Source organism: Carassius carassius, unplaced genomic scaffold (genome assembly GCF_963082965.1).
Source record: "Carassius carassius unplaced genomic scaffold, fCarCar2.1 SCAFFOLD_61, whole genome shotgun sequence".
Taxonomy (NCBI): Eukaryota; Metazoa; Chordata; class Actinopteri; order Cypriniformes; family Cyprinidae; genus Carassius; species Carassius carassius.
In genome coordinates, this window is record NW_026775074.1 from 827,801 (window position 1) to 1,057,500 (window position 229,700).

Consider the following 229,700-nt stretch of genomic DNA (forward strand, 5'->3'; position numbering starts at 1 on the left):
TTGACACGCCCAGTAAAGCGCAGCGTGGCAGTCCACGAGCTGGCTGTAAAACAAGCCAAGGAGGCCCGCCTGATCCCTAAAGCCACACTGAGAGCTTGCCGGGACTCTGCCAAAAAAATTATTCCTGAGATTCTGGGTAAGTTTTTGAATCCTTTCTCCTCTCATTATTTGGCGATCAATGTGATCCTTAATGCTTCTCTTTTTTTCTGTGAAGATCGTCTGAAGACTAGTCCTGAGAAAAAGGACCAATGGTCTTTTTATGGACACCTCACCGCTTAATGGGCCAGCATTTATGGTCACCGTGGAGGGGTGTTCCAAAATTTAACAATTAAAGAGGTGGAGGATGCCCGTGCGACAGCTACAGAAGGCCAATTTGTCATTAATGTGAGTGGTTCTCTCTCTCTCTGTCTCTCGTTGTCCACATGGTTTTTCTTTAAAATAAAACTCAGCTTATGCCACTTCTCACTGTTTCTAAAGATATCAGCCCACAAGACCAACCAGGCCTTTGGTGCAGCCCAGCTGGCCCTGGACCAGGAGGAGTATGGGTGGCTTGAGGAATTCCTTTCACTCCGGTCCAACTTGGTAGGGGGACGAGATGCAAACTACTTCTTCTTTACCTCAAAGGCCAGCTCCTGCAAAAACTTGAACAACTATTTTCAGGATGCGTGGGCGAGCATGGGGTTACCAGGCACACCCACATTTACTGATGTGAGGACTGCCATCGCCACCCATGTAAGCATTACTGTACTTGTTCCGGCTTTATGAGTTTCTGGTGTGTTTTTTTCTAACTCTTTGCCTATGCTGTTCTCTCTCCAAAAAGGCAAAGAACACTCACTGCCCGGAAGATAGGCACAAAGTGGCACAGTTCATGTGCCACGACACCACCACAGCTGACAGGTTTTATGCCCTCAACCTTAATGCAAAGCAGGCAGCAGAACACCATCGCCTCTTTGATACAGCTGTGGTGGGTGAGGAAGCTGATAGTCCAAGGCAGCAAGGTGCCAAGAGAAGAAAGACAACAAAACCCCACAAGATGCCAGCTGAAGAAAAGTCCTCATCCACCAGCCCAACGCTCTCCGACAGCCCTCCCGATGCCAAAGAAGGCCAGAAGTCTGGGAAATCTGCTTCAGTAAGTACAATTTCCCATGGATTGGTTTAACTGTTTGTGACAAGTAGACATGTTCACTAACACTTTGCCTTTCTTATTATTTCTATAAGGAAAGAAGCACATTAATGAAGATGGTCCTCAGACGCAGACTGATGGTGAAGATCTCCCCACTTAAATCACCACAGGAAATAGCGTCTAAAAAGCTGGTGCAGCAAGCTAAAAAGAGACTGGAGAGATTTAAAAAAAAATCCCTGTAAATAATTTATGTAGCTATTTAAATTGTTTGTTTTGATATTTTTTATGATAATTGTTCTACTCCTTTTATTTCTACGATAAAAAACGTCTCAAGGTTACGTATGTAACCCTAGTTCCTTGAAGGAACGAGACGCTGCGTCGAAACGCTTTTGGGGAACGTCCCTGACGAGACCGACTCTGAATATCGTGTGCAATCAGTCCATCGGAAAGGCGTGACGTCACGGGCGGGGTGACGTAGCGACCAGGAAGCTATAAAAGCACGTGCCGTGCAGCTGGCTTCAGCTTCGAGTAGGGAAGCAAGCGCCGGCAGGGGTGCCGGGAGTATGGCTCTGCGACGCAGCGTCTCGTTCCTTCAAGGAACTAGGGTTACATACGTAACCTTGAGACGTTCCTTTTCAGGAACTCGAGCTGCGTCGAAACGCTTTTGGGGAACGATGTGCCCACGCTGCCAGACTTCCAAATCCCTGCCTAGTGTGTAGTCAAAAGAGCACAGCTAAGACGAGAGAACAGAAGAGCCTGGCGTGGCTCGCATGTCAAGATCGTAAAATCGGACAAATGTGGAGGGCGTGGACCACCCCGCAGCGTTGCAGATGTCCAAGAGGGACACACCTGCTGAGAAGGCCTTGGAGGCCGCCATACTCCGAGTAGAGTGAGCCTTGGCCCCCAAAGGAGGGGGAAGACCAGAGGACTCATAGGAGAAGTTGATAGCCTCGACTATCCAACGACTAAGGGTCTGCTTGGTGGCAGGAGAACCCTTGTTAGAAGGACCGTAGCAAACAAGCAATTGGTCTGATTTCCTCCACAGGGCAGCTCTGTGGACGTATGCGTCCAGTGCTCGCACTGGACACATACAGTTTAGCTTCTCTTGGTCTGGCTCCCGAAAGGGAGGAGGACAGAAGGCCTGCAGTACGATAGGCTGTGGTGTAACAGAGGGAACCTTCGGAACGTAACCCGCTCGAGGGTATAAGAATGCTTTGGCCATACCAGGGGCAAAGTCTAAGTAGGTAGGGGCCACCGAAAGGGCCTGAAGATCTCCAACTCTCTTTAGTGAGGTGATTGCCAGTAATAGGGCAGTTTTAAGTGTCAGATGTCTATCTGAGATATCTTGTATTGGCTCGAATGGAGCTTTACAAAGAGCCTCTAGAACCACAACCAAATCCCAGGGGGGAACACGGGATCGTACTGGAGGTCTCAGCCTCAGCGCACCGCGGAGGAAACGTGTAACTAGGGGGTGTCTACCCACTGACTGACCATTGAAAGGGACGTGGAAAGCAGCTATGGCCGCCACGTAAACCTTTAAGGTGGAGTGGGATAACCCTGCAGAGAGCCTGGCTTGTAAAAACTCCAGAACTGTACCAACTGGGCAGTCTGCTGGGTCAAGCTGGCGGTCTCTGCACCATGAAGTGAAGAGCTTCCACTTCAGGGCGTACAGTTTCCTCGTAGAGGGAGCTCTGGATTGGAGTAGGGTCTCAACAACCTCGGTTGAGAGACCAGCTGCTAACAGCTGTGCCCCCTCAGGGGCCACACCCACAGCTTCCACAACTCCGGGCGAGGGTGAATTATCGTGCCCTGCGCCTGTGAGAGTAGGTCTGTCCTGATCGGTATCTCCCACGGAGAGCCGTCGAGGAGCGAGACTAGATCTGAGAACCATACTCGGCCCGGCCAGAACGGGGCTACTAGTAGTAGACGGGCCCCGTCCCGGCGTACTCTCGCCAGAACTCCCGGGAGCAGAGCGATAGGGGGAAAAGCGTACAGACGAAGCCTCGGCCAGGTCTGTACCATAGCGTCCAGTCCCAGAGGAGCTGGATGAACTAGAGAGAACCAGAGGGGACATTGCGATGTCTCCTGAGTCGCAAAGAGGTCCACCTGGGCTGTACCAAATACTCTCCATATCTGCTTCACCACCTCGGGGTGAAGCATCCATTCCCCCGGGCCTCGGCCCCTGTCTCGACAGTATGTCTGCTCCCACATTCAATCTCCCAGGAATATACGCTGCTCTGATCGAGAGGAGCTTGCCCTGGGACCACAGAAGGATCTGGTGTGCCAGCTTGTACAAGGGGCGCGAACGCAGACCCCCCTGGTGATTGATATAAGAGACCACTGATGTGTTGTCGGTGCGCACCAACACATGGTGACCTCTCAGGTCTGGGAGGAAATATTTCAATGCTCGATAGACCGCTAGTATCTCTAGGCAATTGATGTGCCATGTTAGATGGCGACCACTCCACAGACCGCGGGCAGGGTGGCCGCTCATGACCGCACCCCAACCGGTGAGGGACGCATCTGTCGCTAGCGTTACACGGCGACAAGGAACTCCCAGCACCGGGCCCTGATTCAAGAACCAAGGTTTCCTCCACATGTCTAAGGCACGAAGGCACCGCCGCGTGACCTTGATAACTCGACGTGGATTTCCCCTCGGGGAAAAGCCCTTGGACTTGAGCCACCACTGTAGGGGTCTCATGTACAGCAGGCCAAAAGGTATCACGTTGGACGCAGCTGCCATCAGCCCTAACAATCTCTGGAATTGTTTGACAGTGAGTGACTGGCCTTCTTTGACTCTCTCGACTGATGTGAGGATCGACTCGATCCGAGCAGGAGACAAACGTGCCTGCATCGTGGTCGAATTCCACACTACGCCTAGATAGGTGGTTCTCTGAACTGGAGAAAGTACACTCTTCTTGGCGTTTAGTCTCAAACCCAGCTCCCCCATGTGTGCGAGAACGACATCTCGATGTCGAGCCGCCATCTGCTCTGATTGAGCTAGGATCAACCAATCGTCGATATAATTTAAAATGCGGATGCCCTGCATACGGAGGGATACCAGAGCCGCATCCATACATTTCGTGAACGTGCGGGGTGAGAGTGCGAGGCCAAAGGGAAGTACTCGATATTGATAAGCTTTGCCCCCGAAAGCGAACCTCAGAAACTTCCTGTGTTGTGGAAGGATGGATATGTGGAAGTATGCGTCTTTGAGATCTATTGTGACAAACCAGTCCTCGGATCTGATTTGAGCTACAACCTGGTTGACAGTGAGCATCTTGAACTTCAGTGACATAACTGAGCGGTTCAGGAGACGCAAGTCTAGGATCGGACGCAACCCCCCATCCTTCTTTGGAACTATGAAATACCGGCTGTAAAATCCGGATTCCCTGTCTAGAGGAGGGACCACCTCGATGGCCTCCTTCCTTAATAGGGTATTCACTTCTTGTTCCATAGCCAGAGCCTGCTGGGGGCCGACCACAGTCGGTGTAACCCCGTTGAACTTCGGTGGTGGATGACCGAACTGAATGCAATAGCCTCTTTCTATTGTACGCAGGACCCATTGAGATACATTTGGCAGTAGCTTCCACGCTGCTAAATAATCTACTAAGGGAATCAGTCTCTCGAGACTGACCTCTGGTGTAAGAGGCCCCCGAAGGGGCGGCGAGCATCCCAGCTCCGCTACGCTCACGGGCGGAAGTAACTGGGAGTGGCGCTCGCTGGAGGCCGCTGCGCCCTGAAACTCTGGCAGGGTTGGCAGACCGACCTCCTGAGGGTACTGAGGTGAGACGGGCACCGTGTAATGAGGTGAACCGCGCTCTACCCCAGCAGGGGCTACCCTCTGGATCCTGGCGTCAGGATCTTTTCGTCGAGGACTTCCGGGCTTCGATGACAGATCTTAAATCGGCTTTCGCCCTCGGTCCCGACGTGGGGGAGCACGAGTGGCGACGCTCTGCTTCTGCGCTTCCCGGTGTGAGGAGCCGGTATGTGGCGTGGTCATCTCCCGCCCAGATGCACCACGAGAGCGACGAGGGAGGAAACTCTGGAACGCCGCCGCCTGCTTGTGCGCCTCCTGGAACCTGTCGACGACAGTATTAACTGTGTCGCCGAACAGGCCCGAGGCTTGAAGCGGGGCGTCCAGGAGGCAGACCCTGTCTCGTTCTTTAATTTCTGACAGGGTCAGCCACAAATGCCTCTCCGCGGCCACTAAAGCTGCCATAGACCGCCCAATTGCGCGAGCGGTCTCCTTAGTGGCGCGGAGGGAGAGATCAGCGGTCTTTCTGAGTTCTTCAATCTCTTCAGACTTAATCCCCTCCCCCTCATCGACATCTCTCAGCAGGTCAGCCTGATAAGCTTGCAGGACTGCCATAGTATGAAGGCACGCCCCAGCCTGACCTGCTGCCACATAACCTTTGCCCACTAGCGATGATGTAACTCGAAGCGGCTTAGTGGGCAATGTCGGAGCCTTTAGAGACGAGGCCGAACCGGGTGACAGATAGCCCGCAAGCGTCTGTTCAACCCGTGGCATCGCTCTATAACCACGCTCTCCCAGCCCCATCACGTTGCCATAATATAGTGAATCAGGGCCAAAGAGGCGGGTCGAATACGGGTGTTTCCACGATCTCGATAACTCATCATGGAGATCGGGAAAATATGGAAGGCTCCGACGTGGAGGTGGTTGCTTCGGCCGCAGAAAGCGTTCGTCTAATTTGCTTCTCTGCGGCTCAGTCTGTTTTTCAGCAGGCCAGTCGATTTTTAATTTATCTACTGCCCGCGTGACCACCTCCAAAAGCTCCTCATACTGGGGCGACAGGGGTGGCGAATCCCCAGCAACAGTCTCCACATCGACCTCCTCGGAGGACGAGAGGTGAAGAGCTGATCCCTCACCCTGGGGGGAAGAAACCGACGAGCGTGCTTCCGAACCCAGGGTTTGGGCGCCGGATCTGGCAGATGAGGAAGGAGATAAGGACTGGCCCGTCTCCATTCCTTCTGACAGATCCACCTGCGAACCCCACGAGTGCAGCCGCTGGTGAAGGCTCCCTCCTCGAAGAGAGCCCTCCGGGATCGAAGCGTCCGCATTGGCAAACGTTCGCAATGCGGGCAGTCGGCCCCCTCGAGAGCCGACTCAGCGTGCTTCGATCCCAGGCAAGCCACGCACAGCCTGTGTGTATCCCCACTCGTAATGTAGCGAGTGCCCTTCAAATGTTTGGTCTTTTGCTTCTGCTTAGGCATATTGAGCTGTTTTAGCGATCTTTTTAAGCTAAGGGACAGACAACAATAAATAGGACCAACAGGACAGACTTTTGCACATGCACACACAGAGCGCTTGCTGACAGATTCGAAGCTGAAGCCAGCTGCACGGCACGTGCTTTTATAGCTTCCTGGTCGCTACGTCACCCCGCCCGTGACGTCACGCCTTTCCGATGGACTGATTGCACACGATATTCAGAGTCGGTCTCGTCAGGGACGTTCCCCAAAAGCGTTTCGACGCAGCTCGAGTTCCTGAAAAGGAAGTAAGGTTATATTTTTATTTGTTTTGATAGCCTGTTCCATTTTTCTTTTTTCTTTTTTTTGTAAATAGTTATAGTTAAGGTTAATGTCAGTTTGCTCTGAATCTTTCTGAACATGTTTATTTATTTATTTTATTTTTCTTATATAATGCATGTTTCCTATTATACTTTTTATATATTGTGTTTTTTTGTACAGAACTTTGAGGCATTTTTGATTTTGACTTTACAATGTCTGCAAAACAAAAAGTTCAATAAATATTTGAAATTGAATTAAGGTGTCATTACTTTACACACACACACACTCACACACACACACACACACACACACACACACACAAATATTTATTACAAGTAATAAAAATAATTTAAACATATTTATATATTGTGTGTGTAAATAAAAAAGTATATGTAATAAATACATAATAAATATATAGTATTTCTATACATAAAATGTTTAATAAAAACATATTTTACTATATTTTGAATAACTTGAAATTAGGATGTTTTCACATAAATACACTTCTATTTCAAATGTATTCAGGCCGATCATCATAACCAGTTAAACTGATTATTAGACTAGAAGTTGAATGAGAAATAGACTGAAATAGTGAAATGTATTGTTTATTAGACTAGAAAAGGAATGAGAAATAGACTGGTAAGTGACCAAGGAAATAGTGCCATATGTAGTTTATTAGACTATGAAATGAATGAGAAATAGACTGGCAAGTGATCCATGAAATAGTGCCATATGTTTTCACATTAATACACTTCTATTTCAAATGTATTCAAGTCCAACCATCATCACCAGTTAAACTGATTATTAGACTAGAAGTTGAATGAGAAATAGACTGAAATAGTGAAATGTATTGTTTATTAGACTAGAAAAGGAATGAGAAATAGACTGGTAAGTGACCAAGGAAATAGTACTTTTTGTAGTTTATTAGACTAAAAGTTTTGAATGAGAAATAGACTGGCAAGTGATCAAGGAAATAGTGCCATATGTAGTTCATTAAACTATGAGTGGAATGAGAAATAGACTGGTCAGTGACCAAGGAAATAGTCCCATTTGGAGTTGTTTGGACTAAAAGTGGAATGAGAAATAGACTGCAAAGTGTGCACTCTTGTTTTATAAAACGTATTTTACAATACATTATGGATAAATTGGAATTAGGAAGATTTCAAATAAAGAAACTGTTAAGTGACAAATGAAATAGCCCCATGTGTAGTTCATTAGACTAGAAGTGATTTGAGAAATAGACTGACAATAAAAAATATTGCTATTTAATATACTGCAAGACTTGCAACATTTGTGGTGCAAATTAACCAAAATCCAAAATTTTTTATATGCATATTTCTACAGTATTATGGGATAAAACTTACAAAAATGGATTCCTCTGACTGCCCTGGGTACAGTACAAGTGTTTTTTCTAGACCTCATAGAAAAGAAATTCTTCTGACTTCCACCCCCCTCGAGCTGCCTTTTCTAGCCGGGGAGGGTGCACCCTGGCCGGCATGGATGAGTAGGTGCGAGGGGGGTGGATGGTACTATTTTTTTGCTAATATCTCCGCGAAGCGGTGGACCCCGGGGTTGAAATTCAGGGGATCCCTAGAGGGTTGAGGGGCCTACCGTATGCGACAACCCTCGAGTTCCTGGGTGGTCCGGTTCCTGAGTTATAACGGTTCAAATCCCACATTTTGGGGGGCCGTAACTCGGACCCCCGGGGTCATAGGAACATGGGGCTGGTGTCGTCGGATAGGGGTCCCCAAGGTCTAATAATGACCAGAGTTTGGTGTTTTTTCCCCTCTCTTTGGGTGAGTTATGGCCGGTCAAATTTTGGGACTTTTTGCATTTGTGGGCCCGTATCTCTGGCCCCCGGGGGTCTATCGACTTAGGGGAGGTGGCTTCAGAGAGGGCCCTTCGAGGGCTATCACGTCACCGAGTTTCAAGTTGCTAGGTCTCTTCCTTCCATTTGACTATCAACAATGTGGGGGGCCATAACTCCGCCCCCCGGGGTGTTATGGATGGGGGGCAGCGGTGTTCGGTAGGCCTTCTGGAGGTCTTACTCTGACCCGATTTTGGTGCAGTTTGGCCCTGTTTTGGCGGAGTTACAGCTTGGCAAAATGTGTGACAATTTGGTGAACATTCACCACATGTGGTGAAATTAACCATTAATTAAATTAAGAAACCAATTTTTTATATGCATATTTCTACAGTATCATGGGATAAAACTTACAAAAATGGATTCCTCGGAGCTTGCAGAGTACATCTGATGAGACTTCAACCACAAAATCGCTAAAATTCATCTGTCCACGGAACCACTATGAAGGGCGCGCTGAATAAATGGCAACTGGGAGGTTTTTTTTTTAAATAATGTCCTTTTACAATTTATTCGGCGGGACCTCCGTAGTGCTCCCATGGACATTAATTTTTATGCATATTTTACAGTATTATGTGATAAAACTGGCATGAATGGACTCTGCTGAGCGTGCTGAGTATAGTAGAGGTGTTTTCATTAACAGTAAGAGAATTGCTATTTAATAAACAGCAAGTGGACACATATCCCACTTTCCATATATTCATATAGGAATGCTATTTAATAAACTGCAAGTGGACACATATCCCATCAAATAAATTGCTGGTGGACATGCACCACAAAATCCAACTTTTTTTCTATGCATATTCTACAGTATTAGAATAGTTGTTTCGTGGACATGACTTGCAAGGTCCCTACGGCCGTGCGCCATTGGCAGCTCACTCGAGGCGGCCCCTTGACCCACCAAACTGAATTTTGGGTCCGTTGGACTTTTCTAAAAAAAGTCCCACCTGCCATTTACTTGAATGGGTTCGGACTAGCGGGTTCGTGGACACGGTTCGCAACGGTCCGATCGGGCCGAAATTTGGATATGTGTCTCGGGGGGATCCCCTCAAACGGGCATAGAAGTCTGGTGGCCCTATGATCTCATTAAGGGGTCAAAGGGTTACAGAAGGGAGCCCACGTCCACCAAACAGGTACACGTTTTGATTGAAGGTGGGATGTTCACATATCGGAGACGGTAGGTCGTAGGGCCCCCAGATTTGAGATTCTGGCATCTCAGGGGCCCCTCACCCAGGGCCCAAAAGTATGTAGCCCTAGGAACCAAGGAAAAAAAGTGCATCGCGCTAAGTCCTCGCGCTTTTGACAGCACGCTCTAGGGCCCCTCAGGAGCCACCGTTCCAAATTTCGGGCCCCTGGGACGTTTCTAAAAAAATCCCATCTGCCATTTATTCCCTTGCGTTCGGCCTAGCTGATTCGTGGACACTACTCCCAAGGGTCCGATCGGGCCTAATTTTGGATATGTGTCTCTAGGGGATCCCCTCGACCAGGCACAGAAGTCTGGTGGCCCTACGACCTTCTTTAGGGGTCAAACGGTTACAGAAGGGACCCCACGTCCACAAAAGTGTTACGCGTTTTGATGGGAGGTGGGACGTCCACAGTTCGGAGACGATAGGTTGTAGGGCCCCCAGATTTGAGATTCTGGCATCTCAGGGGCCCCTCACCCAGGGCCCTGAAGCACGTAGTCGTAGCACTAAAGGAAAAAAAGTGCATCGCACTAGGGCCCCGCGCTTTTGACTGCACGATCCAGGGGCCCCAAAGAGCCACCGTTCCAAATTTCGGGCCCCTGGGACTTTTCTAAAAATTCCCACCTACCATTTATTTGAACGTGTTAAGCATAGCGGGTTCGTGGACACTGATTGCAAGGGCTCTTGGGCCTCGGGCCTTCGTAAGCTCACTGGGGAAGGCCCCAGGAGCCACCAATCCAAAATTTGGGCCCCTGGGATGTCTCAGAAAAAAATGTCCAACCGAGGCCCATATCTAACGCTAATGGTCAAATGGACAAATATTGGGTCCGTGGGACCAGGGGGTGGGGTCCGCAAATGTTCCGCATGTGATCCGTGGTCATTCTGTGAATATAATGGTCAAATGGACAAATAGTGGGTTCGTGGGACCCAGGGTGGGGGTCCGCAAGTGGTCCGCAGATGATCCGCAGTCATTGTGTGAAAATAATGGTCAAATGGACAAATAGTGGGTTTGTGGGACCCAGGGTGGGGTCCGCAGGTGGTCCACAGATGATCCGCAGTCATTGTGTGAATATAATGGTCAAATGGACAAATACTGGGTTCGTGGGACCCAGGGTGGGGGTCCGCAAGGGGTCCGCAGATGATCCGCAGTCATTGTGTGAATATAATGGTCAAATGGACAAATAATGGGTTCGTGGGAGCCGGGTTGGGGGTCCGACGGGGGTCCGCATCGGTTCCGTGGTCATTCTGTAACTTTAAAGGTCAAATGGACAAATATAGGTTTCGTGGGCAAAAAAATCGTCCACCCCCCATTCGGGAAAATGCCACTGGATTTCCGTGCGCCACCCTGTGGAGAAGTGCTGAATGGCATTTAGGGGCCTCAAATTTGGGTGGGCTTCCTTGGGGCCCCTCGGGGGTCCAGATCCTCCCGCGCCGGTCAGGGGTCTCCCGTGGGCCGGCGCGGTCCGGCAGACATCGATGCCGCGTCCGGCAAAAATGTTTTGGGGTCAGCGCAGGTCCCCTTAACCCACGTACACGAGCCCTCAAACTTATACCTGAATGGACGCTCCAAAAAAAAATGGACTTTATGGAGCAAGTCAGTCCAGTTTTCCCGTCCTCCACCCTCTTTATCAAATTTAAAACCTAAAATTTTAAAATCGTTGTCTTTAAAAACCAAATCAAGTCCTCCTGTGTCCACGTCCCCCCACGGCCCGAAGAGCTGGGCCTCAGACTTGTTACTATTGAGTTTGGCGCCCGAGGCCCGACCGTACCATTCAGTCAAGTCCAGTGCTCTTCGTATAGATAAAATGTCCGTGGTTAAAAGAGTTACATCGTCCATGTATAAGGCACAAGACGCTGTCAGTCCACCCGTCCCAGGAACGTCCAGTCCTTTGATCCATTTATCCTTTCTCAAGATCTGTGCCAGTGGCTCGATACAAGCCACATACAGGAGAGGAGATAAAGGACATCCCTGACGGACACCACTGTGTATGTTCACAGTTTTGGAAAGATGCCCGTTTACAAGGAATTTGCTGACTAGTCCCTTGTACAGCAGTCCCACCCAGGCTACAAACCTCTTTGTTGGAAAACCCATTTTTTGCAGTACCTGAAAAAGGTACTGGTGCGAGACTCGGTCAAATGCTTTTTCAAAGTCTAAATTTAGGACTACTAGCCGAATATTTCTGTCTCTCGCATAACAGATGGCGTCTCGGATCAGCACTAGGCTGTCTGTTATCTTTCTTCCGGGCACAGAACAAGCTTGATCCGGGTGAATCACGTCCTCTAAAGCCGTTGACATGCGTGTTGCAAAAATTTTGCTAAAAAGTTTATAATCAAAATTTAAAAGTGTTATGGGTCTCCAGTTTTTTAAGTCAGTCCGGTCACCTTTTTTGTGAAGTAAAGAAACTATCCCTATTCTAAAACTGTCTGGAAGTCTGTCGAGGGTCTCAAACTCTTTAAAAACTGTCAAAAGCTCTTGTCCTAAAATGTCCCAAAATGTTAGATAAAACTCTAGGGGAAGTCCATCCACTCCTGGGGACTTCCCCTTCTTAAAACCTCCAAGAGCTTTTTGGATTTCTAAGATGTTAAAATCTTGGGTTAAAATCTCATTTTGACAGTCAACCCTTTCCTCAATAAAATTTAAAACTTCTTTTGCAGTGTCAAAGTGTACCTTTTTAAAACTATATAATGCCCCATAAAATTTTTCCACATCCTCTAAAATCTCTTTTGTTGTGTTAACCTCCCTATCCCCTGTTTTAACCCTGGTTAACCCCCCACCCCTTGTTATTATTTTCTTAAAAAAATATCTGGTACACTTTTCGCCTTCTTCTATTTCTCTCTCTTTACTTCTTAAAAGGACCCCTTTCCTTTTATATTGGCTAAAACTGACATTTCTTTTTTTACTTCCTGAATTTCGTCGTTAAAATCAACACCATTATTTAAAAGATTAAAATACCTTTGTAGTCTTTTCTGCAACCCCAACATGCGTTTCTTTTCCCTACTCTTCTTTTCTTTCCCTATCTTTCTAAAAAACTGTCTTGTCCGGTCCTTTACCATCTCCCACCACTGTGCACGTGTATCGTAAAAGTCTTGGAGGGTCTGCCATTGGCTGAACTGTTCCCTATATTCTAAAACTATATACTTGTCTTCCAACAGGGAACAGTTCAGCTTCCACAGCCCTCCCCCTACCGTCACACCCATGGGCAGTGAAAGGGTGCAAGACAGCATCATGTGATCAGAGAAAAAGAGGGGGGTTAATGTAGCATCGGTCGGCTGGCAGTCCCTTGTAAAAATGTAGTCGATTCGAGAGGCTTTGGTACCATCACCACTGAACCAGGTGAAGCCCTCCTCTCTTTGATGCAAAATTTTAAAACAGTCGACTAAATTAAAATCTCTGACTAAACCCTGCAATAAAACCGACGTTTTGTCCACTCTAAAATCCTCCCCTACCCTTTTCCTGTCTGTTTTGGATAAAACAAAATTAAAATCCCCTGCTACCATTAGGGGGGCCCTACCTAGCATGTGGGGTTGCAAGTCTTCTAAAAGCTCATATCTTTCATTCTTTTCCGTAAAACCATATACATTAAGAACATTAAAATCCCTGTCTAAAAAGGTCAGATTTACTAAAAGTGCCCGGCCTTGCCTCACCACAGTGCTGCCTTTCACCAAGATGTTAGGATTATTAATTAAAACCGCAACTCCGTCATTTTTGTTAAAATTTGATCCGCTCCATATGGACCTAGTTAAAAAGGGCAGAGAACACTCTTGTAATAAAAACAAATCTGACTTAAAAGATTTTAAAAGGGACAAAATACTCTGTGCTCTAATGGTGGACCTCACACTTCTTACATTGATAGTAGAGATGGTGAGGGCCATGAGCAGTAGGGTTAAAAAGGTATAAGACATTTAAAAAAGAAGACAGTAAAAAGACTACAAAGATATGATTAAAATCATGTTATATCTTGTTGCATTTGCCTTTCCTTTTCCTCAGACGAGCTGGGATCAGGAGGGCAAATGCCTTCAGAGGCCACAGAGGAAACCTCTTGTAGCTCCTTTGGCGACGATGCTGTTAGCTTAATGTGCAAAAAGAAACCTCATTGGGGGACTCTAGGGGCCACATGCGCTCCAGATCTACCGAATCGGAACTATCGAGCTTATATGCTGCCCTAGATTTTTTCTCCTCCGTTACAATCAGAGGAGACCCCGCAGGTCTTTTTTGCACCTGAGCGTTAGGGAGTGAACACTCTCTCTCACTCCCGGTAGATTCCTGCACCCCATCCAAAACTAGTGAGGAATTTGTTTTTTCCTCACTTTCCTCTCCTTCCAGGACCATTTCCTGTTCCGTTGCCTCCGCCCCTGTGGCCATCCCACTTCCTCCTTCCTGCCCAATCCCTGAGGCTGGCTGGGAATTTGAAATTCCCGCCAAAACCTCAGGGACCGCCTCCTCTTTCCTTTGTTCATTCGTTTGTTGCCTATGTGGGGCGGCCATTTTGAGCTTGTTGGCAAAACTTTTAGGGCAGTCTCTGTAGAGGTGGTTTGTTTCTCCACAAAGATTGCACCGTCTGCCATTGGTACAATCATCAAAACTGTGACCAAATTCTCTACACTTCCCACATACTAACTCTTGGCATGCTTCAGCGAGATGACCAAACCTGCAACACTTCCTGCAGAGTTTGGGCATTCCTTGATAATGTATGTAGCCTCTGTTCTCTCAGAGCACAATCATGGAAGGCAGATGTTTCAGGCCATGGTAGCCCCCAGCGTCTTCCCATTGTTTAATGGGAATTCGCCAGGAGCATGTCCAAATGCCATCTTCATCTAACACATTGACAGGCTGGCCTCGAACAGTGCAAAATCTACCCAACCAAACACAAATATCATCTCCAGTCACTGTTTCATTGAACATCCTTACAATCACAGTTTTAAGTGTGTTATCAGAAAGTTTCTCGACAGTGAACATGGAGAACTGGGCTTTAACTGAATCAAACCTTTGCCAAAAGTCATTAAGCAGGGAAGCGGTTTTAAAACTGATATCAAATCCTTTGTTCAAGGGCAGAGTCATCAAACAATTCAGGTCGTCAGATCTAAAAGCTAAGGTCTTTTGGATCAGCTTCCTGGAAAAGTCCATACGGGACATTCCAAGGAGCTTCCCCTCAACCTGCCTGAATAAAAAACGCACGCTGTAGTGCCTCCGCACGCCGGCACGGGCAGCCGACATGGTGGAGGCACCAACAGCCTAAAAACTTAAAACAACAATAAATACAATAATAAATAACCAAATAAATAATTAAAAGACCTTACCTTAAAACTTGTTGGAGCCCGAAGCAGCAGAGTTCAATGTACCTCTCGAAGTTGTGTGACTCAAGATATAAAAAGATCTCGAGTCAGGAAACCTCCAAGAGGCGATCGCAGTCTCAACCGTCCGACAAGATACGTGATCTTAGCCAAAAGGCCGAGAAGCGATGCCGCTAAGACGCAGCGGGGAGGAAGCCGGACACGGCGATGCCCATCTCGGCTTTGGTAAGTCTGGGGGACCTAAAAACGCTGGGGGATGGTAGTACCCTCCCCTGTCTGCAACGTCACCGGGCCTCGTCACGCTCGGCCTGACGCTGGCACTGCAGCGACGGAAAGTACGGCATCGCTCGTAACTCCCAAACGGTTCGTCGCAGAGCCACGTGCCTTGTGTCATGGGAATCCTTGGCTCGAGCCAAACCAGACGCAGGTCTCAGATTGGCTCGTCGCTCTGACGGAATTTTCAGGTATTTGGGATTTTGTCGAAAACCTTCTTTTGCAACCTAGCGCCAGGTATTTGGCCCAGTCCCACCCAAAGCAGCACAGAAAGCTTCTCTGGAGTCTGCCTGTCAATAATCATCCCAAAAATTGGAAATTTCCATTCACCTTGGCGAGGGGACCTCAAAACGTGCTAAGGTGGCGTGTCCGAGATGGCTCGAATGGCTATAACTCCAGGAAGGAATGAGATCCCTTCACCCAAATCGGCACACCTGTGCAGGGGCTCAGTCAGAATCAAGGTGAAAAAGGGCGCTGCGACAGGCCACTCGGTGGCGCTGTAAGCGACAACAAAATTAATACCAATTGAAAAAGGACAACCAAACAACATGGAGACAGCTACAGCTAGGCTGCAGTCAGTCCAATCGACTTTCAAAGTAAGGTCTGTGCTATATTCAAACTGAACCACCCACCAGGGTCCGATTTTTCAAGAGCGTAACTGACTTTGTTTCACAGGCGCACAACACATACCTCGCATGTGACAGAACTCCCCATTCTGAAACGCAAAAAAAAAAAAAAACCTGGAAAAAACCTCTTCTGCTTTGTTTCACCAACAATTTCAGGGGAGAGCGCGAACGCAGTCCCCCACTACCATAAATTATGCAGTCGAGATTCCCGCATTTGGGGAATTCGCAGGGGTCAGCATGGCCGGAGTGCAATGGGCAAGCCTCGCCCTGGGTGAACCGCCTTCTTGATCATGGTGTCTCCCCTGCCAGGTAAGTATGAAGGCCCAGGCGGTCAGCCAGAGGAACGATTTGCGTCTCTACCGTCCACACCAACGGTTAGCCCCCCTCCAGGAAAGGAAGGACGGGTGCCTTCCGTTACTGGCCTGGAAACTGCCAAGCTCATGGGCCGGTGCTTCCCAACGCCGGTTTTAGATGACTCTCTTTAACCAAACACACCTGATTCGATGCATCACCTCGTCTGTGAAAGACCTCAGGTGGGTGCATCGTTCGTGGAAGAGTCCAAGACCCCAGGAGGGCGCATCAGGAAAAAAGTTCGCAATACACCACAGCATGGCAGATCTCATTCCTTGTTCTGCTATCCGACACAATAAACGGCAATCCCCAAAAAGGGAAAGCACACCGTTCCTGGAGACACTGCAATACCAGGCCGATGCTTGGAGTGGACGGAGCAAGCCCCGGCTCCAGCTCCGTGATCTAAAAATCCATTTAATATGTAGTCCCCGGATGGGGGACGTATCAGATATTAAACTGATAAGAACAGATTTTTTTTTTTTTTTTTTAATTAAATCCATACACTCATACAAATTTACAAATGAATCACTTGTAACAAAAGCATACCTATTTTCTGAACATACATGTCCCAAGCCTACAGAACTCAAAAATCATTCTGAACTCAAAAATCATTTCATAAAGTGAAGATACAACACATTACAATCAGAACCTCATAACCAGTACTAAATTTTTAACACCAAAGACTTTATCCCACCCCTACCCGAGGGAGTCCCCCCCATACAGCCCTCATCCCCTCCTCCCCATGAACGGCCTTATACCCATTTACCTCTTTCACCAAACTAGCCAAAAGTGTTGAAAATAACTTTTGAGGTTCTAAACCAGGCAACTGCTTCCTCAGGCACCTTAGTCGCCAGTCCCATAAGATACGCTTCCCTTCTGAGATAGTAACCCATACTACTCTTCTCTGATCGTTCTCTATATTTCCCAACCCTACTCCATACAACACTAAGTCCCGGGTATCAGTGGTCCTCCCCACTCACTCCACCACCCACTGACTCCTTTCCATAAAGCCACTGCTCCTGGACATGACCACAAGGCGTGCTCAATTGTCTCTTCTTCCCCGCAACCCACTGGGCACAAAGGAGATCTGCCCTGTCCATGCCTATATAAACGCTCCCGTACTGGGAGCCTCCCTAATGCTGCCAACCAGTTCACATCCTTACACCTCCCTACCAAATAATCTGGTTGCAAGGACAACCAATTCAATTTGAGGCCCTGCCTCTCTAGCTTCCTTAACAGAGCTCTCCTTCAACCTATCATACAGCTTCCTATGATTTAACAACAGTGACTCTTCCAAGCACCAAGGATTCCCTTTAATGATGTCTGCCGCCACTTTATAATGTTCAGGCCTATCCAGTGACCAAGGTACCCTATTACTCCACCCTGTTAAATGCCTCAAAGGCCAGCCCAACCAAAAGTGAGCCAACACATGTGCTTTATGCTCTAGAGCCTGTACCACTAGGCGAGCTGCAAAAGCAATAAACAAAGCCGTAACCTTCCAAGGGAGGCATGGCACCCCTCTGCCTCCCTCACCCAGAGGACAAAACATCTGCGCTCTTGATACTAACTCAGTCCTCCCTCTCCAAATAAAAGAAAAAATCAACTTCTCCATTCTCCTCCCCTGCCAAAAAGGTATGGGAAAAACATAGGCCAGATAATTAATACTGGGCAACACATCTGCCTTCACTACCTGTACTCTACCCCATAGTGACAGATCCCTTACACTCCACCGGCTTACTTTAGACTGTAAAGATTCCAACAGCCCCTCCCAATTTTGTTGTGCACTATTCACCTTGAAAAAGCGAACACCCAAAAGTTAATGCCATCCTGACACAAGGTATACCCTCCTGGAACCACAGTCCTCTTACTCCACCGTCCTACAAACATCACTGAAGATTTACTGACGTTTATCTTGGCACCTGTGGCTTCAGAAAAACTATCCAAAATATCTCCTGTCACTACAAAATCTTTTTCAGTGGTCAAAAAGACTGTCATATCATCTGCGTAAGCTAACACTTTTGCTCTTATCCCTCCTCCACCTGGCATTACTACACCAGTCAAAGCTGCTGTTAATCGTAGCCGACTAATCAGAGGCTCTAAAGACAGTATATAGCACAAGGGTGACAAAGGACACCCTTGCCTCACACCACCCAACTGTTTCACTGGTTCAGAAAAGAACCCGTTTATCCTAATCTGACTGAAAGCCTCACTATACAAAAGCTGGACCCAGGCTATGAACCCTGGGCCAAACCCAAGCTTCTCCAACACTGACCACAAAAAAGAATGGCTAACCCTATCAAAGGCCTTTCCTGGTCAAGGCTCAGGATTGCCAAAGGAAGCTGACGTTGCTCAGCCCAACTGATTAAGTCCCGGACCAAAACTAAATTGAGGCTGCCTGATCTTCCTGGGACCCCACAAGTTTGATCTGGATGAACCACCAAATCTAACACCCCCTTAAGCCGTATGGTTAAGACTTTTGCCAGAATCTTATAATCGGTAGTAAGTAAAGTTATTGGCCGCCAATTTGCCAAATCCTCCTTACTATTTTTCTTATGCAGGAGGGTCACCAACCCCTCCTCATAGACAAAGGCAATTTCCCCACTTCCAGACTTTCCTGATAAACTTTAATCAGTTCAGTGCCTACGAAAGGCAAAAAGGCTTGATAAAATTCAGCCGGTAGACCATCACCACCTGGAGACGTGCCTCTCTTCAAGGACTTAATTGCTACCTCTACTTCCTTCAAGGTGACCTCCTTCTCTAACCTGCCTGCCTCCACTTCCTCCAAGGTCCTGTCCAGATCCTCTAAAAACCCCTCCGCTGTTGACTCAAAAACCGATGTTGCTGTTGAGGCAAAGCGTTAGCACTCGTTAGCTTGTCATTAGTGTTTTCATTCGAACCTATCGCTGTTTTCTTTTCTCCTCTCCCTCGCTCCAGTTTTTCACAAGTTCACCAAACAACCGCAGTAAGAATTTTCATCAAGCACGGTGAGTAATGGCTTCTCCTATCATTGTTTCTTGCACCTCTTGCCACATGTACAGTTTATCTATCTCTGTTGCTGATGAGGGATTCACATGTGATAAATGCAGGGAAATAGTTAGGCTGACAGAGAAGATTTCAGAATTAGAGACACGCATCCAAACTTTAATTGAGGACAGTAAAAATGTTAGGGCTCTAGATACGGCTTTGGATGCGTCTAGCTCAGGGATTCCTGTACATTGTTCGGTTCCGGAAACAGAGCCCCAGCAGCAGGGCAACTGGGTGACGGTGAGGCAGCGTAGTCGTGGGTCAAAACACCGCTCTTCTGTTCCGATCAAAACATTAAACAGGTTCTCCCCACTCAGTGATGCACCCACTGAGAAACCTGATGAAAGTGCTCTAGTTATTGGTGATTCTATTGTACGGAACGTGAATATAGAGACACCAGCCACCATAGTCAAATGTTTACCGGGAGCCAGAGCGCCTGACATCTTGGCAAATTTAAAAGTGCTGGCTAATGCTAAACGTAAATACAGTAAGATTGTTATTCATGCCGGCGCTAATGATGTTCGACTTCGCCAGTCGGAGATCACTAAAAATAACATTAAAGAGGTGTGTGAACTTGCAAGCACGATGTCAGACACTGATGCTAATATGCTCTGGTCCCCTCCCTGCTTACCGTGGTGATGAGATGCATAGCAGATTGTCATCACTCAATGGCTGGATGTCTAAGTGGTGCCCACAGAATAACATAGGTTTCATAGACAATTGGACGAGCTTTTGGGGCAGACCTGACCTGTTTAAAAGAGATGGTCTTCATCCCCCCTGGGGTGGCGCCACTCTTCTCTCTAGAAATATGGCAAATAGTCTTAGTGTTTATACTTGACTAACTGGGGGCCAGGTCAGGAAGCAGACAGACTGGCTAAACCGACCGTCTGCTAGCTGCCTCCCGTCACAGAGGTCAGTTAATTTTCAGCACATAGAGACTCTTTCACCTAGATATCACACTATAGAGACTGTGTCTGTTCCCCGAACTAGAAAATACAAAAAACGTCCAAATCAAGTTAAGATTAACAATTTAATTGAGGTTCAACAAATAAAAAACAGAAGCAATATGAATAAACAAATGATAAAGCTTGGCTTATTGAATATCAGATCCCTTTCTACGAAAACACTTTTTGTAAATAATATGATCACTGATCATAATAAATAATATGATCACTGATCATAATATAGATGTACTCTGTTTGACAGAAACCTGGCTAAAACCTGATGATTACATTATTTTAAATGAGTCCACCCCCCAAGATTACTGTTATAAACATGAGCCACGTCTAAAAGGCAAAGGTGGAGGTGTTGCTTCAATTTATAACAACGTTTTCAGGATTTCTCAGAGGGCAGGCTACAAGTATAACTCGTTTGAAGTAATGGTACTTCATATAAAATTATCCAAAGAAACAAATGTTAATGATAAATCCCCTGTTATGTTTGTACTGGCTACTGTATACAGGCCACCAGGGCACCATACAGACTTTATTAAAGAGTTTGGTGATTTTACATCCGAGTTAGTTCTGGCTGCAGATAAAGTTTTAATAGTTGGTGATTTTAATATCCATGTTGATAATGAAAACGATGCATTGGGATCAGCATTTATAGACATTCTGAACTCTATTGGTGTTAGACAACACGTTTCAGGACCTACTCATTGTCGAAATCATACTCTAGATTTAATACTGTCACATGGAATTGATGTTGATGGTGTTGAAATTATTCAGCCAAGTGATGCCAAGTATCTCAGATCATTATTTAGTTCTTTGCAAAATTCATATAGCCAAAATTGTAAATTCTACTTCTTGTTACAAGTACGGAAGAACCATCACTTCTAACACAAAAGACTGCTTTTTAAGTTATCTTCCTGATGTATCCAAATTCCTTAGCATATCCAAAACCTCGGAACAACTTGATGATGTAACAGAAACTATGGACTCTCTCTTTTCTAGCACTTTAAATAAAGTTGCTCCTTTACGCTTAAGGAAGGTTAAGGAAAACAGTTTGACACCATGGTATAATGAGCATACTCGCACCCTAAAGAGAGCAGCCCGAAAAATGGAGCGCAGCTGGAGGAAAACAAAACTAGAGGTATTTCGTATTGCTTGGCGGGAAAGTAACATATCCTACAGAAAAGCATTAAAAACTGCTAGATCCGATTACTTTTCTTCTCTTTTAGAAGAAAACAAACATAACCCCAGGTATTTATTCAATACAGTGGCTAAATTAACGAAAAATAAAGCCTCAACAAGTGTTGACATTTCCCAACACCACAGCAGTAATGACTTTATGAACTACTTTACTTCTAAAATCGATACTATTAGAGATAAAATTGCAACCATTCAGCCGTCAGCTACAGTATCACATCAGACAGTGCACTATAGACCCCCTGAGGAACAGTTCCACTCATTCTCTACCATAGGAGAGGAAGAATTGTATAAACTTGTTAAATCATCTAAACCAACAACATGTATGTTAGACCATATACCATCTAAGCTCCTGAAAGAGGTGCTTCCAGAAGTCATAGATCCTCTTCTGACTATTATTAATTCCTCATTGTCATTAGGACATGTCCCCAAAACCTTCAAACTGGCTGTTATTAAGCCTCTCATCAAAAAACCACAACTTGACCCCAAAGAACTAGTTAATTATAGACCAATCTCGAATCTCCCTTTTCTGTCCAAGATACTAGAAAAGGTGGTATCCACACAATTATATTCCTTCTTAGAGAAAAATGGTATATGTGAGGATTTCCAGTCAGGATTTAGACCGTATCATAGTACTGAGACTGCTCTTCTTAGAGTTACAAATGATCTGCTCTTATCATCTGATCGTGGGTGTATCTCTCTATTAGTTTTATTGGATCTTAGTGCTGCGTTTGACACAATTGACCACAACATTCTTTTGCATAGACTTGAATACTTTGTTGGCATCAGTGGAAGTGCATTAGCATGGTTTAAATCGTACTTATATGACCGCCATCAGTTCGTAGCAGTTAATGAAGATGTATCCTATCGATCACAAGTGCAGTATGGAGTACCTCAAGGCTCATTACTAGGGCCGCTGCTCTTCACGCTTTATATGTTACCCTTGGGAGATATCATCAGGAAACATGGTGTTAGCTTTCACTGTTATGCTGATGATACTCAGCTCTATATTTCTTCGCAGCCCGGTGAAACACACCAATTTGAAAAACTAATGGATTGCATAGTCGATATAAAAAACTGGATGACGAGTAATTTCTTACTGCTAAATTCTGAAAAAACAGAGGTGTTAATTATAGGACCTAAAAACTCTGCTTGTAATAACCTAGAACACTGTCTAAGACTTGATGGTTGCTCTGTCAATTCTTCGTCATCAGTTAGGAACCTAGGTGTGCTACTTGATCGCAATCTTTCCTTAGAAAGCCACGTTTCTAGCATTTGTAAAACTGCATTTTTCCATCTAAAAAATATATCTAAATTACGGCCTATGCTCTCAATGTCAAATGCAGAAATGTTAATCCATGCATTTATGACCTCAAGGTTAGATTATTGTAATGCTTTATTGGGTGGTTGTTCTGCACGCTTAGTAAACAAACTACAGCTAGTCCAAAATGCAGCAGCAAGAGTTCTTACTAGAACCAGGAAGTATGACCATATTAGCCCGGTCCTGTCAACACTGCACTGGCTCCCTATCAAGCATCGCATAGATTTTAAAATATTGCTTATTACTTATAAAGCCCTGAATGGTTTAGCACCTCAGTATTTGAATGAGCTCCTTTTACATTATAATCCTCTACGTCCGCTACGTTCTCAAAACTCAGGCAATTTGATAATACCTAGAATATCAAAATCAACTGCAGGCGGCAGATCCTTTTCCTATTTGGCGCCCAAACTCTGGAATAACCTACCTAACATTGTTCGGGAGGCAGACACACTCTTGCAGTTTAAATCTAGATTAAAGACCCATCTCTTTAACCTGGCATACACATAACATACTAATATGCTTTTATTATCCAAATCCGTTAAAGGATTTTTAGGCTGCATTAATTAGGTAAACTGGAACCGGAAACACTTCCCATAACACCCTATGTACTTGCTACATTGTTAGAAGAATGGCATCTACGCTAATATTTGTCTGTTTCTCTCTTGTTCCGAGGTCACCGTGGCCACCAGATCCAGTCTGTGTCCAGATCAGAGGGTCACTGCAGTCACCCGGATCCAGTACGTATCCAGACCAGATGGTGGATCAGCACCTAGAAAGGACCTCTACATCCCTGAAAGACAGCGGAAACCAGGACAACTAGAGCCCCAGATACAGATCCCCTGTAAAGACCTTGTCTCAGAGGAGCACCAGGACAAGACCACAGGAAACAGATGATTCTTCTGCACAATCTGACTTTGCTGCAGCCTGGAATTGAACTACTGGTTTCGTCTGGTCAGAGGAGAACTGGCCCCCCAACTGAGCCTGGTTTCTCCCAAGGTTTTTTTCTCCATTCTGTCACCGATGGAGTTTCAGTTGGGGACACTTCATCTACAGCGATATCGTTGACTTGATTGCAAATAAATGCACAGACACTATTTAACTGAACAGAGATGACATAACTGAATCCAATGATGAACTGCCTTTAACTATCATTTTTGCATTATTGACACTGTTTTCCTAATGAATGTTGTTCAGTTGCTTTGACGCAATGTATTTTGTTTAAAGCGCTATATAAATAAAGGTGACATTGACTCTCTTACTTCTCTATTCACAAACAGCTCCTTATAAAAGGCAACTGAAGCCTTCAGCATTCCTTCAACTGAGTAGACCTTACCCTTCTCTGTATTTAAACATTCCATACTGCTGCGCTTCTGCCTGCCCTTCACAGTAGAAAAGAAAAACTTTGTAGGCCTTTCATCTAGCACACGCTGACATACACCTGACTGCATAACAAATTTCTGTGCTTCTCCTCTATAATGTTCATTCAAAGAATCCTGCAAGAGTTTGGCTTTCTTCCACCCTTGCCCAGTGCTCAATAGACCTTGAGAGCATAAAACTTGCAATTCTTTAGTCCATTGACGCACTTGATTCCTCTTAGCCTTCCCCAAAGCTAAACCCCATGCCCTGCAAAAAAACCTAATCCTCTCCTTCACCCCTTCCCACCAGTCAGAATGTGACTGGTAGAATCCTTTTAAATTACACCATCCAGCAAATAATACCCGGAAAACCTTACAAAAGGTTTGGTCTTGGAGGTATGTTACATTCATCCTCCACTTCCCCCGACCCCTTTGCCCTGCTTCCACCTCTGCCCCAGTCCCAACTAAACAATGATCTGAACACCACATTGGCTGCCTTGTGTAGCTACTAACTTTAACAGACTTTGAAAAAAATATATAATCCAACCGCGATGCCTCCTGCCTACTGTTCCACCATGTATTACCTAAACCCTCCCCTCCAGCAGTCTGACCTGAATCTTGTAATCCAAAATTTTTAATAACCCCTGCCAATTCCCCCCCAGAACTTTTCTCTAAGGACATATTAAAATCCCCTGCCAAGACCACCAGCCGGTTCGTATATAATAATGGAAAATTTTTTCCCAAAAAACCTTCCCTCTCCTCTCGCTTACTGGGCGCATACACATTTATGAACCGTAAGGCCAACCCCCTCCATCTTGCATCCACAAACATCACCCTCCCTGGAACAATCACCCCAGATGTTTCAACAATTACCTCCCAGGAAAAAAAAAAAATCCCCACCCCATCCGCCCTCACATTCCCCACTCCCCAAAAGGAGAACTGGTGTCGTCTACCAGTTCTCCGAAGAATCAGACTCAGTCAGGGATTTTTTTCTCAGAAGAAAAGACTTTATTTTACATAAAATAAAGCCGAGAGTCCTTGCAAGGAGATCTCCCGAATGTTATTTGGTATCACCATTAAATACACCAAATGGGGGGGTTCCACATAGTCAAACTTTTCCTTATGATTACAATTTTAATACCTCCCTAGAGAGGAGAGGCCCCCTGCTTGATTTATTCTAAACAAAGGCCCTGTATGTATGTCTGACCATATGTTTCTCCTCAGTTTTGTACATTCCAGCACGTAGCTTTCTATTACCTATAAGATTATAATGGAGTAATAACTAGCAACAAAAATGGCTAGATTCACATTGATTATATACTTGTTTAATTAAAATCTTACTAATAAAAATCTTCTACATATTCTCCCCTTTGAGACTTAATAAGTCTCACATTTTTCTTATCCAGAGTGCTACTTCATAATCCAGTCATATTAGTTACACTACCTAGTGACTAAATAAGTCACATTGTATTATCACCAGTGACTAGATGATGAAATTCCACTCTGAGGGATTACTGGACCAAACATCTCTCTCCTTTTTGACGAGGAGGGAGTAAAAGATCCAGTCTCCCTATTTCCTTCTGTAATAGTACACAATGTTATAAGCGTGAGCGTGCAATTGGTTCAGCATTTGCCTGTGGTTATCACAGTTATGTATAAAAGGCATAAAATACATATATTACATCAATAATTGAATATCACAAGATTATAAAAGTTGATCTTCAGCTCAGTTACCTTATGTATCGTAGAGAGCCTCCCTGGGCCGAAGTTAAACTGGCACTTATATCCAGGGTTTGGTTCACCTTTAGACATCTTCATCATTCTCGTTAGAGTCAATAGAACTATCGTCAAAAGTTTGCCCATTTAAGTTCAGTTTGTTTAGCCATCCTTCATAATATTCCTCCAGACTCCTTTCAGTGATCCTTTGTTGATTATTCGGGACTTTTATCACTTCCATTTGCTTAACAGTAGCATTGACGATTAATGATCTTAATAAAGGTAATACACAGCAAAATAATAATCCTCCTATTAATATCGCAACTCCTACAAACATTCCTAGTTTAATAAACCACGCTCCCCATGCTCCAAATTTCACATCAGTCCAATCCCAAATGTGTTGGTCTCTTCCGGCATTTGCTGTAACTTCATTTCTTAATTTTTTAATTTTTGTCATAACTTCACTGAAAGCTCCTCCAGGGGTGGTGTTATTTGGGATAAATGTACAACATTGATCTCCAAACATAACACAAACTACTCCCTTGTCTGCCACGAGCCAATTAAGAGCCTGTCTGTTTTGCCATGTCATTCTACTTGTTGCATGCACTTGGTCGCCTAATAAGGTTAACGCCTCATCATTATAATTAATGAATCTTTGTTGATTATAATAAATATAATTATTCCACTCTGTATTTTTGTTTGGTGTGATCCACACCAGGATTGACTCAAAACCTCATTTTATTTCATTTCTTGCCTTAAATTTATTAGGAATTCCTCTTGGCTGTCCAATTGAGTCTAAATATACATTGGGATCTGCCTCATATCCTCTTTTAGTTCTATTGTCTTCCTTGTTCGTGCTCTGTTCTGTTCCCCATTGTGCCATGCTAACTTCTTGAAGTAATCGTACTCTTACACATATACCTTTCCATCCAACTGGTAAAGAAGGCAATAATATTTCACTTCCGCAGATCCAAAAGAAATCTGCTATTACTAATGATTGGTCTTCATAAATCTCTATTGGGGGTAGGGCTATAGTTTGATTTTCACATTTGTCAGGTGCTATCTTACTTCCTTTTGTTGTTCCGAATGCTAAAAGTTCTGGAGCTCTAGCAGGAACTCCTGATTTCCAAGAATTTTTCTTATCTATATACCAAATAATAGCACATCTTCCTTTGAATTTACCCACATCTTGGGTTCCTTTTGGTTTATGGAAACACTCATATTCTTGTTTATAATCTATGCTATACCATTTTGGAATCTCTACTTTTTGTTTTTCAATTTTTATATTTTGACCGATATCTGAATACTGACACCAGGATCCCCAGAGTGGTCTGAAGAAATAATCTGTTAATTTAGGATTTCCTAAAAATCCTAGGCATTCAGCAATGCAATTTGGCCTGGTAAAATCTGTTAAATGACAAAAGTTTCTCCCAAACTGGGCACAGTTTCGGTAGTCATATGGATTTGGTATGGCTATTACTTTGTTTAACGGAGATTTGGAGCACAGCAAGCAATTTTCTTTTCCTTTTTCTTTAGCTGTAAAGGCTGCCCATTCATACCATTCATTATTTTGGGCTGTATCCCATAATGCATCAATTTGACTAATGTCTTCATCACCTTGTACATCATAATCAATGTCTCTACGAATTTTGATTGTCATTGGTTCTGTTGAGTTGATTACATTGTCACTTTTGTTCAAAGGTTGAAAAGTCAATGGAAGGGAAGTCAGGTTGCTTTCTATCGGTAGAGTTTGAGTCTGCATTATGAGATGCATTAGGCATAGGATGGTCTTCAGACATGTTGTCAGACTTATTCTCTGTCCTCTCCAGTTTATCTGACAGGAGGAAAGAAGCTCCTTGTGTATCTTTTGGTGAGCTCTCGTCAGTTTGCACTTCATCATGTGTCTCTGATTTTTCCTCATTGCTCTCTCCTGCATTGTCTGGTTGACTGTTTTCCTTTCTTTCAGCCTTTCCTGTGGGAACTCTAGTACAGTGGTTTAGATGATACCAGGTTGTGCTTCCTTCCACTTGGACTGCTGTTGGAGTAGCTCTCACCACTGTGTAGGGTCCTTCTCTCCTGGGCTCATTCCATTTTCTCCGGAATACCCTCAGATAAACTTGGTCCCCTGGAACAACTGGACAGGCAGTCTCCGATTCCTCTCTGGGCTCTTTTCTTTTTTCCTGTAAATAGATAGCTTTATGTATGGCAGTTAATTTCTTCATATAAGAACGAAGTTCCATTTGTAATTGTTCTAGAGGCGGTCCTTTATAAGGACCTCTACAATATGGCACAGGCATGGGTCGACCCGTAAGCATTTCATGCGGTGTTAAATGCGTGTTCCTGTTAGTTTGCATGCGATAACTCATTAGTGCGAGCGGTAATGCATCAATCCAATTAAGTTTAGTACTTTCACATATTTTGTTTATTTTGGCCTTGATAACTCCATTAACCCTCTCCACTGACCCTTGTGATTGAGGTCTATAAACGCATCCTAGTCTCTGTTTTATTCTTAATTGTTGCAATACTTGTTTCACAGTTTTTTGTATGAATGCCGACCCATTATCTGAACTTATTTCTGATGGAATGCCAAATCTAGGAATTACTTCTCTTGTTAGAAATTTTATTACCGTTCCTGCTCCTAGATCTGTGGATGGTACTGCCTCCACCCATCTGCTAAACCTGTCTATGATAACAAGCATGTATCTTTTGCATTGTACACGCTTTATCATATCCACATAATCGCATACAAGATGTTTAAAGGGGCCTTCAGGTGTTGGAATATGACCTATTGGTGTCACTATGCCTTTTCTTACATTGTATTTAGCACATACTTCACATGTGGACAAAAATTCATCCACCATTGCATATAAATAAGGAGACCAATATCCTTGCTGTTTAATTTTTCTTACTACTTCTCCCCTTGCACTATGGTCAAAACCATGTGCATCTGTAAAAAGAATATTCAACAGTGAAGTAGGTGCAACAATGTGTCCTTCATGTGTACGCCAGATGTCCTGTAAGTCTTTTTTAGCTCCCCTTTGATGCCACATTGATTGTTCATAGGGGCCTGCTTGTTGTTGAATTCGAATAATGTCATCCAATTGAGGATGAGGTTCGATAAGTACAACAGGTGCTAATACTGCTACCTGACACCCTGAAGCTTTTTTAGCTTCTAAATCTGCTGCATTGTTTCCTTTAATGACATAGTCATTTCCCTTTTTGTGTGCTTGACATTTGATTATTGCTAGTCGTTTTGGTAGCATCATAGCAGAAATCAATTGCCCTATTTGTTCACTATGTTGGATGGGAGTCCCATCACTCTTTTTGAAACCTCTTTGTTTCCACACTGCTCCGAATAGATGACATACACCATGAGCATACGCTGAATCTGTAAAAATGTTAGCAGTTTGTCCTTTTGCTAACTGACATGCAGTTGTGAGAGCTTTTAATTCTGCTAATTGAGCAGAACATGGCTGTACACAATGTTGTGATATTACAGATTCATATTCTTTTTTGTTTTTCTTCACTACTGAATATCCTGTATGATTTCCTTCGTGATCCCTAAAGCTAGAACCATCTACGAAGTAAGTGACTTCTGCTTCAGAAATAGGTGTTGATTCAAGATCTGGTCGTAATCTAGTAAATGCCAAGGACTCATTCACACACTCATGAGGATCTCCTTCAAAAGCCAAAGGAATTAATTCAGCTGGATTAACTGTTTGGCATCTTTTAATGGTAACATCTGGATATGTGAGTAATGAGGAGTAGGCTAGAATTCGAGCTTGTGTCAGAACAAATTTCCCTTGTTCTATTAATTCCACAACTTTGTGATGGGTATATATAGTCACTGGGTACCCCATAGTTATTGTGGATGCTTTTTCATAAGCATAATACACTGCAGCTAAACCCTGTTGGTAACATGGTGGGTATCCCTGGGCTACATTGTCTAACTTTGTGCTGTAGTACGCTATAGACTGGTTTCTTGCATCAATACAGCTGATGCATAACCATCAACTCTATTTGCCACATATAGATGAAACATTTTATCATATTCTGCCATTCCCAGGGCAGGGGCCTGTTGTAATTCTTTTTTCATTGCTTCAAATGCTAGTAAGGCATCTGTGTTCCATTTTAATGGATTGCTTAAATGTTGTAATCCTGCTTGTTTCATCATTTCTCTCAAAGACCCTGTCTTTACTGCATAGTCTTCTATCCAGTCTGCACTAAAGCCAGTCATTCCTAAAAAAGTCATCATTTGTCCTACTGTCTGAGGTAACGGTGTTTTACTTATACCTTCTAACTGAGCTGGAGCTATAGCTTGTGTGCCAAATGCAATTAATCTTCCCAAGTATTCCACTTGAGGCTGGCAATACTGCAATTTGTTTTTAGACACCTTGTGTCCTCCTTGTGCTAATTTTGTCAACACCTTAATTGAATCTTTGTGACATTGTTCTAGTGTGGTAGAACAGATAATTAAATCATCCATGTATTGTAATAGTGTACCGTCTATTACGAGGTCTTCTAAATCAGCCTTAAGAATCTTGTTAAATATATGTGGTGAATGATTATATCCCTGAGGAATTCTAGAATATGTGTATTGTTTATTTCCAAATGTAAATGCAAATAGATATCTACTCTCTTCTGCAAGCGGTACACTGAAGTAGGCAGAGCAAAGATCAATTACAGTAAAGTATTTGGCATCAGGAGGGACATTTGTCAGTAAAGTGTGCGGGTTTGGTACCTCAGCTGGCATATCTTCCGTTATTTCATTTATTGTTCGTAAATCATGAACAAGTCGCCATCTGTTTTTGTCTGATTTGATTACAGGCATAATTGGAGTGTTACAGTAACTAGTAGTTTCTATCAATACTCCTGCCTTCACTAAGCCTTCAATTGTGTCTTTTATTCCTGCTTCAGCATCTGCCCGTAAAGGATATTGTGCTTTTCTAGGTAGACGTGCATTTGGCTTAAGTTGAACTCTTACTGGATTTGCTGATTTTATTAATCCAATATCTGTGTCATGCTGAGACCATAGTTCAGTTGGTACCTGACACTCCATTTCCTTAAATAATTCAGTCTCAGTTGTGTTTATTAACTCAGATGCTGTAGTCATCTGTGTCTCTTTCTTTTGTCCTAAATCTTTTGCTTCCCAATTTTTCCTACATATACTGTAATATGCGGGACAGAGTTATTGATGATGTACTGGGAGACTATCTCAATCCGCTGTCCTTTTGTTTCTTTTTGCCATTTCTGTTCTATTTTTTCATCCCTTTCTTGATCATACATCATTGTGCAATGAAATTCAGACTTTGATAGCTGTGCTTCAGGTATCTGTGCTTCAATAAACTTTCCCCATTTATTGACTGTCTGTCTCACATCTTGTTCTATCTGTCCTATCCAATAAACATTTGCTTTTGGCTCTGCAACCATCATTTGTGTTTCTGTTCCTATTGCATTAATATATATTCCTTCTGGAGAACACCACATTTGTAGTCCTAATTTAAATAATGCATCTCTTCCTAACAAATTAATAGGAGTTTGATTTGATACCAGAATGGGCATTGTTATACTTTGATCTTTTGTTTGTAGACACACTGGAGCTGTTATGGGTATCAATTGCATTTTTCCCGAGAATCCTATCGTCTTTGCAAATTTTCCAGACATGGGGAGATGTGAAGCATATTTCAAATTAATGCAAGTTAGATTTGCGCCCGTATCAATCATCATCGGAGTATCTTTTCCCTCTATTTTAATCTGCATAATAGGCTCTTGATCAGCTTTTGTTGATAAAATTGGAAGCTGACTCTCCCCTTTAGGATTCTCTGGGCACCCCTAATAGCCTGGATTGGGACCTCCCCAAGGGTTTACTGGACCCTGCACTGGACCCTGACTAGGCTGTTGCCAGCTCACCTCCCTTCCACCTTGAGGTTGCTGTGACCATTGACGAGTTGGACAGTCAGCTTTATTATGCCCGGGCTGTCCACAGCCCCAGCACAGACTTGGAGGCATGCTTCTGCCTCTGCCTCTGCCTCTTTGGCCTTGCTGTATGGGGTTTTTTCTCCATCCCATCTGTCCTGGCTGTTGAGTATAAACAATTATTATAGGCACAGAGTTCAAGTGTTCATTTGGAGGGACTGCTGTAAGTGGGCTTGACTGAAGAGTTGGTTGTGGAGCAATTACTGGAGGCATTATAGTCATTTGTTCGGCTGCTGCATTGGTTACTGAAGCTTGAATATTTTTCTTATTTTTCTTTGTGAATTCTTCAAGCTGTAATTGAGTTAGTTTACGTTGTAACTCTTTCTCTTGACTTTTGAGTTTTTGTTCATTTTTTCTGTGTTGTTCCACTGCATGAGACACATGGTCGCAAAACTCTTTGTGTGTTTTAGAAGTTAACCCTCTGGAGTCTAAGGGTATTTTTGGGGCCTGGAGAAGTTTTGTCATGCCTTGACATTTGTGCTTTTTTCAGTTTCTTATAAATATCTAAATGGGTAAAGACTAATCTCACTGTAATCAGCACAAACTGGGCTGTAATAATATGTGAAATGCATGTATGTACATGATTGTGTTTTTGAGAAAAAAAAATATTATGCGTGGTTAGTGAAAAACTAAAAATGTTAAAACGCTTGAATAAGGCACAAAAACACATAAAGAACAATGGTTCCCGGGATTTTTGAGAACTGGAGCTTGTAGCCTAGAATTTTTCTTTCTAAATGATGTGAAAATCATCTTGTTTACTCACTCACAGAAAACAATATATTGATTTAAATTTTCTAAGACACTTTTTGTTGGTAAAAGTCATATGCGAGTAGGCGTCAACTACCATGAATATCATTGTGATTTACACCTGAGAAGACAAAGGGCCGCATAATGAGCTGCATAATGAGCCATTCAGTCATCTGTGCCACTGTGAGTGAGGAGTTACAAGAGAGAATGTGAGAACAAAATAAATCTATATAATTTTATGTTTGTAGTTTATTAAGAATATATTTAATTATCCCACAACATAATTTAATATCCACTTGGGGGAGCAGTTAAACAGTTTATTAGAAACAATCAAAGCTGACTTTCAAACAAATTGTTTGGCATGCTTACTCCAGTCACACAATCCTTCAGAAATACTTTTAACAATCTTATTTTCTACAAAAAAAAAAAAAAAACGTTTGTTGTTATTATTATCATCATTATTATTAATGTTGAAAAGAGCTGAGAATATTTTTCTGGGTTTTTAGGGGGAATAAATGGAAAGAAAAGCATTGTTTTTACATTTGTTACAGTTATCTATTTGTTACATTTATATTATTTACATCAAGCTTTCGAAGGGTATAGTGTTGTATATTGTTATTGAAACTTCATAATGTTTCACTTGATTATACATTTAGTCAGGAATTATAGTTTGGAAAAAGTCTAACTAGTAAAACGTTTACACGTTATGTGAAAACTAGTACAAGTATATAAATAAATAAAAAGAGACTTACTCATGTTTATGATCTCTGCTGAATAAAGTGCTTCATTCTTTTTTTCTGAGGAAATCCATTTCTCAAATCCTCAACCACATCACATCTTTTTGGGGTGAATTATGTGTTATTCCTCTCATCGCGAAGCAAACAGTAAAATAAAAAAACTTGAACAGTCTCGCTGCGTTTTCTTCTGTTATGGGGGTATTCAAGCTGCGCGCTTCAGTTTGAATCTGAATAGCGCGTTCAGCGCGGGGGCGTGGTCACATTAGATATAATGAAGGGAGACATGAAAAACAGACATCGCGTTGTTTTCATATGGATTACTTTATCACAGAATATCTGTTTTCGGCGGCACTTGTTTAGTTTAAAAATAGACATGTCAAGCTTTCTAGAGATATCTCTCTCATGTATTTTCGTTGAGTATTCACGGAGTTACAGTTCATTTAAATGACGTGTTTGTAAAAGAAGATCAGCGCAGACAAAGGCTGCAGACAGCGCACCTTGTTTGTTATCTTTATTTTATAAGTGCACAAAGTTTTGTTGTTATTATGTCTGTATCCAAAAAAAAAGTAGACCCTTTACATATTTGATTGATGTATTGCTCTTATCTGTACGATTAAAACTGAAAGTGTAATTTAATTTTTTTTCCGGGTTATCAGGAGAAAATGACTCAAAACGCGTATCCGCGTTAATCGACTTGATAGGGTTAAACCGACCACATCCTCTAGCTTGCTTTTTACTGCTGGCGGCATAGCATCAATCACAGCTTGCCTAAACAATGTTGCCATTAATGGGTCTCCCTCAGGATCCCCCTCAGTTTCTTGTTTCCACCTTTTCAACTGTTTCTGTACATATGTGGTTGGAATCTCTGCATCCCCGATTTCTTCTCCCTTCAGTGATTTAGGATTCAGTCTGATCGGATACTCCGCACGCAATGCCTGCCATACTGCTGGGCGGAATGCATCAAAAACAATCCCATCCATATTATGAGAGTTCACTGCCCTGTTTAGAGTCGTTGTAAGAAGAATTTCATCCATCTTTGTCCCTCCAATAATTCTAGCCAGTAGAGCTTTGACATCACCTACTGACAATAGCTTTCCTGTTGTTTCGTCCTCAAACATTCGAATAAATTTGCCCGTGCCCTCATTTATATCAGGAAGGCGAGTGACAAGCCCCTCAAGGTCCTGTGAAGCCCAGGGGACATACTGTCCCTGCTCACCCTTGATTAAAATTGGGAGCTGTGTGGCCAGTGGTCTAAGTGACCCTTTTTCTCTGCCCTGTTCCCATTTACCGTTATCAAATAACTCCTCTGCCTGATTCTCATCCTCACTACCATAGAACAACTTACTCTTACCGCTCTCCAACTTATTTACCTCTTGTATCTTTTTCCCTGATTCTCTAATTTTCTCTTCCATTTCTTCTTCCATAGCTTGTACTTGTGCTACAATATCGCTATCTTTCCTCCTCTTTTTTTCTAATCCTTCCTCAAACCAGGTTTTATCTACCTGATTAGCTTTCATTTTTTCTAATGCTGTACGTGCTTGCCTGTAACAATCAAGATGCAAACTTTCTGCAACTTCCTTTCTGGGTTGCCTCTGTGTTTTTACAGCTTGTTCCTCTCTATCATCCATCTCTATCTGCCCTTCTAACTCTAGTTCTCCTGTTACTTCCACTGTTCCCTTGGGTATTGGGAACTCTCCTTGTACTGGCAAATAGGGGGGAGGCTCTGAAAATAACTTTTCTTTTCTCATGTTACCTTTCTCTGCCCCCTTCAGGATTTTCCTAGCCTGTTTTAGACTTTTCAACATATCCTCACCTTCTTTTTTAAACAGAGCAATTACTTCTTTCTCTTTTTCCCTCTTTGTTTCTCTTTTTTCTCTTTTCATATTGATGCTTTTAGTTTTATAGTTTTTTATCAGAGTTTCCATTTCCTCACACAATGCCACATCAAATATCCCTTCCTTTGGACATTTTGTCATCATATTTTTTGTTCTCTTCTGCCATTTTTTTTTAGATTTTGTTTATTTGCTCTTTACACAGTGGATATTTTAATCCAATTATTTCCACTGGTGTGGCTGCCATATCTTTATTTATATTATTACCATCAAAAATCAACTTTTTAGTTTTATATAGTAACTTGGTTACAATCTCTTCTTTTCCCTTTCACTTAATTTAACTATTTTTCCTTTACCAATTTCACCCTACTTTTTATTCTTTATTGTGTGTCATACCTCTTTGAATTTAGTTTTTTATTTTGTCTCATGCATTTACACTTTTTTTATATTATTTGACTGTCTATTTTATTTGCTCTATTTTATTGTCACTTTTTAGATAACAATTTCTAACCATAATTCTTTATTTTTTACTTCTCTTTCATTTTTTGTCCACCCCTGTAATTCAACTTTAATGTAGACACTTCATCCCTTACTCCCACTCCCACTGCACTGGGCTCAAATAATTTTCTCCCCTTTCACACAAGCATCCAAATGCAAAAACCTATTATATTTCTTGATTCAAACTTTATTGATCCTATTTTCCTAAACTCATTCACACTTTCTACACTCTTTATCGAGCCAGAGTGCTTATTCTTGCATACTTTCTCCCTTTATCTAAGGGATAATTAGTCATTAATTGTCCTTTTATTATCAAGGCTCATCATACATTCATCCCTCTCAAGTGGATACTAGTTAAGTCCAATTCTGCCAGAGCCCACTAAAGGGACGGTCCAGGAACGGTGCTCAACTTTTACCCACCCAATACGGAATTTATTTGTTCATACATTCATCATCGTTCACACATTCATTCGTCCGGACACAGTTACATCCACACAACAAAACACCGCTCTTCCTAGAGCATCCTTAAGGGCCCACCCGTTCAGACCTTTGAGACTTTTCACTTTATACTTTCTCAAAGCGGTATCCGTGGGGCTTTTCCTCGCGAATCCTTAACTAATCTGCTTCTCCATTTATCACTGTCCTTCCTAGGCCCAGCTCTCCAATAAACACAGACCATTGCATACAATGTCTTTCTGCCTACACCATCTTTGTTTTAAATCAAGGTGACCTTCCAAGGCTTTCCTATTAATAAACCAAATATGTGCATGCAGTTATTTCTTCTGGAGTAAAACCCCTTTTTTTAAATTTAGATATCCTATTATTTTCTAAATTTGGAAGAGCAGATTTTAAGTGTCCTTACCACTCAGAACTGACCTCAACCAACACAAACAAATTTTATAAGCAAAAATGCTTACCTTATTTTATGGTGGCCACCCGGTTGTGTTGATCATCGGTCAGCTCAAAAGCGGTTGTCCACTCTGCTGCTCTTTTCCAGTCCCATCTGGGGTGCCAAATATGTGGTGTCGTCTGCCAGTACTCCGAAGAATCACACTCAGTCAGGGATTTTTCTCTCAGAAGAAAAGACTTTATTTTACAGAAAATAAAGCCGAGAGTCCTTGCAAGGAGATCTCCCGAATGTTATTTGGTATCACCCTTAAATACACTAAATGGGGCGGTTCCACATAGTCAAACTTTTCCTTATGATTACAATTTTAATACCTCCCTAGAGAGGAGAGGCCCCCTGCTTGATTTATTCTAAACAAAGGCCCTGTATGTATGTCTGACCATATGTTTCTCCTCAGTTTTGTACATTCCAGCACGTAGCTTTCTATTACCTATAAGATTATAATGGAGTAATAACTAGCAACAAAAATGGCTAGATTCACATTGATTATATACTTGTTTAATTAAAATCTTACTAATAAAAATCTCCTACATGGGCAAGCCTCGTCCTGGGTGAACCGCCTTCTTGATCATGGTGTCTCCCCTGCCAGGTAAGTATGAAGGCCCAGAGGTACGATTTGCATCTCTACCGTCCACACCAACGGTTAGCCCCCCTCCAGGAAAGGAAGGACGGGTGCCTTCCGTTACTGGCCTGGAAACTGCCAAGCTCATGGGCCGGTGCTTCCCAACGCCGGTTTTAGATGACTCTCTTTAACCAAACACACCTGATTCGATGCATCACCTCGTCTGTGAAAGACCTCTGGTGGGTGCATCGTTCGTGGAAGAGTCCAAGACCCCAGGAGGGCGCATCAGGAAAAAAGTTCGCAATACACCACAGCATGGCAGATCTCATTCCTTGTTCTGCTATTCGACACAATAAACGGCAATCCGCAAAAAGGGAAAGCACACCGTTCCTGGAGACACTGCAATACCAGGCCGATGCTTGGAGTGGACAGAGCAAGCCCCGGCTCCAGCTCCGTGATCTAAAAATCCATTTAATATGTAGTCCCCGGATGGGGGACGTATGAGATATTAAACTGATAAGAACAGATTTTTTCTTTCGAAAAAGTTTTATTGTCACCAGTTACATTTTTTCCATTTGCATTTTTACTTTCACACACATTTTTCTTTTCAAGCACACATTAAAACAAGCCATATAATATATAATAAATACACATGGTAAAATGAAAGAAACAATCATTGTTAAAAAACATTTGATTAAAACCACAGTGTTTTGCTTGTTTTTAAAAGTCCATATTTGAGGTGTGTTTAAAAGGTGCGATCGGTTTCAAAAGTAAAATACAAATTTAAAAAAGCAAACAAGCCTCATATGCATGTTCATAAAACCAATTTCATTGATAAAACACAATAAAAACCAATTTATTGGATAAAAACCAATAAAAAAAACCATCTGTTGTGCAAGACCGGGGGTGAGTCCTTATCAAGTCGGTCTTCACCCCACTCTCCAGAACAGGGACATGAGATGCTACTTTACGGGCTCAGCGGAGATCCCCTCTCCTCCGGCCCGCTGGCCCGCTGTTCCCGTAGCCAGAATGGTGAGGGTGCATCTACGGGCAGCCAGGGTCGGTGCCTGCCGGGACCCTCTCTGTGCGACCCCGGCCCCCCCGTCCGAATATCGTCGTCCGGTACCCCTGCAGCATTGATGTTACCTTTAGTTTGCATGCATGGAGGGCTACCGTAACGCGCTTCCCCACCAGCAGGTTTCTGGTGGCCCAGATGGCATCCTTGATGATGTTGAGGGTGAGCCAGAGCGAGGTAAATTTCTGTGCCGTCAAGTCCTTCAAGCCCCGGCCCACCCCAAGGATGGCGAGCTGGTACCCGAACTGGGCCCCACCTGCTGGTAGGCACGGGAAATACAGGGGACCGGTCTTGGCCCACAGGTCCCGCGCAGTGCTGCAGTCCCAGAGCAGGTGGTGGACGGTCTGCGGGGAATTGCAGCCGGACCGAGGGCAGATGGGGTTTTTGGCCATGCCTCTGGAGTGCATAACCGCCCTGACCGGGAGGATCTCATGAGCCACCATCCACGATAAGTTCTTGTGCCTGTTCTGGAGAGCAGGGTGAGCCGCATTCCGCCAAACTTGTTTGGCCTCACTTAGTGTGAGGCCCGGAACTGGACTCACCGGTTCCCGGTCCTGCACAACAGAAATGAGAGACTTGTGTTTAGTTAAAATGGTGACATCTTCACTCTCTAAAAGGTATTTCTTTAAAAACTTTTTTATAAAACTGTACTCTTTAGGCAAGTTAAAAGACACTGGGGTTTTCAAATCTACTGGTAAAATTTTCAAAATTCTTAGGTAAGACCCCATCCAAAAGCGCGCCATTGCAGCCATCTTGTTTTCTTTGGATGGGGTCATGGCATAACTGATGTGCAGGGCGGTGAAGCGGCTGCCTAAAAACAGGTGGGGGTCTGGGAGGCCTTTTCCACCGTTGTCTGGCCTTTTCTTGACTGTCTCCCTATTCAGGCGCTCCCAATTGGACCCCCACAGGAAGTAAAACACCGCCCTCTCCAGTTTCACCAGGAACCACCGAGGGGGGCTAAAAACAGAACAGACAAGTAAAATCAGAGGTAAAATCACAGATTTAAAAATTAAAATTTTACCTTCAATCGTCAACTGTCTTAGTCCCCAAAACCCTAGTCTTTTCCTAACTTTCCCTAGCAAGTCAGTCCAGTTTTCCCGTCCTCCACCCTCTTTATCAAATTTAACACCTAAAATTTTAAAATCGTTGTCTTTAAAAACCAAATCAAGTCCTCCTGTGTCCACGTCCCCCCACGGCCCGAAGAGCTGGGCCTCAGACTTGTTTCTATTGAGTTTGGCGCCCGAGGCCCGACCATACCAGTCAGTCAAGTCCAGTGCTCTTCGTATAGATAAAATGTCCGTGGTTAAAAGAGTAACATCGTCCATGTATAAGGCACAAATCGCTGTCAGTCCACCCGTCCCAGGAACGTCCAGTCCTTTGATCCATTTATCCTTTCTCAAGATCTGTGCCAGTGGCTCGATACAAGCCACATACAGGAGAGGAGATAAAGGACATCCCTGACGGACACCACTGTGTATGTTCACAGTTTTGGAAAGATGCCCGTTTACAAGGAATTTGCTGACTAGTCCCTTGTACAGCAGTCCCACCCAGGCTACAAACCTCTTTGGAAAACCCATTTTTTGCAGTACCTGAAAAAGGTACTGGTGCGAGACTCGGTCAAATGCTTTTTCAAAGTCTAAATTTAGGACTACTAGCCGAATATTTCTGTCTCTCGCATAACAGATGGCGTCTCTGATCAGCACTAGGCTGTCTGTTATCTTTCTTCCGGGCACAGAACAAGCTTGATCCAGATGAATCACGTCCTCTAAAGCCGTTGACATGCGTGTTGCTAAAATTTTGCTAAAAAGTTTATAATCAAAATTTAAAAGTGTTATGGGTCTCCAGTTTTTTAAGTCAGTCCGGTCACCTTTTTTGTGAAGTAAAGAAACTATCCCTATTCTAAAACTGTCTGGAAGTCTGTCGAGGGTCTCAAACTCTTTAAAAACTGTCAAAAGCTCTTGTCCTAAAATGTCCCAAAATGTTAGATAAAGCTCTAGGGGAAGTCCATCCACTCCTGGCGACTTCCCCTTCTTAAAACCTCCAAGAGCTTTTTGGATTTCTAAGATGTTAAAATCTTGGGTTAAAATCTCATTTTGACAGTCAACCCTTTCTTCAATAAAATGTAAAACTTCTTTTGCAGTGTCAAAGTGTACCTTTTTAAAACTATATAATGCCCCATAAAATTTTTCCACATCCTCTAAAATCTCTTTTGTTGTGTTAACCTCCCTATCCCCTGTTTTAACCCTGATTAACCCCCCACCCCTTGTTATTATTTTCTTAAAAAAATATCTGGTACACTTTTCGCCTTAAAATTTGTTAAAATTAAAAAAAAGTTAAAATTTGATCCGCTCCATATGGAGGCTCCATATGGAGCCATGTTATATCTTGTTGCATTTGCCTTTCCTTTTCCTCAGACGAGCTGGGATCAGGAGGGCAAATGCCTGTCATTTCAGAGGCCACAGAGGGAACCTCTTGTGGCTCCTTTGGCGACGATGCTGTTAGCTTAATGTGCAAAAAGGAAACCTCATTGGGGGACTCTAGGGGCCACATGCGCTCCAGATCTACCGAATCGGAACTATCGAGCTTATATGCTGCCCTAGATTTTTTCTCCTCCTTTACAATCAGAGGAGACCCCGCAGGTCTTTTTTGCATCTGAGCGTTAGGGAGTGAACACTCTGTCTCACTCCCGGTAGATTCCTGCACCCCATCCGAAACTAGTTACTAGTGAGGAATTTGTTTTTTCCTCACTTTCCTCTCCTTCCATGACCATTTCCTGTTCCGTTGCCTCCGCCCCTGTGGCCACCCCACTTCCTCCTTCCTGCCCAATCCCTGAGGCCGGCTGGGAATTTGAAATTCCCGCCAAAACCTCAGGGACCGCCTCCTCTTTCCTTTGTTCATTCGTTTGTTGCCCATGTGGGGCGGCCATTTTGAGCTTGTTGGCAAAACTTTTAGGGCAGTCTCTGTAGAGATGGTTTGTTTCTCCACAAAGATTGCACCGTCTGCCATTGGTACAATCATCAAAACTGTGACCAATTTCTCTACACTTTCCACATACTAACTCTTGGCATGCTTCAGCGAGATGACCAAACCTGCAACACTTCCTGCAGAGTTTGGGCATTCCTTGATAATGTATGTAGCCTCTGTTCTCTCTGAGCACAATCATGGAATGCAGATGTGTCAGGCCCTGGTAGCCCCCAGCGTCTTCCCATTGTTTAATGGGAATTCGCCAGGAGCATGTCCAAATGCAATCTTCACCTAACACTTTGACAGGCTGGCTTTGAACAGTGCAAAATCTACCCAACCAAACACAAATATCATCTCCAGTCACTGTTTCATTGAACATCCTGACAATCACAGTTTTAAGTGTGTTATCAGAAAGTTTCTCGACAGTGAACATGGAGAACTGGGCTTTAACTGAATCAAACCTTTGCCAAAAGTCATTAAGCAAGGAAGCGGTTTTAAAACTGACATCAAATCCTTTGTTCAAGGGCAGAGTCATCAAACAATTCAGGTCGTCAGATCTAAAAGCTAAGGTCTTTTGGATCAGCTTCCTGGAAAAGTCCATACGGGACATTCCAAGGAGCTTCCCCTCAACCTGCCTGAATAAAAAAACGCACGCTGTGGTGCCTCCGCACCCCGGCACGGGCAGCCGACATGGTGGAGGCACCAACAGCCTAAAAACTTAAACCAACAATAAATACAATAATAAATAACCAAATAAATAATTAAAAGACCTTACCTTAAAACTTGTTGGAGCCCGAAGCAGCAGAGTTCAATGTACCTCTCGAAGTTGTGTGACTCAAGATATAAAAAGATCTCAAGTCAGGAAACCTCCAAGAGGCGATCGCAGTCTCAACCGTCCGACAAGATACGTGATCTTAGCCAAAAGGCCGAGAAGCGATGCCGCTAAGACGCAGCGGGGAGGAAGCCGGACACGGCGATGCCCATCTCGGCTTTGGTAAGTCTGGGGGACCTAAAAACGCTGGGGGATGGTAGTACCCTCCCCTGTCTGCAACGTCACCGGGCCTCGTCACGCTCGGCCTGACGCTGGCACTGCAGCGACGGAAAGTACGGCATCGCTCGTAACTCCCAAACGGTTCGTCGCAGAGCCACGTGCCTTATGTCATGGGAATCCTTGGCTCGAGCCGAACCGGACGCAGGTCTCAGATTGGCTCGTCGCTCTGACGGAATTTTCGGGTATTTGGGATTTTGTTGAAAACCTTCTTTTGCAACCTAGCGCCAGGTATTTGGCCCAGTCCCACCCAAAGCAGCACAGAAAGCTTCTCTGGAGTCTGCCTGTCAATAATCATCCCAAAAAAGTGGAGATTTCCATTCACCTTGGCGAGGGGACCTCAAAACGTGCTAAGGTGGCGTGTACGAGATGGCTCGAATGATTATAACTCCAGGAAGGAATGAGATCCCTTCACCCAAATCGGCACACCTGTGCAGGGGCTCAGTCAGAGGCAAGGTGAAAAAGGGCGCTGCGACAGGCCACTCGGTGGTGCTGTAAGCGACAACAAAATTAATACCAATTGAAAAAGGACAACCAAACAACATGGAGAAAGCTACAGCTAGGCTGCAGTCAGTCCAATCGACTTTCAAAGTAAGGTCTGTGCTATATTCGAACTGAACCACCCACCAGGGTCCGATTTTTCAAGAGCGTAACTGACTTTGTTTCACAGGCGCACAACACATACCTCGCATGTGACAGAACTCCCCATTCTGAAACGCAAAAAAAAAAAAAAAAACTGGAAAAAACCTCTTCTGCTTTGTTTCACCAACAATTTCAGGGGAGAGCGCGAACGCAGTCCCCCACTACCATAAATTATGCAGCTCTAGATTCCCGCATTTGGGGAATTCGCAGGGGTCAGCATGGCCGGAGTGCAATGGGCAAGCCTCGCCCTGGGTGAACCGCCTTCTTGATCATGGTGTCTCCCCTGCCAGGTAAGTATGAAGGCCCAGGCGGTCAGCCAGAGGTATGATTTGCGTCTCTACCGTCCACACCAACGGTTAGCCCCCCTCCAGGAAAGGAAGGACGGGTGCCTTCCGTTACTGGCCTGGAAACTGCCAAGCTCATGGGCCGGTGCTTCCCAACGCCGGTTTTAGATGACTCTCTTTAACCAAACACACCTGATTCGATGCATCACCTCGTCTGTGAAAGACCTCAGGTGGGTGCATCGTTCGTGGAAGAGTCCAAGACCCCAGGAGTGCGCATCAGGAAAAAAGTTCGCAATACACCACAGCATGGCATATCTCATTCCTTGTTCTGCTATTCGACACAATAAACGGCAATCCCCAAAAAGGGAAAGCACACCGTTCCTGGAGACACTGCAATACCAGGCCGATGCTTGGAGTGGACGGAGCAAGCCCTGGCTCCAGCTCCGTGATCTAAAAATCCATTTAATATGTAGTCCCCAGATGGGGGACGTATCAGATATTAAACTGATAAGAACAGATTTTTTTTTTTTTTTTATTAAACCAAAGCATTCATTCCATCAGAAAGTATAACCATCAATACAACACAATTCTTACTTTTCTCTTATACAATGTGGCTCTTCTTAGAAACAGGCTAAATAGACTGGTGTATAACTTAACCGCTACATTTTAAGAAACAGACAGAATAAACCTTTATTCATCAAAGCATTGTATATGTTCTTCAAAAGTGAAAATTCCATTACCCACAAAATAGACATTCCATGAAAAAAGAAAAATAAAACAGAAAAACAAACCCAAGCTAAAAAATTGCCCTTTTGCTTACCCCACTCCGACTTTTGGCAACCCCCCCCCACACTCTCTTCGTTTTTTCCTCCCCAAAACAGCATTTAAATGCTTTCACCTCAGTAACTATTTTACTCAACAGTCGCAAAAACACAGTCTCTGACGCCAAACGAGGTATTTGCTTTCTTAAACAATCAGTTCTCCATTCCCACAGTACATGTTTCCCTTCTGAAACCACCACCCAAATTACTCTTCTTTCTTCCTTTACAAAGCTTTCCAACCCTTCCCCATAGAGTACTAGGTTCTTTGTGATTTTCGGTCCCCCCCAACTTTCCCACCACGTAGTCACTAACTTCCAGAATGTAACTGCCCCCGGACAGGACCAGAAGGTATGCTCTACAGTTTCGTCCTGGCCACAGCCAACTGGGCACTTTGGCGACCTCCCTGAGCCATGTCTGTATAGCCGCTCCCTCACAGGCAGCCGACCCAGGGCTGCCAACCAATTTAAATCTTTACAAAACCCAGTCAAATAAGTAGGCTGCAACATGGCCCAACCCACTCTATATGGCGGGACAACTTTCTCTGCCCCTGCCACTAGCTCGTCCCTCAATCTACTGTACAGTTGCCTATGCTGAAGGATCAAAGATTGCTCCAAACACCATGATTTCCCCACTATGAAATCTGCCACCCTCTGATAATAGGCCGGCCTATTTGTTGACCATGGCATTGTTGCCCTCCATGAGCTAATAGATCGCAATGGAAAAGCCAGCCAAAACTGGGCCAAAATCCTTGCATTATGTGCTGCCTCTTGTGATGCTAATTGGGCAGAAGAGGAAAGAAAAAGTGCATCCATTTTTAAGGGGATACAAGGAACCCCCCCCCCCTCCTTCACATGGCAGTACATCTGTGTACTCGCCACCATTTCAGTACCATTATTCCAAAGAAAAGAAAAAAACAGCTTCTCCAACTTCCTACCATACAAAAAAGGTACCGGAAAAATATAGGCCGGATAATTCAAACTTGGGAGTAGGTCTGCCCTCACTACTTCCAGCCTACCCCACATCGAAAGCCCCCTTAAATTCCACCTAGCTATCTTTGTTTGCGCTGCTTTGAACCTAACCACCCAGTTCTCCCGAGCGCTATTCTTTCTGAAAAACCTGATCCCTAGGATCTTCAATCCCTCTGCACAAAAGTTATACCCACCTGGCACAACTGTTCTTTCTGCCCACTGGCCTGCAAACATTACAGAAGACTTACCCGCGTTTACACGCGTTCCTGAAGCCTCGCAAAAGCCTTTAATGATTTTGCATACTGTCTCAAAATCCAGATCTGAGGTTAGGAACAATGTCATATCGTCTGCATATGCAGACACCTTTGCACACGTACCCCTGCCTCCAGGTAAATGCATGCCTGTCAACAAATCAGCCACCCTCAAGGCTGCCATCAGGGGCTCTAGAGACAGAACATAAAGCAGAGGCGACAAAGGGCACCCCTGTCGAACCCCACCCAACTGCTCCACCCTCCCTGAATAATATCCATTTATCCCTATCCTGCTTGAAACCCTACTATACAACAGCTTTACCCATGACCTGAAGACTGGGCCAAACCCCATACGCACCAGGGTGGCCATTAAAAAAGCATGACTTACCCTGTCGAAAGCTTTCTCCTGGTCCAGGCTCAAAATCGCCAAAGGGAGCTGCCGCTGTTCCGCCCAGTACAGAATGTCTCTCACCAAAGCTAGGTTTAAAACGCCTGACCTACCAGGCACTCCGCAAGTTTGGTCTGGCTGCACTACCACCCCAATCACCTTCTTAAGCCGCTCTGTTATCACCTTGGCCAACACCTTGTAATCAGTTGTTAACAAGGTTATTGGCCTCCAGTTTGTTAACTCCTCCTTATGACCTTTCTTGTGTACCAATGTCACCAAACCCATTCTCATTGTCGATGGCAGCTCTCCTCTTTCTATACTTTCCTGATAGACACAGACTAGCTCGGGGCCTATCCAGGGCAAAACGGTCCTATAAAACTCCGCTGGGAGGCCGTCACACCCAGGAGCCGTGTCCCCTTTGAGTGAGGATATCGCATAGCTTACTTCCTGCAGTGACAAGGGGCCTTCCAATGCTTCCCTCTCCTCCTCTTCCAGAGTTTTCTCTAATGCATCCAAGTACTTGTCCCCAGAGCAACCTGTAGAACTTCTACAACTAAAAAGCTCCCTGTAAAAGCCCTCAACAACTCTCAACATCCCCTCTACAGTTGCTTCAATCCCTCCATCCTTCCTCAAACCCTCTATGAAACTCCGCTTTTGCCGGCTCCGCACGGTGGAGAAGAAAAACCTTGTTGGCCTTTCATCTAAAAGGCGCTTTTGTGCACCTGACCACAACAAAAATGACTTGGCTTCATTCCAGTAAAAATCCTTCATAACTCCCTGAAGGTACCTGGCCCTAGCCCACCCATCCGTTGTTCCCAATGCACCCTCTCCATATAGCAATTGCAATTCCTCAGACCACCTACCTACTTTAGCCCGCCTGCACCTCGCCTTCTCTCTACCCCAACCATGACAGAAAAAGGCCACACGTTCTTTAAAACCTTCCCACCACGCGGCATGAGTCTCAAACAGACTCCGCAGATTTTTCCACCCAGCCACTAAATTATAGAGAGCTACACAGAAGGTTCTGTCCTTTAGAAAGGAGGTGTTAAATCTCCACACACCCCTCCCTCTCTTCATGCCCCCGATCTCTGCCCACACCCCCACTAAACAGTGATCCGAGCACCACATTGGCATCTGTGTATAGTTGTGTAGCTTCACATGTGCTGGGAAGAATAAATAATCCAGCCTGGAAAACTCCTGCTTGCTACTTCGCCATGTATAGGTGGGCTCCTGACCTCCTGCTCCCCGGAAGGAGTCTTGCAAAGAAAACCCAGCAACCAAAAGTGCCAATTCTTTACCCGAATCATTATCAAGGGACATATTAAAATCCCCTCCTATAATTAGCAATCTATTTGTAAACAAGACTGGTGCCAAATTATCTAAAAAACCCTTCCTATCCCCCAACTTACTTGGTACATACACATTAACAAACCGAAAAGCCACCCCCCTCCACCTGGCATCCACCACTACCACTCTTCCTGGAATCACCACATTAGCAGACTCAATTATGAATTCCCAGGAATAAAATAAAATGCCCACCCCATCCGATCTTACATTCCCTACTCCCCAACATGAAGGCCCCACCTCCCACCCCGCAGAAAAAACAGATACATCTTCTTTTCCTTGTAAATGACATTCTTGTAAAAAACAAACATCAAAAGGCAACATCTTTAAAGCAAGATAAATTGAAGTCCTCCTCTGTAACATTTTAAGTCCCATTGCATTTAATGTTGCCACCCTTAAACAAACCATAAAAAAGCAAAAGAAACCTTGAGTCATTCTTCCAAAATTCACATACTCCCCTTACCCAAACTCTTCTTCCCTCTACCTTTCCCAACTGATACTTCCATCCATTCCTCCCCTTCTCCCCTCCCCCCTTCCTCTTCATCTCCTTTGCCCCCTTCCCCCATACTCTTACTCAGAATTGATTTAACCTTTCTCAAGACACCTTCGTTTTTCTTTTTCCCCTTTGCCCCTTCATCCTCTAAACACCTCCCCTCGATATCCATCTCACCTCCCTCTTCCCAGACTTGTCTGGTTCCCCGCTCTTGAGTCTGGAATTTGCTGCATTTCCGCTCTCTTTCTCCAGCCCCATCCTCAAAAGGCCTCCGTCGCCTTATACCTTGACCCATGTCAACGTTCAGCACGTCTTCTTGCTGCTGGCCCCCGCTGATTGATGTCTCTGCTACCTCCTGCTCTGTATCCTCATAGATCCCACAAAGTACCTCTGCCACGTCTATTTCAGACCACACTTGCGATGGTGCCATCTGATGTGCCTCTTCCTCACCTCCTCTTTGTTCTGGACCATCTCCTATTTCATCTGCTTGCTCCCTCAAGACTTTTCTGTGATTTAAACCTGAGCGCCCTGCCTTCTGGCCATCTCCTTCCTCTGATACATTCATCAGCAGCCTTTCAAAATCTGTTTGCAAGTCCGGTCCTTCTTTAAAGAGGCTGGCATAAGATCTCTGCCTCCTAGGGCACACTCTGTACAGATGATCTTTTCCCCCACATAGGCTGTAGGTCTTTGGCTCTGGACAGTCTGTGGCCATGTGCTCCATCGATCCACAAAAACGGAACCGCTGGCCAGCACAATCTGCCTTTACATGTCCACGAGCACCACACCTTCTACAATACATTGGCTGACCCGGATAGTGAAGAAATCCTCTGTTTGATCCTATGAAAAAGGATCCTGGAGGGTGGACAAGGCCTCCTGGCAATGCTGGATCTGCCCGCAGTTTCACCAAATATCTCCGTTTACCTGTCCAGATGCCAAACCGATCTTTCAGGTGCTCTCCCCCTTTCACTGTCTCGCAGTATCTGGCCCGAAAGGTTAAAACATCTCCATCCTCCACAAAAGGGTTATAAAGGTGAATTATCAAGGGCAAAAAGTCCTGTGCAAAGGCTGGATGCAGCTGAGTGAGTGAGTGAAGTGAGTGAAGTGACATTCAGCCAAGTACGGTGACCCATACTCAGAATTTGTGCTCTGCATTTAACCCATCCGAAATGCACACACACAGAGCAGTGAACACACACACACACACTGTGAGCACACACCCGGAGCAGTGGGCAGCCATTTATGCTGCGGCGCCCGGGGAGCAGTTGGGGGTTCGATGCCTTGCTCAAGGGCACCTAAGTCGTGGTATTGAAGGTGGAGAGAGAACTGTACATGCACTCCCCCCACCCACAATTCCTGCCGGCCCGGGACTCGAACTCACAACCTTTCGATTGGGAGTCCGACTCTCTAACCATTAGGCCACGACTTCCCGGAGCTGGAGGCCCTTCAAACGCTGATGATCTTTCTTCTTTTCCCAAGCCTCAAAAAACGCAGCACAATCTCTTAATTGAAAAAAGGTTAAATCCATAAATCCAGAAGATGAAAAATCTTGCAAACAAAAAACCAAAGAAGCTGGAACTCCAAAAATTTCCCTTAACAGTTCAGTCACCACGAAGTCACGTCCAAATCTCTTTTTCACCTCTGCGTCCGAATCCGCTTTGACTTGTAGCCTGACAGTGTTCTTCAGCCGCACCACCATGGTCGGCAAAGGTGTATCCTCTCTCGTTGCATCCATTTGGGTCGATCACACTTGATCTTAGCCAAAAGGCCGAGAAGCGATGCCGCTAAGACGCAGCGGGGAGGAAGTCGGACACGGCGATGCCCATCTCGGCTTTGGTAAGTCTGGGGGACCTAAAAACGCTGGGGGATGGTAGTACCCTCCCCTGTCTGCAACGTCACCGGGCCTCGTCACGCTCGGCCTGACGCTGGCACTGCAGCGACGGAAAGTATGGCATCGCTCGTAACTCCCAAACGGTTCGTCGCAGAGCCAAATGCCTTATGTCATGGGAATCCTTGGCTCGAGCCGAACCGGACGCAGGTCTCAGATTGGCTTGTCGCTCAGACGGAATTTTCGGGTATTTGGGATTTTGTCGAAAACCTTCTTTTGCAACCTAGCGCCAGGTATTTGGCCCAGTCCCACCCAAAGCATCACAGAAAGCTTCTCTGGAGTCTGCCTGTCAATAATCATCCCAAAAAAGTGGAAATTTCCATTCACCTTGGCGAGGGGACCTCAAAACGTGCTAAGGTTGCGTGTCCGAGATGGCTCGAATGGCTATAACTCCAGGAAGGAATGAGATCCCTTCACGCAAATCGGCACACCTGTGCAGGGGCTCAGTCAGAGGCCAGGCGAAAAAGGGCGCTGCAACAGGCCACTCGGTGGCGCTGTAAGCGACAACAAAATTAATACCAATTGAAAAAGGACAACCAAACAACATGGAGACAGCTACAGCTAGGCTGCAGTCAGTCCGATCGACTTTCAAGGTAAGGTCTGTGCTATATTCGAACTGAACCACCCACCAGGGTCCGATTTTTCAAGAGCGTAACTGACTTTGTTTCACAGGCGCACAACACATACCTCGCATGTGACAGAACTCCCCATTCTGAAACGCAAAAAAAAAATAACCTGGAAAAAACCTCTTCTGCTTTGTTTCACCAACAATTTCAGGGGAGAGCGCGAACGCAGTCCCCCACTACCATAAATTATGCAGCTCTAGATTCCCGCATTTGGGGAATTCGCAGGGGTCAGCATGGCCGGAGTGCAATGGGCAAGCCTCGCCCTGGGTGAACCGCCTTCTTGATCCTGGTGTCTCCCCTGCCAGGTAAGTATGAAGTCCCAGGCGGTCAGCCAGAGGTATGATTTGCGTCTCTACCGTCCACACCAACGGTTAGCCCCCCTCCAGGAAAGGAAGGACCGGTGCCTTCCGTTTCTGGCCTGGAAACTGCCAAGCTCATGGGCCGGTGCTTCCCAATGCCGGTTTTAGATGACTCTCTTTAACCAAACACACCTGATTCGATGCATCACCTCGTCTGCGAAAGACCTCAGGTGGGTGCATCGTTTGTGGAAGAGTCCAAGACCCCAGGAGGGCGCATCAGGAAAAAAGTTCGCAATACACCACAGCATCTGCAATGGCAGATCTCATTCCTTGTTCTGCTATTCGACACAATAAACGGCAATCCCCAAAAAGGGAAAGCACACCGTTCCTGGAGACACTGCAATACCAGGCCGATGCTTGGAGTGGACGGAGCAAGCCCCGGCTCCAGCTCCGTGATCTAAAAATCCATTTAATATGTAGTCCCCAGATGGGGGACGTATCAGATATTAAACTGATAAGAACAGATTTTTTTCTTTCGAAAAAGTTTTATTGTCACCATTTACATTTTTCCCATTTGCATTTTTACTTTCACACACATTTTTCTTTTCAAGCAAACATTAAAACAAGCCATATAATATATAATAAATACACATGGTAAAATGAAAGAAACAATCATTGTTAAGAAGCATTTGATTAAAACCACAGTGCTTTGCTTGTTTTTAAAAGTCCATATTTGAGGTGTGTTTAAAAAGTGCGGTCGGTTTCAAAAGTAAAATACAAATTAAAAAAAGCAAACAAGCCTCATATGTATGTTAATTAACCAATAATTTCATTGATAAAACACAATAAAAACACCAATAAAAAATCATTTGTTGTGCAAGACCGGGGTTGAGTCCTTATCAAGTCGGTCTTCACCCCACTCTCCAGAACAGGGACATGAGATGCTACTTTACGGGCTCAGGGGAGATTCCCTCTCCTCCGGCCCGCTGGCCCGCTGTTCCCGTAGCCAGAATGGTGAGGGTGCATCTACGGGCAGCCAGGGTCGGTGCCTGCCGGGACCCTCTCTGTGCGACCCTGGCCCCCCCGTCCGAATATCGTCGTCCGGTACCCCTGCAGCATTGATGTTACCTTTAGCTCGAATGCATGGAGGGTTACCGTAACGCGCTTCCCCACCAGCAGGTTTCTGGTGGCCCAGATGGCATCCTTGATGACGTTGAGGGTGAGCCAGAGCGAGGTAAATTTCTGTGCCGTCAAGTCCTTCAAGCCCCGGCCCACCCCAAGGATGGCGAGCTGGTACCCGAACTGGGCCCCACCTGCTGGTAGGCCAGGTAAATACAGGGGGCCGGTCTTGGTCGGTGCTTCCCAATGCCGGTTTTAGATGACTCTCTTTAACCAAACACACCTGATTCGATGCATCACCTCGTCTGCGAAAGACCTCAGGTGGGTGCATCGTTTGTGGAAGAGTCCAAGACCCCAGGAGGGCGCATCAGGAAAAAAGTTCGCAATACACCACAGCATCTGCAATGGCAGATCTCATTCCTTGTTCTGCTATTCGACACAATAAACGGCAATCCCCAAAAAGGGAAAGCACACCGTTCCTGGAGACACTGCAATACCAGGCCGATGCTTGGAGTGGACGGAGCAAGCCCCGGCTCCAGCTCCGTGATCTAAAAATCCATTTAATATGTAGTCCCCAGATGGGGGACGTATCAGATATTAAACTGATAAGAACAGATTTTTTTCTTTCGAAAAAGTTTTATTGTCACCATTTACATTTTTCCCATTTGCATTTTTACAAGGATGGCGAGCTGGTACCCGAACTGGGCCCCACCTGCTGGTAGGCCAGGTAAATACAGGGGGCCGGTCTTGGCCCACAGGTCCCGCGCAGTGCTGCACTCCCAGAGCAGGTGGTGGACGGTCTCCGGGGAATTGCAGCCGGACTAAGGGCAGATGGAGTTTTTGGCCATGCCTCTGGAGTGCATAACCGCCCTGACCGGGAGGATCTCATGAGCCACCATCCACGATAAGTCCTTGTGCCTGTTCTGGAGAGCAGGGTGAGCCGCATTCCGCCAAACTTGTTTGGCCTCACTTAGTGTGAGGCCCGGAACTGGACTCACCGGTTCCCGGTCCTGCACAACAGAAATGAGAGACTTGTGTTTGGTTAAAATGGTGACATCTTCACTCTCTAAAAGGTATTTCTTTAAAAACTTTTTTATGAAACTACTCTTTAGGCAAGTTAAAAGACATTGGGGTTTTCAAATCTACTGGTAAAATTTTCAAAGTTCTTAGGTAAGACCCCTTCCAAAATCGCGCCATTGCAGCCGTCTTGTTTTCTTTGGATGGGGTCATGGCATAACTGATGTGCAGGGCGTTGAAGCGGCTGCCTAAAAACAGGTGGGGGTCTGGGAGGCCTTTTCCACCGTTCTCTGGCCTTTTCTTGACGGTCTCCCTCTTCAGGCGCTCCCACTTGGACCCCCACAGGAAGTAAAACACCGCCCTCTCCAGTTTCACCTGGAACCGCCGAGGGGGCTAAAAACAGAACAGACAAGTAAAATCAGAGGTAAAATCACAGATTTAAAAATTAAAATTTTACCTTCAATCGTCAACTGTCTTAGTCCCCAAACCCTAGTCTTTTCCTAACTTTCCCTAGCAAGTCAGTCCAGTTTTCCCGTCCTCCACCCCCCAAATTTAACACCTAAAATTTTAAAATCATTGTCTTTAAAAACCAAATCAAGTCCTCCTGTGTCCACGTCCCCCCACGGCCCGAAGAGCTGGGCCTCAGACTTGTTTCTATTGAGTTTGGCGCCCGAGGCCCGACGGTACCAGTCAGTCAAGTCCAGTGCTCTGCGTATAGATAAAATGTCCGTGGTTAAAAGAGTTACATCGTCCATGTATAAGGCACAAGTCGCTGTCAGTCCACCCGTCCCAGGAACGTCCAGTCCTTTGATCCATTTATCCTTTCTCAAGATCTGTGCCAGTGGCTCGATACAAGCCACATACAGGAGAGGAGATAAAGGACATCCCTGACGGACACCACTGTGTATGTTCACAGTTTTGGAAAGATGCCCGTTTACAAGGAATTTGCTGACTAGTCCCTTGTACAGCAGTCCCACCCAGGCTACAAACCTCTTTGGAAAACCCATTTTTTGCAGTACCTGAAAAAGGTACTGGTGCGAGACTCGGTCAAATGCTTTTTCAAAGTCTAAATTTAGGACTACTAGCCGAATATTTCTGTCTCTCGCATAACAGATGGCGTCTCTGATCAGCACTAGGCTGTCTGTTATCTTTCTTCCGGGCACAGAACAAGCTTGATCCGGGTGAATCACGTCCTCTAAAGCCGTTGACATGCGTGTTGCTAAAATTTTGCTAAAACGCTTATAATCAAAATTTAAAAATGTTATGGGTCTCCAGTTTTTTAAGTCAGTCCGGTCACCTTTTTTGTGAAGTAAAGAAACTATCCCTATTCTAAAACTGTCTGGAAGTCTGTCGAGGGTCTCAAACTCTTTAAAAACTGTCAAAAGCTCTTGTCCTAAAATGTCCCAAAATGTTAGATAAAACTCTAGGGGAAGTCCATCGACTCCTGGGGACTTCCCCTTCTTAAAACCTCCAAGAGCTTTTTGGATATCTAAGATGTTAAAATCTTGAGTTAAAATCTCATTTTGACAGTCAACCCTTTCCTCAATAAAATTTAAAACTTCTTTTGCAGTGTCAAAGTGTACCTTTTTAAAACTATATAATGCCCCATAAAATTTTTCCACATCCTCTAAAATCTCTTTTGTTGTGTTAACCTCCCTATCCCCTGTTTTAACCCTGGTTAACCCCCCACCCCTTGTTATTATTTTCTTAAAAAAATATCTGGTACACTTTTCGCCTTCTTCTATTTCTCTCTCTTTACTTCTTAAAAGGACCCCTTTACTTTCTATATTGGCTAAAACTGACATTTCTTTTTTTACTTCCTGAATTTCGTCGTTAAAATCAAAACCATTATTTAAAAGATTAAAATACATTTGTAGTCTTTTCTGCAACCCCAACATGCGTTTCTTTTCCCTACTCTTCTTTTCTTTCCCTATCTTTCTAAAAAACTGTCTCGTCCGGTCCTTTACCATCTCCCACCACTGTGCACGTGTATCGTAAAAGTCTTGGAGGGTCTGCCATTGGCTGAACTGTTCCCTATATTCTAAAACTATATCCTTGTCTTCCAACAGGGAACAGTTCAGCTTCCACAGCCCTCCCCCTACTGTCACACCCATGGGCAGTGAAAGGGTGCAAGACAGCATCATGTGATCAGAGAAAAAGAGGGGGGTTAATGTAGCATCGGTCGGCGGGCAGTCCCTTGTAAAAACGTAGTCGATTCGAGAGGCTTTGGTACCATCACCACTGAACCAAGTGAAGCCCTCCTCTCTTTGATGCAAAATTTTAAAACAGTCGAATAAATTAAAATCTCTGACTAAACCCTGCAATAAAACCGATGTTTTGTCCACTCTAAAATCCTCCCCTACCCTTTTCCTGTCTGTTTTGGATAAAACACAATTAAAATCCCCTGCTACCATTAGGTGGGCCCTCCAAGAGGCGATCGCAGTCTCAACCATCCGACAAGATACGTGATCTTAGCCAAAAGGCCGAGAAGCGATGCCGCTAAGACGCAGCGGGGAGGAAGTCGGACACGGCGATGCCCATCTCGGCTTTGGTAAGTCTGGGGGACCTAAAAACGCTGGGGGATGGTAGTACCCTCCCCTGTCTGCAACGACACCGGGCCTCGTCACACTCGGCCTGACGCTGGCACTGCAGCGACGGAAAGTATGGCATCGCTCGTAACTCCCAAACGGTTCGTCGCAGAGCCACGTGCCTTATGTCATGGGAATCCTTGGCTCGAGCCGAACCAGTCGCAGGTCTCAGATTGGCTCGTCGCTCTGACGGAATTTTCGGGTATTTGGGATTTTGTCGAAAACCTTCTTTTGCAACCTAGCGCCAGGTATTTGGCCCAGTCCCACCCAAAGCAGCACAGAAAGCTTCTCTGGAGTCTGCCTGTCAATAATCATCCCAAAAAAGTGGAAATTTCCATTCACTTTGGCGAGGGGACCTCAAAACGTGCAAAGGTGGCGTGTCCGAGATGGCTCGAATGGCTATAACTCCAGGAAGGAATGAGATCCCTTCACCCAAATCGGCACACCTGTGTAGGGGATCAGTCAGAGGCCAGGTGAAAAAGGGCGCTGCAACAGGCCACTCGGTGGCGCTGTAAGCGACAACAAAATTAATACCAATTGAAAAAGGACAACCAAACAACATGGAGACAGCTACAACTAGGCTGCAGTCAGTCCGATCGACTTTCAAAGTAAGGTCTGTGCTATATTCGAACTGAACCACCCACCAGGGTCCGATTTTTCAAGAGCGTAACTGACTTTGTTTCACGGGCGCACAACACATACCTCGCATGTGACAGAACTCCCCATTCTGAAACGCAAAAAAAAAAAAAACCTGGAAAAAAAACTCTTCTGCTTTGTTTCACCAACAATTTCAGAGGAGAGCGCGAACGCAGTCCCCCACTACCATAAATTATGCAGCTCTAGATTCCCGCATTTGGGGAATTCGCAGGGGTCAGCATGGCCGGAGTGCAATGGGTAAGCCTCGCCCTGGGTGAACCGCCTTCTTGATCATGGTGTCTCCCCTGCCAGGTAAGTATGAAGTCCCAGGCGGTCAGCCAGAGGTATGATTTGCGTCTCTACCGTCCACACCAACGGTTAGCCCCCCTCCAGGAAAGGAAGGACGGGTGCCTTCCGTTTCTGGCCTGGAAACTGCCAAGCTCATGGGCCGGTGCTTCCCAATGCCGGTTTTAGATGACTTTCTTTAACCAAACACACCTGATTCGATGCATCACCTCGTCTGTGAAAGACCTCAGGTGGGTGCATCGTTCGTGGAAGAGTCCAAGATCCCAGGAGGGCGCATCAGCAAAAAAGTTCCCAATACACCACAGCATCTGCAATGGCAGATCTCATTCCTTGTTCTGCTATTCGACACAATAAACGGCAATCCCCAAAAATGGAAAGCACACCGTTCCTGGAGACACTGCAATACCAGGCCGATGCTTGGAGTGGACGGAGCAAGCCCCGGCTCCAGCTCCGTGATCTAAAAATCCATTTAATATGTAGTCCCCAGATGGTTATAGGACGCCAGTTTTTTAGGTCGGTCTTGTCATCTTTTTTGTGTAGTAGGGTCATTATTCCTATCCTAAAACTGTCAGGGAGCTGGTCGATCTTTTCAAAGTCATTAAAAACCGCCAGTAAGTCTTGTCTTAAAATGTCCCAAAAGGTCAAATAAAATTCAAGAGGGAGTCCATCAACTCCAGGAATTTTTCCTTTTTTGAATTTTTTAACACTTTTGTCTATCTCAAAAAGTCTTTTGTCAGACTGGTATTTTCTTTTACTGTTTTCTCTATGCTTGTTAAAATTTCACTTAAAATACTATTGTCACTTGCCTTTTCTTCATAGAGTTCTTCATAAAAGCTTTCTACTACTGATAAAATACCCTTTGTCGGTCACTGTTTCTCCTTCTTTATTTCTCAGTTTAAATATTGCTCTACCTCCGTCCATGACTTTCTAGGGAAAGTTAGGAAAAGACTAGGGTTTTGGGGACTAAGACAGTTGACGATTGAAGGTAAAATTTTAATTTTTAAATCTGTGATTTTACCTCTGATTTTACTTGTCTGTTCTGTTTTTAGCCCCCCTCGGCGGTTCCAGGTGAAACTGGAGAGGGCGGTGTTTTACTTCCTGTGGGGGTCCAAGTGGGAGCGCCTGAAGAGGGAGACCGTCAAGAAAAGGCCAGAGAACGGTGGAAAAGGCCTCCCAGACCCCCACCTGTTTTTAGGCAGCCGCTTCACCGCCCTGCACATCAGTTATGCCATGACCCCATCCAAAGAAAACAAGACGGCTGCAATGGCGCGATTTTGGATGGGGTCTTACCTAAGAACTTTGAAAATTTCACCAGTAGATTTGAAAACCCCAGTGTCTTTTAACTTGCCTAAAGAGTACAGTTTTATAAAAAAGTTTTTAAAGAAATACCTTTTAGAGAGTGAAGATGTCACCATTTTAACCAAACACAAGTCTCTCATTTCTGTTGTGCAGGACCGGGAACTGGTGAGTCCAGTTCCGGGCCTCACACTAAGTGAGGCCAAACAAGTTTGGCGGAATGCGGCTCACCCTGCTCTCCAGAACAGGCACAAGGACTTATCGTGGATGGTGGCTCATGAGATCCTCCCGGTCAGGGCGGTTATGCACTCCAGAGGCATGGCCAAAAACTCCATCTGCCCTCGGTCCGGCTGCAATTCCCCGGAGACCGTCCACTACCTGCTCTGGGAGTGCAGCACTGCGCGGGACCTGTGGGCCAAGACCGGCCCCCTGTATTTCCCGTGCCTACCAGCAGGTGGGGCCCAGTTCGGGTACCAGCTCGCCATCCTTGGGCGCAGAAATTTACCTCGCTCTGGCTCACCCTCAACGTCATCAAGGCATCGTATCAGGTGTGTTTGGTTAAAGAGAGTCATCTAAATCCGGCGTTGGGAAGCACCGGCCCATGAGCTTGGCAGTTTCCAGGCCAGTAACGGAAGGCACCCGTCCTTCCTTTCTTGGAGGGGGGCTAACCGCTGGTGTGGACGGTAGAGACGCAAATCGTACCTCTGGCTGACCGCCTGGGCCTTCATACTTACCTGGCAGGGGAGACACCATGATCAAGAAGGCGGTTCACCCAGGGCGAGGCTTGCCCATTGCACTCCGGCCATGCTGACCCTTGCGAATTCCCCAAATGCGGGAATCTCGACTGCATAATTTATGGTAGTGGGGGACTGCGTTCGCGCTCTCCCCTGAAATTGTTGGTGAAACAAAGCAGGTTTTTTTTTTTTTTTGCGTTTCAGAATGGGGAGTTATGTCACATGCGAGGTATGTGTTGTGCGCCTGTGAAACAAAGTCAGTTACGCTCTTGAAAAATCAGACCATGGTGGGTGGTTCAGTTCGAATATAGCACAGACCTTACTTTGAAAGTCGATTGGACTGACTGCAGCCTAGCTGTAGCTGTCTCCATGTTGTTTGGTTGTCCTTTTTCAATTGGTATTAATTTTGTTGTCGCTTACAGCGCCACCGAGTGGCCTGTCACAGCGCCCTTTTTCACCTTGCTTCTGACTGAGCCCCTGCACAGGTGTGCCGATTTGGGTGAAGGGATCTCATTCCTTCCTGGACTTATAGCCATTCGAGCCATCTCGGACAAGCCACCTTAGCACGTTTTGAGGTCCCTCGCCAAGGTGAATGGAAATTTCCACTTTTTTGGGATGATTATTGACAGGCAGACTCCAGAGAAGCTTTCTGTGCTGCTTTGGGTGGGACTGTGCCAAATACTTGGCGCTAGGTTGCAAAAGAAGGTTTTCGACAAAATCCCAAATACCCGAAAATTCCATCAGAGCGACGAGCCAATCTGAGTCTGAGTGTGAACCTGCATCTGGTTCGGCTCGAGCCAAGGATTCCCATGACATAAGGCACGTGGCTCTGCGACGAACCGTTTGGGAGTTACGAGCGATGCCGTACTTTCCGTCGCTGCAGTGCCAGCGTCAGGCCGAGCGTGACGAGGCCCGGTGACGTTTTTAGGTCCCCCAGACTTACCAAAGCCGAGATGGGCATCGCCGTGTCCGGCTTCCTCCCCGCTGCGTCTTAGCGGCATCGCTTCTCGGCCTTTTGGCTAAGATCAAGTGGTTGGGATTTGATCTTTTGAGAGAGAAGTATGGCGGGTTCATCTGCGCCCTCAGTTCCTAGAGCTGGACTGAGAAACACATTGCGATTCCAGTCGAAGGATGCATCAATGTATATGATGGAGAGAGAAGTCTTTGCACGTGTTGTTCTTTTGGAAAAGATGGATTTGAGAGTGGAAGGCGTCTACTGTTTGTAGACCAACAGACAAGAAAAGTGCTTTGATGTGACTGTGAGTACTGGGCAGCTGTGCAAATCAGTGATGGAGAAGTTTGAGAAGAGTGAGAAGGTAGGCCTTTTGGGGCGTTCGAAGCTGATAAGCCTAGACAGACCAAATTTCAGAGTCATTACCCTGCACATGTATAACCCATATGTCACGGATGAGACCTTAATTGCGTTCCTTGCAAGATATGCTGAAGTTCTTACACCTGCTCGTTATGTGAGAGATGGTTTGGGATTATAGACCGGGAAGAGGCAATTCCAGGTTCTTTTAAGAACTGAATAGAGTGGAGTTGAGGGGTTGATGCATTCACCTGCACAGTTCAACATCGGAGCAGACAAAGGTTATCTGTTCTACTCCAGACAGCCTCCTTTTTGTAGGAGGTGTAGACGTTATGGACATAATGATGGTGGCTGTGAAGAGCAAAGGTGTCTGCGGTGTGCCCAGCTGGGACACACAGTAAAGGAGTGCAGTGCTGCCAAGACTTGTCACAGCTGTGGCTCGTCAGACCACTTGATGAAGGAATGCAAAGATGGCCGAAAGCAGAACAGGGAGGGTGTGAGAGAGGACAAATATGTGATGGACGGACTGTTGGGGGAAGATAGCAAAAAGAGGATCCTCGATCAACAGGTGGTGGTGGAGGAAACGTCTGAGGCAAGGAAGGAGGTGGGAGCAAGTAGTATGGAGAGATGCAAAGAGATAAAGGAAGTGGAAGATGTAATGGCGGCATTCTTGGAAGCGTTGAGTGGGGAGCAGTTTAAAACCCCCAAGCAGCATGGGGACAATGTAGAAGAGGAGATGGAAGTTGAGAAGGGGAATGTCTCAGCTAATGCAAGAGGAGAAGAAAACCAACTGGTTAGAAAAGGAGGAACGAGGAAGGGGAGGCCAAGGAAGAAGAGGAAGCCTGAGACTGTTCTAAAGTTGAGGTTTTCAACTAAAGGGTGAAGTTAAAGTTGAGGAATCATCATCTACAGACAGTCAAGATGGGCTTGAGATGGACAATGCAAGGCCCTTATTTCAACTGTCAGAGGAAATGGACATTAGGGGGCATGAAGAGCAAGAAGAGGAGTCGTCGGGTGGTACAGCAACACCTGTGAGCTGGGCAGATTTAGTGGTGAGTGAGGCTGAGGCCACAAGCCTGGAAGGACAAGGAACAGAGGGGACATTAAAGAGCGAATAAGGGTGTCTACTGAGGAACTGACTGTGGGGACTATTAATGTTAGGGGTATAAGAGATCCAGTTAAACGAAGAGCAGTGTTTTCTTTTTTGCATACTTGTAAATGTAATATTTATTTTTTGCAAGAAGTTAATTTAAAAGGTATTCAGGATGTAAAGGAATTTAGTGAAGAGTGGGGCAGGGGAGGTGCAGTGTGGAGTGTGGGTGGGGTTTTTTCTTCAGGGGTGGGGATATTGTTTTGGGACCGGGAAATAGAAGTTGAGAATCATTTTACAGTTTCACAAGGAAGGGTGGTTGGGGCAGATGTAAAGTGGAGAGGGGGGGGATATCGATTACTTTCAGTGTATGCTCCTCAGACAGCTGAGGAGAGGAAAGGGATTTTTGATTTATTGCTAACGGTTTGTGCAACTAATAGACAAATTATAATGGGGGGGGATTTCAACATGCAGGTAGGGGATAAAGGGGATAGTAGTCAGCAGGTGCTTGAAGGGATCCTGCAAGGGCATGATTTGGTGGATGGAGGGCAGAGGGTCCACCCCAAAGCATGTATGAGAACATGGAGGAATTCTAGAGGGGTGGAGAAAAGGTTGGATTATGTTTTCTTTTCAAGGAATATTGTCTTGGAGAAGGGGGGGTGAAGCCTGTTTTCTTTTCTGATCATGAAATGGTCTGGTTTGTGATTAAGGGGAATACAGTTAAATTCGGTATGGGGTATTGGAGGATGAATGTAGAGGTATTGAGGGAGAAAGAATTTTGTGAAGAGTATGCAGTGTATTTTGGGGGGTTGGAGGAGTTAAAATGTATGAATAGTGATGTATTGGGTTGGTGGGAAATGGTTAAGGAGCGCTCAAAGGCATGGATAATTAGATATTGTAAAAGACGAACTGGGAACTTTTGGAGACAAGCAAGAGATTTACAGAGGAAGTTAGAGTTGAAGTTTGAAGAGTATAATGTAGGGGGCTCATTTGATTGGGTGACCATTAATGCACTCAAGAGACAGTTAAGGGGGATTTATGAGGATCAAGCCAAAAAGTTTCTGTTTAAAATAAGACAGGAAACACAGGAAAAAGGGGAGGGCTGTACTGCTTCTCTTTTCAGATCTGTTAGGGATTGTAAAGAGAAACAAGTGATAGTGGAATTAAAGAATAAGAAAGGGGGGAGTTTGACCAAAGTTGAAGAGATAAATGGTTATGTAAGAGACCATTTTAAAAACTTCTTTAGTGAGAGGGAGATAGTACTAGAGAAAAGTGAGATGTTTGTTAAGTTTTTGTCTAAAGTTGTCCCTGAGGAAGTTAGGGTGGGATTAGATTCTCCCATTACAATAGCTGAAGTTGAGGGTGTTTTGAAGAGAATGAGTAAAGGCAAAGTGCCAGGGATAGATGGCTTGCCGGTCGAATTTTATGTTAAGTTTTTTAGCATTTTAGGTATTCATTTGGTGGAAGTGATTAGAAAGTTGTTGGAGACTAAGAATATACAAGGTTCAATGGCAACAGGAGTACTAACACTTCTCTATAAGAAAGGGGAAAGGTCAGACATTGCCAATTACAGGCCGCTTACTATGCTTTCAGTGGATTACAAAATTATAGCAAAGCTCTTGGCGGATAGGTTGATGAAAGCCCTACCCCATGTTGTGCATGTAGATCAAACATGTGGGGTAGTGGGCCGTAGCATCAAATGGAATCTGCAACTCATCAGAGATGTTATTGCATGGGCAGAGGATAGGGAGCTACCCCTAATGGTGGTCAGCTTAGATCAGGCTAAGGCCTTCGATAGGGTCAATAGGGGGTTTATGTTTAAAGTGATGGAGCAAATGGGATTCGGGGTGGTCTTTATAGGGTGGATTAGAGCACTGTATACAGGTTCTAATTGTTTGGTTAAAGTTAACGGGAATGTAGGGCAGGGATTTGAAGCAGAGGGAGGGGTGAGGCAGGGATGCCCTCTCTCACCATTGCTTTTCATTTTATACATGGAGCCTTTGGCAGAGGCGATCAGACTAGACGGTAAAATAAAGGGGTTTGTGCTACCAGGAGCAAAGGGAGCTGAAGTGAAATTATCACAGTATGCTGATGACACTTCACTCTTGTTGATGTCAGACATGTGTCTTGAGAGAGCTCTGTTCGTTTTTGAAGAGTTTACACTAGCATCAGGGGCTGGTCTAAATGTTGCAAAGTCGGCCATTAAGTTCTTTGGGAAGTTTAGGAAGAGGCGTGAAAGCTTGGGGGGTCTGCAGGTGAGTGAAAGGCCTTTGAAGATTTTGGGTATACATTTTCAGAATGAAGGTTCAGCCACTCTGAATTGGGTCGGACGTATTTCCTCAGTGCAGAAGAGGTTGGCAAAGTGGAAAGGGCGTAGGTTGTCACTGATGGGGAAAGTCCTGGTAGTGAAGATGGACGTGATGCCAGTGCTTCAGTATTTGGCTTATATTTACCCATTACCAGCAAGTATGAGAAGGGCAGTAATACGGTTACTATTTAACTTTGTTTCGGGGGGTAGGTATGAATACGTTAAGAGGTCAGAAATGTTTAACCATGTTAGCACAGGGGGGTGGGATGTGCCCCATATCCCTCTAAAACTTGACTGTTTATTTGTGTCTTCTACTTTGGCGCAGTTAGCCAAGCCAGTAGAGCATCCGTCAGGGTATTTCCTTAAACTGTTTTTCTCGTATCAAGCACGGCATGTAATCAAGTGGTCCAATGATGGTCCAAAGGCAGAGGTACTGCCTTGGCACTACAGACACGCTGCCAGATGGTTGGAGAAATACCCTGAGGGTAAGGATAGGGCAGTATGTTTGGAGCAGAGGAAGTTGTATGGGAAGGTAAGGAAGAGGGTGTCTAGTGAAGTGAGAGTTGGTGTCCAGGGAAGGGTGTGGTTGAACATTCAGCCAAAGAGTCTGGATAATGGTCTAAAAGATCTTAACTGGCTATGTATTTTGGGGCGTTTGCCAGTGAAGGAAGTTATGTATAGACATGGGCTATCAAAAGATGGCAGGTGTTTGAGGGAGGGGTGTTCGCAAGAAGAAACTATAAGACATACCTTTTGGGAATGTGCCTTTGCTCAGAGAGTGTGGGGGAGGGCAAGGAGGGTGCTAAGGGTGGTCTCAAAGAACTTTAGAGTCTCAGGGGAGAATATTATTGGGGGTATTAGATGTAAGAAGGGGGAGGGGAGAGTTGCATTTATACTTTGGTTAATAATGAGTTTGGTAAAGAATGGTATATGGGATGAAAGACAAGAATTAAGTAAAGGAAAAGGCAAGAGGTCAGTGGAAGGGATAGTATGGGAAGTGGAGCATGAATTAAGGGGAAGGATCAAGTGGGATGTTCAAAGGTGGGGTAAACATGCAGCCAACGAAAGGTGGAAAGATTTGGTTGAAATGTATAGTGACCAAGGTTGATGATTTTTTATCAAATAAGGTATAATTATGAATGGGGAAAAGGGATAAATGTCGATATTTGTGTCAAAATCAGGTATTAGTTGGGGAAATGAGATAAATGTTGGCATTTGTGTTAAAATTAGATATTATTTGGACAATAGGATAAATGTTGTGTTATATATGCATATTTGTGTTGGAAATTAGGTATTATAATGATTTTCAATAGGAAAATGAATAATGTGGAATGTGTGGAAATAAAGCATACTTAAGAACAGATTTTTTTTTTTTTTTTTTTTTTTTTTTATCAGTTTAATATCTGATACGTCCCCCATCCGGGGACTACATATTAAATGGATTTTTAGATCACGGAGCTGGAGCCGGGGCTTGCTCCGTCCACTCCAAGCATCGGCCTGGTATTGCAGTGTCTCCAGGAACGGTGTGCTTTCCCTTTTTGGGGATTGTCGTTTATTGTGTCGAATAGCAGAACTAGGAATGAGATCTGCCATGCTGTGGTGTATTGCAAACTTTTTTCCTGATGCGCCCTCCTGGGGTCTTGGACTCTTCCACGAACGATGCACCCACCTGAGGTCTTTCACAGACGAGGTGATGCATCGAATCAGGTGTGTTTGGTTAAAGAGAGTCATCTAAAACCGGCGTTGGGAAGCACTGGCCCATGAGCTTGGCAGTTTCCAGGCCAGTAACGGAAGGCACCCGTCCTTCCTTTCCTGGAGGGGGGCTAACCGTTGGTGTGGACGGTAGAGACGCAAATCGTACCTCTGGCTGACCGCCTGGGCCTTCATACTTACCTGGCAGGGGAGACACCATGATCAAGAAGGCGTTTCACCCAGGGCAAGGCTTGCCCATTGCACTTCGGCCATGCTGACCCCTGCGAATTCCCTAAATGCGGGAATCTCGACTGCATAATTTATGGTAGTGGGGGACTGCGTTCGCGCTCTCCCCTGAAATTGTTGGTGAAACAAAGCAGAAGAGGTTTTTTCCAGGTTTTTTTTTTTTTTTGCGTTTCAGAATGGGGAGTTCTGTCACATGGGAGGTATGTGTTGTGCACCTGTGAAACAAAGTCAGTTACGCTCTTGAATAATCGGACCCTGGTGGGTGGTTCAGTTCGAATATAGCACAGACCTTACTTTGAAAGTCGATTGGACTGACTGCAGCCTAGCTGTAGCTGTCTCCATGTTGTTTGGTTGTCCTTTTTCAATTGGTATTAATTTTGTTGTCGCTTACAGCGCCACCAAGTGGCCTGTCGCAGCGCCCTTTTTCACCTGGCCTCTGACTGAGCCCCTGCACAGGTGTGCCGATTTGGGTGAAGGGATCTCATTCCTTCCTGGAGTTATAGTCATTCGAGCCATCTCGGACACGCCACCTTAGCACGTTTTGAGGTCCCCTCGCCAAGGTGAATGGAAATTTCCACTTTTTTGGGATGATTATTGACAGGCAGACTCCAGAGAAGCTTTCTGTGCTGCTTTGGGTGGGACTGGGCCAAATACCTGGCGCTAGGTTGCAAAAGAAGGTTTTCGACAAAATCCCAAATACCTGTAACGGATATGCAGGTCATCGATTCATGGGTTCTGAACTAATGAATCACGGTTCGTTGAATCTAAAACAATGCAAACCCCAAAGTTTGTAGATTTTGAATCCAAGCATATAAATGAAACCGCTTTAAACTAAATGCATGGCCTGGCACCAGCCTGGCTGGATTTAAATTATTTACGACACAGGATGAGACATTCCAAAGTCACGTGAGCAGCCTCAAAGGAGAAACGGACTCTCCTTACAAACTCACACACACACCCACAAATGTTTTATCTTACACTCATCATGTAAATCCTTAATAATGTGTATTTTGAATAGGTCTGTGTATTGCATAAAAATGGTTAATCCTGTGATGTGAGGATTATAAGTATGACTTGTAAATAGGAAAGGTTTCTCCTCATTTTTATGTTCTCAAATAGAATCATGAGCTGTAACCCAACTCCTTCCGAGAGGTCGTAAAACTTTACGACCTAACAAACAGGACAGGAAGGCTAACTCTTACAAAAGAATGGTAAAATGTACTCAGATGTATTCTAAATGTATATAGTATTGTTTCTTTTGGTGCATTACATGTTTCCCATATAAATTGGGACTATCTGCAATTTGTTAGTGTGTGTTAATCTTTAAATGTGTGTAATCCTGCATTGAAACATAACTTCAGGTTTTGATCATCTATATATGTCACTCTTGATGTCTGCTTAATCGTCATGCTTTGACAAACTCATTTTTTATGAGTTTTTTATGAATTTTAAGGTAAGGTCTTTTAATTATTTATTTGGTTATTTATTAATGTATTTATTGTTGTTTTAAGTTTTTAGGCTGTTGGTGCCTCCATCATGTCGGCTGCCCGGGCCGGCATGCGGAGGCACCACAGCGTGCGTTTTTTATTCAGGCTGGTTGAGGGGAAACTCCTTGGAATGTCCCGTATGGACTTTTCCAGGAAGCTGATCCAAAAGACCTTAGCTTTTAGATCTGATGACCTGAATTGTTTGATGACTCTGCCCTTGAACAAAGGATTTGATGTCAGTTTTAAAACCGCTTCCCTGCTTAATGACTTTTGGCAAAGGTTTGATTCAGTTAAAGCCCAGTTCTCCATGTTCACTGTCGAGAAACTTTATGATAACACACTTAAAACTGTGATTGTCAGGATGTTCAATGAAACAGTGACTGGAGATGATATTTGTGTTTGGTAGGGTAGATTTTGCACTGTTCGAGGCCAGCCTGTCAAAGTGTTAGATGAAGATGGCATTTGGACATGCTCCTGGCGAATTCCCATTAAACAATGGGAAGACGCTGGGGGCTACCAGGGCCTGAAACATCTGCCTTCCATGATTGTGCTCGGAGAGAACAGAGGCTACAAACATTATCAAGGAATGCCCAAACTCTGCAGGAAGTGTTGCAGGTTTGGTCATCTCGCTGAAGCATGCCAAGAGTTAGTATGTGGGAAGTGTAGAGAAATTGGTCACAGTTTTGATGATTGTACCAATGGCAGACGGTGCAATCTTTGTGGAGAAACAAACCATCTCTACAGAGACTGCCCTAAAAGTTTTGCCAACAAGCTCAAAATGGCCGCCCCACATGGGCAACAAACGAATGAACGCAGGAAAAAGGAGGCGGTCCCTGAGGTTTTGGCGGGAATTTCAAATTCCCAGCCGGCCTCAGGGATTGGGCAGGAAGGAGGAAGTGGGGCGGCCACAGGGGCGTAGTCAGATATTGAACTGGGAAAAGTCACGGAAGGAGAAGTGAGCGAGGAAGAAACAAGCTCTTCCCTAGAAACGGTGTCAGATTTGGTGCAGGAATCCAGTGGGAGTGATTTTGAGTGTTCACTCCCAAATGCTCAAGTGCAAAAAAGACCTGTGGGATCTCCTCTGGTGGAAACAGAGGAGAAAAAAGCTAGGGCAGCACAGCGGCTTGATAGTTCCGATTTGGAAGATCAAGAACGCATGTGGCCCCTAGAATCCCCAAATGAGGTTTCCTTTTTGCACATCAAGCTAAGAACATCGTCGCCTAGGGAGTTACAAGAGGGTTTCTCTGTAGCACCCGATGCGTCGAGCACCTGCTCTCCGGGCCCCAGTTCATCTGGGAGAAAGGAAGGGCAGGTGAAACAAGATAAAACATGATTTTAAGCATATTTTTGTAGTCTTTTAGTCTTCTGTTTAAATGTCTTATACTGTTTTAACCATACTGCTCATGGCCCTCACTATCTCTACCATTAATGTAAGAAGTGTGAGTTCCACCTTGCGAGCACAGAGCATTTTATCCCTTTTAAAGTCTTTTAAGTCAGATTTGTTTTTACTGCAAGAGTGTGCTCTGCCCTTTTTAAGTAACCACAGGAAGTTGGAGGAGATGTACCATGGGGCCCTCAATATGGAGTGGCTCCAACTTCAACAAGAATGATGGTGTCGCTATTTTAATAAAAAATTCAAACATCACGGTGAAGGATAGCACTGTGGTGAGGGAAGGGCGGGCTCTTTTAGCAAACCTGACTTTTTTAGGGAGAGATTTTAAGGTTCTTAACGTGTATGGTTTTACAGAAAAAAATGACAGGTATGAGCTTTTAGAAGACCTGCAGCCCCACATGTTAGGCAGGGCTCCCCTAATAGTAGCAGGGGATTTTAACTGTGTTTTATCAAAAACAGATAGGAAGAGAGTAAGAGAATATTTTAAGGTCGATAGGACATCGGTTTTATTGCAAAATTTAGTCAAGGATTTTAAGTTAATTGACTGTTTTAAACAACTGCATCAAAGAGAGGAGGGCTTCACCTGGTTCAGTGGTGATGGCGCCAGAGACTCTCGAATTGACTATGTTTTTACAAGGGACTGCCCGCCAACCGATGCAACATTGACCCCTCTTTTTTTTCTGATCACATGATGCTGTCTTGCACCCTTTCACTTTCCCCGGGTGTGACGGTAGGAGGAGGGATGTGGAAGCTGAACTGTTCCATATTAGTGGTTGAAGAAGTGGTTAGAGAATATAGGGAGCAGTTCAGCCAATGGCAGACCCTCCAAGACTTTTATGATACACGTGCACAGTGGTGGGAAATGGTAAAGGACCGGACAAGACAGTTTTTTAGGAAGGTAGGGAAAGACAAAAAGAATAGGGAAAAGAGATGCATGATGGGGTTGCAAAAAAGACTACAAAGATATTTTAATCTTTTAAATAATGGTTTTGATTTTAGCAAAGAAATAACAGATGTAAAAAAAGAAATGTCAGTTCTATCCCGGATCCAAAGTAAAGGTGTTATTTTAAGAAGCAAAGAAAGAGAAATAGAGGAAGGTGAAAAGTGTACAAGTTACTTTTTAAAAAAGATAATAACAAGGGGAGGGGCAATAACCAGGGTTAAGGTAAGAGGGAGGGATGTAAAACACAACAGAAGATATTTTAAAAAATGTAGAAGGATTTTATGAGGATTTGTATTGTAAAAAAGATGTACACGACGATACGGCAAGGAAAGTTTTAAATTTTTTAGTCAAGAATGTTAATGGCCAAAATAAGTTTTTATCCCTAGATTTTACTATTTTGGAATTGCATAAAGCTCTTAAAGGTTTTAAAAAGGGGAAGTCCCCAGGAGCAGATGGACTTCCCCTAGAGTTTTATCTTACATTTTGGGATATTTTAGCTCATGAATTATTGGCTGTTTTTAACAACTTTGAGACTCTTGACAGACTGCCCGACAGTTTTAGGATAGGGATAGTGTCTTTACTGTACAAAAAAGGGGACAGGACTGACTTAAAAAATTGGAGACCAATCACACTTTTAAACCTGGACTGTAAGATTTTTAGTAAAATTTTAGCAACACGTATGTCGACTGTTTTAGAGGATGTGATCCACCCAGATCAAGCTTGTGCTGTGCCCGGAAGAAAGATAACAGACAGCCTAGTGCTGATTAGAGACACCATCTGTTATGCGAGAGACAGAAATATTCGGCTAGTAGTCCTAAATTTAGACTTTGAAAAAGCATTCGACCGAGTCTCGCACCAGTACCTGTTTCAGGTACTTAAAAAAATGGGATTTCCAGAGAGGTTTGTAGCTTGGGTGGGACTGCTGTACAAGGGCCTAGTCAGCAAAATTAAATTCTGTTGGCAGGGGTTATTAAAAATTTTGGATTACAAGATTCAGGTCAGACTGCTGGAGGGGAGGGTTTAGGTTATACATGGTGGAACAGTAGGCAGGAGGCATCGCGGTTGGATTATATATTTTTTTCAAAGTCTGTTAAAGTTAGTAGCTACACAAGGCAGCCAATGTGGTGTTCAGATCATTGTTTAGTTGGGGCTGGGGCAGAGGTGGAAGCAGGGCAAAGGGGTCGGGGGAAGTGGAGGATGAATGTAACATACCTCCAAGACCAAACCTTTTGTAAGGTTTTCCGGGTATTATTTGCTGGGTGGTGTAATTTAAAAGGATTCTACCAGTCACATTCTGACTGGTGGGAAGGGGTGAAGGAGAGGATTAGGTTTTTTGCAGGGCATGGGGTTTAGCTTTGGGGAAGGCTAAGAGGAATCAAGTGCGTCAATGGACTAAAGAATTGCAAGTTTTATGCTCTCAAGGTCTATTGAGCACTGGGCAAGGGTGGAAGAAAGCCAATTTCTTGCAGGATTCTTTGAATGAACATTATAGAGGAGATGCACAGAAGTTTGTTATGCAGTCAGGTGTATGTCAGCGTGTGCTAGATGAAAGGCCTACAAAGTTTTTCTTTTCTACTGTGAAGGGCAGGCAGACGTGTAGCAGTATGGAATGTTTAAATACAGAGAAGGGTAAGGTCTACTCAGTTGAAGGAATGCTGAAGGCTTCAGTTGCCTTTTATAAGGAGCTGTTTACGAATAGAGAAGTGAGAGTCAACAGTGGAGGGGTTTTTAGAGGATCTGGACAGGACCTTGGAGGAAGTGGAGGCAGGCAGGTTAGAGAAGGAGGTCACCTTGAAGGAAGTAGAGGTAGCAATTAAGTCCTTGAAGAGAGGCACGTCTCCAGGTGGTGATGGTCTACCGGCTGAATTTTATCAAGCCTTTTTGCCTTTAGTAGGCACTGAACTGATTAAAGTTTATCAGGAAAGTCTGGAAGTTGGGAAATTGCCTTTGTCTATGAGGAGGGGGTTGGTGACCCTCCTGCATAAGAAAAATAGTAAGGAGGACTTGGCAAATTGGCGGCCTATAACTTTACTTACTACCGATTATAAGATTCTGGCAAAAGTCTTAACCTTACGGCTTAAGGGGGTGTTAGATTTGGTGGTTCATCCAGATCAAACTTGTGGGGTCCCAGCAAGATCAGGCAGCCTCAATTTAGTTTTGGTCCGAGCAACGTCAGCTTCCTTTGGCAATCCTGAGCCTTGCCCAGGAAAAGGCCTTTGATAGGGTTAGCCATTCTTTTTTGTGGTCAGTGTTGGAGAAGCGGGTGTTTGGCCCAGGGTTCATAGCCTGGGCCCAGCTTTTGTATAGTGAGGCTTTCAGTCAGATTAGGATAAACAGGTTCTATTCTGAACCAGTGAAACAGTTGGGTGGTGTTAGGCAAGGGTGTCCTTTGTCACCCTTGTGCTATATACTGTCTTTAGAGCCTCTGATTAGTCGGCTACGATTAACAGCAGCTTTGACTGGTGTAGTAATGCCAGGTGGAGGAGGGATAAGGGCAAAAGTGTTAGCTTACGCAGATGATATGACAGTCTTTTTGACCACTGAAAAAGATTTTGTAGTGACAGGAGATATTTTGGATAGTTTTTCTGAAGCCACAGGTGCCAAGATAAACGTCAGTAAATCTTCAGTGATGTTTGTAGGACGGTGGAGTAAGAGGACTGTGGTTCCAGGAGGGTATACCTTGTGTCAGGATGGCATTAAAATTTTGGGTGTTCGCTTTTTCAAGGTGAATAGTGCACAACAAAATTGGGAGGGGCTGTTGGAATCTTTACAGTAAGCCGGTGGAGTGTAAGGGATCTGTCACTATGGGGTAGAGTACAGGTAGTGAAGGCAGATGTGTTGCCCAGTATTAATTATCTGGCTTATGTTTTTCCCCTACCTTTTTGGCAGGGAAGGAGAATGGAGAAGTTGATTTTTTCTTTTATTTGGAGAGGGAGGACTGAGTTAGTATCAAGAGCGCAGATGTTTCGTCCTCTGGGTGAGGGAGGCAGAGGGGTGCCATGCCTCCCTTGGAAGGTTACGGCTTTGTTTATTGCTTTTGCAGCTCGCCTAGTGGTACAGGCTCTAGAGCATAAAGCACATGTGTTGGCTCACTTTTGGTTGGGCTGGCCTTTGAGGCATTTAACAGGGTGGAGTAATAGGGTACCTTGGTCACTGGATAGGCCTGAACATTATAAAGTGGCGGCAGACATCATTAAAGGGAATCCTTGGTGCTTGGAAGAGTCACTGTTGTTAAATCATAGGAAGCTGTATGATAGGTTGAGGGAGAGCTCTGTTAAGGAAGCTAGAGAGGCAGGGCCTCCAATTGAAGTGAACTGGTTGTCCTTGCAACCAGATTATTTGGTAGGGAGGTGTAAGGATGTGAACTGGTTGGCAGCATTAGGGAGGCTCCCAGTACGGGAGCGTTTATATAGGCATGGTCAGGGCAGATCTCCTTTGTGCCCAGTGGGTTGCAGGGAAGAGGAGACAATTGACCACGCCTTGTGGTCATGTCCAGGAGCAGTGGCTTTATGGAAAGCAGTCACTGGGTGGTGGAGAGAGTGGGGAGGACCACTGATTATCCGGGACTTAGTGTTGTATGGAGTAGGGTTGGGAAATATAGAGAACGATCAGAGAAGAGTAGTATGGGTTACTATCTCAGAAGGGAAGCGTATCTTATGGGACTGGCGACTAAGGTGCCTGAGGAAGCAGTTGCCTGGTTTAGAACCTCAACAGTTATTTTCAACACTTTTGGCTAGTTTGGTGAAAGAGGTAAATGGGTATAAGGTCGTTCATGGGGAGGAGGGGATGAGGGCTGTATGGGGAGGACTCCCTCGGGTAGGGGTGGGATAAAGTCTTGGGTGTTAAAAATTTAGTACTGGTTATGAGGTTCTGATTGTAATGTGTTGTATTTTCACTTTATGAAATGATTTTTGAGTTCGGAATGATTTTTGAGTTCTGTAGGCTTGGGACATGTATGTTCAGAAAATATGTATGCCTTTGTTACAAGTTATTAATTTGTAAATCTGTATGAGTGTATGGATTTAATTAAAAAAAAAAAAAAAATCTGTTCTTATCAGTTTAATATCTGATACGTCCCCCATCCGGGGACTACATATTAAATGGATTTTTAGATCATGGAGCTGGAGCCGGGGCTTGCTCCATCCACTCCACGCATCGGCCTGGTATTGCAGTGTCTCCAGGAACGGTGTGCTTTCACTTTTTGGGGATTGCCTTTAATTGGGTCGAATAGCAGAACAAGGAATGAGATCTGCCATTGCAGATGCTGTGGTGTATTGCAACTTTTTTCCTGATGCGCCCTCCTGGTGTCTTGGACTCTTCTACGAACGATGTGCCCACCTGAGGTCTTGAAGTCTTTCACAGATGAGGTGATGCATCGAATCAGGTGTGTTTGGTTAAAGAGAGTCATCTAAAACTGGCATTGGGAAGCACCGGCCCATGAGCTTGGCAGTTTCCAGGCCAGTAATGGAAGGCACCCGTCCTTCCTTTCCTGGAGGGGGGCGGAGGGCTAACCGTTGGTGTGGATGGTAGAGACGCAAATCATACCTCTGGCTGACCACCTGGGCCTTCATACTTACCTGGCAGGGGAGACACCATGATCAAGAAGGCGGTTCACCCAGGACGAGGCTTGCCCATTGCACTCCGGCCATGCTGATCCCTGCAAATTCCACAAATGCGGGAATCTCGACTGCATAATTTATGGTAGTGGGGGACTGCATTCGTGCTTTCACCTGAAATTGTTGGTGAAATAAAGTGGAAGAGGTTTTTTCCAGGTTTTTTTTTTGCATTTCAGAATGGGGATTTCTGTCACATGCGAGGTATGTGTTGTGCGCCTGTGAAAAAAAGTCACTTACGATCTTGAAAAATCGGACCCTGGTGGGTGGTTTAGTTCGAATATAGCACAGACCTTACTTTGAAAGTCGATTGGACTGACTGCAGCCTAGCTGTAGCTGTCTCCATGTTGTTTGGTTGTCCTTTTTCAATAGGTATTAATTTTGTTGTCGCTTACAACGCCACCAAGTGGCCTGTCGCAGCGCCCTTTTTCAATTGGCCTCTGACTGAGTCCCTGCACAGGTGTGCCGATTTGGTTGAAGGGATCTCATTCCTTCCTGGAGTTATAGCCATTCGAGCCATCTCGGACACGCCACCTTAGCACATTTTGAGGTCCCCTCGCCAAGGTGAATGGAAATTTCCACTTTTTTGGGATGATTATTGACAGGCAGACTCCAGAGAAGCTTTCTGTGCTGATTTGCTGATGGGACTGGGCCAAATACTTGGCGCTAGGTTGCAAAAGAAGGTTTTCGAAAAAATCCAAAATACCCGAAAATGTTGTCAGAGCGACGAGCCAATCTGAGACCTGCGTCTGGTTCGGCTCGAGCCAAGGATGCCGATGACATAAGGCAAATGGCTCTGCGGCGAACCGTTTGGGAGTTACGAGCATTGCCGTACTTTCCGTCGCTGCAGTACCACCGTCAGGCCGATCGGGACGAGGCCCGGTGACGTTGCAGACAGGTGAGGGTACTACCATCCCACTGCGTTTCGGGTGTTTTCATCTTTGTTTGATAGTCCTTTTACATTTAAATTTTCATATTTTTCAGCTTACAGCGCCACCGAGTGCCCTGACGCAGCGCCCTTATTCACCTGGCCTCTGACTGAGCTCCTGCACAGGTGTGCCAATTTGGGTGAAGGGATCTCATTCCTTTCTGGAGTTATAGCCATTCGAGCCATCTCGGACACGCCACCTTAGCACGTTTTGAGGTACCCTTGCCAAGGTGAATGGAAATTTCAACTTTTTTGGGATGATTATTGACAGGCAGACTCCAGAAAAGCTTTCTGTGCTGATTTGGGTGGGACTGGGCCAAACACCTTGCGCTAGGTTGCAAAAGAAGGTTTTCAACAAAATCCCAAATACCCGAAAATTTTGTCATAGCGACGAGCCAATCTGAGACCTGCGTCTCGTTCAGCTCGAGCCAAGGATTTCGATGACATAAGGCACGTGGCTCTGCAACGAACCGTTTGGGAGTTACGAGCGATGCCGTACTTTCCGTCGCTGCAGTGCCAGCATCAGGCCGATCATGTCGAGGCCCGGTGACGTTGCAGACAGGGGGGGGTACTACCATCCCCCAGCGTTTTTAGGTCCCCCAGACTTACCAAAGCCGAAGATGGGCATCGCCGTGTCCGGCTTCCTCCCGGCTGCGTCTTAGCAGCATCGCTTCTCGGCCTTTTGGCTAAGATCAAGTGTGATCGACCCAGATGGATCCAAAGAGAGAGGATGCACCTTTGCTGACCATGGTGGTGCGGCTGAAGAATACTGTTCGTTTACAAGTCAAGGTGGATGCAGCTGCTGACGTTAAGAGAAGATTTGGAAGAGAGTTCATGGTTACTGAGCTATTGAGAGATGTTTTTGGTGTTTCGGCATGTTTAATTTTTTGTTTGCAAGATTTTTCAAGCTCTGGCTTTATGGATATGACTTTTTTCCAACTGAGAGACTGCGTGGCATTCTATGAAGCATGGGAGAAGAAAAAAGATCACCAGCGCTTAACCGGCCTGCACCTCTTACCAGCCTTTGCTCAGGATTTTCTGCCACTAACGATCCACCGGTACAATCCTTTTGTGGAAGATGGTGATGTGTTAACATTCTTAGCCAGGTACTGTGATACGGTGAAAGGAGGTGAACGTTTGAAGGACCAGTTTGGTATATGGAGTGGAAAGAGAAGATACCTCCTTAATCTGCGTACAGACACAGCGTTGCCAGGTGGTTTAGTTCATCCACCTGGGTCTTTCTTCATTGGATCAAACAGGGGCTTTTGCACTATCCAGGTCAACCAGTGTACTGCAGGAGGTATGGAGCACAGGGCCATGTGAAAGCAGACTGCACAGGAAAGAGATGTCGCTTTTGTGGATCTGCAGAGCACGTTGCATCAGCTTGTCCAGAACCAAATACATGCAGTTTATATGGAGGAGGAGATCATGCAGGTGGTGAAATGGTGAAAGGCCAGGTGATGGAAATAAGAAACGAAGAGGGAGGAGGTGGGCCAGAGCTTCAAATAAATCCTTTGCAGCAATGGTCAGAGTTTGATGTGGCAGAGGTACTGTGTGGCATTTATGAGGAGACTGAGCTGGGGAAGGCAGGGTCTGCAGGTGGTGAAGTGGAGCTTCCCTCAGCAATGGAAATGGAACTGAACATGATAGGGCCTGACGCAGGCCAAGGCCTAAGGAGAAGGAAGTTTTGTGAAGATGTGACTGGAGATCCGGAAAAGAAGTGCTGCAATGTCCAGGAACCTGTACCCAGACGAGTCCAAAACAAGGTGGCGGGGGGTGAGATGGACACTGGGGAGAGGGTTGTTGGGGAGAGTGGAGTAGTAGGAGTAGGGGGTGGTGGAGGCGTTTTTGAAAGGGTCAAAAAATGGAGCATGTGAAGGCATTTGTGAGCCTCTACTTGTGTTTTTCCTTTTTTTCTTTTAAGCTTATTTCTTTCTAAATGGCATGTTTAAAAGTGGCAACTTTGAATGTTAGAGGACTAAAAATGATACAAAGAAGGACTGCAATATTTCTTTCTTTAAAAATGTCACATTGGGATGTTTGTTTTTTGCAAGAATGCCACTTGAAGGATAAAAATGATGTCTCCATTTTTTCTGCGGGGTGGAAAATGGGGCCTTCCTTTTGGGGTGTGGGGAAAGTCGATGCGGATGGGGTGGGAATCTTATTTTATTCATGGGACTTTGTTATTGAGTCTGCCATTGTCATTATCCCAGGTAGAGTAGTGGTTGTAGATGTGAGGTGGAGGGGGATAGGTTTTCGCTTTGAAAATGTCTACGCCCCAAGTAAATTGGGTGAAAGGGAGGGGTTTTTGGAAAGTTGTGATGTGTCTTTGGACAATGCTTCTGGTAGTGCATTAGCTCAACTAGTGACAGGATTCTCTCTCTGTGATTCTTTTCAGGGGGCAGGAGGGAAGGTGCCCACTTTTACCTGGCGAAACAGTAGAAATGAGGCGGTGCGTTTGGACTATCTTTTTCTGCCTTCATATATGAAGGTGGTTAACTATACTTAGGTTCCTATGTGGTGTTCAGACCACTGTCTGGTGGGGGTATGGGTGGAAGTGGGAGGTGAGAGACGGGGAAGAGGGGTGTGGAGGTTCAATACTTTCTTTCTGAAGGATAAGGTTTTTGGTATAGCGCTCTTTAATTTGGTAGCCGGTTGGAAAAATCTGAGAGGTTTGTTTCAGTCACAAGGGGAATGGTGGGAGGGATTCAAGGAGAGGGTTGTAGTTTTCTGCCATAATTGGGGCAGGGAGAAGGCAAGAAGTAAGCGGGAAAAAGTTGGTAAGTGGTCAGAGGAGCTGCAGGTTCTATGGGCAGGTGGTGCCTTGTGGACTGCTGATGGATGGTCTAGGGCTTGGTATCTGCAGGAAGCAATGAAGAATTATTATTGGGAGGAAGCTAAGTCCTTTATGCAAGGTTCAAGCGTCCGGAAGCGGCTCTATGATGAAAAGCCAACCAGCTATTTCTTTGCAACAGTGCGGGGTAGGCAAAGGAAAAGTTATATAGATTGTTTGAGGGGTGAAGGGGGGGTGCAGATATCGGGGAAGGGGATGCTGAAGGTGGCTGAAGGGTTTTATAGAGAGTTATTTAGTGAAAGAACTCCTTCAATCACAGCATATGGGAAGTTTTTAGACAATCTGATTGGGGGTTTAGATGAGGAGGAAAGGAGAGCACTCGAAGGGCCCTTGACCTTGCAAGAGGTTGGTTTTGCAGTTGCTTCCTTGAAAAAAGGCACGGCTCCAGGTTGTGATGGTCTTCTATGAGGTGATTTTGCCGTGGGTAGGAAGTGAATTGGTGGGAGTATACCAGGAGTGCTTTAGAAGGGGGAAGTTGGTAGAGACGATGAGATCAGGGTTGGTAACATTGCTGCATAAGAAAGGGGCGAAGGAACAGTTAGGGAATTGGAGGCCAGTTACTTTGCTGACCACAGATTATAAGGTGTTGGCAAAAATCTTGACAGAGAGACTTAAGAAGGTCATTGGAGCAGTTGTCCAGCCAGACCAGACATGTGGCATGCAGGGGAGGTTAGTGTCTATGAACTTGGCCCTAGTTAGGAACATAATTAGCTGGACAGAGCAAAGGCAGCTTCCTTTAGCCATCTTGAGCTTAGATCAGGAGAAGGCCTTTGACAGGGTCAGCCATTCCTATCTGGAGGCAACCTTGAGGTGCATGGGGTTTGGTCCAGTGTTCATGGCGTGGGTTAGATTGCTTTACAGAGAGGTATTCAGTAGGATAGGTATAAATGGACATTTTACAGAAAAGGTTAAACAGTTAGGGGGAGTACGGCAGGGGTGTCCTTTGTCCCCCCTTCTCTATGTTTTATCTTTAGAACCTTTGTTGGGGGCTTTGAGGGCAGCACCTTCTCTTAGGGGGGTCCATTTGCCTGGAGGTGGAGGAATATGTGCCAAAGTGACTGCTTATGCGGATGACACAACCGTGTTTTTGACTTCAGAGCGGGACTTTGAGGTGGTTGGTAAAATCCTGGAGGAGTTTTGCCAGGTGTCTGGGGCACAAATGAACGTGGGCAAGTCATCAGTCATGTTCTTTGGTCAGGGGGCTGAAAGAGCAGAAGCAAGAGGAGGGTATAGTATTTGTGCAGATGGTTTGAAGATTCTGGGAGTTCGATTTTACAGAGGAGACAGCGCTAAAGAAAACTGGGAGGCAAGATTGAAGGTAGCGCAGAGAAAGATAGGAAGGTGGAGTTCTAGGGGGCTTTCCTTGTGGGGAAGGTTAGAGGTGGTAAAGGCTGATCTTCTCCCAGGCCTTAATTATTTAGCTTTTGTTTTTTCCAGCTCTCTTTTGGTCTGGGAGGTTAGAAAAGCTAGTTTTCTCTTTTTTGTGGAAGAATAGCACAGAAACTTTAGCTGGACGATGTATCAAGGGAACCGATGGAGGTAGTACAAGGACAACATCGACGGCGGCTCACTGAGGACACCGAGAGCCAGGAAAGGGAGCGCAAGTGTTGTAGGGTAGGACTTTTAAGCTCATCTCTTTTACAGGAGCTAGCTCCTGTTCAGGACTGGGAGAAAGTGGTCCAAGAAGAGGAGATCTCTGGCAGGGTGGAAGTGGAGGCTGAAAGGGAAAACGGATGTGAAGCAAAAGAAGGGAGAATTTGGGAAAAGGGCCATGTGGATTTGGGAAAACCTGGGAGGGGAGGTTTAGAGGAGAGGGAGGACGAGGGGCAGGATGACAAACAAGTGGGGGAATGGGCTGAGGTACTCACAAGAAAGGGAAAGGGGAGGAGAAAGGGGATATCAGGAAGGAAAGGGAGTAACTAAGGTTTTATTCAGGAAACTTTTTGTTTTGTGTTATATTAATTAGCAATTATTTTAATGGGTTGTGTAAAAGTGGCTACTCTGAATGTAAGAGGGATCAAAATGCTACAGCGAAGGACTGCAGTCTTTATTTCTTTAAAAAGGTTACCTTTTGATGTTTTATTTCTGCAATAGTGCCATTTACAAAGCTACAGTGATTTACAATTATTTTCTACGGGATCGGGGCTGGGGCCTTTAGTTTGGGGAGTGGGAAATGTGAGGACGGATGGAGTGGGGATTTTGTTTTACTCAGGGGAGTTTGTGATTGAATCCACTAATGTGATTAGGCCGGGGAGGGTGATAGTGGCGGATGTCAGATGGAGGGGGGTGGCTTTTCGGTTTGTGAATGTTTATGCGCCGAGTAAGTTAGGAGAAAGGGATGGTTTTCTAGATGACCTAGCTCCCGTCCTCTTCACCAACCGGTTGGTGGTTTTAGTGGGGGGGGATTTCAATGTGTCACTAGGCAATGCTTCTGGAAAGGATTTAGCGCAGCTGGTGACAAATTTTTCTCTTCGGCCTACAAGGAAGGGAGGGAGTAGAACACTCTGTAGAGGGAATGTTGCAGATAGCTGCTGGTTTCTACAGGGGGCTTTTTAGCAGTAGGGGTTCTTTAAATACAGCTTCTCGGGGCTTTATGGAGGGGTTGATAGATGTTTTGGACAAAGAGGAGTGTGGAGAGTGAGAAATCTTTAACTCTTCAGGAGGTAGAGTCAGCTTTGTACTCATTCAAAAAGGATACGGCTCCTGGAAATGATGCCCTTCCAGTAGAGATTTATGGAGCCTTTTGGTCGAGGTATATCAGTAGAGCCTGAATAAGGGAGAACTGCCGGCTAGTATGAGGACAGGTCTTGTGACTCTCCTCTATAAGAAAGGGAAGAAGGAGGACATAGCAAATTGGAGGCCAATACCTCTAATCTCAACGGATTATAAAATATTAGCAAAGGTCATAACTGAAAGGCTTAAAAGAGTGGTGGGTACAGTGGTTCAGCCGGATCAGACTTGTGGGGTGCTAGGCAGGTCAAGTAGGTTGAATCTAGCCTTGGTGAGGGACATCATAAGCTGGGCAGAACAACGGCAGCTACCTTTAGCTATCTTAAGATTGAAGGCATTTGATAGGGTAAATCATGCCTTTCTAATGTCAGTCCTGGAGCGATTAAGACTTGGTCCAGTTTTCAGGGCCTAGGTAAAGTTGCTGTACACCCGAGTGATGAGTAGAGTTTGGGTGAATGGATTTTACTCAGAGTTAGTCGAGCAGCAGGGAGGGGTAAGGCAGGGATGCCCCTTGTCCCCCCTGCTCTACATTCTGTCACTGGAGCCCCTTGTGGCGGCACTATGAGCGGCCCCGTCCTTGACGGGTGTACATTTGCCTGGTGGTAGGGGGATAAGTGCAAAGGTGGCAGCATGTGCTGATGATATGACACTTTTCCTGACTTCGGAGCTGGAGTTTATGGTGGCAGACAGGATCCTTTTTGGTATGGTAGGAAACTGGAGAGGTTGGTTTTCTCTGGAGAGAGTTGGTAGCCAGAACCCAGATGTACCGTCACCTAAGGTGTGCCTTGTATACCTTTAAAAATGGAAGCCCTTTTTTCCTCCTTTGCAGCAGGTTTAGTACCCCAGACTGTAGTGCACAAGCCAGGGTGCCTTGCCAGGTTTTGGTTGGGGTTTCCATTGAGGTCCATGATTCCATGGAATGGAACGATGCTTTGGTCAATGGAAAGGCCAGAACAATACCAGAAAGTGGTGGATCTTGTGGTGAAAAAAATGGTGTATAACCTTCTTATCTGATCAGTGTCTATAAGGAAATGGCAAAAGAAATGTATTTTTTGTTGTAATGTTTTCCAGACTGTTGTAATGAATGGATTGGTTTAATAAAAATAAAAAAAAATCTGTTCTTATCAGTTTAATATCTGATACGTCCCCCATCCAGGGACTACATATTAACCCTCTGGAGTCTAAGGGTATTTTTGGGGCCTGGAGAAGTTTTGTCATGCTCTGACATTTGTGCTTTTTTCAGTTTCTTATAAATATCTAAATGGGTAAAGTCTAATCTCACTGTAATCAGCACAAACTGGGCTATAATAATATGTCAAATACATGCATGTACATGATTGTATTTTTGAGAAAAAAAATGTTATGTGTGGTTAGTGAAAAACTAAAAATGTTAAATCACTTGAATAAGGCCATAAAACACATAAAGAAAAATGGTTCCCGGGATTTTTGAGAACTGGAGCTTGTAGCCTAGAATTTTTCTTTCTAAATGATTTGAAAATTATCTTGTTTACTCACTTACAGAAAACAATATATTGATTTAAATTTTCTAAGACACTTTTTGTTGGTAAAAGTCATATGCGAGTAGGCGTCAACTATCATGAATATCATTGTGATTTACACCTGAGAAGACAAAGGCCCACATAATGAGCTGCATAATGAGCCTTTCAGTCATCTGTGCCACTGAGAGGGAAGAGTTACAAGAAAGAATGTGAGAACAAAATAAATCTATATAATTTTATGTTTGTAGTTTATTTAGAATATATTTAATTATCCCACAACATACTTTAATATCCACTTGCGGGAGCAGTTAAACAGTTTATCAGGAACAATCAAAGCTGACTTTCAAACAAATTTTCTTGCATCATTACTCCAGTCACACAATCCTTCAGAAATCCTTTTAACAATCTTATTTTCTACACAAAAAAAACATTTATTGTTGTTATTATTATCATTATTATTAATATTATTAATGTTGAAAAGAGCTGAGAATATTTTTTAGTTTTTTTAGGGGGAAAAAATTGAAAGAACAGCATTGTTTTTACAATTGTTACAGTTATCTATTTGTTACATTTATATTATTTACATCAAGCTTTTGAATGGTATAGTATTGTATATTGTTATTGAAACTTCATAATGTTTCACTTGATTATATATTTAGTCAGGAATTATAGTTTGGAAAAAGTCTTTGGAAAAAGTCTAACTAGTAAAATGTTTACACTATATGTAAAAACTAGTACAAGTATATAAATAAATAAAAAGAGACTTACTCATGTTAATGATCTCTACTGAATAAAGTGCTTCATTCTTTTTTTTCTGAGGAAATCGATTTCTCAAATCCTCAACCACATCACATCTTTTTGGGGTGAATTATGTCTTATTCCTCTCATCGCGAAGCAAACAGTAAAATAAAAACTTGAAGAACAGTTTCGCTGCTTTTTCTTCTGTTATGGGCGTATTCAAGCCGCGCGCTTCAGTTTGAATCTGAATAGCGCGTTTAGCGCGGGGGCGTGGTCACATTAGATATAATGAAGGGAGACATGAAAAACAGACATCACGTTGTTTTCATATGGATTACTTTATCACAGAATATCTGATTTCGGCGGCACTTGTTTAGTTTAAAAGTAGACATGTCAAGCTTTCTATAGATATCTCTCTCATGTCTCTTCGTTGAGTATTCACGGAGTTACAGTTCATTTTAATGACGTGTTTGTAAATGAAGATCAGCGCAGACAAAGGCTGCAGACAGCACACCTTGTTTGTTATCTTTATTTTATAAGTGCACAAAGTTTTGTTGTTATTATGTCTGTATCCAAAAAAAGTAGACCCTTTACAGATTCGATTGATGTATTACTCTTATCTGTACGATTAAAACTGAAAGTGTAATTTAAGTTCTTTTTCGAGGTTATCAGGAGAAAATGACTCAAAACGCGTATCCGCGTTAATCGACTCCAGAGGGTTAAATGGATTTTTAGATCACGGAGCTGGAGCCGGGGCTTGCTCCGTCCACTCCACGCATCGGCCTGTTATTGCAGTGTCTACAGGAACGGTGTGCTTTCCATTTTTGGGGATTGCCATTTATTGTGTCGAATAGCAGAACAAGGAATGAGATCTGCCATTGTAGATGCTGTGGTTTATTGCAAATTTTTTCTGATGCGCCCTCCTGGGGTCTTGGACTCTTCCACGAACAACGCACCCACCTGAGGTCTTGAAGTCTTGAAGACATAGGCACCGGCCCATGAGCTTGGCAGTTTCCAGGCCAGTAACGGAAGGCACCCGTCCTTCCTTTCCTGGAGGGGGGCGGAGGGCTAACCGTTGGTGTGGATGGTAGAGACGCAAATCATACCTCTGGCTGACCGCCTGGGCCTTCATACTTACCTGGCAGGGGAGACACCATGATCAAGAAGGCAGTTAACCAAGGGCGAGGCTTGTCCAATGCACTCCGGCCATGCTGACCCCTGCGAATTCCCCAAATGTGGGAATCTCGACTGCATAATTTATGGTAGTGGGGGACTGCGTTTGTGCTTTCCCCTGAAATTGTTGGTGAAACAAAGCAGAAGAGGTGTTGTCCAGTTTTCTTTTTGCGTTTTAGAATGGGGAGTTCTGTCACATGCGAGGTATGTGTTGTGCGCCTGTGAAACAAAGTTAATATGTAGTCCCCGGATGGGAATTAAAAGAGCATTCCTTACAGGATGCATATAGGAAAGGTAATAAAGACGATTCAGGGTTTACATCGGGTAATACGAGGGGGAATAGAGGTAGACTAGACTATTTTTTTATAACACAGGGGATAGAAATAAAAGAGTTGAGGATTTTACCATGTTGGTGTTCAGATCACGAAATGGTGTTAGTCACAATAGTAAATAATGAGGTAAATATGGGTAAGGGTTATTGGAAAATGAATATTAGTTTACTGGAAGATGACATCTTTAAAAAGGAATTTAAAGATTTTTACAAATTATGGCAAGAGTTTAAAGTGGGGTATGTATCACTTTTAGAATGGTGGGAAGTGTTGAAAATAGAAATTGCTGTTTTTTGCATAAGATATACAGAAAAGAAAAGAAGACAGGAAAGAAAGGAGGTCTGGAGGGACAATAATAGATTGCAAAAAATAATGGCAAATCGAAATGGAGGGTTAGAGGTGAGAGAGGAGGAAATTGCGGAGATAAAGGGGAAAATTAAAAGGTACTATACTAAAAAGACAAAGGAGTTTGCATTTTTAGCAAAGATAGAAGAAAGGGGAAAAAGATGAAAAAGTAACTAAATATTTTTTCAAACAATAAAACAGAAATAAAAAGGGGAAATAATTGATGGGCTTATGTCAGAAAAAGGAGAGGTTAAAGGGAAAGAAAACATATTTAAGTATGTCTCTGCCTTTTATAAGGAACTGTTTTCTAAAAGAGAGGTAGATGGGAGGAAGGGAGAGGAATTATTGGGAGGTATAAAGAGAGCTTTATCCGAGGAACATAGAGAGGGAATAGAAGGTGAGATTAAGGAAGAGGAAATTAAAGCAGCCCTTACTTCCATGAAAGGAAATAAAACACCAGGGGGGGATGAGTTGCCTAAAGAGTTTTATGGGTGCTTCTGGGACATAATAAAAAGAGATTTGGTGTCGGTATACAGGGAGGTGTATAAGACAGGTAAGCTAATTGGGTCTATGAGCACTTGAGTTATACACCTGTAAGGTGAAAAAACCTTAGATACTTTGATCTCCTGAGAAACAGACAATACAAACATACACGGGCATCTTCGAGACACCCCACAGAGTGGAGGAGCAGGAGACCTCCTCCCCTTATGGCCATTTGTTTCATTTTAAATCCCTTTACCCATTCTTCCTTCTACTCAGTCTGCTCAAAATGTCAATGCAAGTGAACTAACATTCATGTCTAGTATCATTGGAAATGTCTCAGTGCAACTGGTACAATGGTCTCAATCTCACAAAAGTAGATTAGAAGATAATACAGATCCAAAGAGTCAAGAGATATCTTGATTACTGTGATAGGAGTGCCCTTTCCTAGGGTCCTCCATGTAAATTACCCTTTATTCCCTTTGAGTTGTAAAACCACCCAGGCTTGGGACCTGAGTTAATGCAAATTCCAATTGTTTGTTCCTGTCTCCCTCTCGGGGGATGTTTTGTTTTGGTCTGAGGTATTTAAACGATTGCAGCAAGAGGATCAGGGCGATTTCTGTAGCCAGAAAGGCCGTAGTGTGTTGTGTGTCTCTTCACTTCATACTATGTATTTTCTAAGGTCAGGTATGCATATTTTACTTTTAGATTCATCTTTGAGAATTTGATGTTTTGTATTGATATGATTTGATGTGTTTCAATTGGATATGTAATTGGCAGAATACATATTTACCTGACTGATAATAAATTGTTACATTTGATTTTATTCTATTTTACTCTGAAATTATTGACTCTAGTAGATTACGTTGAATCCTTGTTAGCGACATGAGCACATGAGCAAGTTAATATAAACTAAAGAGTTTAACCAGAATAGTCAAATGTCAGAAGAATAACCTAAATTCGAGGTCATATTAAAATGGAGTCAGATTAAATAATAATACAATGGAGTCAGATTAAATGATAAAATGGAGTCAGATTTGAGTTTAACCTAAAGTGAATAACTCTACGCGCTGAAAGACCGAACACGCAGGAATCAAGTGCGTGGACCTTACACACCTAATCCACAAGAAAGGTGAAAAAAAGATATTAGAAATTGGAGACCAATAACTGTATTAACAACTGATTACAAAATTTTAAGCAAATGTTTAACAAATAGGTTACGGGAGGTGATGGCAGTATTAGTGAACCCAGATCAAACTTGTGGGGTCAAGGGAAGGTCTGGTTCCTTGAATCTGTTACTCATAAGAGATATCATTAGCTGGGTGGAGGAGAGGGATCTGCCTTTATGCATACTGAGTCTAGACCAGGAGAAAGCCTTTGATAGGGTTAATCATGAATTTTTATTTAAAGTGTTAGAGAAAATGAATGTTGGGGAAAGGTTTATTTCATGGGTAAAGGTCCTATATAATAAAGTATATAGTAGAGTGAAGATAAATGGGTTTTTGAGTGAGCCGATTGAACAAAGGGGTGGAGTGAGACAGGGATGTCCACTGTCTCCATTGTTATATGTCTTGTTTATAGAGCCTTTGGCAGAAAGAATAACGAATGAGCAACACATTGAGGGAGTACACATTCCAGGAGGTTTGGGTGAACGGGTAAAAGTATCTCAGTATGCAGACGATACAACTGTATTTATATCTACAGGTAGAGGGCTGGAGAAAATTGTACAAATATTGGGAATGTATTGTGCAGCTACTGGCTCGACCATAAACCATGCCAAATCATCATTAATGTATTGTGGAAAGTGGAAAGGAAGGAAAGAGGTGAGGTACGGTTTTTATGTGTGTCGTACGGGAATCAAAGTTTTGGGGGATAAATTTTATCATAAAGATTCGGCTGAATTAAACTGGGAGGAAAAAATTGAGAGGGTGAAAAAGAAATAGAATATTTGGAAGTGCAGAAAGCTTAGTATTACGGGGAAGGGGTTAGTAGTTAAGATAGACCTGTTGTCTAGTTTGATTTACTTAGCCCTAATCTTTCCAATTCCTACCAAAAGTAAATTAATTTTGACTAGGTTGGTCTTTTCATTTATATGGGGAGGGAAGTACGAACCTGTTAAGAGGGAACAGATGTACCTAGAGGTAGAAGAGGGAGGTAGAGAGGTGGTGTGTATTCCTTTAAAGTTAGAAGTACTGTACGTTTGTTTTTTATGTAAGATACTAATAGACAATGTGCAGCATAAGGCCTGGTTCACATCGGACGCCGAAGCGACGCAGAACGGAGGACGCTTCTTAGGCGCCCATGTTAACCTATGGTGTCGTTCACACCAGACGCGGAGCGCCGCGGCGTGCAGCGGCCAGCCCGCGCCGTGAAGCGCCAGTTTCGGCGTCTGGTCTATTTTTTGCGCAAGCCGCGAGCGATCCGCGTCAATTCCGGCAGTAAGTCACACCAAAAAACACGAGACAATCCTGTCAATTGTCAAAATATAAGCAATTTTCAAATTAAAATACTACAAGTGACAAAACTGATCATATTTGTGTATCTAAACAGACTAGAAAGATAGAAAAAAAAAAAACAACACACACGCACGCATGGTTTACTTCATAACTTCTTGGTTACAAAAACATGGTGTATTCATTTTATGAGGTTATTTACTTACCCATGATGTGCTCTGAATAAACAACAACTGAGCAGAAGTGCTTGTCAACCGCCGCGGAGAATACGCGTCTGGTGTGAACAGGCAGGCGCCGGACCGCGCATGATTTTCCGATCCGCGTCGCTTCGGCGTCCGGTGTGAACCAGGCCTAAAGCTACGTATTTTGTAAAATTGTGGGCAGCTTTGCCATTAAAAAAAATTGTTCCCTTAGACAATAGGGGACCAAAGGCTGAGAGTAGACCTTGGCAATATGAAAAGTTAATTTTGTTTTTAAGATCACATCCTGGGTGTATAAAGGAAGAGTTACTAAAAAAAATCATAAACAATTATATCAAGATTTAAAAGGAAAAATGGTAGTATCAAAAAAAGCAGAATTGAGAAAGAAAAAAATTAAGTGGGAATGTATTCAACATAAAGATTTAAGTAATGAGAGGAAGGATTTGAATTGGCTGGCAGTATTGAATAGATTGCCTGTGAGAGAAAGATTATATAATCAAGGATCCACATTTATTAGAAGTTGTCCAAGAGGTTGTCCATGGGTCGAGACTCTGCAACATGTTTTTTGGGAATGTTATTTAGCTCATTGTTTTTGGAAAGGAACACAACAATTGTTGCGGTTAGTAATAATAGATATTGTTTTGAATCCTGACTTAATTATAAGAAGAGAAGGGTTGGTACAGTTTAAAAAAGGGAAAATAATTTGGTGCATAATAAGTATCGGTAAAGAGATATTGTGGAAAGAAAGAAACGCTCAAGTAAAAAAGAAAAAAGAAAAAAGAAGGTAGAACATCAAAACAGTTGTGGTATGAGTTGAAATACAAAGTGTTAATGGAAACTAAAATGTGGAAAAAAGGATGGAAAAAGATGGAAAGATGGAAAAAGAAGGCTGAAGTGGAAAAATATTGTAAATAAAAAAATTAAAAAAAATCTGTTCTTATCAGTGTCTTATCAGATGTACACGAGGATACGGCAAGGGAAGTTTTAAATTTTTTAGTCAAGAATGTTTTTATCCCAAGATTTTACTATTTAAGAGTTACATAAGGAAGCTATGTGTTTTTTTTAACTCTGAAAAGGGTGAAATCATGAAAATGGTATAAGGGAAGTTTTTATTAAGGTTTTAAGTACACAGTGCATTTCAAGAAAAAGGTTATAAACACAGACGAAATGGAAACAATGTAAAAACGTGTTTAAAGTTGTTACAATTGAAATAAAAAGAAAACTAGGTTACTGGTTATTTATCTAAAACAACCAAACAAGTCAAAAAACTATCAGATACGTTTCGTTAAGCAACAGGTGAAAAAGATGTGAGGGCTTGTAGTATTACAATTTAAAAAGGTGTTTTGTTTCCAGCTAGAAAACTAGGTTACAGAGTTTTATAGCATTTGTACCTTACCTCAAACTAAAAAAAATAAAAGAAACGAATGTAAAGCAACGATACATACCAGAGAAGTTGGTGTTTGTCACAATGTTAGAAAGAGTTAAAACAAAAGAAAAAAGAGGTATGCATTACGTGGATCTAAAATAAAATACATCAGACAAGATACTTGTCAAATCTATGCTGTACTTTACCACTAACTACAATTTAAAAAATCGAGACTGTTACTTACAGAGAGTTAAACAAAAAAAAAAAATATCTCACAGCAAAGTGTTAACGCATATCCGTTGATTTGACCTCACAGCACCAGTGACAAACTTAGAATGAGGCTCGGAAAATGCTCTGGAAAAACCACGCCTACAGCCCCGCCCTCTCTAGTGCTGGAGGCGTGATAGCAGCATCAAATAGATTTAAATGTATGTTAAAATAATTAATCTAAGTAGTTTTTAATAAATAGACATCAGTCATTTAATTAGTGACAACTTTATATCCGTTTAAACATAAGATCAATTTTTACTTTTAAATGATGTCGGCCTATACGATTTTTATTTACTTTTAGTCTTAAAAAAAAAAAAAAAAAAACATCGTTGAAAAAGCATTATTTGTTTTTAATTTATTAAGTTAATTACTCTAATCTACATCTAGTCTAAATCTAGACTATCTCCGTCTATAGATCTTTTATTTTTGTCAAGCTTAATTTCTCAAGCTATGTCAATTAACACACACAAACACACTTTCCTTCTGTCAAGCTTGTGTCGTTTTATCTAGTAAATAAACCAGACATATGTAATTAAAAGTACTCGGTTTAACAATATAGCAGGAAAGAGACGTCATCTCAAGCATCGAAACGCGAATGTGTTCGGCATCTGGCGTGTGTGTGATTACTGGAGCGTACATATCAGTTAGACATCAAGAGGTTGTAAAACATCTAACGGTTTTGAAATGCTTGTAACTCGATTGTGAAACCAACTAATTTCAAGGGGTCTGTGTCATTTAAAAGCCCCAAAACCCATCCACTCATACACCCAATGTTCGTTTTAACAAGACAGAGGGTGGTATATAAAGGATATTGTTAGTTTTATTTTAATTACATTTATTATTTTTATTCACAAGGTGATTTTTCAAACACCAATGCAAACAGGTCATACAAACACACGTACCTTGATTTTTCAAGCCTCAACACACACACACACACACACACACACGCACACTTTCCTTCTGCTGCGCTTGTGTCGTGTTATCTAGTAAATAAACCAGACATATGTAATTAAAAGTACCAATTTAACAATATAGCAGGAAAGAAATATTTCGTCTCAAGTTGTGCATCGAAACGTGAACGTGTGTGATTACTGGCTTGTGAAACTAACTAATTTCATGGGGTCTGTGTCATTTAACCGCCAAAAACCCATCCACTCAAAGAACCCAATGTACGTTTTAACAAGTCAGAGGTTGGTATATATATATATATATATATATATATATATATATATATATATAGAGGACATTTTTAGTTTATTGTAATTACATTTTTTTAAGCATCAATGCAAGCCTCAACACACACACACACACACACAAATATACAAAAAGTATAAATACACGTAAATATACCCAAACATACAAATACAAACACATGTACAAACAAAGCCTACAGAATATGACTTACAAACAATCTCACAAACACACACACACAAACACACTTATGAGGTTTTTAACTTATTAAGACTTTGACTTATTGACTTCTGACTTATTAAGATCTTTGATTTCCAATGTAAGATGGAAATACTTTTAAACGCAAACGATTCACAATACTTTGCGGAGAGAAACGCTACACAGATATCATAGCATTGATTTTGGAGTTGTTAAAAATCCGTGCATTTCAAACAATAGAAGTTAATGCCGTATCTACACCGTCGAGATGAAAAGCCGTCTTTACGCACCAGGATATGTGATAAAGACGGTGTCTGGCGTAGATCATGCCGGTAACAGATACATTCAGTCAAGTTGTAAAAATCATATACATAAATCAACGTGTATGAGTATTAAAGATTTATGTTATTAGGGCCTCCTCTACTGAAGTTTATTAGATTTTAGAGGTGTTCTCAAGAGACGCCCACAGGGCTACCCAAACTTTAAAAACTAAAAGTTTTGTCGCTCATTACCTGCAAATTATCTTCAAGCCGTGCTATGTTACAAATCCAACAATAAATGAAACAATGGCAGACAACTATCAGGGTGAGTTTTTTTATATAAATTATCTAAATATATTTTAAAGTGAATATTTGTTTAATGTCTCGTGGATGATCTCTAGGTGGTTTCGAGAATCAGGATTTCGATGAAGGTTTGGAACAGATCCTTGAAGAGTTATGTGAGTATTTTCCAATTTTATTAATTCAATGTCTATTAATAACATCAATAACTTTGCTACCATTCTTACAGTTGATGAGGATGTGTGGTTTGCTTGTGATGAACCCGGAGCTGTTAATAACGGTAAGCCTTTTTCTCAATAAGTTAAAAATGACAGGTTCACATAACATGATTACCAGATAAATAATAATAATGAGATATGTTTTTTTTTTTTGACAGACGAGCAAGCTGTTGTCGACAATCAAGCGGTGATAATTCCTCCAGAAAACGTTTCACAAGAGGTTGTGATTAGTACCGAATCACAACACGATCTAGGACACGTCACGAATCCCGCACCCGCTGGCGCTCTGGCTTCCGAAGGAGCTTCTCACAACCCCCCAGATGTCTCAAGCGTTCGCACTGAAGTTAGCGTTACGTGTAGGCCTCGTCACTCGGAGGGTCAGGGGGTAAAACGTTTGAGGCTACCGGAGCGGGAAACGGATGATATTCCAACCACCAGTCGTTTAAGGACTTCGGAGAATAATGGTATGTATTAAAGCAGAAAATCTTATTACGTTTTATGTTTTGCATTTTATTCAACAAAACAATAAAACCTTTATCACCTTTTACAGATCAAGGATATGACGAAGGAGGACTAACAGCCTGGACTGATTCGATGTTACATGCCTGGGACCAGGTGTCTTTTAACGATTTAGCAAGTGAGGAGACGGAAGAGAACTGTTCAGTGAACGTGATTTAAATAGAAGGCTTGATTATGATATACTATGATATTATAATCGACAGCTTGACACACTTTTCGATTTGAGCGGTCAAGCATTATCCTATCGGGGTGCAGAAGAGATCATTGGTAACACACAAAGTGATGTGGTGTCGATTTTGAGGAACATCATAGAGTGTCAACAACAGCACAACGAATCCTTACGTCACGCGGCTGAATTTTGGAGAAGCTGCCACGAACAGCTATATCGTGAATTTCGGCAGTTTCAACAGCGCATGAGCGGGGTACCGGGAGAAATCCATCAGGTACAAGTCGAACAAAATTTATCTGTTAATGCTCTTACTCTGATCACGGAACATTTAAATCTAATGCAAAGAATGTTATCAGATTTGTACTAGCGTGTTATGCGTGATCACCCTTGATATGCATTGTATTGTTGTTTATTATTATTATTATTATTATTATTAATTTTTAATTTTTTTCATAATTTTTTTTTTTTTGCATCGATTCGTTATTACCACTGAATATTTCTTACATTATTGTTTGTTATTGACAATGAGTCATTATTATAGTTAGTTATTTCTTACATTTATTATTGTTTTGTTCTTGGTAGTGAATGATCATTATCACTAATTTCTTTCATTTATTAATATTGTTTGTTGTTGTCATTGATTTATACCGTATTGCATGTTATTGTCTCCCATATTAGGTGTTGTTTTACTTGCGGAGAAAAGGTGTTTTGAATTTATACCTGCTGTATGTTTCTGTTTTTGTTATCTGGTTATGTCACATTGTGAATCGGTGTTGGTGTTTTCAAGAGTGTGCACGCTTGTCTCTAAACTTGAAAAAAGGTGTGTTTTCGATTTAAAAATAAATAAAAAATAATCATATTTCAAAATGAGTAGTAAAAGATGTCATGATGATTTACATGCCCACACTTCAGAAGATGATCCGAGATCATTAAGACCCAGATATGATTTTCAAAACAATACAGAACAGTTACGTGAAATTATTAACAATCATTTACAGATGTTACCGCCTAATCCTCTTAACATGATAGATAGATTACATGAGCTTATAGACGAACAACACGAATGGCTGGGTGCAGCTATAAACAGCGATGATCAGGTCGGTGCAGGACCTTCTAATAACGATCCCTCAGGTTATGATCCCACAGCTCCAGATATGGGTCTCAGTCAGCCTTACATAGATAGACTAGTGAAAGAAGGAGATGGTGTGGGTGATTTTACAATTGTCCCAAGACCTCGATTTAATGGTTTAGAAATTTGCAGAACTTTAAATTTTCGTGAAATAGCAACAGATGATTTTGCAGCTTATAATATATTTTTACAGGGTATTTTGAATGAGATCGTTACGCTTTCCAGATTATTAGCTGGCGAGGTTTTTTTTTTTAACATCTCTCTGCAAGGTGCAAGTCTCCCCACAGATATTAATGCCGTTCTAACGCCTGATAACAATCACGACGTTAATATATTTGTAGACCAAATCGAACGAACCGTTCAAAGCAATACGGATGTGAGTTTTGATACCGCTTCAGAGTTATGTATCTCTGTAGTGCGAAACAAACAAGGTGGTGGGGGTGTGCGTAGGAAGTTGGCAGACCTGGCACATAATCAGGTCATACAGAAAAATAGAATGCATTTGTTTGCCCCAAAAATTTTCGCAGACAATATGTGTTTTAGCATGTGCATAGCTCACTTTCTAAATCCACAGTGTACCGACGCAGAATTGATGACATTAGCCAGAAATATGCATACCGATCTGGGTTACGATCAGTGTTGGGAAGGTTACTTTGGAAATGTAATAGGTTACAGATTACAAGTTACCCTGTTTAAAATGTAATAGTAGTGTAACTTTTTCAATTACTTTATTAAAGTAATGTAACTAATTACTTTTGAGTACTTTTTGATTACTTTCTAAATTTGTGAAAATTAAAGAATAATAAATAAAAGCATATACATCAATTACAGTTATCTAATAAGCATGTGACGTATTCTGTGTAATAAACTCCTGAAATATTGGTGTTTTTTTGAAACTGCTGTCTCTGTATATGATGATAGTTTTCCTAAAATAAGTAAAATGCTCATTAAGTGACACAAAGCAGTTCTAGAAATTATGTTTATGTACTCGTGTAATCCTATATTGTGGCAGCAGAGGTTGAAAACACTGCGAGCTTCAGTAGGCCTATGTGTAGTAAATGAAACCATGTCTTTGCCATTAATTTACAGGAGGGGCGGACTGGGAAAAAAATTCAGACTGGAAAATTCAAACTCATACAAACAAATTCATGGACAAAACTATTTTTTTGTATGGACCTGACATAAAAAAGGTTTAAATCTTTAATTTGGGGACATGCAAAATAATTAAAAGTTGTCTCCTTAACTGCACCTTCACTTCCATTTTTCTCTTGAGTATCTTTATTTTGCCCTGTTATCCATCTCTCTCATGACTTTAATACTCAAGATTGAACAAAACTATACTTTACAATACAATACTCTACAATACTACAATATCTTTATAGAAAAATCCTAATACTGTACACGAGTCATGTTTTTCCCTTACAAACAATTACCATGCTTTTATTAGCCTATATAAACGTAAAATAACCTTGTTTTTTTGCAAATGGATTTGTATTTATTTTTAAATAAATACATTTGTAAAATAATTTTACATTTTTGGTTATCACAGTTAAACAATAGTAGGCTAACCATTTTCTCTGGATTTATAGTTAAATATTAAAATGTTAATTTTCGTAAGGGTTGTGTTGTTGTCTGTTGTAGCTCCCCCTAAACCTATTTAAAAAATCTGAATTTTTTTCAGCTAAATTACTACTGTAACATTACAACTGATAATAATGATGTCCTTTATATAGTATTTTGCAGAGATGGGACCAAGTCACACATGTGCAAGTCTCAAGTAAGTCTCAAGTCTTAACCTTCAAGTCTCAAGTAAGTCCCAAGTATTTTTTCTTGGGCAAGTCAAGTCAAGTCAAGTCACAAGTTATGTCAAGTCAAGTCAAGTCAAGTCCTGTAGTAAGTCAAGTCAAGTCCAAGTCAAGTCACCTTATTATGGTAATTTTACCTGCAGAATCTGATCTTAATAAAGTTAAAAGACAAGATATAAGTAACAGTAAATTAAAATAATTTGGATTTGCATTGTAAATACTCATGTTCAGTAAAATACATCATGGAATCAAACAAAATTGTAACTTCATAAAATTATTTATTTTTCACTTCTGCCAACAGTGTTTGAAATGTTTTACATTTTCAACATTGAGTCCATAAAACAAATAACAGCTAAACATCCAACAGACTCCTCTCTGAACACCTCTCTCTCTAACGATGTGACGTGACGTGACATGACATGACATGACATTCGGCCAGGTATGGTGACCCATGCTCAGAATTCGTGCTCTGCATTTAACCCATCCGAAGTGCACACACACAGAGCAGTGAACACACACACACACACTGTGAACACACACCCGGAGCAGTGGGCAGCCATATGCTTTGGCGCCCAGGGAGCAGTTGGGGGTTCGATGCCTTGCTCGAGGGCACCTAAGTCGTGGTATTGAAGGTGGAGAGAGAACTGTACATGCACTCCCCCCACCCACAATTCCTGCCGGCCCGAGACTCGAACTCACAACCCTTCGATTGCAAGTCCGACTCTCTAACCATTAGGCCACAACTTCCCCTCAAACACAGTTTACATACAACATTAAACTTTCTTACATTTCTCCTCTCTCTCTCAAGTTCAAGTTCAAGTTGCTTTATTGGCATGACATTTGAGTTACAGTATTGCCAAATTTAGCATTTAGATACAGAATAAAATATGATTACAATAAAATACAATAAAAATAGCAACAGCAGATAATATTTCTAATACACACTCTTGCAGTTTAAATCTAGATTAAAGACCCATCTCTTTAACCTGGCATACACATAACATACTAATATGCTTTTATTATCCAAATCCGTTAAAGGATTTTTAGGCTGCATTAATTAGGTAAACCGGAACCGGAAACACTTCCCATAACAACCTATGTACTTGCTACATCATTAGAAGAATGGCATCTACGCTAATATTTGTCTGTTTCTCTCTTGTTCCGAGGTCACCGTGGCCACCAGATCCAGTCTGTATCCAGATCAGAGGGTCACTGCAGTCACCCGGATCCAGTACGTATCCAGACCAGATGCTGGATCAGCACCTAGAAAGGACCTCTACATCCCTGAAAGACAGCGGAGACCAGGACAACTAGAGCCCCAGATACAGATCCCCTGTAAAGACCTTGTCTCAGAGGAGCACCAGGACAAGACCACAGGAAACAGATGATTCTTCTGCACAATCTGACTTTGCTGCAGTCTGGAATTGAACTACTGGTTTCGTCTGGTCAGAGGAGAACTGGCCCCCCAACTGAGCCTGGTTTCTCCCAAGGTTTTTTTCTCCATTCTGTCACCGATGGAGTTTCGGTTCCTTGCCGCTGTCGCCTCTGGCTCGCTTAGTTGGGGACACTTCATCTACAGCGATATCGTTGACTTGATTGCAAATAAATGCACAGACACTATTTAACTGAACAGAGATGACATAACTGAATCCAATGATGAACTGCCTTTAACTCTCATTTATTGCATTATTGACACTGTTTTCCTAATGAATGTTGTTCAGTTGCTTTGACGCAATGTATTTTGTTTAAAGCGCTATATAAATAAAGGTGACATTAATAATAGTAATTATATAGAATTAAGAATATAAAATAAAACAGTTGAATATAATAAATTATCCCTTTCGTATGGTGTGTATGGTGTATAAATATTTAGCAGCTATTGTGACTGCCGTCTCATTCTCTCCAAGTATATAGAGTAGTTTCTCCGAGTCATTTAGAGACAAGAATGAAGGATTCAAAGCTTCAAACTGTGGGAAGAATGTTTTCTCTTGTAGTGCTGTATTTGGGACAGACAAGAAGGAAGTGTTTCTCATCCTCTGTTTGATTCAGCTCACAGTGTTTGCCTCTCTTCTCTCGTTAGCCAGGATCTTTTACGTCTACCAATCTCTATTTCCAAATCATGATCACTGAGTCGATATTTTGATAGGATTTGTCTTTCTTTTAATTGCTTAAGTGATAAGTAATTTGCCAGTTTTGTGGTTCTGTTTAGGGCCGAATAACACTGGAGTTTGGTTTGGAGCTCAAATTCATTTTTTTCATTTTTCTTCATAATTATACTTCAGATTTTTGTCAATTAGTTTCTGAATGTTGGGGTTGTGATTGGAGTCAGACTCAGTTTGGGTTTCCTTCATCAGGTGAAGCACGAGTGTGTTTCTCTCTCACTCTCTCTCTCTCTCTCTCACACACACACACACACACACACACACACACACGCGCACACGCGCACACACGCACACACTCTCTCTCTCAGAGTACATCCGTAAGTCATTACCTCTATTACAAGGTATTGCACTTGCAAAATATAAGATTCGAGAGTCTTGTCTGCAAGCCGAGCACGATGTGGCCTATCCCACCATGTATGCGCCACCGGTATGGGCGCTCATAATGGAAGCAACGCGGTCGCGACGCGCTCGACGCCTCAGGGGCGCAACTGCCCCAGCGCTTTGGAAACAATGAGAAAGCGGCGCGACTAGCGATTTCCACACGTTTTTAGGCGCGAATTATTGACGACAAAAGCGATGACCCTCAGTACCCCTCAAGCTGAGATGTTGATGTGATGTGATATCTGATCTAAGTGGGCGTGGTCTGCGTAAGGTAGAGAGGGCATGACTGATGATGTCATGACATGACAACGCGATTCTCAGCCTGCGCTCCAGCTGAGTAATCAATTTTATTTTTTTTAAATAATTTATATATTTTATATTCAAACTGAAAACTTAATGTGATTAACACTCAAGTCATTCAAGTCATCCTGTCTCAAGTCAAGTCAAGTCCCGAGTCTTTAACTTTCAAGTCCGAGTCAAGTCTCAAGTATTTTATTTTTTGTCAAGTCAAGTCACAAGTCATAAAAATAGCGACTCGAGTCGACTCGAGTCCAAGTCACCAAGTCACAAGTCCCCATGTCTGGTATTTTGAGTGATGACTGATGAGCAACGTGCTGCTGCTTGATTAAATAAATAAAAAAACAAAGACAAAAAAGCATCTTTACAGATGAAACTGACCTGAAACCCTGAACAGTAGTTCTGCTTCTCTGCTCCAGCAGTCCTCTCTCTCTCTCTCTCTCTCTCTCTCTCTCTCCCTCCCTCCCTCCCTCGCATTGATTACTCTGAGTCTGATCCAAACCGTTTGGCGGAGGCGCGGAGAGCGCGCGAGTCATGACTAACACTTCATGACTTATTAGAGATTTAATTATCAAATGGCGGATTCGCAAATGATCGCTTTAGTACATTCGGCAGGCAATTATACAATAATGATATTAAATAGTGGGAAAATTAATTTCATCCCAGAAATTATTAGGGCGGTATGTCTCAGAATAGTCAGTGCAATTTGGGAAATAAATCAGTTAAATCTGTATGTGGATGTGTGTAAATATTCAAATGTAATCCCCTTTGTAATCGTAAAAAATTTCATAAGTAACTGTAATTTAATTACTCATTTTTTCTTAGTAACTGTAACTAATTACAGTTACAATAATTTTGTAATTAAATTACGTAACGCCATTACATGTAACTAGTTACTCCCCAACACTGGTTACGATCCACAAGATAAAATTGCGTTGCATGATGTTTCTAAATTTGAAGCCTTTCTAGACCTGAAAATAGTTATCTTTCACAGATCTGATTCAGGTAAATTGGAAATATATAAAAATACGGATGAGCCCCATCAAAAGACATTGCATTTGTACCTGCATGAAGATCATTTTTATGGTATAAAAAATCTGAAAGGTTTCTTAGGTTTTACTCGTATGTTTGTGAGTACTGCTATCATGGGTTTAATGATCGTAGTGTACATTATTGCAAATTTACATGTAATGTGTGCGCAAACATGTCTTGCTACACGCATCCCAAGAAACCGCTGCAATGCGATGATTGTTTGAGATATTGTAGATCTGATTTCTGTTTTGAAATGCATAATCAAGCACAAAGTGATGGTTCAAAGTCTCAGTGTGATAGCATAAAATACTGTGATAAATGTTACAGACAGTACAGAACAAAATGGTCGGGTGATAAGCTATTAATGCACAAATGTGCACCATCCAGGTGTGGGTATTTCGCCGAAGTTCTGATGGGTGAAGATCAGCACTGTTGCTATATTCAACCAGCCAAGCCTAGAGAACATAGCCAAGACTATATTTATTTTGACTTCGAGACGATGTATGAAGACTGCCGTCATAAGGCAAATTATATTTGTGCATCAACGCAAGCTGGGGATGAGTTTTCGGCGGAAGGGTTAGATTGTGTAGATCAGATGGTCAAGCATTTCAGATGATCGAAATTTGAGGGTTTCACATTTATCGCACACAATTCTTCGGGTTTCGACTCTTTTTACTGCTCGAGTATTTTACTAGTCAGGGACTAACTCCAAAAATCATACTCCAAGGCTGTAGACTTGTTTACATGTACGACCAAGTCTTTAAACAGAGATACATCGAAAGCTATAGCTTCTTGCCTATGAAACTGTCAAAAATGACCTCTGCTTTAAACCTAAACACCAGCGAAAAAGGGTTCTTTCCGCATCATTTTAATCGCTTGCAGAATGCAAACTATATCGGTCCGTATCCGTCAAAAGATTATTATGGGTATCAGACGATGTCTGACGCCGAACGTGTGAAATTTGATTCGTGGTACAAGGGCGTAGCAGGAGAGGTGTTTGACTTCAAAAAGCAATTAGCTTTGTACTGCAAAAATGAGTACGTAGTTGTGCTACGTGAAGGATGTATGAAATACCGAAAAGAGTTTATAGAATGTACCAACGTAGATCCTTTCGGATGTATAACATTAGCCGGATGTGCTATGAAAGTGTTCAAAACGCTTTTTTTCGGGTTTTTCAGGTGTTCTGGCACGGACATTATTGTCGTTTTACTCCTAACGATTTGAATCCGGTGTCAAAAACACCTTTTGGCCAGCTCAGAAGACAATGTGACAATAAGCTGAAAGTTTTGCGTGATACCTATAATCTCAAAGTGCACAAGATTTGGGAATGTCGCACTCCGTTTGTACCATGAGACCGCCGAGGGCGAGCGCATGTCATATCTGGATTTCACATCTCTATATGCGTACGTACAGTCGTGTAAAACCTACCCTATTGGACATCCTGAGATCATTTTAAAAGATTTTGAGCTGGTCAAATCTTATTTCGGGCTCATTAAATGCAGTGTACTGCCCCCACGTAAACTACTGAATCCAATATATCCTGTCAAATCCTCTCAGGGGAAACTACTATTTGCGCTGTGTCGCACCTGTGCTGAGGCACAGTATCAGGGTCAGTGTCAGCACGGTGATGACGAAAGAGTCATTTCAGGAGTTTGGACCTCTGTCGAGCTCTCCAGAGCTTTTGATAAAGGTTATTCGGTAGTCAGAATTGAGGACATCTGGCATTTTCCACAGACATCAGACACTTTATTCAGCGGTTATGTTAAGACGTTTCTCAAATTCAAACAGGAGGCTTCAGGTTTTCCATCACACGTAGTGACAGATGCTGAAAAGGAGTCTTACGTCAGAGATTATTTTGAAAAGGAGGGAGTTCAGCTCGACCTTGACAAAGTAGCACTTAACCCTGCATGCAGATCTATAAATAAATATTTATTGAATTCGCTTTGGGGTAGATTTGGACTTAGGTGTAATCAAGCTACAGTGGAGCTTTTAACAGATCCTGAAGATTTCGCCCACTCTATCTTTGGAAACGGACGCGTCATTAAACACTTCTCATTCATGTCAGACACTGTGGCTTTAGTTCAATGGTGCTATGCCGATGAAGACCCCGCCCCCCGCGAGTGATGTTAATGTGTTCATCGCCGCATTTACCACTGCTTACAGGCGTTTGGAGTTATATGATCTCATGGATCAGTTAGGACCCCGTGTTTTTTACGTAGATACAGACGGCGTTATCTTTGTATCGAAAGACGGAGATTGGGTACCTAAAACAGGTGCATATCTTGGTGAGTTGACGGATGAACTTGATGATGGAGATTTCATAAGGACTTTTGCGTCAATGGGACCGAAATCGTACGCGTTTAGAACCGCAAAAAATAAAGTAACTCTTAAAGCTAAAGGGATCACGCTGCATTCTGCTAATGCGAAAATTGTAACTATAGAAAAGCATGATATGTCTGATACAGGGGTATGTAACATCACGTGACACTAGCCACCTGCTCACGCGCACAGAGACCATTGTGCGGAATAAAAAGAAGTTCACTTTGCATAATAGAGCAGTTTCGAAAGATTCAAAGTTGTATATGACAAGCGTGTGCTACTACCCGATTACACCACACTTCCATATGGCTACTAATGGTATTTCTAGCACACAAAATGTGTATGTTGAAGAGGATTTTGACTTTCGTTTGCAATACCCTTTCTCAGCCTTGATCTCCGACCCATCCGGAAGTGGGAAGACTGTGTTTTTAAAAAATGTATTGTGTAATGCACACAAGTTGATCAATGTAAAAATTGACAGTATTGTATTTTTATACAGTTGTTGGCAACCTTTGTATGACGAACTGTTGTCATTGTAATATATAAAATTTATTCAAGGTATTCCAAACTCTTTAATGGATGAAACTTTATTCCCTTTCTAATGTCATTGTATTATTTATCTGTGACGATCTGAGTTCTCAAGCCTTTTCAAACGATGAACTCTCGCAAGCTTTCACACAATATGTTCATCATAAACCATTTTCTATCATATTGATAACCCAGAATCTGTTTTTTCACGGTAAATCCAGCAGGACTATCATGCTCAATACTCACTACCTTATTTTGTACAAGAGTCCAAGAGACTTGATGCAAATAATGACTTTAGGACGTCAGATTTACCCAGGAAATACAAAATTCTTTATGGAGTGTTATAAGGATGCTACCAATCAACCTTATGGATTTCTTTTGCTTGACTTTAAAGCTAAAACACCAGAGCGTTTTCGTCTCAGATCAGGATTGTTTTCAGATCAACAGGTGGTGTATGTACAGAAAAGACTACGGTAAATAGTGTTGGTGAAAAAGAGTGATAGGCTCTGTAAAAACTTACCTATTTACCTACTTACCTATATATAAAAAAAAACTATTATATAAGGCTTCACCGAGACAACGCCGCGTTATTTTACAGTCAGCGTCAGATCAGCTGATTCTATCCCTGTGTGAGATAGCTCTTAATGTACTTCACGGTAACATACCTCTAAACATCAACCAGTTCCGGAGGTTAAAAAAGAAAAAAACAGGAGATCAAATACGCAGCTAGTAAAAAGATTAACATCAAAAGAAAAAAGCGGTTGATTAATCAACGAGGCAGTTTTCTTGTTCCTCTGTTAAGTGTGGCAAAACCATTTATCACTAGTTTAATAACCTCCAGACACCATTAGGAATGGAATATGCCGAAAAGCTTTACCTAATCCCTCAGAATCAGATGAATAAATTAAGAACTACAGGTGTTCGTGAGACAATTCAACAAGCTGTGGAGAACGATTTAGATACAGCTATAAGAAACGTATTGCAGAGGAGTGATTTAGATTCGCATGTGAAGGCTTAACTTTATTCCAGCGTCTTACAGAGGTTTTTAACTATAGTAAAACAAGGTGATTTGGAGAGTAGTACTTTAACTCTTTCACTACCGAAAATGGACACTATTCATTCCGATGCTAATACAACTGCTACTGCACCTGCCACCGCCCCTGTTAGTGCACCTGCTGCTGCATCCGTCGCATGATGAAAGCGAGGATCAGATTGTCAATGAAATCTTAAACAGTGGGCCGCAAAGAAGTTTAAAAAACATCAAACTCATTCTGAATAAAATGTCTAATGCCAAACAAGTGTCTTCATGGACAACTTCTGGCGAGTTTGTATTTAAAGGGAATGTAATCGTAGGTTCACACATGTTGGATTTGGTTAAAAGTATAACGGCGCCTCACACGCTCCGTGATGAATACAGACCGCGTGGTTGGGATGAATTTCTGGATGCTTTTGCAACTTTAAATATACCATTTTCCACTATCACGAATCCGCAGGTTAAATGCATGGTTGAAACCCTTAAAAGGAAAACGCCTATTCCCATGAAAAAAGGGGTTCGTGAAAAGCACACGTCAAAGACTATGCCACGATCTACTGCCACTGATGGACAGATGTTTTATTCACCCTCACTCGATACTACTGCCTGGTTATCTTTTTAATTGTTTTTTGTGTGTGTGTGTGTGTGTGTGTGTGTGTGTGTGTGTGTGTGTAAATGTGTTTTGAAATAATTGTGTTGTGTTATGTATTAAGTTTTTGATGTTAATAAAAAAGATGGAAAAAGAGGTCTGTCTATACATTGTCTTTATTTACAACCATAGTACAACCATATTGTTAATACATTCAAGATTAAATAGCATTTTTATTTATTAAACATAAAACAATAATACAGTTCTAGGTGTACTACAGACACCTTTTACAATTTTGTACACACTTAATACAATTAAATGTTTCACAGAGAGAAGGTTTCAGTCTCTTTACAAATCGTGCAACCATATTATCATTTTTAATCAGATCATCATGATACAGTTGAACAACATTTTCATAATCATAACCCTTTGACATGTGATACAGAAAAAACACACAATGTTGTCTGATGTGAAGTCTTGAACCTGTTTGTTAGAGTATTGTACACAGATAGAATTGTTTTTTAAAAAGGTTTGTACGCTCTTTGGAAAACGGGGGTCTTTTGGAGATCCTCCAAAGGTATCAAAAAAACAGCTCACGCCATCCTTGGTTATGTAAATTGCTAACCAATGCAACCCCGGTTTTGTGGAGGGGTCCGAGTTAAAAATAAGCATAGACGGAGTATTCTTTATGGTCACTTTGGGTAGATAATCGCTGAGGAGCACTCCTAAAAAACTTGTATTGTGATCAATTTTATCCATAACAGACGTTAGTTGAACCGTATTCATTTTCCCTCCTCCTCAGTAATAATCCACTAACACCTGTCTTCGATTGGATATTTCAACAATTGAATCAAAAATCACATATACACTAAGTAGACAGCCTAAATGCCCCTTTTACCGCCGCGGGTACCGCCGCCGTGGCGTCTGTAAAGTGCATTTGCAGCTTTTGACTGCTGAGTGGCGCTTTAACTACAAGTTATCAAACAAGCGCATCAAAGCACATTTTCGCAAATAGACGTCAGTTTTGCCTCGCTGATGTGTTACATTGGACGGCTTCAGTCACGGAAAATGAAAGAAAAAGACTATAGTTAAAATATTATATATATTTAATATGTAATATTCACAGATGAAAGTTTGGTACTTGTGAAGTTATGTGCATTTATTAGAACAAATTCAAGCAGGATAAATGTCAAGCCTGTGCCTGAGTCTGTGCTTATAATTTCTCTAAGCTACATGGTATTATTTTATTTTAGATATGTGATATTAGACATATTTTAAAATATTAGACATATTTTAGATTTGATACATTTAAAAGGTGTGCAGTATTATTTATATTATATGAATTATGTGTTATATTATTCAAAAGAAATTGTGGTTTACTTTGCATCAGAGCATTAAAAGTGGTAGCCTATTTTAAGGGGGTAGGCTACATGGATTAATATGCAATGTCAATATTTTCATATATTATGCCTATATATTAATTTATATTTGAAATTCCTTTAATAAAACAACATGCATTTTTGCTATTCGTTCTGTCCTTTATTTTGATAGATAACTTCTTGGGAAAAAGACATTTGTCTGTAAACTGATTAAGAAATTGTTGCATGTTTAAACGTGAAGCACTGTATAATTTCGTTCACATAATTTATGCCTAATTAGCCTAAAACAAGAAACAAATAAATTAAACCTGCACGATTTAGCTAAATCTTTGAAACTCTAGAATGGAGGGATTAATAAACCGTCCTCACGATTAAACTAAAGTTCTCTCATTATAATCAACAAAATGCACACGATGTAAAAAAAGAGCTTCATTAACTGACAACATAAGTGATTTTAAAGGAAGCCTTCTTTACTTGCTTTTAGTGCTGGGCGATAGCATATGGCCTAAAAAAAAAAAATCTGATTCATGATTTAAATTGATTTTAAAATCAATATTCAAATGACAAATAAATGTTTCAAAACAAGTTTTAATATAGTTATTAACTTATAACTGAGACAAGATGATAAAAAAAACACGCGACTGAATTACAGTTGCTGCCACGGCACCGGCGGTAAAGCCCAATTAGGCTGTCTACCTACTGTATGACAATGGTTATGGATTGTCTGAGAGGTTGTCTGAATCGTGCTTCTAGTCTAATATTTCCCGATTTAATTAGTGAAACATGATTCGAACAATCTTCATCAGGGGACAAATTAAAGGCGTAGCGCGTGTATCCATTTAGAAAATCCTGACGATCTATTACAAGAGATTGATTTTTAAGATGTCTTCCGGTAGCCGTCACGAGTTGATAAAAGTCCCTAACGGCTGATCCGCTCTCATATTCCGGTTGAAACGGTTTGGACGGAATTTGGACACCGTCTTGATATAAAGCCAAAAACTCCAGGTTACAATGTTTAAAAGCAAAGGCGTTTTTATCATACGCTCCTGAAAAGGCGGAATTTTCGGTCATTGCTAAAATGATTGATTTTGGTAGTGGTCCCGAGAAAAATATTTTCTTGATTAGATACGCGAGAACCAGCTGGGATAGAAAAATTCTTCACACACACACGGTCTATGGGGTATTTAGCAGTAGTGCCTAGAAGCGCCTGAGCATGCCCCAACCGGACGCCTGGTGAAACAGTAACCTTTTTGACAAAAAGAGATGCTGACACAATATTGAGTTTATAACCAACAGCGTCATCTCGGATTAGGCAGAACTCATCTTTAGCTCTTGTCATTCTTATTTTTATATCTACACCATTCAACATTAATTTTTCTTGAAAGAAAATGTCACTATGAATGGGGGCTAGTAATTCTATCACATTACTACCATTGGTAAATGCAGCTCTCTTCATTAACCCCCTTTTCTCCAGCAGGGTCAGTAGCATCCATGTGACCCGGTTTGTCTTTGTGGAACAAACCGGCTGAAAAGACACTTTCAAGTGTATCTTTTCCAAAATTAATCAGAGCTTCAATCAAACATCTGTAGGGGTAGGTACTGGAAGTCTGGGTTATCAGACGATCCCCCAGAGAGACATCCACCTGTGAGAATATACATAGTTTATTAAACCAACAGGTGATCCGTCCGGTATATTAGAACCGTCGGGTCCGGTTATTTTGAGTCTAGTGTATAAAAGAGAATGATTAAGGTCCAAATAATCCTCCCCAGTGCCAGCAATAAAAAATTCTAATGGTGATGAATCGGTTATTGCGGATAGAGGTGGTATTTCGACGTAAGTATTTTTTTCAATGGACGTCTGTGTAATGGGGATCGTGAATAAATCTAACTCTGATGTAATACACTCCTCGGACATGCGATGGAATAGAGCCATGTTTAGAAAAGAGTGTTCAGAAGTCTTTTGGTACGGACGATTTTCTTTACACGTTTAGTGGTGGGGCGCCGGTTACGTTTTGGGGCCGCGCGCTTGTTACTGCGACGTTTAGCTTTAGCTTTAGCTTTAATCCTAGAATAATAGCCAACTTCCCATAAAATATCAAAGATGTGTTTGTCGGTGCTTTTAGAAATATCCTGTTTTTGATGTGATCATAACCAAGTGTGACTTTCGGTGGAAGGTTGGCGTTGATTTCTCTAACCAGAAATAGTACATCTTCATAATAACCCGGCTTTAATGTATTGCACACTTTAGATACATTTTGTAGATTTTTTTCTTTAATGTAGATAATCACATCACTGTCCTCTTCGTAATGCTTCTCATCTTATCCCAGTATATTAGGGTCGGTGTTAATGATAAAGGCGGCATCCTCCTCATTAAATGTATACCATGAAATAGGATAATAAAATTTGATTAAACCGACTTCCCATTGACCTTTGAGGTTCATACTTCTTGCTAGTCTCGTTTTGTAATTTGAGATACGGTTGTCAGGGTAAACATCCATAGATGCATTACAAGGTAGCATGATATAAAAGCCTCCCTCACTCATGGTGTAGTTTTTCACAAATGTTACTTATGACACCTCCGGTTGTTACTTTAATGGATTCTGTATGTCCACGATTTCCTTTTCTGGTAACCATGAGGAAAACTTAGTAGGCCAGCCCAGCCACTTGACAAAGTACTTTGTGGCCACTCTTTTTTCGATCTAAAATCTTTTCTATTTTAAACGATTTGTCTTGGTTCACAATGATTTTTTGTAGTTCTTTTTCATAAAAGCAACCGTCGATAACATCACCGTCATAATCTTGTAGTCTGTACACTGGAGGGTTTCGTGGTATACGAGCAGCTATAGTGAAAAATTCCTCGGTGTAATTCTGTTCATAACCCTTCAAAAATACCCCTCTTACTTTTGAAACTCTAACTACATCCCCTATTTTATACTTAAAGACAGGTGTTCCTTTACATAACTTTCCATACAGATTATTAAACACATCAAAGAGTTTGGTGATTTTACATCTGAGTTAGTTCTGGCTGCAGATAAAGTTTTAATAGTTGGTGATTTTAATATCCATGTTGATAATGAAAACGATGCATTGGGATCAGCATTTGTAGACATTCTGAACTCTATTGGTGTTAGACAACACGTTTCAGGACCTACTCATTGTCGAAATCATACTCTAGATTTAATACTGTCACATGGAATTGATGTTGATGGTGTTGAAATTATTCAGCCAAGTGATGATATCTCAGATCATTATTTAGTTCTTTGCAAAATTCATATAGCCAAAATTGTAAATTCTACTTCTTGTTACAAGTATGGAAGAACCATCACTTCTAACACAAAAGACTGCTTTTTAAGTTATCTTCCTGATGTATCCAAATTCCTTAGCATATCCAAAACCTCAGAACAACTTGATGATGTAACAGAAACTATGGACTCTCTCTTTTCTAGCACTTTAAATAAAGTTGCTCCTTTACGCTTAAGGAAGGTTAAGGAAAACAGTTTGACACCATGGTATAATGAGCATACTCGCACCCTAAAGAGAGCAGCCCGAAAAATGGAGCGCAGCTGGAGGAAAACAAAACTAGAGGTATTTCTATTATACTATTAGAGATAAAATACTATTAGAGATCAAATTGCAACCATTCAGCCGTCAGCTACAGTATCACATTAGACAGTGCACTATAGACCCCCTGAGGAACAGTTCCACTCATTCTCTACCATAGGAGAGGAAGAATTGTATAAACTTGTTAAATCATCTAAACCAACAACATGTATGTTAGACCCTATACCATCTAAGCTCCTGAAAGAGGTGCTTCCAGAAGTCATAGATCCTCTTCTGACTATTATTAATTCCTCATTGTCATTAGGACATGTCCCCAAAACCTTCAAACTGGCTGTTATTAAGCCTCTCATCAAAAAACCACAACTTGACCCCAAAGAACTAGTTAATTATAGACCAATCTCGAATCTCCCTTTTCTGTCCAAGATACTAGAAAAGGTGGTATCCACACAATTATATTCCTTCTTAGAGAAAAATGGTATATGTGAGGATTTCCAGTCAGGATTTAGACCGTATCATAGTACTGAGACTGCTCTTCTTAGAGTTACAAATGATCTGCTCTTATCATCTGATCGTGGGTGTATCTCTCTATTAGTTTTATTGGATCTTAGTGCTGCGTTTGACACAATTGACCACAACATTCTTTTGCATAGACTTGAATACTTTGTTGGCATCAGTGGAAGTGCATTAGCATGGTTTAAATCGTACTTATATGACCGCCATCAGTTCGTAGCAGTGAATGAAGATGTATCCTATCGATCACAAGTGCAGTATGGAGTACCTCAAGGCTCAGTACTAGGGCCGCTACTCTTCACGCTTTATATGTTACCCTTGGGAGATATCATCAGGAAACATGGTGTTAGCTTTCACTGTTATGCTGATGATACTCAGCTCTATATTTCTTCGCAGCCCGGTGAAACACACCAATTTGAAAAACTAATGGATTGCATAGTCGATATAAAAAACTGGATGACGAGTAATTTCTTACTGCTAAATTCTGAAAAAACAGAGGTGTTAATTATAGGACCTAAAAACTCTGCTTGTAATAACCTAGAACACTGTCTAAGACTTGATGGTTGCTCTGTCAATTCTTCGTCATCAGTTAGGAACCTAGGTGTGCTACTTGATCGCAATCTTTCCTTAGAAAGCCACGTTTCTAGCATTTGTAAAACTGCATTTTTCCATCTCAAAAATATATCTAAATTACGGCCTAGGCTCTCAATGTCAAATGCAGAAATGTTAATCCATGCATTTATGACCTCAAGGTTAGATTATTGTAATGCTTTATTGGGTGGTTGTTCTGCACGCTTAGTAAACAAACTACAGCTAGTCCAAAATGCAGCAGCAAGAGTTCTTACTAGAACCAGGAAGTATGACCATATTAGCCCGGTCCTGTCAACACTGCACTGGCTCCCTATCAAGCATCGCATAGATTTTAAAATATTGCTTATTACTTATAAAGCCCTGAATGGTTTAGCACCTCAGTATTTGAATGAGCTCCTTTTACATTATAATCCTCTATGTCCGCTACGTTCTCAAAACTCAGGCAATTTGATAATACCTAGAATATCAAAATCAACTGCAGGCGGCAGATCCTTTTCCTATTTGGCGCCCAAACTCTGGAATAACCTACCTAACATTGTTCGGGAGGCAGACACACTCTTGCAGTTTAAATCTAGATTAAAGACCCATCTCTTTAACCTGGCATACACATAACATACTAATATGCTTTTATTATCCAAATCCGTTAAAGGATTTTTAGGCTGCATTAATTAGGTAAACCGGAACGGGAAACACTTCCCATAACAACCTATGTACTTGCTACATCATTAGAAGAATGGCATCTACGCTAATATTTGTCTGTTTCTCTCTTGTTCCGAGGTCACCGTGGCCACCAGATCCAGTCTGTGTCCAGATCAGAGGGTCACTGCAGTCACCCGGATCCAGTACGTATCCAGACCAGATGCTGGATCAGCACCTTGAAAGGACCTCTACATCCCTGAAAGACAGCGGAGACCAGGACAACTAGAGCCCCAGAAACAGATCCCCTGTAAAGACCTTGTCTCAGAGGAGCACCAGGACAAGACCACAGGAAACAGATGATTCTTCTGCACAATCTGACTTTGCTGCAGCCTGGAATTGAACTACTGGTTTCGTCTGGTCAGAGGAGAACTGGCCCCCCAACTGAGCCTGGTTTCTCCCAAGGTTTTTTTCTCCATTCTGTCACCGATGGAGTTTCGGTTCCTTGCCGCTGTCGCCTCTGGCTTGCTTAGTTGGGGACACTTCATCTACAGCGATATCGTTGACTTGATTGCAAATAAATGCACAGACACTATTTAACTGAACAGAGATGGCATAACTGAATCCAATGATGAACTGCCTTTAACTATCATTTTTGCATTATTGACACTGTTTTCCTAATGAATGTTGTTCAGTTGCTTTGACGCAATGTATTTTGTTTAAAGCGCTATATAAATAAAGGTGACATTGACATTGACATCTGTCTCATTTTCTTTATTAACATCCAACGGTCGCATTTTAATACTTTTGTGATAACTGGCGTTATATCCATCTATAAGATCTTGTAAGATATTGTAGTAACGCTTTGAATTGATAGCTGTTAAAAACCGCCACATATATGATTTAAAAGTGCGGTTAAAACGTTCAACACAACAAGCCTTAACATCACTTGCTGTAGCAAAATAATGTATGTTATACTTTTTCATCAGTTGTTGGAAATGTTTGTTGAAACATTCTGTACCTTTATCGGTCTGTAATTTTTGAGGTATACGGTTTTCTTTGAGTATAGAGGCGAATTTTTTCGTAACCTCTGCACCTGTCTTATTCTTCAGCGGATGTACCCAAGCATACTTGCTAAAAACATCAATACAAGTCAGTAAAAATTTGATACCATCGTTTTCTTTTGAATAAGCAGACATGTCAACCAGATCTGCTTGAAACTGTACATCTTTTCCGTACACTATCACTCTATTCTGTTTGTATTTGATAGGTGCTGTCTTGTGTAATGTATAAGCGTCCTGAGATGATAGCCAATCTGATATTTCTTTATCCTTCAGAGTTACCCCGTATTCCTGTAGTACACCAAATTTTAATCGCTCTTTACCTCCCAAAGAACCAGGGTGCGCTGGGTTGTAGTACACTTTTTTCATTAATTCAGACATCTTACCAACACTACTGTTTACACAAAACAATGACAGAGTTATTAGAGTCAAAAGCTTTTTATTTGTAATCGTTGCAGAAGACACATACAAGTTCAATATGATTGGTTGTACATTATCTAATTATACATCATCTAGATATTGAAGGAATTTCACACACATTAAAAAAATTTTCTCTATCATATGTTCAACTAGCGTGTCAATAATTTTATATACGTCTATCGGATCATTTCTTGACAACAACATTACACATTCATCGGTTACATAAGTACAAAGACATAAAATGTTACCTATTTTAAGACTTTCTACACATTCAGGAAGAAGTTCAAGAATATTTTTAACAGTCATGCGAGGGTTATACCTGTTTGTGAGGCACTGAGTTGTCATAACACACCACTCCCCCGACATTCCCCTCACAGCTAACATTTGTTTTTTTAATTTTATTAAACGTTTATTGTCCACATAACATCCACTCTCATCATCTATAATCTTATACAATAAATAAGTTATATCACTCTTAATTCTTTGTTTAAATACGAGTTTTCCCAGACAGTTTGTGCTGCAGAGGTTACCCATATTACCCTGGTTAATCAGAATCAGCAGGTGTACTCTTCTTCCAGCTGTCAACAGCGTCGTAAATGGCCTGCTCGCAAGTTTCATCCACAAGTTTCGTCCGGAGTTCTGCCAGACCTTCCACTATGTATATCTCATCTCTGAGCTCACACAGAATGCCATCGACAACACCCTGAATTCTTTGCTGATGCGGTGTTAAACCAAACAGTTGCTCAAAACATCCCAGAAAATAGTACGCAGGTGCTTCATAGAGACATGAATGTTGTGTTTGCGAAGGATGATCGACCTGACATCCGTAACAATCTTTCTTCAGCTGTCTGTCAACCAGATGTTCAAGAATTATGGTGACAACAGCTTTAATGATCTTATGTCCAATTACCCCGATGCAACCGTCGACAGTGTCCGAGACGTTTTCAGAATTTGCTGTGCCAGACGGACCAGCGTGGGGAGGTGGTGGATTGTACTTTGCGAGGAAGGCCAGGTTATGGTATCCGAGCTCTGTACAGAATTTGTTCAGCCAGGCGTCATTGTCCGTCACTGACCACGGTGCGGATGCGTTGTCATCGCGTACAAAGTGTGGAGCTGGCAAAGTATTTTCTTGAGTCATGTTGGTGGTGGTGATGTCGCTCGAAGTTTATTTCCACAAAGGGCCTCTGACGTGCATATTTAATGATTATAGATGGTAGGCGGGGCCACATGAACCCCTCTCCGGCTGGACACACACCATTCAGGGTGAAACAGTTTCACTTTTATATTGTTGTATCTGTCAAATGCCTCGCACAAATTAAACATTTTGTCTATCTTTCCAAATATTTCCTCTAACGCAGGCACGTCTTTCCACTGAAACAAAAATGTAATGTTATAGTATTTAAGATGGTCCTCTTCAGATATTGGCCATGCGCATTCAGGTAAATCCAGGATGCGGTCACTGCAAAGAATATATATATAATCATCAGCATACTTGTTAATGTGATCCCGAGCACTCTGTAACGCATTCCTGCTCCATTCGCCTAATGAATAGAGGATCATCGCCTCCATCGTTTAGATCACGCCAGACATAATTGTAAAATAAACACCAATATTTTATGGTGAAAACAGATCAGGATCCTCGGCCGTGTCGTACGTGACCCTTTCATCACTGGCCACGGTGCTCAGTCTGACCTCGCGGTTGCTCTTGTCAAAATCGTAACTGCAAATACGATTACCGGATAGATGAAACTCACGCTTAACATTGTCCAAAAGTTTGTGGAGGAAATTGGCCAGACACGGACCATGTTTTATCTTCCTCGGGGCCAGCATTAGATGTTCCATAGCTAACTCAACACTCTTCTCAGGAGTTTTAGGTGATGATGTCGTGGCCATTGTTACAGAATAGTTCTCCAATTTTTCCAATTCACAAAAAACACTGTTCGTATTTTACAACTAGACACTGATAAATTAGCTTCAACAAAACCCTCTTTTTAAACACTTGTTACAGCCAAATTGATGCTGCTATCACACCTCCAGCGCTAGAGAGGGCAGGGCTGTAGGCGTGGCTTTTCCGGAGCATTCCCGAGCCTCATTCTAAGTTTGTCAGCGGTACCGTGAGGTTGTTTTACCGGAGGCCTCGCAAACTCTGCCGGAGGATCTTTTTTTCTTTTGTTTAAAGTCTTTCTCTCTGTCAGTAACAGTCTCGATTTTTAAAATTGAAGTTAGTGGTAAAGTACGGCATAGATTTGACAAGTATCTTGTCTGATGTATTTTATTTTAGATCCGCGTAAATGCCTACCATTTTTTTTCTTTTGTTTTAATTTTTCACCCCGACGTGACAAACGCCAACTTCTCTGGTTTGTATCGTTTCTTTACATCCGCTTCTTTTTTTAGTATGAGGTTAGGTACAAATGCTAAAACTCTGTTACCTAGTTTTCTAGCTGGTAACAAAACAGCTTTTTTAAATTGTAATACTACAAGCTCTCACATCTTTTTCATGTGTTGCTTAATGAAACGTATCTGTTAGTTTTTGACTTGTTTAGTTGTTTTAGATAAATAACCAGTAACCTAGTTTTCTTTTTATTTAATTTGTAACAACTTTAACACCATTTTTACACTTCCATGCACGAAAAAAAAAGACCATTACATTGTTTCCGTCTCGTCCGTGTTTATAACCTTTTTCTGATAGTTTTTGACATGTTTAGTCGTTTTACATAAATATCCAGTAACCTAGTTTTCTTTTTATTTAATTTGTAACAACTTTAGCAACGTTTTTACACTTATTTTTAAACTGCAATGCTACAAGCTTTCACATCTTTTTTTTGTGTTGCTTAACGAAATGTATCTGATAGTTTTTGACTTGTATAGTTGTTTTAGATAAATAACCAGCAACCTAGTTTTCTTTTTATTTCATTTGTAACGTTTTTACACTTTTCCAACTATGAAAACGATCATTACATTGTTTCCATTTCTGTTTGTGTTTTATAACCTTTTTCTTGAAATGCACTGTGTATTTAAAACCTTAATAAAAAAACTTCCCTTATACCATTTTCAGGATTTCACATTTCAGAGTTTAAAAAGCATATAGATCCCAACACAACTCCCACCAAAATTCCTTCTTAGGTTCATAAGTTCATATTTAGGTCACTGGGGTGTACAGGGAGGGGAGGGGGTGTACAAACAGGTGTCCAGAACAGATGGCTTTTATGACCCTCATCAATCAAATTTTTGGAGACAAGCCGCACATTACCCTCTCTCTTGCAGTCCCACATGCTGGGGAGGGTACCATTAGTGGTAGGGGGAGATTTTAACTGTGTTTTAGCCAAGACTGATAGGAAGAGGGTGGGGGCAGATTTTAGGTTTGACAAGATATCAGTTTTAATGCAAAGTTTAGTTAAGGATTTTAAATTAACTGACTGTTTTAAGACTTTGCATCCAAGAGAGGTGGGCTACACCTGGATCAGTGGTGATGGCACCAACGCCTCTCGCACTGACTACATTTTCGTATGCGATTGCTCGCCGACTCATGCTATATTAACACCCCTGTTTTTTTCCGATCAAGTTATGCTGTCTTGCACCATTTCTTTCACCACAAAACTTACGGTAGGGGGAGGGATCTGGAAACTGAATTGCTCCCTTTTGCAGGATGAGGAGATAGTTAGTGACTACAGGGAGCAATTCAGTCAATGGCAGACCCTCCAGGACTTTTTTTTTTTCAGTGGTGGGAGATGGTGAAACACCGGACAAGACTGTTTTTTAGAAAGAAAGGGATTGAAAAAAAGAACAAAGAAAAGAGACGCATGTTGGGACTGCAAAAAAGATTACAAAGGTATTTCAAGTTTGTAAATGAAGGGTTTGATTTTAATGAAGAATTAATTGAGGTTAAAAAAAGAAATGGTTGATTTGGAAAAACAAAGAAACAAAGGGTTGATTTTAAGAAGTAAGGAATAAGATCTGGAGGAAGGTGAAAAATGCACATGATATTTTTTAAGAGGATTTTAACAAATAAAGGGGTAATAACAGAATTAAAAAAGGGGGAGAAGGAAGCCAGAAACACAGAAGAGATATTAGAAGAAGTAGAAACATTTTATACAGATTTATACAACAAAAAAGAGGTAACAGAGGAAGCCATAGAAAATATTTTGGGAAATTAAGAAAAGAAAATTGATAATGAGTGTGCTATTTTAACCCAAGATTTTACTCTTTTAGAGCTTACAAAATGTATGAAGGATTTTAAAACTGGTAAGTTGCCTGGAAGTGATGGCCTTCCCGTGGAATTTTATTCAAAATTTTGGGACATTTTAGCACCAGAGCTCTTAATGGTTTTTAAGGACTTTGACAGACTGGACCGACTCCCTGACAGTTTTAGACTAGGAATTATTTCGCTTTATCCCCGCTCTTGTATGTGGCATGCATTGAGCCACTGGCACAGCTCTTGAGAAGGGACCAACGGATCGCAGGATTTAAGCTACCAGGAGGTTGGATAGCAAAATGTGTTTTATACATGGACGATGTGACAATTTTAACGACTGACTTTTTATCTGTCCGAAGAGCTTTGGAACTAACAGATTCTTATGAACGGGCCTCTGGCTCTAAATTAAACAGAAACAAGTCAGAGGCCCAGCTCTTCGGACAGTGGGGCGACATAGACGTGGGAGGACTGGAAGTGACTCTAAGAAATGATGATATAAAAATTCTAGGCATAAAATTTGATAGGGAGGGGGGTGGACGAGGAAATTGGACCGATACTTTAGGTAAAGTAAGACAGCGACTGGGTTTGTGGGGACTAAGGACTTTGATGATGGAGGGAAAGATTTTAGTTTTTAAAGCTGTGATTTTACCTCTGTTTTTTTATTGTGCTCTGTTTTAAGCCCCCCCCCCCCCCCAGGTCCTTCATTTTAGCAGTGGAACGTGCTCTCTTTTATTTTCTCTGGGGATCCAGGTGGGAGAGAATAAAGAGAGAAACAGTCAAGAAAAAAAGGAAAACTGAGGCAAAGGACTGCCAGACCTTAACCTTTTTTAGTGAGTAATTTTACAGGATTACATTTTAAGTATGCCACGGCCCCATCCAGTGACAAGACTGCAGCAATAGTCAAGTTTTGGATGGGGTCGTATTTGCGCTACCTAAAAATTTTAACAGTAGATCTTAGAACTCCAGTGTCTTTTAACTTGCCAAAAGAATATGCATTTATTAAGATTTTTTTAAAGAAACTTGACCTAGAACGTGAAAATGTGGACATTTTAAAAGACCATAAAAGATTATCTCGATTGTGCAGGACCGGGAGAAGGTGAGCCCAGTTCCAGGCCTAACTGAGAGCGAATCAAAAACAGTGTTGAGAAACGCAGCCCACCCCGCTCTTTGGAACCGGCAAAAAGAACTGATGTGGATGGTGGCCCATGAGATCCTACCAACCAGGGCGGTTATGCAGTCCGGCGGCATGGCCACCAACGCAAAGTGCCCACGGCTCGGGTGTAATCAGGAAGAGACCGTGCGGCACGTCCTATGGGAGTGCGGCGCTGCACAGGACCGGTGGACCGTGACCGGCCCCTTGGTTTTCCCATGCCTGCCAGCGGGTGGGGTCCAGATGGACTACAATCTCGCCATCCTAGGGGTGGGCCGTAGGATAAAGGATTTAACATCGAAACAGTTCACGACGCTCTGGTTCACCCTGATTGCTATAAAGCATGCAATCTGGACTGCCAGAAACCTGCTGGAGGGGAAACAGGTGACGGTGCCCCTCCAAGCCACTGTAAGGATGGTGGAGAACATGCTGCAGGGGCACCGCGCATAATCATTCAGATCGGGGGGCCGGGGTTGCCACAGAGAAGGTCCCGGCCGTGGCGGACACGGCAATGCCCATCCCGGCTTTGGTAACCAAAAACGCTGGGGAATGGTAGTACCCTCCCTTGACTGCAACGTCACCGGTCCACGTCAAGATCGGCCTGACGCTGGCACTGCAGCGACGGAAAGTAGAGCATCGCTCGTAACTCCCAAACGGTTCGTCGCAGAGCCACGTGCCTTATGTCATTGGAATCCTTGGCTCGAGCCGAATGAGACTCACGTCTCAGATTGGCTCGTCGCTCTGAAGAAATTTTTGGGTATTTTGGATTTTGTCGAAAACCTTCTTTTGCAATCTAGCGCCAGGTATTTGGCCCAGTCCCACCCAAATCAGCACAGAAAGCTTCTCTGGAGTCTGACTGTCAATAATCATCTAAAAAAAGTGGAAATTTCCATTCACCTTGGCGGGGGGACCTCAAAACGTGCTAAGGTGGCGTTTCCGAGATGGCTCGAATGGCTATAACTCCAGGAACGAATGAGATCCCTTTACCCAAATCGGCACACCTGTGCAGGGGCTCAGTCAGAGGCCAGGTAAAAAAGGGCGCTGCGACAGGCCACTTGGTGGCGCTGTTAGCGACAACAAAATTAATACAAATTGAAAAAGGACAACCAAACAACATGGAGACAGCTACAGCTAGGCTGCAGTCAGTCCAGTCGACTTTCAAAGTAAGGTCTGTGCTATATTCGAACTATACCACCCACCAGGGTCCGATTTTTCAAGAGCGTAAGTGACTTTGTTTCACAGGCACACAACACATACCTCACATGTGACAGAACTCCCCAATCTGAAACGCAAAAAAAAAACCAGGAAAAAACCTCTTCTGCTTTGTTTCACCAACAATTTCAGGGGAGAGCGCAAACGCAGTCCCCCACTACCATAAATTATGCAATCGAGATTCCCGCATTTGGGGAATTTGCAGGGGTCAACATGGCCGGAGTGCAATGGACAAGCCTCGCCCTGGGTGAACCGCCTTCTTGATCATGGTGTCTCCCTTGCCAGGTTAGTATGAAGGCCCAGGCGGTCAGCCAGAGGTATGATTTGCGTCTCTACCATCCACACCAACGGTAAGCCCTCCGCCCCCCTCCAGGAAAGGAAGGATGGGTGCCTTCTGTTACTGGCCTGGAAACTGCCAAGCTCAAGGGCAGGTGCTTCCCAACGCCGGTTTTAGATGACTCTTTAACCAAACACATCTGATTCGATGCATCACCTCGTCTGTGAAAGACTTCAAGACTTCAGGTGGATGCATCGTTTGTGGAAGAGTCCAAGACCCCAGGAGGGCACATCAGGAAAAAAGTTCGCAATACACCACAGCATCTGCAATGGCAGATCTCATTCCTTGTTCTGCTATTTGACACAATAAACGGCAATCCCCAAAAAGGGAAAGCACACCGTTCCTGGAAACACTGCAATACCAGGCCGATGCTTGGAGTGGACGGAGCAAGCCCCGGCTCCAGCTCCGTGATCTAAAAATCCATTTAACCCTCTGGGGACGGATTGGGCGGTACCGCCCAAAATGGCATACTTTTATGATGCTGTCTTTTTTGCCATCTTCCTCAGATTCCACTGAAAACAGCGGTATCCAGTTTGTATATTAAACACGCTTCCGTTATTGCGCAATACCACTGCGTAAACAGGCCAATGAAAACGATTATGTTAGGCAGATTCAACACACAACAACCAATGTAAAAATTGCCGCTGGGAGGAATATTTTTCTAACCCAATCAGAGGAAGGTTACCATGATTTATTCTAGCCATTCAGATGACTCTGTAGATCTGCTGTAGCCTTGTAAAAGCTGGCTGGACTATAGTAAAAGACCAGCAGCCAGGTGTAATCAATAACCGATCGGAGAATCAGCATGAGGTGGAGAAAGCAGAAAGCGATCGGAGTATTAGCGAGCACAAAGAGATAAATTCGAGAGAGATCTAGCATTATTACAGAATTGTTTTATCAAAATGGCAAGCAGTAAAAGATTTACGGCAGAACAAGCTCTGCAACAATTACTGGAAAGTGACATGAGAAATCTGGAGCAGACAGCTTTTACACAGATGACGAAGTATTTTACCAGGATGGTGGAAGATCCATTTAAGGACTGGTATGTAACTTCAAATTACCTCTTTATCATTATAATTTATTATATCATACATCTTGAGTATGTATATGTTTTGGATTTTTAGTCAGATAGCGATTGAGGCATGAAATATTTGTTTTAGTGTACTATACTACTCTTTCCCTGTAAACTCAGTTCAAGAGTGGTGTGAAATTTGTTTCAATAGACTGACTTAGTAAACTGTAAACTGCTCAGGTCAAGAGAGGTGAAATGTGTTTTTAGTGTACAGTGGAGTTTCATAGGGTTACACGAGTTTTTAGGAGTTATTTTTTTCTACATTGAATTTTGACACAAAAAAAGCTTCCAGTTTTATTGTGTATTTGCTCTGATGCAGGATGCAGACAGGACAACTCGCTGCACACCCCTACCCATTGCTCCCTTGGACCCAGCAAACCCTGCACACAAGCCTGCAGATGTCAGAAAGTACTGTGAGCACTGCAAGGCAAGCAAAGTGTACAACAAGACCCCCTGGCAGTGTGGGGCATGCCAGGTGCCCCTCTGCAACTTCCTGGAGAGGCCTTGCTTTGCTCACTGGCATGCCTAGGACTGTTTGTAAAAAAAGTTAATTATTTAATTGTTCTTTACACATTTGATTAAACAATAACACATTTCTGTCAAGCAAAGAGTTTGAAAAATTTTTTTTTTTCAAAAACTGTTCTATATTGTGTGATTTTCAGTAATAAATGACAAATCTAATTTTCGTTTTTGAAATTCTCTAGTTTATTGTACATTTTCTTTCACTCATACTTCCTTTATAAACACATTACATGCATGCTTATGGTAGCTTAGGGTCTTCTGAATCCATAGATACCAAACACAGGGTGTTCCATCTCCTTTACATATGATTTATAAGCCCAAATATAAAAATAGAGAAAACAGACCAAAAAGGGCTTAGTCCCAAAAATAAAATAAAAAACGCCTAGGACTGTTTGTAAATAAAGTTAATTATTGAATTGTTCTTTACACATTTGATTGAACGTTAACCCATTTCTGTCAAGCAAAGGGTTTGAAAAATATATTTTTGGGTCAAAAACCTTTCACTTTTGTTGTGTGAGGTAGGATTTTCAGCAATAAATGACAAAAATCTCATTTTCGTTTTATAAATTCTCTAATTTATTGTACAATTTTTCACTCATACTTCCTTTATAAACATATTGCATGCATGCTTATGGTAGCTTAGGGTCTTCTGAATCCATCGATACCAAATACATGGTGGTCCATCATCATTACATATGGTTTATAAGCCGAAATGTAAAAATAGAGAAAACGGACCAAAAAGGGCTTAGTCCCAAAAATAAAAAAAACGCCTAGGACTGTTTGTAAATAAAGTTAATTATTGAATTGTTCTTTACACATTTGCTTGAACATTAACCCATTTCTGTCAAGCAAAGGGTTTGAAAAATATATTTTTGGGTCAAAAACTTTTCACTTTTGTTGTCTGAGGTAGGATTTTCAGTAATAAATGACAAAAATCTCATTTTCGTTTTTGAAATTCTCTAGTTTATTGTACAATTTTTCACTCATACTTCCTTTATAAACATATTGCATGCATGCTTATGGTAGCTTAGGGTCTTCTGAATCCATCGATACCAAATTCATGGTGGTCCATCATCATTATATATGGTTTATAAGCCGAAATGTAAAAATAGAGAAAACGGACCAAAAAGGGCTTAGTCCCCTAAGGGTTAATATGTAGTCCCAGGATGGGGGACGTATCAGATATTAAACTGATAAGAAGAAAAAAAAAATTTTCAATATTTTTCCACTTCACCCCACAAAAATATATATTTCTCTTTTTCCATCCTTATTTTCCACATTTTAGTTTCCATTAACACTTTGTATTTCAACCCATACCACAACTGTTTTGATGTTCTACCTTCTTTTTTTCTTTTTTACTTGAGCATTTCTTTCTTCCCACAATATCTCTTTACTGATACTTATTATGCACCAAATTATTTTCCCTTTTTTAAACTGTACCAACCCTTCTCCTCTTATAATTAAGTCAGGATTCAAAACAATATCTATTATTACTAACCTTAACAATTGTTGTGTTCTTTTCCAAAAACAATGAGCTAAATAACATTCCCAAAAAACATGTTGCAGTCTCGACCCATGGACAACCTCTTGGACAACTTCTAATACATGTGGATCCTTGATTATATAATCTTTCTCTCACTGGCAATCTATTCAATACTGCCAGCCAATTCAAATCCTTCCTCTCATTACTTAAATCTTTATGTTGAATACATTCCCAATTAATTTTTTTCTTTCTCAATTCTGCTTTTTGTGTTACTACCATTTTTCCTTTTAAATCTTGATATAATTGTTTATGATTTTTTAGTAACTCTTCCTTTATACACCCAGGATGTGCTCTTAAAAACAAAATTACCTTTTCATATTGCCAAGGTCTACTCTCAGCCTTTGGTCCTCTATTGTCTAAGGGAACAATTTTCCTTAATGGCAAAGCGACCCACAAATTTAAAAAAATACGTGGCTTTATGCGGCACATTGTCTATTAGTATCTTACATAAAAAACAAATGTACAGTACTTCTAACTTTAAAGGAATACACACCACCTCTCTACCTCCCTCTTCTACCTCTAGGTACATCTGTTCCCTCTTAACAGGTTCGTACTCCCCTCCCCATATAAATGAAAAGACCAACCTAGTCAAAATTAATTTACTTTTGGTAGGAATTGGAAAGATTAGGGCTAAGTAAATCAAACTAGACAACAGGTCTATCTTAACTACTAACCCCTTCCCCGTAGTGCTAAGCTTTCTGCACTTCCAAATATTCAATTTCTTTTTCACCCTCTCAATTTTTTCCTCCCAGTTTAATTTAGCCGAATCTTTATGATAAAATTTAACCCCCAAAATTTTGATTCCCGTACGACACACCGAAAAACCGTACCTCAACTTTTTCCTTCCTTTCCACTTTCCACAATACATTAATGATGATTTGGTTTATGGCCGAGCCAGTAGCTGCACAATACATTCCCAATATTTGTACAATTTTCTCCAGCCCTCTACCTGTAGATATAAATACAGTTGTATCGTCTGCATACTGAGATACTTTTACCCGTTCACCCAAACCTCCTGGAATGTGTACTCCCTCAATGTGTTGCTCATTCCTTATTCTTTCTGCCAAAGGCTCTATAAACAAGACATATAACAATGGAGACAGTGGACATCCCTGCCTCACTCCACCCCTTTGTTCAATCGGCTCACTCAAAAACCCATTTATCTTCACCCTACTATATACTTTATTATATAGGACCTTTACCCATGAAATACACCTTTCCCCAACATTCATTTTCTCTAACACTTTAAATAAAAATTCATGATTAACCCTATCAAAGGCTTTCTCCTGGTCTAGACTCAGTATGCATAAAGGCAGATCCCTCTCCTCCACCCAGCTAATGATATCTCTTATGAGTAACAAATTCAAGGAACCAGACCTTCCCTTAACCCTCAAGTTTGATCTGGCTTCACTAATACTGCCATCATCTCCCGTAACCTATTTGTTAAACATTTGCTTAAAATTTTGTAATCTGTTGTTAATACAGTTATCGGTCTCCAATTTCTAATATATTTTTATTTTACCTCTCTTGTGGATTGGGTGTATAACCCCAGTGCTCATAGACCCAATTAGCTTACCTGTCTTATACACCTCCCTGTATAGCGACACCAAATCTCTTTTTATTATGTCCCAGAAGCACCCATAAAACTCTTAAGGCAACCCATCCCCCCCTGGTGTTTTATTTCCTTTCATGGAAGTAAGGGCTGCTTTAATTTCCTCTTCCTTAATCTCACCTTCTATTCCCTCTCTGTGTTCCTCGGATAAAGCTCTCTTTATACCTCCCAATAATTCCTCTCCCTTCCTCCCATCTACCTCTCTTTTAGAAAACAGTTCCTTATAAAAGGCACAGACATACTTAAATATGTTTTCTTACCCTTTAACCTCTCCTTTTTCTGACATAAGCCCATCAATTATTTCCCCTTTTTGTTTCGGTTTTATTGTTTGAAAAAAATATTTAGTTACTTTTTCATCTTTTTCCCTTTCTTCTATCTTTGCTAAAAATGCAAACTCCTTTGCCTTTTTAGTATAGTACCTTTTAATTTTCCCCTTTATCTCCGCAATTTCCTCCTCTCTCACCTCTAACCCTCCATTTCGATTTGCCATTATTTTTTGCAATCTATTATTGTCCCTCCAGACCTCCCTTCTTTCCTGTCTTCTTTTCTTTTCTGTATATCTTATGCAAAAACCAGCAATTTCTATTTTCAACACTTCCCACCATTCTAAAAGTGATACATACCCCACTTTAAACTCTTGCCCTAATTTGTAAAAATCTTTGAATTCCTTTTTAAAGATGTCATCTTCCAGTAAACTAATATTCATTTTCACCTCATTATTTACTATTGTGACTAACATGGTAAAATCCTCAACTCTTTTATTTCTATCCCCTGTGTTATAAAAAAAATAGTCTAGTCTACCTCTATTCCCCCTCGTATTACCCCATGTAAACCCTGAATCGTCTTTATTACCTTTCCAATATGCATCCTGTAAGGAATGCTCTTTTAATTCCTTTTTTAAATAAATCCCTAAAGAGTCAACTTCCCCATTTTTTTTCTAAACTATCCAAAGTTATATTAAATCTCCTCCCATTATTACACATATATTGGTATCCCACAAAATTGGTAAGTTTTTAAAAAAATCCAATCGTTAAATTCTAACACATGGTGCATATACATTAATAAAGCAAAATCTATACTCACCCCATCGTGCATCTAAACATTGTAATCTCCCCGGCACCAGTGATACATAGTTCTCTATCATAAATCCATTATTCTTAAACACAATCCCCAGCCCATCCGAATGTATGTTCCCAATACTCCAATATGAAACCCCAGCAGTCCATTCTTTAGTGAAAGTTATTGTATCTTCTTCACCTTTCAGATGACACTCTTGTAGGAATGCCACCTCAAAGTCCATGGATAACAAGGAAAAAAACTAAGCATCCCTCTTTCCAGCATCTTTCAGACCTCTCACATTGAGGGATACAAATTTCAAGTCCGTCATTTTTGAAGATCAGCAGGTAATGTTTTCTTTTTCTTTCCATTTCCTTTCCCCTTGTCTGTCCCTTCTATGAACCCAGTGGTCCCTATAAAAAAACTCCACATCTTCCCTCGATAGGTAACCACCAGACAGCAACCCTGCCTCCACAACCTCCACCTCATCCTCCGATGTTGATAAAGGAGGCACTATTGGGGATCCAGGCGTCGATGACACACCCGCAATCTCAAGTAAGCCCGGAGACTCCTCATCATCCATCCGATGATCCAGAGCACTGAACGAATTTAATATCTCTATCTTGTTTTCTTCCTCGTTTCTTTTTTAATTTCCTTTTATTTGCCCTAAGAGCAAACTTCCAAGACTCTTCAGCTCCTTGTTCTTTCTCATCCTCAGTTCTGTCACCCCAGGAAGTATTGGTTTTATGCTGTAAGGTGTCTGGAATCACTGTATCTTGTAACTCACCACCCTCCTCTTCCATTTCTCTGACTCCTCAAAGGCTGGATTCGTTAGCTCAGCTAGGACAAGGCCTGAAACAGAGCTCCTTGCTGAAACCTCTCTCACACCCTCCATTATTTCTTTATCTGTGGGTGAACCTATATGGCTTACTTCATCATTTTGGCCATGGTATAGCTCCATGGTATGCCTGTATTTCCTTAATAACAACCTCAATGGGCCTAAGGTCTCTTCCTTCTTCTCCTCTTGCTGCACTGGCATATGTTCTTTTTCGTTTTGGGCATGTCTTGAAGAGATGATCAGTAGCCCCAAACTCTTTGCACACTCCATGACCCGGATCTTCACAATTCAGACATCTTATATTGCATTGGTATTCCAAGTGTCCAAATTCCTGACATCTCCTACAATATTGAGGCTGACCAGTATACACTATGTATCCCCTTACCCCTGCAATCTTAAAACTGGCCGGAGGATGAGGATAAGCCTGAAAACCAGCTGGGTCCTCGTTGAGTAACACTTGAAACTGCCTTTGTCCATTCCACACCCCGAATCTGTCTCTTCTGTACCTTGCCGTAGATATTATTCTAATATGGTTTCGAAGAAAAGATTCCACCTCTTCATCTTCCATGTTCATGTCAAACATATTGATTGTCAAAATCCGGAAATTATTTCTCCCCAAAGACTGCATTCTAAACTTATCCAGAGGATGCTCACATTCCTTTTCTCTGAATATTTCCAAAAATCCCTGGAACAAAATACTATCTTTCCTCATGACATCAAAATACTTGTCTTTGCCATTTCTTTGAATTCAAAGAATCCCCAGAGGCTCAATCTTCAACAAATCGATGATGACTTTTTGGATTAATTCCTCCCTTTCTGGCATCTCTTCTTCTCTGCATCCTTCCCAGTAGAGTCTCATCGTGTTCTTTATCCTTCTCTCAAAAATTCCTACCACTCTCTCTTCACCACTCTTTCTCAAAACTTTAGCCACCAAGTACTGCGGTCATGCCACTTGCACTTGATCGTAGCCAAAAGGCCGAGAAGCGATGCTGCTAGGCGCAGCGGGGAGGAAGCCGGACACGGCGATGCCCATCTCGGCTTTGGCTATAACTCCAGGAAGGAATGAGATCCCTTCACCCAAATCGGCACACCTGTGCAGGGGCTCAGTCAGAGGCCAGGTGAAAAAGGGCGCTGCGACAGGCCACTTGGTGGCGCTGTAAGCGACAACAAAATTAATACCAATTGAAAAAGGACAACCAAACAACATGGAGACAGCTACAGCTAGGCTGCAGTCAGTCCAATCAACTTTCAAAATAAGGTCTGTGCTATATTCAAACTAAACCACCCACCAGGGTCCGATTTTTCAAGAGCGTAAGTGACTTTGTTTCACAGGCGCACAACACATACCTCGCATGTGACAGAACTCCCCATTCTGAAACGCAAAAAAAAAACCTGGAAAAAACCTCTTCTGCTTTGTTTCACCAACAATTTCAGGGGAGAGCGCGAACACAGTCCCCCACTACCATAAATTATGCAGTCGAGATTCCCGCATTTGGAGAATTCGCAGGAGTCAGCATGGCCGGAGTGCAATGGGCAAGCCTCGCCCTGGGTGAACCGCCTTCTTGATCATGGTGTCTCCCCTGCCAGGTAAGTATGAAGGCCCAGGCGGTCAGCCAGAGGTATGATTTGCGTCTCTACCACTCACACCAACGGTTAGCCCTCCGCCCCCCTCCAGGAAAGGAAGGACGGGTGCCTTCCGTTACTGGCCTGGAAACTGCCAAGCTCATCGGCCGGTGCTTCCCAACGCCGGTTTTAGATGACTCTCTTTAACCAAACACACCTGATTCGATGCATCACCTCGTCTGTGAAAGACTTCAAGACCTCAGGTGGGTGTATCGTTCGTGAAAGAGTCCAAGACCCCAGGAGGGCGCATCAGGAAAAAAGTTCGCAATACACCACAGCATCTGCAATGGCAGATCTCATTCCTTGTTCTGCTATTCGACACAATAAACCGCAATCCCCAAAAAGGGAAAGCACACCGTTCCTGGAGACACTGCAATACCAGGCCGATGCGTGGAGTGGACGGAGCAAGCCCCGGCTCCAGCTCCGTGATCTAAAAATCCATTTAATATGTAGTCCCCGGATGGGGGACATATCAGATATTAAACTGATAAGAACATTTTTACATTTTGCATTTTTTCTTTTTCACACACATTTCTTTGTTTTCAATAACCCAATTTTTTTAAAACATGCCAGAAATCATAGAATAAATACACATGGTTTTAAAATAAAATACAAACTTCGTTAAAAACATACATTTAAAACCATTATATATAACTTTGTTTTTAAAATTCCATGTTTGTGATATGTTTTAACAGATGTGAACCTTTTAAGAGTAGAAACAAAAGTAAAAACACAAGCATCTTATTTTGTTCAATAAAACCAATTACTTTTGATAAAACACAATAAAAAAGCCCAAATTAATATTCTTTAAAAGTCATCTGTTGTGCAAAACCGGGGGTGAGTCCTTATCAATTTATTCTTCACCCCACTCTCCAGAACAGGCATGTGAGATGCTTCTTTATGAGCTCAGCGGAGATCCCCTCTCCTCCGGCCCGCTATTCCCGTAGCCAGATTGGTGAGGGTGCATCTATGGGCGGCCAGGGCTGTTTGGCAGCCGGGACCCTCTCCGTGCGACCCCACCCCTCCCCCGTCCGAATATCGTCGTCCTGTACCCCTTTAGCATTGATGTTACCTTTAGCTCGCATGCATGGAGAGTTACCATAACGCGCTTCCCCACCAGCAGGTTTCTGGTGGCCTAGATGGCATCCTTGATGACATTGAGGGTGAGCCAGAGGGAGGTGAATTCCTGTGCTGTCATGTCCTTCAAGCCCCGGCCCACCCCAAGGATGGCGAGCTGGTACCCGAACTGGGCCCCACCCGCTGGTAGGCACGGGAAATACAGGGGGCCGGTCTTGGCCCACAGGTCCCGGGCAGCGCCGCACTCCCAGAGCAGGTGGTGGACAGTCTCCTGGGAATTGCATCCGGACCGAGGGCAGATGGGGTTTTTAGCCATGCCTCTGGAGCGCATAACCGCCCTGACCGGGAGGATCTCATGAGCCACCATCCATGATAAATCCTTGTGCCTGTTCTGGAGAGCAAGGTGAGCAGCGTTCCTCCAAACTTGTTTGGCCTCACCTAGTGTGAGGCCTGGAACTGGACTCACCGGTTCCTGGTCCTGCACAAGAGAGAAAAGATGCTTGTGGTTAGTTAAAATGGTGACATCTTGCTGTTCTAAAAGGTATTTCTTTAAAAACTTTTTTATAAAACTATATTCTTTAGACAGGTTAAAAGACACTGGGGTTTTCAAATCTACAGGTAAAATTTTAAGAGTCCTTAGATAAGATCCATCCAAAGATAACAAGACGGCAGCCATGACACGATTTTGGATGGGGTCTTATCTAAGGACTCTTAAAATTTTTGGGGTCACAGCATACTTTATGTGGAGGGCGGTGAAGCGGCTGCCTAAAAACAGGTGGGGGTCTGGGAGGCCTTTTCTACCGTTTCCCGGTCTCTTTTTGACCACCTCCCTCTTCAATCTTTCCCACTTGGACCCCCACAGGAAATAAAACACCGCCCTCTCTAGGTCCATCAGGTATTTCCTAAGTGGGATAAAAACAGAACAAACAAGTGACATTAGAGGTAAAATAACAGATTTAAAAATTAAAACCTTGCCCTCGAACGTCAGCTGTCTTAGTCCCCAAAACCCCAGTCTTTTCCAAACTTTCCCTAACAAGTCAGTCCAATTTTCCCGTCCACCTCCCTCTGTATCAAACTTGACCCCTAAAATTTTAAAATCTGTTTCTTTAAAATCCACGTTCAGTCCACCTCTGTCAATTCCCCCCCACAGCCCGAAGAGCTGGGCCTCGGACTTGCTTCTGTTGAGCTTAGCGCCCGAGGCCCGACCGTACCAGTCAGTCAAGTCCAATGCTCTCCGTATAGATAAAACATCCATCGCTAAAAGGGTTACGTCATCCATGTATAAAACACAAGTAGCTGTCAGTCCGCCCCTCCCAGGAACATTTAGTCCTTTGATCCATTTATCCCTTCTCAAGATCTGTGCCAGTGGCTCGATGCAGGCCACGTACAGAAGAGGAGATAAAGGACACCCCTGACGAACACCACTGCAGATATTTACTGCCTTGGATACATGCCCATTTACTTAAATTTTGCTGACTAGGCCCTTGTACAGCAGTCCCACCCAAGCTACAAACCTCTCTGGAAATCCCATTTTTTTAAGTACCTGAAACAGATACTGGTGCGAGACTCGGTCGAATGCTTTTTCAAAGTCTAAATTTAGGACTACTAGCCAAATATTTCTGTCTCTCGCATAACAGATGGTGTCTCTAATCAGCACTAGGCTGTCTGTTATCTTTCTTCCGGGCACAGCACAAGCTTGATCTGGGTGGATCACATCCTCTAAAACAGTCGACATACGTGTTGCTAAAATTTTACTAAAAATCTTACAGTCCAGGTTTAAAAGTGTGATTGGTCTCCAATTTTTAAGTCAGTCCTGTCCCCTTTTTTGTACAGTAAAGACACTATCCCTATCTTAAAACTGTCGGGCAGTCTGTCAAGAGTCTCAAAGTTATTAAAAACAGCCAATAATTTATGTGCTAAAATATCCCAAAATGTAAGATAAAACTCTAGGGGAAGTCCATCTGCTCCTGGGGACTTCCCCTTTTTAAAACCTTTAAGAGCTTTATGTAATTCTAAAATAGTAAAATCTTGGGATAAAAACGTATTTTGGCAATTAACATTCTTGACTAAAAAATTTAAAACTTCCCTTGCCGTATCGTCGTGTACATCTTTTTTACAAAATACAAATCCTCATAAAATCCTTCTACATTTTTTAAAATCTCCTGTGTTTACATCCCTCCCTCCTACCTTAACCCTGGTTATTGCCCCTCCCCTTGTTATTATCTTTTTTAAAAAGTAACTTGTACACTTTTCGCCTTCCTCTATTTCTCTTTCTTTGCTTCTTAAAATAACACCTTTACTTTGGATACGAGATAGAACTGACATTTCTTTTTTTACATCTGTCATTTCTTTGCTAAAATCAAAACCATTATTTAAAAGATTAAAATATCTTTGTAGTCTTTTTTGCAACCCCATCATGCATCTCTTTTCCCTATTCTGTTTGTCTTTCCCTACCTTCCTAAAAAACTGTCTTGTCCGGTCCTTTACCATTTCCCACCACTGTGCACGTGTATCATAAAAGTCTTGGAGGGTCTGCCATTGGCTGAACTGCTTCCTATATTCTCTAACCACTTCTTCATCCATTAATAGGGAACAGTTCAGCTTCCACATTTCTCCTCCTACCGTCACACCCGTGGAAAGTGAAAGGGTGCAAGACAGCATCATGTGATCAGGTCACCGTGGCCACCAGATCCAGTCTGTGTCCAGATCAGAGGGTCACTGCAGTCACCCGGATCCAGTACGTATCCAGACCAGATGCTGGATCAGCACCTAGAAAGGACCTCTACATCCCTGAAAGACAGCGGAGACCAGGACAACTAGAGCCCCAGATACAGATCCCCTGTAAAGACCTTGTCTCAGAGGAGCACCAGGACAAGACCACAGGAAACAGATGATTCTTCTGCACAATCTGACTTTGCTGCAGCCTGGAATTGAACTACTGGTTTCGTCTGGTCAGAGGAGAACTGGCCCCCCAACTGAGCCTGGTTTCTCCCAAGGTTTTTTTCTCCATTCTGTCACCGATGGAGTTTCGGTTCCTTGCCGCTGTCGCCTCTGGCTTGCTTAGTTGGGGACACTTCATCTACAGCGATATCGTTGACTTGATTGCAAATAAATGGACAGACACTATTTAACTGAACAGAGATGACATAACTGAATCCAATGATGAACTGCCTTTAACTATCATCTTTGCATTATTGACACTGTTTTCCTAATGAATGTTGTTCAGTTGCTTTGACGCAATGTATTTTGTTTAAAGCGCTATATAAATAAAGGTGACATTGACATTGACATTGACATTGACATCAGAAAAAAGAGAGGGGTCAATGTTGCATCGGTTGGCGGGCAGTCCCTTGTAAAAACATAGTCAAATCGAGAGGCTCTGGTGCCATCACCACTGAACTAGGTGAAGCCCTCCTCTCTTTGATGCAGTTGTTTAAAACAGTCAACTAACTTAAAATCCTTGACTAAATTTTGCAATAAAACCGATGTCTTATCGACCTTAAAATCTTCTCCTACTCTCTTCCTATCTGTTTTTGATAAAACACAGTTAAAATCCCCTGCTACTATTAGGGGAGCCCTGCCTAACATGTGGGGCTGCAGGTCTTCTACCTGTCTACCTGTTTTTTCTGTAAAACCATACACATTAAGAACCTTAAAATCTCTCCCTAAAAAAGTCAGTTTGCTAAAAGAGCCTGCCCTTCCCTCACCACAGTGCTATCCTTCACCGTGATGTTTGAATTTTTTATTAAAATAGCGACACCATCATTCTTGTTGAAGTTGGAGCCACTCCTTATTGAGGGCACAATGGTCCACATCTCCTCCAACTTCCTGTGGTTACTTAAAAAGGGCAGAGCACACTCTTGCAGTAAAAACAAATCTGACTTAAAAGACTTTAAAAGGGATAAAAGAACAGATAAGAACAGATTTTTTCGAAAATGTTTTATTGTCACAATAAACTCTGGTTACATGCACACATTTGATAGTATAAGAACAGATAAGAACATATTCTTTTTCATCAAATTACAGATATTCACATATGTCTTAAAGTAGGTGGACACAAATAGAGCATATTTGTATAGTTTGTAGTAGCATGAAAAAAATAAAAAATCTATATTTATAAAGATTAATACATCAAGTCATATTTGGACTTTGCCCAGTTTAAAACATCACTTAAATATAAAATTAAAAAAATTAATATACTAAAAAAAAAAGGAAACTTTGTCTACAGGTCCTTCTCAAAAAATAGCATATTGTGATAAAGTTCATTATTTTCCATAATGTAATGATAAATATTAAACTTTCATATGTTTTAGATTCATTGCACACCAACTGAAATATTTCAGGTCTTTTATTGTTTTAATACTGATGATTTTGGCATACAGCTCATGAAAACCCAAAATTCCTATCTAAAATAATTAGCATATTTCATCCGACCAATAAAAGAAAAGTGTTTTTAATACAAAAAAGTAAACCTTCAAATAATTATGTTCCGTTATGCACTCAATACTTGGTCGGGAATCCTTTTGCAGAAATGACTGCTTCAATGCGGCGTGGCATGGAGGCAATCAGCCTGTGGCACTGCTGAGGTGTTATGGAGGCCCAGGATGCTTCGATAGCGGCCTTAAGCTCATCCAGAGTGTTGGGTCTTGCGTCTCTCAACTTTCTCTTCACAATATCCCACAGATTCTCTATGGGGTTCAGGTCAGGAGAGTTGGCAAGCCAATTGAGCACAGTAATACCATGGTCAGTAAACCATTTACCAGTGGTTTTGGCACTGTGAGCAGGTGCCAGGTCGTGCTGAAAAACGAAATCTTCATCTCCATAAAGCTTTTCAGCAGATGGAAGCATGAAGTGCTCCAAAATCTCCTGATAACTAGCTGCATTGACCCTGCCCTTGATAAAACACAGTGGACCAACACCAGCAGCTGACATGGCACCCCAGACCATCACTGACTGTGGGTACTTGACACTGGACTTCAGGCATTTTGGCATTTCCTTCTCCCCAGTCTTCCTCCAGACTCTGGCACCTTGATTTCCGAATGACATGCAAAATTTGCTTTCATCCGAAAAAAGTACTTTGGACCACTGAGCAACAGTCCAGTGCTGCTTCTCTGTAGCCCATTTCCTGCACACGCCTGTGCACGGTGGCTCTGGATGTTTCTACTCCATACTCAGTCCACTGCTTCCGCAGGTCCCCCAAGGTCTGGAATCGGTTCTTCTCCACAATCTTCCTCAGGGTCCGGTCACCTCTTCTCGTTGTGCAGCGTTTTTTGCCACACTTTTTCCTTCCCACTGAGGTGCCTTGATACAGCACTCTGGGAACAGCCTATTCATTCAGAAATTTCTTTCTGTGTCTTACCCTCTCACTTGAGGGTGTCAATGATGGCCTTCTGGACAGCAGTCAGGTCAGCAGTCTTACCCATGATTGCGGTTTTGAGTAATGAACCAGGCTGGGTGTTTTTAAAAGCCTCAGGAATCTTTTGCAGGTGTTTAGAGTTAATTAGTTGATTCAGATGATTAGGTTAATAGCTCGTTTAGAGAACCTTTTCATGATATGCTAATTTTTTGAGATAGGAATTTTGGTTTTCATGAGCTGTATGCCAAAATCATCAGTATTAAAACAATAAAAGACCTGAAATTTTTCAGTTGGTGTTCAATGAATCTAAAATATATGAAAGTTGAATTTTTATCATTACATTATGGAAAATAATGAACTTTATCACAATATGCTAATTTTTTGAGAAGGACCTCTATATAACACTATTGTGCATGGAAGAAGGAGCAAGTGCGGAATTTTCTGTCCTTTCAGCCCCCAAGAAACAGAAACACCGAGACCTGGCTCCATGACCCCAGTGTAGATCCTCTTGAACCAAGGCACCGCTGCTCCACTTTACAACTTGGGGCATCTACGGGCAGTCAGGGCTTGTGGCTGCAGGGACCTTTTCTGGTGAAGCTTTGGCCCCTTCGTCCGACTGGCAACATGAGGCGTACTCCTGCTGCCTGAATTTTGCCAGCTGTTGGGTGGTGTGTAGGGACACCTGCATGTGCTTCCCTACCAGCAGGTTTCTGGAGGTCCAAATAGCGTCTTTAATACAATTTATTGTGAGCCAACAGTTAGTATACATTTCTGCTGGCAGGTCTCTCTGGCTCACCAATCCTATTACAGTCCAATAGTCCGGAACCCCCCCCCCTGCTGGCAGGTACGGTAATTGCAGGGGACCAGCCGTTGCCCACAGGTCCCTCGCAGCACTGCATTCCCAGAGCGCGTGCCTCACAGTCTCAGGCACGCCACACCCGGGCTTTGGACACGTAGAAATCTTTGCCATGCCCCGGGAATGCATCACAGCCCTGACCGAGAGGATCTCATCGGCTGCCATCTTTCTTATATAAAAGTGTAACTGTCCCAGTCCTAAAACTATCTGTTAATTTATCCAAGTCATAAAATTCATTAAAGAAAGCTAAAAGGTCATGTGCTAAAATATCCCAGAATGTTTTGTAAAACTCGAGTGGGAGGCCATCTTCTCCAGGTGACTTTCTTTCCTTGAAATGTTTTAAACATTTTTCCATTTCTATTAAGTTAAAATCCTTTGTCAAATACGTACTTTCCATTACTGTTTCGTTGATTAATTCTAAAACCTCCTTTAAGATATCGTTGTTTATATCTTTTTCTCCATATAATTCCTCATAAAAATCTTCCACCACTTTTAACATATTTTGTGTGCTTGTCACCAGGTTATTTTCTTTGTTTTTCAAACCTATCATGGCCCTTCCTCTGTTCACTATTTTACAAAAGAAATAACTTGTGCATTTTTCTCCTTCTTCTATTTCTCTTTCTCTACTTTGTAAAATAATTCTTTTGTTTTTTTATCTCTGATAGTTCTGCCATTGTCTTTTTTACTTGGCGAATATCTTCGTTAAAATCAAAACCTTGGTTACAAAGAGTAAAATAACGCTGAAATCGCATTTGTGTCATAAAAGTCTTTTAAAGTCTGCCATTGGCTGTACTGCTCCCTGAATTCTTTTACTATATTTGTATTCTGTAACAGGGAGCAGTTCAATCTCCAAAGTCCTCTACCTATTGCCACACCTATTGGAAGTGAAAGGGTGCATGTAAGCATAGTGTGATCTGAAATGAAAACAGGGGTTAATTTAGCATCTACTGGTATAAGGTCCCGTGTGAAGATGTGATCAATACGGGAGGCTCTAGTGCCATCACCACTAAACCAGGTGAGTCCTTGTTCTACAGGATGCATGGTTTTAAAACAGTCCGTCAAATTAAAATCTCTTATTATAGTCTGCAATAAAATCGATGTTTTGTCTATTTTAAAATCATCCCCTGCACCTTTCCTATCATTTTTGCTGATGATGCAATTAAAATCCCCTGCTAAAATGACTGGAGCCCTTCCTAAAAGTTGGGACTGCACATCTTCTAAAAGGTCATTCCTGTCATTCTTATCTGTAAAACCATAAATATTTAACACATTAAATTCATGTCCTAAAAAAGACAAATTTACTAAAAGTGCTCGACCGTCTCTCACTACTGTGCTCCTCTTCACCAGAATATAAGGATTTTTAATTAAAATTGCAATTCCGTCTGCCCGGTTATAGTTGGATCCACTCCACACCGATGGTAAATGGCCCCATTGCTTTTCCCATCTCCTGTAGTTTTTTTTTCAAAGGGTAGAGCACATTCTTGTAAAAGGAAAATGTCACTTTTTTGAGTTTGTAAGAAGGATAAAACAGTTTTTGCTCTCACACTTCTGACATTCAGGGTAGAGAGTGTAAGCGTCATGAGCAGAACAATTAAAAATGACAGATAAGATGTTTTAAAAGACATTAAAATTTACTAAAAATCATTTACAATGAATATCCATGTCCTGTGAAACAAGCTTTCCCCTTGATCTCATTGTCAGAGAATCAGGGGATTGAAGCTGCTTCCCCCTTGAGTTTGCTCTTGGGGTGGATGTTTGGAGTTCTATTGATAAAAAGGACACCTCATTGGAGAATCGAGTGGAAAGAGCCGATTTAGATCCTCTGAAGAAGAGGAAAAGGACGGTATTCCCACTCTGTCTCTTTTCTCATTTTTCTCCTCGATGGGAGATTGAGCATTCCTTTTTTTACTTGTCAGTTTAACACCTAGAAAATCATTACTCACCTCCTTATATTTGGATTTTTCTTGTTTTTCTAGGTTTTCCTCAGCTACTTTTTCTTGTTCTCGTTTGCTTTTTTGTATCCTCCCCTTTGCCCTTTTCATTTTTCTCTCCTTCATTACCAGTCAATGATTGGTGGAGTTCCATCTCCTCATTTTCGTCTGTAACAATCATATGATTTGGCAGGAAATTTGACATTAACTCCACCCCCTCTCTCTCCTTTCTTTCTTGTTTTTTGGTGGCCATTTTATTTGTTTTAACCTTGTTGGCAAACAACTTGGGGCAGTCCCTGTAGAGATGGTTAGACTCCAGATTGCACCTCCTGCCATTGGGACATTCATCAAATGTATGCCCAATTTCTCTGCATTTCCCACAAAATGACTTCTGGCAAGCTTCCACTAAATGCCCGACCACTCCACACCTAGGGCAGAGTTTGAGCATTCCTTGGTAATATATATATATGTCCTCTGTTTTCTCCAAGCACAATCACTGATGGAAGATGTGTCAGGCCCTGGAAGCCCTGGGGATCTTCCCACTGCTTAATGGGAATTTTCCAAGATCAGTTCCAGATACCATCTTCATCTAACATTTTCATGGCTTGTCCTCTCACAGAGCAGTATCTCCCAAACCAAGTACATACATCTTCCCCATTAACGGTTTCATTGAACATTCGGACAATAACCATTTTGTTGGTATTGTCTGTTAGTTTCTCCACCTTAAACATGGAAAAGTGGGTCTTTACATTTTCAAACCTAGACCAGAAGTCATTCAACAAACTAGCAGATTTAAAACTAACATCAAACCCTTTACTGAAAGGGAGGGACAAAATGCAATTTAAATCATGGGGACTGAATTTCAAGGTTTGCTGGACAAATTTGCGGGAAAAGTCCAAACGAGACAATTGAACAAGCTTTCCATCTTTCTCTAGAAAATTAAAACGCACGCTGTGGTAACTCCGTACGCCGGCACGAGCAGGCGACATTTTGGAGGCACCAACAGCTTAAAAGACTACGTCAAAAAGCTATACAATTGAAAAACAACGAAAACAGAAACAAATTACTTACCTTAAATCAAGGTCTTTGGGTAGAATTTCCACCTAAAGGAGATCACAAAAACACAACATTTATTCCAATAAAAAAAACACAGCTAAAAACAAAACAATATACCTCTTTGAAAGAAAGATGGAAAGTGCTATAAGAAAGCACCCCCTAATAACCTATTAGAGGCGATCGCAACACTGCCAAATGACAAGATACTTGATCTTAGCCAAAAGGCCGAGAAGCGATGCTGCTAAGACGCAGCGGGGAGGAAGCCGGACACGGCGATGCCCATCTCGGCTTTGGTAAGTCTGGGGGACCTAAAAATGCTGGGGGATGGTAGTACCCTCCCCTGTCTGCAACTTCACCTGGCCTCGTCACGATCGGCCTGACGCTGGCACTGCAGCGACGGAAAGTACGGCATTGCTCGTAACTCCCAAACGGTTCGTCGCAAAGCCACGTGCCTTATGTCATCGGAATCCTTGGCTCGAGCCAAACCAGACGCAGGTCTCAGATTGGCTCGTCGCTCTGACGGAATTTTCGGGTATTTGGGATTTTGTCGAAAACCTTCTTTTGCAACCTAGCGCCAGGTATTTGGCCCAGTCCCACCCAAATCAGCACAGAAAGCTTCTCTGGAGTCTGACTGTCAATAATCATCCAAAAAAGTGGAAATTTCCATTCACCTTGGCGAGGGGACCTCAAAACGTGCTAAGGTGGCGTGTCCGAGATGGCTCGAATGGCTATAACTCCAGGAAGGAATGAGATCCTGGAAAAAACCTCTTCTGCTTTGTTTCACCAACAATTTCAGGGGAGAGCGCGAACGCAGTCCCCCACTATCATAAATTATGCAGTCGAGATTCCCGCATTTGGGGAATTCGCAGGGGTCAGCATGGCCGGAGTGCAATGGGCAAGCCTCGCCCTGGGCGAACCGCCTTCTTGATCATGGTGTCTCCCCTGCCAGGTAAGTATGAAGGCCCAGGCGGTCAGCCAGAGGTATGATTTGCGTCTCTACCGTCCACACCAACGGTTAGCCCCCCTCCAGGAAAGGAAGGACGGGTGCCTTCCGTTACTTGCCTGGAAACTGCCAAGCTCATGGGGCGGTGCTTCCCAACGCCGGTTTTAGATGACTCTCTTTAACCAAACACACCTGATTCGATGCATCACCTCGTCTGTGAAAGACTTCAAGACCTCAGGTGGGTGCATCGTTCGTGGAAGAGTCCAAGACCCCATGAGGGCGCATCAGGAAAAAAGTTCACAATACACCACAGCATCTGCAATGGCAGATCTCATTCCTTGTTCTGCTACTCCCAGAAGGCGTGCCTCACGGTCTTGGGTGCACCACATCCGGGCCGTGGGCAGATGGGGTTCTTTGACATGCCTCAGGGAGTGCATCACGGCCCTGACCGGGAGGATCTCATGGGCAGCCATCCAAGCCAAGTCTCGGTGTCTGTTGTGAAGAGCTGAGTGGGATACATTCCGCCAAACTTTTTGGGCTTCACCTAGAGTGAGCCCGCGCACTGGACACACTTGTTCCCGTTCCTGCACAAGAGAGAGTGGATCGATGATTAGTTAAAACGGTCACACTTTCTTTTTCCAAATTAAATTTCTTTAAAAACGTCTTTATGTGGGTGTATGCTGGGGGTTGGTCAAAGGCAACCGGCGTTGTCAAGTCAATCTGTAAAATGTTTTGAGTTCTTAAGTAGGAGCCCATCCAAAACCGGGTCATGGCTGCTGTTTTGTCTTGTTTGGATGGGGTTCGGGCATGTTTTATATGTAGTGCAGTATAAAAAGCTCCTAAAAACAAGTAGGGGTCTGGCACTCCTTTTCCTCCATTTTGGGGTGCTTTCTTCATGGTTGCTCTTTTAAGTCTCTCCCACTTAGACCCCCACAAAAAATAAAACATTGCACGTTCCAGCGATACAAGAAAGAGTCTGGGGGGAAATAAAACAGAACACAACAATAAAACCAGGGGTAAAATCATGGCTTTTATGATTAAAACCTTTCCTTCAAATGTCAAACGTCTCAGTCCCCAGAAACCTAGTTTTTTCTGCACTTTAACCAACACATCATGCCAATTTCCACTCCCTCCCCCGTCCCTGTCAAATTTACTGCCCAATATTTTTAACTCTGTCTTTTTAAAAGTAGTGTCCAGTCCAGTAAGCTCGCTAGGTTTCCAGGGACCGTAAAACTGTGCCTGTGTTTTATCTCGGTTCAGTCTGGCTCCCGATGCTTTCCCAAACCAGTCTGTCAGGTCCATTGTCCTCTGTTTTGATAAAACGTCAGTATATAAAAGGTTGACATCATCCATATATAAAACGGTCTTTGCAGTCAGTCCTCCTGTCCCGGGTATAGTCAGTCCATTGATCCATTTATCCCTTCTCAATACCTGCGCTAAGGGCTCGATGCAAGCCACATACAGGAGAGGAGATAACGGACAGCCCTGACGGACCCCGATACGTATATCTATCGCTTTTGAGAGATTCCCGTTAACTAGGATTTTGCTGTTTATATCTTTATACAGCAATCCCACCCAAGCTAAAAACCTCCTGGGAAACCCCATTTTTTCCTAAACTTGAAACTAGTAGTGGTGCGAGACTCGGTCAAATGCTTTTTCAAAGTCTAAATTTAAAACTATCAGCCGAATATTTCTGTCTCTCGAATAACAGATGGCGTCTCTTATCAGTACGAGGCTGTCTGTGATCTTTCTCCCAGGGACAGCGCAGGCTTGATCCGGGTGGATCAGAGCTGCTAAAACTGTTGACATTCGTGTTGTTAAAAGTTTACTAAAAGTTTACAATCAAAAGGGTTATAGGACGCCAGTTTTTTAGATCGGTCTTGTCATCTTTTTTGTGTAGTAGGGTCATTATTCCTATCCTAAAACTGTCAGGGAGCTGGTCGATCTTTTCAAAGTCATTAAAAACAGCCAGTAAGTCTTGTCTTAAAATGTCCCAAAAGGTCAAATAAAATTCAAGAGGGAGTCCATCAACTCCAGGAGTTTTTCCTTTTTTGAATTTTTTAACACTTTTGTCTATCTCAGAAATGTTGAAGTCTTTTGTCAGACTGGTATTTTCTTTTACTGTTTTCTCTATGCTTGTTAAAATTTCACTTAAAATACTATTGTCACTTGCCTTTTCTTCATAGAGTTCTTCATAAAAGCTTTCTACTACTGATAAAATACCCTTTGTGTCTGTCATTGTTTCTCCTTCTTTATTTCTCAGTTTAAATATTGCTCTTCCTCCGTCCATGACTTTCTTAAAAAAGTATCTTGTGCATTTCTCGCCTTCCTCTATTTCCCTTTCTTTGCTCCTGAAAATAACACCTCTACTTTTGACCTCTGCTAATTCTGACATTTCTTTCTTAACTTCCTTAATTTCTTCGTTAAAATCAAAACCCAGACTAAGAAGATAAAAGTAAAGTTGTAGCCTCTTTTGCAGTCCCACCATTCGTCTTTTTTCCTTTAATTTTTTTAATTTTTTAATTTCTTTTTCCCTGCCCATCTAAAAAAGTCTTGGTCTTTCCCTTTACCATCTCCCACCACTGTGCTCATGAATCATAAAAGTCTTGTAAAGTCTGCCATTGGCTGTACTGCTCCCTGTAGTCTGTTGTGATCTCTATGTCTTTCAGCAGGGAGCAGTTCAATTTCCAAATCCCTCCACCTGTCGTCACACCTGTGGGAAAAGAAAGGGTGCAAGAAAGCATAACGTGATATGAAAAGAAAACAGGTGTTAGTTTAGCATCTACTGGTGTAAGGTCTCGCGTAAAGATATAATCTATACGGGAGGCTTTAGTGCCATCACCACTAAACCAGGTGAATGCTTTTTCCCCTGGATGCATGGTTCTAAAACAGTCAGTCAATTTAAAATCCTTTATAATGTTCTGTAGTAGAATTGACGTTTTATCCATTTTAAAATCCCCCCTCTCTCCTTTTCTATCATTTTTACTTAAGATGCAATTAAAATCCCCTGCTAAAATAAATGGGGTCTTCCCTAAAAGGTGGGACTGCACGTCTTCTAAAAGGTCGTTCCTTTCATTTTTATCTGTGAAAGCATACATATTTAAAATATTAAAATCATGTCCTAAAAAGGACAGATTTATTAAAAGAGCTCTCCCATCTCTCACCACTGTGCTACCCTTCACCAAGAGCTGAGGGTTTTTAATTAAAATGGCTACTCCATCTGCTCTGTTAAAATTTGATCCACTCCACACAGATACATGAGGCCATTGTTCTGCCCATCTCCTATAATTGGACATAAAAGGTAAAGCACATTCTTGTTAAAGCAGAATATTGCTATTTTGGGTTTGTAAAAAGGATAAAACCGTTTGAGCTCTCAACTGTGACCTCACACTTCTTACATTTAAGGTAGAGAGTGTGAGTGTCATGATAAAAACAGTTAAAAGGGATAAATACGACATTTTAGAAGACTAAAAATAACTAAAATTTCAATTAAAAAAGATATCTGTATCTTGGGAAACCAGCTTTTCCTTTTTTTCCCTATTTGGGGAATCAGGAGATTGAAGCGATTTCCCCCCTGAGCTAGCTCTAGGGGTTGATGTTTGGAGTTCTATTGACAAAAAGGATATTTCGTATAACTCCTGGAAGATCATTACTTACCTCTATCTCTCGTTTCTCCTCCACTACCTTTTCCTGTTCTTGGTTGTCTTGTTCACTATCCCCATCCTTGCTCTGTTCATCTGACTCCGTTTCTTTCTCTATTAGGGATTGATGGAGTTCCATCTCCTCATTTTCATCTGCTCCAATAGTATGGTTTGGCGGGAAGTTTGAAATTTGCTCCGCCCCCACTCTCTCCTTGCCTCTATCGTCCACTTTCTCTCCACCAACCACAGGGTTTGGCTGGAGATTTTAATTTGGCCCCGCCTCCTCGTTAACTTGTTGCACTTGCTCCTCAACTGCCATTTTGTGTGATTTAACTTTGTTGGCAAACGATTTGGGGCAATCTCTGTAAAGATGAGACAGGTCTCCACAAAGATTACACCTTCTGCCATTTGGACATTCTTCAAAGGAATGTCCAATTTCTCTACATTTGTTACAAAACACTTTCTGGCATGCTTCGACAAGATGTCCAAACTCCCCACATCGCCGGCAGAGTTTGGGCATTCCCTGGTAATGGATGTAGCCCCTGTTTTCTCCCAGAACTATCATTTGTGGTAAATGCCTCAGACCTTGGAAGCCCTGGGGGTCTTCCCATTGCTTAATGGGGACCCTCCAGGAACAATTCCAAATGCCGTCTTCATCATAAACCTTCATAGCCTGGCCCCTTACAGTGCAAAATCTACCCAGCCATATACAAATATCTTCTCCATTCACAGTCTCATTGAACATTCTAACGATAACCATTTTTTGTGTGTTATCAGTTAGTTTCTCAACTTTAAACATGGAAAACTGGGTCTTGTGTGTGTCAAAGCGCTGCCAGAAGTCATTTAACAGTGCTGCATTTTTAAAACTCACATCAAAGCCTTTATTAAAAGGCAGGGTTAGAATGCAATTTAAATCAGCAGGGTTAAAACCTAGAAGTTTTTGCATCATTTTCCTTGAAAAATCCAACCTAGACATTTCCATTAACTTACTATCTTTTTCTAAAAACAGGAATCGAGTGCTGTGGTGCCTCCGCATGCCGGCACGGGCAGCCGACATGTTGGAAGCACCCACAGCTAAAAGAGATTAAACAAACTAAAATATTACTACAACAATAAAAGAAACTTAAAACAGAAATAACTTACCTTAAGACCAGTGTCTCAATAAAAAACTCCTCTTAAAAAAAACAAGCACAACACAATATGAAAGACAATAAATAATAAAAAAGTATGCTCAAAGCAATACAATATACCTCTCGGAAGGTGTAGGACGTGCTATGGCAAAGCACAACCTAAGTACCTCCAAGAGGCGATCGCTGTCTCTTTCTCCAAGCCAGACACTTGATCTTAGCCAAAAGGCCGAGAAGCGATGCTGCTAAGACGCAGCGGGGAGGAAGCCGGACACGGCGATGCCCATCTCGGCTTTGGTAAGTCTGGGGGACCTAAAAACACTGGGGGATGGTAGTACCCTCCCCTGTCTGCAACGTCACCGGGCCTCATCACGATCGGCCTGATGCTGGCACTGCAGCGACGGAAAGTACGGCATCGCTTGTAACTCCCAAACGGTTCGTCGCAGAGCCACGTGCCTTATGTCATCGGAATCCTTGACGGAATTTTCGGGTATTTGGGATTTTGTCGAAAACCTTCTTTTGCAACCTAGCGCCAGGTATTTGGCCCAGTCCCACCCAAAGCAGCACAGAAAGCTTCTCTGGAGTCTGCCTGTCAATAATGGTGGCGTGTCCGAGATGGCTCAAATGGCTATAACTCCAGGAAGGAATGAGATCCCTTCACCCAAATCGGCACACCTGTGCAGGGGCTCAGTCAGAGGCCAGGTGAAAAAGGGGCGCTGCGACAGGCCACTCGGTGGCGCTGTAAGCGACAACAAAATTAATACCAATTGAAAAAAGGACAACCAAACAACATGGAGACAGCTACAGCTAGGCTGCAGTCAGTCCAATCGACTTTCAAAGTAAGGTCTGTGCTATATTCGAACTAAACCACCCACCAGGGTCCGATTCTTCAAGAGCGTAACTGACTTTGTTTCACAGGCGCACAACACATACCTCGCATGTGACAGAACTCCCCATTCTGAAACACAAAAAAAAAAAACCTGGAAAAAACCTCTTCTGCTTTGTTTCACCAACAATTTCAAGGGAGAGCGTGAACGCAGTCCCCCACTACCATAAATTATGCAGTCGAGATTCCCGCATTTGGGGAATTCGCAGGGGTCAGCATGGCCGGAGTGCAATGGGCAAGCCTCGCCCTGGGTGAACCTTTTTTTTTTTTTCTGGGTGAACCTTTTTTTATTTTTACTTAAAAAAGCCACTCAAGGAAATTACAAAGAGAAAGAAAGAAGGAACAGAGCTTAGCGTATAACACATACAATTCCATATTACATAACTCAGTTAACCAATCTTCCATACCTCATTAAAGGGAGAGACATTTGGTATGTTCCAAATCTTATCCATTTCATCAACTGTCATTTTCTGTGCGTCTCTTACAATATAGTCCAATACTTCTTAAGCTCGATTTTACCACTGATTTAACTGGGATCTCATGAGACCGAAATACACAAATATTTCTAGATTTCCATAACCCTTCTTTAAAGATGTTTATAATTGCCCACCAACGAATCCATTTATTGAAATGGACCTCTTTTAATTCTCCATACCAAATATCTCCCTCGCTTGGCATTCTGTACAGATTCAACAACCATGGTCGTATTTGATTCCATATCCTCTGAGCATATGGACATTCCCACAGACAGTGCTTAATAGTCTCTTCTTCACCACAGTATGTTCTAGGACATAGCATGGTACGAGTACAATTTCTTTTCTTCAAGAAGACCCGGGTGGGTAAACAATTCTGTATAACTTGCCAAGCGATATCTTTATGGCAATTAAATAAAAAGTCATTGTTTACATTCCTCCAAACTTTGACACATTCCGATTCAATAAGCTTGCCAACAGGGGTCATTCTAAGTAATAGAGGAGATAACTTTCCTTCTATTAGTGATCTATTCAAATTAACAATTGAAATATTAGCCCAAGACACTTTCTTTATTAAACACAATATACTATCGTACATAGCTGGTCTAATTTCTGCATGTGGGGTGTTTTGTGGAGTTCTCTTATTCCATAATCTCCTTATTTCTTGGCCTACCCAAAACCTTGCAAAGAAGCTGCTGATATTTATTTCTTCATCATTTAAACAAGCTTTTACTATAGGGAGAAGAATCATGGCATCAAATTTGACTTCAATATCCGGTACTGCTAATCCTCCTATCTCAGTTTTTTTATATAATATTTCACGTTTCAATTTCTCTTGGTTAGAACCCCATAAAAAAAACGAAACATCATTTTCTTTACTGTATTTAAGAAACGTCTTGGGGCGGTCAAAGTTGCCGCTATATATGTGAGCGATGCTATAATCTCTGCATTAATTATTAATACTTTACCCCTAAGAGTGAGGACTCTTTCTTCCCACTGTTTTATTTTCCACTCTATTTGATGTAATCTAGAGTTCCAATTTCTTTCTTCCATATCCTTACACCATACCATTCCTAAAATTTTAATGGCTTTATCTTGATTTTTCAATCCAAAATTTTGTTTAGGTTCTGACCAATTCAGATATAAAATCTCACTTTTACTTCTATTAATCTTCATGCCAGTTGCTAGCATAAAACGATCACATACCTAGCAACGGAGATAAGCCACAGCCCTGGCGTACTCCTGAACGAACCATAACAGGCGGTGACAGATGGCCATTAACCAAAATAAGACTCTGACACTGTGTATATAACAGATTGATCCATCAATACATTGATTTCCCAAGGCCGGAACTATGTAGCACTTTGCGTAGAAATCGATGATCAATACTGTCAAAGGCCTTTTCTAAGTCTAATCCCAAAACACATAAGGGTATTTTGCGATCTTGAGTATAGAGAAAAGAATCTCGTATCAGAGCCAGATTCTGTTGTAAGGATCTACCCTTTATCCCACATGTTTGATCATCCCCTATTAAACCTGTCATAATAGGTTGGAAACGGAAAAATATCGCTTTGGACAATATTTTTACATCAGTTCCCAACAAGGTTAAAGGGCGCCAATTCTTCAGGTCAGATTTATCCCCTTTCTTAAATAAAACTGAAAAAATACCCTCTCTCAAAGTTGGGGGGAGTTTACCTAAATTAAGACTTTCTTTAAACATTACCAACATTGTATCTTTCAACTCTTCCCAAAATTTGACCTAAAATTCTTTGGGCAAACCATCCATGCCTGGACATTTATTACCTTACATACTATTCAGCGCTTTCGTCAAATCTACGGTCGTGAAATCTCTTTCCATATCGATCAGCAGTTCTTCTTCTATATGACTTTCTGACAGAAGATTACACATAGTTTCCTCATCTATTTCCTTTTCAGAGAACAGATCTTGATAAAAGGAATGAATGTATGAAATTAAATCTTTTGTTTCAGTTATGATTTCATTATCTTGTTTTTTTAGTTCATCTATAACCGATCTTGACCGGAGCACTTTTTTAAAGAAATAGCGGGTGCACTTTTCATTGGATTCCATATGTTGTAATCTACTCCTTATGAAACTCCTACTCTGTTCAGCATAAATATCTGAAATACTTTTTTTGAGTTTCATGATATCATCAATAACATCAAATCCGGAATGAGCCATAGTATAGAATTGTTGTAATTTATTTTGGTATAATTTACAAGCGCAGGCTTTGCTCTTTTTAATTCTTGTACCTTCTTCCATAAAGAATTTTTTCGTTCTAATTTTAAAATCTTCCCACCATTCGCCTATAAAGTTATATAGAGGCTGCAAGCTTTTCCATTGACTCAATTTTTCTTTGTAACAACGTACAACTTCCTGATTCAATAATAAGCTAATGTTCAATTTCCAAAACCCCATACCCCTCACTCTTACCCCTTCAAATCCTAACTCAACCTCTATTTTCGCATGATCGGAAAAAAAAGTTGGGTTTATCCCAGAATTCAGTATTGTAATCTGTGGTGATGTAAAAAGAAAATCAATTCTAAAATAGCTCCGACCATTGGACCAACTATATACCGGGGTATCTGGGTGTTTAAATCTGAAGGAATCAACTAAACCGAAGTCTTTTACTAATTTAATCAATTCTTGGGAACTCGAGTCCAAATAGGTAGAAGAGAAATAATTTCGATCCTTCTGACTTAATGGACAATTGAAGTCTCCTCCTAAAATTAATTCTTTCCCACAAATTAATAAAGGTATTATTGCTTTCAAGAATTCTTTTCGACCTTGTAGGTCTGTGGGGCAATATACGTTAATCACACGAAAACAAATATTTTCTAATTTTACATCAGCATATATCAATCTCCCATTTACAACCTCTTGTGTTTTAAGAACTGTTAAAGCATTACCTTTAAAAAGGATTGCAACACTCGAAGATTTGTTATTGTTATCTCCAGACCAAAAAGACTGACCATATGTCTATCTGTCCTCTAGTTGTTTATAATCTAGTTTAAAACTTATATTGCACTCCTGAAGTAAACAAATATCATGATCTGCATTATGTAAATAGGAAAACACAGAATTGCATTTCACTGGATCCATTATGCCTCTTGTGTTAATAGTTGATATCGATAGGGGGGCCATGGAGGGAAAAAGGGGGAGGGTGAGGCAGAGAGCATTAAGGAGGTTCCGTTGTGCTTTTCGGCCTTTTCCTCTTTTTCTTTTTTTCTTGTGTTCCCGGTCTTATGGGAAGCGGCTGTTTGTTCATTTGCATAGTACAAGAAAGGGTAGTCATTTCGTTAGAGTCGAGGAAAGGGGTCAAATTGGATGACAGGGATGCCCAACTTAATAAGTCCTCTTGGTCTTGGATTCCTGATGGGACATTGGACGGTGGAGAGGAATCTCTTCCTTCTACCATAGGCTCGCCAGATGAGGAGGAATGCGAAAGAAGAGAAAAGGGGGCGGGAGGAATCTCCAAAGCATCAAGTAGTATATTTCTATTACAGGACTGGGGTTTCTGTGCAGGAGTGGAATAACCCAGTAGGGGAAACTCTATAAGTGATTTAGGTGAATTCATTTCCAGATGGAACTTTTGTTCTTGCGTAACAATGTTTTCACCATTTCTTGCTACATTTTCTTTCCCTGATGGTCCAAAATCTTCTTTGCCGGAAATCAAAAGGGAGAGAGTTCTCAAAGTGGCATCTTCACCTTGTTCCTTTGTTGTATTGGCTACTGAGAGGTGTTGTTTTTTAGGGATATGATCATCCATTTCAGTTACTTCCGAAGGATTAATCTTCTCTTCCAAAGTCGTCACTGGTTGATGTCGAACTTTATTTGCATATGCAGACGGACAATTTTGAAATCTATGATTATCTGCACAACATAGATTGCACTTCAAAGGTACCGGGCAGTTTTTGGAAAGATGACCATGGTTTTTGCAATTTCTACAGAAAATTGATTCACATTGGGCTGCTAGATGGTTCAGTGATCCACATTTCCTACACTCCTTAGGTTGGCCATTATAGAACACAAAGCCTCCAATGGTGCCTAATTGGATGACTGATGGCAGATGGAGGAGCTCTCCTTTTTAGTTAGTTCTCAACCGAACCTGGTATTTGGATGCTCCAGTCTTAATTCCATCTTCGTCTTCGGCTTTTGTGACTGCGCAGTGCAATGAGAGCCATGTCGAAATATCTTCAATTTTGATCTTTTCTGAATACATCATCACAGTCACAGTTGTGAATTCTCTCTCAGCCAAGGGGATCAATTCAATCTTTTGAAAACAGGCAGCTTCTTTCTTTTTTGTCCGAAATCTTTCCAAGCATTGTTCATATAACAATAGAGTAGCAAAAATAACTTCAAACGTTTTCCTACCCGGTAAGACAAAGATGTAGTCCAGTTGAGAAGGGTTGAAATCCAACTCTGTTTGTAGTATCCTTCTGCTGAAAGTCATCCGATCCATTTCTAAGTCTTCCAACAGCTCAGATCTTGCCGCATTCCGCCGTGGTGCTTGAGTCGCCATTATCTTTCTGCAATCCCCAAGTGTTGAGGGCAGGCAAAACGAAAAAGAGTTCTGAACCAAGAATGACAAACAAGCCCTGGGTGAACCGCCTTCTTGATCATGGCGTTTTCCCTGCCAGGTAAGTATGAAGGCCTAGGCGGTCAGCCAGAGGTATGATTTGCGTCTCTACCATCCACACCAATGGTTAGCCCTCCGCCCCCCTCCAGGAAAGGAAGGACGGGTGCCTTTCGTTACTGGCCTGGAAACTGCCAAGCTCATGGGCCGGTGCTTCCCAACGCCGGTTTAAGATGACTCTCTTTAACCAAACACGGCATCGTTCGTAACTCCCAAACGGTTCGTCGCAGAGCCACGTGCCTTATGTCATCGGAATCCTTGGCTCGAGCCGAACCAGACGCAGGTCTCAGATTGGCTCGTCGCTCTGATGAAATTTTCGGGTATTTGGGATTTTGTCGAAAACCTTCTTTTGCAACCTAGCGCCAGGTATTTGGCCCAGTCCCACCCAAAGCAGCACAGAAAGCTTCTCTGGAGTCTGCCTGTCAATAATCATCCCAAAAAAGTGGAAATTTCCATTCACCTTGGCGAGGGGACCTCAAAACGTGCTAAGGTGGCATATTCCGAGATGGCTCGAATGGCTATAACTCCAGGAAGGAATGAGATCCCTTCACCTAAATCGGCACACCTGTGCAGGGGCTCAGTCAGAGGCCAGGTGAAAAAGGGCGCTGCGTCAGGCCACTTGGTGGCGCTGTAAGCTAAAAAAAATGAAAATTTAAATGTAAAAGGACAATCAAACAAAGATGAAAACACCCGAAACGCAGTGGGATGGTAGTACCCTACCCTGTCTGCAACGTCATCGGGCCTAGTCCCGATCGGCCTGACGATGGCACTACAGCGACGGAAAGTACGGCATCGCTCGTATTTTTTAGATTTTGTCCAAAACCTTCTTTTGCAACCTAGCGCCAGGTATTTGGCCCAGTCCCACCCAAATCAGCACAGAAAGCTTCTCTGGAGTCTGACTGTCAATAATCATCCAAAAAAGTGGAAACTTCCATTCACCTTGGCGAGGGGACCTCAAAACAACAAAGGTTGTATTTTATTTTTAAACCATATGTATTTATTCTATGTATACTGAAAAGTTAAAAAATTGTGTGATAAAAAAAACTAAGAAATGTGTGTGAAAAAGTTAAAATAAAAAATGTAAAAAAAGGAAAATGGTGACAATAAAACTTTTTCGAAAGAAAAAATCTGTTCTTACCAGTTTAATATCTGATACGTCCCCCATCCACGGACTACATATTAAATGGATTTTTAGATCACGGAGCTGGAGCCGGGGCTTGCTCCGTCCACTCCACGCATGCAGATGCTGTGGTTTATTGGGCACTCTCTTCTGATGTGCCCTCCTGTGGTCTTGGACTCTTCCACGAATGACGCACCCACCTGATGCGCCCTCCTGGGGTCTTGGACTCTTTCACGAACGATACACCCACCTGAAATCCAGTGCAACAAGAAATAACATGATTTTAATTATTCTTTTGTAGTCTTTTATCGTCTTTTGTTTTAAATGCCTAATACCTTTATAACCATACTGCTCATGGCTCTCACCATCTCTACTCTAAATGTGAGAAGTGTGAAGAGCAAAATAAGAGCACAGAGTATTTTAGCCTATTAGAAATCTTTTAAATCAGATTTGTTTTTATTACAAGAATGTGGTTTGCCTTTTTTATTGAATTATAGGGAGTGGGCGGAGCTTTGGACCCCAGGGCTTTCTATGTGGAGTGGGTCCAATTTTAACAAAAATGATGGTGTTGCCAATTTAATAAACAATCCAAATATCTTGGTGAAGGGCAGCACTGTGGTGAGGGATGGGTGGGCAATTTTAGCAAATCTGACTTTTTTAGGCAATTTTTTATGTTCAAAATGTGTACGTTTTTACGGAAAAAATGATAGGTATGAGTTTTTGGAAGACCTGCAACCCCACATGCTAGGTAGGGCTCCCCTAGTGGTAGCAGGGGTTTTTAATTGTGTTTTATCCAAGACAGACAGGAAGGGGGTAGGGGATTATTTTAAGATTGATAAGACATTGGTTTTATTACAAAGTTTAGTCAGAGATTTTAGGTTAGTTGACTGTTTTAAAAAAATGCATCAGAGAGAGGAGGGCTTCACCTGGTTTAGTGGTGATGGCACCAAAGCCTCTTGAATTGACTATCTTTCTACAAGAGACTGCCAGCCAACCAATGCTACATTGACCCCACTCTTCTTTTCAGATCACTTAATGCTATCTTGCACACTTTCACTATCCACTGGTGTGACAGTAGGGGGAGGGTTTGGAAGCTGAACTGTTCCCTTTTAGAGGATGAAGAGATAGTCAGTGAGTACAGGGAGCAGTTCAGCCAATGGCAGACCCTCCAAGACTTTTATGATACACGTGCACAGTGGTGGGACAAGACAGTTTTTTAGGAAGGTAGGGAAAGACAAAAAGAATAGGGAAAAGAGATGCATGATGGGGTTGCAAAAAAGACTACAAAGATATTTTAATGTTTTAAACAATGGTTTTGATTTTAATGAAGATATTAAAAAAGTTAAGGAAGGGATGTCGGTGTTAACCGAGATACAAAGTAAAGGTGTTATTAGAAGGCGACAAGTGTGCTAGGTATTTTTTAAAATAGATTACTTCACGGGGTGGGGCAATTACAACAGAAGGTATTTTAAAGGAAACTGAATCTTTTTATGAAAATGTATACAGTGAAAAGAAGTACACACAATTTTAGAAATGCAAAAAGTTCTTAAAAGTTTTAAATGACGAAAGTCCCCTGGAGTAGACGGTCTTCCTCTAGAGTTTTATTTGACATTTTGGGATATTTTAGCACATGACTTACTGACTGTTTTAAAATAATTTGAGACTCTCGACAGACTTCCTGAGAGCTTTAGAATAGGGATAATGTCACTTTTATACAAAAAAGGAGACAAGACTGACTTGCAGAATTGGCGACCAATTACTCTTTTAAACTTTGACTGCAAACTTTTTAGCAAAATTTTATCTATGCGTATGTCGACCGTTTTAAAGGAAGTGATCCACCCGGATCAAGCATGTTCGGCTAGTAGTCCTAAATTTAGATTTTGAAAAAGCATTCGACCACATCTCGCACAAGTTCCTTTTCAAGATACTGGAAAAAATGGGGTTCCCAGGGAGGTTTATAGTCTGGGTGGGACTGCAATACAACCGTCTGGTTAGCAGAATTTTTGTTAACGGGCATTTATCAAAAAATGTGAATATCCACAGCGGCGTCCGACAGGGGTGTCCTTTATCTCCCCTCCTGTATGTGGTTTGTATTGAGCCACTGGCACAGATCTTGAGAAGGGACAAATGGATTAAAGGACTAGACCTGCCTGGGATGGGAGGACTAGACCTGCCTGGGATGGGAGGACCGACGGCGACCTGTGTTTTATACATGGACGACGTAACTCTTTTAGCCACGGACGTTTATCTATACGAAGAGCAATGGACTTGACTGACTGGTACAGTCGGTTCTCGGGCGCTAAACTTAACAGAAACAAGTCCGAGGCCCAGCTCTTTGGGAGACATAGACACAAGTGGACTTGATTTAGCTTTTAAAGAGAATGATTTTAACATTTTAGGAGTGAAGTTTGACAAATAGGGTGGAGGACGGGGAAACTGGAATGACATGTTAGGGAAAGCTAGGCAAAGACTGGGGTTTTAGGGACTGAGACAGATGACGTTTGAAGGCAAGGTTTTAATTTTTAAATCTGTGATTTTACCACTGATTTTACTTGTCTGTTCTGATTTTAGCCCTGCTCGGCGGTTCCTGGTGAAACTGGAGAGGGCGGTGTTTTACTTCCTGTGGGGGTCCAAGTGGGAGCGCCTGAAGAGGGAGACCATGAAGAAAAGGCTGGAGAACGGTGGAAAAGGCCTCCAAGACCCCCACCTGTTTTTAGGCAACCGCTTCACCGCCCTGCATATTAGTTATTCCATGACCCCATCCAAAGAAAACAATATGGCTGCAATGGCACAATTTTGGATGGGGTCCCCTATCCTAAGAACTTTGAAAATTTTACCAGTGGATTTGAAAATTCTAGTGTCTTTTAACTTGCCTAAAGAGTACAGTTTTATAAAAAAAAAGTTTTTAAAGAAATACCTTTTAGAGAGTGAAGATGTCACCATTTTAACTAATCACAAGTCTCTAATTTCTGTTGTGCAGGAACGGGAACCGGTGAGTCTAGTTCCGGGCCTTACACTAAGTGAGGCCAAACAAGTTTGGCGGAATGTGACTCACCCCACTGCAATTCGGCTCAACATCATCAAGGATGCCATCTGGGCAACCAGAAACCTGCTGTTGGGGTAGCGCGTTACGGTAACCCTCCATGCATGCGAGCTAAAGGTAACATCAACGCTGCAGGGGTACAGGACGACAATATTCGGACAAGGGGGCCGGGGTCACACAGAGAGAGTCCTGGCATGCACCGACCCTGGCTGCCCGTAGATGCCCCCTCACCACCCTGGTTATGGGAACAGCGGGCCAGCAGGCCGGCAGAGAGGGGATCTTTGCTGAGCCCATAAAGTGGCATCTCATGTCCCTGTTCACGAGAGTGGGGTGAAGACCTACTTGATAAGGACTCACCCCTGGTCTTGCGCAACAAATGATTTTTAATTGGTGTTTTTATTGTGTTTTATCTATGGAATTGGTTTTATTAACTTATAGATGAGGCTTGTTTGCTTTTTTAATTTGTATTTTACTTTTGAAATCCACACCTTTTAAACACACCTCAAACATGGACATTTAAAAACAAGCAAAACAGTATTTTTAATCAAACGCTTTTTAACAATTATTGTTTTTTGTTTTGTTTTTTACCATGTGTATTTAGAATACATTATATTGCTTGCTTTAATGTGTGCTTAAAAAGAAAAATGTGTGTGAAATGTAAAAATGCAAATGGGAAAAATGAAAATGGTGACAATAAAACTTTTTCGAAAGAAAATCTGTTCTTATAAGTTTAATATCTGAAACGTCCCTTATCATAAACCAATAAACCCTTATCTGCCATTGCAGATGCTGTGGTTTATTGCGAACTCTCTTCTGATGCGCCCTCCTGGGGTCTTGGACTCTTCCACGAACGACGCACCCACCTGAGGTCTTGGAGTTTTTCACTGATAAGGTGATGCATCGAATCAGGTTTGTTTGGTTAAAGGAAGTCATCTAAAACTGGCGTTGGGAAGCACCAGCCCATGAGCTTGGAAGTTTCCAGGCCAGTAATGGAAGGCACCCGTCCTTCCTTTCCAGGTATGTGTTGTGCGTCTGTGAAACAAAGTCACTTACGCTCTTGAAAAATCGGACCCTGGTGGGTGGTTTAGTTCGAATTCAGCACAGACCTTACTTTGAAAGTCGATTGGACTGACTGCAGCCTATCTTTAGCTGTCTCCATGTTTGTTTGGTTGTCCTTTTTCAATTCGTTTTAATTTTGTTTTCGCTTACAGCGCCACCAAGTGGCCTGTCACAGAGCCGTTTTTCACCTGACCTCTGACAGAGCCCCTGCATAGGTGCGCCGATTTGGGTGAAGGGATCTCACTCCTTCCTGTAGTTATAGCCATTTGAGCCACCTTGGACACTCCACCTTAAGACGTTTTGAGGTCCCCTCGCCAAGGTGAATGGAAATGTCCACTTTTTTGGATGATTATTCATTGCTCCATGTGACTAGTAAGACAATTCTCAAATAACTATTATGATGACTTTTGTTCCATCCGCTTAAATGATAAAAGTACTTGCGCTGTAAAATCTATTAAGACTGTGTCTGTTTCCCGAATAATGAGGTCAAAATATAAATTTAATGTTGGATCTAGAAAAATACTTATCGTGATTAAACCAGAAACATGTAAAGTAAATGAACAAAAACAATCTTTAAAGTTTGGGCTCATAAATATTAGATCACTCACACCCAAAGCAGTTATTGTAAATGAAATGATCACAGATAATAGTTTTGATGTACTCTGCTTGACTGAAACCTTGCTAAATATATAAAACCTTGCTATATAGTGATATTCTCAATGTTACCCAGAAAACAGGATACAGGTTTAACTCATTTAAAATACTTCTGCTTAATGTTACACTGTCAGACATGCAAAAGAAATCTAATGTATCTCTTGCTCTGGCTACTGTGTATAGACGACCAGGGCCATATACAGAATTCCGAAAAGTTGATAAGGCGCTAATCATGGGAGATTTTAATATTCAGGTTGATAATAAAAATGATGCTTTAGGACTTGCGTTTACTGGCCTAATAAACTCTTTTGGAGTCAAGCTAAATGTCACCGGGCCCACTCATCATTTTAATCATACACTAGATTAAATTATATCGCATGGAATCGATCTTACTGCTATAGATATCGTACCTCAATGTGACGATGTTACAGACCATTTCCTTGTATCGTGCATGCTGCATTTCACTGATATTAACTATATGTCTCAGCGTTACCGTCTGGGCAGAACTATTGTTCCAGTCACCAAAGACAGATTCGCAAATAACCTGCCTGATCTATTTCAATTGCTATTTGTACCCAAAAATACACATGAATTAGACAAAATGACTGACAACATGAGCACTATTTTCAATACATTAGAAGCTGTTGCCCCCCATCAAAATTTGATGTCTCGCCACAGGAAAGGAAGTTGTTGTAACTCAGGCATAAAATGTCTGATCTTCCCCAAACTTCACATTTGTGATAAGAGTCCTGGCCTGAACAGATCTGAAGGCCAATATTCCATCGGGTGTGGCAAAATGGCTCGATAGCGCCACCTGTACACTTTCAACGGAGTGCACCTCAAGCTATGTTTCACGTACATGTACAAAAATTGGTACACACATGTAACCCACCAATACCTACAAAAAAGTCTCTTGGTACGAAATCCTAATCCCAACAGGAAGTCGGTTATTTTGAATTTTCCCTGCAAAATTGGTGTTGTTTTTGCCATTGTCAGGGGTTGTACTTTAACGAACTCCTCCTAGAGATTTATTCAGATGAACACCAAACTTGGTCGGTGTAATCTAAAGCCATTTGCGATGTTAAATTGCGAAGGACTTGAGGTTTCGTTAAAGGGCGTGTCCATGGCGGCCTGACAAATTTCGATGTTTCGCCATGAAAAAGGAAGTTGCTGTAACAATGTCCAATCTGCCCCAAACTTCATATTTTGGATAAGACTCTTGACCTGAACAGATCTACATGCCAATATTCAGTTATAGTCATAGCGCCACCTATTGGCAACAGGAAGTGAAATATTTTACACTGCGACAAACTACTCCTAGAAATTTTATGACATCAATGTTATTTTTGTGGTCAGTCTAATCTAAAGACCTGTGTGATGTTTAGTTGTGAAGATCTTGAGTTTTCGTTAAAAGGCGTGTCCATGGCGCCGTGACAAAGTTTGATGTGTCGCCATGGGAATAAAAGATGTTATAACTCAGGCATAAAATGTCCGATCTTGCCCAAACTTCACATGTGTGATAAGGGTCCTGGCCTGAACAGATCTGAAGGCCAATATTCCATTGGGTGTGGCAAAATGGCTCGATAGCACCACCTATACACTTTCAACTGAGTGCATATACCCTTTCAATGGAGTGCGCCTCAAGCTATGTTTCACGTACATGTACAAAAATCGGTACACACATGTAACACACCAATATCTACGAAAAAGTCTCGTGGCACGAAATCCGAATCCAAACAGGAAGTCAGTTATTTAGAATGTTCTCTGCAAAATTGGTGTTGTTTTTGCATTTTCAGGGGTTGTACTTTAACGAAATCCTCCTAGAGATTTATTCAGATCAGCATCAAACTTGGTCAGTTAAATCTAAAGGCCTTTGCGATGTTAAATTAGGAAGATCTTGAGATTTCGTTAAAGGGAGTGTCCATGGCGGCCTGACAAATTTCGATGTTTCGCCATGAAAAAGGAAGTTGCTGTAACTCAGACATGCAAAGTTTGGGGCAGATTGGACATTGTATGTTAGATAAGACTTCTGCCCTTAACAGATCTACATGCCCATATTCAATTATAGTCATAGCGCCACCTGCTGGCAACAGGAAGTGACATATTTTACGCTGAGACAAACAACTCCTAGAGATTTTTTGACATTAATGTATTTTTGTGGTCAGTCTAATCTAAAGGCCTGTGTAATTTTAAATTGTGGCAATCTTGAGTTTTTGTTAAAGAGCGTGTCCATAGCAAAAATGACAAAATTTGATGTCTCGCCACAGCAAGAGAAGTTGTTGTAACTCAGGCATAAAAAGTTTGATCTTCCCCAAACTTCACATATTCGATAAGAGTGCAGCCCTGAACACATCTGAAGGCCAATATTCCATTATAATGATAGCGCCACCTGCTGGCAACAGGAAGATTGGAACATATATGGAATAAACATTGATATACTCTACTTATATTTATGAGTTTAAATGCATATTTCTCACCGTTCACCTATTTACTAAAGCCACTCGCTGGCGGTGAGCCCGGGTGCGAGGGCCCGTTCATCGCTGCTTGCAGCTTTAATTATTATTATTAGGGCCCGAGCACCGATGGTGTGAGGACCCTCTTGGAATTGCTCCGTTTATTATTATTATTATTATTATTATTATTATTATTATTATTATTATTATTATTATTATTATTATTATTATTATTATTCTCTAAGATGAATCGCATTTTTGAGAGCCTAAACATGCTCGAAAAGTCATGAAACTTTGCACACACCTCAGAACTGGCGACAATTTACGTCTGATATGGGTTTCAGAAGTGGGTGTGGCAAAATGGCTCGACAGCGCCACCTATACACGTTCAACGGTGTGCGCCTCGAGCTACGTTTCACGTACATGTATGAAAATTGGTATACACATGTATCTCTCCAATACCTACAAAAAAGTCTCTTGGAGCAAAATCCGAAACCCAACAGGAAGTCAGTTATTTTTAATTTTATGAGCAAATTTTGTGTCATTTTTGTCATTTCCATGCGTTGTATTTTAACGAACTCCTCCTAGAGATTAATTCAGATCAACACCAAAGTTGGTATGCCTAATCTAAAGGCCTTTGCGATGTTAAATTGCGAAGATTTTGATTTTTCGTTAAAGGGCGTGTCTGTGGCGGCCTGGCGAATTTCGATGATTCGCCATGAAAAATGAAGTTGCTATAACTCAGACATACAATGTCCAATCTGCCCCAAACTTCACATGTTTGATGAGACTCCGAACCTGAACAGATTGACATGCCCATATTCAGTTATAGTCATAGCGCCACCTATTGGCAACAGGAAGTGACATATTTTACACTGCGACTAACTACTCCTAGAAATTTTATGACATCAATGTCTTTTTTGTGGTCAGTCTAATCTAAAGGCCTGTGCAATGTTAAGTTGTGAAGATCTTGAGTTTTCGTTAAGGGGCATGTCCATGGCGCCGTGACAAAATTCAAAGTCTCGCCATGGGAATAAAAGATGTTATAACTCAGGCATAAAATGTCCGATCTTCCCCAAACTTCACATGTTTGATAAAAGTCCTGGCCTGAACAGATCTGAAGGCCAATATTCCATCGGGTGTGGCAAAATGGCTCGATAGCGCCACCTATACACTTTCAACGGAGTGCGCCTCGATCTATGTTTCACGTACATGTACAAAAATTGGTACACACATGTAACACACCAATACCTACAAAAAAGTCTCTTGGTACGAAATCCTAATCCCAACAGGAAGTCGATTATTTAGAATTTTCCCTGCAAAATTGGTGTTGTTTTTGCCATTTTCAGGGGTTGTACTTTAACGAACTCCTCCTAGAGATTTATTCAGATGAACACCAAACTTGGTCAGTGTAATCTAAAGCCCTTTGCGATGTTAAATTGCGAAGGACTTGAGGTTTCATTAAAGGGCGTGTCCATGGCGGCCTGACAAATTTCGATGTTTCGCCATGAAAAAGGAAGTTGCTGTAACTCAGACATACAATGTCCAATCTGCCCCAAACTTCACATGTTAGATAAGACTTCTGCCCTTAACAGATCTACATGCCCATATTCAGTTATAGTCATAGCGCCACCTGCTGGCAACAGGAAGTGACATGTTTTACGCTGCGACAAACTACTCCTTGAAATTTTATGACATCAATGTTATTTTTGTGGTCAGTCTAATCTAAAGACCTGTGTGATGTTTAGTTGTGAAGATCTTGAGTTTTCGTTAAAAGGCGTGTCCATGGCGCCGTGACGAAGTTCGATGTGTCGCAATGGGATTAAAAGATGTTATAACTCAGGCATAAAATGTCTGATCTTGCCCAAACTTCACATGTGTGATAAGGGTCCTGGCCTGAACAGATCTGAAGGCCAATATTCCATTGGGTGTGGCAAAATGGCTCGATAGCGCCACCTATACACTTTCAACTGAGTGCATATACACTTTCAACGGAGTGCGCCTCAAGCTATGTTTCACGTACATGTACAAAAATCGGTATACACATGTAACACACCAATACCTACAAAAAAGTCTCTTGGTATGAAATCCGAATCCCAACAGGAAGTCGGTTATTTAGAATTTTCTCTGCAAAATTGGAGTTGTTTTTGCCATTTTCAGGGGTTGTACTTTAACGAACTCCTCCTAGAGATTTATTCAGATCAACACCAAACTTGGTCAGTTAAATCTAAAGGCCTTTGCGATGTTAAATTGCGAAGATCTCGAGGTTTCGTTAAAGGGCGTGTCCATGGCGGCCTGACAAATTTTGATGTTTCGCCATGAAAAAGGAAGTTGCTGTAACTCAGACATACAATGTCCAATCTGCCCCAAACTTCACATGTTAGATAAGACTTCTGCCCTTAACAGATCTACATGCCCATATTCAGCTATAGTCATAGCGCCACCTGCTGGCAACAGGAAGTGACGTGTTTTACACTGCGACAAACTACTCCTAGAAATCTTTTGACATTAACGTATTTTTTTGTGGTCAGTCTAATCTAAAGACCTGTGCAATGTTAAATTGTGGAGATCTTCAGTTTTTGTTAAAGGGCGTGTCCATGGCGCCATGACACAATTTGATGTCTCGCCACAGCAAGAGAAGTTGATGTAACTCAGGCATAAAATGTTAAATCTTTCCCAGACTCTGCATGTTCGATAAGAGTCCTGGCCTGAACACATCTGAAGGCCAATATTCCATTATAATGATAGCGCCACCTGCTGGCAACAGAAAGATTGTCACATATATGGAATAAACTTTGATATATTCCACTTATATTTATGAGTTTAAATGCATATTTCTCACCGTTCACCTATTAACTAAAGCCACTCGCTGCCGGTGAGCCCGGGTGCGAGGGCCCGTTCATCGCTGCTTGCAGCTTTAATTATTATTATTATTATTATTATTATTATTATTATTATTATTATTATTATTATTATTATTATTATTATTATTATTATTATTATTCTCTAAGATGAATCGCATTTTTGAGAGCCTAAACATGCTCAAAAAGTCATGAAACTTTGCACACACCTCAGAACTGGCGAAAATTTACGTCTGATATGGGTTTCAGAAGTGGGTGTGGCAAAATGGCTCGACAGCACCACCTATACACGTTCAACGGTGTGCGCCTCGAGCTACGTTTCACGTACATGTATGAAAATTGGTATACACATGTATCTCTCCAATACCTACAAAAAAGTCTCTTGGAGCAAATTCCGAAACCCAACAGGAAGTCGGTTATTTTTAATTTTATGAGCAAATTTTGTGTCATTTTTGTCATTTCCATGCGTTGTATTTTAACGAACTCCTCCTAGAGATTAATTCAGATCAACACCAAAGTTGGTATGCCTAATCTAAAGGCCTTTGCGATGTTAAATTGCGAAGATTTTGAGTTTTCGTTAAAGGGCGTGTCCGTGGCGGCCTGGCGAATTTCGATGATTCGCCATGAAAAATGAAGTTGCTATAACTCAGACATACAATGTCCAATCTGCCCCAAACTTCACATGTTTGATGAGACTCCGAACCTGAACAGATTGACATGCCCATATTCAGTTATAGTCATAGCGCCACCTATTGGGAACAGGAAGTGACATATTTTACACTGCGAATAACTACTCCTAGAAATTTTATGACATCAATGTCTTTTTTGTGGTCAGTCTAATCTAAAGGCCTGTGCGATGTTAAGTTGTGAAGATCTTGAGTTTTCGTTAAGGGGCGTGTCAATGGCGCCTTGACAAAATTCAAAGTCTCGCCATGGGAATAAAAGATGTTATAACTCAGGCATAAAATGTCCGATCTTCCCCAAACTTCACATGTTTGATAAAAGTCCTGGCCTGAACAGATCTGAAGGCCAATATTCCATCGGGTGTGGCAAAATGGCTCGATAGCGCCACCTATACACTTTCAACGGAGTGCGCCTCGATCTATGTTTCACGTACATGTACAAAAATTGGTACACACATGTAACACAACAATACCTACAAAAAAGTCTCTTGGTACGAAATCCTAATCCCAACAGGAAGTCGGTTATTCTGAATTTTCCCTGCAAAATTGGTGTTGTTTTTGCCATTTTCAGGGGTTGTACTTTAACGAACTCCTCCTAGAGATTTATTCAGATGAACACCAAACTTGGTCAGTGTAATCTAAAGCCATTTGCGATGTTAAATTGCGAAGGACTTGAGGTTTCGTTAAAGGGCGTGTCCATGGTGGCCTGACAAATTTCGATGTTTCGCCATGAAAAAGAAAGTTGCTGTAACTCAGACATACAATGTCCAATCTGCCCCAAACTTCACATGTTGGATAAGACTCTTGACCTGAACAGATCTACATGCCAATATTCAGTTATAGTCATAGCGCCACCTATTGGCAACAGGAAGTGAAATATTTTACACTGCGACAAACTACTCCTAGAAATTTTATGACATCAATGTTATTTTTGTGGTCAGTCTAATCTAAAGACCTGTGTGATGTTTAGTTGTGAAGATCTTGAGTTTTCGTTAAAAGGCGTGTCCATGTCGCCGTGACGAAGTTTGATGTGTCGCCATGGGAATAAAAGATGTTATAACTCAGGCATAAAATGTCCGATCTTGCCCAAACTTCACAAGTGTGATAAGGGTCCTGGCCTGAACAGATCTGAAGGCCAATATTCCATTGGGCGTGGCAAAATGGCTCGATAGCGCCACCTATACCCTTTCGACTGAGTGCATATACACTTTCAATGGAGTGCGCCTCAAGCTATGTTTCACGTACATGTACAAAAATCGGTACACACATGTAACACACCAATATCTACGAAAAAGTCTTTTGGTACGAAATCCGAATCCAAACAGGAAGTCAGTTATTTAGAATGTTCTCTGCAAAATTGGTGTTGTTTTTGGCATTTTCAGGGGTTGTACTTTAACGAACTCCTCCTAGAGATTTTTTCAAATCAGCATCAAACTTGGTCAGTTAAATCTAAAGGCCTTTGCGAAGTTAAATTGGGAAGATCTTGAGATTTCGTTAAAGGGAGTGTCCATGGCGGCCTGACAAATTTCGATGTTTCGCCATGAAAAAAAAAGTTGCTGTAACTCAGACATACAATGTCCAATCTGCCCCAAACTTTGCATGTTAGATAAGACTTCTGCCCTTAACAGATCTACATGCCCATATTCAATTATAGTCATAGTGCCACCTGCTGGCAACAGGAAGTGACATATTTTACGCAACTTCACAAAAAAAAAATGTTTGATCTTCCCCAAACTTCACATGATCGATAAGAGTGCAGCCCTGAACACATCTGAAAGCCAATATTCCATTATAATGATAGCGCCACCTGCTGGCAACAGAAAGATTGGCACATATATGGAATAAACTTTGATATATTCCACTTATATTTCTGAGTTTAAATTCATATTTCTCACCGTTCACCTATTTACTAAAGCCACTCGCTGCCGGTGAGCCCGGGTGCGAGGGCCCGTTCATCGCTGCTTGCAGCTTTAATTTTTATTATTATTATTATTATTATTATTATTATTATTATTATTATTATTATTATTATTATTATTATTCTCCAGAATGAATCGCATTTTTGAGGGCCTAAACATACTCAAAATGTCATGAAACTTTGCACACACCTCAGAACCGGCGAAAATGTACATCTGATATGGGTTTCAGAAGTGGGTGTGGCAAAATGGCTCGACAGCGCCACATATACATGTTCAACGGTGTGCGCCTCGAGCTATGTTTCACGTACATGTATGAAAATCGGAACACACATGTAACTCTCCAATACCTACAAAAAAGTCTCTTAGAGCAAAATTCAAAACCCAACAGGAAGTCAGTTATTTTTAATATTATGAGCAAATTTTGTGTCATTTTTGCCATTTCCATGAGTTGTATTTTAACGAACTCCTCCTAGAAACTTATTCAGATCAACACCAAATTTGGTATGCCTAATCTAAAGGCCTTTGCGATGTTAAATTGCGAAGGACTTGAGGTTTCGTTAAAGGGCGTGTCCATGGTGGCCTGACAAATTTCGATGTTTCGCCATGAAAAAGGAAGTTGCTGTAACTCAGACATACAATGTCCAATCTGCCCCAAACTTCACATGTTGTATAAGACTCTTGACCTGAACAGATCTACATGCCAATATTCAGTTATAGTCATAGCGCCACCTATTGGCAACAGGAAGTGAAATATTTTACACTGCGACAAACTACTCCTAGAAATTTTATGACATCAATATTATTTTTGTGGTCAGTCTAATCTAAAGACCTGTGTGATGTTTAGTTGTGAAGATCTTGAGTTTTCGTTAAAAGGCGTGTCCATGGCGCCGTGACGAAGTTTGATGTGTCGCCATGGGAATAAAAGATGTTATAACTCAGGCATAAAATGTCCGATCTTACCCAAACTTCACATGTGTGATAAGGGTCTTGGCCTGAACAGATCTGAAGGCCAATATTCCATTGGGTGTGGCAAAATGGCTCGATAGGCTCGAATGGCTCGAATTTGATGTCTCGCCACAGCAAGAGAAGTTGTTGTAACTCAGGCATAAAATGTTTGATCTTCCCCAAACTTCACATGTTCGATAAGAGTGCAGCCCTGAACACATCTGAAGGCCAATATTCCATTATAATGATAGCGCCACCTGCTGGCAACAGGAAGATTGGAACATATATGGAATAAACATTGATATATTCTACTTATATTTATTAGTTTAAATGCATATTTCTCACCGTTCACCTATTTACTAAAGCCACTCGCTGCCGGTGAGCCCGGGTTTATTATTAGGGCCCGAGCGCCGATGGTGTGAGGACCCTCTTGGAATTGCTCCGTTTATTATTATTATTATTATTATTATTATTATTATTATTATTATTATTATTATTATTATTATTATTCTCTAAGATGAATCGCATTTTTGAGAGCCTAAACATGCTCGAAAAGTCATGAAACTTTGCACACACCTCAGAACTGGCGAAAATTTACGTCTGATATGGGTTTCAGAAGTGGGTGTGGCAAAATGGCTCGACGGTGCCACCTATACACTTTCAACGGTGTGCGCCTCGAGCTACGTTTTCACGTACATGTATGAAAATTGGTATACACATGTATCTCTCCAATACCTACAAAAAAGTCTCCTGGAGCAAAATCCGAAACCCAACAGGAAGTCGGTTATTTTTAATTTTATGAGCAAATTTTGTGTCATTTTTGTCATTTCCATGCGTTGTATTTTAACGAACTCCTCCTAGAGATTAATTCAGATCAACACCAAAGTTGGTATGCCTAATCTAAAGGCCTTTGCGATGTTAAATTGCGAAGATTTTGAGTTTTCGTTAAAGGGCGTGTCCGTGGCGGCCTGGCGAATTTCGATGATTCGCCATGAAAAATGAAGTTGCTATAACTCAGACATACAATGTCCAATCTGCCCCAAACTTAACATGTTTGATGAGACTCCGAACCTGAACAGATTGACATGCCCATATTCAGTTATAGTCATAGCGCCACCTATTGGCAACAGGAAGTGACATATTTTACACTGCGACTAACTACTCCTAGAAATTTTATGACATCAATGTCTTTTTTGTGGTCAGTCTAATCTAAAGGCCTGTGCGATGTTAAGTTGTGAAGATCTTGAGTTTTCGTTAAGGGGCGTGTCCATGGCGCCGTGACAAAATTCAAAGTCTCGCCATGGGAATAAAAGATGTTATAACTCAGGCATAAAATGTCCGATCTTCCCCAAACTTCACATGTTTGATAAAAGTCCTGGCCTGAACAGATCTGAAGGCCAATTTTCCATCGGGTGTGGCAAAATGGCTCGATAGCGCCACCTATACACTTTCAACGGAGTGCGCCTCGATCTATGTTTCACGTACATGTACAAAAATTGGTACACACATGTAACACACCAATACCTACAAAAAAGTATCTTGGTGCAGAATCCTAATCCCAACAGGAAGTTTGATTATTTTGAATTTTCCATGCAAAATTGGTGTTGTTTTTGCCATTTTCAGGGGTTGTACTTTAACGAACTCCTCCTAGAGATTTATTCAGATGAACACCAAACTTGGTCAGTGTAATCTAAAGCCCTTTGCGATGTTAAATTGCGAAGGACTTGAGGTTTTGTTAAAGGGCGTGTCCATGGCGGCCTGACAAATTTCGATGTTTCGCCATGAAAAAGGAAGTTGCTGTAACTCAGACATACAATGTCCAATCTGCCCCAAACTTCACATGTTGGATAAGACTCTTGACCTGAACAGATCAACATGCCAATATTCAGTTATAGTCATAGCGCCACCTATTGGCAACAGGAAGTGAAATATTTTACACTGTAACAAACTACTCCTAGAAATTTTATGACATCAATGTTATTTTTGTGGTCAGTCTAATCTAAAGACCTGTGTGATGTTTAGTTGTGAAGATCTTGAGTTTTCGTTAAAAGGCGTGTCCATGGCGCCGTGACGAAGTTCGATGTGTCGCCATGGGAATAAAAGATGTTATAACTCAGGCATAAAATGTCCGATCTTGCCCAAACTTCACATGTGTGATAAGGGTCCTGGCCTGAACACATCTGTAGGCCAATATTCCATCGGGTGTGGCAAAATGGCTCGATAGCGCCACCTATACACTTTCAACATAGCGTGCCTCGAGCTCCGTTTCCCGTACATGTACAAAAATCAGTACACACATGTAACACACCAATACCTACAAAAAAGTCTCTTGGTACGAAATCCGAAACCCAACAGAAAGTCGGTTATTTTTAATTTTATGAGCAAATTTTGTGTCATTTTTGTCATTTCCATGCGTTGTATTTTAACGAACTCCTCCTAGAGATTCATTCAGATCAACACCAAAGTTTGTATGCCTAATCTAACGGCCTTTGTGATGTTAAATTGCGAAGGACTTGAGGTTTCGTTAAAGGGCGTGTCCATGGCAGCCTGACAAATTTCGATGTTTCGCCGTGAAAAAGGAAGTTGCTGTTACTCAGACATACGATGTCCAATCTGCCCCAAACTTCACATGTTGGATAAGACTCTTGACCTGAACAGATCTACATGCCAATAATCAGTTATAGTCATAGCGCCACCTATTGGCAACAGGAAGTGACATATTTTACACTGCGACAAACTACTCCTAGAAATTTTATGACATCAATGTTATTTTTGTGGTCAGTCTAATCTAAAGACCTGTGTGATGTTTAGTTGTGAGAATCTTGAGTTTTCGTTAAAAGGCGTGTCCATGGCGCCGTGACGAAGTTCGATGTGTCGCCGTGGGAATAAAAGATGTTATAACTCAGGCATAAAATGTCCGATCTTGCCCAAACTTCACATGTGTGATAAGGGTCCTGGCCTGAAAATATCTGAAGGCCAATATTCTATTATAATGATAGCGCCACCTGCTGGCAACAGAAAGATTGGCACATATAGGAATAAACATTGATATATTCCACTTATATTTATGAGTTTAAATGCATATTTCTCACCGTTCACCTATTTACTAAATCCACTCGTTGCCGGTGAGCCCGGGTGCGAGGGCCCGTTCATCGCTGCTTGCAGCTTTAATAATTAGGGCCCGAGCACCGATGGTGTGAGGACCCTCTTGAAATTGCTCCGTTTATTATTATTATTATTATTATTATTATTATTCTTCTCTAAGATGAATCGCATTTTTGAGAGCCTAAACATGCTCGAAAAGTCATGAAACTTTGCACACACCTCAGAACTGGCGAAAATTTACGTCTGATATGGGTTTCAGAAGTGGGTGTGGCAAAATGGCTCGACAGCGCCACCTATACACGTTCAACGGTGTGCGCCTCGAGCTACGTTTCACTTACATGTATGAAAATTGGTATACACATGTATCTCTCCAATACCTACAAAAAAGTCTCTTGGAGCAAAATCCGAAACCCAACAGGAAGTCGGTTATTTTTAATTTTATGAGCAAATTTTGTGTCATTTTTGTCATTTCCATGCGTCATATTTTAACGAACTCCTCCTAGAGATTTATTCAGATGAACACCAAACTTGGTCAGAGTAATCTAAAGCCATTTGCGATGTTAAATTGCGAAGGACTTGAGGTTTCGTTAAAGGGCGTGTCCATGGTGGCCTGACAAATTTCGATGTTTCGCCATGAAAAAGGAAGTTGCTGTAACTCAGACATACAATGTCCAATCTGCCCCAAACTTCACATGTTGGATAAGATTTTTGACCTGAACAGATCTACATGCCAATATTCAGTTATAGTCATAGCGCCACCTATTGGCAACAGGAAGTGAAATATTTTACACTGCGACAAACTACTCCTAGAAATTTTATGACATCAATGTTATTTTTGTGGTCAGTCTAATCTAAAGACCTGTGTGATGTTTAGTTGTGAAGATCTTGAGTTTTCGTCAAAAGGCGTGTCCATGGCGCTGTGACGAAGTTTGATGTGTCGCCATGGGAATAAAAGATGTTATAACTCAGGCATAAAATGTCCGATCTTGCCCAAACTTCACATGTGTGATAAGGGTCCTGGCCTGAACAGATCTGAAGGCCAATATTCCATTGGGTGTGGCAAAATGGCTCGATAGCGCCACCTATACATTTTCAACAGAGTGCATATACACATTTAACGGAGTGTGCCTCAAGCTATGTTTCACGTACATATACAAAAATCGGTACACACATGTAACACACCAATATCTACGAAAAAGTCTCTTGGTACAAAATCCGAATCCAAACAGGAAGTCAGTTATTTAGAATTTTCTCTGCAAAATTGGTGTTGTTTTTGGCATTTTCAGGGGTTGTACTTTAACGAACTCCTCCTAGAGATTTATTCAGATCAACATCAAACTTGGTCAGTTAAATCTAAAGGCCTTTGCGAAGGTAAATTGGGAAGATCTTGAGGTTTCGTTAAAGGGAGTGTCCATGGCGGCCTGACAAATTTCGATGTTTCGCCATGAAAAAGGAAGTTGCTGTAACTCAGACATACAATGTCCAATCTGCCCCAAAATTTGAATGTTAGATAAGACTTTTGCCCTTAACAGATCTACATGCCCAAATTCAGTTATAGTCATAGCGCCACCTGCTGGCAACAGGAAGTGACATATTTTACGCTGAGACAAACTACTCCTAGAGATTTTTTTGACATTAAATGTATTTTTGTGGTCAGTCTAATCTAAAGGCCTGTGTACTGTTAAATTGTGGCAATCTTGAGTTTTTGTTAAAGAGCGTGTCCATGGCAAAAATGACAAAATTTGATGTCTTGCCACAGCAAGAGAAGTTGTTGTAACTCGGGCATAAAATGTTTGATCTTCCCCAAACTTCACATGTTCGATAAGAGTGCAGCCCTGAACACATCTGAAGGCCAATATTCCATTATAGTGATAGCGCCACCTGCTGGCAACAGGAAGATTTGCACATATATGGAATAAACATTGATATATTCTACTTATATTTATGAGTTTAAACGCATATTTCTTACCGTTCACCTATTTACTAGAGCCACTCACTGCCGGTGAGCCCGGGTGCGAGGGCCCGTTCATCGCTGCTTGCAGCTTTAATTATTATTATTCTTCTCTAAGATGAATCGCATTTTTGAGAGCCTAAACATGCTCGAAAGTCATGAAACTTTGCACACACCTCAGAACTGGCGAAAATTTACGTCTGATATGGGTTTCAGAAGTGGGTGTGGCAAAATGGCTCGACAGCGCCACCTATACATGTTCAACGGTGTGCGCCTTGAGCTATGTTTCACGTACATGTATGAAAATCGGTACACACATGTAACTCTCCAATACCTACAAAAAAGTCTCTTAGAGCAAAATTCTAAACCCAACAGGAAGTCGGTTATTTTTAATATTATGAGCAAATTTTGTGTCATTTTTGCCATTTCCATGAGTTGTATTTTAACGAACTCCTCCTAGAAACTTATTCAGATCAACACCAAATTTGGTATGCCTAATCTAAAGGCCTTTGCGATGTTAAATTGCGAAGATTTTGAGTTTTCGTTAAAGGGCGTGTCCGTGGCGGCCTGGCAAATTTCGATGATTCGCCATGAAAAATGAAGTTGCTATAACTCAGACATACAATGTCCAATGTGCCCAAAACTTCACATGTTTAATAAGACTCCTGACCTGAACATATTTACATGCCCATATTCAGTTATAGTCATAGCGCCACCTATAGGCAACAGGAAGTGACATATTTTACACTTTGACAGACTACTCCTAGAAATTTTTTGACATCAACGTCTTTTTTATGGTCAGTCTAATCTAAAGGCCTGTGCAATGTTAAATTGTGAAGATCTTGAGTTTTCGTTAAGGGGCGTGTCCATGGCGCCGTGGCAAAATTCAAAGTCTCGCCATGGGAATAAAAGATGTTATAACTCAGGCATAAAATGTCCGATCTTCCCCAAACTTCACATGTTTGATAAAAGTCCTGGCCTGAACAGATCTGAAGGCCAATTTTCCATCGGGTGTGGCAAAATGGCTCGATAGCGCCACCTATACACTTTCAACGGAGTGCGCCTCGATCTATGTTTCACGTACATGTACAAAAATTGGTACACACATGTAACACACCAATACCTACAAAAAAGTATCTTGGTGCAGAATCCTAATCCCAACAGGAAGTTTGATTATTTTGAATTTTCCATGCAAAATTGGTGTTGTTTTTGCCATTTTCAGGGGTTGTACTTTAACGAACTCCTCCTAGAGATTTATTCAGATGAACACCAAACTTGGTCAGTGTAATCTAAAGCCATTTGCGATGTTAAATTGCGAAGGACTTGAGGTTTTGTTAAAGGGCGTGTCCATGGCGGCCTGACAAATTTCGATGTTTCGCCATGAAAAAGGAAGTTGCTGTAACTCAGACATACAATGTCCAATCTGCCCCAAACTTCACATGTTGGATAAGACTCTTGACCTGAACAGATCAACATGCCAATATTCAGTTATAGTCATAGCGCCACCTATTGGCAACAGGAAGTGAAATATTTTACACTGTAACAAACTACTCCTAGAAATTTTATGACATCAATGTTATTTTTGTGGTCAGTCTAATCTAAAGACCTGTGTGATGTTTAGTTGTGAAGATCTTGAGTTTTCGTTAAAAGGCGTGTCCATGGCGCCGTGACGAAGTTCGATGTGTCGCCATGGGAATAAAAGATGTTATAACTCAGGCATAAAATGTCCGATCTTGCCCAAACTTCACATGTGTGATAAGGGTCCTGGCCTGAACACATCTGTAGGCCAATATTCCATCGGGTGTGGCAAAATGGCTCGATAGCGCCACCTATACACTTTCAACATAGCGTGCCTCGAGCTCCGTTTCCCGTACATGTACAAAAATCAGTACACACATGTAACACACCAATACCTACAAAAAAGTCTCTTGGTACGAAATCCGAAACCCAACAGAAAGTCGGCAAATTTTGTGTCATTTTTGTCATTTCCATGCGTTGTATTTTAACGAACTCCTCCTAGAGATTCATTCAGATCAACACCAAAGTTTGTATGCCTAATCTAACGGCCTTTGTGATGTTAAATTGCGAAGGACTTGAGGTTTCGTTAAAGGGCGTGTCCATGGCAGCCTGACAAATTTCGATGTTTCGCCGTGAAAAAGGAAGTTGCTGTTACTCAGACATACGATGTCCAATCTGCCCCAAACTTCACATGTTGGATAAGACTCTTGACCTGAACAGATCTACATGCCAATAATCAGTTATAGTCATAGCGCCACCTATTGGCAACAGGAAGTGACATATTTTACACTGCGACAAACTACTCCTAGAAATTTTATGACATCAATGTTATTTTTGTGGTCAGTCTAATCTAAAGACCTGTGTGATGTTTAGTTGTGAGAATCTTGAGTTTTCGTTAAAAGGCGTGTCCATGGCGCCGTGACGAAGTTCGATGTGTCGCCGTGGGAATAAAAGATGTTATAACTCAGGCATAAAATGTCCGATCTTGCCCAAACTTCACATGTGTGATAAGGGTCCTGGCCTGAAAATATCTGAAGGCCAATATTCTATTATAATGATAGCGCCACCTGCTGGCAACAGAAAGATTGGCACATATAGGAATAAACATTGATATATTCCACTTATATTTATGAGTTTAAATGCATATTTCTCACCGTTCACCTATTTACTAAATCCACTCGTTGCCGGTGAGCCCGGGTGCGAGGGCCCGTTCATCGCTGCTTGCAGCTTTAATAATTAGGGCCCGAGCACCGATGGTGTGAGGACCCTCTTGAAATTGCTCCGTTTATTATTATTATTATTATTATTATTATTATTCTTCTCTAAGATGAATCGCATTTTTGAGAGCCTAAACATGCTCGAAAAGTCATGAAACTTTGCACACACCTCAGAACTGGCGAAAATTTACGTCTGATATGGGTTTCAGAAGTGGGTGTGGCAAAATGGCTCGACAGCGCCACCTATACACGTTCAACGGTGTGCGCCTCGAGCTACGTTTCACTTACATGTATGAAAATTGGTATACACATGTATCTCTCCAATACCTACAAAAAAGTCTCTTGGAGCAAAATCCGAAACCCAACAGGAAGTCGGTTATTTTTAATTTTATGAGCAAATTTTGTGTCATTTTTGTCATTTCCATGCGTCATATTTTAACGAACTCCTCCTAGAGATTTATTCAGATGAACACCAAACTTGGTCAGAGTAATCTAAAGCCATTTGCGATGTTAAATTGCGAAGGACTTGAGGTTTCGTTAAAGGGCGTGTCCATGGTGGCCTGACAAATTTCGATGTTTCGCCATGAAAAAGGAAGTTGCTGTAACTCAGACATACAATGTCCAATCTGCCCCAAACTTCACATGTTGGATAAGATTTTTGACCTGAACAGATCTACATGCCAATATTCAGTTATAGTCATAGCGCCACCTATTGGCAACAGGAAGTGAAATATTTTACACTGTGACAAACTACTCCTAGAAATTTTATGACATCAATGTTATTTTTGTGGTCCGTCTAATCTAAAGACCTGTGTGATGTTTAGTTGTGAAGATCTTGAGTTTTCGTTAAAAGGCGTGTCCATGGCGCCGTGACGAAGTTTGATGTGTCGCCATGGGAATAAAAGATGTTATAACTCAGGCATAAAATGTCCGATCTTACCCAAACTTCACATGTGTGATAAGGGTCCTGGCCTGAACAGATCTGAAGGCCAATATTCCATTGGGTGTGGCAAAATGGCTCAATAGCGCCACCTATACACTTTCAACTGAATGCATATACAGTTTCAATGGAGTGCGCCTCAAGCTATGTTTCACGTACATGTACAAAAATCGGTGCACACATGTAACACACCAATATCTACGAAAAAGTCTCTTGGTACGAAATCCGAATCCAAACAGGAAGTCAGTTATTTAGAATGTTCTCTGCAAAATTGGTGTTGTTTTTGGCATTTTCAGGGGTTGTACTTTAACGAACTACTCCTAGAGATTTATTCAAAACAACATCAAACTTGGTCAGTTAAATCTAAAGGCCTTTGCGAATTTAAATTGGGAAGATCTTGAGATTTCGTTAATGGGCGTGTCCATGGCGGCCTGACAAATTTCGATGTTTCGCCATGAAAAAGGAAGTTGCTGTAACTCAGACATACAATGTCCAATCTGCCCCAAACTTCACATGTTAGATAGGACTTCTGCCCTTAACATGTCCACATGCCCATATTCAATTATAGTCATAGCGCCACCTGCTGGCAACAGGAAGTGACATGTTTTACGCTGCGACAAACTACTCCTAGAAATATTTTGACATTAATGTATTTTTTGTGGTCAGTCTAATCTAAATGCCTGTGCAATGTTAAATTGTGGAGATCTTCAGTTTTTGTTAAAGGGCGTGTCCATGGCGCCATGACAAAATTTGATGTCTCGCCACAGCAAGAGAAGTTGTTGTAACTCCGGCATAAAATGTTCAATCTTCCCCAGACTTCGCATGTTCGATAAGAGTCCTGGCCTGAACACATCTGAAGGCCAATATTCCATTATAATGATAGCGCCACCTGCTGGCAACAGAAAGATTGGCACATATATGGAATAAACATTGATATATTCCACTTATATTTATGAGTTTAAATGCATATTTCTCACCGTTCGCCTATTTACTAAAGCCACTCGCTGCCGGTGAGCCCGGGTGCGAGGGCCCGTTCATCGCTGCTTGCAGCTTTAATTATTATTATTATTATTCTTCTCTAAGATGAATCACATTTTTGAGAGCCTAAACATGCTCGAAAAGTCATGAAACTTTGCACACACCTCAGAACTGGCGAAAATTTACGTCTGATATGGGTTTCAGAAATGGGTGTGGCAAAATGGCTCGACAGCGCCACCTATACACGTTCAACGGTGTGCGCCTCGAGCTACGTTTCACGTACATGTATGAAAATTGGTATACACATGTATCTCTCCAATACCTACAAAAAAGTCTCTTGGAGCAAAATCCAAAACCCAACAGGAAGTCGGTTATTTTTAATTTTATGAGCAAATTTTGTGTAATTTTTGTCATTTCCATGCGTCGTATTTTAACGAACTCCTCCAAGATATTAATTCAGATCAACACCAAAGTTGGTATGCCTAATCTAAAGGCCTTTGCGATGTTAAATTGCGAAGATTTTGAGTTTTCGTTAAAGGGCGTGTCCGTGGCGGCCTGGCGAATTTCGATGATTCGCCATGAAAAATGAAGTTGCTATAACTCAGACATACAATGTCCAATGTGTCCAAAACTTCACATGTTTAATAAGACTCCTGACCTGAACAGATTCACATGCCCATATTCAGTTATAGTCATAGCGCCACCTATAGGCAACAGGAAGTGACATATTTTACACTGCGACTAACTACTCCTAGAAATTTTATGACATCAATGTCTTTTTTGTGGTCAGTCTAATCTAAAGGCCTGTGCGATGTTAAATTGTGAAGATCTTGAGTTTTCGTTAAAAGGCGTGTCCATGGCGCCATGACGAAGTTCGATGTCTCGCCAAGGGAATAAAATATGTTATAACTCAGGCATAAAATGTCCGATCTTCCCCAAACTTCACATGTGTGATAAGAGTCCTGGCCTGAACACATCTGTAGGCCAATATTCCATCGGGTGTGGCAAAATGGCTCGATAGCGCCACCTATACACTTTCAACATAGTTCGCCTCGAGCTCCGTTTCAAGTACATGTACAAAAATCGGTACACACATGTAACACACCAGTACCTACAAAAAAGTCTCTTGGTACGAAATCCAAAACCCAACAGGAAGTCGGTTATTTTTAATTTTATGAGCAAATTTTGTGTAATTTTTGTCATTTCCATGCGTCGTATTTTAACGAACTCCTCCAAGATATTAATTCAGATCAACACCAAAGTTGGTATGCCTAATCTAAAGGCCTTTGCGATGTTAAATTGCAAAGGACTTGAGGTTTCGTTAAAGGGCGTGTCCATGGCGGCCTGACAAATTTCGATGTTTCGCCATGAAAAAGGAAGTTGCTGTAACTCAGACATACAATGTCCAATCTGCCCCAAACTTCACATGTTGGATAAGACTCTTGACCTGAACAGATCTACATGCCAATATTCAGTTATAGTCATAGCGCCACCTATTGGCAACAGGAAGTGAAATATTTTACACTGCGACAAACTACTCCTAGAAATTTTATGACATCAATGTTATTTTTGTGGTCAGTCTAATCTAAAGACCTGTGTGATGTTTAGTTGTGAAGATCTTGAGTTTTCGTCAAAAGGCGTGTCCATGGCGCTGTGACGAAGTTTGATGTGTCGCCATGGGAATAAAAGATGTTATAACTCAGGCATAAAATGTCCGATCTTGCCCAAACTTCACATGTGTGATAAGGGTCCTGGCCTGAACAGATCTGAAGGCCAATATTCCATTGGGTGTGGCAAAATGGCTCGATAGCGCCACCTATACATTTTCAACAGAGTGCATATACACATTTAACGGAGTGTGCCTCAAGCTATGTTTCACGTACATATACAAAAATCGGTACACACATGTAACACACCAATATCTACGAAAAAGTCTCTTGGTACAAAATCCGAATCCAAACAGGAAGTCAGTTATTTAGAATTTTCTCTGCAAAATTGGTGTTGTTTTTGGCATTTTCAGGGGTTGTACTTTAACGAACTCCTCCTAGAGATTTATTCAGATCAACATCAAACTTGGTCAGTTAAATCTAAAGGCCTTTGCGAAGGTAAATTGGGAAGATCTTGAGGTTTCGTTAAAGGGAGTGTCCATGGCGGCCTGACAAATTTCGATGTTTCGCCATGAAAAAGGAAGTTGCTGTAACTCAGACATACAATGTCCAATCTGCCCCAAAATTTGAATGTTAGATAAGACTTTTGCCCTTAACAGATCTACATGCCCAAATTCAGTTATAGTCATAGCGCCACCTGCTGGCAACAGGAAGTGACATATTTTACGCTGAGACAAACTACTCCTAGAGATTTTTTTGACATTAAATGTATTTTTGTGGTCAGTCTAATCTAAAGGCCTGTGTACTGTTAAATTGTGGCAATCTTGAGTTTTTGTTAAAGAGCGTGTCCATGGCAAAAATGACAAAATTTGATGTCTTGCCACAGCAAGAGAAGTTGTTGTAACTCGGGCATAAAATGTTTGATCTTCCCCAAACTTCACATGTTCGATAAGAGTGCAGCCCTGAACACATCTGAAGGCCAATATTCCATTATAGTGATAGCGCCACCTGCTGGCAACAGGAAGATTTGCACATATATGGAATAAACATTGATATATTCTACTTATATTTATGAGTTTAAACGCATATTTCTTACCGTTCACCTATTTACTAGAGCCACTCACTGCCGGTGAGCCCGGGTGCGAGGGCCCGTTCATCGCTGCTTGCAGCTTTAATTATTATTATTCTTCTCTAAGATGAATCGCATTTTTGAGAGCCTAAACATGCTCGAAAGTCATGAAACTTTGCACACACCTCAGAACTGGCGAAAATTTACGTCTGATATGGGTTTCAGAGGTGGGTGTGGCAAAATGGCTCGACAGCGCCACCTATACATGTTCAACGGTGTGCGCCTTGAGCTATGTTTCACGTACATGTATGAAAATCGGTACACACATGTAACTCTCCAATACCTACAAAAAAGTCTCTTAGAGCAAAATTCTAAACCCAACAGGAAGTCGGTTATTTTTAATATTATGAGCAAATTTTGTGTCATTTTTGCCATTTCCATGAGTTGTATTTTAACGAACTCCTCCTAGAAACTTATTCAGATCAACACCAAATTTGGTATGCCTAATCTAAAGGCCTTTGCGATGTTAAATTGCGAAGATTTTGAGTTTTCGTTAAAGGGCGTGTCCGTGGCGGCCTGGCAAATTTCGATGATTCGCCATGAAAAATGAAGTTGCTATAACTCAGACATACAATGTCCAATGTGCCCAAAACTTCACATGTTTAATAAGACTCCTGACCTGAACATATTTACATGCCCATATTCAGTTATAGTCATAGCGCCACCTATAGGCAACAGGAAGTGACATATTTTACACTTTGACAGACTACTCCTAGAAATTTTTTGACATCAACGTCTTTTTTATGGTCAGTCTAATCTAAAGGCCTGTGCAATGTTAAATTGTGAAGATCTTGAGTTTTCGTTAAGGGGCGTGTCCATGGCGCCGTGGCAAAATTCAAAGTCTCGCCATGGGAATAAAAGATGTTATAACTCAGGCATAAAATGTCCGATCTTCCCCAAACTTCACATGTGTGATAAAAGTCCTGGCCTGAACAGATCTGAAGGCCAATATTCTATCGGGTGTGGCAAAATGGCTCGATAGCGCCACCTATACACTTTCAACGGAGTGCGGCTCGAGCTATGTTTCACGTACATGTACAAAAATTGGTACACACATGTAACACAGCAATACCTACAAAAAAGTATCTTGGTACGAAATCCTAATCCCAACAGGAAGTCGGTTATTTTAAATTTTCCCTGCAAAATTGGTGTTGTTTTTGCCTTTTTCAGGGGTTGTACTTTAACAAACTCATCCTAGAGATTAATTCAGATGAACACCAAACTTGGTAAGTGTAATCTAAAGCCATTTGCGATGTTAAAATGCGAAGGACTTGAGGTTTCGTTAAAGGGCGTGTCCATGGTGGCCTGACAAATTTCGATGTTTCGCCATGAAAAAGGAAGTTGCTGTAACTCAGACATACAATGTCCAATCTGCCCCAAACTTCACATGTTGGATAAGACTCTTGACCTGAACAGATGTACATGACAATATTCAGTTATAGTCATAGCGCCACCTATTGGCAACAGGAAGTGAAATATTTTACACTGCGACAAACTACTCCGAGAAATTTTATGACATCAATGTTATTTTTGTGGTCAGTCTAATAGAAAGACCTGTGTGATGTTTAGTTGTGGTTTCGTTAAAGGGCGTGTCCATGGCGGCCTGACAAATTTCGATGTTTCGCCGTGAAAAAGGAAGTTGCAGATCAACATCAAACTTGGTCAGTTAAATCTAAAGGCCTTTGCGAAGTTAAATTGGGAAGATCTTGAGATTTCGTTAAAGGGCGTGTCCATGGTGGCCTGACAAATTTCGATGTTTCGCCATGAAAAAGGAAGTTGCTGTAACTCAGACATACAATGTCCAATCTGCCCCAAACTTCACATGTTTGATAAGATTTTTGACCTGAACAGATCTACATGCCAATATTCAGTTATAGTCATAGCGCCACCTATTGGCAACAGGAAGTGAAATATTTTACACTGCGACAAACTACTCCTAGAAATTTTATGACATCAATGTTATTTTTGTGGTCAGTCTAATCTAAAGGCCTGTGTAATGTTAAATTGTGGCAAAATTTTGAGTTTTTGTTAAAGAGCGTGTCCATGGCAAAAATGACAAAAATTTGATGTCTCGCCATAGCAAGAGAAGTTGTTGTAACTCGGGCATAAAATGTTTGATCTTCCCCAAACTTCACATGTTCGATAAGAGTGCAGCCCTGAACACATCTGAAGGTCAATATTCATTATAGTGATAGCGCCACCTGCTGGCAATAGGAAGATTTGCACATAAATGGAATAAACATTGATATATTCTACTTATATTTATGAGTTTAAACGCATATTTCTCACTGTTCACCTATTTACTAGAGCCACTCGCTGCCGGTGAGCCCGGGTGCGAGGGCCCGTTCATCGCTGCTTGCAGCTTTAATTATTATTATTATTATTATTATTATTATTATTATTCTTCTCCAGGATGAATCGCATTTTTTAGGGCCTAAACATACTCAAAGGAAGTGACATATTTTACGCTGAGACAAACTACTCCTAGAGATTTTTTGACATTAATGTATATTTGTGGTCAGTCTAATCTAAAGGCCTGTGTAATGTTAAATTGTGGCAATCTTGAGTTTTTGTTAAAGGGCGTGTCCATGGCGCCATGACAAAATTTGATGTCTCGCCACAGCAAGAGTTGTTGTTGTAACTCAGGCATAAAATGTTCACTCTTCCCCAAACTTCCCCTGAACACATCTGAAGGCCAATATTCCATTATAATGATAGCACCACCTGCTGGCAACAGGAAGACTGGCACATATAAATGATTTTGACATATTCCACTTATATTTACGACTTTAAATGCATATATCTCACCGTTCGCCAATTTATTAAAGCCTCTCGCTGGCGGTGAGCCCGGGTGCCAGGGCCCGTTCATCGCTGCTTGCAGCTTTAATTATTATTATTATTATTATTATTAGGGCCCGAGCACCGATGGTGTGAGGACCCTCTTGGAACTGCTCCGTTTATTATTATTATTATTATTATTAGGGCCCGAGCACCGATGGTGTGAGGACCCTCTTGGAATTGCTCCGTTTATTATTATTATTATTATTATTATTATTATTATTATTATTATTATTATTATTATTATTATTATTATTATTATTATTATTATTATTATTCTCCAAGATGAATCGCATTTTTGAGAGCCTAAACATGCTCGAAAAGTCATGAAACGTTGCACACACCTCAGAACTGGCGAAAATTTTCGTCTGATATGGGTTTCAGAAGTGGGTGTGGCAAAATGGCTCGACAGCGCCACCTATACACGTTCAACGGTGTGCGCCTCGAGCTACGTTTCACGTACATATATGAAAATTGGTATACACATGTATGTCTCCAATACCTACAAAAAAGTATCTTGGAGCAAAATCCGAAACCCAACAAGAAGTCGGTTATTTTTAATTTTATGAGCAAATTTTGTGTCATTTTTGTCATTTCCATGCGTTGTATTTTAACGAACTCCTCCTAGAGATTAATTCAGATCAACACCAAAGTTGGTATGCCTAATCTAAAGGCCTTTGCGATGTTAAATTGCGAAGATTTTGAGTTTTCGTTAAAGGGCGTGTCCGTGGCGGCCTGGCGAATTTCGATGATTCGCCATGAAAAATTAAGTTGCTATAACTCAGACATACAATGTCCAATGTGTCCAAAACTTCACATGTTTAATAAGACTCCTGACCTGAACAGATTCACATGCCCATATTCAGTTATAGTCATAGCGCCACCTATAGGCAACAGGAAGTGACATATTTTACACTGCGACTAACTACTCCTAGAAATTTTATGACATCAATGTCTTTTTTGTGGTCAGTCTAATCTAAAGGCCTGTGCGATGTTAAATTGTGAAGATCGTGAGTTTTCGTTAAAAGGCGTGTCCATGGTGCCATGACGAAGTTCGATGTCTCGCCAAGGGAATAAAATATGTTATAACTCAGGCATAAAATGTCCGATCTTCCCCAAACTTCACATGTGTGATAAGAGTCCTGGCCTGAACACATCTGTAGGCCAAAATTCCATCGGGTGTGGCAAAATGGCTCGATAGCGCCACCTATACACTTTCAATATAGCGCGCCTCGAGCTCCGTTTCAAGTACATGTACAAAAATCGGTACACACATGTAACAGACCAGTACCTACAAAAAAGTCTCTTGGTACGAAATCCTAATCCAAACAGGAAGTCGGTTATTTTGAAATTTCCCTGCAAAATTGGCGTTGTTTTTGCCATTTTCAGGGGTTGTACTTTAACGAACTCCTCCTAGAGATTTATTCGGATGAACACCAAACTTGGTCAGTGTAATCTAAAGCCATTTGCGATGTTAAATTGCGAAGGACTTGAGGTTTCGTTAAAGGGCGTGTCCATGGCGGCCTGACAAATTTCGATGTTTCGCCATGAAAAAGGAAGTTGCTGTAACTCAGACATACAATGTCCAATCTGCCCCAAACTTCACATGTTGGATAAGACTCTTGACCTGAACAGATCTACATGCCAATATTCAGTTATAGTCATAGCGCCACCTATTGGCAACAGGAAGTGAAATATTTTACACTGCGACAAACTATTTCTAGAAATTTTATGACATCAATGTTATTTTTGTGCTCAGTCTAATCTAAAGACCTGTGTGATGTTTAGTTGTGAAGATCTTGAGTTTTCGTTAAAAGGCGTGTCCATGGCGCCGTGACGAAGTTTGATGTGTCGCCATGGGAATAAAAGATGTTATAACTCAGGCATAAAATGTCCGATCTTGCCCAAACTTCACATGTGTGATAAGGGTCCTGGCCTGAACAGATTTGAAGGCCAATATTCCATTGGGTGTGGCAAAATGGCTCGATAGCGCCACCTATACATTTTCAACAGAGTGCATATACACTTTTAACGGAGTGCGCCTCAAGCTATGTTTCACGTACATGTACAAAAATCGGTACACACATGTAACACACCAATATCTACGAAAAAGTCTCTTGGTACAAAATCCGAATCCAAACAGGAAGTCAGTTATTTAGAATTTTCTCTGCAAAATTGGTGTTGTTTTTGGCATTTTCAGGGGTTGTACTTTAACGAACTCCTCCTAGAGATTTATTCAGATCAACATCAAACTTGGTCAGTTAAATCTAAAGGCCTTTGCGAAGGTAAATTGGGAAGATCTTGAGGTTTGGTTAAAGGGAGTGTCCATGGCGGCCTGACAAATTTCGATGTTTCGCCATGAAAAAGGAAGTTGCTGTAACTCAGACATACAATGTCCAATCTGCCCCAAACTTTGAATGTTAGATAAGACTTCTGCCCTTAACAGATCTACATGCCCATATTCAATTATAGTCATAGCGCCACCTGCTGGCAACAGGAAGTGACATATTTTACGCTGAGACAAACTACTCCTAGAGATTTTTTGACATTAATGTATTTTTGTGGTCAGTCTAATCTAAAGGCCTGTGTACTGTTAAATTGTGGCAATCTTGAGTTTTTGTTAAAGAGCGTGTCCATGGCAAAAATGACAAAATTTGATGTCTCGCCACAGCAAGAGAAGTTGTTGTAACTCGGGCATAAAATGTTTGATCTTCCCCAAACTTCACATGTTCGATAAGAGTGCAGCCCTGAACACATCTGAAGTCCATTATTCCATTATAGTGATAGCGCCACCTGCTGGCAACAGAAAGATTGGCACATATATGGAATAAACATTGATATATTCTACTTATATTTATGAGTTTAAACGCATATTTCTCACCGTTCACCTATTTACTAGAGCCACTCGCTGCCGGTGAGCCCGGGTGCGAGGGCCCGTTCATCGCTGCTTGCAGCTTTAATTATTATTATTATTAGGGCCCGAGCACCGATGGTGTGAGGACCCTCTTGGAATTGCTCTGTTTATTATTATTATTATTATTATTATTATTATTATTATTAGGGCCCGAGCACCGATGGTGTGAGGACCCTCTTGGAATTGCTCCGTTTATTATTATTATTATTATTATTATTATTATTATTATTATTATTATTATTATTATTAGGGCCCGAGCACCGATGGTGTGAGGCCCCTCTTGGAATTGCTCCGTTTATTATTATTATTATTATTATTATTATTATTATTATTATTATTATTCTCTAAGATGAATTGCATTTTTGAGAGCCTAAACATGCTCGAAAAGTCATGAAACTTTGCACACACCTCAGAACTGGCAAAAATTTACGTCTGATATGGGTTTCAGAAATGGGTGTGGCAAAATGGCTCGACAGCGCCACCTATACACGTTCAACGGTGTGCGCCTCGAGCTACGTTTCACGTACATGTATGAAAATTGGGATACACATGTATCTCTCCAATACCTACAAAAAAGTCTCTTGGAGCAAAATCCGAAACCCAACAGGAAGTCAGTTATTTTTAATTTTATGAGCAAATTTTGTGTCATTTTTGTCATTTCCATGCGTTGTATTTTAACGAACTCCTCCTAGAGATTAATTCAGATCAACACCAAAGTTGGTATGCCTAATCTAAAGGCCTTTGCGATGTTAAATTGCGAAGATTTTGAGTTTTCGTTAAAGGGCGTGTCCGTGGCGGCCTGGCGAATTTCGATGATTCGCCATGAAAAATGAAGTTGCTATAACTCAGACATACAATGTCCAATCTGCCCCAAACTTTACATGTTTGATGAGACTCCAAACCTGAACATATTTACATGCCCATATTCAGTTATAGTAATAGCGCCACCTATAGGCAACAGGAAGTGACATATTTTACACTTCGACACACTACTCCTAGAAATTTTTTGACATCAATGTCTTTTTTGTGGTCAGTCTAATCTTAAGGCCTGTGCGATGTTAAGTTGTGAAGATCTTGAGTTTTCGTTAAGGGGCGTGTCCATGGCGCCGTGACAAAATTCAAAGTCTCGCCATGGGAATAAAAGATGTTATAACTCAGGCATAAAATGTCCGATCTTCCCCAAACTTCACATGTTTGATAAAAGTCCTGGCCTAAACAGATCTCTAGGCCAATATTCCATCGGGTGTGGCAAAATGGCTCGATAGCGCCACCTATACACTTTCAACGGTGTGCGCCTCGAGCTACGTTTCATGTACATATATGAAAATCAGTATACACATGTATCTCTCCAATACCTACAAAAAAGTCTCTTGGAGCAAAATCCGAAACCCAACAGGAAGTCGGTTATTTTTAATTTTATGAGCAAATTTTGTGTCATTTTTGTCATTTCCATGCGTTGTATTTTAACGAACTCCTCCTAGAGATTCATTCAGATCAACACCAAAGTTGGTATGCCTAATCTAAAGGCCTTTACGATGTTAAATTGCGAAGATTTTGAGTTTTCGTTAAAGGGCGTGTCCATGGCGGCCTGACAAATTTCGATGTTTCGCCATGAAAAAGGAAGTTGCTGTAACTCAGACATACAATGTCCAATCTGCCCCAAACTTCACATGTTAGATAAGACTTCTAGCCCTTAACAGATCTACATGCCCAAATTCAGTTATAGTCATAGCGCCACCTGCTGGCAACAGGAAGTGACATGTTTTACGCTGCGACAAACTACTCCTTGAAATTTTATGACATCAATGTTATTTTTGTGGTCAGTCTAATCTAAAGACCTGTGTGATGTTTAGTTGTGAAGATCTTGAGTTTTCGTTAAAAGGCGTGTCCATGGCGCCGTGACGAAGTTCGATGTGTCGCCATGGGAATAAAAGATGTTATAACTCAGGCATAAAATGTCCGATCTTGCCCAAACTTCACATGTGTGATAAGGGTCCTGGCCTGAACAGATCTGAAAGCCAATATTCCATTGGGTGTGGCAAAATGGCTCGATAGCGCCACCTATACACTTTCAACTGAGTCCATATACACTTTCAACGGAGTGCGCCTCAAGCTATGTTTCACGTACATGTACAAAAACCGGTACACACATGTAACACACCAATACCTACAAAAAAGTCTCTTGGTACGAAATCCGAATCCCAACAGGAAGTCGGTTATTTAGAATTTTCTCTGCAAAATTGGCGTTGTTTTTGCCATTTTCAGGGGTTGTACTTTAACGAACTCCTCCTAGAGATTTATTTAGATCAACACCAAACTTGGTCAGTTAAATCTAAAGGCCTTTGCGATGTTAAATTGCGAAGTTCTTGAGGTTTCGTTAAAGGGCGTGTCCATGGCGGCCTGACAAATTTCGATGTTTCGCCATGAAAAAGGAAGTTGCTGTAACTCAGACATACAATGTCCAATCTGCCCCAAACTTCACATGTTAGATAAGACTTCTGCCCTTAACAGATCCACATGCCCATATTCAGTTATAGTCATAGCGCCACCTGCTGGCAACAGGAAGTGACAAGTTTTACGCTGCGACAAACTACTCCTTGAAATCTTTTGACATTAATGTATTTTTTGTGGTCAGTCTAATCTAAAGGCCTGTGCAATGTTAAATTGTGGAGATCTTCAGTTTTTGTTAAAGGGCGTGTTCATGGCGCCAAGACAAAATTTGATGTCTCGCCACAGCAAGAGAAGTTGTTGTAACTCAGGCATAAAATGTTCAATCTTCCCCAGACTCTGCATGTTTGATAAGAGCCCTGGCCTGAACACATCTGAAGGCCAATATTCCATTATAATGATAGCGCCACCTGCTGGCAACAGAAAGATTGGCATATATATGGAATAAACTTTGATATATTCCACTTATATTTATGAGTTTAAATGCATATTTCTCACCGTTCACCTATTTACTAAAGCCACTCGCTGCCGGTGAGCCTGGGTGCGAGGGTCCGTTCATCGCTGCTTGCAGCTTTAATTATTATTATTATTATTATTCTTCTCTAAGATGAATCGCATTTTTGAGAGCCTAACCATGCTCGAAAAGTCATGAAACTTTGCACACACCTCAGAACTGGCAAAAATGTACGTCTGATATGGGTTTCAGAAGTGGGTGTGGCAAAATGGCTCGACAGCACCACCTATACACGTTCAACGGTGTGCGCCTCGAGCTACGTTTCACGTACATATATGAAAATTGGTATACACATGTATCTCTCCAATACTTACAAAAAAGTCTCTTGGAGCAAAATCCGAAACCCAACAGGAAGTCGGTTATTTTTAATTTTATGAGCAAATTTTGTGTCATTTTTGTCATTTCCATGCGTTGTATTTTAACGAACTCCTCCTAGAGATTAATTCAGATCAACACCAAAGTTGGTATGCCTAATCTAAAGGCCTTTGCGATGTTAAATTGCAAAGATTTTGAGTTTTCGTTAAAGGGCGTGTCCGTGGCGGCCTGGCGAATTTCGATGATTCGCCATGAAAAATGAAGTTGCTATAACTCAGACATACAATGTCCAATGTGTCCAAAACTTCACATGTTTAATAAGACTCCTGACCTGAACAGATTGACATGCCCATATTCAGTTATAGTCATAGCGCCACCTATAGGCAACAGGAAGTGACATATTTTACACTGCGACTAACTACTAGAAATTTTATGACATCAATGTCTTTTTTGTGGTCAGTCTAATCTAAAGGCCTGTGCGATGTTAAATTGTGAAGATCTTGAGTTTTCGTTAAAAGGCGTGTCCATGGCGCCATGACGAAGTTCGATGTCTCGCCAAGGGAATAAAATATGTTATAACTCAGGCATAAAATGTCCGATCTTCCCCAAACTTCACATGTGTGATAATAGTCCTGGCCTGAACACATCTGTAGGCCAATATTTCATCGGGTGTGGCAAAATTGCTCGATAGCGCCACCTATACACTTTCAACATAGCGCGCCTCGAGCTCCGTTTCAAGTACATGTACAAAAATCGGTACACACATGTAACACACCAGTACCTACAAAAAAGTCTCTTGGTATGAAATCCTAATCCCAACAGGAAGTCGGTTATTTTGAAATTTCCCTGCAAAATTGGCGTTGTTTTTGCCATTTTCAGGGGTTGTACTTTAACGAACTCCTCCTAGAGATTTTTTCGGATGAACACCAAACTTGGTCAGTGTAATCTAAAGCCAATTGCGATGTTAAATTGCGAAGGACTTGAGGTTTCGTTAAAGGGCGTGTCCATGGCGGCCTGACAAATTTCGATGTTTCGCCATGAAAAAGGAAGTTGCTGTAACTCAGACATACAATGTCCAATCTGCCCCAAACTTCACATGTTGGATAAGACTCTTGACCTGAACAGATCTACATGCCAATATTCAGTTATAGTCATAGCGCCACCTATTGGCAACAGGAAGTGAAATATTTTACACTGCGACAAACTACTCCTAGAAATTTTATGACATCAATGTTATTTTTGTGGTCAGTCTAATCTAAAGACCTGTGTGATGTTTAGTTGTGAAGATCTTGAGTTTTCGTTAAAAGGCGTGTCCATGGCGCCGTGACGAAGTTTGATGTGTCGCCATGGGAATAAAAGATGTTATAACTCAGGCATAAAATGTCCGATCATGCCCAAACTTCACATGTGTGATAAGGGTCCTGGCCTGAACAGATCTGAAGGCCAATATTCCATTGGGTGTGGCAAAATGGCTCGATAGCGCCACCTATACATTTTCAACAGAGTGCATATACACTTTTAACGGAGTGCACCTCAAGCTATGTTTCACGTACATGTACAAAAATCGGTACACACATGTAACACACCAATATCTACGAAAAAGTATCTTGGTACAAAATCCGAATCCAAACAGGAAGTCAGTTATTTAGAATTTTCTCTGCAAAATTGGTGTTGTTTTTGGCATTTTCAGGGGTTGTACTTTAACGAACTCCTCCTAGAGATTTATTCAGATCAACATTAAACTTGGTCAGTTAAATATAAAGGCCTTTGCGAAGGTAAATTGGGAAGATCTTGAGGTTTCGTTAAAGGGAGTGTCCATGGCGGCTTGACAAATTTCGATGTTTCGCCATGAAAAAGGAAGTTGCTGTAACTCAGACATACAATGTCCAATCTGCCCCAAACTTTGAATGTTAGATAAGACTTCTGCCCTTAACAGATCTACATGCCCATATTCGATTATAGTCTTAGCGCCATCTGCTATCAACAGGAAGTGACATATTTTACGCTGAGACAAACTACTCCTAGAGATTTTTTGACATTAATGTATTTTTGTGGTCAGTCTAATCTAAAGGCCTGTGTAATGTTAAATTGTGGCAATCTTGAGTTTTTGTTAAAGAGCGTGTCCATGGCAAAAATGACAAAATTTGATGTCTCGCCACAGCAAGAGAAGTTGTTGTAACTCGGGCATAAAATACCTACAAATACCTACAAAAAAGTCTCTTGGAGCAAAATCCGAAACCCAACAGGAAGTCGGTTATTTTTAATTTTATGAGCAAATTTTGTGTCATTTTTGTCATTTCCATGCGTTGTATTTTAACGAACTCCTCCTAGAGATTAATTCAGATTAACACCAAAGTTGGTATGCCTAATCTAAAGGCCTTTGCGATGTTAAATTGCGAAGATTTTGAGTTTTCGTTAAAGGGCGTGTCCGTGGCGGCCTGGCGAATTTCGATGATTCACCATGAAAAATGAAGTTGCTATAACTCAGACATACAATGTCCAATCTGCCCCAAACTTAACATGTTTGATGAGACTCCGAACCTGAACAGATTGACATGCCCATATTCAGTTATAGTCATAGCGCCACCTATTGGCAACAGGAAGTGACATATTTTACACTGCGACTAACTACTCCTAGAAATTTTATGACATCAATGTCTTTTTTGTGGTCAGTCTAATCTAAAGGCCTGTGAGATGTTAAGTTGTGAAGATCTTGAGTTTTCGTTAAGGGGCGTGTCCATGGAGCCGTGACAAAATTCAAAGTCTCGCCATGGGAATAAAAGATGTTATAACTCAGGCATAAAATGTCCGATCTTCCCCAAACTTCACATGTTTGATAAAAGTCCTGGCCTGAACAGATCTGAAGGCCAATTTTCCATCGGGTGTGGCAAAATTTGCTCGATAGCGCCACCTATACACTTTCAACGGAGTGCGCCTCGATCTATGTTTCACGTACATGTACAAAAATTGGTACACACATGTAACACACCAATACCTACAAAAAAGTATCTTGGTGCGGAATCCTAATCCCAACAGGAAGTCGATTATTTTGAATTTTCCCTGCAAAATTGGTGTTGTTTTTGCCATTTTCAGGGGTTGTACTTTAACAAACTCCTCCTAGAGATTTATTCAGATGAACACCAAACTTGGTCAGTGTAATCTAAAGCCCTTTGCGATGTTAAATTGCGAAGGACTTGAGGTTTCGTTAAAGGGCGTGTCCATGGCGGCCTGACAAATTTCGATGTTTCGCCATGAAAAAGGAAGTTGCTGTAACTCAGACATACAATGTCCAATCTGCCCCAAACTTCACATGTTGGATAAGACTCTTGACCTGAACAGATCAACATGCCAATATTCAGTTATAGTCATAGCGCCACCTATTGGCAACAGGAAGTGAAATATTTTACACTGTAACAAACTACTCCTAGAAATTTTATGACATCAATGTTATTTTGTGGTCAGTCTAATCTAAAGACCTGTGTGATGTTTAGTTGTGAAGATCTTGAGTTTTCGTTAAAAGGCGTGTCCATGGCGCCGTGACGAAGTTCGATGTGTCGCCATGGGAATAAAAGATGTTATAACTCAGGCACAAAATGTCCGATCTTGCCCAAACTTCACATGTGTGATAAGGGTCCTGGCCTGAACAGATCTGAAGGCCAATATTCCATTGGGTGTGGCAAAATGGCTCGATAGCGCCACCTATACACTTTCAACTGAGTGCATATACACTTTCAAAGGAGTGCGCCTCAAGCTATGTTTCACGTACATGTACAAAAATTGGTACACACATGTGACACACCAATACCTACAAAAAAGTATCTTGGTGCGGAATCCTAATCCCAACAGGAAGTCGATTATTTTGAATTTTCCCTGCAAAATTGGTGTTGTTTTTGCCATTTTCAGGGGTTGTACTTTAACAAACTCCTCCTAGAGATTTATTCAGATGAACACCAAACTTGGTCAGTGTAATCTAAAGCCCTTTGCGATGTTAAATTGCGAAGGACTTGAGGTTTCGTTAAAGGGCGTGTCCATGGCGGCCTGACAAATTTCGATGTTTCGCCATGAAAAAGGAAGTTGCTGTAACTCAGACATACAATGTCCAATCTGCCCCAAACTTCACATGTTGGATAAGACTCTTGACCTGAACAGATCAACATGCCAATATTCAGTTATAGTCATAGCGCCACCTATTGGCAACAGGAAGTGAAATATTTTACACTGTAACAAACTACTCCTAGAAATTTTATGACATCAATGTTATTTTGTGGTCAGTCTAATCTAAAGACCTGTGTGATGTTTAGTTGTGAAGATCTTGAGTTTTCGTTAAAAGGCGTGTCCATGGCGCCGTGACGAAGTTCGATGTGTCGCCATGGGAATAAAAGATGTTATAACTCAGGCACAAAATGTCCGATCTTGCCCAAACTTCACATGTGTGATAAGGGTCCTGGCCTGAACAGATCTGAAGGCCAATATTCCATTGGGTGTGGCAAAATGGCTCGATAGCGCCACCTATACACTTTCAACTGAGTGCATATACACTTTCAAAGGAGTGCGCCTCAAGCTATGTTTCACGTACATGTACAAAAATCGGTACACACATGTAACACACCAATATCTACGAAAAAGTCTCTTGGTACGAAATCCGAATCCAAACAGGAAGTCAGTTATTTAGAATGTTCTCTGCAAAATTGGTGTTGTTTTTGGCATTTTCAGGGGTTGTACTTTAACGAACTCCTCCTAGAGATTTATTCAGATCAACATCAAACTTGGTCAGTTAAATCTAAAGGCCTTTGCAAAGTTAAATTGGGAAGATCTTGAGATTTCGTTAAAGGGAGTGTCCATGGCGTCCTGACAAATTTTGATGTTTCGCCATGAAAAAGGAAGTTGCTGTAACTCAGACATACAATGTCCAATCTGCCCCAAACTTCGCATGTTAGATAAGACTTCTGCCCTTAAAAGATCTACATGCCCATATTCAATTATAGTCATAGTGCCACCTGCTGGCAGCAGGAAGTGACATATTTTACGCTGAGACAAACTACTCCTAGAGATTTTTTGACATCAATGTATTTTTGTGGTCAGTCTAATCTAAAGGCCTGTGTAATGTTAAATTGTGGCAATCTTGAGTTTTTGTTAAAGAGCGTGTCCATGGCAAAAATGACAAAATTTGATGTCTCGCCACAGCAAGAGAAGTTGTTGTAACTCAGGCATAAAATGTTTGATCTTCCCCAAACTTCACATGTTCGATAAGAGTGCAGCCCTGAACACATCTGAAGGCCAATATTCCATTATAATGATAGCGCCACCTGCTGGCAACAGGAAGATTGGCACATATATGGAATAAACATTGATATGTTCTACTTATATTTATGAGTTTAAACGCATATTTCTCACCGTTGACCTATTTACTAAAGCCACTCGCTGCCAGTGAGCCCGGGTGCGAGGGCCCGTTCATCGCTGCTTGCAGCTTTAATTATTATTAGGGCCCGAGCACCGATGGTGTGAGGACCCTCTTGGAATTGCTTCATTTATTATTATTATTATTATTATTATTATTATTATTATTATTATTATTATTATTATTATTATTATTATTATTATTCTCCAGGATGAATCGCAATATTGAGGGCCTAAACATACTCAAAAAGTCATGAAACTTTACACACACCTCAGAACCGGCGAAAATGTACATCTGATATGGGTTTCAGAAGTGGGTGTGGCAAAATGGCTCGCCAGCGCCACCTATACATGTTCAACGGTGTGCGCCTCGAGCTATGTTTCACGTACATGTATGAAAATTGGTACACACATGTAACTCTCCAATACCTACAAAAAAGTCTCTTAGAGCAAAATTCTAAACCCAACAGGAAGTCAGTTATTTTTAATATTATGAGCAAATTTTGTGTCATTTTTGCCATTTCCATGAGTTGTATCTTAACGAACTCCTCCTAGAAACTTATTCAGATCAACACCAAATTTGGTATGCCTAATCTAAAGGCCTTTGCGATGTTAAATTGCGAAGATTTTGAGTTTTCGTTAAAGGGCGTGTCCGTGGCGGCCTGGCGAATTTCGATGATTCGCCATGAAAAATGAAGTTGCTATAACTCAGACATACAATGTCCAATGTGCCCAAAACTTCACATGTTTAATAGGACTCCTGACCTGAACATATTTACATGCCCATATTCAGTTATAGTCATAGCGCCACCTATAGGCAACAGGAAGTGACATATTTTACACTTCGACAGACTACTCCTAGAAATTTTTTGACATCAATGTCTTTTTTATGGTCAGTATAATCTAAAGGCCTAGATAAGACTTCTGCCCTTAACAGATCTACATGCCCATATTCAATTATAGTCATAGCGCCACCTGCTGGCAACAGGAAGTGACATATTTTACGCTGAGATAAACTACTCATAGAGATTTTTTGACATTAATGTATTTTTGTGGTCAGTCTAATCTAAAGGCCTGTGTAATGTTAAAATGTGGCAATCTTGAGTTTTTGTTAAAGAGCGTGTCCATGGCAAAAATGACAAAATTTGATGTCTCGCCACAGCAAGAGAAGTTGTTGTAACTCATTGATCTTCCCCAAACTTCACATGTTCGATAAGAGTGCAGCCCTGAACACATCTGAAGGCCAATATTCCAATATAATGATAGCGCCACCTGCTGGCAACAGGAAGATTGGAACATATATGGAATAAACATTGATATACTCTACTTATATTTATGAGTTTAAATGCATATTTCTCACCGTTCACCTATTTACTAAAGCCACTCGCTGCCGGTGAGACCGGGTGCGAGGGCCCGTTCATCGCTGCTTGCAGCTTTAATTATTATTAGGGCCCGAGCACCGATGGTGTGAGGACCCTCTTGGAATTGCTCCGTTTATTATTATTATTATTATTATTATTATTATTATTATTATTATTATTCTTCTCTAAGATGAATTGCATTTTTGAGAGCCTAAACATGCTCGAAAAGTCATGAAACTTTGCACACACCTCAGAACTGGCGAAAATTTACGTCTGATATGGGTTTCAGAAGTGGGTGTGGCAAAATGGCTCGACAGCGCCACCTATACACGTTCAACGGTGTGCGCCTCGAGCTACGTTTCACTTACATGTATGAAAATTGGTATACACATGTATCTCTCCAATACCTACAAAAAAGTCTCTTGGAGCAAAATCCGAAACCCAACAGGAAGTCAGTTATTTTTAATTTTATGAGCAAATTTTGTGTCATTTTTGTCATTTCCATGCGTTGTATTTTAACGAACTCCTCCTAGAAATTAATTCAGATCAACACCAAAGTTGGTATGCCTAATCTAAAGGCCTTTGCGATGTTAAATTGCGAAGATTTTGAGTTTTCGTTAAAGGGCGTGTCCGTGGCGGCCTGGCGAATTTCGATGATTCGCCATGAAAAATGAAGTTGCTATAACTCAGACATACAATGTCCAATCTGCCCCAAACTTCACATGCTTGATGAGACTCCGAACCTGAACAGATTGACATGCCCATATTCAGTTATAGTCATAGCGCCACCTATTGGCAACAGGAAGTGACATATTTTACACTGCGACTAACTACTCCTAGAAATTTTATGACATCAATGTCTTTTTTGTGGTCAGTCTAATCTAAAGGCCTGTGCGATGTTAAGTTGTGAAGATCTTGAGTTTTCGTTAAGGGGCGTGTCCATGGCACCGTGACGAAGTTCGATGTCTCGCCATGGGAATAAAAGATGTTATAACTCAGGCATAAAATGTCCGATCTTCCCCAAACTTCACATGTGTGATAAGAGTCTTGGCCTGAACACATCTGTAGGCCAATATTCCATCGGGTGTGGCAAAATGGCTCGATAGCGCCACCTATACACTTTCAACATAGCGCGTCTCGAGCTCCGTTTCCCGTACATGTACAAAAATCAGTACACACATGTAACACACCAATACCTACAAAAAAGTCTCTTGGTACGAAATCCGAAACCCAACAGGAAGTCGGTTATTTTTAATTTTATGAGCAAATTTTGTGTCATTTTTGTCATTTCCATGCGTTGTATTTTAACGAACTCCTCCTAGAGATTCATTCAGATCAACACCAAAGTTGGTATGCCTAATCTAACGGCCTTTGTGATGTTAAATTGCGAAGGACTTGAGGTTTCGTTAAAGGGCGTGTCCATGGCGGCCTGACAAATTTCGATGTTTCGCCGTGAAAAAGGAAGTTGCTGTAACTCAGACATACAATGTCCAATCTGCCCCAAACTTCACATGTTGGATAAGACTCTTGACCTGAACAGATCTACATGCCAATATTCAGTTATAGTCATAGCGCCACCTATTGGCAACAGGAAGTGAAATATTTTACACTGCGACAAACTACTCCTAGAAATTTTATGACATCAATGTTATTTTTGTGGTCAGTCTAATCTAAAGACCTGTGTGATGTTTAGTTGTGAAGATCTTGAGTTTTCGTTAAAAGGCGTGTCCATGGCGCCGTGACGAAGTTCGATGTGTCGCCATGGGAATAAAAATGTTATAACTCAGGCATAAAATGTCCGATCTTGCCCAAACTTCACATGTGTGATAAGGGTCCTGGCCTGAACAGATCTGAAAGCCAATATTCCATTGGGTGTGGCAAAATGGCTCGATAGCGCCACCTATACACTTTCAACTGAGTCCATATACACTTTCAACGGAGTGCGCCTCAAGCTATGTTTCACGTACATGTACAAAAACCGGTACACACATGTAACACACCAATACCTACAAAAAAGTCTCTTGGTACGAAATCCGAATCCCAACAGGAAGTCGGTTATTTAGAATTTTCTCTGCAAAATTGGCGTTGTTTTTGCCATTTTCCGGGGATGTACTTTAACGAACTCCTCCTAGAGATTTATTTAGATCAACACCAAACTTGGTCAGTTAAATCTAAAGGCCTTTGCGATGTTAAATTGCGAAGTTCTTGAGGTTTCGTTAAAGGGCGTGTCCATGGCGGCCTGACAAATTTCGATGTTTCGCCATGAAAAAGGAAGTTGCTGTAACTCAGACATACAATGTCCAATCTGCCCCAAACATCACATGTTAGATAAGACTTCTGCCCTTAACAGATCCACATGCCCATATTCAGTTATAGTCATAGCGCCACCTGCTGGCAACAGGAAGTGACAAGTTTTACGCTGCGACAAACTACTCCTAGAAATCTTTTGACATTAATGTATTTTTTGTGGTCAGTCTAATCTAAAGGCCTGTGCAATGTTAAATTGTGGAGATCTTCAGTTTTTGTTAAAGGGTGTGTCCATGGCGCCATGACAAAATTTGATGTCTCGCCACAGCAAGAGAAGTTGTTGTAACTCAGGCATAAAATGTTCAATCTTCCCCAGACTCTGCATGTTCGATAAGAGTCCTGGCCTGAACACATCTGAAGGCCAATATTCCATTATAATGATAGCGCCACCTGCTGGCAACAGAAAGATTGGCATATATATGGAATAAACTTTGATATATTCCACTTATATTTATGAGTTTAAATGCATATTTCTCACCGTTCACCTATTTACTAAAGCCACTCGCTGCCGGTGAGCCTGGGTGCGAGGGCCCGTTCATCGCTGCTTGCAGCTTTAATTAGGGCCCGAGCACCGATGGTGTGAGGACCCTCTTGGAATTGCTCCGTTTATTATTATTATTATTATTATTATTATTATTATTATTCTCTAAGATGAATCGCATTTTTGAGAGCCTAAACATGCTCGAAAAGTCATGAAACTTTGCACACACCTCAGAACTGGCGAAAATTTACGTCTGATATGGGTTTCAGAAGTGGGTGTGGCAAAATGGCTCGACAGCGCCACCTATACTCGTTCAACGGTGTGCGCCTCGAGCTACGTTTCACGTACATATATGAAAATTGGTATACCCATGTATCTCTCCAATACCTACAAAAAAGTCTCTTGGAGCAAAATCCGAAACCCAACAGGAAGTCGGTTATTTTTAATTTTATGAGCAAATTTTGTGTCATTTTTGTCATTTCCATGCGTTGTATTTTAACGAACTCCTCCTAGAGATTAATTCAGATCAACACCAAAGTTGGTATGCCTAATCTAAAGGCATTTGCGATGTTAAATTGCGAAGATTTTGAGTTTTCGTTAAAGGGCGTGTCAGTGGCGGCCTGGCGAATTTCGATGATTCGCCATGAAAAATGTAGTTGCTATAACTCACACATACAATGTCCAATGTGTCCAAAACTTCACATGTTTAATAAGACTCCTGACCTGAACAGATTGACATGCCCATATTCAGTTATTGTCATAGCGCCACCTATAGGCAACAGGAAGTGACATATTTTACACTGCGACTAACTTCTCCTAGAAATTTTATGACATCAATGTCTTTTTTGTGGTCAGTCTAATCTAAAGGCCTGTGCGATGTTAAATTGTGAAGATCTTGAGTTTTCGTTAAAAGGCGTGTCCATGGCGCCATGACGAAGTTCGATGTCTCGCCAATGGAATAAAATATGTTATAACTCAGGCATAAAATGTCCGATCTTCCCCAAACTTCACATGTGTGATAATAGTCCTGGCCTGAACACATCTGTAGGCCAATATTCCATCGGGTGTGGCAAAATGGCTCGATAGCGCCACCTATACACTTTCAACATAGCGCGCCTCGAGCTCCGTTTCAAGTACATGTACAAAAATCGGTACACACATGTAACACACCAGTACCTACAAAAAAGTCTCTTGGTACGAAATCCTAATCCCAACAGGAAGTCGGTTATTTTGAAATTTCCCTGCAAAATTGGCGTTGTTTTGCCATTTTCAGGGGTTGTACTTTAACGAACTCCTCCTAGAGATTTATTCGGATGAACACCAAACTTGGTCAGTGTAATTTAAAGCCATTTGCGATGTTAAATTGCGAAGGACTTGAGGTTTCGTTAAAGGGCGTGTCCATGGTGGCCTGACAAATTTCAATGTTTCGCCATGAAAAAGGAAGTTGCTGTAACTCAGACATACAATGTCCAATCTGCCCCAAACTTCACATGCTGGATAAGACTCTTGACCTGAACAGATCTACATGCCAATATTCAGTTATAGTCATAGCGCCACCTATTGGCAACAGGAAGTGAAATATTTTACACTGCGAAAAACTACTCCTAGAAATTTTATGACATCAATGTTATTTTTGTGGTCAGTCTAATCTAAAGACCTGTGTGATGTTTAGTTGTGAAGATCTTGAGTTTTCGTTGAAAGGCGTGTCCATGGCGCCGTGACGAAGTTTTATGTGTCGCCATGGGAATAAAAGATGTTATAACTCGGGCATAAAATGTCCGATCTTGCCCAAACTTCACATGTGTGATAAGGGTTCTGGCCTGAACAGATCTGAAGGCCAATATTCCATTGGGTGTGGCAAAATGGCTCGATAGCGCCACCTATACACTTTCAACTGAGTGCATATACACTTTCAATGGAGTGCGCCTCAAGCTATGTTTCACGTACATGTACAAAAATCGGTACACACATGTAACACACCAATATCTACGAAAAAGTCTCTTGGTACGAAATCCGAATCCAAACAGGAAGTCAGTTATTTAGAATGTTCTCTGCAAAATTGGTGTTGTTTTTGGTATTTTCAGGGGTTGTACTTTAACGAACTCATCCTAGAGATTTATTCAGATCAGCATCAAACTTGGTCAGTTAAATCTAAAGGTCTTTGCGATGTTAAATTGGGAAGATCTTGAGATTTCGTTAAAGGGAGTGTCCATGGCGGCCTGACAAATTTCGATGTTTCGCCATGAAAAAGGAAGTTGCTGTAACTCAGACATACAATGTCCAATCTGCCCCAAACTTTGCATGTTAGATAAGACTTCTGCCCTTAACAGATCTACATGCCCATATTCAATTAAAGTCATAGCACCACCTGCTGGCAACAGGAAGTGACATATTTTACGCTGAGATAAACTACTCCTAGAGATTTTTTGACATTAATGTATTTTTGTGGTCAGTCTAATCTAAAGGCCTGTGTAATGTTAAATTGTGGCAATCTTGAGTGTTTGTTAAAGAGCGTGTTCATGGCAAAAATGACAAAATTTGATGTCTCGCCACAGCAAGAGAAGTTGTTGTAACTCAGGCATAAAATGTTTGATCTTCCCCAAACTTCACATGTTCGATAAGAGTGCAGCCCTGAACACATCTGAAGGCCAATATTCCATTATAATGATAGCGCCACCTGCTGGCAACAGGAAGATTGGAACATATATGGAATAAACATTGATATATTCTACTTATATTTATGAGTTTAAATGCATATTTCTCACCGTTCACCTATTTACTAAAGCCACTCGCTGCCGGTGAGCCCGGGTGTGAGGGCCCGTTCATCGCTGCTTGCAGCTTTAATTATTATTATTATTATTATTCTCTAAGATGAATCGCATTTTTGAGAGCCTAAACATGCTCGAAAAGTCATGAAACTTTGCACACACCTCAGAACTGGCGAAAATTTACGTCTGATATGGGTTTCAGAAGTGGGTGTGGCAAAATGGCTCGACAGCGCCACCTATTCACTAAAAAAAAAAAAAAAAAAAAAAAAAAAAAAAAAAGGGAAGTCGTGGCCTAATGGTTAGAGAGTCGGACTCCCAATCGAAAGGTTGTAAGTTCGAGTCCCAGGCCGGCAGGAATTGTGGGTGGGGGGAGTGCATGTACAGTTCTCTCTCCACCTTCAATACCACGACTTAGGTGCCCTTGAGCAAGGCATCGAACCCCCAACTGCTCCCCGGGCGCCGCAGCATAAATGGCTGCCCACTGCTCCGGGTGTGTGCTCACAGTGTGTGTGTGTGTTCACTGCTCTGTGTGTGTGCATTTCGGATGGGTTAAATGCAGAGCACAAATTCTGAGTATGGGTCACCATACTTGGCTGAATGTCACTTCACTTTCACTTTCACTTTCACTTTCAACGGTGTGCGCCTCGAGCTACGTTTCACGTACATATATGAAAATTGGTATACCCATGTATCTCTCCAATACTAACAAAAAAGTCTCTTGGAGCAAAATCCGAAACCCAACAGGAAGTCGGTTATTTTTAATTTTATGAGCAAATTTTGTGTCATTTTTGTCATTTCCATGCGTTGTATTTTAACGAACTCCTCCAAGAGATTAATTCAGATCAACACCAAAGTTGGTATGCCTAATCTAAAGGCCTTTGCGATGTTAAATTGCGAAGATTTTGAGTTTTCGTTAAAGGGCGTGTCCGTGGCGGCCTGGCGAATTTCGATGATTCGCCATGAAAAATGAAGTTGCTATAACTCAGACATACAATGTCCAATGTGTCCAAAACTTCACATGTTTAATAAGACTCCTGACCTGAACAGATTGACATGCCCATATTCAGTTATAGTCATAGCGCCACCTATAGGCAACAGGAAGTGACATATTTTACACTGCGACTAACTACTCCTAGAAATTTTATGACATCAATGTCTTTTTTGTGGTCAGTCTAATCTAAAGGCCTGTGCGATGTTAAATTGTGAAGATCTTGAGTTTTCGTTAAAAGGCGTGTCCATGGCGCCATGACGAAGTTCGATGTCTCGCCAAGGGAATAAAATATGTTATAACTCAGGCATAAAATGTCCGATCTTCCCCAAACTTCACATGTGTGATAATAGTCCTGGCCTGAACACATCTGTAGGCCAATATTTAATCGGGTGTGGCAAAATTGCTCGATAGCGCCACCTATACACTTTCAACATAGCGCGCCTCGAGCTCCGTTTCAAGTACATGTACAAAAATCGATACACACATGTAACACACCAGTACCTACAAAAAAGTCTCTTGGTATGAAATCCTAATCCCAACAGGAAGTCGGTTATTTTGAAATTTCCCTGCAAAATTGGTGTTGTTTTTGCCATTTTCAGGGGTTGTACTTTAACGAACTCCTCCTAGAGATTTTTTCGGATGAACACCAAACTTGGTCAGTTAAATCTAAAGGCCTTTGCGAAGTTAAATTGCGAAGGACTTGAGGTTTCGTTAAAGGGCGTGTCCATGGCGGCCTGACAAATTTCGATGTTTCGCCATGAAAAAGGAAGTTGCTGTAACTCAGACATACAATGTCCAATCTGCCCCAAACTTCACATGTTAGATAAGACTTCTGCCCTTAACAGATCTACATGCCCATATTCAATTATAGTCATAGCGCCACCTGCTGGCAACAGGAAGTGACATACTTTACGCTGAGACAAACTACTCCTAGAGATTTTTTGACATTAATGTATATTTGTGGTCAGTCTAATCTAAAGGCCTGTGTAATGTTAAATTGTGGCAATCTTGAGTTTTTGTTAAAGAGCGTGTCCATGGCAAAAATGACAAAATTTGATGTCTCGCCACAGCAAGAGAAGTTGTTGTAACTCAGGCATAAAATGTTTGATCTTCCCCAACCTTCACATGTTCGATAAGAGTGCAGCCCTGAACACATCTTAAGGCCAATATTCCATTATAATGATAGCGCCACCTGCTGGCAACAGGAAGATTGGAACATATATGGAATAAACATTGATATATTCTACTTATATTTATGAGTTTAAATGCATATTTCTCACCGTTGACATATTTACTAAAGCCACTCGCTGCCGGTGAGCCTGGGTGCGAGGGCCCATTCATTGCTGCTTGCAGCTTTAATTATTCTTCTACTTCTTCTTCTCCCGAATGAATCGCATTTTTGAGGGCTTAAACATGCTCAAAAAGTCATGAAACTTTGCACACACGTCAAACCTGGTGAAAATTTTCGTCTAATATAGGATTCAGAAGAGGGTGTGGCAAAATGGCTCGACAGCGCCACCTATACTAAGAAAATCAACAGCCTTCCAGCTATGTTTCACGTACATGCACGAAAATTGGCACACATATGTAACACACCAATACCTACAAAAAAGACTCTTGGAGCAAATTTCTAAACCCAACAGGAAGTCGGTTATTTTTAATATTATGAGCAGATTTTGTGTAATTTTGGTCATTTCCATGTGTTGTATTTTAACGAACTCCTCCTAGAGATTTCTTCAAATCAACACCAAATGTGGTATGCCTAATCTAAAGGCCTTTGCAATGTTAAATTGCGAAGATCTTGAGTTTTTGTTGAAGGGCGTGTCCGTGGCGGCCTGGCGAATTTCGATGATTCACCGTGAAAAATGAAGTTGCTATAACTCAGACATACAATGTCCAATCTGCCCCAAACTTCACATGTTTGATAAGACTCCTGACCTGAACATATTTACATGCCCATATTCAGTTATAGTCATAGCGCCACCTATTGGCAACAGGAAGTGACATATTTTACACTCCAACAGACTACTCCTAGAAATTTTTTGACATCAAACTCTTTTTTGTGGTCAGTCTAATCTAAAGGCCTGTGCAATGTTAAATTGTGAAGATCTTGAGTTTTCGTTAAGAGGCGTGTCCATGGCGCCGTGACAAAATTCAAAGTCTCGCCATGGGAACAAAAGATGTTATAACTCAGGCATAAAATGTCCGATCTTCCCCAAACTTCACATGTGTGCTAAAAGTCCTGTCCTGAACAGAGCTGAAGGCCAATATTCCATCGGGTGTGGCAAAATGCCTCGATAGTGCCACCTATACACTTTCAACGGAGTGCGCCTCATTTCACGTACATGTACAAAAATTGGTACACACATGTAACACACCAATACCTACAAAAAAGTATTTTGGTACGGAATCCTAATCCCAACAGGAAGTCGGTTATTTTGAATTTTCCCTGCAAAATTGGTGTTGTTTTTGCCATTTTCAGGGGTTGTACTTTAACAAACTCCTCCTACAGATTTATTCAGATGAACACCAAACTTGGTCAGTGTAATCTAAAGCCATTTGCGATGTTAAATTGCGAAGGACTTGAGGTTTCGTTAAAGGGCGTGTCCATGGCGGCCTGACAAATTTTGATGTTTCGCCATGAAAAAGGAAGTTGCTGTAACTCAGACATACAATGTCCAATCTGCCCCAAACTTCACATGTTGGATAAGACTCTTGTCCTTAACAGATCTAGAGGCCAATATTCAGTTATAGTCGTAGCGCCACCTATTGGCAACAGGAAGTGAAATATTTTACACTGCGACAAACTACTCCTAGAAATTTTATGACATCAATGTTATTTTTGTGGGCAGTATAATCTAAAGACCTGTGTGATGTTTAGTTGTGAAGATCTTGAGTTTTCGTTAAAAGGCGTGTCCATGGCGCCGTGACGAAATTCGATGTGTCGCCATGGGAATAAAAGATGTTATAACTCAGGCATAAAATGTCCGATCTTGCCCAAACTTCACATGTGTGATAAGGGTTCTGGCCTGAACAGATCTGAAGGCCAATATTCCATTGGGTGTGGCAAAATGGCTCGATAGCGCCACCTATACACTTTCAACAGAGTATATATACACTTTCAACGGAGTGCGCCTCAAGCTATGTTTCACGTACATGTACAAAAATCGGTACACACATGTAACACACCAATATCTACGAAAAAGTTTCATGGTACGAAATCCGAATCCAAACAGGAAGTCAGTTATTTAGAATGTTCTCTGCAAAATTTGTGTTTTTTTTGGCATTTTCAGGGGTTGTACTTTAACGAACTCCTCCTAGAGATTTATTCAGATCACCATCAAACTTGGTCAGTTAAATCTAAAGGCCTTTGCGAGGTTAAATTGGGAAGATCTTGAGATTTCGTTAAAGGCCGTGTCTATGGCGGCCTGACAAATTTCGATGTTTCGCCATGAAAAAGGAAGTTGCTGTAACTCAGACATACAATGTCCAATCTGCCCCAAACTTCGCATGTTAGATAAGACTTCTGCCCTTAATAGATCCACATGCCCATATTCACTTATAGTCATAGCGCCACCTGCTGGCAACAGGAAGTGGCTTATTTTACGCTGTGACAAAGTACTCCTAGAAATCTTTTGACATTAATGTATTTTTTGTGGTCAGTCTAATCTTAAGGCCTGTGCAATGTTAAATTATGGAGATCTTCAGTTTTTGTTAAAGGGTGTGTCTATGGCACCATGACAAAATTTGATGTCTCGCCACAGGAAAAGAAGTTGTTGTAACTCAGGCATAAAATGTCCGATCTTCCCCAAACTTCACATTTGTGATAAGAGTCCTGGTCTGAACACATCTGAAGGCCAATATTCCATTATAATGATAGCGCCACCTGCTGGCAACAGGAAGACTGGCACATATAAATGATTTTGACATATTACACTTATATTTACGACTTTAAATGCATATATCTCGTCGTTCGGCAATTTACTAAAGCCTCTCGCTGGCGGTGAGCCCGGGTGCGAGGGCCCGTTCATCGCTGCTTGCAGCTTTAATTCTGTTTGATGTTGTAGAAAGTTATGAGCAAAATGGTGACATACAACAATTTACTTTCATATGGGTCTGGGAGTGAGACCCATGAACTCGCTCAAGTTTATTCAAAGCCCTAAACCTAATAATACTTACGTTCATTAGAGCTGAGAGATTCTAATATTTAAACTTATATTTTGTTATTCCATTCATGGGTTGCTTATTAATTTGATTATTTTTTGTGCAGAAGGTGTTTTTTTTCACTTTTATTTTTATTTTGCTTTCCCAATTTAAAAAAATATATATAATAATTGTTTTTGGATTGTGTTGCAGCCATCAAAATCTAAAATTGTTATATTTAAAAAATATATATTTAATCTTTTAAAATCTTTTATTTGTACTTTTATTGCAAAACATTTACAAAAACTCCAACCAACAATATATTTGTTATTAAATTATTTAACTTTAATTTGACACATCATGTGGTGTTCTTGTTGTGACTTACTCATGATTAAATATTTAATAACCATTTAAAAAATATTGTGTCTATTTTGTATTTTTTAAGTCATCAAAACAGTTGGATCATAATATGAAAGTATACTTGGATTTTTATTCTTATTATTGTTTTCATTGATCTAGATTTCTCACAATCCAAAATTATGATTCAGTGAGTTATTATGGCTTTAAGACGTCTTCCCACAATATTAAATAAAGCAGTGTCAATTTTTCATTCTTTGTTTTATTCCATGAGCAAGCAGAGTATGAACAATGCCTTCAAGTGATGAAATCTGAAAACAGCAGAAGTCAACAAATTAAAATGGGGGGAAAGATAACAGAAAATAAATTGAGAAACAACTAAAGTGACATAGTGGCACTTCCCCCGTTAGAAAGTATATTTGAGATATTATTTATTTTAACTTATATTACTGGATTATTGATTAACATGTTCTCTTTCATTTTGTTACTGTTTAATACTTGGTAAAATTACACTTCTGATGATGATGTATTATTTAGATGGTAAGTGTAATGCAGAGATGTACTCATCACTGACATATATATATATATATATATTTTGTGGCACACGTCTGTGGAGGCGACGTACCCTTCTCACATCCAGAAGTACACGACTGTCACATTCCACACCCCATAGCGGGCTCCCGTTTCCGCGCGCGAGCATCAGGTGTATGTATGCTCGGTTATTAATGGCAGTGAGATGGATCCCTCGACCCGATCTCTGGCAATAATAGGTTCTGTTGTAACCGTTATAACTTATTCTACAGTGAGCCCTTTCTCATGAATACATCTGGAGCAGCTGACGTAGATCCACACTCATGAGTGCTTTTGGTCTTTTCAGTGATGTGCAGCTGGTACATACACGTTCCCATCTCAAAAAAATGTGCTCTGGGGTTTCATGACCCTTTAATAAAATTAAAAATGCAAGGAAGTAATTAAGGTGTTAAATCATTTAATTTGACAAGCCTTATTAAATAGCATGCAGAACAAGGTAAAATATATGGTGCTGCTATTATAAAATATCTTAAAAGAAATAAGATTTATGTATTTATTTGTGCTTCACACTCCAGTCCAGTTGGTGGCGGTAAATGCACCTGAAGTTGGTTTGACATCCGCCGTAAAGCATCATCAGAAGAAGAAGCGAGCCGCCGGCTTCCATGCGAAAGTTTGCGTGCGTTCTCTAGGAAGTATTAGAGTATGGAGAGAGGAGTGAAGCGGCCCCGAGGAGGAGCAGGAGACGGCTGTGAGGCGGACTTCAGGCGCTGGGACGTGGCCGGGACCGTCTCTTATCTGCGCCGAGAGGGACTCGATCAGTGGGAGCAGATCTTCAGAGGTAAGACACGAGGACACCGAGCAGTGAAACTCTGCAGATAATGTCTGCACTTTCATCTCCACTAGTTCAGTGTCGCCGAAGAATGAGCATTTTAACTAGTGAAGACTACTTTAGCTCATATCCTGTGAGGGAATGAAAGTCCTGTCTCCACACATAGTGGGCGTGGCCTGTCGTCACAGCTTTACTCTTATTTATTTATTTATTTGTTTGTTTATTTGTTTAGTAATCTTCTGCCCATCAAATGTATCCGTCGAAGTAGCCTAACACAGATACTGCTCAGAAAGACGTGATTATGATTTCACGAAGTCTTTAATTTTGGGTACAGACCAGAATTGCGATACAGCTAAATGTGACCATTAAACTTCAAAAGGCTGTGATTTATTTATTTTGTTTACGTACAGTGCCTGCAGACAGTCTTCATAGACCTTACATAATATTAGACATGAACAGAGAATTGAGGTTCCTCTGGCCAGAGAAACTCCTTTATTTGTCATACTCTGAGTTATTTGGGTGTATTTGAGTGCATCCCGATCAGGTTTCTGTATGTGTACTGTCACTAGTGTCTTCATGTCACGCGCTAATCTGTTTCTATGAATGGATTCTGAGACTCCGTCTGTGTTTTCTGCGTCGCACTCTGACTGCTCTGTTATTGAGCACCAGGACCAGGACCCAAAAACTGTACTCAAGTAAAAGTACTTCTAGACATATTTACTCAAGTAAAAGTAAAAGTACTAGTCTGAATAGTTACTTGAGTAAGAGTAAAAGAGTATCGGATAAAAAATCTACTCAAGTAGTTAGTTACTAGTTACTTTGGGTCATATATACTGAGCCTATTTTTATTTAGATATATAGATAAAATGTAATATATTAGATATTATAAATATTAATATATTAGAATTATATTTTGAAGGATCATGACTCTGAAAACTGGAATAACAGCTGATGAAAATTTGGATTTGCATCACAAAATAAATTATATTTTAAAGTATGTATTACAGTATATGTATAAATAACCTCTGACACAGAGAAGAGAGAAAACTCCTCACATGACCGTTAAGTTACCGAACATCTGAACATAACGAACCAAATGCACATTGACGGATCTTCTTCTGTCTGCACACAGAAGTATATTTCTGCAAGCGTAAATATTGTGGAAATATCATAATTAATTGTGTCTAGGCAGATGGGGGTCATCATGTGACATACAGCAGCCACAGCATATTGGCAAATTATTATTAAGCATTATTGTTATTATTATTATTATTTTTTTAGAAACATTCCCAGATTCATGAACTATATAATGAAATATCTCGATTCTCACATTCATAGATTGTTAATAATGATAATATGCGATGGTCAAAGTAGTCTAATTATGTAATTTATTATAAAACCCTGTGTTTACTAGAGTAACAGATATAGGTGTCATGACCTAACATATTTTTAATACGACTGACTTTATATTAAATGTGAATTTAACATTGAAAGTTAATGTGATATAAATATTGCTACTAATCTTTCATTGTTCAGAAAGAGAGCAAATAACATTTAGATTATTAAAGATCATTTTCACAGACAGTCTAGATTTCAATCACTCTCAGAAACTCCCATTAAAATCACTGAAACTGTTAACACTGTGAAATCAATATCTTAATTAAAGATTCGTACACACATCTGCACTTTGTTGTTCCTGCGAGAGAATTCGCCAGAAAGAGGTATTCAGTCAGTGAGCGAGTGAAGGAAGCACCGGGAGTTCAGCGATGACTCATCGGAACACCTCTGATTGGCCAATGCTTTAATAAGCTCAAAAGAATCATGTGTGATTGGTTATAATGCGCAGCGCTGTATAAACGCATCGATCTCTGGCTCAGCGCCAGCAAGCAATCACAGATCTGAATTTAGCAGCTGATAATATGAGTTCTCACGCCGGTGTGATTGTATCAAATACAGAAAATATTAATCTGCTATTTTTTGTCTTTTGGAAGCTGCATTCAACTTGACTCCCCTCTGTTATAAGCCACACACGTACAACAAACTAATGTCACAGTGGTATCGTGTACTGTAATCGAATGTAGCCCAAGTTATTACCTGTTAAACAGTAGACAGCACACGCGGTGTTCATCTAATAAGGATCTCCATCGCTAGCAAATAATAGCCTTTGCAGATTTCAATTCAGTGCAGTTCCAGCCACGTTTTCAGCGCTCTTTCTGTTCTTAAACGTTACAACTCCGAGTGAACCGCTTCAGACGCTCAGCGCGTGCGGCAGGGAACTGAACAACTCATTCAAACTGATTCATGAACCAATTCACTCGTTTGCCAATTGGTTTGATCAAGCCTTTGAACAGAATTGACTCAAAAGAATGAATCATTCGCGAATGGGCATCGCTCATTGCCCAGAGAAAAGTAGACGGCGCGTTTGGAATAAACTGAAGCATTTATAACATTTATTGCATTAAGATAAAGTAACGAGAGGAGCGTCAAGTAAGAGTATAAAGTACCCATCTTTAAATATACTCCAAAAAGTATTAGTTACCCCAAAAAATTACTCAAGTAAATGTAGCGAAGTAAATGTAACTCGTTACTACCCACCTCTGTTGAGCACTTAATGATTGTCTAATCGATATAAAAGAGCAGCTGAATATAATATAAAAGACACACACTCCAGACACACGTTCAACTCGAGCAGCTCTAAAACAGTTTATTTATTCACCAAACAGACACAAGTTGACTTCAAGAATGAACAATGAGGCAAAGATAAGTTTGAAGTTCAGTGTTTAAAAAACGGAGCAAACGGAAAGAACAGTTGTCAGTGATTCAGCCACTAGAGGTCGCTCTCGCACTGTATGATGAACTCTGACCCTTCTCAGCCGCTCCAGCAGAAACGAAACACGCGAAACTCTCCGCATGGATTTAACTATCAACTATCGGTGCCGATTAATCGGCAAAACTGATAAATCGGTCGACCTCTAATAATAACACAACATAACTTTCTGCAGGCACTGTATGCATACGCGGTTCATTTTATAGCACTTGCTACTCAATTCTGTATATTATATATATATATATATATATATATATATATATATATATATATATATATTATTATTATTATAAGAAATCCTTGTGTATAAGCGAGCCTTGAGTTCATTAGCCCCAGCGCAGCTCTTTACGTCTGATGTGTGACACACTTAAAGTGCAGTAAACGGTAAAAAAATTGCAGTACAAATTAGTACTTTAATAAGTGTCTGATAATTTGAATACGAATACTAATATATAACATCCAGCAGCACAGTGAACAGTTTTGCACAGCTGAATAGTCTGAATTAGTTTTGTCAAAAGAGCCGGTACTTCGGTACCAAGTCGGTACTAAAAAAATGAAAATGTGACTTTAAGTACCGGTGGTAACGAGGACCCGGTCATTTCCGCGAAGCAGAAAATGCGAACGGGATCTCCAAATCCAGTCATGAAAATGAAACTTACGTTTTAATATGGACAGTCACAGAATTTGTCAAAGATAGCATAAATTAATCAAATCAAATCTCCGTATGGACCAGTATCTGTAAATGTTAAGCCGCAAAAGTTGGTTGAAATATGAAACCTGCATGTTCTGCATGTCTCTGTGTGAATTAATGAATGGTTTGTTTACTACATAGACTGAAGCGCATGACGCTTGCATTAATTTCAGCATCTGCCGTCTCAATGAGGACATAAATACATAAACAACACCAGAACTGTTCTGACTCACTTCACAAGTATTTTACCGTTTCATTTGAGTAAAACCAGTGTCAAAATAAAAGTAGCCCATCAAAATAAAAGTTCATTTTTACATAAAGGCATTGTGGTAGAAATATTACTATTATTTAGTAGAATGTATGTGATACTGCTACTACTGCTGAAAAATTAATAAAACTTAATTTTTTTTAAAGAAATAAATGACACAATATTTCTTCCATGTTTAAATTTTAATAGCAAATCCCCTTTATTTATCAAAAAAAACCAAATGTTTACATTTCATTAATTAAAAGACAAATTAAATTTGGGTGAAACTTGTTTACGGTTTTTCATAATTATATTACTTGTAGAAAAACTTTAAACATAATTGTAAATAAGTATAAAGAATGGCATTGGTTTTATTTGTAGTGATAAAAAGTGTTTTTTTTTTTCCTTTTTTTTAATTAGCATATTTTTGTGTTCTGCTTTGGTACCGAAATTTGTACCAAGAACCGTGGATATTCACTGGTATCGGTACCGAATACTGAAATTTTGGTACCGTGACAACACTAGTCTGAATGTAGACGGCTGACCTGCTCTCGATCACTCAGGTTCACACTGAAAGAGAATCGATCAATAGTTTCCAGGGATCCAGTCTTCATCTGTGTGATGAAGCAGTGTAATCTATTCCACGACCCACCAAAATATCTGAGAAAAAAACACGTTGACATTAGTTTAAGTTTAACCTTACTTAAAAGTTTGATGACAGAATTTAAGTGTTTAAGAAAAATAACCATTTTATTTTAGAGTACAACTGAAAAATGTCACTACTAATATTTTAAGTTTACATTTTTGTGTACAGACGTTAAAATATGTAGTGTCCAAAAAACTGTGAAGCAGGCTAACTTCAGTGAACTGTAATCTGTGCTGCTGTGTTGTATTGCAGGAAATGCATTCATGATCCTTCCCTGTGTGTCGGAGAGAACCGAGCACAATCAAACACTATTTTAGAAAAGCATAAGAAGTAAAGCAGAACTATCTAAAACAGTTTGGAGATTAAAATAATTGTGAAAAATTAAAATAATAATTAACAGATGTGTCTCGTTTTAAACAAACAAACAAAAACAAAAAACTGGAAGACATTTAGTTCAGGCAGAAATTTATTTTTGCAATGGTTAAATGTTCAGCAATATCTTCAAAAGATTTCTGAACTTTGGCAAATTTTTCTCTAAACAGAGATACGTCAAGGAAATATTGCGAACTTTTTTACATTTTGTTACGTGGAAATGTTTAAATCTTGTAGTGTTACAATTAACCCTGCGTTTGTACCCTGCTCACCCTGTACACGTGAAATTTTTTTTACAAACCGTTTCCCAAACGAAAACAGTGCAGAGTTCAAACAGATGATAGAAATTAATGAACATGGCCTACCTGAGACCGTTTTCATAACATTTGAATTTTCTGGTGTGTGCATATAGTGTATTGAACTGAGCAAGTTTTTTCTCTTTTAATAATGTGGACCGATTGAACCTTTTAATAACTTTGCTCTGAGACCTTCACTGTTATTACAACTCATGCGCAGACTTAATTGCAATTCAAAAATCCCACTAAGGATATTGCAGTTCAGTACTAATGTTGGTGGGCTATATCATTGTGACGATTGATTCCCGGTTCCCACCTTCTTCTTCCCGTGATTGTGAAGTTTTTAATGTGTTACACCGGTGCCGAAGCCCTGGAGAAGGAGAGACGCGCTGCTGAAGATCCCTCTCCGCTGGGGTGGATCCGTGGTGTCATCGAGGACGAGGGAGTGTGACGCCGAGGATGCTCGAGGAGTTACCTGTGGGACGGACAAACTCTCTCCAGATCACCGCCTCAATGACTCCTTCAGGACAGAGGGACGCGCTGCTGAAGATCCCTCTCCGCTGGGGTGGATCCGTGGTGTCATCGAGGACGAGGGAGTGTGACGCCGAGGATGCTCGAGGAGTTACCTGTGGGACGGACAAACTCTCTCCAGATCACCGCCTCAATGACTCCTTCAGGACAGAGGGACGCGCTGCTGAAGATCCCTCTCCGCTGGGGTGGATCCGTGGTGTCATCGAGGACGAGGGAGTGTGACGCCGAGGATGCTCGAGGAGTTACCTGTGGGACGGACAAACTCTCTCCAGATCACCGCCTCAATGACTCCTTCAGGACAGAGGGACGCGCTGCTGAAGATCCCTCTCCGCTGGGGTGGATCCGTGGTGTCATCGAGGACGAGGGAGTGTGACGCCGAGGATGCTCGAGGAGTTACCTGTGGGACGGACGAACTCTCTCCAGATCACCGCCTCAATGACTCCTTCAGGACAGAGGGACGCGCTGCTGAAGATCCCTCTCCGCTGGGGTGTATCCGTGGTGTCATCGAGGACGAGGGAGTGTGACGCCGAGGATGCTCGAGGAGTTACCTGTGGGACGGACAAACTCTCTCCAGATCACCGCCTCAATGACTCCTTCAGGACAGAGGGACGCGCTGCTGAAGATCCCTCTCCGCTGGGGTGGATCCGTGGTGTCATCGAGGACGAGGGAGTGTGACGCCGAGGATGCTCAAGGAGTTACCTGTGGGACGGACGAACTCTCTCCAGACCACCGCCTCAATGACTCCTTCAGGACGGAGGGACGCACTGCTGAAGATCCCTCTCCGCTGGGGTGGATCCGTGGTGTCATCGAGGACGAGGGAGTGTGACGCCGAGGATGCTCGAGGAGTTACCTGTGGGACGGACGAACTCTCTCCAGACCACCGCCTCAATGACTCCTTCAGGACGGAGGGACGCGCTGCTGAAGATCCCTCTCCACTGGGGTGGATCCGTGGTGTCATCGAGGGTGAGGGAGTGTGACGCCGAGGATGCTCGAGGAGTTACCTGTGGGATGGACAAACTCTCTCCAGACCACCGCCTCAATGACTCCTTCAGGACGGAGGGACGCGCTGCTGAAGATCCCTCTCCGCTGGGGTGGATCCGTGGTGTTATCGTGGACGAGGGAGTGTTACGCCGAGGATGCTCGAGGAGTTACCTGTGGGATGGACAAACTCTCTCCAGACCGGTGGAAAGTGCTGCTGCTGCCACTGCATGTGAAGCACCCCAAGCCAAAAGTTTTGGAAGATTCAACAGCAGTCCTGGGAGATAAAGGTAGTCAGAGTATTTCACTCTGTAAATGGGGTGGAGAAGTTGGCAGCTCTAACAAACACTGCAGCGTGACGTTACCAAAGTAAACTGTCTCTGACGTTACTCCGCCGCTCACAGACAGCACCGCGCTCGGAGAGACAGCTGTCCTGGAGCTGCCCAGAACCGTGAATCACATTTGTTCGGAAGCATGATTTGATGCAGACAATAACCAGGTTTCCATCCAACTCATTTGTATTTAGGGATGTCAATATTCGATAATTTCCATGATCGATCGTCGTTTAAATTAATGATCAATTAATTACTTTAATGCTGCAAAATGCGTCTGCAGCGGTATTATTATTATGTGCAAAAACCACTTGGGAAAAAAGCTTTCTCACCCGAATTAAAGGGGTTTTAGTCTGAATAAAATGCTAGTAGCAGGACTGTAAAATGAATATATGTGATTATGATCATTTGATAAAATGAAGAGAGCGCGCCATACGTTGGAGATGATTTTACTTTGTTGACTGTTTCCCGTCAGGGAGACCGCTGAATACGCCTCTTTAAATGGTTTCGTGGTGCTCGTTATTGTATTTTAAAACGCATCTGCAATGTTTTCAAATGACACACTATAGTAGTGGTGCAACAGATCATCATTGATCCGTGATCCGTTCGGATCAATATCTTCGGTTCGGCACACACGTAACTCCCGGATTGATTTATGAAAAAAAAAAGTTGCGCATGTTTAGTCCACACTCAGTGGTCATGGCGAGCGGAGGAACGGAGGAGCTTGAACACCCGGTTCATTTTGGATTCCCTGTCAGATATAATGATGAAGGAAAGAGGTTAGAGTGAAAAGATTGTGCCAGATCTTTATGAACAGGAGAAGAAAACAGTTGTGGATGAACTATCCCGAGCATCCTCTGTTGCGCTCACGACAGACGGGTGGACGTCCAGGGGACGGAGAGCTCTGTGACGATAACTGCTCTCTTCATCACAGCAGACTGGGAGATGAGAAGTCGGGCTATTATGTTAAAAAGAAGATATTATGTGCACTTTAAGTTGATTTCATATATTTTAATTTAATAATTTAATGTTAAAAAAAAAAGACAAAACGTATGTTTATTTGTCTTGGCCTTTTTTTTTTTTTTTTTTTTGCTTATCTGAACAATGATCCGATCCATACGAGGACGAGCGAGCGCGGGTTTGACTAGATGTATTTGGAGGTTATTGCTCACGTCTCGTTCTGCACATATCCAAATGTTTCCATATTCGCAATGTATCTGAATGTTAAACTATAATATTTTTTATTTATTTAATGTAAACTAGACGATAAAGATCATCCTCTTCATATGAGCAAAAACGTCCTTGGAATAACAGCAGAGTGGACCGGTATACTACGGTCTATTTAAACTTACCAGTGGAACCTAGTATATGTTTGTTGGACTGTACATGATTTTAATAATGAACAGACGGCGATGTAAGTTTGAAATTAGAATGCACTTTAGATGTTCTGTGTCATTTATACCAAACACAAATGTTGCTGGTTGCTAGTGTGTTTGCAGCACTACTGTTATTTATTTTTTATATATTTATTTTTGTATATTTTTCAGATTTTTATTTTTTAAATTGTATTTATTTAAATGTATATTTAAGTTTACATTTATGCTCCAACAAACCGGAAAAATTCTACTTGATAAATGCTCTAAAACTTTTATGTAAATGATTGACTTTTATTTGTGTGTATATATATATATATATATATATATATATATATATATTACCTGTTTTATATATTTAATACTTGGTCAGTTTATTGATTTTGTTTGGTTAACTTTGGATACATTTTTTATTTTAATACCGTGCAGTGCACAAAATTAAGATTCGAGAGATGGTTCAAGTCAGTGCTCAATAAATGATGATAAATTTAGAAATGTTGTGCATCCACTTATTATTAGTGTGACATTTTTGCATGCAAATGAAGGGGAAAACTGCAAGATATCGGCCCTAAAAATCGGCAGCACATATCGGACATCGGCTGACCCTGACCTCTAAACATCGGCATCGGAATCGGCTATAGAAAAACCTATATCGGTCGATCTCTAATGAAAATTAACTTAATCCCAAAAAAAACCTGTCAACTGCATTTGATTGCTGTCATTAAAGGACCTGCTGAGATCATTTCAGTAATCGTCTTGTTAACTCAGGTGAGAATGTTGACGAGCACAAGGCTGGAGATCATTATGTCAGGCTGATTGGGTTAAAATGGCAGACTTGACATGTTAAAAGGAGGGTGATGCTTGAAATCATTGTTCTTCCATTGTTAACAATGGTGACCTGCAAAGAAACGCGTGCAGCCATCATTGCGTTGCATAAAAATGGCTTCACAGGCAAGGATATTGTGGCTACTAAGATTGCACCTAAATCAACAATTTATAAGGTCATCAAGAACTTCAAGGAAAGAGGTTCAATTCTTGTAAAGAAGGCTTCAGGGCGTCCAAGAAAGTCCAGCAAGCGCCAGGATGGTCTCCTAAAGAGGATTGAGCTGTGGGATCGGAGTGCCACCAGTGCAGAGCTTGCTCAGGAATGGCAGCAGGCAGGTGTGAGCGCATCTGCACGCACAGTGAGGACAAGACTTCTGGAAGATGGCCTGGTGTCAAGAAGGGCAGCAAAGAAGCCACTTCTCTCCAAAAAAAACATCAGGGACAGATTGATCTTCTGCAGAAAGTATAGTGAATGGACTGCTGAGGACTGGGGCAAAGTCATATTCTCCGATGAAGCCCCTTTCCGATTGTTTGGGGCATCTGGAAAAAGGCTTGTCCGGAGAAGAAAAGGTGAGCGCTACCATCAGTCCTGTGTCATGCCAACAGTAAAGCATCCTGACACCATTCATGTGTGGGGTTGCTTCTCATCCAAGGGAGTGGGCTCGCTCACAATTCTGCCCAAAAACACAGCCATGAATAAAGAATGGTACCAAAACACCCTCCAACAGCAACTTCTTCCAACAATCCAACAACAGTTTGGTGAAGAACAATGCATTTTCCAGCACGATGGAGCACCGTGCCATAAGGCAAAAGTGATAACTAAGTGGCTCGGGGACCAGAATGTTGAAATTTTGGGTCCATGGTCTGGAAACTCCCCAGATCTTAATCCCATTGAGAACTTGTGGTCAATCCTCAAGAGGCGGGTGGACAAACAAAAACCCACTAATTCTGACAAACTCCAAGAAGTGATTATGAAAGAATGGGTTGCTATCAGTCAGGATTTGGCCCAGAAGTTGATTGAGAGCATGCCCAGTCGAATTGCAGAGGTCCTGAAAAAGAAGGGCCAACACTGCAAATACTGACTCTTTGCATAAATGTCATGTAATTGTCGATAAAAGCCTTTGAAACGTATGAAGTGCTTGTAATTATATTTCAGTACATCACCGAAACAACTGAAACAAAGATCTAAAAGCAGTTTAGCAGCAAACTTTTTGAAAACTAATATTAATGTAATTCTCAAAACTTTTGGCCACGACTGTACAACGTCAGCTTGAGTTGTTTATCCTGTAAGATTAAATTAATTTATATTACATTTACATTTATTCATTTAGCAGACGCTTTTAGCCAAAGCCACTTACAGATGAGGACAGTGGAAGCAATCAAAAACAACAAAAAGAGCAATGATATATAAGTGCTATAACAAGTCTCAGTTAGGTTAACACAGTACACGTAGCATGGGATTTTAAATAATATAATAAATAAAAAGAAAACAGAGAATAAAAAAAGAATAGAGCAAGCTAGTGTTAGAGGTCTTTACACACACACAATTGCATAATAAATGAAAAGAAAATGTAATACAAAAAGATTAGAAAAGTAGTTAGATTCTTTTAAAGAATAGAATTAGAATAGTGAGTGTTAAAGTTAGAGGGTCAAATAAAGATGGAAGAGATGGGTTTTAAGCCAATTCTTGAAGATGGACTCAGCTGCTCGGATTGAGTTGGGCAGGTCGTCCCACCAGAAGGGAACATTTAAATGCGCAATATGTAATTTTTCTGCTTTAAAAAAAGCAGATATCACTATATCTGTTATATATATTTTTTTGTTGTGTACTTACATTATCCCGACAGTTTCCACGAACTTTAAAATCCGGAGAAAATTATAGTTTAATTAGAAGACACGGCACGTTTCTTTATTTCCGTTTTGTCGCCCGTCTATGGCGTCATATAAACTTTGACCCCTCTAGTTTATCTAACTTCCTGCGGAACCGCCAAATACAAAGGTGAACAGAATCAAAGACGAGACGAAGAAGAAAAAGTAGTAGCTAGCCTTGATCGAGACTATTATATTTTATATTTATATTGTTTATATTCGTATTTATACCTCAATCAATAACTTGCAATAATGCTTTGCCTGCACGTTCTGTGAAGCGCAAACGTACGGGTGAAATAAATGACCTGAGAAGGTTTTGGGACACGAGAACAAACAAGACACGGGTAAATATTGGAGTTGCATTTCCAAGATAGAGAGAGCTTCGTGACAAGCTGAAACTACAGATGCTTGTATTCTAATAAACAGGTATGCATCCATTCAGCTAACTATATCTATCTGTATATTTTGTGAAACGATGATGTCTTGTGTAAAACGCAGACGGACTAGCTCTCATGAAGAGTATAATGTAAATCTACATGTGTTCTATATCTAGCTGGATAAAGTAGCTTCAAATGCAGTTCACTATCTTGTTCGATATCATAGTATAAACGTAGCCTAATTATAATTATTAACGAAAGGCAACCGTGTTTTTTTTAACATGTATTACTACTAGCTAGATGGAATATTGATTTGATAGGGGTCTGATAATTCATATATCTCTCCGTTCGAAAATACGTGATTGTCAAAATACTAAGGCCGGTGACACACTGGCTGCGTGGCGTCTCTGCTGCTGATGTAGGTGACATAGAGGGAGACCGCCGACAGACCAGGCTCTTGTCTTCATGACAACAATATCTGTACTTCATGTTGAACATAAATATAAAGCCTACTGATAAAGGACACCGTCAACAGTATTGACGGCAAAATAGACTATGTCTGAGAGGTGCAATATTTGAAAATCGATAATTATTTATTTATTTTTTAAATTACATTTGTATCTGAATTTGTCAACCTATAGACTTTCAAACATCAAAATGTCATGAATTAATATGTATTTGTGTACAAAATTACATATAAACATATTTTCCTATTATATTTTGCCTGGAAACGCTTCCAACACGCGTGCGTGTCGCGTGAAAAATAGGCGTCGGTTCTATTTCTTGCATGCACACATTTTCTGCGCGGCTCGAGCCACGCCTGAGACGCGCGGCTCACACAGGCAGTCTGCAAGCTCTAACCTATTAACATGGGAGCCGAATTAAAAACTGACACGCCATGCAGCTGAGACGCTTGCGCCACGCATCCAGTGTGTCGCCGGCCTCAGTTAAAATGAGTGAGGAATGTGGGGAGCGACAGAGCGCGTGTTCCAATGAACAACAACTCCCATGAGCGTACTCTCTTTCCCGACGTCAAAGTACGTCTCATGTTATTATTTTGATTGAGTGACCCCTGGTGGCCAAAAATTCCATACTGCACGTTTAATTTAAAAGTCCGTAAAAGTGACTTTGTGCTTCTTTGGGATGGCACAATCAAGCGACGTTCACTTGCAGAATGCAAGCTTCTAGAGGCACATAAGTCTGAAGTAACAAATTTAGGTAAATGGGTGCAGAGCCAGTGGTAGTTTTGTAGGCAAACATCAATGCCTTGAATTTTATACGAGCAGCTACTGGAAGCCAGTGCAAATTGATAAACAGAGGTGTGACATGTATTCTTTTTGGCTCATTAAAAATTAATCTTGCTGCTGTGTTCTGAATTAATTGTAAAGGTTTGATAGAATTGGCTGGAAGACCAGCCAAGAGGGCATTGCGATAGTCTACAGGATCGGACAGTTTTAGTAATGTGATCTGAGAAAGTCAACTGATTATCAATCATAACTCCAAGGCGTCTAGCTGTTTTTGAAGGAGTTATGGTTGATGTGCCCAACTTGATGGTGAAATTGTGATGAAACTATGGGTTTGCTGGAATCACAAGCAGTTCTGTCTTGGCAAGGTTGAGTCGAAGGTGATGGTCCATCATCCAGGAAGAAATGTCTGTTAGACAAGCTGAGATGTGAATAGCTACCGTCGGATCATCAGGATGGAATGAGAGGTAGAGTTGAGTGTCATCAGCATAGCAGTGGTATGAAAAGCCATGTTTCTGAATGACAGAACCTAAAGATGCCATGTAGACAGAGAAGAGGAGTGGTCCAAGAACTGAGCCCTGAGGCACCCCAGTAGTAAGATGTTGTGACTTGGACACTTCACCTCTCCAAGATACTTTGAAGGACCTATCTGATAGGTAAGACTCAAACTATTGAAGTGCGGTTCCTGAGATGCCCTTTGCCAGTAGGGTTGATAGGAGGATCTGGTGGTTAACCGTGTCAAAAGCAGCGGACAGATCAAGCAGGATAAGTACTGAAGTTTGGATTCCGCTCTTGCCAGTCTTAGAGCTTCAACAACTGAGAGCAAGGCAGTCTCAGTTGAATGTCCACTTCTGAAGCCAGATTGGTTGCTGTCAAGGAGGTTGTTGTGTGTGAGAAATGTAGAGACTTGGTTGAACACAGCTCGTTCAAGTACACATTCACACTCAGACATTCCTATGGCAGTCTGCATCTGTCCATTTGCCAGCATAAAAGTTTGACCTTTACTGGACTTCCACTGTTATCGAGGATGCAACTGCTTCCAGCATGACTCTTGAATTAATGAAAGCGTACTTCCTGTATCTACTATGGCTTGAAAAAACCTTTTACGAAGCAATATGGGTAAGGTGATCATTTTGAACGGTGGTTGTACCAGTTGTTGGACACACCATACTACACGAGTGTTAGCAAGTGATGACTTGGGACCTGAATCCTTATGTAATTCTATGTAATCCGTGTGTAATTCTTTTGAGACTCTTCTTTTTCAATATCTTCTAGCTTCTCCAAAGTCTCTTTCAATTTGGGTACCAATTCTCACTAACTCTGCAACATTCTGTACTGAACCTCGTAGCAAACTAGCCAACCGAGGGTTACAATTTGTCAGGATAGCTTGCAGGATTTCCCGCTCAGGCATATCACGTTTCCATTTCAGACAAAGGGCTCTGTAATGGAAAGCAAAATCTCTTATACTTGCGCCCCTTGCTTCCTTTCTATCAGACGTCTAGCGGTTTCATCTTCATAGTCTTCACTCAAGAAGGAACACAAGAAAACATCTTTAAATTTTTGCCATGTGTGAACGTTTCTTCTTTCAGCACGGCCACCAACCCTTTGCAGTGTCCTTCAAGACAGAAGTGAGAGAAGCTAACATTTCATAATCAGAAAGAGGTCGGATGGCTAGGTACTCTTCACATTTTTCTATAAAGGCAACTGGATCATCACTGCTACCAAAACTTGGAAATTCTACTTTCACTGGTGGTTGGGAATTAAATTGGCTTGAAAAAGCCAACTTACTGATCTACTATTTAAAGCTGAAGTAGGTAACTTTTGTAAAAATGTATTTGTGAAACCTGTCATTATGTCCTGACAGTAGAATATGAGACAGATAATCTGTGAAAAAATCAAGCTCCTCTGGCTCCTCCCAGTGCTCCTATTGCCATTTGCAGAAATTCACCGCTCCCGGTAAGAAACAACCAATCAGAGTTGCGGTCCGTAACTTTTTTTTGTGTTCAAGTTTACAAATTGTATATAATAAGCGATTACACCATGAATCCATTTTCCAAACCGTGTTTTTAGCCTGTCCTGAATCACTAGGGTACATCTATAATAAGTGTTTATATTCGGACTATTTTAGATAGCTTCGGGGGTACCGCGGCGGAGTAACCCGGTACCTTTGTGATTCTTCATAGACATAAACAAAGAGAAGTAGCTCCGGCTACAATGTTCTTCTGCAAGACACAAGCAGTTCTGTTTATTAACCGCTAGAGCGTCAAAAGTTACGGACTGCAGCTTTAATCTTATTATTATTCTTCTGAGCCAAATTTTAAACACTATCTCCTCCTAGAGCTTTCAAGCTAGAACCACCAAACTCTGGTCAGACCTTCAGACTGGTCTGACTCAGGTTGCTATATCTTTTCTAACTGATTTGACTTTCAGTTTTCTTAAAAATTAATATTAATAATCATAAAAATCCCATAGACTTTGCTGAGTGCTCAAATTGAGCCAAGACTACGGTGGCCCATTAATGCACAAGCCAAAAATTCAAATCAAAACTCCCTGAAGCCCTAAACTCAATTAAACTACCATTCTATGTCTGTCTATCTATCTATCTATCTATCTATCTATCTATCTATCTATCTATCTACTCATCTAATATTTCTAATCTATCTATCTATCTATCTATCTATCTGTCTGTTTCTATCTATCGATTTATCTATCTACTCATCTAATATTTCTATTCTATCTATCTATCTATCTATCTATCTATCTATCTATCTATCTATCTATCTATCTATCTATCTATCGATGTTAGAAACAAGCTAGTCGAATGCTAATCATGCTAGAAACATGCTAGCAACATGCTAATCATGGTAGCAACATGCTAGTCACATGTTAGTCATGCTAGCAACATGCTAATCATGCTAGAAACATGCTAGTCAAATGCTAATCATGCTAGAAACATGCTAGCAAAAAACTAATTATGCTAGAAACAAACTAGCAAAATGCTAGTCGAATGCTAATCATACTAGAAATATACTAGCAACATGCTAATCATTCTAGAAACATGCTAGTCACATGCTAATCATGTTAGAAACATGCTAGCAACATGTTAATCATGCAAGAAACAAACTAGCAACATGCTAGTCGAATGTTAATCATGCTTGGAATATACTTGCAACATGCTAGTCATGCTAGAAACATGCTAGCAACATGTTAGTCGCATGCTAATCATACTAGAAACATGCTAGCAACATGTTAGTCGCATGCTAATCACGCTAGAAACATGTTAACAACATGCTAATCATGCTAGAAACATGCAAGCAACATGCCAACGGCATGCTAGTCATACTAGCAACATGCTAGTAATGTTAACAACATGCTAGCAACATGCTAATTATACTAACAACATGCTTTATCATGCTACAAAACAGGCTAGCGACATGCTAATCCTGCTAGAAACATGCTATTAGCATGCTAATCATGCTAGCGACATGCTAATCATGCTAGAAACATGCTAGCAACATGCTAGCGAAATGCTAGCAACATGCTAATCATGCTAGTAACACGTCAGCGACATGCTAAAAACATGCTAATCATGCTAGAAACATGATAGTGACATGTTAATCATGCTAGAATCATGATAACAACATGTTAATCATGCTAACTACATGCTAGTCATGCTAGCAACATGCTTGTCACTTGCTATTCATGATAACAACATGCTACAGACATGCTAGTCACTTGCTAATGACATGTTAGTCACTTGCTAGTCATGCTGGGAACATTCTAGTTCCATGCTAGCTTCAATCTTTCTGGCTAGGCTTTTTCAAGCCAACTTAAAGTTTGACCACAAACTTTACTATCTAGTTAATAGCTGTGGTGTTTCCAATAGTTGTTAGATGAGTTTGACTTTGTTGCACCTGATAGGTTTGATTTTGGACTTTATGAACTTGCGGGGCAACATATGGGCTTGGAGATGGCTGTATGGGAGTAGACATTTGAGGAATAAAGGACTTGAATTTGGTGTTGATTTGAATATCTCGTCTCTTTAGACAGTCCACCATTGACTTCCCCAAATCTTTAATGCCAAGTTCAAATTTTTGTTGAATCCTTTCACGCTCTCTTTCGATGCGGTAAATCAGCTTTTCTTTCACTTTCCTAAATTTACTTTCTATTTCAGACTGAGAAAACCTGTCATTTTCTTTTTTTTTTTAACACAGTCTTCCACTCGTGTCTCCAGTGTTGTGACTTGATCTATTAATTGCCTCAACTGTTCTGCTGTGGAAGCATTTGTGGTGAGCTCAGATCTTTCTTCCATTTCAGGAGGAGGTGGTGGGAAAGGATCAACCTCATTAATATCCTCGGCATCATCCACTGCTGAATTTTCCTCTTCAGAATCAATGTATAACTCACTGAATGTGTTAATGAGTTCTTTGATTGGTTCTCTTCTAACTACAAATGATTCAGTGCTGAAGTCCTGAATGGGCTCGTACTCATTTACATTTATTCATTTAGCTGACGCTTTTATCCAAAGCGACTTACAATTGCTATATATGTCAGGGGTCGCACGCCTCTGGAGCAACTAGGGGTTAAGTGTCTTGCTCAGGGACACATTGGTGTCTCACAGTGGATTCGAACCCGGGTCTCTCACACCAAAGGCATGTGTCTTATCCACTGCACCAACATCAACTCATCCCCTGTCTCTGAGTGTTGGCTTGCCATATCCTCACCTGCTTAAACAGCCAATAAATGCAAAACTCCCCATACTGGCCACCAAACTATAATGGTCTCATGTTTTTCCTAACAAAAAGCTAGTTATTTAACTTAAATAAGGGGGAGTCAGTTTGCCTAACAACAGTTTAATAGGGAAAATATGCTTAACAAATGTGTCAATTATTCTTTTATACACCCATGAAAAAAAAAAAATAATCACCACACAAAAAGAAAATACAAGAAAAAGACAATCGATCACATTATGCAAAATAATGTAATTGAAAGTGAGTGAAAGTGACGTGACATTCAGCCAAGTATGGTGACCCATACTCAGAATTTGTGCTCTGCATTTAACCCATCCGAAATGCACACACACAGAGCAGTGAACACACACACACACACTGTGAGCACACACCCGGAGCAGTGGGCAGCCATTTATGCTGCGGCGCCCGGGGAGCAGTTGGGGGTTCGATGCCTTGCTCAAGGGCACCTCAGTCATGGTATTGAAGGTGGAGGGAGAACTGTACATGCACTCCCCCCACCCACAATTCCTGCCGGCCCGGGACTCGAACTCACAACCTTTCGATTGGGAGTCCGACTCTCTAACCATTAGGCCACGACTTCCCCCTTATGTATTGGATAGGTGCATTGCAGAGAATGGGCATTAGGTTGCACAGTTCAGTAATGTGAAAAAGTGGGTGCGAGAGTCTTATCCGAGGGTATAAAGTTCATCAAACAATGTCCAATGTTGAAGTTGTCTCTTAGCCGAATTAATAATCCAGCTATGGCGATGAATTCACTCCAAACAAACATGTTCACAAGCTCCAGACACTTCCCAATCAGGTATAGCCATAAGTACGCCAAAAAACCGCAAGCCTACATCCGTCTGGGCTTTAAATCCATATTTAGCTCACAACGTTGAGTGTTAAAGTCACTGATAAAGGGTCCTTCTGAAATACATACAAATAAACTGTATCAACCTTTTTAGCATCAAACCCAACACAACTTTAATTGCTCAGCATATATCAACGCACATGATCAATAATGTCTTCGCAACAAACATCATTAACAGACAAGTGTTTAGATAACAGGAAAGAAAACATCCTTACTTTAAGTTGAGCTTGAAATGGAACATTTCCCAACTAGGACATAGCACAAATGCAGTCAATCAATGTTTTTGGCATGATCCAAGGAATCGTGACAATAGTGAAACTACTAGTATTTTTTTCATTGAATTATAATTTGACAACTGAGTACCTCCAGGGCATGATGTTGATTACACACACTGAGTTTCGTAACAATACACCAACATGTAAAAACAAAAACAAAGCATTTTTTGACACAATTCAGCCAAATTATTCAGTAGTTATGAGCAAAAACAGCCATTTCCCATATCTGTGTGCCAAAACAGTTCAGGTGCTCTCGGGTCATGGTTGTCATAAGATCAGGAGTAGTAGTAAAAATACTTTTTTAGAAATGTCGTGAAAATTTTCAAGACGGAAAACGAATGATTACAATAGGTGCGTGGCTCCTAATGAAAGTGTTGTTTTTTATATGCATTTGATCAAGTTTTTTTTAATTTTCTGTCTGTTTCTCAGAACATGGCATAACAGGGCCAGGCCTGCCATTCCTCACCGAAGCGCATTTGGAGAAGATGGGTGTTTTGTAAGTGTTACTTCATTACAGTAGGAACAGCGCTTCTTTGAACTTAGTTCTTCCACAGTCAAGGCCACTTTGAAAGTTAGCTGTTCATTCCCAGTTTATTTTTACAGTAGTAAATTCTGTATTTCCTCATTCAGCCCTTTGGGATCACGCCTGCAAATCCTCCACTGCCTTCAGAAACTCTGGCAAATCTCCAGTGAGTCCATGAAGGTATGCAAAAGCTTTGAGAAAGTTCCATATGTCTAATGCTTGTGCAGACCTTTCCAAAGGTAGTTGTGTTTGTGTTGCAGGTCTTCAACGACCCCATCCACGGCCACATCGAGCTGCATCCTCTGCTGGTGCGGTTCATAGACACGCCTCAGTTTCAGAGGCTGCGGCACATCAAGCAGCTGGGAGGGACTTACCTGGTCTTCCCCGGGGCTTCTCACAACCGCTTCGAGCACTCCATCGGGTACGTGTGGACGCACATCCATCAGCTTCTGATCGGATCATGAAAAGGAAAGCTCTTGCATACATGGAGCGGGTTTTTGCAGCAAATATAATCAGTATTTTTGGCATACAGTGCACTGATAAATCTTGCGCAATATTTCAGTAACATGCATTCAAGCAAGTGGAGCAGTTTGGATTGGTGTTTTCTACAGTCGCTGTTTCTCATGTGTTGGTGCTGCTTTGTGTTTGTGTGGTGCAGGGTGGGATATCTGGCCGGATGTCTAGTCCAGGCTCTTCATGAAAGACAGCCAGAGCTCCTCATAACAAAGCAAGATGCTCTGTGTGTGCAGATTGCTGGCCTGTGTCATGACTTGGGTGAGTGACGCACATGTCTGGCTAGAAACGTGAGCGAGTCACAACATGTCCACACTGCAAGTGACTCATGTTCGTTACAGTCTGATCATAAAAGGATTGATTTAACCTCTAACCCAACACCCCGAAGCAGGTGTCCTGAACTCCCCTCAACTCGCACGTGTCAGTGTTTATGAATAGATTAAATGAAACGGGACAAATTTAATCTTGACAAACTATGTATCATTATAAAGATCTAAGCCTCAAGCATCGACAACAGATCGCTGTTTTTCAATGGAAAGCTTATAAAGACTGTATTTGCTACAGTTGTGTAAGTAGTACACATACAAACATGAACAATGGAAACGCTGTACATACCAGATACGTCGTAATAACGAGTCATAAACACATCCACAGCTGTAAATCCCGGTTTAGTTAGAAAGGTAAGGGTCCACTGAACGACATCTCATGAAGCACGTTTAGTCCAACGAAGCAATAACGTTGTAATATGGATCATAATTCCTTTGTGTACGTCTCAGTTATTCAGCGACAGAATTGTTTGTGTCCGTTATGGAATAACTCATGGTTGGAAACTGCGTCTTGGTAGTAAAAACACGGCACGGTTTTGCAGCGTACAGTGTCACAAACAGAATGAGACGATCCACCGGAAAAAAGAATGAATGAAAGATAGGTGAAAGATAGTTTATTTGAATTTGGCGCTCTCTCCTCAGAGCTCGTGACGCGCTCTGACGCACCTGTCAGCTGATGGAGGCGGAACTTACAGCGATTGCATTTTCCTTTGTTTTATTTTTCAACAGTTTTTATATATGTGAGAGTGTGTTTTATGTTGAATGTGAATGTATCTGCATGATTACCATCTGTCTGAGTGCAAATCAGCCCAAATCAGCTCGCTATTACCGCATGATCACGGCTATCAAAGTGAACGCGTCTATATGAATAGAGAGAGTGGATTATTTACTTTGGCACATTTGTGTTATTACCATCTGTATAAGTGGCCATCAGCACATCAGCACTTATTTGCATCATAATTCATTGTAAATGCTGCATTTCTAGCAATCTCAGGATTTATTGTAATTGGCAAACAAAGTTAAATCTTTTTTTATTTTTCTTATTATTCTTATTTTTCTTTCACAAATTATTCTTATTGTATTTTTCTAGTGCTCAAATAAATCACTTATATGATGTCTAAGTTTATGTCTAGTGTTTTATAATTTAAAACTATGCAGTGGTATGTTTACTGACTAAATAGTTTGTAGAAGCCTTCAATACTATTGGGAAATATATTTTCTTATATTTGGGGGGTGGGGCGTGTAGACATAGTCTCATGAAAAATGAGACTCCTGCAAATATTTTAATGATATCTTATTCAGATTTGAAATAGAAACTCATGAGACATGTGGCTTTCAACCCATTACTTTTCTAGATTGCTCCAGGACTCATTTCATGTATTTTTATATCAAATTAAAAAATAAATCAGTGTGGTAAAAAAATGTTCAAGACACTTCAGTGTCTATAACTTTTAAAATTTTTGAGCCATTAACAAAAGACACCAACATTATGCGTGTTACACACTGAAGTAGAAAACTGTTACAATTATAGGGTTAGGTAGAGCACTTTCAGCTGTGAGTCCCATAATAACAGGTTAAAGGAACATTTCAATAATCCAGATACTTTCTGAGATTTGATGACTGACTTCGATACTTGATCGCCCATGATCTCTCATCTAGGGCTGTCAAAATTAGGGATGCACTGGTTGACCGGCCATAAATCGAAAACGGACGTATTTTGCTTAAAATACGCAATCGGCCGGTTTTTGGTCTTTTTTCGGCCAATTTTTCCGGAAGTGTGCCCGCGTGCACATACTACATTGTAATCATTCGCTATCATGTCATTTGTGAGGAAGTATTTCTAAATCTGTGCTCAGGACACAGACAGCGGTCTAGCACTGGAAGTGCAGAGCTACACGTCTGAGGCACAGATAGCAGGAAGTGATCAGCCGACTGCACAAAATAAGAGTCCCTTTCCTGCGCTCACTGAAGCTGCGTGAGTGTACTGTACCTGTCCTTGCACAAGCGTAGACAGTGAAGCGAAGTTCACTCAACTTCTCGCAAAACGGACTAAACTGTGACATAACCGAGATGTTTTTTTTTTTAATTGCATATACATTTGAAAAGCCAGAAGTAAACGTCAGTTCTGTTTAAGATTATTATTTTTATTTTTCCTTAAAATTAAATCGACTTAATTTGATTTAAAAATCACCTGCTATAGCACACTGAAAAAAAGTGTGGATCCAGACTGGAGTTTGTGTAAACCCTAGTTACCACGGGATGTAAATCCCAGCAGAAACAGAGAAACAAATAGAGACATCATTAGCATAGCTGCTGATCCAACAAAGTAGAATTAATGAGTTTAACCCAAGCTAAAGAAGAATAATGCGCATATTATCAGATGCAACTACACTCACAATTTAAGATACATTATTCAAATGCTTGGCGAAAGAGATGTGTTTTTAATCTAGATTTAAACAGAGAGAGTGTGTCTGAACCCCGAACATTATCAGGAAGGCTATTCCAGAGTTTGGGAGCCAAATGTGAGAAAGCTCTACCTCCTTTAGTGGACTTTGCTATCCTAGGAACTACCAAAAGTCCAGCGTTTTGTGACCTTAGGGTGCGTGATGGGTTGTAGCGTGGTAGAAGGCTAGTTAGGTACGCAGGAGCTAAACCATTTAGGGCCTTATAGGTAAGTAATGATAATTTGTAACTGATACGGAAATTAATAGGTAGCCAGTGCAGAGACTGTAAAATTGGGGTAATATGATACTGGCAAGAGCAGAATCCAAATCTTCAGTACTTATCCTGCTTGATCTGTCCGCTGCTTTTGACACGGTTAACCACCAGATCCTCCTATCAACCCTCAGGCATCTCAGGAACCACACTTCAATGGTTTGAGTCTTACCTATCAGATAGGTCCTTCAAAGTATCTTGGAGAGGTGAGGTGTCCAAGTCTCAACATCTAACTACTGGGGTGCCTCAGGGCTCAGTTCTTGGACCACTTCTCTTCTCTGTCTACATGGCATCTTTAGGTTCTGTCATTCAGAAACATGGCTTTTCATACCACTGCTATGCTGATGACACTCAACTCTACCTCTCATTCCATCCTGATGATCCGACGGTAGCTATTCACATCTCAGCTTGTCTAACAGACATTTCTTCCTGGATGATGGGCCATCACCTTCAACTCAACCTTGCCAAGACAGAACTGCTTGTGATTCCAGCAAACCCATCGTTTCATCACAATTTCACCATCAAGTTAGGCACATCAACCATAACTTCTTCAACAACAGCCAGAAGCCTTGGAGTTATGATTGATGATCAGCTGACTTTCTCAGACCACATTGCTAAAACTGTCCGATCCTGCAGATTTGCTTTATTCAACATCAAGAAGATCAAGCCCTTTCTTTCGGATCATGCTGCACAACTCCTTGTTCAAGCTCTTGTTCTGTCCAGGCTGGACTATTACAATGCCCTCTTGGCAGGTCTTCCAGCCAATTCTATCAAACCTTTACAATTAATTCAGAACGCGGCAGCAAGATTAATTTTTAATGAGCCAAAAAGAATACATGTTACACCTCTGTTTATCAATTTGCACTGGCTTCCAATAGCTGCTCGCATAAAATTCAAGGCATTGATGTTTACCTACAAAACTACCACTGGCTCTGCACCCATTTACCTAAATTTGTTACTTCAGACTTATGTGCCTCTAGAAGCTTGCGTTCTGCAAGTGAACGTCGCTTGATTGTGCCATCCCAAAGAAGCACAAAGTCACTTTTACGGACTTTTAAATTAAATGTTCCTCCTGGTGGAATGACCTCCCTAACTCAATCCGAGCAGCTGAGTCCTTAGCCATCTTCAAGAATCGGCTTAAAACACATCTCTTCCATCTTTATTTGATCCTCTAACTTTAACACTCACTATTCTAATTCTATTCTTTAAAAAATCTACCTACCTTTCTAATCTTTTTGTTTTCTATTTTCTTTTCATTTATTATGCAATTATATGTGTATGTGTGTGTGTGTGTGTGTTTTGTGTGTGTGTGTGTGTGTGTGTGTGCCCATAGTGCCCATGTTGCCAGTCATTTCATCTAGTTCATGTGTATTTTTGGGTACACATAGCAGTTGAGATAAATCAGGCAGGTTATTTGCGAATCTGTATTTGGTGGCATAATGTTTAAAATAATGTTTACAAAAATTTAAACATTCAAATCAAATTAAGTGTTTAAAAAAATTAAGCTTAAACAATTATAAACAAAACTGTTTCATAGTTTAATACTAAGGAACGAAAACCAATCACACAGAACTTTTTTAAACATTTATAAAAATGAGATGCCTTTGCAAATGAGATGCTTTCTAAACATGTGGCTCTTGTGCGAGACCAGAGTGCAGCGCTGATAGATGTCCCTTTAGAAAATGTGATAAATATGCGTTCTATGTGAATGGCTTAGTTTCAGTTTTAACGTAAACAACCTCTTTTTCTGCAGTATTTTGAATGAACAACACATCCAGTGGGTTCAGCTGGATAGACTAACAAAACATTAAAACGCTTCCTGTTCCACACTTAAAATAAGAGTGCACTGTTTTTGCATTGAAATGCAGATTTTTATTTTAAATTAGCCAAATATTTTGCATTATATTTGACAGCCCTACCTCATACTGCTTTGTAATTTGACCACAAACCAGGAATAAGGCCAGTGACTGGACATTTTTCAGGATTCAAATGGGTGAATTGGGTTTCACAACCGCTAAACGAAGAGCATGTGTTAATGGCTTTAATGGGTTTGCATCTTTATTCTTTAAAATAGCGTTTTGTCTTTTGTTCAGGTCATGGCCCCTTTTCTCATATGTTTGACGGCATGTTCATCCCTAAAGTTCGACCTGGTGAGAAATGGAAGGTAGGTGTGTTAAAATCGCCCCCAGCGTAAAACAATGCATGTGATTGGCCTGTTTCTCAAGAGCAGTAGCCTCAGCTTGTGTTGGTCTGTGCACTGTTAGTAATCCTCAAGGGTCTCATAGCTGACCCTGGGGTGTGGCGTTCTCTTGCACCTAGGTTTAGCTGGAGAGTGAGGTAAGTGATGGGGTTGACACACAGATGACAGAAACATCTGTCCTGTAGCTCTGTGGTCTTCATCTTTGTTGGCCTGTAGATCTGATCAGCAGGGTTTGATTTCTACAGCACGAGATGGCCTCGGTTCAGATGTTTGACCACCTGGTGAAGGTCAACGGTCTGGAGGAGGTCATGGTACACCACGGGGTGACTCTTCCCGATGACCTGATATTCATTAAGGAGCAGATCGCCGGACCACTGGAAAACTCGGTCTTAAACCGTTCGGTACGTACGGCTGCTGCCTCCTGTAAAATACATCTATGACAAGCCATCGCTTGACATCGCATACTCGTTTCTGTACAGCTTTGATGTTGCCGTTCAAGTCAAGTCACCTTTATTTATATAGCGCTTTAAACAAAATACATTGCGTCAAAGCAACTGAACAACATTCATTGGGAAAACAGTGTCAATAATGCAAAAATGATAGTTAAAGGCAGTTCATCATTGGATTCAGTGATGTCATCTCTGTTCAGTTAAATAGTGTCTGTGCATTTATTTGCAATCAAGTCAACGATATCGCTGTAGATGAAGTGTCCCCAACTAAGCAAGCCAGAGGCGACAGCGGCAAGGTGTCAAGTATCTTACAAGTAGAAGCATAGTAAACCTTACACTAGTTTAATCTAAGACTGCTGAAGCCATGTGGTCACTTGATATGAAGAACAGACTGAAATCAAAGTCAAAATCCAGCCTCATTGCTAGTGCTGTTCACTATATTTGATTTTGGCTCTGTTCCCCCATCGTGGCTTCAGAAACCACTGCAGCTGTGCGGATTACATCTAGTGTTTCCTGAAAGGTTTGCAAGCTGTGTGTTAATGACTCCTCTGCTCTACTAAAGGTAACATGCAGCATTATTCTTCTGACTCTGCAGTGGCAATATAAGGGCCGGCCGATGGAGAAATCCTTCCTGTACGAGATCGTAGCAAACAAAAGAAACGGCATTGACGTGGATAAGTGGGATTATTTCGCCCGGTAAGATGATTTTCACCAAGCTATTGATGATGTTTTGTGTGCTGCTAACTGAAAGTGTTCTTTTGGACAGTGATTGCTACCATCTTGGCATTCAGAACAACTTTGACTATCAGCGCTTCCTCAGATTTGCACGAGTGTGTGAAGTGAGAGGAAAGAAGCACATCTGCACCAGAGACAAGGTACATTGTGCAGTTATACTGACTGTACATTCATTGATTTAGTTTATTGTACAGTGCTCGACTGATTTCAGTGCTCGTTCTTTTTTTAACTTGATTTATTACTGTTTAAATGAACAGACCAGGGATGGAAATTAACTTTTTTGTCCACCGGCCACTGTGTCTGCTGGATTTCAAAATCTACCAGCCACTCAATGTTTTGACTAGCCACTTTCTGTTTTTAACCGGCAATGTGTAACTGCATGTGAAAATTAATACTACAAGATGTACAATACTTAAGCGGTTTATTTAATCTCAAGTCTCAATGAAATACTGACATTTTCTCTTTCAGTGGTGCTCAAAAAAGCTGCCTATTTAGGAACAGGTCTCGTCACGCCAGAGCTGTCAAACGTCTGTAGCGATACAATGTAGTTTCTATAAACAAAAATGAACAGCGTAACAACTCACTAGCCACAGAAATAACTTCTGAAAAATTACTTGAAGACTGGAAATAAAATGGATCCCCCGG

The 229,700-nt window shown here is 41.6% G+C and overlaps 1 protein-coding gene, 3 long non-coding RNA genes, 13 other non-coding genes and 11 pseudogenes across 17 annotated transcripts in view; 11 read left to right on the forward strand and 17 right to left on the reverse strand.

The window, feature by feature from the left end:
* Window positions 1-675, forward strand: part of LOC132134596 (uncharacterized) — a 750-nt gene extending 75 nt beyond the window's left edge. Inside the window, exons 1-3 of the long non-coding RNA XR_009429653.1 lie at window positions 1-136; window positions 215-384; window positions 478-675. The exon at window positions 1-136 is cut by the window's left edge and continues 75 nt beyond it. This is a non-coding gene — a long non-coding RNA (uncharacterized LOC132134596). The remainder of the gene's footprint in view (window positions 137-214; window positions 385-477) is intronic.
* Window positions 676-16,038: 15,363 nt separating this feature from the next.
* LOC132134744 (U1 spliceosomal RNA) lies at window positions 16,039-16,202 on the reverse strand. Its single transcript, XR_009429739.1, has one exon. It is a non-coding gene; the product is annotated as a U1 spliceosomal RNA (small nuclear RNA).
* A 351-nt stretch (window positions 16,203-16,553) lies between these two features.
* LOC132134714 (U2 spliceosomal RNA) lies at window positions 16,554-16,736 on the reverse strand. Its single transcript, XR_009429728.1, has one exon. It is a non-coding gene; the product is annotated as a U2 spliceosomal RNA (small nuclear RNA).
* Window positions 16,737-37,432: 20,696 nt separating this feature from the next.
* Window positions 37,433-37,607, reverse strand: LOC132134730 (U2 spliceosomal RNA; annotated as a pseudogene).
* A 1,381-nt stretch (window positions 37,608-38,988) lies between these two features.
* Window positions 38,989-117,509, reverse strand: LOC132134601 (uncharacterized). The gene is made up of 3 exons (XR_009429657.1): window positions 117,344-117,509; window positions 41,873-42,039; window positions 38,989-39,090 (listed from the first exon to the last, which is right to left on the reverse strand). It is a non-coding gene; the product is annotated as an uncharacterized LOC132134601 (long non-coding RNA).
* On the reverse strand, window positions 42,921-43,085 carry LOC132134650 (U1 spliceosomal RNA). The gene has a single exon (XR_009429705.1). It is a non-coding gene; the product is annotated as a U1 spliceosomal RNA (small nuclear RNA).
* Window positions 43,437-43,621, reverse strand: LOC132134717 (U2 spliceosomal RNA). Its single transcript, XR_009429729.1, has one exon. It is a non-coding gene; the product is annotated as a U2 spliceosomal RNA (small nuclear RNA).
* LOC132134654 (U1 spliceosomal RNA) lies at window positions 49,996-50,160 on the reverse strand. Its single transcript, XR_009429709.1, has one exon. It is a non-coding gene; the product is annotated as a U1 spliceosomal RNA (small nuclear RNA).
* Window positions 50,519-50,694, reverse strand: LOC132134673 (U2 spliceosomal RNA; annotated as a pseudogene).
* LOC132134674 (U2 spliceosomal RNA) lies at window positions 51,729-51,904 on the reverse strand (annotated as a pseudogene).
* Window positions 55,662-55,826, reverse strand: LOC132134655 (U1 spliceosomal RNA). Its single transcript, XR_009429710.1, has one exon. It is a non-coding gene; the product is annotated as a U1 spliceosomal RNA (small nuclear RNA).
* Window positions 56,185-56,307, reverse strand: LOC132134738 (U2 spliceosomal RNA; annotated as a pseudogene).
* On the forward strand, window positions 57,835-57,998 carry LOC132134757 (U1 spliceosomal RNA). Its single transcript, XR_009429751.1, has one exon. It is a non-coding gene; the product is annotated as a U1 spliceosomal RNA (small nuclear RNA).
* LOC132134732 (U2 spliceosomal RNA) lies at window positions 63,912-64,083 on the forward strand (annotated as a pseudogene).
* LOC132134643 (U1 spliceosomal RNA) lies at window positions 64,435-64,598 on the forward strand. The gene has a single exon (XR_009429698.1). It is a non-coding gene; the product is annotated as a U1 spliceosomal RNA (small nuclear RNA).
* On the forward strand, window positions 72,327-72,507 carry LOC132134701 (U2 spliceosomal RNA; annotated as a pseudogene).
* On the forward strand, window positions 72,880-73,043 carry LOC132134668 (U1 spliceosomal RNA). Its single transcript, XR_009429722.1, has one exon. It is a non-coding gene; the product is annotated as a U1 spliceosomal RNA (small nuclear RNA).
* On the forward strand, window positions 82,315-82,492 carry LOC132134741 (U2 spliceosomal RNA; annotated as a pseudogene).
* LOC132134652 (U1 spliceosomal RNA) lies at window positions 82,803-82,966 on the forward strand. Its single transcript, XR_009429707.1, has one exon. It is a non-coding gene; the product is annotated as a U1 spliceosomal RNA (small nuclear RNA).
* LOC132134598 (uncharacterized) lies at window positions 89,753-91,041 on the forward strand. The gene is made up of 4 exons (XR_009429654.1): window positions 89,753-90,395; window positions 90,467-90,517; window positions 90,614-90,919; window positions 91,006-91,041. It is a non-coding gene; the product is annotated as an uncharacterized LOC132134598 (long non-coding RNA).
* LOC132134648 (U1 spliceosomal RNA) lies at window positions 117,260-117,423 on the reverse strand. The gene has a single exon (XR_009429703.1). It is a non-coding gene; the product is annotated as a U1 spliceosomal RNA (small nuclear RNA).
* Window positions 117,510-117,794: 285 nt separating the features above from the next.
* Window positions 117,795-117,931, reverse strand: LOC132134740 (U2 spliceosomal RNA; annotated as a pseudogene).
* Window positions 117,932-125,541: 7,610 nt separating this feature from the next.
* On the reverse strand, window positions 125,542-125,705 carry LOC132134645 (U1 spliceosomal RNA). The gene has a single exon (XR_009429700.1). It is a non-coding gene; the product is annotated as a U1 spliceosomal RNA (small nuclear RNA).
* Window positions 125,706-126,078: 373 nt separating this feature from the next.
* Window positions 126,079-126,249, reverse strand: LOC132134729 (U2 spliceosomal RNA; annotated as a pseudogene).
* Window positions 126,250-136,802: 10,553 nt separating this feature from the next.
* LOC132134745 (U1 spliceosomal RNA) lies at window positions 136,803-136,966 on the reverse strand. Its single transcript, XR_009429740.1, has one exon. It is a non-coding gene; the product is annotated as a U1 spliceosomal RNA (small nuclear RNA).
* Window positions 136,967-142,739: 5,773 nt separating this feature from the next.
* Window positions 142,740-142,929, reverse strand: LOC132134669 (U1 spliceosomal RNA; annotated as a pseudogene).
* A 5,910-nt stretch (window positions 142,930-148,839) lies between these two features.
* Window positions 148,840-149,003, forward strand: LOC132134734 (U2 spliceosomal RNA; annotated as a pseudogene).
* A 53,860-nt stretch (window positions 149,004-202,863) lies between these two features.
* Window positions 202,864-229,700, forward strand: part of samhd1 (SAM domain and HD domain 1) — a 58,086-nt gene continuing 31,249 nt past the window's right edge. The window contains exons 1-9 of the mRNA XM_059547132.1: window positions 202,864-203,119; window positions 222,024-222,090; window positions 222,225-222,297; window positions 222,378-222,538; window positions 222,776-222,891; window positions 227,765-227,835; window positions 228,117-228,272; window positions 228,916-229,016; window positions 229,087-229,195. Of these exons, the coding sequence (XP_059403115.1) occupies window positions 202,984-203,119; window positions 222,024-222,090; window positions 222,225-222,297; window positions 222,378-222,538; window positions 222,776-222,891; window positions 227,765-227,835; window positions 228,117-228,272; window positions 228,916-229,016; window positions 229,087-229,195 (990 nt within the window). The 5' untranslated portion in view covers window positions 202,864-202,983. The remainder of the gene's footprint in view (window positions 203,120-222,023; window positions 222,091-222,224; window positions 222,298-222,377; window positions 222,539-222,775; window positions 222,892-227,764; window positions 227,836-228,116; window positions 228,273-228,915; window positions 229,017-229,086; window positions 229,196-229,700) is intronic.